The sequence below is a fragment of the Pygocentrus nattereri genome, chromosome 7 (genome assembly GCF_015220715.1).
Source record: "Pygocentrus nattereri isolate fPygNat1 chromosome 7, fPygNat1.pri, whole genome shotgun sequence".
Taxonomy (NCBI): Eukaryota; Metazoa; Chordata; class Actinopteri; order Characiformes; family Serrasalmidae; genus Pygocentrus; species Pygocentrus nattereri.
Genome location: NC_051217.1, coordinates 14,211,754 through 14,500,111, shown reverse-complemented (window position 1 = coordinate 14,500,111; position 288,358 = coordinate 14,211,754). Strand labels below are relative to the sequence as shown.

Sequence of the window (288,358 nt, the reverse complement as noted above, 5' to 3'; positions counted from 1 at the left end):
TCGTGATGCAGACGTGAACAAATCTGAGTTGATTCATAAATGTCAAAAAGCGATTTTCTAAACATTTCATTTATACCGTAATGTTGACGGAACGTAAAAAGCGGAACTTGTAAGTTCAGTGCCTGGACAGTCTGTGGCGGTACACACATCGATGAGTGAGAAATCCGACCAGCTCTGCATTAAAAGCCAGGTTAGGTCAGGAGCCACAACCCAAATGTTAAGAAGAGCCATTTAGTCCTTTCAACAAAAATCAAACCACATTGGGATCCACAAGATTTAATGTCCAGTATGTCTCAGTGTGTGCTAATATCCTATTATAGGATAAAAATATGAACGAAAATGTGGACATAGTTTGCTCTGCTTTAAGTTTTAGCTATAGCTGCTTTCATCCCGTCTCCACCAGAAAACTTTTTCTCAGAAGCAGAGCAGCTTATTGTAAAATGCCTCTCAATGTTTGGCTGTTTTACGAGGATGAAGTCGCTTCTTGTTTGAACCTTCCCCCTTAAATTCTGACTGAGGCGCCAAATGTAAATGAAGCCCCATTTAACGTGGAACGGGGGAATTCGAAAGAAAAGTGACTTCATTTTTGCAGCTTTTTAGTGTTTGACAGTCTCTTGTTGCAGATTTAACATACCAGGAATTCAACTGTGCTGCTCATAAATGCGAATAAGTCTGTTCGTCTTCAAACGTTCCTCTTAAATCTCTTTGCCTTTTCGTAGCTACTAGCCAGGCGAGACTTTGTTGCTATGTGATCTGCAGTCTTCTCAGTCATTGAGAACCAGGGCTTTCACCCTATGTTGCACGCTTTGGAGCCGAGATTCAGTGTCTGGTCTCGAAGATATTTTACTGACCCCTGACTCTCTACAACAAGACCAAAACCGAAGTAATAAAATCACTGAATTAAATAGGCAGGATGGCTGTAACGTGCTGCGTGGACACCCACTGCCACAGGACCTTATTTTACTGTAACTGCGCATTTTATCACAGATGAACAATGAATGAGAGCCTTCTAGATCACTTCCATTTGATTTATTAATAAAAGATATTGGAAATAAATGCATTATGAATCATTATAAATACTTCACTTTAAAAGTGAAGAGTCCTCACACAGTAAGAAGATAAAACTCCTGTATAGAAAAAAAGATCCATCAAGATGCATCGATAATCGTTTTATAATCGCATCACAGCCCTCTGAATCGTAATCGAATCAAATTGTGAGGTGCTGAAAGATTCCCACCCCTAGTCAACACAGTTTTGTTCACTTTTATTTGTGTGAAGGAAGTTGGCCTCTATGTCAACTCATATGGATAACTCACTAAAACAGGAAGTCGTGGATTACCTCTTAAGAACTCTTAAAATCTAAAGTGGAGAAACAGTGAAGTTTGTTCATAAGAATTGTTTTTTTATATATATTTTATTTTATATATATATATATATATATATATATATATATATATATATACACAGCAGTGCTGCTGGAGTTTAACACCTCAGTGGAGTTTAAACACCTCAGTGTCACTCCTGGGATGAGAATAGTCCACCAACCAAAAATATCCAGCCAACAGCGTCCTGTGGGCAGTGTCCTGTGACCACCGATGAAGAACAATAGGATGACCAACACAAATTGTGCAGAAGTAGATGAGCTATCGTCTCTGACTTTACATCTACAAGGTGGACTTACAAGGTAGGAGTGTCTAATAGAGTGGACAGTGAGTATAGTGAGGATAGTACTTCAGCAGCACTGCTGTGTCTGATCCACTCATACCAGCCACCACCATGTCAGAGATACTGCAGTGCTGAGTATGATCCACCACCCAAATAGTACCTCCTCTGTGAGAGTCCATGGGAAGAATAGGGTAAAAGGAGCTAACAAATGATTGGCCTGATTGGTGTATTAGTGGTGATTAGTGGTGAACACTTCAGAAAACCATTGCCAGTGAACACAGTTTGTCACTCCATCTACAAGTGCAAGTTAAAACTCTGCCATGCAAAGTGAAAGCCATATATCAACAACACCCAGAAACGCCGCCGGCTTTTCTGGGCCCGAGCTCATCTGAGATGGACTGACGCAAAGTGGAAATGTGTCCTGTGGTCTGACGAGTCCACATTTCAAATTGTTTTTGAAAATCATGGACATCGCGTCCTCTGGGCCAAAGAGGAAAAGGACTGTCCGGATTGTTATCAGCGCAAAGTTCAAAAGCCAGCATCTCTGATGGTGTGGGGGTGCGTTAGTGCCCATGGCATGGGTAACTTGCACATCTGTGAAGGCACCATTAATGCTGAAAGGTACATACAGGTTTTGGAGCAACATATGCTGCCACCCATGCGTCTTTTTCAGGGACGTCCCTGCTTATTTCAGTAAGACAATGCCAAGCCATATTCTACACGTGTTACAACAGCATGGCTTTGTAGTAAAAGAGTGCAGGTACTAGACTGGCCTGCCTGCAGTCCAGACCTGTCTATCCATTGAAAATGTGTGGCACATTATGAAGCACAAAATACGACAACGGAGACCCCGGACTGTTGATCAACTGAAGTTGTACATCAAGCAAGAATGGGAAAGAATTCCACCTATAAAGCGTCAACAATTAGTGTCCTCAGTTCCCAAACGCTTATTGAGTGTTGTTAAAAGGAAAGTTCATGTAACACAGTGGTAAACATGCCCCTGTCCCAACTTCTTTGGAACGTGTTGCAGGCATCAATTTCAAAATTAGTAAATATTTGCAAAAAACAATAAAGTTGAACCCTTTGAACATTAAATGTCTTGTCTTTGTAGTGTATTCAATTGAATATAAGTTGAAAAGGATTTGCAAATCATCGTATTGTTTTTATTTATGTTTTACACAACATCCCAACTTCACTGGAATTGGGGTTGTATATATGTGTGTGTGTGTAAAACAATGTACATTGTAACTGAACTGCTTGTACAATATTATCAATGTACCATCATGCACACATATGTGAATGAATTTGATGGACTAATATGCTCTGCAGTGCTGGTCAGTGAGCATTACTGTAACCATGAGGCCAGCTGCCTAAAGCCTTAAGTCACTTTCATGAAGAACCCACTACAGCAGGGTTTAATTTGAACACCCTGACATTTTTGTGATTAATTTCAGGCAGCTTTTACTGAGCTAAGCCTTCTGTCCCCAGCCAGCCACTGAAGCTCTGAACGTGGGCCGCCTGTGTGGAGAGCGAATGGCACTCGGCAGTTACAGCAATTATCTGCTGTACGATACTGAACAAACACTTCAAAGCCTGTGGATTTGCATAAAGACAAATGAACCTGGCTGATTCCTTCTCATTCCTGTGGAGAGGGAGTCGTGGTGCTCAGAGCACTGTGTGAAATCGCCCAGGTCTGTCCCTATCAAAGGCAAGAGTGACATTTCAATTTGAAAAATTCATGACGGTGGTGGCGACCAGCATGGCAAAGCTGTATTGACTGAATACTGATTTGATGGGAAGGACAGATAGATGGGCTTCATTCTTTAGTACTTCTATCTATCGCTCTTTTCCATCTCTTTCTCTCCCTCTCTTTTCCGCTTTTGCTGTTTTCTCCCTTGCTGTCTGTGTCATTCCTCACTTCCTCCACTCATTCGATCAATAATGCATCACTATTGCTCCCTTGTTCTCTCCTTCTCTCACTTAATCAATAAAACATAGACTACCAATGCTCCCCATCTGTGTGCGAGGGTGTGAGAGCGTGTGAGGAGAGAAGGTAGGCACAGGTCACCTCTTCCCTGAACACTAAGCTAATGAAACCTCCCCTGGGTAGGCCAGGATAGGCCTGGCTGAGGCAGTGAGAGAGAAAAAAACATGAGGGCAGATTCAGGCCAAGCTTGCAAATCCACATTTGCTCATTAACCCATAGCACCCAGTTTCCTAACTCAATGGGACAAAGATTTCTCTATTGGGAAAGGGATGGTTTAGTGGTTCTATAGCAATTGGCTTCTTGTAGTGTATGCGATTTAAAGCTCACAGTATGAATATGAACCCTTCAGCGTTCTCCAACAAACAAATCCTGTGTCCACGAATATTTAGAAGCCAATAAAATTATTTTAGCAGCATATTGGAGTTGAAATTAAACAATGCATTTAAGCTTTGATTTGACATCCAAATCAGATTCACGGTGTAGAAATTACAGTTATTTCCACCCATTTTTAGGGGCTCGAAAGTAATTGGACAATTAGCTGCTCAGTTGTTCTATGGTATGTGTTATTCACTTGTTGTGTCACTTCCAAATAAACAAATAGAAGGTCTGGAGTTTCAGTTGTGGCATTTGCATTTACATTCTTGCTGTTAACCCTCAATATGAATTCCAAATGACCATCACTGAAGCGAGCCATCAAAAGGCTGAAAAATAAAAAACAAATCAATCAAATTGGAAGAACATTGGGTGTGTCCAAATCAAGCTTTTCTTAAATAGGAAGAATGCACTGGTGAGCTCAGAAACATTAAAAGACTTGGAAGACTACAGTAAACAACTGTGGTGGATGAAAGAAGAATTCTTTCCTTAATGAAGAAAAACAGCTGACCAGATTAAGATCACCCTCCAGGAATCTGTGTCAAGAGATACCCCAGAGGTTTGTCAAGCATGGTGGAGGTAGTGTTATGGTGTAGGCATTTATGGCTGCCAGTGGAATGCTTTCACTTACATTTTTCTGATGATGTGACTGCTGACAACAACAGCAGGGTGAATTGTATGGTGTATAGGGTTATATTATCTGCCCATATTCGGTCCAATGCTTTAGAACTCATCGGACAGCACTTCACAGTACAGATGTACAATTACCTGAAGCATACTGCTGAAGTAACCCAAGGCCAAGAAGTGGAAAGTCCTGCAATGACTATGTCAATCCAATTGAGCATGTGATTCACTTACTAAAGGCCTAGTATCAGCTTAAGAGGTATAAACTAGTGTAACTGCAGTCTCTGGAGTGATGAAGCTCCATAGTATATCTTTGGGATGAGTCGGGAGTGGAGTATGTGATCAAGAACTCATCCAAAATCAGTACTTCATCTCACTAATGCTCATATGGAGCAGTGAAATCCTCACAGTAATGATCCAACATCTAGTGTATAGTCAAGCAGAAGAACAGAGCAGTAAACTGCATAATAGTGCAAACACTATTAAAAAGTAAGTTTTAAATAAATAAAAAATATATCCTATAAAAAATTTATACAGTAGGCTTCTTGTTGCGTTACTGCATGGATCTCTGTATCACTCTTGGGTGCGTCCTTGTTCAGTACTAAAGTTGTAACTTCCTGTGGAGATTTTGCCTCATTAACTTCAACCTGTCATGCAAAGACGGATCACCATGGCATTAAAATCCTGCCAATAAAGCACTGACAGTACTGCTTTAAGAAAGCATAACATTCCATAATGAAGATATTTAGAGTAAGAAACATAACGTCAGCAGTTCGGGGTGATAAATCAATAAATCATGTTTTTCATTATTATGAAAAATTAAGAAACAATATGAAGGGCTTGAAGAGACCTGCTGAAAGACAGTTATAATCCACTTTTTTCTTCGGTGCCAGTCAGAGTAGTGCATAAAACTGCACTCCCAGACATGAGGCTGTGGGTTTGATTCCTTGGTTTGGTAAGCAGAATCTTGTTAGTTTATAATTGCATTATTTTCGTCAAGATGCTATGTCTTCCTCTTAAACATGCTTAGACCTCTATGGATGAAAGAGCATGCCATGCCACAAAGGTACATTAGATTTCATTCTCACTCAGGTTGCACTTTCTTTCCTTTGAGCCCCCTGCACTGGGCTGACGGTCTATAAACTGTATGCAATTAAATGAGTATACTGATTCAGAATCGAACTGAAAACCAGCCTCTCTGATTGTGAACAATTACAATCTTGGGTCAGTGTGCACTGGGCTTAAGAGTGGCTACTTTCAGCTTCACATTCTACTTATGCAAATAAAATTGCCCCCAAATCCAAAGTCGTTAGTAATGCAGTATCTAAGGCACTAATTGGAGGTATTTAGTAGATTACACAGATATTGGCGATGGAATTACGCTCTCATTGCCACTGAGCTGGAGATGAAAAACTAATTGCATTGCCCTCTAGTGAGCTGTGTTCTTTACGAAATGGCCGAATGCAACCCGCAGTATCACTCCTCAACATGTCCATAAATATTTTATAAGATTCCTTACTGTGCAGGCAGTTCATGCAAAATAAATAAATAACAGTGTAAAATAAGGTACAGCCTTCAAAAAATGTTTCTTCTGGTGATTTCATGAATAGAATGTATAAATCAGCTGGTGAGTAAACAATTTAGCAATGTTTAAGTAATGGAAATTAAGGAGAGAGGAGGCTTCCAGAGCCAGGAATCACACAAGCATCCTACACAGAAGGACTTTCTATTTATTGTAGCATGTATCAAAGGCCAGTGTAACAATTTCTCCACCTCAACCTTGGGATTTTATGGGATTCTTTCAGTTAAAGATGGAGTCAGCAATTCTGGAGAAAGACTTCAGAAGCTTATAGGTTCATGGGCACGATTTGCCAAGGCGAGCGACACTGGGCTAACAAATGGCTTTTTTACATCTTCATGGCAATGGAACCCTTCACAAACAGTATATGGACAAATACCATGATATAATGTTAGACCGCAAAAGTGATCACAAACATTAGCAAACAGGACAAAGCTGGCAAATACGAAGCCAACTTCTGTCTTGTCAACTCTTTTGAGGTCTCTCTGCTGATGAAATGCCTCACAGATAACATGTTAACATGGCTCTTTGCCCTTGCCTAATTTACCTTTGATTCCTCAGCCATCTCTCCTTCTTGAGAATACATGGGGTTCAGCACATAGCATGTGCCAGATATAATCTCCGCTCTTCCTGAAGTGGTTTAAGCAATCAGATTTGTATCTGTTTTAAACGCAAATCTTGGGTGTGTTTACACTTTTTTAATGTAACTTGGCCTTATGAATATAATCCTGATACTCAAGACACATGAAGGGACCAGGTGTAAATGGGGTATTTGTTCATTTCCCTTTTAAGGAGCCAGTTCTGCATACTTACACCAGCTCACAAACAGAACGGACAGTTAGCGAACTGTGAAGAGATAGTCACTTAATTTGACAAGATGTGCATTGGATTAGCATCTCCTACTGCACCTTTACTGGGAGGCTACCATAAAAGATTGATGAAAATTAATTAACCTGTTTATGAGTGAACTCAAACACACTCATGTGAAAAGTAAGCTGAAGTGTTTATTATGGGCAGATCCTTTCAGTCCAGTACCCCAAGATGAAAGTGATGACTAAGTGAAGGATATCTCCTTTATCCAACACATTTGGAGTTGGTTCTTCCGTTTTATCCTTGTATCTCCTCCTCCTCGCATTCTCAGAGGGAAGCCAAGATGCGATGAAAGGATAAAAGAAAAAGAAATGAGGACATATAATTAAAGATATGAGATCCACCTCAGGCTTTCCTTTCTTTCCAAGATATGAGTCAAGAATCACAATCAGTCAGAATCTTTGTTCGCCAGGCCCAACGTAGCAAAAATTTAGCTTGCAGCTATGAACATAAAATTAAATAAACATATATAAACATAGAAAGCAATATTGCTGTAACTGTGCAGCAAATACATATGTAAACATTTATAAAATGTGTATATTGCTACAAATTAAAGTGCAAATGTGCACTGACTACAGTAGAGGAAAGTGGGAGAGGCATTTATGTAGGTCCACTATATTTCCTAAAGTATTCACTCACCCATGCAAATCATTGAATTCAGGTGTTCCAATCATTTCCATGGCCACAGGTGTATAAAACCAATCACCTAGGCATGCAGACTGCTTCTACAAACATTTGTGAAAGAACGGGTCACTCTCAAGGCCCTCAGTTGAGTTTGTGATAGGATGCCACCTGTGCAATAAGCCCAGTCAATGAAATTTCCTTGCTACTAAAGTCCAGAGTCAACTGCCATTGGTGTTATAACAAAGTAGAAGAGATTGGGAACAGCAACTTAGCCATGAATTGGTAGGCTATGTAAAATGACAGAGTGGGGTCAGGGGATGCTGAGGCGCATAGCACTCACAGGTCGCTAACTTTCTGCAGAGTCAATCGCTACAGACCTCCAAACTTCATGTGGCCTTCAGATTAGCTCAAGAACAGTGTAGAGAGCTTCACAGAATGGGTTTCCATGGCCTAGCAGCTACATCCAAGCCTTACATAACCAGGTGCAATGCAAAGGTCCATAAAGGCCAGGCCTTCTAGTCCAACATCAGTGTCTGACCTCACAAATGTGCTTCTGGAAGAATGGTCAAAAATTCTCATGAACACACTCCTAAACCTTGTGCTGCGATGGGTGAGCCAACATCATATTAAACTCTATGGATTAAGAATGAGAAGTCATTCAATTTAATATACATGTGAAGGAAAACGAGCAAATACTTTTAGCAATATAGTGTTTATCACAGTGTGCGTAATGAAAGAGAAGGGTTTTTAGCCATGTCATCATTAGCACAGTGGACAGTATCGCTGCCTGTCACACGGAAGACCAGGGTTCAATTCCCCAAAGGGGAGAGCACTGGCAGTGCCTTCAAATCCTGTGGGGGCAGTCATGGGCTGGAGGTTAGGGAACAGGCCCTGTAACCGGAAGCTTGCTGGCTCGATCCCCAGAGCCAACAGCACGTGCCTGAGGCGTCCATGAGCAGGGCACCCCCAAATGCTCTTCGGGCACTGTGGATAGAGCTGCCCACTGCTCCAGGCAAGTGTGCTCACTAGTGAGTATGTGGTGTTTCACTTCACGGATGGTTTAAATGCAGAGGTGAAATTTCCCCATTGTGGGATTAATAAGGGGTCACAATGTTTGTTTAGGAAGATGGCCTGTGAGAATACAGTGACCGGGGTGTGAGGGTAGACATGACTATTACTTTCTCCGGCCTCTCCCTCATCCTAGATGAGTAAAGATGACCGCATATTGCACCATCCGCTGCAGCTTAAACTTGATGTGCAAAGATGCAGAGCTGATCCAGATGGAGGATGTGATGATGGACTCTTTTATGGCAACGTAGAACTGGACCAGTAGTCCTTCAGGCAGCCCAAATTCTGCTGTTGCAGAAAATACAAGCGCAGCTGGGCTTTCTTCGTAACTGCAGAGCTGTATTTGTACCATTTGTACTGAACACAGGTGCCCAGGAAATCTGATTCTCTCTTTGATTGAATCTGACAACCAAAATCCTTATTCTTTTGGTGGGTTGTGCATAGTTTCTAAAGATAACAAATACTAGAGCAAATACTAAAGCCAAGATTCATCCCTCTGAAAGCTCAGCCTAATCCAATATGCAGCCTGTAACTCATTCAAACCCCCATTCCAGAAACATCATCACCCTCTGCTGGCAATAAGAGGATGTTTTCACTTTCTGCCCTTTTTGGCTTTCAAGCAAGGTTAATAAGTAGTCTAGTATTTTTAAATAAAGATTAATCCAGACTGTAGTTCACAGGGTCAGAGTCCTGTTCAAAGATTAAGCAAGGGTTGAAAGTTTAATCAATTTTTCATTGAAATTGCAATCTGAAGGAGAGTAATTTTCCAATTGCAAGAACTAAAAATGTATAGCCTAAATTATAAACAACAGTCTTAGGGATATTTGATCCCTAAGGGGAAGGAAAGGTACATCACTAAGCAGGATTTTTCAGTTACGCCAGACAACTTGAGCCTAAAGTCAAGCCTGTCCAGTACAAGTAGTGCAGAATATGTATGGGACAATCCTTGATTTATGGTACAAGTAACCTGTTCAAGTGAAAAATCCTGCTTTGTCAAATACTCAACTGCTCAATACATTAAGCAATTGAGACAGACTCAGGACAGAAAAGTGAATATGGTAGTATTTCCCTCCTGCTTAGCGTTAAGATCATATCTAGCATAACTAGTAAACTCAGTTTGGGGAAGAAGGTGGTGTTCAACAGCAGAAACATCAGAAAAATGACATTCGCTCCAGATATATAGAGTAAGAGCACTCAAGCCAAGAAGAACTAGTTCCAAGTGCAGTTTCTGGGCCTTTGTGAAACATGCTACAAAATGTATCTCTCTAAAATAAAAAAAAAAAAAAACACAGCCAGATCAGAAGGTGGTACTGAAGCAAGCTTTATTAAAAGAAAAGACTGCGGAAATGTTACATCACTAATAAAAGTCTATTTAACTCCTCCGCCTCATTCAGTGCTGTCAGAACATCCTGGCCTTGTATTTCCTAGCAATGCAGTATTTGTACCAAAGCAGAACTCACTGTTAAGCCTTCACTCTTCTCACTCTCTCGCGCGTGCGCTCTCTCTCACACTCACACACACACACACACAGGGAAAGAAAATGCACAAAATTCAATCAAAATTCAAATCACACATACTCAGTCATACTGTCAGGCCCCAGTACAGAGTATATTCCTGGTAGGATTCTGTTCTGCAAATGTGTAGAAAGCTTGTGTGTGTATTCCTAGGGCAGGAGGCCCTGGAGAGAGAGGAAAGGAAGATGGAGCTCAGACTTTAAGAGTGAAACACACAAAATACAGACAGACACGCACACATACATACATCCACACACACACACACACACACACACACACACTCGCCCACACCTGTTGGTTTATTTATATCTATGTACAGAACGTTATTTAGACCAACAGAGTTAGTGGATCCTGGTGAGCTCCTCCACTATTTTAATCACTTCATCCACCGTGGCCTCTCGCTTCATCCCACTGCCATCATCAATCTGAAACATAGACACATTTAAGAGGAGAGCAGAATCTGCAGCTACACTCCGACAGTGCAAGAGTACAGAGCAAAAGCTAAATTTAAAAAAAATCTGGTAACCACACTTTACACAAACTGTATTTGCAGTAAGGGTAATATGATTCTAAAGAAAAGAAAAAAAAAAAAGATTTTCTATAACAGAGACGAATTTCACTGAGTGTTAATAATTTCTGCACAATTAAGTGTTTAAAATTTAAACAAAACATCCAGAGTGGTTTGACGTGAAATGCACCATTACAGAGAAACTTCCACAGCCAGAATTGTTCATAATGTTGTTGACAACCAGACTTCTGAAGCTTTTCATGAATATGAAGTTATTACACAAAATGGTTAGGAATGCTGTTTTCTAGTGCTAACATTGTCTTAAATATTTTAATCAGCTATGAGAATAGAGAAAGGAAGATGTTCTACTTTAAATCATTAAAGTTTTTTTTATTTAGTCTTATTACTATATTTATACTACTAACAAAATCTTACTAAAACGTAATGAAAAAACACTTTATTCCCGAGCATGTATTGAACTCTGCTGCATTTCTCACCAGGTGCAGTTTTATTAAGTTACTTTCTGCTCCAGATGGATGGCTTTCTGTTGTTTATTCTCAGAAATACATGCACTTGAGACAATGCTAACCAGCAACCAAGAGCATCAGGAAAAGCACAAATGAAAATCACGATACTGTTTCTTGTTCCGACTAACTTCCCAAACCTAAGAAAAACTATTATACCTCAGAAAAAATAGAAAAAATGTGTTTTGTGCACCAAGGACATGTTTTCAAGTTCTGAGATGTTTTATTTTTGGCATTTTGCTCACCCTTAACCTGCATGGTCAGATATACCAACACAGACCTAACAAAGAAAATGCAAACAAGAGGTGCAGTAATACCTGTAGCGTGCTAACCACTTCCTGCATTTTAGCACGTCCTAGGTCCAAAAAGCTCTCGATTAGGTCACCATCGATGAAACCTGTCGCTTGCTCCGTCTTCCGTTCCGTATTGAATGATCTCCAGGTGCTCAGTGTTAAAGATAAAAACTACATTTCATCTACAAAATTACAAAAATGGAGAAAACTCAGAGACAAACACAAAGCATTCTTAGAACTGAGGTCACAACTACAGAACTACAGGAACAAGAACGGACACAAACGCTACCGTTCTTTTCTTTTACAAAAGGATATAAGCTGTGCTCGATCTTGCCCACGCTCTTAATGACCTTGTTGAGTCTATTTTGCAAATCCATGAGTAAACTGTACCAGCCTTCTGACAGAGATGTCACTAATCCTGAAAAAAAAAAACAAAACAAAACAAATCCACACACCAGTCAGATTTTTTTTAAAATGCTAAACACATTTTGTATGACATTGCATAGACACTTTGCGCTGATAGCTAAATACTGACTTCAGCATTTAAATTAGAAAAGAATAAACTCTCCTGAACTCACAACACAGCATGCCCTGAAAAGCTTCTTAAATTAATTATTTCTAATTGGTTGAAACAACCAGAGAAACTGTGTAGTCATGTTTTTGCAGAGGGAAAAAAAACCCTCAAAATTCTGCCATGCTGGTGTTGATACGCAATGTAAATTGAATGTGCATGCAATTCATTATGTAACTGACTATGCAATTATGCAAATATCTATGTAATGTAAATGAAATGACAGCAAATAATAGCTGTAGGTGCTACAAAAGGTTATGGTGTATTCATTTCTAAAATCTAGAGCTCTGACAGCAAAGGGAGTTCTCTTACCGATCATTCCATTAACCGTGCCAAAGAGCACAGAACCTTGGGTAGGGGTGGAACTCTCGCCAAGGTTCTGCAGGACCAGAGAACCGTGGCAAAACACATTCACAAACTCGCCCAAGTGGAACACACCCACCTCCTGCAAATGCTGCCTCTCTTCATCAGTGGTGGCAGCACTGACACAGACAAAGAGAAACAGAGAGTGAGAATATAAGAAGATTCAGAATACATACAATAATGACCATCAGCTTGAAGGTTTTCAACCTTGTCAATGAGTGCTCAAGGTGGATTACAGCTCAAGGTGGAAAATTATACCGTCATTTGTGTCAGAGGCGACAGAGGCACATTCTCTGGTTTTCAGTTAAATAACAAAAAGGATCAATTTGCCCAAATTGCTTGACATTAAACCATGCAGGGGCTTGTTGAGCATCTTCAACACACAAGTTCACCACAACTACTCTAACCTCTTCTCTTCTTACCTTCAGTTCTGTTTGTTCTGGGTACAAAATCAGAGATTCAAACACTCCATGCTCAAAGTTTTTTATAAAATTACAATGTCATCTGGTCCACTGAGATTCTGAAGGACTTTTCTACAGAAACAGTTCTTTTCCTGCATATGCACTGTTTGTTTCCAAGCTCGTCAAGATTTGTCTTTGATAGATGAGACTGTGACTTAGTTTTGAAAACCTAAGCATTAGACATGATAGGTAGAGTCTGCATGCAGGAGATACATGTTGAACCCTTGTTCACACGTATCCAAAAACCTTTGAAGTTTTTTCTGTGTTTTAGCCTCATGTCCACATGAAACTAGCATTTTGTGTGAAAGTGAAGATTTTTTTTAACTCTCAATGTTCAGCATTTTGTGTGGGTGCAGATTTTAGGAAACACGTACTCCGCATGCAGAACTCTGTATCTGAAATACGGCTGACATCTGGGTTGTTTCTGTATGCTTGGGAGTTTGGGGGTGATGCCATTTATAACAACTGAACTTCCTTTTTCATTACATAGTGTGGAGATGTCAGAATACACTACACTACACTACACTACACTACACTACACTACACTACACACTACACTACACTACACTACACTCAGTTCTCTTAAAAAAGGATGTAAACTCAACTGCAAATATTAAGATAAGAGTTTCACAGTGCTACAGCAGAAAAGGGGATAGCGAGGCACTCAAGAAAAGAATCAGAAATACCTCAATGATTCTCAAGATACATGACTTGCTAATCATTAACCAAAGCCAGATTTTACTTTCCATCAGAGACTTGCATAGCCATGGCAACTGAAAATACTCAATAGCAGCAAGTAGCAACCTTCTTTTTATGCTTTTATTTTCTGACAGAAAAGGTCAGACAGCCTGCAGGTGAAAGCCTATTAGAAGTGTTAGAGAATTCCTGCTTCAGTTTTTGTGCACTGTACATGTACAACCTTTATGAAGTACTATTGCACCTTACTGGTCAGGCATGCTTTTTGAGCATTTTGAAAATGCTGGTGATGTGGACAAAGCTTATTTATTTTAAACAGGGGAAAAAAAAAAAAAAAAAAAAACACGTATCTTCTAAAACGTATCTGGATACATGCGGATGAGGCCAAAATCTTAAGACAGGAGCTATTAGCACAAACAGCTTTTGGTGCTTCATAAAAGTAGTGCTTTACCTCAATGATACTATGTTCTTGTTATAGAAATGCATAATTCAAGTTAATCTGAAAGCCCTGCACAAGCTGAGCCAAGGGTATAAGCACGTGTCCAACTGTGCAATAATGTGTTTGGCAGCTCATGATTAATATGTGGTTAATGACATTCTTTCCCTACCTGTCTTTTTGACAGACAAAAAGGTTAAAAGCATTTTCTGCCCCAAGGAAGTTATCATCGTCCAAAATCTCCACAGCACTCATCCAGTTAGGATTGAAGTCTCGAGCAATCTGATTAAAAGAAACACAAATTTAAATCACACAAACAAGTGCCTAGTGCTTAGTGCCACTGGAAGTCAAAAATGCACTGAATTTTCTCTGCCTTTTTAAATATTCACCACCTTGCTAATAACTCACCTCTTCAAAGTTCCCTTCCATGGGTTTGTATGCCAGCAAAAGCACAGACCTCATTAGGTCTCCCACCAGTATGAAGTCTCCCTTGGTCTTCAGATACAAAGCCATGATGTTGTTATAATGATTACACTCAGTCCTCAGCTCTTTCTCTGCAGTCCACTCATACAGGCGTACCTACACAAACACCCACCAAAAATGACATTATCAGGAACTAGGGATGCAAATTACGATGAATGATCATGATTAGTCAGCGATTAATATTTAACAGACAAAAACTAAAAATCAAGCAATCAAAAGAGTAATTATAAAACAGAAACTACCACCTCTAAAAGCTGACTGGCTGGCCTCATCGAAATCACTGAAATACTTGATATATGCACACAATCAAATTCCGTGTTGATATGTAGAGATTCCCCTTCCTCGTATGGATCATATCATGTAGTACTGATAGGTGGGGCCAAGCATTATTGTAGACATAATATAAACAGTACAAACCTGTATTAAACATACCCTACATAAATACTCAGTTTTGTTGAAACCAATAGGCTAAAAATTACAATATAATTCCTGATTATACATCCAAATAATAAGTTGTCAAAACAACTAATGTGTACAATAATGGAATGGTGGACTGAATGAAGTTAAATGAACTGTGGTTGATATACTTCAGGACGCCATAAAAGCTGTTACCGGCCACCACGTCCTTCTCTACAATTTTTCAAACCCATGTGTGTTTTCCCCTCACACTGCCATGCTTCAAACTTTCTCTTGGAGAACATGACAAACAGTTGTCTGTCACATCGCTTGGGGCTTTGGATGTGGTGCATCATTGTAAACATGGCAGCACCCTCTTGAAAAGTGGTTCCCAAACACTGTTTTTATCAGCATATTTAAATTTTTCGGTAGTCCTATCTTGTGAAACCAGCTGCCTACTACACCCTCCTGTGTTGGATTAAAAAAATATTCCTTAACTTCAATGATAAAACCACCTATTCAAATACTTTTGTAAGTGGTGTTTACCAGGAAGGAAAAAAAAATTGTTTTTTTTTTTTAAACCAAGAGATGTCAATTAAGGGTTATCGGCTAATTAGTTATATACCTATGAGGAACACAGATATTGTGTTGAATTTATTAAAAAACTCCCACAAAAAAAAAAAAAAAAAAAAATTGCACACAAAATAAAAGGTCACTCACAGTGCTGTTGATGCTAGCCAACAATTTGCCATTGAACTCCACCATGGAATACACGGCTCCTTTAACCTCTTTTTCGGCTACTGTCTGCAGTTTACCTACAGGGACAAAAAAATTGTTTTAAAAAAAATTATATTTTTTTTATTAAAAAAAAATTATATTTATATAATGATAAAAATAACAACATTGCACAAAACAATACCCAAAAAATGAACAAACAACAGACCACATTTACCGTCTGTGTAGTGGAAGACAATGATGCGGCCTTGCTTAGGCTCTGCCTCCTCAGGGTAGACCATGGCAGTGCCAACAATGAAATAGACAGCGGGATCTTTGCCCAGCTTACAGGACACCAGGCTCAGAGCATACTCACTGGGCAAAAACTGATGGGCATGAAGCACTGGAGGGAGGGAACCAAAGAAGAATTACTCATCAGCAATTCTTTCCAAAAGCCTGTCCATATGAGCTCTCTCTCTCTCTCTCTCACTCACTCACTCACTCGCTCACTCGCTCACTCGCCCACTCGCCCACTCGCCCACTCGCCCACTCGCCCACTCGCCCACTCGCCCACTCGCTCACTCGCTCACTCGCTCACTCGCTCACTCGCTCACTCGCTCACTCGCCCACTCGCCCACTCGCCCACTCGCCCACTCGCCCACTCACTCACTCACTCACTCACTCACTCACTCACTCACTCACTTGTGCTAGAGAGAGAGAAAGTGTGAGAGCACATGACAGAATGACAGTGAGTGTAGGCAAATGTTAGAACAGAAATAACACCTTCAAAAGTGTGTTGATCGACCACGAGCAGGCTGTGCACCTCCACCTCCTCTCCAAAGGAGGTTTCATGGGGGGAGGTGCTGCTAGGGAAGAGCTTACTGGAACTCACGCTGCTGGACAGAGCCTGAGGAGAGAAAGTGAAGTGTCAACACAATCTTTTCATTTCAAAGTATCATTGTGTTAATGTTTTCACACAACAGAGGTGTGAAAATGAAAGTGATGAATCAACCACATGTTAAAATTGATTATAATAGATTAGAAATACATTCAGTACAATACGTACTCAAACAGGCAGGTCACAGAAAATATTTTTGAACACCAACATTATGAACACCTGTCACGGCTTCGACCCTGTAAACCATGGACTCTACGTGATCACCGAAGGTGCCCTGTGGTATCTGGCACCAAGAGTTTAGTAGCAAATTCTGTCCTGCAAGTTGGAAGGCGGAGCCACCACAGATTAGACATGTTGCTCAGTCATATCCCACACATGCTCAATCTGACTGGAATCTAGAAAATTTGGAGGCCAGGGCAACCCCTCAAACTCTTCATGTCCCGCAAATCATTTCCAAACAATGCATGCTGTGTGGCAGTGTGCATTATTCTGCAGAATATGGCTGCTGCCACACCTCAATGGACGCACCTGGTCTGCAACAATGTTCTGTTAGGTGGCACATGTCAAATTGACATCTGCATGAACACTGAGACTCATGCTTCCCAGCACAACATTATCCAGAGAATCCCACTCTCTCCACCAGCTTGCCTTCTTCAATCTGCACATTCTGGTGCCACTGCTTTTTTCAGGTGCACATCATACATGTACCAGGCCATCCAATTGATGTAAAAGAAGACAGGACTCACTTGACCAGGCAATATTCTTCCACTGTTCCAAGGTCCAGGCCTGATGCTCACATGCCCACTGTAGGCACTTTCTGTGGCGGACAGGGGTTAGCATAGGCTGACCAGACTGCAGCCGAGCAGCCCCATATGCAGGAAAATGCCATGCACTTTGGCTGTCATTTATATGACCTCTGCTGTTTCAGACCAAGGATAGCCTTTGTTGCAATTGCACAACAGTAACAGCAAAAGCAATATCTAAATCACTATCATTTTCTTAAAAGAATTAGTCAGAGATTTACTCCACTAATACAGCCCCCTTAAATCTGAAGAGAGATCAGATGGCATACTAGGCTCTACTGACCAGGTGTCTGCAATAGCAGAGAAGAGCAGCTGTACCTGAGTGCTAGCACTGGGGCGCACAGGAGCTGTGGTTCCATTAGCATCCTGCATTTCCACTCTGCTGGACAGCACCCCAAAGCACTGAGACACCTCCTGATAGCAGATTCTCCTGAGGGGAGAAAGAAAGTGTGTGAATGTTTTAACATGATGGTGTGATCAATCAAGTGCAGCTCTCATAGTGGGGTCAGAACAAGGCAAAGTTTACTTTCAAAGCAAATCTGCTGTTTACTTTCACCTCTTATTGTCTCTTCAAAAACTAATGCTTTAAGCTCCAGTGAGTAATTGCTGTAAATTGCAGGGCTGTTTTATGTACGACAACAGGTATTTTAGAAAAGCGCACATAAGTGGCGACAACCATTCTCTGAATTGACAAATTCAGAGTGACTCCCAGTGATTATGTGGCACTGTTTGCAGCTATTCCTGATGGGAGCTTAAAAAGGAATGCATTTATTTAGCAATTGGAAGGGAAAAAAAAAAAGAAAAAAGAAAAGAAATATTGGTACTACAGACTCACTTAGGTGATTCATAGAGAGGGACAGTCCGAATGTGGAGTTTTTGGATCTCATCAATAGTGCCAATGGTCAGAGTGCTGTTATTGGCCAAAGCCAAGCTGTAATAGAAGGGGGAAAAACAGCATAATGAATAACCTAGAACAAATACAATCTGAAAAACTGTAGTAGCCCTGAACAAATGAATGAAATGTCATGAGAAAGAAACAGAATGAAATTTATAGCCAAAAGCCAACATCAGTGCATAAAATCTAATTATTTATTATTCGGAGTTGTACTCTCAAGATAGAAAGAATAACATCGGCTTGATATTCGCCATAAAGACTACAGACTATATTTTACTGTATTACTATAAAAGTGATATAGTTAAAAAAAAAAAAAAAAAAAAAAAAAAAAAAAAAAAACACTTTTCCACAGGATATGATGGAATATCTACTGGCATCAATCTGCAAGTGCTTAACATAACCTGCGGTTATTGCTAAAGCTCATTTTAAACCCCTTTTAAAGCTGGGTTAGTACTGTAATTTTACAGACTGCTGAGGAGATTTTCATCCTATATGAATCTGCCATGTCCTTAGTTTTTATAAGTATGCCAAGTAATAACTCGCTAGCAAATTACCTTATAAAAATGATCTTATCTGCCAAACCAGGAGCTGTCTTGGTAATAGAAGGCCTTTATGAATCAGTATCACTAATGTAATAAAACTGGATAATAGAAAATGGTGCTATCATGCTTTTTTTTTTCCTTTTTTGCAACTTAAGACAAGGCTGACTGCTCAATTTAACCCAGTTCCTTAATCCTCAAGTTCATGGACACTATGCAATACCTGACACAAGATGTGAAGTGCACTGATAAGACTTACACTGATAAGACACAGATCTGTCAAACATGCCTACACTCTTAATATACACCCACATAATCACTCAAAGACACATACCTGTCAGGGTATCCCTCAGAGTTGAGAGGGCACATGTAGTTGACCTCTTTGAGGTTGACGTTGGAGAAGACAAGTTTGTGGTTACTGGAGTAGATGACAGTGGGTCTATCTGAGCAAGCAAACACATTGGAAGTGGACAAAGAGCGAAATGTCCGCAGCACTGTGGGCTGTGTGCCCAGCGTCACCTTCTTCCGCTCACTCAGAACACCTGCACAAAATACACAAACACTCAACAAACCAAAAGGGATTTGCTTATGCAAGCAGAGCTTCTTGTGAAGCGAAAGGGGGGAAAAAAATTGTAAAAATCATATGCACATCTGCCAGATTCAGCAATGTTGTGTAAATATCATGTTTGTATTATATTGAAAACCATCTGCTCAAAGGCAGCTGACATGATGTTTTCACATTTACAAATATTGATCTAGGCTTTAGACTGATTTCCATTTTTAAAACACAGAAATGTTATGCTGTACTTAGGATAATGGTTAATAGAAATGGCTTATTTTCTTGCCTTGCAACCCAAGAAAATCATCTATTAATAAATAGTGTACCACTTCGCATTAATCCTCTCAAAGACCTTGTATACAACTTCTTAGGCTGAAAAAGAAGGTGTAATTCCCTTTCCATAAAGTTTCTTTTACACTGCTTTGACAATAGCAGACTCCATATAATGTCATGACATCAGTACTATCAGCGTTACACATCAAGTAATATATATTATCTCTAATGCAATAAATCAGTATCAAGAAACAGAATCATAGCAACCTGATAAACAATTTAATTTGAATCAAAATAGCTTTTCGCTGCCACTGCATATAATTTAAATGTCAATAACTGAACTACTCAGAAAATTGAAAAAAGTCAGAGAAAGTAACTGCAGTTCCTCAATTTTTATATATAAAAACTATATCTATATAAACTCCATGGAATCAACATAACACAAATATAAGCCACAGTCACTGACTACAGGGCAGATCCTCTCATTTTGATCCTCAATACATTACATGCCCAAAAAGCACTGTCTTCCCCTCCTCACATTACATTTTGTAGTTTCAAATTATTGGTCTCAAATTAATTTCTGAACTTGGCACAGACAATCATTTATCATCTCCTGAAATAATATGCCTGCAATGCAGCAACCAAATCCTGCACAACTGTTTACTGTGCGTCTGTGAATATTTTACTGCAACACACAAAAATAGTCAACAAGATGAAGTGAAAACGGATTAAAGTCAGAGCAAAATGTACTCCTTAATTTCATGCCATGCTAGAGCTTTATGTAATGTGCAGCTGAAAAGTGAACTGTACATTTCTCGTACCTGTCTGCAGATCAAGTCCAAAGTAGAAGAGCGCACCATCTCCCAGAGCGCACAGCAAATAATGGCTGCCTTCAAAAGTGGTCATGAGGATGGAACGTGGGATAATCTCTGATGGAGAAAGTGAAAGATGGCTGATTAACCCTCATTCTACAGGTAACATTTAAATAACTAAATACCTTAAGACTTGAAGGAGGCAATTTAGTTGTGTTACAAAGCTGCACAATATATCCAATATCTGCTGAATGTGACTGAATATAAATTCATATAAAATATAAAAACATTCTTTCCATTTCTACATAGATAATAACCAGCTATACTTTTGCTGTTAGCTTAGGAGGTCTTGCAATGTACAAATATATGCCCACAATTCATAAATGAACTGTGCATCTCAGCTAAAAAGCTTCAAAGACAAAAGGATTAAAAATAGCAGACTGTTTACTTCCTCATTATTTAAGCTAAGCAATTTTACCATCATAGCACACAATAGGGCAAGTATGGTGTGATGAATTTCTTCTGAACAATAAGATGTGTGTAATGGCAAATTGTATTCATTATCCTTTTAGCATTCCACCCTTTTAACCCTTGTTTTCTTTCCCTTTAGATGTTCTTGTGGACTGTTCCTCTCCTCTTACCTCCTCCCAGCATCTCCTTATGCAGAGGACTGAAGCAGGGCAGTCGGAGCACTCGAGCTGAGATATCAGTCCACAAGCCTACAGCACACAGGCTAGACTCTCCACCATTCTCACCCAGCGGAGTGATGTCCAGACAAGCCACTTCATGTTCCATCTCTGTGGAACTGTATACAGACAAAAAGAGGACAGATGATTTACTGGAGCTGAAAGACACACTATAAGGAATAACTAAACTGTAGCTCAATTGGCTTGATATATTTTTTGCACAAAGGATCCTGTTCACAAATACCTTCTTTTTGTTATGACAAAAAAATTCGACAAACAACAGCAAACCATGCAGTCTTGTAATGCGCAAAATGACTTGAAAGATAAACTAGGAAAAACCAACACTTCATGACACCAATAAAATACTATATTGTAAAAATCCATTAAACCATTAAATAATTGTTCTAACGCAAATTGCAAATTGACAATCACCAATTCATCAATTAGGTCAGTTATCAATTATTTTTTATTGTGAAGTTTAGTGAGTGATACTCATGCCCAAATCAACTTACCTGTCTGTATTTGTGCATACCTGATCTGTTTGAGCTCTCCACTGAGAATCTGCAGGTAGTAGAGCACTCTGCCCACAGCCAGCACCACCTGGGTTGAGTTACAGGCAGCCACACTGATGTTCCTACCCTGAGGTTCCTTCCATTCACTGACCAGAGCCTTACTGTCCTGAGTTACTAGTCGCACTGACCCTGAAGTGATCTGCACATAAACAAAAACAAAAACTTTAATTATGACCACCCAAATCTCTTTAATTCACAGCAAAGATTCAGAGAAAAGTCTACTTTCAAATACTAGGGTTTTCATTTTACTTTGTACAAAAATTAATTTCACACTACAATGCCTTTCTGCACTTGTAAGCCAGTGTGTGCAACTGTATGTAAAATATGAGCTAAAGTACCTGAATTAGCTGCTGGTGAGCCACATTACCACAGAAGAAGGTCTGCTGATTATCCACAAACCCTGGAAGTTCAGTCTCCTCCACTTCCTCTCCACTCAACATCAGCACCCTAAGCAGCACCAAACCCAAAGCTGTTACACACACCATACAAATTTGCAAATCTTAAACAAAAACATGGCTTACAGAACACGGATCTAATCACTGATCGGTCTAAGCAATAGTCTAACCTGGTCTGACCAACGAAAGAAAGCACCAGCATGTCATCAGTCTCTCTGCCTGCCTCAGAGCGAAGAGGCCAGAGTCCTAAAGATACAAAAAAAGAAGACTGTGTGAGAGAGGGAGTTTGAATGCAAGTTAAACTTTTAAATAATTGAAGCCTGAACACTAAACTGTCAGTTCCCCAAGTTTAAAGCCTATACACCCTGAATAGGCTTTCACACATGCCTAATTAATCATTTTGATTAACTGTTGCCTTCAAAAGGAAAGAAAAAATATCTGTGAAATGACAAAGAACCATAGCCTCTGCGAGAAAAGAGGTAAAATTAAATCATCCAAATATGATGAATCTAAACATGCACTGAATGTCTTACTTAAGGATCTCAAATTATTCCAAAGAATTGTTAAAGCTTAAAAGACCTAAAAATCTATTAAATGATTTAAGAAAATGTTTTAAAAGTTGTATGTATAAACATCCAAACTTTCACATTATGGACAATGCAGTGACACATTTTAACTAACCTTTGATGCCTGGCAGGTCGATACTGGCATGCTCATGGATTCCTATTCCATTACGAATGATTCTTAAAGAGCCCTCCTTAAAGGCACCCGAGCAAGTCACCAGCTACAGGAAAAGAAAAAAGTAAATTCCAAAAAGCAGTGCATTGTACACTGTACACAAGCAGTTTGCATTTAGTTTTGTTTATCATTAGTTGCTAAATCTACAGTGCAACAGCTGCCTCACCTGGCCTTGGCCTTGTCTCTCCAGATCCACCACACACATGTCCACTATGGGGCCAAGGTTAGTGAATGTCTCCATAACTGCTACGTATGAGCCCTGGTCATTACTGTCCACATTCAGCTACAGAAAGAGAGACACTCTTATTACTCCATTTTACAGATATGGCAGAATGAAGACACAGAACTATAAACAGTGACTGACCTTGACCAGTTGAGAATCTCCAAGCCGAGAACCAACAAACACAACTCCATTATCCAGGTATGTGAGACACTCAGCAATGGAAGTCTGGGGAAACAAGCATATATAACTTAACACACAGACACTCAGATCTGTAAAAACTGAATACGACACACAGGCAGTGGTGGACAAATATAAAAATTTGCACTGGCCACTCAGGGCGTCAAGCAAATTAACCTTAGGAGCAAAACGAAGAACTTGTGGCCAGTATTACACAGGCATATATTATATTTAAATGATCTGTATATCATTGCATTGTTTTTTTTTTTATTTACATTTTGCACAGCAAACCAACTGAAATTTCTAGATGTATGTTTAGTAGTCTGAAGTTTCTCCACAAGGGGGGAGTAAGTTGCTTTTGTATGCATCATTTAAAGAACAGCCACAGCGGCTAAATTTCACAAATGCACATGCCTGCTAATGTTCAAAAGCAGAGGTGGTTTATTACCAAAGATGGCAACTTAATATTATTTGACATCATAACTGATGTAATAAAAACATCTGTAATCAGTTTAAAGCCATCATAGAAATCAAGTCTAAACTGCAGCAGGATGTGTGTTTAGCAAGAAATTCTGTGCTAATTATTTTATGATAATAAAATGATAGTGGCCCTGCGATGGACTGGCGACCTGTCCAGGGTGTATCCTGCCTTCTGCCCGAAGATAGGCTCCAGCATCCCCCCGCGACCCTGACGGAGAAGCGGCTTAGAAAAAGGATGGATGGATGGAAAATGATAGTGATATCCCTCGAAATGGTTTGTGATGAATGGTGGATATTTGTGAGTGTGTGAAAATTATACATATCCAGTGCTTAGTTAAAAACAGTAGGAGGCGGGAACTCTAAAATTTTAGTGGCCAAAACGTGAAACATTACAGATGGTGGCAACAAATTGGATCTGCAAAACGCTAACTTCAAAGTAACAAGAATGTACAAAATAATTATTTTGGTCCATTTTTATTGATCCATTAATCACAGAATATTTACCCAATATAACAGACAGCTATAGTTAGAAAAAATAGGTGTAAAAAATTAAATAAACAACAAAAACACACCTCTCCCAGTAGTTCCACTCGTAGGTCTTTGAGCACCATGGAACCATCCATTAGCTCCTCCTTCTCCAGCAGCAGCATGAACAGTCTTCCGTCCATGTCACCCAGCAGATAGCGAGAACCATTTGGGTCCACACGGTTATGACAGACAATCGTACTTTGCTTAAGAAACAAGAAAAAAAAAGAATATTGATTATATATTGAGAAGACAAACGTACTATAAAATAATCCACAAGGTAAGTGCAATCTCAGGTGAAACTGTAAAAGAAAAATTACCTTAATTGTTGGAGGTGCAATTGCCAGGTATTTGTCTCCATTGTGATAGGTAATGGACTCCTGACCAATAATTATAGCCCCACCAAATGGCTCAGGAACTGAAACACAGACAAATTTTAGAATTGCTATTAAATCTTGCCACTACCCAACTATTTTTGCCCCCTTTCCACTCTCTTCAGCTCACCTGGGATGACCATTGAGGCTTCAGCTTCCACATTTTCTTGTTTCCAAGGGCCCTTATTGAACTCCTTCTCCTTTAGAGACACCTCATATGTCTTCACATGCCGGCCCTGAGGGTCCTAATTAAGAGAGACAAAAAGAGTGACGTGTGTCAAAAGACAAACCACAACAATCTCAGCTGTAGGCCTTCATGACAGGAAAGTGTCAAACTTGAAGGGGAGCTGTATTTAGCATCACTATTCTGGAGTTACAGGGAAAGTTAGAAGACGCCTTTTTTCATGTGAGGAGTGGTGCATCTCATGCTTGAAGAAAAAAAAAGGGATGTGGTTCTTAAAGGGCAGCTTAAAACATTTAACTGACAAGTATGTAAGCATTAGACATTTAAGATTTGAGAGTTGTGAAACAGATGTTCAGTAAACTTTTTGATAGTGAAAATGTGTAATAATAAATAGGTAACTATTTCACATTTGGATTGTGGTTAACTTTGCACCAAAAACTATCTTTGCCTGCAGGTTGGTTGAGTAACTAAAGAGAAGACATTCCTGATACTGACTTCTCAGCAGTGGAATGCACTCTTTAGAGGCCGCGCAGCATGACTGAATAAAGCGAAGCATGTTGAGAGTGCTTTTCAGCATTGCTCCATACAGAACAATGAAAAGAAGTCTGCTTGAGAAAGTTTCAAATGGCATCATCTGGGTGATGTGACAAAACTGTACAATCACAATGCTTGAAAATCTTTTCATGCTACAAAATAAGCATCAGAACATTTAAATAAAAAACATTTTTAAAATACTAGTAAAGTGAGTAAAATTATTTTTATTTCCATATTAAAGACACCAGAGACAAGATAAAGAAGGAAACAGATTGAGATATGAACAGGAATGCTGGTAACACTGGGGTGTGCTAACAAGGAAAGTCCCACCTTTCAATAAAATTAGTCAATCACCTTACAGTTTAAGCTGCAAGCGGGAAAAGCTCCCCTTTGGTGTAGACATGCACGTGTAGTAGCCAACATAAGATTGAAAAAAATCCAGTTTTATGTACATTATTTGAGCCAAACAGTACAAACTACTCATGCTGTCTCTGTCAGACTTCATCAGGGACTTCAAACATGTTTCTGAAATGGTAATGTGGCTTTTAGTATCAATTTGACTGGTCTTTCTCCACTTAAAAAGACAGCAGTTTGGTCTTACATTTAGATTTATGGCATTTGGCTGATGCTCTTATGCAGAGCAACTTACAATTTTTTTACACAGGTAGGCCAATGTGGTGTTAGGAGTCTTGCCCAAGGACTCTTATTGGTATAGTGTAGGGTGCTTGTCCAGGCTGGGGATCCCAGTCTACAGCATAGAAGGCAGAGGTGTTACCCACTACACTATACCAACATGGTCTTCAGAATTTTTCTTTGCAATAATGTGTCTTAACATCTTAATGCGGACAGACTTAGGCTTTGTCACACACAGGCTTAAAAGGGCCTGACTCAATGTTTAGGTCTCAAATGCAAGATCAATGTGATATGAAGCAATGACTATAACAGTAGATGAATGAGGTTGTAAGTTAATTTAACACTTTTTTTTTAAAACTTTCAAAACCCTGGCTTTCCTCAGATTCATCAACTGAGGGTATGAGCTCAAAGCACAAGGGACATGACAAAAAGTACAATTACACATGTACAAAATGTGCAATTACACGTTTCCACTAGAAAGTCCACAAATCTCAAATTTACAAAGTGTAGGTTTGTGTCCTAACAATGTTCCCAACAGGCTCAGAAAGAGATTTTGGGAATGACTTCGTTATAACAATAAAACATCATTATCATAGTGTCATAGAGCTCCACTCTAAATACTCTTTTACTGAAATAAATAAGGAGGAATAAATAGATTTTTGCAGGCAAGTAACACAGCACAAACATGCAGATCACTGCAGCAAATGCAGAAACATACAAAAGTATTTTATTTAGCTGTTGGATCAGCATCGTGGGAAATACTGCTGTAATATACAACCCCAATTCCAATGAAGTTGGGATGTTGTGTAAAACAAATAAAAACAGAATACGATGATTTGCAAATCCTTGTCAACCTATATTCAATTTAATACACTACAAAGACAAGATATTTAATGTTTAAACAGATAAACTTTAGTGTTTTTGCAAATATTCACTCATTTTGAATTTGATGCCTGCAACACATTCCAAAGAAGTTGGGACAGGGGCATGTTTACCACTGTGTTGCATCACCTTTGAGCTTTGTAGGTCCGGGGTCTCCGTTGTCATATTTTGTGCTTCATAATGTGCCACACATTTTCAATGGGAGACAGGTCTGGACTGCAGGCAGGCCAGTCTAGTACCCGCACTCTTTTACTATGAAGCCACGCTGTTGTAACACGTGCAGAACGTGGCTTGGCATTGTCTTGCTGAAATAAACAGGACGTCCCTGAAAAAGACGCTGCTTGGATGGCAGCATATGTTGCACCAAAACCTGTATGTACCTTTCAGCATTAATGGTGCCTTCACAGATGTGTAAGTTACCCATGTCATGGGCACTAACACAACCCCACACCATCAGAGATGCTGGCTTTTGAACTTTGCGCTGATAACAATCCGGACAGTCCTTTTCCTCTTTGGCCCGGAGGACACGATGTCCATGATTTCCAAAAACAATTTGAAATGTGGACTCGTCAGACCACAGGACACTTTTCCACTTTGCGTCAGTCCATCTCAGATGAGCTCTGGCCCAGAGAAGCCGGCAGCGTTTCGCTTTGCATGGCAGAGTTTTAACTTGCACTTGTAGATGGAGCGACAAACTGTGTTCACTGACAGTGGTTTTCTGAAGTGTTCCTGAGCCCATGTGGTAATATCCATTACAGAATGATGTTAGTTTTTAATGCAGTGCCGCCTGATGGATCGAAGGTCACGGGCATTCAATGTTGGTTTTCTGCCTTGATGCTTACTTGCAGAGATTTCTCCAGATTCTCTGTATCTTTTGATGATATTATGGACTTTAGATGATGAAATCCCTAAATTCTTTTGTTTTTTGAGCATTCCTCAACTTTCCCAGTCTTTTGTTGCCCCTGTCCCAACTTCTTTGGAACGTGTTGCAGGCACCAAATTCAAAATGAGTGAATATTTGCAAAAAACAAAGTTTATCTGTTTGAACATTAAATATCTTGTCTTTGTAGTGTATTCAATTGATACTAAGTTGAAAAGGATTTGCAAATCATTGTATTCTGTTTTTATTTATGTTTTACACAACATCCCAACTTCACTGGAATTGGGGTTGTAAATAAACTGTAATCCTGGATAAGGTCTGCCAAATATGTAATTGTACCAAGTGCTAATAAGACACGATATGCAAAGAAAAACACTCTAAATATGAAACTGCCAGCTCCATTCAGTGACCGACCTAGGAGGAGAAACAGATTAAATATAAAAATCAACTCAATTTACCTGGTATATGAAACAGACGGTGGGGGCCTGGCAGCCATAAAGGAAGTGCACATCTATAACCTGCAGCTCCTCTAGTCGAATGTTAAAGGCCTTAAGTTCACGGTTGTCCCGATCCAGTGGTATGACTTTAAAAAGACCATCGTAGAGTCGCAAGCCAATCATGCGACACTCAGGGTCCACAATGCCAATGATGCCTGTCTCTGAGGGGCGGCCAATCCGATCCTTGAAATAAAATGATAAAATGGAGATGACAACACATTGAAATATGAGTTATGAAAATTATTCATAACAGTATGAACACTCAGCAGCAAAATAAATTTTGAACACAGAGCCCATGTGTGTGTGTGTTCATACCTGGACATTTCCATGAGCACGAGTGATGATGTCAATGCTGTCTCCATTCTGCTTGTACTCCAGGATACATGCATTGTATTTGGCAGTCAAAATGAACAGAAGGTCTTTACTTTCCCCCTAGAAATAAACAAATTAATTTAGAACATCTCCTACAGAATGCATATCAATTCCATACCCATTCGTATAGCCTAACTGAAAAAGTAACGGTTTGTGCAAGCTCATCTCTCAAAAGACAGATACACAGGAAAAAACTAACTTACTTTAGGCCTGAAGAGCTCCATAACGGCAATCTTCCCGTACATGCCAACCTCCTTGACAGGCCGCAACCCCTCAGCGGTGACCACATAGATCTCCAGGCGTGTGTTCTTCGCTATGAGCAAGTTCAGATCCTCTGCAGAGGTAAAGTGCCCTGTAGGTACAGAAGGGACAATAAAATGTTTTATTTAGAAACTGTGATCATTTTTGATCATTTTAAAGGTTTTTATCAGATATGAACCTAGAAATTGAGTCTCTCAGCTGTGTTCTCAAAGTGAGTAAACCTATTTTTTTTCTGTAAAGCTGCTTTGTGACAACCCCTGTTGTAAAAAGTGCTTTATAAATACACTTTGATTTGATCTGACTCCCAAGTGTCACGACTAACAGCTGTTGTAGGATGTTTTCCAAGAAGGTGCAAGGACTGACCTTGTGAGTTACATAAAGCCATGGCAGAAGTAATTTTATGGAATAAATTGGCTGTCAGCCATCAGGACAGACAACATTCAACTGCATGAGCTCGAATATACTCTTAGAAAGACACAGCAGACTGCATTTTGGTTTTGCAACCTCAAAAGCCTGCTCTGACAGTTAACGCTAGCCTGCCAGACATGCATAGCTAACACGTTCAGACCATCTTTAAGCCACATGCCAGGTTTAGTTAGACAGCCATGCAAATCAAAATATGACCCACTGGTATAAACCAGATAGCAGCTACACATTCAGACAGCTCAAGGGGCTTCTAAATGGCTCCTATTTCACGTTAATGTCATCAGGGTGTTCACATTTCTAGCGAGAAAAACCTAAAACAAACCAACAGTTCTAAAGACGTCAAAGCAAACCTACTAAGCCAAATGGTACTGTTTAATCACAGAAGGTGTCAAATCAATCGATAAGTCAACGAACCTTGTTTGTCGCTAACTCGAGCGTGTGTAGCTCGCTCAGATGTTATTAGCAAGCCAGCTAACTAGCTACCGTTAGCGACCAAGCTAAAGTAAATAACTCAGCATATCTGATCGTTTGTAAGGTCATACAGGATACATTAGGTCACAGAAATACTCAATAGGGAAAGGTAGAGTGAAGGGGATTAAGTATTTGCGGAAAACAGCTAAAGTGCGAACCAAAACAGGCCCAGTTCTGAGCCTAAAGGCGGGAAGCGCAGTCAGTTAACACGCAGCCGGAGCCCCGCACTCACCAGTGATACAGGCGTTCACCGCCGTGGGCTTCTGCGCTGTCACCACGTAGTTGTACGACATGGCGTTCAAGATAAATATGCGAACACCTTTACAAATAATAATAATAATAATAATAATAATAATAATAATAACAGTAAACAACTGATTTAGTTAGCTTAGCTGCTATGGACGACCATGGATGCACGGAACAGCCCAGCAGTAAGAAAAACAATCCAGCGTCAGATCAGCACCACTGCGCCGCCTAGAGCCCGGGAGGATTTATGACAGTAAATAGGTCAGTCAGGCAGTCAGTCTGTCAGTCAGTCAGTAATTAGTACGTGAATAAATAAGCAAGCTCGCTAATACTAAAATGTCAATCACAAGTCCTTCCTGCATTTTCTATCATCAATATTAATACCGATACTCAATTTGATACGCATTCTTGAACCTTTTTGTTTAAAAAGTGGCACCAAAAAGTATTTGGACACTTCATCCATGTAAAGCATATGGATCCAGTACTTTCAATACCAATTGCAATGCAGTTACTTCGACTTTGATACTGATTCTTGATTGATACTTGATTTCAATACATTCTGAACAAAGTGACACCAGAAAATATTTGGACAGAATATCTATTTCAAACGTCTACATCCTAAGTACTACTATTTTTCTACTTAAGGTAATGTTTGCATGGGTTTATGCACCAAAACCAAGCATCATTCATTTTAACCTAATCATTTTCCAACCTCTCTTTATTTATTTGAAATAAACAGGCTTTTTATGTTTCTATGCTTTAAGAATGATGTAAATAAATTACCTCTGTTTTGATTGGTTGCCTTGTACTGAATGTGCCTCATTCAAAAAGCTATGTAGAGCAAAACTCTCCTTATAACTTAAAAAAAAAGCCTGAATAGGCATGGCCAAACTGCTGTAGGTTTAGTTGGTGGCTATACAGCACCTTGCAAAAGAATCCAGTACCCTTAAATGTAATACAATTTACTTAAAGTAAATTTTCAAAGTAAAAATTAATTGTTTGTCAGCAGATCTTTAAAAAATAAAGAAACTTAAAAAAGAATCTGCTTGCATAAGTAGTCAGTTCCCTTAAAATTTTAACTGGTAGAGACACCTTTTGTTGCAATGCAAGGTTTAAGTGTGTGGGAGATTTGCTCCACATTGTTCAGGTTGGTTGGATGATGCTGTTTCCTAACAATGACACACATTCTACATTAATTGAGATCTAAAAGCCATCGTACAGCATTCACCTTTGTGTTATTCAGCTGTTTCTGCCTTGTGCTGGACATCACTGACCTCCTGACAGGTGAAGCTTCTTTCAAGTGTTAGTTTTTTAGCAGACTGAGGCCTGAGGCATGAGGCCAGTGTCTTTCTGAATTTGTCAGAATGTGAAAGAAGCAGATGGACTGGTGAGCCACATGTGCAGTTACTACACAGGCCACTTTAAGATGAAGTCACAGTATGTTCTGACAATTTAACCGACATAAGCTTCTGCTTATAGCAGAGAGAAGTCTAAAAGTCATGTAAAGTGAGTGAGAAGGAGTGTCAGGTCAGGTTAAAAGCTAATACTAATTTTCACTGGCATCAAAGCAAAGGCATGTGTCAGTTGTTCATACAGATAAGTCAGTGCTGTTAGATGCCAGTGCTCTGTGTTTCTAAGAGTAGGCAGGCATTAAATTAGAGTTTGGCAGGCTTGGGCAGTCCTCTGCCAAGGAGTTGGTTAAAGGAACAAGATTTTCCTCATAAAACATAGGTTTGCAGTTTTTTGAGTTTATTTTATATGTATATATATATATATATATATATATATATATATATATATACATTGTTTTTTTTGTAATTTGGTCAATATAATCTTCTAAGCTGCGGGGTCGCGGGGGAGTGCTGCAGCCTATCCCAGCTGACATTTGGCAGAAGGCTGGTCAATATAATGTTAAATGAAATGTAATAGTGTTGCATTAACTGTCAAAAGTTCATTATATTTTCAATGCTATAACATGGTAAACAATCATTTAACATTCAAAACTTTACAGTTGTTTTTTTATTTAAAGGGACCACATCATACCACACATTTTATTCTTTAAAAAATATGTAGTATGTTCAAAACGTACTGTTTGCTCTCTGTTTTAAGTCATTGTTTTTGTGACATCAACAAACATGTTTGTATGTCTCTGCCTATCTAGCTTACAGCAGTTTAGCCTCGCTCACTCACGCTGATGTTATAAGGAATGTTTCAGCCTAGACAGCTTTTTGAATGAGATGCTTTTCAGGGCAACCAATCAAAACAGAGGCCATAAACATATAGCCATATGCAAAAATTTAGACATCCCTGGTCAAACAACATGTTTTATTGATTTTCTCGGTGAAATTAAGTTAACACATCCTCTGCCAGAAACACACTGCTGAACAATTTATTGCATATTTACTGTTTATTGTGCTTTAATACTGTAACACTTTGAATTTTATTTCTGTGTCCAAGCCAATGTACTTTGTTTATCTGGCTTTTTTGTTCATTGAATTGCTTCAGCATCAAGCATTGTGATACCACACTTGGTATTGGTATCAGAAATCAAAATCCTGGCATTGTGACAACCTTACTTCATAAACTACTCAATGACTGGTGCCGGTTAACTCGTTTAGTGTAATTGTTGAGTGTAATTGTAATTGCATAAAACCTAGTTTGAACCCTAAAATACTTACATTACTGTTCACTGGGAACTGGAACTGCAATCCATTCGGAGCCAATTATAAAATATTGTTTGTAAAGACAAGGTTACACAGATTTCCTGAAGCATTAACAATGTAAGCTTATACCCAGTTTTAAGGTTAATGAAATGAATTCACTTTCCTTCCCAAACCAAAAGCATCTGAATTACATCAGCATGCCAAAGTTAACAAACACTGAGTAAGCTTCTGAATTTCTGTAGAGCGGCAAAAGCTTTATCTGGGATGATGACTCACCAGTTCAAACAGCTCGCCTACTCTTCATTCCTCTTATTACACAGCAGAGGATTAAAATTTGCCTGCTGAATATGCAGTTCTCCTGAAATCACAATTATAAGATACTGTGTGAAGCACTCTACACATCCTCCAGGCCTCAAGCTGTAGTTCATCTTATCCCAGCGGTCCCACCAGTCATAGGGCAGACAGTTCATCTTATAATTACATTAAAAAAAAACATATGCAAATTAACTTTTTTATCTTGTATTCTATCTTTTTAAACTGTTAGTGTGTCTTTTCATTAGGGTCACTCTTCTGACTGTAATGTATGCATTCAGCCACGAGATGGCACTAAATTTCCTTACGAAAGCTTCGACACTGCAGCTCAGCACTGTAATGCAGGTGAGCACATATACACCCATGAGCAGAAACTAGCTATGGATTAGTTTCTACAGCAACAAAATATAAAATAGAATCTTAAACTCATTATTAAAAAGAGAGTATTCATAGCCCTACTTTGATGATACAGATTTAATCTACACTGCCATCTAAATAGGACGCAAGTTAAATATTGTAATTATATATTGTGGTAATTCTAATAATAATACTAATAATATTAATAATACTACTAATAATAATAATACAAAGGTTGGTTATTCAATGAATAAAGATGTCAAAGGACTAACATTAGAAACATCTTTACACGTGTCTGCAACTAAAGTGGTTTGATATTGTTGAAAACACTGATTCCAGGCTTTTGAACAGCAGTATGTGGAACATATATTTGAGCTGAATTGAAAGTATTTGAAAATTAATTTTAAATACCTAAAAAAGTACCAGTTAGGTACATGGAACTGGATAGACTAACTGTTGCTCACACACTAGTTTCCTGTGCACTACAGTAAGTTTCATTTTGAGAATGTTAAAAATCTGAAATCTAACTTAACTACTTCAGATCTATCCCAGAACAGTTTTACATCTCTGCCAATTCTAAATGTTCTCATTTTTATGATATGATTATGATGCTTAAATGATATGAATGAATGAGAATTTTGAATTTGTTAGTTGTTTTGTTAGTTTTTTTTTGTCCACATCAATGCCTCAACACACTACATTTATTGATATTATTAAATGTAATATGACCATTTCCAGTATTTAGCGCAGCATCCTTCGCCTTTAATACAGCTTCCATTCTTTTTAGGAGACTTGCTTTCAGCTTTTCAGAGAAATGTGCAGGGATATTTTTTATACCTCCAAAGTTCAGTCTTAGAAGTTGGTTTTCTTATTTTCACAATCAGACTTGTCGCATCACAAACACACACAAAGTCTGGACTCTGGGGTGGCCGGTCTTTTCTTCTGAGAACACCAGCAGCTTCTTAGTTTGATTAGTGAGTTTTTTGTGGGTTTTTTTGTGTCGGTGTACTTTTCTCAGTTACAGCTTCTTGACAGCTACTCATCCTTTCAGACCCATAGCATTAGCATAGTGTTGAGTTGTCTTCTCACCATGGACGGATGGACAGAAACACACACACACACACACACACACACACACACACACACACACACACACACACACACACACACACACACACACATACGCACAAAGACATATCTTCTACGCCACTTCTCTTTCTGGGTTGCTGGGGGTGCTATCCCAGCTGTCATTGGGCAAAAGGCAGGATACAACCTGGACAGGTCGCCAGTCCATCGCAGGGCAAACAGACAGATAGATACATTCACTCACACCTAGGGGCAATTTAGTATGTCCAAACGGCCTGACTGCATGTCTCTGGGCTGTGGGAGGAATGGACAGAAACATCTGTGGATATTCTCAGATCTGAAGGAAGAGTGGAGCTTGATTTTCTCCTCTCTCTCAATGATGGAAGCTCTAAGTACTGTTTATCTAATGGTGACAGTATAGGTGATCTATCAGGACTCGATTGTTAGAAATCCCACTTTCTCTGTATCTTTTAAACTCCAGTTTTAGGAAGTGAATTTTTTTTGCTTATTTTTATTTTCACATTCTTCTTCCTTTTACATGTGGACTACTTTATATCTAATCTCAGATATATCTCCTGAAAAGTCTCCTGAGCTTTTTCATTGGCCCACTATCTTGCAAAAAATGGCCTGTTTTTCTGTCTCAGCAACTCCTAGCCACTGAACCAAAGTCCACATCTGTAAAGCAAGTAGAGAGATTCATAACTGGCTCAACAAACTACCAAATAAGGAGATCATACGGGTAATGTGTGCTCTCTTAAGAAGCAAGTGCTTTGAAATGCGAGCTGATCACAGTGGCACTACAAGCTTTCGCCCACAGACGTAGAATAATTATCACAGTGTTTGTGGTTTAGCACTACCTTCAAGAAGCCCGAGCTTGTAGCTTTCATGAAACACCACGGCTGATCACGACTTCAAGATCAGCTCCTTCGCTTATCAACTGCACAACAAAGCAAAAGGTTGAAATTAGGAGTAAATTATACTTATTACTTGAGGAACCATAAACATGTGCTCATATGTATAAAAGTTCAAAATTGATTGCAGTGACATTTCCTCACTTTGTTTTCATGCTACTTTTCAACAACAGTGTAATTGAATTGTTATGATTAAATAGAATTTGGGATGACTGCTGTGTTTTCAATTATAGTTGTGGTTAAAAGGTAAAAGCAATGACTCATGCAAAACCTACAGTACATTACAGGCAATTATATGACATTAAACATCATGCTTGAAGCACACATTTAACAAGGGTCCAATCTACCATTTAAATAGAAAAGGAAAAGGACCGGAACATTATTCAGCGAGTGACGCTGATATGGTTAATGCTTGAAGGACATACACCTTTTCTCTGATGTTTACTTATGATGTTTGTGTGGGTTTATGTAGCAAAACAATCATAGTTCATTTTTATTTGACCATTGTCAAGCTCAGTTTATTTCTTAGAACTAAATGACCTACTTTTGTTAAAGTGACTATATCGCTGTTGTCAGAACAAAACCTTGTATCCCCAAAATCTCAACTTTTCAGGAGAAGGAAAAAACTTTACTTTCAATGTAAATCAGTGGAACCAGACTTTTTTCTAAGTAATTTTAGGTCATTTCTTTTGGACCATTCATCATGAAATTTACACACAATGTAAAAGGCTACAGGCCTTTTCAAATGATGTCAAAAACTCAAAAATGGAGATGCAAGGCTTTGTTCTGACAGCAGCAATATATAAATGAAGTCTGATCTGATTGGCTGCCCTGTATTCTCCCTCAGTCAATGAGCAGTCCAGCTTGAAACACTCCTTTATAACTTCAGGATGCATGGACAGGCCTGGACTGCTGTAGACGGGACAGGTGGGTATATTTGCTTTTGTGACATCACAAAAACAATGATTTCCAACGCTGATTTTCTTTTATGAAATGCATAGACTGGGGCATGAGTTGTACATGAGGCTGCATGCATCAAACTCTAAGAGCTTTCACACCTAATGAGATGCAGAACTTTGTGTAGGGTCCAAAAATGTGAAATCATTGTGTTTAATGGAGGCGCACACACCAATCATGAGCGCATGCCAGCCCTCAGTGACTTCTGGCACTGCTCACTTTCTGTAAACACCACAACCCCACACTAAGCATTTTGCCATTACTGCATTAAATTCAACTCAGAATGAGGCCACAGAAACTCATAGTAGTTGACATGTGTTTGAAATTTATTCTGAGTGCAGCAGTCAGTCTGAAATGTTTAAGATAAATAAACAAATGCTGAAGGTCTGTTACCTCAGCCAACATTACTAGCCTACACTCTCAGAAAAAAGAAACTGTCACGGTGCCACTCTTGTCACTAGGATGATGCCATCAAGGGTACATCACAGCACCTTTAGACAGGGAACATAATTGGACCATAATCCACTGAAATTACACACCCTGTCTCGTCTCCAGGCTTTTTTTTATAGTTCTGTTTTAAAACATTAGCTTTTGAAAAGATACTTACAAGTACACCTGGAAAAAACTTATTTAAGGTACACAATTGACCTTAAAACCACTGTTGTACCTTTGAGGGAACATTTACATTTTTTGTACCTTGAGTAATGTAAAACGTATCTGTACAGTACCTTTATTTCCAACAGTGTAGTCTATGGTGTGATGGTAAATGTTCCGTTTTAGAGAAACTCATCAGTTAGATTTGTTCACAGTGGTGGTAATGTGAACCAGAAGTTTGTAATGTTTAACTGCCTCAAGATTTTACATTATTACATTAAATATATATGAAAATGGTGATGCTTGAGATGTTGCTTTCTATTATTTTTTGGCAGTTTTGGATAAAACTGGATCATGGTGGAGAGGAATGACAAAAATGACAAAATATAACTCCCAAAAAATATTTTTCCAGACTTACTACTATTTTACTATTAAAAACATTGCAAAGACAACATGTATGTTCACTGGTCATTTTAAATAGAAAGTAAAATGGCTATATTTGTGTTGTTGACATTGCAACCCCAGTTACTATTAACACCACTTTGAAGACAACCAAGTGGCTACATTTCCCGTTTCATATCACAGCACTCTGAATCATTTCATTGACATCTTAGCATGATTGAATTATGTAGCAAATATGAAAATAATGGTGAAATATCCCCCTTTTAATTGTTCAAAATTTGAGGATTATTCCCATGATATGGGCTCTTGAAATGACATGCTAATTTTGTAGCCTCAAAAAGGCACAAGAGGGTGGCATCTTCCAGTGCAGTGATATTACACGCGCTTGGAGGTGAAAGCATCAAGTCTCATTTCCATAAACAGGCGGCCCCGGCGATGTCAGGGCTGTAGCAATTTACCACCGAACAACCCACACAGATGCCAAAGGTGCCTTCTGCGCAGCCCCATAAATAAGGCATAAGCGTTTGTGATTGGAATGAATATATACATGTGGGGAGTGTGTGGTGGAGTTGAGGGGGGATGCGTGAAGTGTGTGAAGTGCTGACAGGGCTGGGAGGCCGAGAGGCTCTGCACTATGATTTATAGGTGCTGAGTGGAAGGCTCGCATGTGTGTGTGTGTGTGTGCACATTGGGGGGCGGGGTGCAGGGTGTGTGCAGGCATGCATATGATTTTTTTGTATGTGTTTAAGCCAGGGGTGTTACAACGGGGGGCCTAGGCCCCTCATGTGGAAGCTAGACAAAATGAAATATAAAATGTAAAAGTGACCAGCAAAACTAGTTTGATTGTTTTTGGTTGATGCTATCACCATGGCAACATTAGCATGCCTGCATGCTACCATTGGTCCTGTAATGCCATGGTTTTAAACAAGTTCTGCAATAAGGCGTAGAATAATGGCAACATACAAACAGCAGATTATTTCAGGGAACACTGCTGAAATGGGTTAGTCCCTAGCATAGACTGCAGCATCACTAGCTAACAAACCAGGTATATAATAAAGCCGATCATTGTCAAGAAAACAAAGTTGAAAACAACAGAAAAAAAGAAAAAATCACAGTCTTCAACCCGACACCACCCAGTGCTGTAAAAGTTGGACTTAATTAGACTTTACCAACCTTAGTGTTCTGTCAGTTGTTATAGTATGTATTCAGAGAAGATCTAATTATCTCTGTGGAAAAAAAGTGTAATTTTTAGCTCATTTTCTTTAATAAAATCATCATGCTTGTAAGTATTGTAGTAATGCTCTTATTTCATCGTTAAGGTTTGGTTGGAAATAAAACAGTTAAACTCTTGAAACTTATCTAAACATTTCTAAAATGTATCTATTTTGTTGTACCTAGGTAGATATAGCTAGCAAACCCTCCTGTTGGTTAGGACTTCAGGTGCTGAACAGGCACCCTAACCTAGTCCAGTCGTGAAATTTCCTCGATACTAAATATTCCACAGTCAACTGTCAGTGGTATTATAACTAAGTGGAAACTGGGAGCGACAGCAATTCAGCCCTGAAGTGGTAGGCCATGTAAAATGGCAGAGTGGGGTCAGTGGACGCTGAGGCACATGGTGCGCAGAGGTCGCCAAATTTTCTGCAGAGTCAATCACTATAGACCTCCAAATATCATGTGGCCTTCAGATTAGCTCACGAACAGTGCATAGAGAGCTTCATGGAATGGGTTTCCATGGCCAAGCAGCTGCATCCAAGCCTTACATCACCAAGCACAATGCAAAGCATTGAATACAGTAGTGCAAAGTGCCACCACTGGACTCTAGAGCAGTGGAGACGTGTTCTCTGGAGTGATGAATCATGCTTCTCTGTCTGGAAATCCGATGGATGGGTTTGGCGGTTGCCAGGAGAACAGTATTTGTCTGACTGCATTGTGCCAAGTTTGGTGGAGGGGGGATTATGGTGTAGGGTTGTTTTACAGGAGTTGGGCTCGGCCACTTAGTTCCAGTGAAAGGAACTCTTAATGCTTCAGCAGACCAAGAGATTTTGGATAATTTCATGCTCCCAACTTTGTGGGAACAGTTTGGGGACTGTCCCTTCCCGTTCCAACATGACTGCACACTGGTGCACAAAGCAAGGTCCATAAATACATGGATGAGTGAGTTTGGTGTGGAAGAACTTGACTGGCGTGAACAGAGTCTAGACCTCAACCCGATAAAACACCTTTGGGATGAATTAAAGCCGAGACTGCGAGCCAGGCCTTCTCGTCCAACATTAGTGTCTGACCTTACAAACGCACTTTTGGAAGAATGGTCAAAAATTCCCATAAACACACTGGTAACCCTTGTGGAAAGCCTTCCCAGAAGAGTTGAAGCTGTTATAGCTGCAAAGGGTGGGCTGACATCATATTAAACCCTATGGATTAGGAATTGGATCTCACTCAAATTCATATGCATGTAAAGGCAGATGACCGAATACCTTTGGAAATATAATGTTTCTGAGCCAGCCAATCAAGGACTCGGGATGAGTTGATTAGCTGGAGCAGGTGTAGCAAATTTGGAACTAGGCAGGAGGATATCTGGCCTCACATAATGCTTCTTAGCTGGACCCCTCAACCTGTATAGAGGCCCCTTTTAAATGAAATTCCAGCTATATCTGGTGTAAGCAACGCGTGTGCGAAAGTGAAGATTTATGGATTCGGACTTGATTTCCATGGGCTCAAGCAATTTTTTTCCTCTGAGCTTTCCCTACTGAGATGAAAAGAAGGGCTGAGCGTGTGTGTGTGTTCCTGTGTGATGCTGTGTGGGAGGCTGAGTAGGAGGTTGTTTATGTGAGTAAGTTTCTGTGTGCGTGTACATTTAATGCGTCTGTTAGAGGTAGAGGATTTGCATCAGTGTTTTTTTTCCCCTCATCTGTTCATTTCCTATACCGAGCTATTAATTAATCCATCAGCCTTCTTGCACTAACGCAACAGCACATAGCAGCAAAACACACCCTGCCAGCATCTCTGCTTGCTGACTGTCTAAACTCTGCTTTTAATGAACTCCCTTTGTGTGCCCCAATGTTTATCTTTCCCATCATGCATTAGCTGTTCTGTTTGGTGGGTTTTAAAGGGTTTAAAGCAGACGCTCCAATCTCAGCCTGGTGAAGCAATGCCCAATACCTCAAACAGGAGGTGACTGCCAAATTCAATAGACCAGAAGTTGCAGAGGGGGGTTGTTTTCTTGTTGCCTGTCAACATATAATTGACTGATTGAGGGTCATTGATTGGATTGTGGATGCTTTCACATGCACTCTAAATGCTTAATCAGCAGCTGATGTAAAATCGTTGACACTGAGCACATGTGGGGAGTGGTACTGCGGAATAGCTAAGGCACAGTCAGACTGAACGCAAATGAAATTTTAGGCTAATTCAGTTGAATGAGAACAAATGGAGGAACACGAAACAGGTCTTTACTTCCAGTAATGGTTCATTTCACTCCACACCGAGGTCATCTCGATCAGGGGTGCTCACACTTTTGGGGTGAAGCAAAGACATAATGTTTGTGGTGGCCCATGGCACAAAAAGACAAAATAACATACGGATAATGAAAGTAGGTAGGTTTCAAATTGAATTCATATTATATTTTTTCACAAAAAAAACAAAACTTCTAAACAGTCTCATTGGATTAAGGGGTGGGGTTAGAGTAACTTTCTGGCAGGCTAAATCAAATGCCCACACTTTGGGCAGTCGTAGGTGAACTTTGTCCCTGCAAATTTGCAAACTTTGGAAGTATGAACCAAAAGAAGACAGCAGGTGGGGAAAAAATAGAGAAACTGCTACTCAATGTTGCTTGTCACCCAGGCTATGCAATATTGACAAAAGTATTGGGACACCTATACAGTACAGCTGCTGGAGCTTTTATAACATCCCATTAATATGGGGTCGGTCCATCCGGTCCTGCAACTGTTACAGTGTCCTCTCTTCTGTGAAGCTTTTTACAAGATATTGAAGTGTGCCTGTGGGAAGTTTTGTCCATTCATCCAGAAGAGCATTTGTGAGGTCAAACACTGATTTCGGATGAGAGGGCCTGGCTCACAATCTCTGTTCTGGTTCATCCCAAAGGTGTTTGATGAGGTTGAGTTCAGGGTCCTGTTCAGGCCAGTCAAGTTCTTCCAGACCAAACTCACTCAATCATGCCTTCATGGACCTTGCTTTGTGCACTGGGGCTCAGACAAGCTGGAACAGAAAAGGGTCTTCCTCAAACGGTTGGAACCATAACATTTTCCAAAATGTCTTGGTCTGCTGAAGCATTTGGAACTCTTTATTGAGTGATTTAACAGAGGATGTGCACTGTGTGCATCAGCCCTCACCTGTCCCATGGTCTACTCCTTCATGACTAAGCTGTTAGATACTAGATCCTAAATGCTCCCATCTCACAACAATAGCACTAGCATTTGTGAGGGACAGATCTAGCAGGCCAGAAATTTTACAAACTGACCTGTGGCAGAAGTGGCATCCTATGACAGTGCCACATTTAAAGTCACTGAACTCATCAGTACAACCCATTCTACTGCTAGTGTTTGTCTATTGAGACTGTAAGGCTATGTGCTTAAGTTTATCCACCTGTTAGCATTGGGTGTGGCTGAAACACCCGAACTCAATTCAAAAATTAGAAGAGGTGTCCCAATACTTTTGTCCATATGGTGTATTTAACTATCTATCTAACATTAGCTGTTTCCTCCAAAATGGCACAGTATCAGGTCTGCATACAGTTGCTTGTTTTTTGTACCACCAAGCTAAAGAAAGTTGTGAGTGTAAGTTTGATGCATTTACAGATTAAGGTGTGATTGAGTTTCTCCAGGTCTGCTTTAAACAGCAAACCTCCAATCTTGTTTATGTTCTTAAGGTGTCATTACTGATAAAACTGCATAGAACAGCTTTTAAACAGCCATTGATTATGATCTAAATAAAATCAAAGTTATTTCCAACGACTGCATAACTGTGTGTATTCATCTGATTTTCAAGATTTTCAGGTTTATGTGAACTTTGTCAAAGTAATATTAATTACTTATGTGAACCATTTGAAAATGTTTTCACTGCATTGAAAGTAATAAATACATTCTTATGGCTATAAGAAGATGTTCTTTAAAAGAAAACATATTCCTTAAATTTAAGCAAATAAGACAAACATGATTAATCTCAATTAACTATAAAATAAGTAATAGCATTATTTTATAATCATTTGACAGCCCGTAATGCTAAAAAGTGCACAAAATATTGTACCAAATATGTAGGATAAGAACTATTTTTCCTTTCACACTATTTGCTTTGCACACTATCAGTGTAACGAGGAGCGAGGTAATGGATGCATGTGCGGAGGTAATCGACTTTTATTGAGGGCAAATCCAAAATCAGGGTCATCACAGTCCAGGGTCATTGAGCCAATACGGATAGATTGTGGGTCAGACATGATATAAACCAGAAACAACCAACAACACAGATTCAAACAAAGCAACCAAACACAGACCGATACAACAAACAAAGACCAGCAAAAACAGGGCTTAAATAAGGGTAACGAGGGACAGGTGAAAACAACGATGGGCGGAGACTTGAAACGAAGGGGCTGGACTAGAAAAACCAAAACAAAAACACACATGGGCTAAACCAAAACACTAACACATGGACAGGACTGGGAGGGGCCAATCGTGACAATCAGGGTATGTGTGAAAGGCTTAGTAGTGATTAACAGGTACATATAGGCTTAGACAGTCAATACAAATGCAAAGTCTGTTTTTGCAAATTTTAACTGTAGAAATCACAAACATGTAAAACTTCAAAGTACTGATGTTGGCACTGACATTAAGATACTAGTCGTTGTATTATTAGCATCAAATCTAACAGAAAGTGAGAGGTGTTGCCCATCCCAAACAGAAACTCACTCTGGAGCTCATTAAAATAAAAAATCTAAAGCGATTTGAGGGTTTGTAAGCACATTAACGTGCAGAAAATGTACAGCCATTGTTTCGGCCCACTGAAGCTAATTGCTGTCCAGACTGTCTAATTAAGCTAAATGACTGGAGTCAGGCTGCTTCAGGAGCTCTGTCTGAGCTGAGGCCTTCTTCTACCGTTAAACATCACCAGAGCAGGGAGCGCCAGAAACTGGTGGAGACATAATTAACCTGTCATGTGTTCCTGTGTGTGTGTGTGTGTGCGCATGTGTGTGTGTGAGTGTGTGTATGTTTGTACATTTAAAGACATAAATGCTCAGATAGTGCTAACCTACAACTTCAACAAGCTTATTTTGACTAAAATTTTTGGTTAATGAAGTTAAAGGTATTTATACGTAATTTCCAAACGATTTCTTATTCACTAATTCTGTCTTTTTATTTATTTATTTATTTTTACATATGAGTAGTTATCAAAATTGTAACTTTATGGAAGAAGAAAAATGTTATTTTTCTCCCCCAAAGTAATCTTGGACCATTTATATTGATTCATTCATCATGAACCAATGTAAAGGGCCGGTTGCATTTTTAAAATGGAATTTCATTCGAAAGAAAGAAAGAAAGAAAGAAAGAAAGAAAGAAAGAAAGAAAGAAAGAAAGAAAGAAACAAACAAACAAACAAACAAACATGGAGAGCAAACATGTACATTAACATTGGCATCAAATAATGCTCGCTCCAAAAGAAATGGGTTAATATACAAACACAGAAGACAAGGACCACTTAAAGAGGGCGGGGCTAGAAACAAGGAACAGGTGAGGGCTGAAGACAGGAGAGGAGCTCACACCAAAATAAAGCACATGGATAAGAAAACAAATTAGACAGGGACAGAAACCAACAAAGGGACACATTAGAAAATCCCTGACAACTTTTTAGACAGCAGTCAAGCTCATTTTCTTACAACATGACAGTATGTTTTTTTGAGTGTATTTTGTGTTTTAAGTTGCAGAACTTACACCTAAATAATTGTAATCTCCCTCCTGGTGGCTGTAATATATTGAAGTGTTTTGAAGCCCATGAATATCAACACAAGAGTACAGTCTCCGCACAGCAGGGTTGGTTTTAAGACTGTTACAATTAAGCCTCCCAAGTAAACATGGGGTCCAGAAGTCCATATCCCTGCATTTAAAATCAAAATAGTTCATTTTTAAAACGTGTTATTTATGGATTGATCGGAATCACACTACATATTCAAATAAAACCTTTTCACTACGCTAATATTTGCTGAGTCTACTTTTTTGGCCAAAAATGAATTTTTAGCACAGCCTCAAGACAAATCATATTTATTTGGAAGCATATGTATTATGATGGTTGGAAAAGCCTGCCTGGTACAAAAAAAGTGTGTTTAATACATGTTTCTAGGTGCTGTTACGACTAGCCTCTATTACCTTTAACTTTGCATGTAGGATGTAACAGTTTCACTCACTCCACTTTTAGCTGAGTCGTTCACAAATGGCAGGTATTTGATTATAGCAGAGATGTGTAGGTTGCTTGTATAACAAGATTGTTAATCTTCCTCAAACGTTTTTTAATCATTTAGCAAAAAACAAGATTTGTCAGGTTATGGCCCCTCACCCCTACAAATGAGACAAACAGTAAAGTGGTGATATATGTTTTTTAGAGTTATTATTCTTTCAGGATATAGGATAGTGCTGCAATCACTGGTTTCCATTTCTAGTTACTGACTAAAAACTGCTATATTCACAATTGGTGATGTATCAGGATTTCCATAATAAAATAAATACAAGAAAACCCCACCTCTATTATAATGCTACTTTCTGCTAGCATCCCAATGGGTTTTTCAAGTTTGTTAACACTAACCTAACACTGCTCCTCATGGACATTTTTGCGGGCATTTGAATCTTATGAAATGCATTCCATTTATTTTGTTTGAAAGAGATTAAGATATATTTTACTTTGTATGTAACAATTTTACAGTGGCTTTTTGAGTAAGGAGCTCTGGCACAGAGCCAGAGGCTAACACTCATATTCATAGTCAGTGACACATCAAAGACTTCCAGAAGGCCTAGAGAAGGGGTCAGAAAGTCGAATGCTAAGAAGTGCAATTTTGACTAATTTCGACAAAAAATCAAACCAAAAATGTCCTTTTTGTTGGTGTAAAATGTTAACATATTGGCTGTAAATTAAGTGATACTTTTTTAATCCCACCTCTGCATTTAACCCATCCGTGAAGTGAAACACCGCATACACACTAGTGAATACATACACACTAGGAGGCAGTGAGCACACTTGCCCGGAGCGGTGGGCAGCCCTATCCACGGCGCCTGGGGAGCAATTGGGGGTTAGGTGTCTTGCTCAAGGATACCTCAGTCATGGACTGTCGGCACTGGGGATCAAACCGGCAACCTTCCGGTCACAGGGCCAGTTCCCTAACCTCCAGCCCACGACTGCCCCGAATGCCCCTAAATGTCTCAGTACATGCTAATGTCTTATTACAGGCTGAAAATATAAGAGAATACAAATGAAAATACAGACTTACTTAGCTTTGCTTTGGGCTTTAGCTCAGTTGTACCTGTACAAAGTTTTTCTACATTACTACAACCTAAAAATAACTCAGCTAGTTTGCATTGTAGTCTATGTAGTCTATGTTACTGAATAATAAGCCTTAGTATGTCATAAGACCCCTGACCTAGAGTGATGATTTTTCTTTCCCACCTATTATAAATCAACATATGCTTGGTTAATTCCTCTGTCACTTCTAATTATGCTGATAGTTAATCTAATGTGAAAGGCCTTAAAATTGACTCCTGAAAGACTAACCAATGGGAGAGTGTGCTCTGCTGTAACTACTATAATCATACTATTCAATTAAAACTGAGCTGCAATATGAACTACAAATTACAGATTACCACTCTGAAGTATGTATGGCTCCATGTCCTGACAAGGTATAAAAACAAACCTTTGTGTGAGTGTGCGCATGTGTGCGTGTGTGTGAAAATAGTCCTCTGGCGTGATAAAGATCGTTTTTATCAAACTGTACAGTGTAGGCGTTTTAGCCCCATGTGGCACCCAAAATCCTCCCAATAAAGCTCTGCTGCTGATTTCAAATGTTAAACTCCTGGCGGATTGTTGTTGCTTATTTATTGTTTATTACAGTGCCTCCGACAAAATGTCTGCCGCCCATTATTCCTATAAGACCCATACCCTGATGTGTGCGTCTCTGGTGATTCAATGGGCCGGCTCTGCTCTGCCCTGGAGCGCTGTAAAGTTTGACTCACGCTACATTAGACACAGTGCTGTCAGCACCGGGCAAAAAGCAAGACTAGAGAGAGAGAGAGAGAGAGAGAGAGAGAGAGAGAGAGAGAGAGAAGAATGAAAGAGAGGTGGGTGAGGAAGCTCTCATAGAAGAAAAACAGGCAAACACTAAAAGAGCGAGTGAATCTGCACGAGTCAGAGTTAAAATGACTCTGAGAGGAGTTACCTCTGGGATGAAAGGAGCAGAGCTTGCTGGTGGAGCACTCTCAAAGCAGGTCAGACTAAAAAGTAGACGGGGGTATTCCGCACTACCTGTGCTACAACTGCCCTCAACCTGAAATACTCTCAGAGCGTTAAGGCCGTGTGCAGAGCTGGATAGGGTACCGGTACCTACCTCATAAATAGACAACGGTGTTGTGTGGCTTTCAACTCTCAGAGTCAATTGTTTGAAATGCTTCTCACTACACCATCCTCTCACAAACTCAATGAGCTTGTCTACACCTTACATGAACATGTGCAATAAGTAAATAAAGTCAATTTTATCTGTAAAGCAGATTTAAAACAACAACAGATGACCAAAGTGATGTACATAAATAGGAATATATGAAATATCACACACTAGAGTAAAAAAGTAAGGTTTGAGTCTTGATTTGAAACCAGTAACAGAAGAGGTGTTTCTAATATTTATAGGTAGACTCAGAACTGCAACCTAAAAAGCACAGTTAGCCTTAAGCCAGTCAGGAAAGAGCTGACCCATGAAGATATTTTTGAATTGGATTCTGTAAAGGACATGAAGCCTAAAGAGAGGTTCAGATGGAGGTGATGTCGTGCTTTTTCTTAGTGCCAATAAGTGCTATCCATCCATCCATCCATCCATCCATCCATCCATCCATCCATCCATCCATCCATCCATCCATCCATCGTCATCTGCTTATCCGAGTCCAGGTCAAAGGGGGCAGCAGCCTAAGCAAAGAGGCCCAGGCCTCCCTCTCCCCCGCCACCTCCTCCAGCTCTTCCGGAGGGATACCAAGGCATTCCCAAGACAGTCGAGAGATATAATCCCTCCAACATGTCCTGGGTCTTCTCTGGGGTCTCCTCCCCGTCGGACATGTCTGGAACACCTCAACTGGCTTCTCTCAACGTGGAGGAGCATTGGCTCTACTCCGAGCCTCTCCCGAACCGACGAGCTTCTCACCCTATCTCTAAAGGAGAGTCCAGTGACCCTGCGGAGAAAGCTCATTTTGGCCACTTGTATCCGCGATCTCGTTCTTTCGGTCACTACCCAAAGCTTGTGACCATAGGTGAGAGTCGGAACGTCACCTTCTGGCTCAGCTCTCTCTTCACCATGACGGACTGGTATAGGGTCCGCATTACTGCAGATGCCGCACCAATCCGCCTGTCAACCTCTCGCTCCATCCTTCCTTCACTCGTGAACAAAATCCTGAGATATTTAAACTCCTCCACTTGGGGCAAGAATTCACTCCCGACCGACCTGACTCCGACTATTATGTATATGTATATCAAATTACTATTATTGGAATGTTATGTACCCCTTAAATCCCATGGCTACATTATGTTTATTATTCAGTAACTACAGGGACCTCAATGCAAACTGGCTGAGCTATTCTTAGGCTAGGCTGTAATACAGCTCTGGGCCTGCTGGCGATCTAAGCAGTTCATTTCATAAATACCAAATTAAGGCATGAGTAACTTGAAAGGAAAAAAAGGTTGCAGCATACTATACACCATTTGAGTCGATGCTTGGCATTGCACATGGTGATCGTAGGCTTTCGTGCAGCTGCTTAGCCATGGAAATCCATTTCATTTTAATGTCCCTTCCAGGGACTCAAAATCACTGCACTGTGGGTTTGCATGGTCTTCAGCCTCATGACTGTTGTTGCTTTTAGCCACAACAAAAAAACATCAAAACGCAATAAGAGCGCTTACAGTTGACTAAGGCAGATCAAGCATGGAGGAAATAACATGAACTAGCTGGTCAGGGTGGCATTCTATGATGTCATTGAACTACTGCCAGTCTTTGTATTATGGACACTGCATGGCTGTGTGCTTGGTTTTGTACACCTGTTACCTATGTGGAATGGATGTGGCTAAAACTCCTGAAATCAGTGATTGGGAGGGTGTCCAAATACTTTTGACCATAAAGTGTACTTTTCATGGATTACATTTACACTTTTCACTAAAATGCATTCTCAGTGTGACCAGGTGAAGTGAGATTTTACTTTTGTGAATAATAAAAAAATAAATAAAGCATTTTTCTGCTTTACTTTCATTTACCTTTTCCCTGGTATCATACAAATAGACAAGTTCGGTTTGGATGCTGGTCCATGGTCTTAGCCTGGAAAAGGATGGCATGCCCACTCCAAGTAAGGGGAAAGGACTTGCCCCAGGGGGAGGAGTTTAAGTATCTTGGGGTCTTATTCACAAGTGATGGGAAGAGGGATGGTGAGATCGGCCGCAGGCTGGGACAGGCAGCAGCAATAATGTGGTCACTGTACCGGACTGTAGTTGTGAAGATGGAGCTGAGCCATAAGATGAAGCTCTTTGTTTACTGGTTGGGCTACATCCCGACCCTGACCTATGAGCTGTGGGTAACGACCGAAAGAACGAGATCACGAATACAAGCGGTGGAAATGAGCTTTCTTCCCAGGGTGGTGGGCTACACTCTGTTTGTTAGGGTGAGGAGCTCGGTCATCCGGGAGGAGCTCAGAGTAGAGCCACTACTCCTCCGCATTGAGAGGAGTCAGCTGAGGTGGTTCGGGCATCTGATCTGGATGCCCCCTAGACGCCTCCTGGTGGGGCCTACCGGGACAAAACCCCAAGGTCATCTTAGGACCTGCTGGAGGGATTATATCTCCAAGTTGGGCTGGGAATGGCTTGGGGTCCCTGGGGATGAGCTGGAGAAAGTTGCAGGGGACAGGGTGATCTGGGATTCTCAACTCTCTCAACCTTATCTGGACTAAGCGGTTAACGATGATGAAGAAGATTATGATGATGATGATGATGATGATGATTTGGATGCTTTCACTGGCCTATGAAGGCACTTGATCCCACATCACATATCCTCCATTTACTGTTTCATTTGCACATCTGTTAAATAAAGTCAAGATCCATTTCTGCCAACCTCTGAAAGTGGTTTGAGTGATCCCATCTTAATCCAATCATAATTCTTCCTGGGTGCATTTACACCTGAAATCTGAAGGTGATACAGTAGTCCAAAACTAGCGCTGACCTAAGTAATTTGAATGCTCAAGTATCCATTTTTTACATGGGTATTTATTTGTCTATCATAGCTTAAAATACATTTCATCTGCATTACAGCCTAAAATAAATTTCTTTAGAAAATCTGCCTTTAGACAGAATACTAACTGTAATAGGAAATGTAAAAAATAAATTATAGCTGGTTTAGTTGAATGCATCATAAATTTATGCCAGTCACTTCATCTATCTTCATCAAAACTATTACCTTCTCCATAGCTGATATAGCTGAAAGAGCAAAAGGCAAGAGAAAACAGATGTGAGAGCGTGTAAAAATATCAGACAATACTGCTGATAAGAAAAGTGCACAATTTGAGGTAAGGGGCTGGCATGATAAATCTTATGAATCATCTCTAATATGTAAGTATAATGATACTTATTCTCTGCCCCTGACTCAGCTTTACCATCTCATGAATAATATCTGTGGGACCCATTTTCAATGTTTACCAAAAGATAAAATGATGTAATTTATTATTATTTCAATCTTAGATACTTTAGCCTTTAGTCATTTTCAGTGAATAACATATAAATAACACATTTTCAAGGACTTCACACTGTTCAGCCCCACACATTTATATTACACGTGATGTTGGGCTGAACCCATGGGCAGTAAAAGTGTGGAGGTGCTGTGTCTCTTCACTCTGTTCTCCTCCTACGTGGCCTGCTGTCAGTGTGTGTATGTGTGTGTATGTGTTTTTATATGCATGTGTATTTGTGTGTGTCTGTCTGTATATGTGTGCATGTGTGAAGGTGGACAACATGGACAGGCTGCTAACTGGCTACAGCTGCTAACGTGTGATATTTTAAACATCTGGTATTTTTACGTACATTGTTATGTCTTTATTGATTTAAAAAACACTAATATGGTGGGTCCACCAGACCACTGAGTACCAAAAACATGAACTGAAAGTGTTCAAATTGGTTATATTTTCAGGCAGTAAAGAAAATCTTTCAAATAATAGTTAACAATGAAGCCCAAACATGATTGTTTTTAAAAGTCTTTAAGAGTAAGTTTTTGGGTACTCACTTGGATACACCAACTAGTATTCAAAGCCTCTAAAATGCAGTTTAGGCTGGCTTTACTGAAAAAGCAAGTTGAAACAATGTCTAAACAGCATCAGTGATTCACTTAACAGCTTTTTGGAACAATAAAAGCCTGGAGGAGTTTAAAGATTTGAGATAATTTGAAAATGTTAATTAAACCAGGCACTGGTAGACATCAGGAGAGAAAAAGTGAAGGGAATCGCCTGCCTTTATTTTTTTGAATAATTAACACCGCACACATTTAAGCAAGTTACTTTAAGTCTTGTAATCCAATTTACGATAAATTTGAGCTCCTGAATGGCTTGTTTTTGAATGAAGCATGGTCTAATTGTGTTGACTGGCGAGGGACAATTAGTGGCTCTCGAAATAGCTCATGCTGGTAGTGGTGTTGGTGGTAGTGGTGGAGGGCTGCAGAGGTTTTATTCCAGTGTTTAGATGTCGACCGTCGCTGGCAGCAGAACCAACAGGCCACAGTCTGTCACAGTTGAGTCACGATTATTCCACGCAGTGATACAACTGACCTGAAGTGTTTGCCAAGGGCTAAGGCTGTGTGCAGAGCCAGTCAGCTTGCTCGCAATATTGGGCTCTGCCTTAGAAATAGGGAATTATGTTCTGTCCCTTTGAACTCTTCCCCCGGTGCTGCAAAATAGATTCAGGGGCAGCGGTGCCTATCACACTTCTCATTATTATTCTGCACAAAAAAATGCTGCTGACCTCCTATCAGTCCCTGAAAACCCAGCCGGGCAGATAGCTTACAAAACAGGGTCAGGCTTCATAAATGGAGGGCCATGTTCCTGTCCCCTCCAACCACACACACACCACATACCACGCACAGTCAGCAGGGCCAAGCATGGCTCAGCTGTGGCTTCCTGGCTCTCCAACTGACCATTTGCACAGACTTTGAGCGACAACATGTAATAACACACTAGAGCAATCCTAACATCTGGGAAATGTAGCTTGGCTGGCAGACTAATTAATTCTGTTTCAGTCCTTTGTTCATTTATTTATTTATCTCATCCCTTCCACCTCAGTTTTATGATCCTGTTATAATTTGAATGGTAAAAGCCTTCGAACAGGGTACAATAGAGGGACTGGCAGGGATGACACCGTCTCAAAGGCATCATGACCTACAAATCAGTGCATGTATTTGATTGGGGGGGGGGGTGGGGGTGGTGAGTGTGTATGGGGGATAGTGTGTGATTGTATGCATGCAAATATGAGCTTCATAAAATTCTCTTTCCACTGTGTCCAGTTGCAATATGTTTACCTTGAAGATGTTAAAAAATAAAGCTGACATGATTGATATATTAACATTATTTTTTCAGATACTGGGGTTGCAGAATACACACTTTTTATGCTGTAAAAATATTGTGATGTCACATAAAAAAACCTCCATAATACAGCCCTAATTTCAAAAAAGTTGGAATTAAGTTCTAATTGAGTTAATATTTTTCATTTTCAACATCTGATCCATGTTCGGTGTTCTAGTTTTAAGTTCAAAATACGGGTCTATGAGATTTGCAAATCATTTCATTCTGTTTTTATTTACATTTTGTAACAAGTCAACAGAAGCCAGACGTGTGCGGATAAAACCAAGAGTATTAAATTTATTAGGATAGAAGGTAAACGTAGTCAAATAGCAGGCATGGGTCAGAACCAGAAGGTGAAGCAAGATTAAGAGAGTGATCATATCACGAGGCAAACTAAACAATAGGGCAAGGCAGAAAATGTAGTCAAAAGGCAGGCGAAAGGTCCAAACACACAGCAAAAGGTCCAAAGCAAAAGTACAAAAGCGATAAGCAAAAAAAAAAAAAAACAGAGTGAGAGTAAACAGGCAACAGGTCAAACGCATCAAATACCATCAGAAATAACCACTCAGTACATTCACAGAGAAGCAATACCTTGCACTGCCTGATTCTAAAGCCTGGGCTAAAAACCATCAAAACCAACATGTGACAAACAAACACAGGTGCAAGTACTTAGTAATCTGGGGACTGAGAGCAGTGATAAGTCAGCTCATGATCGTCATCAGTCATGTGATCCCCGTTAGTGTTCTGGGCATTGTAGTCTTTGTCAGAGCCTGAGCCAGAAGGAGGTTGAGGAGTTACGTGACCTCCCGAAGGAGTCTAGGTAATGCAGTCTGTTCTCTTCTGAGAGTTCATACAAGGCGTGACACATTTTAAGAGGCGTCCGAACTTTTTTGGAATTGGAGTTGTATATAATAATTATACAAAAAGACAACCATGAAAATTTGAAACCTTAAAAAAACACTTACACTTCATGCATATTTATATTTATTTCTCTTATGAAAATGATGTGTTCATGTTAATTATGTATTCGCAACGTTCAGCAACTGAAATTTTTAAAAAGTGAGCATTTCTTTTTTCACATCTTTAACAAAAAGACTTATCATTCACAGACAGTTCTGCTCCCAAAATCTGATTAGCTGTGCTGGGTTCTAAGCTGTTGTAATATACGATTAAACACACCAATGACTGCCATACAACAACTGTGCTCTGTATTTGACAGTATTAATGTGGCAAGTCACTAAAAGCACTGAGCTGTGAATGGTCTGCTATGCTGCTCGCATGGACCACTGAATGTACAGACAGATAAATGAAGAACCACATTTAGTTTAAAGTAAGGGACTTACAAGCTTAGAACTGGGTTATAAGATAGCAGGATAGCTAACAGGTTAAACTGCTCCTCCATTAATTAAAGTATTTACTAAATGATTCACAGTTTCATAACCCTAACCCTATTCACACGTTTCTAGAATGCCTTACATGCTTCAAATGTCCATACTTTTGCTGCATTATTAGTAGTTTAAAACCCAGTGTAGGAAAGCAAATGCCAGGTCCTGTTAGGTTGATATTAACACAACAGAGGAAATCATATCCACCTTATTTTGCATGTAACCACTGTGTTTCAAGATTATGGCCAAAATATTTAGTGGTGGAACTGAAGTGTTAGACAGTTTTAGCCCAGTCAAGTAACTCATTCTCAATTTTCAAGTTATTATTTTATGTTTCATAAAATGTCTTTGTGGCATCCTGGAATTGTGTGCACTTTGCAGCTGTCACTACAGCCATGCGAAGCTGACAAAATTGCAGGTACAGGAATGTCATGAGTTGAAACTTTTCAAGAAAGCATATTGCTGCAAATGACTACAGTGATGGTTGACTGAAAGTTCCTGTCTCCTATAGCAGTGCATGTTGCTTAGTAAATAGCATAATCGGAATGAACTGCTTTTCTTAATGGAAGAATAGTTTATTGCTATGTTTAAATTATTTAATTAATAATATCATTTATTGACCCAAACAGAACACCAATGTATGTAACATAGACTAGAGCATCAGAACAGATTGTGTGAAGTAAATGTATTGTTTTAATGCAAAACTGCACTTGTATTTGCTGTAATTTGTCATTACAAGGAAACGTTAGAAAATTTTTCTTCTGCATTTTGGTTTCTAAATAGGCTGAGCTTAGATGCATACATTTCCACATGAGATTATATTGCAATATATTCCATTTCCAAAAACTTGGGGTGCTGTCCAAATAAATATATTATGTAAATACAAACAAAACGCAATAGTGTGAAAATCATTCCAATCCTTTATTTAATTGAAAACAGCACAAAGACAATACATCAAATGTTGAAACTGAGAAATTGTATTGTTTTTTGAAAAATATTTGCCCATTTTGAATAACATGTTCCAAAAAAGTTGTGATGATGTCACGATTGGCCTCTCCCAGTCCTGTATATGTTTGTGTTTTAGTATAGTCCACGTGCTTCTTTGTTTTGGTATCCATAGTCCTGCCCCTTGTTTTGTGACTCCACCCCTGATTGTTTTCACCTGTCCCTCATCTTCCCGGTGTCGTATTTAAGCCCTGTGTTTGCCCTTTGTTTTGGCTGGTCTTTGTTTGCTTTGTTTGATCTTGCTGTTGGTTGTTCTGGTTACTGTGTGTTGTTTGAACTGTTTGAATATGTCTTTTGTTTGTCATCTTGTCTAACTCTCATTCTATCTGTGTTGGCTCATTGACCCTGGACTGTCTTGACCCTGATTTTGGATTTGTCCATAATAAATCTCGCTTATCTCTGCATATGCGTCCGCCTCCTTGCTCCCCATTACAGATCAGGACAACAAAAGGCTGGTAAAGTTGTGTAATGCTAAAAAACATATGGTTAACTGGGAACAGGTCAATTATATGGTTGGGTATAAAAAGAACATCCCAGAGAGGCTCAGTCTGTAAAAAAGTAGTGCAACAATTCAGGAATTGATTGTTGCACTGAATTGTTGAGTCTGGCAAATAGTGTAATGTCTCTCAACGAAAAACAGCAAAGAACTTTTGCTTTTCATCATCTATGATATATAATAACATTTAAAAATTCACAGAATATGGAGAAATCTCTGTATGCAAGGGACAAGGCCAAAAAACAGTATTTGCTGGCCATGATCTTTGGGCCCTCAAGCGGCACTGCTTTTAAAACAGACATGATTTTCTAGTGGAAAGCACTGCATGGGCTCAGGAACACATCCAAAAAACACTGTGTGTGAACACTCTTTGTTGCTGCATCCACAAATGCTAGTTAAAACTTTAAAACACAAAGAAGAAACTATATATAAACAGAATCCAAAAATGCTGCCACCTTCTCTGGGCATGAGCTTATTTAAAATGGACTGAGGGGAACTAGAGAAGTGTTCTGTGGTTTGATGAATCAACATTTGAAATTCTTTTTTGAAATCATGGTCACTGTGTCCTCCGGGCTAAAGACCACTCAGCTTTTTATCAGTGCACAGTTTAAAAGCCAGTATTCATGATGGTATAGCATGCATTAGTGCACATGGCATGAATGATGTGCACATCTGTGAAGGCACCATTAACACTGAATGATATACATATTGTTTGACAACATATGCTGCCACCCAGATGACATCTTTCTCAGGGAAGGCCTTGCTTTGCCAAACCATATTATGCATGTTTTACAACAGCATGGCTCCGTATTAAAGAATCTGAGTGCTAAATTGGCCTGCCTGCAGTCCAGATCTTTCACCACTTTTGGTGCATTATTAAATGAAAAATACAACAAATAAGCCTCCGAACTGTTAAGTAGCTGAAATCTTATAACAAACATGGGTAAATATTCCCCCATCCCAACTTTTTTGGAATGGGATGTTGGCATTAAATTCAATAGCATATAATATTCAAAAAACAATAACATTACTTAGTTTCTATATTTGATATGTTCTATTTGTAGTACTTTCCTTTAAAAATATGGTTTACGTGATTTGCATATCATTGCATCATATTTTTAATTACATTCCCGCATAGCGTCCCAACATTTCGAAAATGGGGTTGCAAATGTACATAAATAATGAAAATAACAAAATAATAAATATATATTGCAAAGCATTTGTCATATATGTTATTTACTGTGAAAATGTGTTTTCTGTTTGGGAAGTTTTTTTATTTTATTTTATCACTGTTTTATAAAAGCAATAATCCAAAGGTCATACCTGTAATAATATTGCAGTAATGCATGGTTTTGTCTTATATTGCTTTATTACATATTGCTCTTCATAGAAATGTTTCACAAGCTAAATGTCTAAAAAACACATGATCATAAGTAAACACATGTAACATAATGTGTGTTCACATGCGACCTGTGTGCCCTGAAATGACACGTCACCACACATTTTTCTCATGTATGTAAAAAATAACTAAAGAATATAAAAATTCATGCAGGATTATCTGTGAAATTCTGTCATGTATGGAATTAGCAGGGAAGCTGGATATAAGTGCGAGCAGACTTTAATAACAAAAACAAACTAGCAAAGTACAAAGTAACTAAATTCAAGGCTTAAACAAAGAAGCACAAACAAAACACAAAGCAGGGAAAGAACCACATCAGACAAAGTGACAAGTAGACTAGACAAACACCGACTGAAGCAAAGGGCTAGATAAAGATTACAACAAACAAGGAACACCAGGGAGAGGGAGGAGACAGACTACAGACAGGTATTAAAGATACTAATGGGGAAGGCGGGGGGGGAAGAGCGGAGCACAAGAACAAAAAAAACCAAAAACAAAACACAAGCACATGGCAAAAAACACATGGCGACAACACAGGGCAAGAAACACAGGAACAAGGGGAAACTGTGACAATACATACATTTTTCTGAAAGGGGCATCATAAAATCTGTGTACTTTTGTACTGATAAAGTATTATACTGTTACAAGTGTGTACAAAATGGCATCTTTACAGGAGAGGGCAAAAACATTCTTTAATTTTAATGTAAGTTAATATAAGAACATTTTATTCCCAGCATCTTTTGAGCATTTCTATACAATATAGATCACAGCTGATGAGCTCAAATTTTGCAGAAAAATTTGAAATTGCAAAAAACGGACAGCAATGACGTAGTTAGCAGCATTCGCTCCAGAAACGCATTCACCACATCATACTAAAACACATGAAGCATGTTTTAGCAGAGGCTCCACCTCTGAGTGATTGCCATTTGTGACTGTGAGAGAAGCAGCAAAAGTGGCAGGCGCATGGACAGCAGCAGGAGTTTACCCCCTGTAGGCACGACAAAATGGGTCCAAAACTGGTGGTGGAATTAGGCCTGAAAGCACGAGCCCACCGACATGGTGAAAAGTTGGCAAAGGGAGGATATAAATATCTGCTTGTCGCATAATGGCTGAGAGAGCTTGATCAATAACCTGATCTCCCTCATTAAACTTGTGCTAAATCTTTTGTTTATGATACCTGCATGCAGGCCAGCGCGCATTCATATTCACAGGGAAATTAATATTAGTTAACTTTTCGGGGAGTCTCCACTTAGCCTACTAATTGGACAATTAAGATGAATTTCATCCATGATGAGTCAATCTGCATGAACATATCCATCTCTAGTTCTCACCATCTGTTTGGAAAAGCGTGGGGAATAGCAGGATCTCCTGAGTAAGAGGCAGCGCTGGGAGAATGTGAGCAGGAAAGCGCAGAAAGCAGAGCTGCAGTTTGCTTTATGTAAAGGAGGTTTGCTTTGGGATTATGGAGTCTGAAGCTTTAAAAAACAACATATTTGAGCTGATGTTCTCAGAGAGCCTGGAGATATGCAGACTTCACACATTATGTAACCTGCATTTGTAGAGTGGGTCTGCTTTTAAATTCACTTTTGAGCAATATTTCACCTGTATAGGGAAAACTGTATATATATTTATATATATTTAAAACTGGAGTAGTGGTGACCAGATGACTGGGGATCTTAAGGTAAAATAGAGTATTCCACTTCCCAATGCACTTTTATATATATTTTTGTAAACACTTGTATTGTCAAAAAAATAGTTGCACCCAGAAGGAATCAACCAACAGAAATGAAACTTGGTGAGTAGATTTGACAGTGTGAGACATGCAAATGATTCAAGTTTCACACTTGGCCACACGGACCAAGGAAAGGTAACATTGCTGTGTTTGACTGACTACTGACTGCCATACCGGTCATATGGATATTACCTTTGCATGCTGTTGGCGGCAGTGGATAGAAGAAGGCATGCACGAGCAACGTGAAGGATCTAGAAGACCTACACAAACCATGGAGAGGGAGAACTGACAGATTGTCCAATGTGCACAGAGCACTCCAACAGCCATGATTGCAGACATTCAGTGAGCAGTGATGCCCTCCATGAGTCATCCTGTTAGTACTGGTACCATTGGCAGACTGCTGCATAATGCAGATGTATGCAGACCATTATGACAACTGCCCTTAACACCTCATCAACACTGCCAAAGACTGCAACAGTGTTGTGCCAGACTGGCATGGAGTGAATCAGAGTAGCAGTGGGTCATCTTTAGAGGCGAGTCCTGCCTTTGTCTTGTTAGAGATGACCAACGAATTCATGTGTGGAGGCATTGTGGTCAGTGTCAAGATGAATGGGTTATTGTCATGCATCATGTTGAGAAGGTTTGGTGTCATGGTGTGCTGTGCAATTTCGTACAATGCCAGATCGCCTTTGGTCTTCATTATAGGTACATTGACAGTCTAACATGTCATTAAGGAGTGCACATTATGGTGCGCTATTCCAACAGGACAGCTCTCATCCACATACTGCTGCCATCTCAAGAGTTTGCCTTGAAGACACAGGTACTATGCCATGTCCAGCTGCATCGCCAGACCTATCCCTATTGAAAATGTGAGGGATGCTATTGGATATGCTATCAACACTCCATCCCTACCACAAAATCTGTACGAACTGAGAATATTCAAGCTACATGGCATGGATTATTGCAGGGCACCATTAGGAACCTTGAATCTCTATGCCAAGATGTCTGGTATGTTGCGTTAGCAAACATGGCGGCCTGACACCTTACTGACAGACACTACTATATGTATGTTTAGCTCGATAAATATTGCCCATGTCAGTCTGAATTTTTTTATCATTTATTGTTCCTGGTAACCATTATCTTTCTTCCAAATAGCATTGTAATCCTATACTTCCTTCTGGGTGCAACTAAAGGAATTTTGAAAATCTTAATTATATTGGCCATCACTTGGAAAAGGATGACTTATGACGTTTGATGCTTAAATGAGTTGCTTATTTTAAATAATGTATTGCATTTCATATTCACTTTGACCCCCTCTGAGAGTTTAGTTTCAGTAAAGCACAGTTCTATTGTACTAATGGGTAAGTGATAAATGTCTGGCAATGATGCTGCTAATTAAGCAATGTGAAAAGTCCTTCACTGTTCTTTTACTCTCTGGAAGCTTTTCCTCATGCAGTGTGCATGAGCTGATGATGTGCAGTAGTCGGTGATCCTTTTGAAGAACAGAGCAAGGGGGACTCACACTTTGATGGATGACAGGTCTGTGTCTACATGTCACAAAGCCTCTGCCTCTCAGGTTGTTTGATTACCACTGGCAAGATATTCTTTTAGATCCTGTGCCTTCTGATAAACAACACTTCTCTAACTAATGTGGGGGAGTTGGCTGACAAGTTAGGGATTCAAAGAACAGGTGGGAAAAGAAAAGGGATTGAACAGAAACAATCGAAGCAAGACATAAAACATGACCTTCACATTTATCATTCTTCATTAAAAAGTTATGACAGGTTATAAGTGGAAGTGATGCATTTGATTCTTCCAGCACTGCTCACTGACTGCACTCTTAAAAACAAATGTGCCAGAAATGCGTTCTTCCCCTAAAGAACCTTTCAGTGGATGTTGCTTTAAAAGACCCAGATCATGGGAAAATTAGTTTTCTACTTTTCTTTTTTTTTTAAATAAAAGAACTTTAAGTCTTTGAAAACTATATATTTTTAAGGTTTAAGCTTCAAACATACTTTAATATATTAGCATAACTTGTAACATGCATATTTATATTGTTTTTAAGCTATGATTACATATATATAACAATTTATTTTATGTGTATTTTCATAAATTAGCATTCTGCACATACTTAAAGTATACTATTGATATACTTAAATATGCATCTTTTCACAAGTGCAGGTATGGTTTCCATATACGGTACATATACGTTTAGCGTCATTCACCAATATCTTCCTAAGATTTCTTTTCCTTTGTTCTTGAGACAGGTCCCAAGAAAAAGTCTGTCAGATTCGTGACATCTTAAACCACAGAATTGTTCACACCTGTTTGTTCTTGAATGTGTGTAGATTCTGTTCTTACCTAAGAACAAAACCCACATAAGAAAACATTGGTGAATGTCATGCCAGAATGAGTCTTAAGTGGGTTTTAAGAAGAAATTTTGTCTTATGAACAGTTGGTGAATGAGGCCTATTTATATCATAACTTACTGTATTTATGATACTTGTATTTTTTGCTAAGAGAAGTGCTAATAAGGGTGTAAGAAGTGAAATAAATGCTTACTGTCCAAATAAACAGCTTTTAAAATATATTTTCTCAGGTGCATAAAACTTTAACAGAGTACTGAATATCCACCTATTCACCCTGCAGAAATTTTGCCCAGCCATACTTACTGAAGTGATAAGAGCTGTTTGGGTGGGAGGAAGGGGGGTAGTTTTGAAAGCTTAAGCAGTTCTTCTGCCGGTGGTCAATACAGCTGGACTGACAAGCATTATTTGTGATGTGCAAGAACATGGGGACAGGGGGTGGCCAAGACTGTGAAGATATGAGAGGTTGGGTGGTTGTTCCACCAACCACTGATATCCAAACTGCTCTCACCTTAAAGACAACATAAAAAGTGAAAGTGCACATGGGGGTTGGTTTAGGGTGGCCGTGCCCCCCCCCCCTCCCATTCCTGTTTCTCTGTGCTACAGAGACAAATGAGGAGCAGGGATCAAAACTATGAAACATACTTGCAGTTGTACAGAAGTGGTTTTCTGACATGGAACAAAACCTATTCTGTACTGCCACCCTGTTGGATCCAAGGTAACCAATATAGCATAGCTAGATAATGCATCTCATTTTAAATCAGCTAGATTTTAATGATTTAACACTGTGCTCATTACTCATTTTACTAGTACAGTACTAAAGTTGTACTTTTACATGTACTCGGTTTGAGAAAATCATATGGATGCATCCCTATCACGTACCAGATAGGCTTCACTTACAATTACAGACAGCAGTCCATTTGTTTCTCTGCATGCTTCGTTAACCCCCTTTTACCCTGTTCAATAATAGTCAGAACCTCCATGGGACTAATCACTTCTTATTTAAGTGCTAAATTGTTCTCAGCAATGCAGTGACACTGTCATGGTAGTGACATGTTAGTGTAAGTGTGTCCAATCTTATTCACAAAGCGTGTTTTTATTCAAACAATGCAGCAGAACACACGATGAGTTGTTGAAAACTGAGACTAGCTGAATAAACAGGTGGAATCAAGTGTGCAGCTGCTTGATTGTTATGAAACATTTGCAGCCATACTGGTGTGTTTTAATGGATGAGGTTGGACACACAGCAGTGCTGCTGGAGTTTTATAAAGCTATCCACTCTATACTAAGACCCACCTACTATTCTGGTCAACACTGGACATGTAAAGTTAGAGTTGATAGCCTATTTATTGTTGCACAGATTGTGTTGGTCATTCTGTAGTTCTTCATCACTTTTTGGACACAGGGTGCTGTTGGCTGGATATTTTGGGTAAGCGGACTATTCTCAGTCCTGCAGTGGCACTGAGCAGTTTACAAACTCCGGTAATACTGCCGTGTTTGATATACCAGATCAACAGTGGGGGACCCTCAAGGCCCTCTGGGCTTTCAGAGAAAGATGATTTCTGTGAAATAAATAACATGCCTAACTTTTTGTTTAATTTCTGTTTGATACAATCATCATACTTAAAGTAGAAATGCTTTTATCCCATTGTTGATTGGGGAAAAAGGGTCCAATGGAAAATTATCTAGCAGGGCTTTTATTTTCCATGGCATTTAGGCAAGCTCTTCTATTTGTCAGGACTTCAGAAGCTAAAGAGGGCAGTTTAGCCACCACCATAATTAGGAACTGACAGTGGAATCAACCAATCAGGTTTTGATATACAATCGGATTGGATCAATTTTTTTAAGAAAAAAAGGGTCCTAGATATGTTAAAGACTCTGAATACCAGTGATAGCCTGACCAATGTGTGAGGGAAAACATTATTAGCTATATATCAGGGCACTCAGAGAACCACTGTCAGACTGGTACAAGGCAAATTAAAAATATTGGTCCCAAGTTTCAAGTAAAGCATGAATGTTTTACAAGCTTCAAATGTTTAATCTAGAACATCCAAAGTTCATGTAAAATGCCACTAGCTTAGATCTAGTGTACTATTACTGCCTTTCACTTTCAGGCTTATTACATACTAAGGCTTATAATTCAGTAAGTACTTGGAATATAATGTAAACTGGATGAGCTATTCTTAGGTTCTAGAAGTGTGTAGCAAAACTTTGGACCCGGCAATGGGCCTGGACAATTAAAGGCTTAAAATCCCATAAGGGTAGTAGCAGAAGTTAACATTAGAGTTTTTTCCTCACTTTTGACCATGTTTTTACATAATAGGACATAATTAACAGCCCAGCTCTAACAGTCACGATTCACCACTGCAGACAAACACCTCAACAACATGTCACACCACTACCATGTTAGCATGACTACAGTGCTGACCACCCACTACCCAAATAATACCTGCTCAGTGGTGGTCCTAAGGGGGTCCTGATTATTGATTAATGAAGTAAAAGGGACTATCAAATAATACAGTGAAACAGATGGACTATGGTGTCTAATCATAAAACTGCAAAGTTCACCAATATAGTAAGTAGAACTCAATAAAATGTACAGTGAGTGTACATACAAGGTGGGTGTGCCTAAAGAAGTGAGTGTAAGAGATAAATAGAAGTTGTAAAATCATCATTTAAAAAAATGACTATGATTATTTTTGGTAGGTAAACTGATCATACCATAGAAGAACCACCCATCATTCCCTAAAGAACCTTTCACTGAAAAGAAAAGGAAAACATTTTATTAAAGAATGTATAGGAAGTTTTTACTTACACCTTTTTAGCAAGGTGGCCACATCTTTGTCTGCAGTTTGTCTGGAAAGTTGGTAAAGTTGTGAAGTTCTCAGAGAGCCAGGAGATACACATGGTTCACAGATTATACAACCTGTTCTTAGTGGGCTGGTATGCTTCTAAATTCACTTGTGAGAATGCCCACCTATATCGGTAGGTTTATTCAAAGGAAAATTATATAATGTATGTTACATATAGAATCAGGTCACTGGTGTCCAGGTAACTGGCGGAGATCAGGGTCAGTTAGTCAGATTATTGCATGGTTTGATGCACTTTTATAAACCTTTTGTTGGCATATAAATACATTCCTTTAGGTTTGCTCCGAGGTGTTTAAGGTGAATCTTGTTTCTGCTGTACTAGAACACAGTCAGCAGGATCTACAAATGCACCTACTTTCCAATGTATGTCATATACGTAAATACATTCCTTTAGGTCTGCTCTAAAGTATGTAATAGATATCCTTTTTTCTTGAAGCAGAAGAACATGATCTGTAGAACCTACAAAGAGACCTGCTGTTCCTCGCAGTGTTGCAGGTGCCACCAGTATTCCTCAGGGGCGTAATTAAAGCCCTAGCTCAAAGCTGACACAACACAAACAGTGCAGCACTGCACTGGGCTCCACACAATTAACCACAGCCAGGCCTGCACTATTAAAAATGGGCCTCACAACTTTGTATCCCAATGCCTGGCTTTAGAAATGGAACTTCGTCTTTAATACTGTTGCTAATCTCTGTTAATAAACCCCATGTCCTTAAAATGTACATTCATTTGAAACATTCTCATGGGCAACAGACACATCCTGAAACCTGAATATAATTAATTATGGTAATGGATTACATATTTTATGCATGAATTGAGGTCTTGAATAGAGTACCAGGCTTAAGAAGTTATTTTTAACCCTGTAAATTCTTAGGCTTATAACAACCTGAGGCTTATTATTTAGTAATTACAAGAATTACAAGGAAAGCTGGCAGTTATACTTGAATTATAGGAGTAAGGAGTGAAAGTTTGGGCCTGGTGGCTCACGGCTTTTTTAAGGGTTGTTAGCACTGGTACATCACAATTGACATACAGGAAAATAAAATAAAAAGACACATTGAAAACAAGCAATGCATTGAATGCACCAGATTTAAATGTTTATATCAAATGCGTTCATCATCCTGAATATGGTATATTGTACCAAAAGGAACAGATTAAGCAAAGCAAAGCAAAGCAAAATTTATTTGTATAGCGCTTTTTACAACAGGTGTTGTCACAAAGCAGCTTTACAGGACAATCAGTATTACAGAGAGAAAAGAAAAGAAAAGAAAATCCGGGTCCGAGCCCCCATGAGCAAGCCAGCGGCGACGGTGGCAAGGAAAAACTCCCTAAAAGAGGAAAAAACCTTGAGAGGAACCAAGACTCAGAAGGGGAACCCATCCTCCTATGGTCGACACCGGATAGCAAACATTATTAGTATGAAGTATTATAGTACAAAGTGGGAAAAGAAAAGATCTGAGGGTGAGGACTGCACAGCACTGTACAGCAAGATCTTTTGGTACATCTGAGCATTAGAGTTCTGCCTTCTGATGTTGATATATATACAGATCCTAACTCTGTCTAACCTCACAACCTCATAGCTGCCTATAAATCCAGATATTTAAATATCTTATTTTGCTTAAATTCAGTGTCACAAATAAACCATACTAAGTTTGGATAGTAATGTTTTTTACTGGTTAAATTGAATTGGATATTCAGTTTAATGCTTTAAAATCTTAGCTGGTTATGCCTGCCCTCAAATGATTGGCATTACAGATTTTGCAATGAGTATTTTTGCTGTTGTTTATGTCAAACATGAAATACTCCCACAGCCCTGATGTTGCATGTTTCAGGTAAGCATGTTCAGGTACACAGGCATATGTCAGAGGCAAATTGCTTTAAGGTGTCGTTATTCTCCACTGACAATACCAATGCGTATTTAAGTTTCAGTATAGAGGCTACAAAATATCAGCTAAGCCTTGTCAAGGTTGGTTGGGTATGCCAACAAGAAAGCTTCCGCTTCTTTCTAACATCTGTTTTATTAGTTATTTTGTTCTTTTTGTCTCTTTTGTCTCTTTTTATCTTTTGTGCACTGTCTTCGCCAGTCAATCTGACTACGCTGGTTTAAACAAAGGCTAAATAAATAAATAAAACTGAATGTCACAGTGAACATTGAATAAAATGCCAAAATGGTTCTTTTGTTGTCAATATTTTATATGTAGATGCCACTGTCCACCAGATTTACAGATGTACTATATGATGGTCAAAATGCATGTAAATAAACCAGACAACCATACATGTATTGTATTTTAACACTGCTGCTGTTATTTTGCAGAAATAGAATGTAAGTTCACAAAATCATATGTTCACCTTTTTACAGACATTTGTGCTTATTTTAATGGTTGTTACTGTTGTTATTATGATGGTAAAGGACTGTATTTCAGAATAAGTAGTTGAACTAGTGAAACTATTGAATTACACTAAAAGTCCATTTTAAAAAAAATTTATTTTACAGATTTTACCATCACTGAGAAAACACATTTTCTCTGTTAGTTAACAGGTTTTGTCAGCCACTCCTGCTCCTGGACCTTTTACCATAATAAACTGTTAAAAGTAACGAAAAATTGTTTTCATTGTGTGAATGCAGGGTCCACATGAACTTAAACATCCTGTCTTTTTTCATGGAATGAACAGTTACCAATTTGTATTACAGATGACCAGAGAGCAGCAGTCCAAGCAGTAAGTGGATATATCATATAAACTATATATTCAGTCAATTGTTCCATCTCCTCCGAGACTGTAGCACCTTGCTCTCATTCATGCAGCCCATGTACTCCTATAGATCGTAATTTTACACTTTGATATTTTTAGTTTAGTTAGTTAGTTTGCTGCTTGTTGATTAATTCAAAGGTCTCCTGTGAGCACTGTCCAGTGTGGTCCTGAAGGTGCTGGGGGTGTTGCTTTAATCCCTTAAAATCCAAAGCTTATTATATACTAAGGCCTATTATTCAGTAACTATTAAACAGTAATTACATGGGCTATAATGTAAACTCACTGTGCTGTTCTTAGGTTATAGAAATGTATAGTAAAACTTTGGGCTTGCAGGTGAGCCCTGGCCATCTAAGGGGTTAAACATTTTAACAGCTGTATTTGAATGCGAGAGCTACAGTTGTGAATTCTGTAATAGCAATGTACAGCGCATGGGCAGCTGAGCTTCAGTCAATAGTACAGCTCGTTCATGAGTCAAATCAGGAGCATGTATTAAATAAAGTTTTGTCATTGATAATTTATTACCTTGACATATTAACATGACATATTAACTGGACATTATTTGTTTTTTAGTAATAATTGTGTTGATATAATATATATCTTCAGAACATCTACAAGAGTAGAGTGATGAAGCCCAGCAAAGTAACAGCTGACCCCTCTCATCGTGGACATCTCCTCTTCCAGCTACTCCCCTCTAGTAGATGATTCGGAGTAATCAAAACAAACACAACCAGACATGCTAACAGCTTTCCCCCCAGAGCTGTAGCTCTCATTAAATGCAGTGGACACTTCACACAACAACAACCTGCTGCACTATATTACTCTAACTTCTCTGTAATATAATGCTTATTTGCACAACTGATGAAGATGTTAAATTTATGCAAATATTCATATCATTTTGTATTATTCTGTATATAATAGTTTTTATAGTATATGTATACTCAGACCTGCATATGTATAGACATTCATATCTGGATATGTACAAATATCCATCTTTTTAGCTCCTCTCCATGGCTCTTTACTTTTCTTTATTCTATTTGTTGTACTTTAATTCCTTTAGGTAAATCCTTAATAACAGTCTGTTTGGTTCTGTGGTCTGTTTCGCATGCTACATCATACATGCGCACACTCACCAAGACAAATTCCTTGTATGTGCAACATACTTGGCAAATTAAAGTGATTCTGATTCTGATAGGTTCAGCAAATTTAACACAATATTTCTTCAGCACACATGTCATGCTATCACAGTTTTTAGCAGATACTAGTAGTAGTTACCCCATGTTATCTCTTCAGCTTCTTTTTTTTAATCTTTAATCCAGATAAATACATCACTCTGAACAACATTACACTGATACAGTTATCAGGAGGCAGGCTGGTTAACCCAGACTTTCTCCCTTTACTCTCTTTAAGCCCAAACAGGCTTCAAGCTCTGCCATTTACAAAGTAAAAAGGTTTATTAAGTGCAGCTAAAGCACCTTCCCTGGATAAATTACAGGGTAGTGATTTTTTTTAGGAACTGCTCCTCCTTCATAATAGCCTACCAATTGTGCGGAGCTGTGCTCTACCTCCACAATCTTTTATCCCCTCTCTATCTTCCAGAAAGTGTTCAATTGAATAGGCTTGCCTTTCAGGTGGCCTTGATAGATACGGTTCATGTGAAAGCCTGACTTCACATGGGCCTGATTTCACGCACATCACAGCATTTAAAGCAAAGGCAAACATGCATGAAAATCTGGCCTAAGCACACCTATCTGAGGTTAGAATGTGGGACACTGGCTTTGTAGCTCCAGCTCCATTTTTCTGTGCTCTTTCACTGCTATTCCACAATCACACTGCTTATTCAGAGCTGAGAAAAGTCAATGAGAGAGGAAAGGCTACTCTTTAAAAGACCCACAGCATGGAAAAACACTTCACTTTTCTAAATAAAAGCATTTGATTAAGTATGTAAGCATTCTTAAAGATTCAGATTGTATCATCCACTCTCCAGTTTATACAGTGAATATGTGAAAACAGCCTGTTTTTAGTTGTTTATGGATGTCATAACACTAAAAACATCTAAAATGACCACTCATTCAACTTACAGCAGGTTGAAATTAATGAATAGCCTAAACAATATGATAACAACCACTTAATAATTAGTATATATGAATAATATCTAGCAGAAAAAAAAAAATCATAAACCAGCCATTAGGGGTGTACTTTGTGTACTTCTGGTGCCGGTCCCAAGCCCGGATAAATGGTGAGGGTTGCATCAGGAAGGGCATCCGGCGTAAAACTTGTGCCAAAACTTTCATGCGGATCACAAATATGATTGCCATACCGGATCGGTCGAGGCCCGGGTTAACAACGACCGCCTCCGGTGCTGTTGACCAGCAGGGTGCCGGTGGAAATTGGACTACTGTAGTTTAGATCAGTGAGCAGCAGTTTGGTTTCATGCCCAGAAAGAGTACCACAGATGCAATTTTTGCATTGAGAGTGTTGGTAGAGAAGTACAGAGAAGGTCAGAAGGAGCTACATTGTGTCTTTGTGGATCTAGAGAAGGCATGTGATAGGGTGCCAAGAGAGCAACTGTGGTACTGTATGAGGAAGTCAGGTGTAGCTGAAAAGTATGTTAGGGTGGTGCAGAACATGTATGAGGATAGTGAGACAGTGGTGAGGTGTGCAGTTGGAGTGACAAATGGTTTCAAGGTGAAGGTAGAGTTACATCAGGGATCGGCTTTGAGCCCCTTCTTGTTTGCAATGATGATGGAAAGGTTGACAGATGAGGTCAGGCAGGAGGCTCCATGGACCATGATGTTTGCAGATGACATTGTAATCTATGGTGAGAGTAGAGAGCAGGTGGAAGAGAATCTGGAGAGGTGGAGGTTTGCATTGGAGAGGAGAGGAATGACGGTCAGTAGAGACAAGACGGAATACATGTGTGTGAATGAGAGGGAGGCAGGTGGAAAGGTGAAGATGCAAGGAGTAGAGGTCGTAAAGGTGGATGACTTCAAATATCTTGGGTCAACCATTCAGAGCAATGGACAGTGCAGAAAAGAGGTGAAGAAGAGGGTGCAGGCAGGATGGAGTGGGTGGAGACGGGTGTCAGGGCTGATGTGTGACAGAAGGATAGCAGCAAGAGTGAAAGAGAAGGTTTACAAGACAGTAGTGCGTCCTGCTATGATGTATGGTTTGGAGACTGTGGCTCCGTCGAAAAGACAGGAGGCTGAGCTGGAGGTGGCGGAGATGAAGATGCTGAGATTTTCGTTGGGAGTGACAAGGATGGACAAGATTAGAAATGAGCAGATCAGAGGGACAGTGAAGGTGGAGCAGTTTGGAGATAAAGCCAGAGAGGCCAGGTTGAGATGGTTTGGACATGTGTTGAGGAGGAATAGTGGATATATTGGGCAAAGAATGTTGGAGATGGAGCTGCCGGGTAAAAGGAGAAGAGGTAGACCTCAGAGAAGGTTTATGGATGTAGTGAAGGTGGACATGGAGATGGTTGGTGTAAAAGTAGAGTAGGCAGTGGATAGGGCAAGATGGAGGCAGATGATCCGCTGTGGCGACCCCTAAAGGGAGCAGCCGAAAGAAGAAGAAGATTGTAGAGCCAGCCTAAGTGATGAAAAGAAGCTGAAGATGGTCATGTAAAATGAATAATGATTGTTTGTCTTACACATATCCAAACAAATGTCATAGCAAGACTTTAGGTGAAAAAAAAATCAAATTAAATGGAAGAAAACGTAGAATATGAGCCTTTTAAAAATTCAGTGAAGGGCAATGGAGTGTAAAGGAAACACATGAGTGGAACGAGTTACATTACTTTGCTTTCAGCATATCCAGTATGTATTTTTAAGCAGTTTGTCTTTTTCTTTTTTGGCATTTCTATTGTTCACTGAAGCTTAAAAGCTTTTCATACAGTGCTTTACTGAGGAAAAAGTAGGAACAGTGTCTGACAGCTAACACTTCCTTTTTTGGACGGTGCCCCACAGAGCCTGCAGGGCACATCAAAATTTGAATCCAAAACATAATTCCCCCTTCCGTTCTCGCAAGTCTTACGGAATGCTGAAAATAATAGGCTGTAATTCCTTTTAATAAACCATCACTGCATCGTGTTCTCTCTGGCTGCCAAGAGAACATGGCAGCATGTGTTTGGTGTTGAGAGAGGCTTTAGATGGTAACACTGCAAGCAACATTTAATTCATGTGTTTACTTTGGTGAAACAGTCTCAGGGGTGGCGTGCAATGCTGATTGCATTTCCTGCACTTGTCAGAAAGGAGCGGTGCAGCAGAGGCTTTAGATTAAAGTGCCTCTCCAGAGGAGGTGAGAAGAGGACTTCATTAAATCATTGACGCGCCTCCTCTCTGCACTGAGCGACAGTAGACTCGGGCCGGCCCCTCTTCCTCCACCTTCCTCCTCCTCCTCCTCCTCTGCTCTCCAAAGCACTGACCATCTGTTTCCGTGACCCATTCTGCCCAAGTTTCTCTGGCTATCGAGGACTCGTTTTTCCTCCTACGTGTAACAGCTTATTGTTTATTACCCTGCAGGTGACTGGCTACTGTATGAGCCACAGGAAAAAAAAGTGGGCAGTAAATGTAAAACTGAAATTTCAGTGTCAATTCCCACTCTCAGCGCTATGTCTTGCTTATCATTGAATTACACGAGGCATGTTGATATTCCTGAAAGAAGCCCTCGCCACCTTGACCCGCTCTTGGGAGTCTGACTGCATGATTATGCCAATGACGCTTCTGATTATTTTACTGATGTGATCATTAATTAAGAACAGCGGAGACTGTACATATCCATGCATATTCATAGTGTACTCTTGAGGAACGACTGTGATTCGTGAGGCCATGTGAAAGCCTCTGATGTCTCCAAGCTCTCGCAGAAGGCTCGGTGAAAACCAGCTCTTTCAGAAAAAAAAAAACGGTTGAATTCTTGGAGTGCATATTTCCTCAGCAGCAATGTTTCTGATGAGACCTGCTTGATTTAGACACAGTGGGGACACTGGGGAGTAGACTGTGCTAATGCATTAATTGTAACCCTTTATGATTAGTAATTATGGCAGTTGAAATTATGATATAATTAATATAATTACAACAGCACAACTCCAGTCAGTCTTGTATTTACTTTCATTTTACTCAGTCTCAGTTTGTTTGTATGCTTTCTAAATATTAACACAGAAAGTAAACAGTTTATTTGCCCTGCTAGTTTAATGGGAAATTCCACCCGTTTTTCACAATTTCAGTATAGTTCAGTCATTGCAGTGTAAATGAAGTCCAATGCAGAGTGGTGTGATGTGAAAGGATTCATTATAGAGACTCTTACTGACCTAGATTTCTTTGCAGTGGTGTTGATAGGAACCAGGCATTACAATGTCCACAACATAAACACAGCATTTTATTTTTTTTACTGTCTAAAAGGACCTTTGAACCAACACATCTTCTGAGATTTCATGTGTTTTATTTTGTATTATTTGTTTATTTAATACATCCTGTGATGGACTGGCGACCTGTCCAGGGTCTACTCTGCCTTCTGCCCCCAATGACTGCTGGGACAGGCTCCAGCTCCCCTGCAACCCGAATAAGTGGTATAGACAAAATGTACGTGTGTGTGTGTGTGTGTGTGTGTGTATTTAGTAGGGACAATACACAATAATCAACATTATTTTGATTATACAAGTAAATGTGCCAGACTTAAGATTATTATAAATGTGTTAAAATACACATTGTTTCTCAAAAGACAACAACAAAAATCATGTTTTTTGATGAAAATGAAAAATGTTGCAAACACATTCAACTAAGCCCATAAAACACAAACACACACAAGACAAAAACATGTAAATAACCAGTTTGCAGTGATACTGCTATGAAGGCTGAGGATTTGCCTCTAGTTTCCGCCTGGATTGAACTTACTGCCGGAACGCAGCAGAAAGTGAACACATTGAACAGAGGGAGAGACAGAGAGCGAGCGCTGCACAAGCGCTCCCCACAGATACCAAACATACAATAAAATTGTTATGTTGACAGATATGAGTATCCAGTAGCCATTTTTTGTTGTTTTGAAATAAACCAATGTTTTAAGTGAGAGAGAGAAGTCCAAACATGTGATGCTTTTCATACACAAGGTTCATTAACTTTCTCTAAAATGGAGCATTTCACATCAAACCACTCTGAATGGCATTGTTTACATCTTAATGATTTAATTATGCAGTATTTCTCAACAACTGTTGACTTGTAACAGCTTGATGTCACTTAGTTATGCATTTTACAATGACATTATATAGATTGCTGAAGTTATATTTAGCATTTATATAAGGTAGTTATGGGCGGCACGGTGGCATGGTAGGTAGCGCTGTTGCCTCACAGCAAGGAGGGCCTGGTTTCGATTCCCCGGCCGGGCGGCCAGGGTCCTCTCTGTGTGGAGTTTGCATGTTCTCCCCGTGTCTGCGTGGGTTTCCTCCGGGTTCTCCGGTTTCCTCCCACAGTCCAAAGACATGCAGTCAGGCCAATTGGACATGCTAAATTGCCCCTAGGTGTGAGTGTGTGAGTGACTGTCTGTGTCTGTGTGTCTGCCCTGTGATGGACTGGCGACCTGTCCAGGGTGTATCCTGCCTTCCGCCCGAAGATTGCTGGGATAGGCTCCAGCATCCCCCCGCGACCCTGACAGAGAAGCGGCTTAGAAAATGGATGGTAAGGTAGTTATGCCTGTTCTCCAACCCACAGCTCTGTGTGCAAAGCAGAGCTTGAACTGAAAGATGAGTATGGGTGGCTCTGATGAGTATGGGTGGAGTGGAGGCACAGATGGAGCACACCAGTCTTACGTCATGTCTCTGACAAACAGTACTATGCAGATGACAATTCACAGCAAACTCAACACAGTCAACACAGTGCAATTAAACACTCCAACTCTGGCTCATTATTCAATTACTAACAGCTTATTGACAGAGTACTGAGCAAAAATCAGTGACCACACTTTATTTATGTAATCTATATAAGGGAATGTAAACACAATTTATTTATTTTTCAGGAGATAAAATGAGATTCTTAACAACCATGTAAGACCTGGTAAACCCCCAAAACCTTGACCGTCAAACAAACAGTGGACAAAGTTTTCACCTTGGAGAGAGAGGAGAAAATCAAACTCCAATCTTTTTTCAGATCTGAAAAAATCGAGGTGTTTCTGTCCATCCTTGCACTGTGAGAAGACAACATAATGCTATGCGTCTGTAAAGATGTGTAGCTGTCCAGAGGCTGTAATTGAGACAAATACAAAACAAAAAAAAAAAGAAAATTTGCAAATCAAACAAAGAAGCTGCTGGTGTTCTCAGAACAACTGACCACCCCAGAGATTTTTTTTAATTGACACTGGACAATAAATAAATTGCACTTAATGGCCATTTTTACTGGAAATTAAATAAACGAAAGGTGGTTCCTGATTTTTGTACAATATCTTTCTTCACAATTGCACACTTAATTTATAAAAATTATTCTCAAAAGAGCCATCTACTGACTGTGGTTCTTCTATGCTAAGAAATAAAAAATAATCCTTTAGAACCATATTTTTTAAAAATATAATGAGTTTAAAAAAGTTGGGTCACTAATGACACCATCAACAATCAGGCAGAGAACATCAACTGCATCGTTCTAGTAAGACGAACATTAAGCAAATTCCATTTTTAAACACTGAGATAAAAGCTACACCAAAAGCTTCTAAAAAGCATAAATCTCAGTAAGTGGAACAAATTGTCATTTTTACTGAAATAACTGAAACTTTTTTACTGAAAAAACAGAAGTGCCATGTAAAAAGCTTGTACTTTAGCATTCGTTTTTGTTAAGTGTACACTGAATAATTCAAATTTCCCACAAAGAGGGCACTATTAGCACTTAAGTAGCATTTCTGTGCATCATTGAGTGCAAGGACCCACACCAGCAGTCATGCCTGTGTGGTTGGAGTCATAAATTTTGAAAATGGGAAATGCTGTTCAATACTACACATGCAACATAGTTAGACCAGCTCAAAATGAATTGTCTAATAATATTTCCCTACAACTTCCATGAGGACTCAATAAAATGTTTGACAGAAGATGTACATAAGAGCAGACACAAAGATCTCTTGAGTTCAGGATTTCTCCTTGCACAAGCAACAGCATTGTCCCATCATGCAGCCCTAATTAAATGTAACACAGTTTGCGTTTCCATCTCAAATGTGCTGCTGTCAAAGAAAAGTGACATGTTTGGTATTTCTTTCATTACCAAACATCACTTCACATTGTGTCATCATCTATTATGTGGCCCAAGCTGTTTGCAGGGCCATCCTTGTTGAGCTCTCTCTCAGGGACATCCTCTTCTTCCTCCATCAGATGCCCCATCTGAATATTTAAAATTCTGCTGCCTCTGCTTTCCCTGCACAGGGAGCCAATGACATTACTTTGCTGTTTAGGGTAAAAAAAAAGGTGAAGAAAAAAAATATGCCTGTTCTGCAAGGTGACAGATTTGCTTAATGATTCATTAGTCATCATTGTGTAAATTAAAGGTTGGGGACATCAGGTGCCTGCTGATGTCCGTATGCTAGCATTATAGCCCACGCAGTTCTCAGGGGAGGCCTTTCTCTCAGTTTTACTGTAAAACAGGCCTGACACACAATAACAACATACATTTGCAGGCTTATTAAGTACACTTGTATCTGAACACTTTGGCCATGTTATCCGGTATAGGTGCATTGTAATTGCTAACTGTAGCCCATCTATTGCTGCACAATTTATCAGCCCAACTGCACCCCTTCTACCAATGGAAAAGGACCACCATAGGACAGATAGGACCACCACTGATCAGATTTTATTTGGGTGGTGGACAATTCTCAGCACAGCAGTCATACCAACCCTGCAGATGTACATCTTATCTTTTTTAAATGGACTTAGCTTGTTTCTGACCACAGGACCACTGATGGCTGGACTTATTTGGTTGGCTGACTATTCTCAACCCTGCAATGACATTGAGGTTTCTGCAAATCCCAACAGTGCTGCTGCATACACTCATACTCAGCTCCACACGCAATAACATGCCTCTACTGTGACAGTGTCACTGCTGTGCTGAGAATGATCTACCACCTCAGTAATATCAGGTCAGTGGTGGTCCCTTTTCAATGATGGATGGCAAAGACGGTGGCCGACAAACTGTGTCGCAATGGATGGGCTATGGTCAGTAACTGCAAACCCCCAATGTGCACCATATGGAAGATGTTCCTGATTAAATGGCCACTGAGTATAGATATAGTACTGCACAGAGATCACACTTTATCTGTTTAATTTATAGTCAAAACAACAATTAAGCACAAATTAACCATTTTTCAGTTTCAGTAAAAAATATGAGCATATTTTAAACAGAAAATGACACAGACATCTCAACAGCTACAACCCCAATTCCAATGAAGGTGGGACATTGTGTAAAACATAAATATGATGTAAAACAGAATATGATGATTTGCAAATCCTTTTCAACCTATATTCAATTGAATACACTACAAAGGCAAGATTTAATGTTCAAATGGATAATCTTTATTGTTTTTTTTTGCAAATATTCAATTTGAATTTGATGCCTGCTACACGTTCCAAAGAAGTTGGAACAGGGGCAACAAAAGACTGGGAAAGGTGAGGAATGCTCAAAAAACACCTGTTTGGAACATTCCACAGGTGAACGGGTTAATTGGAAACAGGTGAGTGTCATGATTGGGTATAAAGGGAGCATCCCTGAAAGGCTCAATTGTTCACAAGCAAGGATGGGGCGAGGTTCACCACTTTGTGAACAACTGCATGAGCAAATAGTCCAACATTTTAAGAACAACATTTCTTAATGTGCAATTGCAAGGAATTTAGGGATTTCATCATCTGCAGTTCATAATATCATCAAAAGAAACTGCATTAAAAACCACGCATATTCCCACATGGGCTCAGGAACACTTCAGAAAACCACTGTCAGTGAGCACAGTTCGTCACTCCATCTACAAGTGCAAGTTAAAACTCTGCCACGCAAAGCAAAAGCCATATATCAACAACACCCAGAAACGCCACCGGCTTCTCTGGGCCCAAGCTCATCTGAGATGGACTGATGTGAAGTGGAAAAGTGTCCTGTGGTCTGACGAGTCCACATTTCAAATTGATTTTGGAAATCATGGACATCGTGTCCTCTGGGCCAAAGAGGAAAAGGACCGTCCAGATAGTTATCAGCGCAAAGTTCAAAACCCAGCATCTCTGATGGTGTGGGGGTGTGTTAGTGCCCTTGGCATGGGTAACTTCCACATCTGTGAAGGCACCATTAATGCTGAAAGGTACATACAGGTTTTAGAGCAACATATGCTGCCATCCAAGCAACGTCTTTTTCAGTGATGTCCCTGATTATTTCAGCAAGACAATGCCAAGCCACATTCTGCACGTATTACAACAGCGTGGCTTCATAGTAAAAGAGTGCAGGTACTAGACTGGCCTGCTGCAGTCCAGACCTGTCTATCCATTGAAAATGTGTGGCACATTATGAAGCGCAAAATATGACAACAGAGACCCCGGACTGTTGATCAACTGAAGTTGTACATAAAGCAAGAATGGGAAAGAATTCTACCTACAAAGCTTCAACAATTCGTATCCTCAGTTCCCAAACGCTTATTGAGTGTTGTTAAAACGAAAGGTGATGTAACACAGTGGTAAACATGCCCCTGTCCCAACTTCTTTGGAACGTGTTGCAGGCATCAAATTCAAAATGAGTGAATATTTGCAATATTTGCAACAATAAAGTTTATCTGTTTGAACATTAAATATCTTGTCTTTGTAGTGTATTCAACTGACTATAGATTGAAAAAGATTTGCAAATCATTGTATTCTGTTTTTATTTATGTTTTACACAACGTCCCAACTTCATTGGAATTGGGGTTGTACATACAATTAGATTTTTTTGGGATCAACATTTTAAAATGGGTAGTCGGAAGGCAGGATGGTGGCATGTTTGGTGTACACACATATCAAAGATAAAACAAGGAGAAAACAAATAAACAACTAGACAATGAACATTGTATAGTATTACATTTTCAATATTTATTTTGTTTACCTTTTACCTTTATTACAGCTTCCATTCTTTTCTTTCAGTTTTTCAAAGAATTCAGCAGGGATATTTTTCCACACCTCCAAAGTTCAGTCTTAGAAGTTGGTTGTATTTTCTGATTCTCACAATTCAATGTTTTTGACTTCTGGACTTGTCAGTACATTGTTCTGAGAACGGCAAGAGCTTTTCTGCCTGATTTGCAAATTGTTGTCTCTTTTGTCTATTTCCTTTTTTCAGTAGCAGCTTCTTGGCAGCCACACATCCTTTCAGCCCCACAGTGTTGTCTTCTCATGGTGGAAAGATGGACAGAAACACCTGATTTTTTTTTCAGATCTGATTTTTGCTCTCAAAGATCAAAGCTTTAAGTACAGTTTATCTGATGGTGACATTTTTGGTGGTTAGGCTTGTTCTGGACTGAGTTCATTTCATGGGTAATTGGTGTGTTATTTCCTCCTCCTGCCACTAGGTGGTGTCTTGAATTCATGGTGGGCATGTGACACTTAGAAGTCACCTAGAATCTTTGTTTTCAGTCAGACTAGTTCTGGGCATGGTAAATTGAGCAGCTGATGAATCCAAACTCATCCTCTTTTGAAATCTCTTGTAGACGCATCGTCTGTGAGTATTTTTGAAGGATATTGCTTGTATAAATATATGATGCGTATATTTCCGCATATTGGTAATTTAGTTGAAGTAACAATTGTTGATTATTTGGCACCTCGTCTTTTCACATATTAAGCTAATTAGTAGCTTGCTAGGTTAGTTGTAGGCCATATGCTCGGATATGCCTATTAGATATTGTAGCAGTTACATATTTTATGCTGATTGTGTGTTTTATTTTGTTTCTTCATTTTAGTTTTAAACCTTTTGCATGCTGTCAGTTTGAATAAATCTACCAAATCTGACCAGTGTGTTATGGGAGTCATCTGTCTGTCTAATTGAAGAAGGGGAACTCTTTAATGAGGGCAGAACAGTAAAAAGACTAACTCAACAGTGATTTCTAGAGCAGCGAGTAAAATATCCTGCCTGTTCTACATATCCCAGTTCCAAAATGTCAGTAACAGAAGAAAAGGATTATGAAACAAGGTCAGGGTGTTCACGCTCATCTAAAACATCGAAATCATCAAAGCACTGTGAGATCTGCAGCTAGCTTGGCTGCATTGGAGGCACGAGCTAAGGCAGAAGCTGCACGGGCAAGAGCGTTGTATGCGCAAAGGGAGATTGACGTTAAAGTAAAGAAGACTCAGCTGAAAGTAGAGGAGACGCGTCTTGATGCCACATGGGAAGCCATACAGCAAGAGAAGGAGGCCGACGCCGCTTGTGCTGAAGCTAATGTATTGGAATCGGCAGTGGTTTCGGCAGCTATGGGGGAGCTCAGTGGAGTTCATGATGTCGACCAAGGCTCATTCTATCATTCAGCTGAGAGAACAGAGAAATATGTTCAAGAACAGGCTGCTTATGTGAAAGTTAATGAGCGCACAGACGATCCAGAGCAGGATAAAAAGGCTGATTTTACTCTCTCAGCAGCTGTTAACCTCAACTCTAATGATGATTCTCAGATACATCATGAGCTACCAAGTCAAAGTGAGAGTCAACGTTTGTCTTTGAAAGCCACAATGCCAACTGCAACAGCTGCTTATTCAAAACGGCCACCAGGGCAATTCACACCAAAAAGAGAAGGTGGATTTATTGCATCACACTCAGCATCTGAACCAAAGAACCGATGGACGCCCAGACGAGATACAGCGGATTGCAGCTATCCAAGGGGAGAAGAATCCAGTGCAAATGTGCTGGGAAGGTTCTTAGCTCGCCGTGAGCTACTTACAGCTGGACTCACAAAGTTCAATGACAGACCCGAAAACTACTGGGCTTGGAGGTCCGCCTTCTTTAATGCCACTGAAGATCTGGGTCTGAAGCCTAGTGAGGAACTTGACCTGCTGATTAAGTGGCTTGGTCCAGAATCTGCGGAGCATGCAAGGAGAGTGAGGTCAGTTCGTATCAACCACCCTGGTGAGGCCCTCAATATGGTCTGGCGAAGATTAGAGGAGGTTTATGGATCACCAGAGGCCATGGAGACAGCTCTGTTTAACAAGCTTGAACGGTTCCCCAAGTTCTCCAATAAAGAACCCAAGCGGCTACGAGAACTAGGTGACCTTCTCCTGGAGATACAGGCAGCCAAGGAGGATGGGTTCCTGCCTGCTTTGGCTTACCTGGACACAGCGCGAGGCATTAACCCTATCCTGGAAAAATTGCCATTCAACCTTCAGGAGAAGTGGATGGTGCACGGTACGAAGTATAAAGAAAAACACCACGTCATCTTCCCACCCTTCTCCGTGTTTGCTGACTTCATATGTGCTGAAGCAAGGATGAGGAATGATCCGAGCTTTGCTGCCGCAGCTCCCAGCAACACGCCACCTAAAGGGGAGAAATTCTTACCAAAGTCAGCTAAAACCCTGTTAGCCGTGCATAAAACAGAGGTGGCCAATCCTGCCAAAGGGAATGAGACCAAGGGTTCAGACAACCTGAAGAAAGAGTGTCCCATACTTAAAAAGCCCCACCCCCTACCTAAGTGCAGAGCCTTTAGAGCGAAACGGCTGGACGAGCATAAGGCCTTCCTTTTTACGATTAGCCCTCGGCTGGGTGATAGTAGGGGATGTGTGTATTAACGGTGCACATGTACCCTCGCCTGTGAACACCTACAGAACCTACATTCTTGAGAATGGACGTTCCAGCGTTCTGTGTCCCTGCCTCAACAAGATCAAAATCAAAGAGAAGCTCAACCCCACTTGCCAGTTCCAGAGTCGTTCAGTCTCAGAACAACTGTCCTTGCCAAATGACAAAACGCGACACATGGGGGAGTCCATCTTCTGTCACACAAAGGACGATGACAAGACGGCTCCATCTATGGAAGTTATTGCTTTCCTGAGAATTATGGAGAAGGAACTGAAACAGGGTGATGACAATAGCTGGCAGGCTCCACTCCCCTTCCACAGCCCACGTCAGCGTCTGCCAAATAACTTTGAGCAGGCAAGGACCCGTCTCGCTACAGTCACCAGGACACTCAGGAAACACCCAGAGAGGAGAGAACATTTCACTGAGTTCATGAGCAAGCTCTTTGAGAATGGACATGCTGAAGTGGCACCGCCCTTACCACCAGATGAGGAGTGCTGGTATCTACCGTTCTTTGGGGTATATCATCCTCAGAGGCCTGGACAGATGAGGGTGGTATTCGACTCCAGTGCACAACACCAAGGGGTGTCTCTCAATGATGTCCTCCTCATGGCTACGGTTTAGGAGGGAGCCAGTGGCAGTGACGACTGACATCCAGCAGATGTTCCATTGTTTTGTCGTACGTGAGGACCATCGGAACTTTCTGCGTTTCCTCTGGCATCGCAATAATAACCTGGATGATGACGTCATAGAGTACAGGATGTGCGTACATGTCTTTGGAAATAGCCCGTCACCGTCCGTAGCCACATACGGGCTCCGAAGAGCTGCTGCAGAGGGAGAGAGGGAGTATGGCATAGAGGCTAGGCTGTTCGTTGAGAGGAATTTCTATGTTGACGATGGCCTTCTGTCTGTCCCTTCAGAAGAGGAAGCCATCACTCTTCTTCACAATACTCAAGACATGTTGGCCCTCTCCAACCTCCGGCTTCACAAGATCTTGTCTAACAGGGTGGCTGTGATGAGAGCCTTCCCTCCTGACGATCTCACTAAGGGGATGAAAGACCTGGATCTCAGCACAGAACCCCTTCCCATGCAGAGGAGTTTAGGGGTGAGCTGGGATATTTCAGATGATGTGTTCACCTTCCAAGTTGCTGATGCAGAGAAGCCTTACACAAGACGTGGGGTCCTGTCAACAGTAAACAGTCTGTTTGACCCATTAGGTTTCGCTGCCCCTGTAATCATTCAAGGAAGGTCCATACTGAGGGAGCTCACCACAGAGTCATGTAACTGGGATGCCCCTCTCCCTGAGGAAAAGTACAGAGAATGGAAGCTGTGGAGGGACTCTCTGAAGGAGCTTGAACAGCTCAAGATCCCGCGCCAATACACCTCCATCTCTCTCCACCAGGCAGGCAATAAGGACCTGTGTGTATTCTGCGATGCTTCCACTACTGCTATAGCTGCTGTTGCTTATGTGAGGACAACCAATGCGGGCAGTGATGTGGAGGTGGGCTTTGTATTCGGCAAGCTTGCTCCACGTGCAGAAACAACAGTCCCAAGGCTCGAGCTGTGTGCTGCGGTCCTGGCTGTAGAGATTGCAGACGCAATTGTGGATGAGATGGACACCATCTTTGACACCGTGACCTTCTATTCGGATAGTAAGGTGGTCCGAGGCTACATTCACAATGAATCAAGACGATTCTACGTCTACGTGAGCAACAGGGTGCAGCGCATTAGGAGGTCATCAAGCCCTAAGCAATGGAAGTATGTGCCCTCCAGCAAAAACCCTGCTGACCACGGCTCACGAGCAGTCCCAGCAGGCAGCCTCACACCACATGGCTGTGTGGACCACCATTTCTGTTGATGCCAGCTGAAGTCAAACCTACACCTAGATCCTTTGACTTGGTCGACCCTAGTTCAGACTCGGACGTCCGCCCAAACATCACTTGTCATTTCAACAGGGTTACCAATGACAACCTTGGCCCTAAGCGTTTTGAGATGTTCTCCAGCTGGCGGTCACTCAATCGAGCAGTTGCTAAGCTTGTGCATATTGCCCACTCCTTCACACAGGGGAACAGCTGCAAAGGTTAGCACATCCATGAAGGGCCCTGTCCCACAGAAGACTTGGAGGAAGTAAGAAACGTCATAATACGGGCTGTCCAACAAGATGCCTTCGCAGAGACGTTGGAATGCATTCGGGGAGGAATAGCCATTCCTAAACAAAGCCCACTCCTCAGCCTGTGTCCTTACCTTGACAGTGCTGGCATTCTCAGGATTGGAGGACGTCTGTCCAAGGCAAACCTGCATGGAAGAGAGGTTAGTCCTATAATCTTACCTGGGCCGAGCCACGTCTCAACGTTGCTCATTCGGCATTATCATGAGCAGGTCCAGCACCAATGACGGCACCTCACCGAGGGTGCTGTGAGAGCGGCAGGCCTGTGGATTATCAGTGGGAAATGGTGCATCAGCAGCACCCTTCATCACTGCTTCACATACAGAAGGCTATGCAGGAAGATGGAGACTCAAAAGATGGCTGACTTACCTGCAGACCGCCTCAGCGCAGATCCTCCCTTCTCATTCGTGGGTGTGGACATCTTCGGACCATGGATGGTCACGGCACGGCGGACCAGAGGAGGGCTGGCAGCAAAAGATGGGCTTCGCTTTTTACGTGTATGAGTACCAGGGCCACACATATAGAAGTACTGGTGTCAATGGACTCTTCAAGCTTCATTAATGCTCTACGACGGTTCTTCTCATTCAGGGGGCCAGTGAAACAGATCAGAAGCGATTGTGGTACCAATTTCGTCGGGGCCTGTAAGGAGTTGCAGATTGACTCTGTGACCAGAGACAAAGAGGCGCAAGGATATCTCAGTGACAATGGGTGTAAGTGGATCTTCAACCCACCACACTCTTCACACATGGGGGGCAGTTGGGAGCGGCTAATTGGACTGACAAGGCGTATCCTGGACTCTATGCTGTTGAAGGTCGGCCCAGCTAAGCTCACACATGAGGTCCTGACTACATTCATGGCGGAGGTCTCTGCTATCCTCAACGCCCATCCTCTGGTTCCTGTGTCCACAGACCCTGACTCCCCATTCATCCTGACACCAGCGACACTTCTCACACAGAAAGTCGGAGCCTTTCCTCCTCCCAAGGGTGAATTTGACAAGAAGGACCTCTACGGCAAGCAGTGGAGGCAGGTCCAAAGCCTTGCCAACACCTTTTGGCATCGATGGAGGTCTAAGTACCTTCCCACTCTGCAGAGACGCAGGAAGTGGGGAAAAGGAGAAACGGAATCTGAAAGGAGATGTCATCCTCTTGAAAAATGATCAATTGCAGAGAAACGACTGGCACATGGGTATCATCATCAAGACCTTCCCTAGCGCAGACGGGAGGGTAAGGAAGGTGGAGATCAAGACTGCAAAGGATGGGTCAAGCAAGACCTTTCTGCGACCTGTCTCAGAGGTCGTCCTACTCCTCTCCCCAGAGACTGACTAGGGTTTATTCTTCTTAAACTCTCCTTGTTAAAGGTGGCATCTTTTTAGATACCAGGCGGGGAGTGTTCTGGACTGAATTCATTTCATGGGTAATTGGTGTGTTATTTCCTCCTCCTGCCACTAGGTGGTGTCTTGAATTCATGGTGGGCATGTGACACTTAGAAGAAGTCACCTAGAATCTTTGTTTTCAGTCACACTAGTTCTGGGCATGGTAAATTGAGCAGCTGATGAATCCAAACTCATCCTCTTTTGAAATCTCTTGTAGACGCATCGTCTGTGAGTATTTTTGAAGGATATTGCTAGTATAAATATATGATGCGTATATTTCCGCATATTGGTAATTTAATTGAAGTAACAATTGTTGATTATTTGGCACCTCGTCTTTTCACATATTAAGCTAATTAGTAGCTTGCTAGGTTAGTTGTAGGACATATGCTCGGATATGCCTGTTAGATATTGTAGCAGTTACATATTTTATGCTGATTGTGTGTTTTATTTTGTTTCTTCATTTTAGTTTTAAACCTTTTGCATGCTGTCAGTTTGAATAAATCTACCAAATCTGACCAGTGTGTTATGGGAGTCATCTGTCTGTCTAATTGAAGAAGGGGAGCTCTTTAATGAGGGCAGAACAAGGCTGTTAGGAGTCATAGATTTAATCACATATTTAAAAATAATCTTTCTTTTTTCACTTTTTTTTCTCATAGAAGTAGATATATTCATCCCGAAAAATGAATAACTTGTGATGTATGGCTGCTTTGACTGTACATTAAATAAATAAAGGTGGTCTCTAACGTTTGCACAGTACTTTACAAGGAATCCTGTGCAGTACTACCTACTCAACTAAAATGCTTATCTCTTAAAACTCAGGCATGTTATAAACAGACTAAAGTCTAATGCTGCTCTTCAACTAATAATACTTACTGCTCATGACAGGGCACTTTAAGTGGGAAAATGAGCATGTTCCTGCTTCTTGACACTGCATTAAGATGTGGAGTAAGGCCAGTGAGACCTTAGCCTTGCTCACAAGGCTATACATTTTTCAGCCTTTTGCAGCCCCAATGCTAAAATAACAACGTCAAAGTAATTTTAGATCTGTGGCTACATTTACAGTACACCAATCTGTCATGACAGATTATGGCCGTCATTACATTCAGGGCTATATTAATGTCAGGGGACCTCATTTATTCCTCAAACTAGACATGAAAAGTGATGCCTGGTGCAAAAGAGTTGGTTTTAAATGTAAGATTCAACCACTTTTCCCCGGCCGGGTGACCAGGGTCCTCTCTGTGTGGAGTTTGCATGTTCTCCCCGTGTCTGTGTGGGTTTCCTCCGGGTTCTCCGGTTTCCTCCCACAGTCCAAAGACATGCAGTCAGGCCAATTGGACATGCTAAATTGCCCCTAGGTGTGAGTGTGTGAGTGACTGTCTGTGTCTGTGTGTCTGCCCTGTGATGGACTGGCGACCTGTCCAGGGTGTATCGTGCCTTTCGCCCGAAGACTGCTGGGATTGGCTCCAGCACCCCCCCGCGACCCTGACGGAGAAGCGGCTTGGAAAATGGATGGATGGATGGATGGATTCAACCACTTTGTCCTCTTTTTAGTATGAGCGCAATAATCCAGGCCTCCTTTTCTTTTTATAATGCTTTTCATAAACACATGGTCTTTCTAAGCAGCCGAATAGAGCTGAGCCGTTTATTGACATTAGCAGAGTGCGACACTGCGTCGACTGTGTTAAGAACATCAATATGAATATTTCTCCGTTTGATTAAAATTGAATTTCATTGCACAGGAAAAGGACTTTATCAAACATTCTTCTGCTCTTTCATGCGACTTATCTATTTATGCTCTAATGAAATGAATCGATGAAACAGACCTGTCATTTAACACATTTTAATAGCTCCCATGCAAGATAGAGCTAAATGTCTTCCACTGTGGGCCTTGCTGCTTAGAAACCACTGTCTCTCTTCCTCTCTCTCTGTCTCTCTTTCACTCGCTCTCTGTCTGTCTCTCTTTCTCTGTTTTTGCTGTTAATGGACTGATAGGCAGTTACAGCTTTCTCCCTGCCCATAAAAAGGTGTTCCCACCTCTGTGGGGGGTGCACCTACGCCGTCTGTGTTGAGCAGCCAATGTTGCTTTTAAAAGGCTTTTACACAGAGGATTTGCAGCAGAAAATCGCCACCCCACTCTGTCACACATTTTGCAACCTAATAATTAGCTGTAATTTGCCTTTTTCTTTCTCTGCAGGCTTGTATCATGACAGAGCGATGGTCCAATCCCCTCTGTCACAGCCGCTGTAATGTGAAAGGGGCCTGACGAGGACAACGTTTCAAATCCCGCTCGGGCCCAGATGACATCTCCCTTTGACTGCAGCCGAGGCCGTTTGTATGGAATGGATTGTTTTCATTTATATGGGTGTCTGGGTAGAATTGCGTGGTTGTGTTGATGTATGTGTTCGAATGGAATCCGTTGCGTGCTGCCATATCAGTCAGTGGCAGCTGACTGCACAAATAGGAAAGATACAACAAGGCAGCACTTTAGTGCTCAAAAGTATGTGCATTCATCCTCCTGATAAAGCCATTTACCAGAAATGGATACGAAGCAACATAAACCATCACAATCCATCTCGGAGCATTTCCACGACAAGTTACTTTTTATCGAAGGACAGAAAACATTCCTTTTTTCAAGAAAGAAGCACGAGCAGAGCTGTGCTCCTAAGGGCAAGGTAGAAAAATAGTGATGGCTCTTGCTCTCGGTCCGAGTTGAGTGACCTTGTTCGAGGACATTTAGAGACCTCCCTCCCAAGTGGCAGATGGCTTAGTTGGTGAGGAACAGAGCTCTGAAAGACCGCTCTTCAGGTGACTCCACAGCACATGGTGACCGCCTGCTTTCTTGGAAAGCTCAATAAAAGGTCAAGGCTTTGGGACGAAGGCATGGCCCACCTTGAGGAATGCTGCTGTTTACTTCAAAGCTCTGCAAACCTGTGAAAAGGATTTTTGAGGCAGTGCAAACAGTTGACATGAACTCTAGGCTTCTTGTTGAGTTATTAATCCTGTTCTTGAGTAACTACAATGCTTTATTCAGTTACTTCTATCAAGTCAACATGTGCAGTCAAAGAACACTTACTATAGTTACTTTTACAGTTACTAACAGTTACTTTTCAGTGATTTTTCAGTGTCAGAAAAGCAAGAAATATATATTTAAAAGGGACCTATTATGCTCATTTTCAGTGTTCATAATTTTATTTTTTGAGTTAACTTAAATAGATTTACATGTGTCAATGTTCCAAAAACACATTATTTTTCACTGTACATCTATTTTGACCCTCTGTCTCAAAGAATCTGTTAAAGCTCCTGTGTCTTCAAGCCCCTCCTTTTGATAAGCTCAGTGGCCTCTGATTGGTCAGCTTGCCCATTCTGTTCTGATTGGTCAGCGGCCAGAGTGGCTCTGCCCCTACACCTTCCAATCAAGTGTTGCAATCTGCAGACAAAACCTTCTCTCTTGAGCAGCTGTAAATTACCGCTGTGGTTATTTTTCCAGTAATGTCGCTTCTGTCATATCAGTTTGAGCTAGAGTTTGATCCTAAAAGTCAGGTCAGCATCTTCTCGACAAGACACAATTGAACAAGCTCTTCCCTGCCTCCAGTGGTTAAGCAGTAAGGATTGTGTCATCTTGTAACAAAGTAAAAGACTGTAATTCCAAGTAGGAAATTCAGGCAGCTGTGAAAAGTGTTTTTTCGTGGGAGAGAGCTTTTTCTTCTGGCATGTACTTTGTGACTTTGCAGACCATTTACATGCACAAAAATCTACATAACACATTAAAGTTAAAGGAACGACCAGAAAAGTATAAAAGGCTGCCTTTAGAATAAAATTATGTAGAAGCCTCAAAAACTAAATCTAATCTTAAATTTTCATGATAGATAGTATCTAGTGTGTCTGATTTGGCCTTTATTACAGCTACCAATCTATTTGGTAGACTTGCGGTCAGTTTTTTTAAAAAATCTGCCAGGATATTTTTCTAAACCTCCAAAGTTGGTTGGATTTTTTGCCTTTCACAGAGAACGCCAGCAGATTCTTTGTTTCATTAGCAAATTTTATTCTTTTTTGCCTATTTTCTATACTCTGTCACAGCTTCTTGACAGCTACATATCCTATCAGGCTCATAGTATTGAGTTATCTTCTCATAGTGCAACTTTGTTTTGCACTCTCACTTTTCATTGACTGCTACTGGAATCCATTTAGATGTCAATCAATGAGCAACAAACACTGCTACATTGCGTCCAGCTTCCATTAAAAAATCAAACATTTGATATACTCCATATATACTCGCTGGCTTGAAAGTAGGTAAAGAGCCAAGAAATTAGTCTGTTTAGTTATTAGTTCTTGATTTTCTGAACCACCCGTCAGCTCTGCGTAAAAATCTGCAGACTACATTCTTTAAAATAAAGTTTTTTAACTGGTTCCTGGCTTGAACACTGGATTTTTAAAGAACAAAATGAATTGCCTTTGCTCTTCAGTAGCATTGATAGAATATATTTTGTATGATTTGAATTTGGGCAATTTACAAACTGGAAAAGAACAGACTTTTATGAGCAAGCAAGTCAGCATTTATTTATATAGTGAGGTCCATAAATATTTAGATGTTTACAAAGTTATGCTTATTTTAGCTGTCCAGCACATATTATTAGAGTTTACATTAAATAATGGATGTTAGCTCAGTGTGGAGACTTTCAGCTTTAACTGAAGTGCAATTACATCCAAATCAGATGAGCAGTGTAGGAGTTACGACCATTTTCATATAAGGCATCCCCTTTGTAAGGACTCAAAAACAAATGCACAGTTGGCTGTTCAGCTGTTCCATGGCCAAGTCTGTTTTATTCCCACATTATTTCACTTACCAGTAAGTAGATAAAAGGTCTAGAGTTGATTTCAAGTGTGCCATTTGATTTGGAATCTGTTGCTGTTAACTGTCAATGTGAAGAGGAGAGAGGAAAGAGCTATACTGCCATTGTAGCAAGCCGTCATTATGCTGAATAATCACAACAAAACCATTAAAGAGATTAAAACATTAAGTGTGCCCAACTAACTATTTGGTACATTCTTAAAAAGAAGGAATGCACAGGTCAGCTTAGAATCATGAAGGCCCAGAAGACAATGGAAAACAACTGTGGAGGGTGACAGAAGAATTCTTTCCCTGGTGAAGAAAACATCACTACAACAGTGAGCCAAATCAAGAACAGCTTCCAGGGGGTCAGACCAACTGTGTTGAAGTCAACAATTAAGAGAGTTTTAGCGCAAGATGTAAACCAAATTTAAGCCTGCCAAAAAACTAAAACTGCCTGAACAGATCTGGAACAACATCTTATGGACAGATGAAACAAAGATTAAATTGTACCAGAATGATGGGAAGAGAATATGAAGAACCGCTCATTATCCAAAGCATACCACCTCATCTGGAGGTAGATTTAAGGTGTGGGGATGTGTTGCTGCCAGTGGAACTGGTCCACTTTATTTATTGATGATGTGACTCCAGAAAAACAGCAGGATGAATAATGAAGTGTGTTTGGCTATGTTATTTGCTTAGATCTCAGCCAAATGCGTAAATGGCTCTTTACAGTGCAGGTGGACAATGACCTCAAGTGTACCAAGGAATCCATGACCTTTGTAAGGCAAAGAAGAAGAAGGTTCTGCAATGGCCAAGTCAATCACCTGACCCCAATCCAGTTCAGTATGCATTTCACATACGGAAGGCAAGGGTGAAGGCAAAACACCCCAAGAACACACAGGAACTGAAGACAGCTGCTGGAAGGGTCTGACAGAGCATCACTAGGGAAGAAACTCAGCATCTTGTGATGTTTACTGGTTCCAGACCTCAGGATTGACTGCGAAGGATTTGCAACCAAGTATTACAAATCCAATTCCAAAATATTTGGCATGCTGGGTAAAATGTACATAAAAACAGAATGATTTTCAAATCTCATGGACCAATATTTTATTCAAAATAGAACACATAACACAGATGTTGAAAGTGAGACATTTTACCATTTCATGAAAATCATTACCTCATTTAGAACATTTTGGCAGCAAGATGTCTCAAAAACAATTGGGGGAGATGGGGCAACCAAAGGCTGGAGACGAAAGTGGTACTAAAAAAAAACAGCTGGTGGAGCAATTTGCAACTACCACACATGACTGGGTATAAAAAGAGCATTATAGAGAAGCAGAGTCTCTCAGAAGCAAAGATGGGCAGAGGTTTGCCAATCTGTGAAAAACTATGTCTAAAAATTGTGGAACAGTTTCAGAAACATGTTCCTCAACATAAAATTGCGAAGACTTTGGATATCCCACCATCTACAACAGTATATAATGTCATCAAAAGATTCAGAGAATATGGAGAAATCCCTGGTACGCAAGGAACAAGGACATTGGTCAATATTGTATGCTAAGGATGTTTAGGCCCTCAGATGACACTGCATTAAAACAGATTCTGTATTGTAAATCATTGCATGGGCTCAGGAATACTTTCAGAAATCATTGTGAACACAGTTTGTTGTACAATCCCCAAATGCAAGTTAAAGAAGAAGCCATATGCCAACACCATCCAGAAACGCCACTGTCTTCTCTGGGCTAATTTAAAATGGACTGAGGCAAAATGGAAAACTGTTCTGTGGTTAGATGAATCAAAATTTGAAATTCGTTTTGGAAACTACAGCCACAAGGAGTCAAGAGGGACCATCAAGGTTGTTATCAGCACACAGTGCAAAAGCCTGAATTTCTCTAGAAAGGCTCTATCAATGCTGAACAGTATATAAAGGTTTTAGAACAACATATGCTCCCATCCAGATAACGTCTCTGTCAGGGAAGGCCTTGAATATTTCAGCAGCCGTCACAACAGCATGGCTAAGCAAAAGAGTCCAGGTGCTGAACTGGCTTGTCTGCAGTCCAGACCTTTCACTAGAATAGAATAGAATAGAAAACATTTGGCACATCATGAAATGAAAAATCCAGCAAAGAAGACCCAGAACTGAGCAGCTAGAATCTTACATCAGACAAGAATGGGACAACAGTCCTCTCCCAAAACTCCAGCAATTGATCTCCTCACTTAATAGATGTTCACGGACTGTTGTTAAAAGCAGAGGGGATGCTACACAATGGTAGACGTGGCCCTGTCCCAAGTTTATTGAGATGTGTTGCCGCCATCAAGTTCTAAATTAGTTCATTTTTTTCATTAAACGGTAAAATGGCTCACTTTCAACATCTGATTTGTGTTCTAGGATATACTGTGAATAAAAAAAAAAACAGGTCTATGAGACTTGCAAATCATTTCACGCAGCGTCCTAACTTTTTGGGAATTGGGGTTGTAAAAAAGACTAATTTATGATTATATTAGTATGTCCAAGTATTTCTGAGCCCTTAAAAATGGGGACGGGGCAGGTACTACCTACTGTTCACCTAATTTGAATGTAAATATTGTCCTATTTAAGCTGAAAGTCTGCACTTTGAACTGCAATACGCATTGCTGAAAATAACATGCTATGTATATGACAGCTAAAATAACAAAACAACAGTAACTATTAAACATATTAAAAATAATAAATATCAAAAAATAGTTAATGTCTAAAATTATAGAAAAAATATACAATTATATATTTAATTATAGCTAAATAATGAAAAACAATCATGACTTTGTCCAAATCATTATGGACCTAACTGCTAGAGTTTCATTCCAATTAAATCCTATTTTTTCAATATTGTGGCAGTCGCACACTATCAGGGTTTTCACAGCAGGGTGTTCTCACTCCACCGTTTACAGCCCTCATTGCTCACAGGCAGCTAAATACAGAGTCACAAGATTTCACACACAGAGAGGCAAAAGTGTCCTAGTTCATCTAACATGACACACTTACCAGAAAAATATTATATTTTATTGAATTAAATTAATTGAAAATGACTGACAATTTCCATTCCACCGGCCAATAGGGGACCTGCCTGTCTACACTGAAAGCTGATTTAGGGAACCTTCACTGGGAACCTACACCTACACTTCTTTACCATCACGCCAAAGAGCTGTTAAGACCTTTATATTTAAGAGTGCATGTTCAACCTGCACTGACTCTGCCTGATTGTAAATCATGGCTATAACTGGTGCAGAGCTTGTATAACATAACCCCAGCTTTAATGGCATAGAGCAAAGAAAAACTGAGCCATGCTCCACCCCACACTCCAAAACGCCCCTTTAGCTGACATTAAATCCATAATTAATCTGCATGTTTTTTTAATGTGTGCTCATTGTTATCGCACTAATGACTCGAATGCTTTAATCATGTCGCACACGCTGAGCCCTGCATCACACAAAGAGCATGGAGGAGGTTATTTCTGGCTGCTCTGTCATGTTGCTGCAGCAAGTTAGTAGCAGTATGAAAAGGGCAGAGGCATATGCTATTAGGAGCACTTGAAATTTATATGCAAAGTTACAAGCCAATTCCTCCTTTTCAAATTGTAAGGAGAACAAGGCCTACCTAAAGAGACAATAGAGCTCTCCAGACATCCTGCACCTCTGACATTTTCGTTTTTGCTCCTTTTGTAACTGCATGCAATCTGTTTAATTTCTTGTTTTTTGGGATGTAGAATGATACCAATCACTGTTCTCAAAGCAATTTGAATCTTCTGTAATAATGAGTCCTTTTATCAGCTTTGCTTTCTCAGACTACAGATAAGCATCTTGGAGAATAAACATTAACTAGCCTCTTTTATTGGTCTGCACCTTATAATGACACATTTAACATAATGTGTTTGTATTATTATGCCTTCAGCTCCAGTGTAGAGCCCGTACAGTAGCTGCACCGCATAGCATCTGCGCATGGCAAAACTGCACACTTCTTGTTTTCTGCTGCCAGAATGAATGGTTGCTGTCGGCGGGCTGCCTCTGAGGGTTGTGAGGGGAGTATGAGTAATTGTGGAGAGAGGAAGCTGCCCTCTGTCGAGTGAGCGCTCTAGCAAGAGCGATGCTATTGGTTCGACCTGCAGCCTGGAGCTTATTGTAGATTCTAGCAATCTATATTAGAGAGTGGGGCCGTGATACAGAATCTCCAGAATGCAGAGCAGACGTTATTAGAAAACGCTTCTTTTCAGTGCCCCAGATTACTGGTTTATTGTCGTCTTCAGGTTTTACTGCACTTAGAGAGTCACTACCCAGCAACTCCAAGGAACACATTATCAATAAATAGTAGTGGCCCAACGTCCCTCGTAGCCTCAGTGGTGGTAATCATTTCATTTTCATTCCGTGTGCATGGGTCATTGATTTTTTCATAGTAATGAATTATTAATCTTCCATCGGACAAGGAATTTTACAACCCAGTAACGTGCAATAAAAGTATAATTCAACATTGTGCGGTAAGAAGAGTAAGTGGTCTCTAATTGGTACTTGTTTTCTGTAATTAATATTATGGGGACATGGAACACTTGAGTAGCTTATGTTTATATACTTTTAGATTATTGCTTTCACTTATTTATTTATTTATTTACTTACTTCACTTAGATGCTGATGTGTCAGACCTTCTGTTCACGCTGCTGTTTTTATTCCTTTGCTTTGTTTTGACTGTGTTCAGTGGTTTTAGTTTTGCTGGTCCAAGCTGTTTTTGGCACTTTGAAGGGTCTTTTCAGTCGTCCATCTCGCTCACCCAGAACTCTGTTCCCCCTCAGGACACATCCAATTTTGGACGTCATCTTTTTGTTGTCAGTGATCTTAAATCCTGCCCATGTCAGAGCAATTCTGATGTTTTTAGGCTGTGAGATGGACCTCAGACAGAGGTCAGAGGAAATTTTGACCCAGGAGCCTTCAGTGTGAGAAAGCACAGCGTAAGTGCTCTGTCATTTATGTCTCCTGCATGTATGAAGTTCTTCTGCTGATACTTGGGATGTCAGAGCCAAAGGGGACTCATCTTTTGCAGCGTTTGTGCTGGTGCTATCTCTTATCTAAGGTGGCTTAGAAACATCACAACAGAACCTCTGCAATGCAACACAAACTCTTACACTGTCTTTTTCTCATATGACCCCAGATTTCAATTTTTTGCAACATGGTCATGTGCAGGACTGAGGCCAGATCACCCTTAATTTATTTAGTTTCCAATCAAGTACAAGTTGATCATTTTTTCAGATGTTTCTGAGATCAGATAGAAGATAATCCTCTTGCATGATGAAAGGGGAAAGTCTAAAGAAAAATATGTGGAAAAATGTGAGATTCCAAAACTGAAGTTCTAGAAATTATTAATAGATATAAAGAAAATGGGACTCCTAACAACGGTACAAGATCAGCTAGATCACCAGAACTGTCACCATCAGATAAACAGTACTTAAAGCTTTCATCTTTGAGACACAGGAGAAAGTCAAGCCCCAAGGTCGTTTCTGTCCATCTATTCACTCCGAGTAAAGAAATCTATGCTATGAGTCTAAAAGGATGTGTACACTGTTAGAAATAAAAGGCCTGTGCAGGGACATTTTTCATTCATCAAGGTACAAACTATGCAAATGTACCTTCAAAGGTACAGCAGTGGTTTTAAGGTCCAATTATGTACCTTAAATATTTTTTTCTGGGTGGAAAACTATATATTTGTTTTTTATAACCTCTTATGGTATTATGGTACAATTATGTTCCCTGACTAAAGGTACTGAGACGAACATTTACATTTACATTTACAGCATTTAGCAGACGCTCTTATCCAGAGCGACTTACAAGAAGTGCTTTGTCTATCTAGAGAAAGTATCTTTGCTAGTTACCAATATCTTAGAGAAAAAGACAGTCCTGAGCTCAGATACTGATAGAAACAAGATGTCACTGCAGACACCAAGAGAAAAAGAAAAGAAGAGTTGAACGCAGAACTCTGTGCCATTCAATGCAATACAATAACAAACAATACAATACAATAAAGTACAATACACAGTGAAGTACAATAAAAATAAGTGCAGCTTATAATTCAGTGCTCATTTAAGTGCTGTGGGTCCCATCCCAGTGACAAGAGGGGTACTGCCCCAGTGAGAGTGTACCTGTCAAGAAGGCTTTACTTTTAAAACAGATTAGGCAAAAAAGAAAAAAAATTGCAAATCAGACAAAGAAACTGCTGGTGTTCTCAGAACTATGGAATGACCGCCCCAGGGTCCAGACCTCAGTATCACTGAATATGTAATAGATTACTTGGACAGTGAAATGCAGTAAGAGCAAATTGCAAGACTGAAGTTTTGAGGCATGGAACAACATCCCTGCAGATTTCTTTAAAAATACTGGCACTTACTGACACAGTATGATATTTTATTTGAAGGATTCCTTCCAAAGCACATTATAGACCATTTTAAAAAATGTTGTTGTGAGTGGGCCATACACAAACCAGAGCTATCAATGTTAAATGTGATTTCCATTACACACCAGCTGTTATTCTTTCCAAAACCTTATTATATCCCAAACTGTTACAATGGATGAGATAGCACGATTTGTAACACATTGTAATGAAACACTACTTAGTTGTTGAGCCTTCTGAGTAATTATCTGTTACTGCATGTTTATCTGCTTTTTTCCTGATGCTAAAAATTAATCACTTATACTTAATGGCTACTATGACTGGAAATGGTAACAAAGGATGTTCAGTGTCTTTTGAACAGCACTGTATATCAAATAATATGATCTGACAAGTTTGTTAGAAACAAATGAAAACACATTTGTGAGAATTGTTTCATCAATATATCTCAAAATAGTGTGTTGCATTGCTAATATACATTCTTAAAAATAAAGTTTGCCATGTCGTTCTTTGTAATAATACCATAAAAGAACTTTCTTCACCTTTTTACAGTTTCAAAATGTAAACTTCAATCCATTGGTAAATAAACTAAGCTGCAAAAGCAATGCAATCATATGTTTATCTATTCATTTAGCCCAGCGCGTTCATGCTGAAGGCACAATATAAAGCAGCCAAATAGACAAAGATAATTTACATACATTCATTTATTTTAAAGACATGATAGACATGATGACAGATGTATTTAATTCTAAGTCATAAAGACAGGTTGCAAAAATGGCCATGTAAAAAATGAATTAATAAACAATAAACCATATTTTTACATCCGGAGAAGCGGAAGATGATGAATTGATGAATGGATGGATGGATGGATGGATGGATGGATGGATGGATGGATATTTTTACATAAATGCACTCAAATACACACACACAGCAAAACTCAGGAAAAAAAGATATGGGCCCTATATAACATTATTATAGATGTGTGGGAGATGACAAACAGCTGCATCTTACTGCAGCCTTTGTGTCCTCTCAGGACGTGATCATGAGGCAAAAGCTGATGAGCAAATGAAGCATCTCTGGAAACAAACACAAAACACCATGAATAAATCAGGAAGCAATTTTGCGTTTCACAGATTTCCCCATCATTTGTCCTCATTGACACAGTTTGTGTTACCAAACCATGCTTGTTGCATTGGTAACCCCTTAAATGGCCAGAGCTCACTGGAGGACATGAAGTTTTATTACACAGTTCTATAACCTATGAATAGCTCAGCCAGTTTGCACTGAAGTCCCTGTAGGTACTGAAGAATAGGTTATAGTATGTAATAAGCCTGGGCTTTGAAGTGGTTAATACTGTTCAAGAGTCCAGCACTGATGACCTGTATGTAAGTAAAAGCTCCACAAACTCAGCTAAAGAGTCCGCTCAGTGAGGGGTTTCAGCACTATTACAATCAGCAGCACACCTATAATTATACTGATTTGTTTTCCTTTTTTTTCCTTTGTGAAAAGATTTAGAAAGTAAATTGAGTGCAATATTAAATGACTGCTATTGTATAACAATAAATGTGGCAGCATTTTTCTTGTACTTTGTTTTAGCATTTAATAACCTTATTTGTTGATGAAGCCAATATGTGTTTCTAATAAACTACAGTTTCTTGCCTTGATGTATACTTGTTAACGCTAGCCAGTATATTGTCTATACCAGTATTGCGGCATTAATCTAACCATATTAGTTTTTAAGTTTTAGCAACATTGATAATTGACTCTATTTACAACATCCTTACAATAACATGTTCTCTTGCCATACTGGTAGAAATACACTATGCAAGGAAATTTTTGGAGTAACTTTAAGATACAGGCCTATCAAAACAAGCTATATATTGCTGTTGTCAGAAGAAAACCTTGTATCTCCATTTTTTCAGTTTTTGACATAATTTGAAAATGTCTGTTACCCTTTACATTGTGTGTAAATTTCATGATGAATGGACCAAAAGACCAAAAGAAATGACCCAAAGTGACTTGGAAAAAAATCATGTTCCATTGACTTACATTAAAAGCAAAGGTTTTTTTCCTTCTCCTATAAAGAGAACAGCTATATATATATATATATATATTTTTTTTTTTTTTTCTGCATCATTAGAGCTCAGCAGCTGTTCTTTACATTGTGTGTTCATGATAGTTAGACTAATAGAAATGATTCAATATTGCTTAGAATAATTGGTGTTCCATTAACTTGCAATGGAACTGCTTGTTTTTCACTGGACAGCGATGACTAATATATATGTATATATATATATATATATATATATATATATATATATATATATATAATTTACAGAGAAGTAAAAATAGTTAAAATAGAGAACTTTTAACTGATCACTACTAAAACATTCAAAACACTTATAAAGCTTCAGTAGTGACTGTTTCGGTGGTGACAAGCATAACTCAAAAAGGCTTGACAGTATACAACTAGCACATGAAGCTTTGAACAGTTGAATATTATATTAAATCATAATATACCATCTGAATACTTAATCATTTTAAAATCTTTTTTTACAGTTTGAACTTATTCAATTGAAAATTTACATCATGTGGACGTTCACGTCATGTACAAAAGAACCATTCATTGAAGGTGATTGTGCTATGGCAGTGGTTCTCTTAGTCCACTGCCCTCCACACTGTGGCATTTTCCCTGTTCTAACAAACCCAGTTCACCTCTTAATTAGTTAATTAGTTTCGTCAGATGGGAGCAGAGAAAACTCTTAAATGTACAGGGCGATGAATCCATTGTTCTATGGCATCACTCCAAAGAGCCCTTTTTTTGTATTGTTATTTTTAAGACAGTAGGTACTGTATACCTCTCCTCTGTTGAAAGCTGATTCATGATGATTTCCTGTCCACTGTGGCCTCAGTATGGCTGCCTGTTCTCTGGCTGGTTTGAGGTTTGATTGAGACAGATTAGGGCGGGCTGTGGAGGACAATCGCCATGGGCCAGAACAGACCTCAGCTCTGACCACACCCAAAGCGGCCATGCGTCCAGTTTCTGGCTTAAAAATAGAAGCGGGGGGCCAAGAGTCCTACAGGCTCAGGAGCAGAACGGTGAGACAATAGACTCCAAAGTCTGTTAATGGCCATAATGGAAAGTATTCATCATGATTTTATTACACCATCTCCCCTTCACACTTATTCTTTCTCCATTTTTTACTGTTCTGATCACACGGTAGTGAGCTTACCATGTCAAAAAGAACCCGCTTTCTGCCTAGATCTTTTATTCCCTTTGTAGAGGAAAAGAGTGGGTGAGAGACAGGAGGAAAAAGGGATGGGCGCTGCGGAAAAAATGGCCCTCTGTGATGTTTAGGCATCTGTTAATCTGTTGACACTGGGTTTGTTCTACGTCCCAAGGGAAAAAAGAAGGGGGGGGGGGTGTTAACCATAATAAGAACCTCGCAACATTATTAACAATGCATAGGCATTCAGAAACAGACGTTTTCTTCAACAGCCAGGAGACCACTAACAGAAGGAAAATTGTTCTTTTACAAAGCTGAGGACGGATGTCGCAGCAAAATCAATGGGAAACGCTTCACTGAAAATGGAGTTGTTTGGAAATTTGCTTGTGTGCTAATGCAAGTGTCCCAGTATAATCGTGAGTTGATGCATTTTTGTAGGTTTTGTATCTGCGCATTGCTTCATTGTGCTTAAAATTAGATTATGTTTCCTTTTTGTCTTTAATGAAACCACAATGAACCTTGAAATGATTAAAGAACACTAAACATCAGGATCCTGCGAATATATTTTTGTTCAGCAGGGAATCACCACTAAACCTACAATTTAATCCAAGACTACTCTATAAAAAATATGCTCTAAATTTACTGTGCCTTACTTCCAGGAGTTTCCAGGTAGTTGCCACAATTAATATTTACAGCACTCATACTGTAATATTTCTTTTAGTATTGACCTACTGTACTGTTTTTTATAACAGTTTAAAAACTTATTTTTACAAGAATCAGATTGACATCGGCCTATTATGTAATCATGAATCATTTGAGTCATTTCAGTTTTTCAAAAACACAGACAGCTCTTCTTTCAAAGGCTAACAGGCTCCACTCATAGTTAGGCTTTAGGTTTAAGTATTAATGAAAGGATTCTGTCATGCTTGGCTCCTCCCAGTCCCCCATGTGCTTTTTGTTTACCTTTTGATAGTCCACGTGCTTCTTGGCTTTGGTATTCCTAGTCCTGCCCCCTTGTTTTGTGACTCTGCCCCTGATTGTTTTCAGCTGTCCTTCGTCTTCCCGGCATCATATTTAAGCCCTGTGTTTGCCCTTTGTTTTCGCTGGTCTTTGTTTGATGTGTATGGATATATGTTGTTTGTTTGTAAGCCTGTTTTGACAGGCTGTTTGTATAGTTTGGACTGGTTTGGTCGTTTTTCATCATGTCTGTTCCCCATTTGATCCATGTTGGCTTTATGAACCTGGGCTGTCATGACCACGACCCTGCATTTGCCCTTAATAAAAGTGGCTTATGTCAGTGTAGGCGTCTACCTCCTTGCTCCCCCATGTTACAGATTCATGGAAAACTGCAGGCAAATATATGTTACATGTATGTCTTACAGACTTAATGTGAGAAAGTGAATGTATTCCACAGTCAGCCTGAATCCCACATCTAGATAAATTTAGCATTTTTATAGCAGTGGTAATCCAAAAAAAAAAATTTGCAAAGTAAAAGTTTTGACATAGATTCTGCTGTATACTGACTTATATGACAAAACATTATTTAATGCAACACTAAGGTATTGTATGTTTTTTATGTTGGTAGAGTTGTGCTAAGTAAGTTCAGCTGACTCTCTTAGCCTTAAAATAATGCAAAACTAAAACCAAAATAAACAGCAGTGAAGATGACAGTCCTTTACTGCTTCAGAAAAGTAGCTGACTTTTACAATAAAGCTGAAAATACTGTATGTTTCATGTAATATTACAGTATTATTGCAACATTATTGCAGCAGCCATACAATAAAGTATTTGATACAGTATGATCTTTTCAGTAAGGGTCTCTGAGCTCTGGATGATAAGTATGGATGGAAGAAAGTGGTAGTGTAACATAATATTATTGGATATATATTATTTTTTCCTGTCTGTTGGCACCCAGTAATGTAGGTCCTCTACGCTTCAAGACAATCAATGCTTTTTCATACTTTCCTAATGTTGTTTTAAAAGATTTAAAAGAGCTGCATTGCAGATCTCAATGTTGTCAAGTCTTGTCCCAATTACACTTAATGAACCGTGTGAAATCTGGCGTGGCCTTGTTGCAATATACCATTACTGTGTTTTCTCTTTTAAGTGAACAGAGTAAACACTATAAAACATTTCTAAATCTCCCTGGTGGTCATTCCAAATAAAAAATCTTCCCCATAATGATGTCGGTTCTCTGTGTGTGAAATGTCTTCTGTTGTGTTAAGCTGCTAGTGAGCAATGGGGCGAAAGGGGAGGAGGATAGAACTGTCACAATAACAACTGCATTTAAACACAGTAAATCAACTTTTCCATGTCTATCAAAATGTATTACATCATCATTATTTAAGACACTGAAAGTGTTCAACTGAGGTACAAGGCAGTTCAACTGAGCGATTTCTTCTAAAACAGGCATACACTTTATTTCATGGCTACTGTGAAAAGGGTTAACATTTTTCTTCATTTAAACTGTAAATAAGCCACAGAAAGTTTAGAATTTGTAACTATTTGAAACAAAGAACAGTGATCTGAAATGCTGAAATATTTAAGATTCCGTATTATTTCAAGGTCACTATTCAAATTTATGCAAATCTAACACTGACCATGTAAAGGCCTTTGTACAAAAGGGTCAGATCATTCTTTCAGAGTCATATTCCTTCCACTGAAGCTCACGTTTAGGCAGCTCTCAGCCACTTATCAGACGTTTTTGCTCAATCTGGTGGCTCATCCTATCATCCACCTCTAAAAGCTCATTCACAGAAAGTTTTTAGGCTACACGAAATAGTTATGAATATGCTGGCTGATATGATAGTTTGGAGAAGAGGTTTTCTTCAGATGTATCACTTATTGTACCATCAACAACATTACATACAAAAACTCAGCGGTTATCTTGGATAGTGAATAAAATGACTGCATTTGTATTGGTGACATTGTGAGCTCTGGTTTCTATCACCGCCACTGTAAAGAAAAACCCCGATTCAGTATGTTTCTCGGCAGTGAATCATTTCACATCAGTCCACTCTGACTGGCTGTTTATATCTCAACCATTGAATTATGCAGAAATTTTGAAAATTCATTGGAATTTAGCTTTAAAGCGAGGGGAGGTGCCAATTCCTGAAACCAATCTAAAATTCTCTCTGTATACACTGTTACAAATAAAGGTTGTGTGTTTTTGTTCATCAAGCTATAAACAATGTAAACGATTCCTCAAAGGTGCAACAGTGGTTTCAACGTCCAGCTGTGCACCTTAAATACGTTTTTCCCAGGTGAAAAGTACATATTTGTATACTTTTCATAACCTAATGATTTAAAACAGAACAATACATAAAAGCCTGGAGACGAGACGGGGTGTATGGAGTCAATACAGCTTAGAAAATATCATTTCAATGGATTATGATACAGTTATGCGTCCTGACTAAAGGTACTGAGATGTGCCCTTGACGGTGACAAAAGGGACAGCGGTACTGCCCCTGTGACAGTTTATTCCCTTTTTCCTGAGCATGCCACTCTTAAAAAGGATCATTCATTAAGGGTGCTTTAGTAAAGGCAATGGTTCTGTTTACAACAAAGAGCTCTATACAGAAACATCTCATGTGTGGTGAAGTGGTTCCTCAGATTGATGGATTCTATATAGAACCTTTTTGAAAATGGTTCTGCTATTATTATGATGTCAAGCTTGTAACAATAGAAGAACCCTTTGGTGCTATGTAGATCGAAGCCCCTCTGGTGACATCCTGTATCTGTAAAAATAAGTAAGACATGGGAACGAGATCCTGATGCGTGGCCACGACTTGATGAGGCACGGGGACAAGATCACGGCTTACTAAGTCATGGCCACACATTAGGATCCCGTTCCCACGCTTTACTAAGTCATGGCCACGACTTAATCATCTCATTCCCATGCCTTACAAAGTTGTAGCCACGTAATAGAACCCTTCTCAAAAAGGTTCCCTAAAGAACCGCATGCAACACATTCTTCAACAATCTGAAGAGCCGTTTCACGGTGGAAAGAACACTTCAAGCGTGCAAATAGTTCTCTGGGTGCTCAGGGTTCTATACAAAACCAATCCAATTCTCCAGAGATCCGTTGAAGGACCTCTTTGAAGAGCGTATGTGTCGTATTAACAGGGGAGAGAGTTAACGCGAGCAGAAGTGATGACTCTTACATTCATCATCATCTCTTTTCCCAGCCTAATCGCGCAATAAGCGCGAGGGCACCGAGCAGCGTCCCATCAATTACGACTGATGGGCAACAGAAAATAAAACGTCAAACAAATGAACCTCCCGTCAGAGCGCGCGCTGATTGATTTAGTGTTTGCGGAGTGACCCCGGCGTGGCTCGTGCCCAAATAATCGGACTGGCCACTCCCGTGGGGGTGGGGGGGGGTGGGGGTGTGGTGGTTGAGAGGGGGAGGAAGGGGACTCCGTGCCAGCAGAGCCTCAGACAGATTGATATCGCGGGAAAAAAAAGAAAACACACGGCATCACCAGGAACTGGTAAGAGAAAGAAGGCAAAAGCTCGCGAGGCCACTGGCTGCATTGGCGCTGACATCACTTCGCCACCTCAAATCATCCTCGCGCATCCTCACCCCCCTCACCGCCCCCACCTGTTCCTAACCATTAATAAATCTGTCCGTCTCCCCGTCCGCTCTTATTTAAAGCCATAGGAGACCCGCCGTCTCGCACTTTCCCTCTCGCGCCACGGCCACGCACGCGTGCGCGCGCGCTCACTCCCTCGCTCTCCCTCACTCCCTCGCTCGCGCACGCCCCGCTCTCGCAGCTGCGGCTGACTGTCCGCCACAGCGCGTGTGCGCCGGAGAAAGAGAGACAGAGCAGAGGGAAGGAGAGAGGAGAGGATAAAGGGGAGCGCGAGAGAGAAGAAAGAGAGCGAGCGTTCGAGAAACGAGAAAAAAAAGAAGAGGAGAGCGAGAGACAAAAGCGATGAAATTCCTCGGCGCTGTTTACGTCCTCCTTCTGCTCCCTGCGTTAAGCTTCAACAGCAGGTAAGACAGCGGCAAAGCTTTATTCCCTCCCTTTTGTACCCCTCCTTCCTCCTTTCTTTAATTGCCCTCCTTCTTTTCTTCTTTCCGGGGCCACACAATGGCTAATGCGTATTGATATTCATCGCTGGCGACCAGCAGCGCTTTGAGAGACACTGTCTGTCTGTGTGCTGTGTTGGTGCGTATTGGCCATGCGGTTCGGCTAGAGAGAGAGAGAGAGAGAGAGAGAGAGAGAGAGAGAGAAAGAGAAGGAAAGAGAGAGAGACCTAGAGGAAGCGATGAAAGAGGCTTATCAGCTCAACTTTTCTCCAGCCCTGCTCTGGGGCTGTGTGTCTCGCGCCAGAGACAGGGAAGGAAAGAGACATGCTTCTGGAGAGGGAGAAAGAGTTTCTCTCTGCTGGAGGATCCGGCGTGTCTGTGTCCGTTGCAGCGCCAGTCAGAGGCTCTGTGTGTGCGAGTGTAGAATGATGCGCAGAAGAGTCAGGAGAAAAGGAGAAGGAGAGAGCAAGAGAGAGAGAGAGAGAGAGAAAGAGCATAGAAGGAGGAGTCTTACATTACAGGGGAGGGGATTTTCAGAGATTAATGATTAATTAAACCATTGATAAAAATCATGCCCCCTTTCCTCTCTCTCTCTCTCTCTCTCTCTCTCTCTCTCTCTCTCTCTCTCTCTCTCTCTCTCTCTCTCTCTTTTCTCTAGTGCACCCTTAGTGGAGAAAGATGCCATTTCATGAGGAAAGGTCACTAATTAGATAGTTGAGAGGAGTTTAGCACTGACTTCCTTGCTCTGGGCTTCCGCAGGAAATCCTTCATCCCCACTTTTTTGAGGCTAATGTAGCAGATCAAAAGACTAACACCTTGATCTCTAATGAATTCTGTCCAGCACTGTCCAGGGAGGGTCAGAAGAGGGCTTTTTATTTTTTCCCCAGGGCAAGTACATACTCAGAATAGTTGATAATGAACTCCATATTTCGAGCTAATTGAGCTTCCTTCCTCGAACCAAACCGTATCAGTCTCATCATGATAAAATACTATTTAATACTGGATATGCGCTGATATGGGAATTGTGGGTTGATGCCAATGTCTGATATTTTTCATGTGCATATCTGCTGGTACCGATGCAGATAAGCATTTATGAAATGTAGAAAATAGGACCAGATCCACCCAGATTAATATACAGCTGGAGGTGGGCGATATGGTGAAAAGCAATATCACAATACTATATCAGGTGTTTATCTTTCCTAACATTAGCGATGTTGGAACAGGCAAAAAGAGTCGGTAGTGCCACAACTAAAAAAATACAGTGAAAAACTTTTCAACATGATTTTTTCAACATGAACATACTGCGCTGCACATAAATCCACTCAAACAGGACCAGTTATATTCTCATTGTAATGAAACATGCAGTCAGTCAGTCTTCTTTAACACTGATAATATCTATGATAGGCTCAAAGAAACCTATTTGTGACCTAATTTATCATGATAACAAATACTGTCATATTGCAGAGCCCAGATGGAGAAATGTAACATGTTTATTGTAATTTAATGTTTATTTTTGCGTTTGTTCGGCTAAACAAATTTTGTAATTTGAAAAACACAACTTTCAAATGGCACAAGCTGCGATTTGAATGAGTAGAAAAGTCAATGCAGAGAACTGGCAGTCTGGCAAAGCACATTCGTTCTTGGACAATAAAGACAAAAAATAGAAAATTATTGCAATTTAAATTCCAATCACAATCTTGGTGAGAAAAATCGCACTTAGACATTTTACACAGATCGTTCTGCCGCACACACTAAAACAAAATAAAACACAGACATTTTATCACAGTAGCCAGCGTTGCCTAGGTGATCTGCTCTTCCAGAGTTCAGTAAATATGCAATGAGAATATCAGCAATGTTAGTGAAATCTAAACATCTGTTGAATGATGAAATTTTTTTATAAGCAAATATCTGCTGATGCTGATATGATTCCAATATTGCGGTACAGCTCATTCCAGAGGACTAACGTATCAGACCCTGATATTTAATGAATTCTGTCCAGCGAATTAGTCCAGGGACTGTCCGAGAAGAGCTTTCTTTCCAGGATGGTTGTCAACGGGCTCTGTATCTTGCGCTAATTGAGCTTGGTTCTGTTTCCTTTCTTGAATCAAAATAAGTCGGTCTCATCACATTAAAATACAGGATGGTTAAAATAACAAAATAAAGAAAAAGCAGAAGTGAGGTATAATAATACAACATAAAATGGTCCAGTAAATGTGCACAGTGGTAGGTTGATACATATACATACATTGAAAATATAGGTTGATTTTGGTCGTCTGTACTCCCTCACAAGAAAAAACAAAGCCAGACAAAAAACAAAAAAAACACTATAGTCGCTCTACTTTAGATTGTCATTTAATCTAAGGCTGTTTGTTTCTGGATTCCATTGGGAAACTGCCATAATTCACATTTTCATTAATTATTTTTATCAGTCTAAAAATTGCAGGCTCCATTCTGGATGCAAATGTATAAAACCCAATTAAGCTCTCGCCTTTATGGAACCTTTTATTCTTTGTATTCCAAGGTAGTAAGTGGGGGATGGCAAAGCATACTGGTTGCTGAGAATAATGCAGTTCCTAGCACAGAACCCCTCCCTGGCCATGCAGTGAGCTTCTTGATGAATGAGCTATGCATTTGGCTTAGCAAGATAATGCTTGATAGCTAGCTTTGGTGTTAATAGGCTGCTCTGTTTGAAATGCAATCCGTGACCCCATAAACGAGCCTTAAAGCGTGACATGAAATCTCTCATTGACCGACCATTCGTGTAGATAACTGCCGGCTGCCACAAATCCGTCAAAGTGTTCTGTCAGAGCATCATTCATTTCAATGAATGTTCACGAAAGGTCATGTATGTCTTACACCATGTAAGCAATATGCATACCCTATATGCATCGACCTACTTAGAATCGAAAATGTTAATGTGCAAACAGAAAACTCCAAAACCTTTGCTTAGCTTTGCATCTTGATGAGGTGCCTACTTGACCCACATAATGAACATTGAATATGTTATTATTTTGGTAGGAAATTTCTCTGTTCATATATTTTAGGCTCAAGTTCGGGATTGCGGCCTTTAGTTCAAGTGGCTGCAGTTCGCCGTTACAACTGTCACTCCTTTTCATTTCCACTTGCGCACACACCACGTCTCCCATGGGATCCCAAACTCCCTCTGATGGCTCCTGCTTTGATGTAGGGAAAGCATGGCAGCCTCCTCTGGCAAGCCCACCTTCACTGGAGTAACTGTCAGAAAAGAATCTGAAGGGATATAGATGTAGACGTCTGAAAAGTAGAAAGATCTACATGGGATTCTGGTGCATGTATTCTTTAAAATAGAGGTTCCAGGCCTGGGTGTAAAAAAAAAAAAATCATCTGGATAAGGGATGCATGAAGAATATGCAAAAAAAAATATTTGATGAAGCACTTTTTGTACTCTGGAAAAGAAGAATATTTAGGCAGTACTGGGCTGCTGTGCTAAAATATCTACAGTTCATTAATTTTACTGCATAACCCTACTCAGAAAATGTGTTACATTTCTCCATAATGCCAATCCATATAGAGATAGTTCCAATTTCACTCATTTCCACATTCATACAAACATGAAAAATGTCGGTTATCAGTCCATAATTCTTGAATCGGTGCATCCCTAATTGGTATGTTATAGGTGTGTAGGTTCGTTATACTTTCATTTACAAAAATGTTTCTTTAAAGTTCCGTCAATGCAAAATTTCTGTAGGGATCAAAATAGGCTGCCTTCTCTGGCATCTCTCCAAAGAACCTTAATTTTTAAGAGTTTAGTCATACATACTGGCTAAATATTGGGGAAAAAATGCTCAAGATGGGTGAAGGACAAGATCATCTTTCAGCTTCGACCTATTACTCCACATGGCACAATACACATGTGTTTATCCAATTGAATCTGAAGGAAATAATATTGTGTCAGAAATTGACAGGTATGACACTCATTGTTGCAGTGATTGATGCCTCTGTGGTCAGTGGAGCAGGTCATATGTCTCACAGGTTGCGCCTTTATGGCCTCAGCGATTAATAGTAAATCTCCTATCTTAACAGCTTTGACATTGACAATAATATGTATGCGCTTAGGCCTCTGGAATGTGATATTCTGTTCTGGCTTTGGATGAATAATGACCTTGGAGCAATGCTTTATCGTTGTCATGGCAACTACATTTATTCACTTGATTGGAATGACTTTTATCATGGAGGCTACTGTAGTCTGACAGTTAGCAATGTTCGAGCCAGCCCACATTCAGGCAGGCAACATTTGAGCATCTCCATTATCATTAAGACCTGACTGTAACTCTCTTTTGAGACTTCATTTTGAACACCATACCTTTTCAGACTGAGTTTGAATATATTTTAAGTGTTTTTACAGTGTAGTGAACCTTACCGCATCTTAGTTTTTCCTTTCTTTATTATTTTTTCTCAGGTGAAAGCTATTACATGATGAAAAAGGCATTTGGTCAGTCTTTACTCAATCTTCTGAATACTCAAGCAAGTAAAATGTCCAAACATGTTTGGAGAAAATGCTGGGACAAAGACTAATCCCATACTCTAAAGCAGTGGTCATCTTCCTGCTGACTTTAGTTCCATCCCTATTTGACCCTACTTGATCCATCTAATTATTACTTTTAGGAATTCATCGTCAGTTGTAGGCTATAATTAAAAGTTTGAATACTGTTTAGTATCCTATTCTAAGTTGACAAAATGTTCCAGCACTGTAGTTCAAATACCTACAGTTGTATGCTCTCATCAGATTACATGTTTTGTTGATTTTCTAAGTGAAAATGAGTTAATACATCCTACATCATTTGAAATATCTATTGATTGGTCCATGCACTCTCACAACAGATTTGTTAAATACAACAGTGAAAACACAAAGCATGAATGATGGAGAGGTGTTTCAATCTTTATATATATGTTTCTCTATCTTTGCAAGAATAAAGTTCAGAAATACAGTTAAAACATTTCCTGAATCTGTAGAGTCGCTCTTACATTTCCATTTTATTGCGAGTTTGTTTGTGACTCACATCCAGAGTTATGAGGCTGTGAAGAGGGGTTGAGATACATGTCATCTGCCTCTCTTGTGTGCAATTAGTGGATTCATGTGTCCATCTACAATTTATGTGAAACTGACCAATGGACATTTAGGAAATCACTAAGGACTTACCCATCACGTCAGAAACCCTTCATTCTTCATTCAGGTGATATTGGAGACACATGAAATGGTGTGCAAAAGGTTTACAGCTGCTGAAGTTGATGCAGCAGTTTTGAAAAGTAGTGATAAAGATAATGCAGCATTTTAATATGAAACACATCAGCCTCATGGTATATGCAAGTGCTTTTAAGGCTAATTAAAGAAGATACATCTAGAAAAGACCCCAGAGGGTTAATTAACCCAATTAAAGAGAAGAGAGCAGGTCTTTGTAAGAAAAAAATAAATGAAACAACAGAATGAATCATTACAGTTTCTTAAATTTATTGAGTACAAGAAAGTTTGACATTGATAAGTTTGACAAATGATAGCTGTCCATAACAAGATCTTGGCAGCTTGTATTGGTGGGAAAATTACCCCATTTCCATGGTTCACCATTGATCTCTAGTGCCAATTTGAAGTTTTTGGCAAACACTGTTTTGAAGTCTTGTATAGTTCAATTACTTGGCAACAAAATTCCTATGCTTGCAAGGATCTCTGAAGTCTGAATCACAATTATTATTCCAAAAAAATAAAAAATCAAAGATCACTGGCTCTCTTTCCCAATGAAATATGGCTTTCCAACCACAAAGCTTGTTTGATCAGTGGTCTGCACAATTTGGTGTGAATGGAGCCTGTGCGGTGCTTTTCTGAATTTCAGGCATTGCATTAAAGCTTTCTTATTAAAAGAATATGCAGTGCAGGGGCCTTTTTTCTATTAATACATTTCTGCCTTCGAATTGCCTCTGTAGCTTTGGCAAACAGATACCAAATTTTTCCTCTGCTACTTCTTTAATGAAGATAAGACATGAGTGCTATATTGCTTCTCTGGAGAGCTTTGGGATGTAGGAATTGTGAGCTGGTACCAGTTTCTGATATTTGTATGTAGAAATTTAGAAATCTGCTGATTCCTATGTTGTTATATAAGTAGAAATTGTGACTAGCTCCATCTGGATTAACAGTAGAGAGAAATGTAATGTTTATTTGTGGTGGGTTGGAAATGCAGTGAAATCAAGAACATGCAGATATTTTAGTGTAGTAGCCCAATGTCCCAAATATTCTGCTTCTCTGGAGTACAATAAATACATCATCAAATATGGGCTTGACTGAATGCTTTGCAGTTCATAGTGGGTTAAAGAATATTTGCATATATTACTGTCAAAATTTATACAAATAGTATAGTCTTATAAGTATTTTTACATTGTATGACCACTTTTGTATCAGCAATAAATACCGTGTGCACTGTCAGGTCAATACGAAAGCCCCAGTAGATCTGCATTTCATTATAAGACCTTGTGAAGAATACCATAGGAAATGCATTGCTTATGCCTGCAAGCATCCAGTAAGCAAAGATAAAACACCACACTTTAGTTATAGTTTTTAAAATTCTTTTTTGAGGTGTACAGCACAGATTGCAATAAAACTAAAACTATCCCAAACGTAGCCTATATCTTAGACTGCCAAAAAATATACATTTCTGTTATTAAAGTCTACTGTGACTAGAAGACTACACTGCTCCTTAAGCCCAAACCAAAGCTTGGCTCTGCAACACAATCATTGTATATGAGATCTGAATTTAGTGCATCGTTTACTTTAAAAAACATTTCTAAATGATTCAAAAGTAGGTTATTTTACTCAAAATTGAACACATATAGAAGTGATTGCTAGAAAGCAAGCATTAGCTTAATGTCCATATTTTATTCAAGCCACACGATGTGCAGGTTTATCCAGGTGACTATATTATTGTTGGGGAAATGTTGCTGATGCTGGATAATTGCTCTCAAATTTAGTCAGCATGTGCTTTTTTGGAGATTCGATATTTGAAACTAATATACTGCTCGAAGTGAAGAGTGCTTGGGCCCCTATTATCACCTCTTATGGCTGTATTTTTCTGTTCACTTTTTCCCATTTGTATCAGCCAGTTTTGAGGGGTAGTATCACAGCCCTAGAAAAAGGTCTTACGTCAGCCATGTGAAAACTTGAGCCTAGGCCTTTATCTTTCATGTGGCTCACCCCGAGTGAGTGTTCGCATGAAGTGGAAAAAGAAGTGTCTGAGAGCAGTGCAGTGGTGGAGTTGCCAGCGTGTTTTCCAGCACATGGTGAAAGTACGCTTGCTTTTAGAAGCTTGGTGGAGTTGCATAGAGATTAGAGATCAGCTAGTAATGTAGCAGGTCCCGCCTCACTTGGATACCCAGGAGGGGCTGTGGTACTGATGTGAACGCAGCCTGCATCACATTTTTTCAACTACAGTACCAGCAATACTGCACTGTATTCAGAAGAGAACTTAAATGCTCTGTTCTGCCACCACCATGCAGACAGCTGATTGGCTATTGTGTTGCTGAGCAATAATAGATGGAGTACCTCTATTGCCTTTCTCTTTTAACTGCACTCTCAAGGAGGGCATATGACATGACTAGGGTTTGAACTTGGATCCTAGCAGTAGGACTACTAAAGTGAGGTGTCAGGTGATTATAATAGAGATTAGGATGTGCATGGGCATTTGGTTGCGTAGATAACTGATCAGAGCAGAAGTATTTGAATTCTGAAGTTGCTATTTGGTTATTCTTTATGCTTTATTAAGGCAAAAAAAAATCAGATTGTATGCTTTAACAGAACTGTAAAACATCAAGTCATGTTTTTTGTGCTTGTATTTGCAGGTTAAGTGTATTGTAAGTGTCTTAAAATTTGCTATAATAATTATAGTTGGCTTTAATTGTATTATATTATATTATAGAATAATTACATTACAGTAAGTATAGTAGAGTTATATTTAAAATAACTATATATGGTGTATAGTGTATTATATTTACATTATACTTGTCCTGTTCTTTAGTATACTTTGCTACTATGAAACTTGAGTGTCTTAGACCCCATTTACACTTGGTCACTTCATCCATCTTAGGTATCAGGATTTTATCTGAATAAGGAAAAGCTACATAAAAAAGTGTATATGCACCCACATTGAAAATAGATACAAATCCAATCAATCATACCTGGTCTGAGACACATTTGAGCCAAATGATGTTACGGCAGTGTAAACACATCTGTCTCTCCAAGACAGATTTGACAGAGAAAAGCTCCAAGTACAACCAAAACTCTTACCCATGCAGTACATCACTGGACACGTGATCTGTGTCTACAAGGAACTTGGTTATGGAGGATGCACATGGTTGGGTACTGGATGAAACAAAATGCTTAAAAGCAATATAGACAGACACTACTATGTAAAATGAACAGCAGATGAAAAGGCTGAACAAATAAACAATTAGTAATTGGTTGCCTCTTAATAAGCAGGTTTACATATTCCATCCCATGCAGTAATCAGATCTTAGTCTGACTAACCAGAGATGCATTTGACTACCAAGTGTAAATGCATGTGGCTAAAATATCAGGATTAGAGCTGGGCAAAATTGTCAAAAATGTTATCCTGATAAACAAAATTCATATTTTGTTCGATAACTATACATATTGCGATAAATGTTGAATCATCATTTCTTTTCAGTTTGAAGGCTGATTTTTGCTCCTGATTTAAAAAAAGAAAAGTCGTTATTTTTAGCTGTCTGGTGACGAGAGCTCAGCAATCCCATTACAAATGCTAAACAAGTGGCCAACAGCAATTTTAAGCTGTTTAGTTTCTCTACAACGACAACTTAGTATGACCAGTGAACATTAACTTGCTCGGGACGTCAGTGATGGATTAAACCATTTTAGTGCCATCAGTCCTAACAACCATATCAGAGCACACCACTGTTTTCAAACACCAGCTAGCAGGCGACTAGGTTTCTCTATTCTATCTTAGAGTCTGGGGGGTGAGCCGCAATATATCTAACACCAGACAAGCAGAGTCCTCCTTTTAGGTATGTTTAAACTGAAAGCAGTGCTTTTGTGTCTTGTTTGATCCACAGTATCATCATTTTGCCATGTTGTGCGACTGATGGAGTGCTGCTTCAAGTTAGCCATATTCATATTCATCAGTGCACTTGATACACTGTAAACACTGTTAACTTTGGTGTTTTGGTGTTAATAAAACTTCAAATAATATGTTGACATTTTGATATTTTTGTTCTGTTAACATACTATACATTTGATTCATTCAAAATTTTAAGGCAGCCTGGTAACTGACAATGTTAAAACATAGTTTTTTACAATGTAGATTTACACTTGCATACTTTGTTGCATCTGCTGCTGAACAAATGATCACCCTCGTTCTACCCCTAGATACTGTTTGGGTAGTGGACCATTCTTAGTTCAGCAGAGACACCAACATGTTAGTACAGTGTTGTTGCACTAGTACGAGTGTATCAGGCCCAAAGTCAATGCACACTGTATACATTTACTGGACACCTGTAAGTGTACACTTTGACATTCCAGTTTTGTGTTTGTGTTTTGTGTCGTCTTTCACCCTTTCATCTGTGGTCTGTTTCTAAGTACAGGACCACTGTTGGCTGGATGTTTTTTGGCTGGTAAACTTTCCTCAACTCAGCAATGGCATTGAGGATTATTATAGCAACTTTTTTGAGTGTTGTTGTGGTGGCAGATGCAAGAGAATTCGTTTTCCATCCAAGTTCAGCTTCATCCTGAGGGTTAAACCTCTCAAATCTCTAACTGTCCTCAAAATGTCTTCTTTGTTATAATCTGACAGCTTCACACAGTGTGTTACAAATAGATTCAGAGGGTGTGGAACTGCCACGGTTATATCGCAACTCTGGATGCTTGGCCGTGCAGATGTCGAGAAAATTGTTGTGAGCCACAGGCAGATCCAGAGGTGCCCATGCATGGATTCACCCAGAATGCTTGGCATGGTGGGTAGTGAGTGAACTGGGGCCAGCATTATTCACTTTACGCCTGCTTTCTCCCATCTCGTGCAACAGCTGTGCAATATGGGTAAAGAGAAACACAATGGGTGTTGTTAAATTACTTTAAGAAGTTCTAGTATTTAACCCTACATGGGATTTTTGTGGATTAATTAAATTCATATATTAACAAGCATAGTAAATGATATGCTTTTTATATTCATGCTGAGCATAAATCAAATCGAGTATTTAATATTACGTTCTGATTCCCGTGAATTAATTTCTGGTAAGTGGAGAAAAAGGGGAATGAATTTAGGCTACGTTTACACAGCATCTTTTTCCTCATATGTGACACAGATGTGTCATCTGTGTGTCAGTGTGAACAGCAAAAAACACATTAAATCTGACATTTTCAATTCCGGTTTGAGATGTTTTCATATGTGGTACTGGAATCTGATACGTATCCGATCTGACAATGCGACTCAGTCTGAACAGCCAGATCAGAATTCATGCGACTTTTACGTCAGTCCAACTCAACATTCATCATAATTTAGCACTGCTGAGGCTCATAAACATTAAGGCTGATTTTTCTGTAACAAAAAAAAATAGAAGAGAGGAGGAGGAGACTGAGGCTGCAGCATTTAACGAATCTAAGGACATGAACCAAAGAAGTAGCCGTCACTGAATAACATGCCCTTTTCACGGCAAACTCAAACACAATATGGGTGATGAGTCCAGCTGTCAAACATTGGAACATTGGAACTCGCTCCTGTGATGCTGGCGAAGATGACACTGAAAGCTCCGGGAGCAACAGGCATTCTCTGGCCGTCATGACTGTTTACCTCTGGACAAGCCGCCTCGTTAAAACATTGTTCTTTTGCACATGCGAGTCGGTATAGGACCTGATCTGTTCAGACTGGTGTTGCATACAGATCACATTTAAAACATAGTGTGAACAACCAAATAAAAAAATCAGATTTGGTGAGAAAATCAGATTCGGGCCACTTTTACCTGCTGTGTAAACGTAGCCTTAGATTGGCCTACATATGAGGCATTAATAGGTAATGAGGTATAATATATGCAATATAGCATTTCAATCCACAATCCCTTTGCCAAGATCACATTCAGAAGAGAACCCGAAGACTATGATTGAAGCCATAAGACCATTGGAGATGTTATGAAATCACAGGGTTGAACATATGGGCAGAACTGCAAGGATTGGCTTGGACTCAGTGGGGAAACTGCGTTATCTTCCCCACATGGGCCGATTGTAAGCGATAATTGAAATTCGAAGGGCATGCTGTAATTAGAGAACCATGGCAACACCGCTGACCACTGCGCAATCATGTAGTGAATTAACAACAAACAGAACCTTGGGTTGCCACGACAAATATGAAACTAATTAAAGGCCTGGCTGGTCTGTGACGACAATACCAAGCCGGGTTCTGCTAATGCGGTGCCATCTGAGGGAAATGTCAATATTTCCACTGGTCCTTTTAATTAATTAAACTTTTGGCGAGCGAGAGAATGCAATGCTCATCGACGGCTGCGATGAACTTTTGTCGCGCCGTCTGAAGTGGAGTGCAGTTTGCACAACGAGCCACTCTCATTTTTCACTTGGCTCACGTTTATAATGTCGACTGGTGCGCGACTCCGCTGAAATATGAATGAGTGCCATGCAGAAATGCTGCTCGTATTTATAGCAGAAGCCATAAAGCCAGATCAATATACATTATAGTGCGGGATTGTGTTCTGTTTGCTGCTCCTTATAATAAAGGCTCTAATAGGATTTCAAGGAAAATATAAATAAATAGCCCACAGGGACTACTTCTGAAAAGGAAAGCAAGGGAAGGGACACAGGGGATTTGCGGCAGAAGGAGATTTGCCTTCTCAGCTTTGGAAGTTTTGGAGCTCCACATCAAATGAGCTTCCGTAGAGAGAGACAGAGAGCAAGTGTGAGAGAGAGGGGTGGCCGCTTAAACGCAGGCCCGCTCACTCAAGGCTTTACTTAAAGTTAATGCTCCTGAGGAGCAAATGGTGTAAAAAGAGAGAGATCAAGAGGTATGCAGTATTTATGTTACTCAGCCATTGAGGCATGATGTTTAAAACGTGCTTTACGGCTCTGTGATCCTGTCAGCCACCACAAGCAAATTGAACCGTCAAAGAATTTCTTGTATCCGGGTTTCAGAGCACATGAAAAACCTCTGGAAACCCTGAAAGTCGCTCAAAAGGGTGGAAAATAGCACTCCATGTTCCGCTTGTACAAAAAAAAAAATAGCCATTTACAACGAATGTAGAGCTGTTTATCATCAAAACGTCTTCTAGCTCTTTATTTCAGCTCTTTGTTCTAAATAAAATAATATAACTTAATAAAAACTCAATTGTTGCACTTTGTTTTCTGTATAGTTACTAAACAATAATTCCAAAATGTGGACGCAAAGGGCAATTGCTCTGTAGGGATGCACAATGACATCACAATTGTCAAAAAATAATCAGCATCAAACCGAAATTTAGAGTCGACTGATATATGAGGTAGTCCCTTTTTTTAATATTTTTAAAATGTCTCCAGGCTTGGTTAGAGGTCAGGTTGGGCTGTTGCATGCAACACAAAAGTGTTTATGATGTTTTTTGCTGTCTTGTCCTTTGTTCTTTCAAAATTGGAAAAAAAGAAGAGTAGCTCACTTACATGGTCACCAAACGAGTGAACACAGTGCATGATTTTCAAGGCGTCATTCAATTAATGTCTGACTATCTGTCTGAGAACTGATCAATGTTAAACAGGGTTGCAAATTAGGAGAGATGAGCTGATTAGCATTTAGTTAGCGTGATAACAAAACAGGTTCAAATTACTGGTTCAGGTGATTTAAATCTGAGGGGGAATGAAATCAAGCAACTGGTGTTAAAGGGACAAAAAGGCAAAGTTAAACTAAAAAGTTCTGTGGTATTTGGATCTCTAGCTCGATTGGCAAACTTAATATTAGCTTAGCAAGCACGCTACAGAGCCAAACAGTGCCACACACCACAGTACACGTTTGAGTCTGACTAACTGATGTTCTGCTGAAACTAGTATAGATGTAAAAAACTAATGTCTCACAGTGCAAATGTTGGGTGACTGGTGTTGGCGTGATAGACAACACAGCACAAGCTTGGTTCCAGCTAAGTGAGGTTAAAATGACACCCATTTAGGAGATTTATGAGAGCGTGAAGTCGAGCGACTGGTGTTAGAGTGAAAGCTGAAATTGAATGTATTCTTTGTAGTGTGTAACTCTTAGCTGTCACTGAGCTGCTGTCATGCTTAGTTTTTCTGAAGTTTATCTTGGTTCTGATTGCACCACCAGTCAGTGAGCCCGTCTAAAATATAAATAGATGCAATTGGCTGACAATTCCCATATCAGTGCCTCCCTTGCTTTGCTTTATAACCCAATTCGAGAATTAGTACAAAGCTTAAAAAATACTCATTGCACCTTATTAAAAAAAGCTATTCATTTTTGACTTGAATCTAAACCACTACAAAATAGGTGATGTTGCTCCTGAAAGTTATTAAGCTGTAAGGTTATTATCAGAATGATTATATGTGAGAGCAATCTTTGAAAATCTGTTTTTGTGAGGGAAATAATTGAAGTTGTTTGGCTCAAAGTGCAACCTTTGACATGAAAAACAAACCACTTGTGGCACCCCTTGGACTGAAAGCACACAAAATGATAGCGTTTTGAGAGTGGGCTATGATTTAAGAGCTTTTTTATGAATTTTTTTTTATAGTGAACCTTGTCCAATCTGATATTTCGCTGTGGAGGCTCTGTGAAACACCTTCGGTGCAAACATACTATAGGTGCATTTGACATGAAATAAATTATGCAGTACTTCATCACATCACTTTCAGCAGCCCTTCAGACTGTAAACATCAATAAAGGGGTGATGATATGATTGCAGGGATATGTGGGGTCTTTTATATATTGGAGTGTGTATCGTTTGTTGCAGAGAAAAAGGAAAGTAACCTTGACTCTCCTTTGAGAGAAAAATGACTGCCTGTCAGTCAGACCTGTGTCTCCCAGCAGTCGTGGCAAGCTGACGTTTGGCAGGACAAGGCCAAAAGGGGTGTGTATGTGTGCGTGCGTTTGTGTGGCAGTGTGTGTGTTTGGGGATTTAGAGGGATTGGAAGATTGTGGCTACATTCTCTGGCCGTAAGTTATTTTTATTCCTCCATCAATCATGCCATCAGCCTTGATCAGGCCTGAGAGAGCGGAGGAGCCTTTTTGGGGGAATTGTGTGTGACACCTAATGACATTGACAATGACAAGAGTGTCGTTTTCAGGGAGGCTGCTGTGTATTTCTTTGAAAATGCATAACAAGTATCCTCTCTTGCACACACAAATGGTGGGAGTAAACCAGTAGAAAAGTCAATATCAGCTAGGGATGAATGATAGAATACTGGAATTATGTCTAATATTTGCATAACGGTTGTTTAGACTTGTCTTATATAATAAAGCAATATTTCATGGTGTGTTTATTGTATCTCGGAAGAGCCGAACGTTTAGGTATTGCATGGCTACTCTACCAACATATCTGCATTTTATTCACTTTTTTATTAGCTTTTTTAAACCCAAAGTTAATACTGTGTGGGATAAAAAAACAAAGATCGCAGCAACACAATAGGTGCACTTTTATTAGGCCGATGTTGCAACATAAATGGCATAATCTGCCCTTTAATAGACCAAACTGGCATTTTAAATTCTCTGATGAAAATCACTTGCCTATTTAAGTAGTATGAATCACATAAAGTGCTACACTGAAAGTAAGAGGCAACTGGCTATTTAGCACAATGACTTATGCATAATTATACTACAACATTTTGGTACAGGTGGCGCAGCAGCATTTAAGTACTGAATACAAATGTACTCACCAGCCTCACATTATTTTCATCATGGACTTGCAACACAAATCAGCCGAAATCACTATAAACTGATCAACTGCATGTTTGGAGCAAAAATCTGCTGATTCTGCCTTTTGCCAGTTCCAGTCATACAACCTTAAGCTGGGATCTCAGCAAAAAATCGAATTTGAACAATGAGGCTCGTAATTTGAATGTAGCCTAATACAACTGTAATGTTACCGCTGCAGAGTGGGCATTATTTAATTATTCATTAGTGTGGCTTCACTTAAAATAATCGCTTAATGTCTAAACATTGATGTGCTTTTGTTCGTAATAAGTACAGTTCTAAAAGCCTGAGCTCACAACAAATACATATGACAGAAAAGCAGATTTTTGTAGATTTTATTTTACTTGGTCTTCCTTACAGTGAAGGTGTATCTGAAGTGTTCATTGAGCATGTAATCTAGTACCTTGTATAGATTTTGAATCTGACTTTATTGCTATCTACCCTTAGTTTCCTACATTAACTAATTGAGAAGGAAATTTTAATTAAATAATTATGTATTGTTTGTACATTAAATAAATACATTACATATATGTTTGATTTGCATTCTGTGTTGATAGTTTAAACTTTTGACTTTCTCCATTCATTTTGATGTCAACAATTGACAATGTGTTATAAGGGTTATATAAGGGTATCTGATATTCTCTACAAACACATATAGTATTAATTTAAGGTTTTGAATCTGCACTTTCAACTCAGTTTCTCTGCTTGTTAAGAAGCCATGGGTGAGAAATAATTGATACAAAACATTTCTTTGTTTTCACTGGCAAGATATCCAACTCCTAAGGGTTAAACTGTCACAACCAGCAACTGTCATCTGACATTAGTGCCTTACTCTAGCTCAATCTTAGTGAAGTTGCCAATTCTGAACGCATCAGTGTGAATAATAGAGGAGGGGAGAGAAGTTGGATGGAAAGTGCGTCTTGGCGTTTGTGAAGCAGCCGAAGCAGCTGTCTCTCTGCTGACGCTCCCTATCTAAATCACGATCGTGTCTCTCTCTGCCTTGGCCAGCTTTTGTCTTGCTCTCCCTCTAATGGCCTGTAATTGGTCCCCCATGGAATGGAGGGGAAAGCGTGGAGAGGCGTAACTCACCAGTGATTAGGGAGATTAAAGACTGCAGGGAGAGACCGGGTCAGGCCTGAACAAAGGGAAAGTGCAGAAATAACACTCACAGTGCCTCACATCACGCAGCCAGATGAAACCTGCATGGTGCATGCGTGTGTGTGTGTGTGTGTGTGTATTGGGGTTGGGGGCAGACAGAAAATGGAAACTTCTCTTGTTAGGTGTTTAGGTGCCTATGGCCAGATTTTATATGTTATATTGATTTTCTGAGTGAAAAGTAAGTGTGAGTACACACAGTAAACACCCTTCTGCATACTTTATTTGCTGAATATACAGATTGGCAACATAAAATGTCCTCTGTGCAAATGTTATGCACATTTTATATTGTATGTTTTAGTGCAGGGTTGTCCAGTGTCATCCACAAAGGGCTGATGCGGCTGCAGGTTTTCACTTTAAAGCTAGAACACACCTCACTCCACGTGTTTAGTTAGTTGGTCTTAGTCTTCAAACAGTTCCTCCTGCTTTGTTGGAGTAAAAACCTGCACCCACAGCAGCCCAGTGCAGATGAGATTGGACACCCCTGTGTTAGTGTTTTCAAATACAGTATGTTTAACTGAAAATAGAGATTGCGCACTAAAATTTGCAGAAAAAGGAGTGGCCAGTAGCCTATAGCAGAGGTGAGCCAGCAACTGGAAGGTTGTGGGTTAAAATCCTAGGACTAACTGGGCATACCTGCTTGTGCCCTTGGGCAAGGCTCTTAACATTCTCAATGCCTCAGGCAGCGCTGCCTTGCTGGCAATGCTGTGCTGCTCTCAGACTGTTAGTAGTTAGGCAGCAAAATTTCCCATGTAGGATCATTAAAGTACATAACATAAAAGCCACGTTTGAGTTTGTTCCTGTAGAGGATGTGTTAACTTATTTTCATTTAGAAAATAAACAAAACATGTTTTTTGCCCAAAGGTGTTCACACTATTGCATACAGCTGTATTAGATGCCACCAAATCTTCTTAACTAACTTGTTAGGTTCTTAATAGTGTGTTTTGCCACTCTGTGTTTTCAACTCTGCCAAAGCATCATTTTCATCAGCAGCACACATCGTATTTAATGAGCCACTGGGATCTGGCAGTTCTCTTTGTAGCACTTGGTTTTGACAGCAACCTTATTTTTAAGAAACCAATGCAAATATCTGTTGATCCAAGCACTATCACAACAGATGTGCTAAAGCCAACATGTAGGACAAAAATATCTTGGCAAGAAATAATATGGTTCTACTTTTTGGCAATAAAGCAAAGCAGTATTTTTCCTTAAAGGTTACTAAACTTTAAAAAGAGCTATTTTTAATTAAAACAGTTCACGTAAGATGAGCATCTAAAAACTACTACTAAATACACAGCTAACATCATCACAGTGTGTGGGTGAGGTATTTTAGGATAGATTTTTTACAGGATTCAATCAGATTCATGCTTGTTTCCCCTCTAAAAATGAAAGCCATCTTGAAGCCCGAATTTTGGCTGCATTTTTGTCCATAATTCATGGTTTAGTAGCTGTATTCAAAATCTGAAGAAGCAAGCTTGGAGCACCATATGTGTATTGGGTATTATGTGACTACATTTTGGATAAAGAGAATACTGTAAGTTTGATTTTTCACTGAACGTTTGCTTAAACAACTTAAACTATAAGACAGTATTGGCCATAGTATCCTACTGTAGTTTCATAGTAGTGAGTGAGTAATTAATTATGTAGAGTAAGTTGTACGATTAACAACTTAATCATAACCCAATAAAGAGCTAGGTCTTTCATTTGGGGCATAAAGGTCAAAATTATAACCCACCTTTTCAATAATGCTAACATCTCTTAGTGCCCCTGTGAGGTTTCCAGTGGTAGTAAGCTGAAATTGGAGGAACATACAGTATGGCTGTTCTAGACTGAACACAGACATTTGAAGCATGTAACAGAATTTAACATGTAAATTTATCTTTGTAGCTGTTAGAGTACTGCTTGTATTGTTAGACTAACCTTCTGATCTTGACAGTGTTAGAATGTCTGTGTTACAGTTCCAGATCTAGTCTCAGTGGGTGTAGTTGCACATGCAGTTGCAAATTCCATACACAGCATGCCATGCCCTGTGGTATGGACAGCTTTTGGAAACTGGATCTTGTATCTTCGCTGTGATAAACACCTTTCACTTTTGATGAAGTCTGAAAGCAAGGAGAGGCTAAATTGATTTAGGTGTCACACATCACACTTGTGGTCTTGTCCCAGGGTTCACGTTAACCTTCTTGATGTCCTCAGGGAAGTTTTCCTTCTTCAGCTGATTTCATTTTAGAAAATGTCATATCTGCTGCTTCTACCACTCTCCTACATGAATTTGGCACATGAATCTGAATCCATTATCGGTACAGCGGAGCGCGGCACATGGACGGCGGCCGTTGTTCCGTTATTTTTATCTAATCTCCCTCCCGAGAGTATTCTGTGTCTGCCTTCATCTCCGGTTTGCATTAGAGGTATATATCTCTCTGCCAGTGTGCACTGTTTTGCCCTCACACCTCTTTCTGATAACATCCGCACTAGTGTGTGTGCGCAGAGAGGGAGCGCTTTGCGACTGATGCCTCTCGAGCAAAAATTAATTTAAGAAAAAAAAGAGCCCAGGTTAGTAATGCTGCAGTGGTAGTTTATCTTTGGGGCTGATTTTTCATTTCTTGAGGCTTTTACATGTTTTTTTAGCCCTCTCAGTGGACCTATGGAGCCCCTAGATCCGTTAGCACCTCAGCAGGCTCATTGTTTGCTTCAAAGCAGCTTCCTTGTGTTTATTCTTGGTAAATAAAGTGCTGGATGGAGCAACCAAATTGTTCCAAGCAGAGCAGCAAATCCACCTTGGTCTGAAATCCGTTGTTTATAACAGAATGGGGGACCCCTGTGTACTGAGAAGAGAGTGGCTCCTAAAGTAGAGAGTCAATGTAATATTTGAATCAGTGTGTCACCACCACTGCGCCTCACTTTTGGTCCTGCAACTTCACAGCAGTAAAACAAAAGAGGGAATACCCACCGGCTTCTTTCTTCTCTTTTCTCTTTTCTTCTCTCCTCTCTTCTCTTCTGCTGCTCGCACACACTTAATATGTTCCAAGAGCAAAACAGGTTAGAGTCATTAGAGTGAGTGAGACATTTGAGCTAGTGTTATTGCCTCTCGCTTGCTGTCACTGTTCATTCCTGTCTTTCTAACACTCTTGCTTTCTCTCGCTCTGTAGCTCTTAGGAGTCCCTCGCTTTGCTTGTTACACAACAGGTAGCTCTGTGAAGTCTCACCCCAAGCTCTGAGGTAGCATGGAGTATTTTTTTTTGCATTTTGATTGAATTTGGAGGCAGAAGAGGAACATGGCAGGTGGTAATAGAAAAGCATTGAGCCGTGCCTGCTTTTGGTAATGGCCTTATCTCTGGCATTATCTCCACCTTGTGCACTGTGTGGTTGGTCAGAAAACAGCCTACACTTAGAACGAAATGGGAAAATATCAAACTCTTCCGCACTATGCGTACACAAGCGGGTGTGATCACGAACACTATGGCTGAGTGCATGTATCTGAGCGTGTGTGCTTATGAATGTGGGCTACAAGTCATGGCTGCAAACACTGGGATTTCTTTTGCTGTTTTCTAAGTAGGATCTGGCCAATACAGCCATTTTGTCACTGTTGCTAATGTAAAGGAGCTAAAAATGTTAGGGGTGCGCAGATACAGTGCTGCTTGAAAGTTTGTGAACCCTTTAACATTATGTACAGTACTGTGTGAAAGACACATTTTCAAAATCTGTTTATTTGTGTAGTTTATGTTTATTTGCTGAGAAAGTGTTAATATTTGAGTAAACAAAATTTATAGAATAATAATTAATAATGATTATATATATATATATATATATATATATATATATATATATATATATATATATAAAACCTGATTTTATGGATTTGTTTGTTTAGCCATTTTCAAACCTCTCCTCGAGGAGGCCTAGTACTATATGTAGTTAAAAAGCAACTCCTGGTTTGACCAATCACACACATACACACATTTTCTAAGCCGCTTCTCCCTCAGGGCCACGGAGGGGTGCTGGAGCCTATCTCAGCAGTCATTTGACCAATCAGTGCTTCATTAAATTGTGATCATGATGTAATTGATGATATTAACAAGTCTCTGTGGCGGCTGTGAAGATGTCAAGGAAAAATATGGACCCAAGAAATTCTTGTTACTTTTTATTGTTTTTATGTTTATTTGAATTATAAATATGACTTTATTCTGATGTATATTGTGATAAACTCACTGCTGAGGTAAATTGTTTAAAAATTTGCTTAGATGCCTAAAACTTTTGCACAGTACTCTACATTTCTACATAAATGTCACATAAAATATGATCAGATCTACATAGATAAAGAGGCCTCTGTACAAAAAAGTAACCCAAGCAATAATATGGCTTTTCATTTATGTGTTAAAAAAAGTGATCTGACATTAAATGTCTTTGTTCACAACAGTATGTGAATGTGTTTTAGTAAGTGATGTGACCCCCTTGAGCAGCAGTAACTTGAATCATATCAGCCATGCACACTGTCTTGGAGGAATCTTGGCCCATTCCTCCTTACAGAACAGCTTCAGCTTGTGTTGGTGGGCTTTCTGCATGAACGTTTTAGGTCCTACCACAACATTTCTATGTGACTTTTGACTTTGACTCTTGCCATTCCAGATCCAAATTTCTTGTTTCAGAGATTTTTTGTAGACCAACTTGTGTTTCTAGGGTCATTGTCTTTCTGCAGGACCCACATTCTTTTGAGGTTAAGCTTATGGATGAATGCCCTAACATTTTCCAGTAGAATTTCTTGATAAGAGGCTCCAGTACCCCCCCGCGACCCTGACGGAGAAGCGGCTTGGAAAATGGATGGATGGATGGATGGATTTCTTGATAAGATCCAGAAGTCATGGCTTCTTCAAATGGTGGAAGCTGTCCTGGCCCAGTAGTAGCAAAACAGCCCCAAATCATGATACTGCTTCCACCATGTCTGACAGTGGTGATGAAGTTCTTGTGGATAGAGGTGATATGTTGGAATGCATTGTACAATTTTTGCCACATAACTTAACATAACTTTTCTCATTTCATCCAAAAAGATCTCCTGTATTTTTGCTTCATTCATCCACATAATGTTATTTTATTAGTTTTCTGACTCTTTCAAGTAGTCTTTAGGAAACTTGTAAAGGCAGAAGTGTTCTTCCTGGACATAATTTTTGTGCTGTCATTCCACACATGCTGCTTGCTCAGTGTTAACCTGCTGATGGACTCATGAACACTGACATTGCCAGTGAAAGCCAGGGTAACACAGCCCTGTAGGTCCTTACAAGTTATCCTGTGGCTCTTCGTGATCTACCAGAAAATTATATGGCTTAGTAGTGGAGTAGTGGCTTTTTGTTAAATGACTGCTTCTGGGAAGAGTAACAATTGTACTGAATCTCCTCCATTTGTACGCTATATGTATGTCAGTGGATGTTTTGAAACCTCTTCCAGCAAAAGGAGCACTGTCAAATGTTTTCCTAGGGGCCTCAGAAGTTGTCTGTCATGGCATGGCATACATTAACATATATGTGTGGTAAACAGTCTTTGATGGTGAAAATTTAGGATGATGTTTTTTTAAATATCCACACCAGACTGTCAACAAATTTGTCAGTCAACAAATTGATTGAACCTGCTGACCTTAAATATCCCCGATTCCAAATGGATAATTCTAGATAATTATATTGGGTTCTCTTTATCTATTGTTATGGTCTATAAAAACCCTATAAAATTCCAGGCTTATAACACACTAACGCTCATTATTCAGTGACTACGTGGACTTCAGTGCAAACTGATTGAGCTATTGTGTGTGTAATAAAACTTTGGGCCCCTCGGCAGGCTCTGGCTATTTATGGGCTAAATGAAGATTTCATTACATTTTAGGCCAAACTTATGCAGAAATTTGCATAGTGCTAAAGACAGAATATGCTCAGATATGCTCATAAACTCCTACAGAGCACTGGGAATTGTGGGCCACTGCCAGTATGCACTATTTTTCATGCACATATTTATTGGTGCTGATATATTTATACATTTTATAAACTGTAAAATTAAATTTAGGCTAGCTCAAATTGGATTAGCATAATAGAGAAAGATAATACTTACTTATACGAGGTTACAAATGCGGTGAAATGAATAGATGCAGACATTGTGGCATCCAGTATTACCCAAAATGTTCTGCTGTACATACGGCAACAAATATTGTTTAAAAATATCAGTTTGACTTATAAAAACATCTGTCTGATGCTCTTAATTTTTATACAATAATCTGCCAGTGCTGATATGATTCTGATATCATTGTTCAGCCTTAAAACATTCACGTGACCAAAAATATAAGCTGACCTAATTTTGAGATTAAATACTGGACACACTTCAGCATTTTTTAGCTGTAGAGTGCTTTATTGACTGATTTGATAGTCAGTTGTCAACTGTAAATCATCAGATGTGACTGTCAGTTCTCATTTGTCAAAATTCCTAAACAAACAATAGAAATTCACAGCCTTAAATCATGTAAAATCAGTTAAGCCAGGAAGCATTTGGAGTAGTTTTGTTGTTTTATATAATATAGCCATCATTTTTCTTTAGTTGTCCTCACATCAATTTTTTTTGTGTTATATGAGTCCTCACTTTTACAGTGAAGTTTGACTGTATTTTACTTGTTTTAGTTTATTTAACCATAATAATATTTAGCATTTTTTATTTGTTTTCCCATAGTTCTGTAATAAAGGTAGGCAATAGGCAACTTTTATCCCAAATTCACTTAAGATATATGTCTGTGTCAAATAAACATAACAAAGTGCAGTCCAAACTATCTCCATGTGAATGTCAGCTTTTTTATGTTTCTAAACTTTGAAATTATTGTCTAATTATTCTAGTTAAATAGTTCCAGCAAGTTTAAAACTTGTTAGTGGAAATAGCAGATTTGGTTATTTTGATAAAAATCACAGAATCGAGTTTTCAGATCTGGTGGTGTCAGAGAAGAGTCTCCTCTACTCCTGGTACAGCGCAGGAGCTGCTTTGAAGCCTCTGTAAAACTGTAACATTTTAGTACATATGAGTTACAGTATGGTTTAAAATGTTATAAAAAGTAGACACGTGATTTGACTGAAACTCTATGGAGTTCATGCTTTGAGTGGAAAACAGCAGACTGGTACAATATGTGCAACTGGCACACAGATTAAAACAGATCATTCTCTCACACAGACAATTAAAAGCGCTTTAGACGTGTGTCCAGTGTAAGCTGGCCTTTAGTTCAGCAGTCTCTTGCTGGCATAAGATTATGAAGCTATTAAAATTCTCAATATGATACAAAACAGCCTTCTTCTGTATAATGGTGCTTTATTGGTGGGATTTTCACTGATACTGAGAAATCTGTGGAACCTAATATACGCCGATTTTGTCTGTCATTCTGTGTATCGCCATGTATAAAGCCATTTGTCATTTTGTAGCCTGTTTGTGCTTGTCTATCTGATGTATGCATCTTTGAACATGTGTATGTGTGTGTCTCTGTGTGTGTGTCTGAGTGTGTGTGTCTGATGGTGTGTGTCTGAATGTACTCTCTGTCTGTGTTCGTATGTGTGGGTGTGTTTATGTGTTTGTGGCACTATGTGCCCTGGGGGTGGCGAGGGTCTGTGGTTTCCTCAGTGAGGGCTCGGCATGATGCTGGCTTTGTGTGTGTGAGGGCAGTGGTGTGAGGCAGTTGTTATGTTGCTGAAGTCCACAGCGCCCATTTGCCTGGCCTGTCTGTCTGAGAGCTCGGCTGGCTGAGCGCTGACAGCATGACAGCAAGGCGCACCATGCTGAATCGCAATGCAGAAGAGTGCAGCTTCTGGAAGACACACACACTCACACACATGCATGTATACATCCACACACACACCCACACAGAGCGCAACCTCTGAGCTATAGAGAAACTCACATTTGCATCCTCATGCATTCCCCATCTTCAGCAGTAGAGCCTCTTTTCAAATGCGCTATGTTCTTGTGCGAGATATGAACTAGTACAGAGCTGCAAAGAACTCTTTTCATCAGCAATGTTGTTATTAATTTTAGCAATGCACCAAATTGAATTTCCTGTAAATAAAGCAACCGTGAAATATTCAATGCTGTGAAATATTGTGTGTGAAAATTGTCTTCTTAAAAGCTGTGGCTACTGATTTTGTCACTATGCTCGCAGGGACTTCTGCTGTTGACATTTGTTCTACATATTGAGTGGGATGTAATATTTTCAAGTGGTATTAACCCTATAATGGAGAAGTTATTGTTTGTTGTATCCCCTCTTGATACTCAGCATGAACAGTGATTATAAAAGGCTTGTCTACTGTTGCTTGACGGAAAAGTGAAAAAGTTCCATGCAGCTGACATTTTTTCACTGTTGATCTGCTGCTGCTTAACCTATTTAAACTGGTCTGTGCTGAATGGAGCAGCAGAGTGAAGGAAACAAACCCCATTTTTAATCACTATTTCTAATTTTCCTTACAGTTTCCTCCATTACTCTAAATGCAATTAACCAAGAAATATTTGGTGTCTGAAATTGTCTGAAGCTTGTTTCATTTCGCACTGAATTACTGTCAGTTACGTTATACCTCACCAACTAGCTCCAGGGCAAACTGCATGCCTAAGTCATCACACACTTGACTTAAACTGTGTCTAGTTAGACTTGCTTGGACATGGTTTGTGAAACTGCATGACATACTGTAGCTATGCAACTGGTCAAAAGGGAAACGTAGAAAAACAGTTTAGACACTAAACATGTCCTGTCTGTTTGACTGCAGGGGAAGGGGAATGGTGTACATTTGAATAGTTCCTTTAATCATGACATTATTGGGCATATTTACAGCTCCTGACTAATACTGTGAATTCCTGGGCTGGCAGTGCTTATCAGACAGTTATGCATGGAGTGGCTGGTGCCTGCTTGTGCCAAGCTAAGTTGCAGCGTTTTTATGAGTAATTGATCAGCAGCCATGGAGATATGAGCCAGTGTGTGGTGGTGGCCTTGTTAGGCTGTCAGCAGAAGAGTGTCTGCAGGTGCAAGGCATGAGCCTGTGGTTCAGGTGCACTCTGCTGCCAGGGCCGAGCACCAGGGGACCTAATATCCTCCGTGTGGACCGCTGCATTTCATAGCACGCTTCAGTGACCATGACCAATATACACGCCCTCTCACCACACACACATACACACAGACTCACACTTTCAGCAGTAAGAACTCACTCCCTCATCAGCATTTTTCTGTGTAGTGTATACTTTTCTATACATTAGCTGTATATGCTACCTGTATACTACATGCTAGCATGTAAAATGCAATAATAATAATAATAATAGTAATAATGATAATAGTTTCTACATCTTTAGTCACTTTTTTGATAGACAGACATGTGTTTGTGCATCATCATGTGGCTGAATTAGTATGTCACACACTGTCTCACAGGTAAGGTCTGTGCTCTTCCCTCTCCTTTACTGGGCTGTGATGTTCACATCTCATTACAATTCATGCCAGTCTGGGTGCAGCGCTTTCTGCTGTGCATGTGTGCATCCGCCCAATCACACACGTCACATTAGATCAATCTCTCTCTCTCTCTCTCTCTCTCTCTCTCTCTCTCTCTCATCCTCTTTTATTCCCTCTCTCACTCTCTCACCCTGTTTTATTCCTTCTCCCTCTCTCTGTCCTATCACCTCTTCCTCCCTCTCTCCTCTCTCTGTCCTGTAATTTCCCTCTCTTTCTCTCCTTCTCACTTTCTAACCCTCTCTTTCCTTTTTTCTGTCCCTCTAAATTATCTTTCCTCAATCTGCCCACCCTCTATCTGTTTCTCTTTCCTTGTTTCTCTTGCCCCTTCCCCTTCTCTTTTTCTTTCTCTGTCTTTCACTCATTTTTCCCCCCTCTTTCTTTCTGTCCCTCTCACTTTTTTCTATGGTCTCCATTATTCTGTGTATCTCTTTTTCATGTCTCATTTTCTTTCTCTCTTTCCATCTCGCTGTCTGTCTCATTCTTTCTTTCTGTTTCTTTTTTTCTGCCCCTGTCTTTTCTGTGCTCTCCTCTCTCTCATCTCTGTCTTTCTTTGTGTTTCCCTCTCTCACAACCTCTCTCTTTATTCTTCAATCTTTCTCACTCCTTTTCTCTTTGTCTTCTTTTGTGCTGTCTCTCTTCCTCTTTCTTGTTAGCTCTCTGTCTTTATCTCTGTCCCCACCCTCTTCTCTCTGTCCTTCTTCCTTTATGTCCCCCTTTTCTCACCCACTCTTTCTCTTTCTCTCTCTCTGTCCTGTTTCTGCCTCCCTCTCCCTCTCAGTGTTCCCTCTCATCCCCACCCGTCTCTCTCTCTCTCTCTCTCTCTCTCTCTCTCTCTCTGTCTCTGTCATGTTTCTGCCTCCCTCTCTCTGTGTTCCCTCCCATCCCCACCTCTCTCTCTCTCTCTCTCTCTCTCTCTCTCTCTCTCTCTCTCACTCTCTCTTTCTCTCTCTCTCTCTCTGTCCTGTTTCTGCCTCCTTCTCCCTCTCAGTCCTCCCTCTACCCCCCCCCCTCTCTCTCTCTCACTCTCTCTCTGTAGTGCTCTTGCTTGCAGAAAACTGTAGAGTGCCTTGCTCTGCACTGGTAGGTTTCAATAGCTATTCCCTAAGTGCAGATTGTGGCCTGTAGCAGGATACCTGAAGGCCACAGCAGCTGCGTAATGTTCTAATGCTGAAGACTTGACAGTGGCTTTGTGGTTCAGTAAAAGCTCAGAACCTCTAGGCTAGGAGTGGGCAATATGACGATATGCTGTTGTGATAAATGATGTCATGATACACTTTTCTGAGCACATAATGGGTGTTGTCAGTACACCTATGATGCTGAGTAACTGTATGTGTTATAAAAAGAAAGAGAAATATAGAGTCTGTAAATTACTACAGAAATTGAGAGCACTGAACAGTAACACGTTTATAGAATGTCAGGCAGTCAAGCTATTACATTGTTTTATTGATTTATTTTTACCAGTTATTAAATGTTTAACCATTGCTTTCTTCTTAAATGGCTCATTTTAAACTGTAGTAATGACCAAATGTTTTTCTTTTCATGACAAAGCTCCAAAATAATAATATCAAATACAGTAGCCAAAAAAACAAACAAACAAACAAGTAGCAAAACCTGTTAACTAAAAATTAAACAAAATCCCTCTGTAATACACAACCAATCAGTACTACATAGCAAATATAATTCCAGTGATAATACAATGATGCTGCTAGAAATTTTTCACAATAAGGCATCAATCCTCCTAGCTGCACTTTCCAAAGTGTCCACAATCCCCCCAACTAGCACCATGGACCCTTGCAGTTCAAATTTCCATGTTAACAATATCCACAATAGTTGAGGATTTTAGCTTTAATATTTCATAGTTTTATAGCTTCTGTTTGTCTGGTGCATTTTAACTGTTCAAGCTTGTACACAAACCACAGAGAAACGAAATATCCCTGTACTTACTCTGTTGCATAATGCTATAATTTTGTCATATCATTCACTCTTATTTTGGGCACATAATTCTTGTTTTTCAAGTCAAGTTCTTATCTTTACTAGCCTGCTCAGATGCAAATGCCCTTCCTATAATAAAGCAGGTCATGCATGAAAAATTAACCCCTCTATTACAACAAAATAAATCAAAATTTGATATTTCATCACTGTGTTTTACAGTTTCTTTGAATAGCTGGCTGTGTGCCTGTGCTGAGAGTAAAGTGTTTACATCTTGATTAACCGTGACGGAAATGTAATTTACATGCACAGGAGCACAACACCAGATGTTCGTATGTTCCATAAAAAGCTGGTAGAAATTTCAGTGCAAGGTTATGCACTCCTTCAGTCATTCGTCCATTAATTAATTTAATCATTCACTCATTCATTTAATTAATTCATACATAGCACATGCATTTATTGAAGGGTCTATATCCACCATTTTTTTTAAAACCTGGAGGTCCACTTAAAACCTTTGTGTTATATTCCAAAATGGTTGTAATAAATTTTTGTGGTTGCACTTTTAACCTCCCTTTATTCTTTAAACAGGCTGTTTTGTTACACTGCCTTAAAGACTGATAAAGAATAAATGAGCTCTGCTTTGCTTGGCTGTTCTCCATTGTGCCTCATTCAAGCAGCAATCAAAGCTGGAACACTCCTCAGAATTTCAGTATAAATAGACAAAGCCAAACTGCTACGGCCTGAGTGAATATACACTTAGGCCACACACTTTATCAGGGACACCTGTACAACTACTCATGCAATTATCTAATCAGCCAGTTGTGTGGCAGTAGTGCAGCTACAGGCCAGCATCTTCAGGTAATGTTCACATTAAGCATGAGAATAGGGGAAAAAATGTGATCTCAGTGATGTTTCTATAGCTGCTGATCTCCTGGGATTTTCATACTAAATAGTATCTACAGTTTACTCAGAATGGTGCAATAAAGAAAAAACATGATGGAACAACAGATGGAAAGCCTTGTTGATGAGAGAGCTCAACACAGAAAGTCCAGACTGGTTTAAGTTGATAGAAAGGCTACGATCACTCAGACAACCACTCTGTACAATTGTAGTGAGCTGAAAAGCATCTCAGAATCCACAGCACATCGAACCTTGAGGTGGATTGCCTATGACAGTAGACCACATTGACCACATTAGGTTCTAATTAAGTTAGCCAAGAGCAGAAGGTTGAGGATGCAATGCGCACAGGCTCACCAAAAGTTGAAGAGTGTGAAAATGTAGGCTGGTCTGGTAAATCTCAATTTCTGCTGAGGCACCTAGGTGGTTGGGTCAGCGTTTGGTGACAGCAGTATGAATTCATGGACATGAACCTGCTTTGTGTCAACAGTCCTGGCTGGTGGAGGTGCTGTAATGGTGTGAGGGATGTTTTCTTGGCACTCTGTGGGTCCATTAATACCAAACAGGCATTGCTTGGAGGCCATAGCCTATTTGAGTATAGTTGCTGACCGTGTGTATGCCTTCATGGCCAAAATTTACCTGTCTAATGGCTACTTCCGGTATGATAATGCACAATGTCACAAAGCAAAAGTAGTTTTAAACTGGTTTCATGAACATGAAAATGTGTTCAGTGTTCTTCAGTGACCTTCCCAGTCACTGGATCTAAATGCAATAGAACACCATTGGGATGTGGTAGAACTGAAGATTTGCAGCATGAAAGTGCACCTGATCTGCACTAATTGTATGATGCATTAATGTCAACATAGACCAGAATCTCAAAGGAATGTTTCCAACATCTTGAGGAATCCATGGCATGAAGAATTGAGGTTGTTTTGAGAGTGAAGGCCTTACCCAGTATTAGTAGTGTTCCTAATAAAGAGCTCAGTGAGTGTATGTAAATGTTGGTTCTCATGACATCACAGTACCAGCTGTTTTGCAGCTTGGCTTCTACGTACTGATAAGTAGAGTGGATACATAAGTGGGTAGTGAATGGTATGTTTTGTTGAAACAATATTCAAACTCTTTTAATACTGTACCAATATAGAGAACAGCATTCCTTCTTTGTTCTACCATTAAAACTTGGTTTTGGAGAAGTTAGCACTTTCTAACTATCACAATGAGAGACTTACTCATATTATATTTATTGAATGTTGTAGGAGAGACTACTGTCCTCATTGCTAGACCCTATATTATAGATTATGTGTGCATAACATATTGTACACTGCAAATATAGATTATCAACTTAGTTAAGCCAGACGGTTCAATAAAAACACAGAAAGAAATTCCTTGCCATATTCAGTTGTATTATTCTTTAATGACAATACCCCAGCAGTTTTACTATGGAACTCCTGTTTATGGCCAGAACACCCACATATGACCTTCCTGCCTGTGAAAGAAAAGATGGTTGCCAAGCAATGGAGTGATGTTGCCTGTTTTATGTACAGGCAAGATTAAGAAACAGTAAGATGAAACATGATAACATGGAGCACACGAATACTGAATATTCAAGCACAGCATCTAGTGACTGAACTGTGCGCTGTTTGGAATCTCACTGACTCTGAGGGTCAGTCTTCTGGACACTTGCCAAGAGTTCCAGCTTTAAAAATGGGTAAAAGTGTCACAGGGTGTAGACAAATCTGTGGTCTACGCAGTTAAACATGATGATTGTTCAAGGGTTCTTCAGTAAAGAAAACGGTTCTATATACAGCCATGAACACTCAAAGAACCCTTTGCATCATGAAAGGGTTTTTCAAATTGATGGAGAATGTGTTCTATGTATAACTGTTTTGAGGCTCGATACAGCACAACATAGAGTCCTTCTATTGTTACGATATCAAACTTGTAATATTAGAAAAGCCCTTTTTGGTGCTATATAGAACTCTCATTTTTAAGTGTGTATGCTAGTGCATCTCTTCCACTGCTGTCTTGTGTTTCTTATGGTTGCTGCTTTAGACTATATCAGCTTCTGTTCTGACATTATTAATCCATGCAGCAGTTTTATAAACTCCTCTCTTTCATTATAACCACTGCAATATAACAATCGCCAGCATGTGTTTACATCTCCAGAAATTCTGCAGGAAGATCATTTTAAATTAAAAAAAAAATCCATAAAATCTAAAAAACATATACTGCATTACAATTATTAACAGTAGCAAATTATTTATTTGAAGTAATTTTAAGATAAATTGTATATTAAACTGTATAAACTGTATATTATCACTTATATAGCAAATTATTATATAATAACAACATAAGTCAACTTTAACATAAGTTAATGTAACTTTTTAATTTACCTATGTTCTTTTTAAATGGTTCCCTGCTTGCATGTCTTAAGGAAAACTCTTTTGCTAGATGAGAATCTTTATATTATATGGGTCTTTAATCTTCACACTCACATTTCTCATTAACAGAAAGAGTTCTTTAAGCTTAGAGTTAGATGATTATTGAATTGATCACATTTTATCAAAAAACTGGAATTGGAAATCAACACAGAGCTGTGAACCTAGGGCCAAAAGAAAAGAAGAAATGCTATGAAGAAATGCTTCATGCTATGAAGAAATGTTAAAAAGTATTAAAATACTGTTGAATAGATGACCAGTGAATTTTTGGCACTTTTATGTATAGCTAAATAAAGGTGGTGGCAGTCGTATCTATGCCCATTCATAACAGGGATTGCTTAATGGGTATTCATGCCATATTCCAATTAGAGTGGTCAGTCATTAGTCCAGTTGTCCAATTGTCATTCAGCAGCTTTTACTGGTGCCCTTGGTAAATATTACTGAGCAAAAAGTAGATTACTTGTCAATTTATTCATATTCTAATCCTGAGTGAAAGCAACCTCTGTAATTTCACTGACATATGATGCTTATTAAGCTGTAAGCGACACACATATAGTTCCATAAATGGATGTTATGCTACATTAACAGGCAACTGCAGTGACACTTGCATTCTAGAGTCATTCAGACCCAGTAGATTTTACCAAGACAGTAATCTCATCTACATGGAACAGCAATGTCGGTAATAATTATCCATGTCACTGATGATTTCGTGTGAATAGGACTTCACATTGCTGTTTAAGTGGAAGCACCAAGGTGTTTCAACACAGTGATAAGCTACAAATAGACCCAGTTGAAAACATGCTCAAATTAGACCTAAAAGGCCCACACAAATACATATCAGCCTCTTGGGCTTTAGTTCCTGAAAATATCAAAGACATCCTGTCAAAATGAAAGAGCTAGTAAATAGAATCTGGATTCCACCGCCAAATATCCATATTCATATAAAACCAATTGAAAATTATTTGAATTTCCGTAGAACGACTAAGCTAGCAGTCGTGAACTTGTCCATGTTAGGCAACAATGTAGGCAACAATGTAGTGCATAATTAGTATAGAAAGTGAATATCTTAAAGGGCCTATGTTTTTCTTACATTTTAGTTTTTCCACTTTGAGGTCCGCTTCTAACATTTATCATTTTATGTACCAAAAATGGTAACAGTTCATTCATATGTGACCCTTTTCTAACCTCTCTTTGAGTATGAGTGTGTATGACAGTGCTAAACTGCTGTAGGCTGAATAGGCTGATATATGTAAATATAGCTATATAGTTGTGACATCACAGAAACAATGACTCCAAAACAGGTTGTTTATACAGGGTAGTTTGCATATATGGTCCATATGGGCTGGGAAGTGAATAGCAGGTTTTGAAACTTTAACATTTTTAGCAAAATATTTTAAAGTCCTTTATTAAAAAAAGAAAATTCCTTGATATGAGCCATTTAAAGCTACTTAAAAAGTTAAAGCTACAGAAAGTGCATTTTAGAAACTGAGAGTAGATTTTATACTAGTCTGAGACAGATTAATCAGCCTTGATGAAGTCATTTGCTTGCAAAAATTAAGATTTAAACAAGGAATTTGAAATCAGCTCTCTCAGAGATGTGCCTGATTTCCAATCATCTCAAGCATGCCTCTTTATTCTCTGTTTAGTTTCTGTGGATCAGCAGGCTCATGTGTAAAATGTTTGCTCAGTATTGACCCATCTGATATTTGAAATCCTCCCCATTCATAGCATTGTTTTGTTTGCTCTGTGTGGAAGTTCCCAGATGTTTATCTCTAAGGAGCTCAGCTGAGCAGTTCGAACAGGCAATCACAAAAATGCAATAGGCTGGAAAAAACAAAGAAGCCTTGGCTGGTTCTATGTCTATATCATCCCACGAAACGCCATGACGTTCCTTCACACAGGCTGAATATAGGCTGTTTCCCTCAAGCAGGCACAAACTGAGTGATGTACTGTCAGCGTCTCTGGTTTTATGGTCTTTCCTTGTTACCAGGCACAATTACATTGAGCAGTACACCATGATGGTGGCGAGGTGGAAATGCTGCACTGAGCTTTTCCTCACTTGAGTTCATTTTCAGTAAGCTTGCATCTGAATGTGCATCTTCTTTCCACGCTTTAACAGAGAGGTTTTGTGGAGTCGTTTTCACTGATTAACACTGTGAAAGTTGATCACTTTCAGAGGACCTAACACTCCTGGTAGCAATATATATATCAAACTCCCTTGGAAACTTTTAATCAGTCATCGTTTGTGCAAATAAATGTCGGTTGGAGGGGAGCGTAGCTCCTGCTCAAAACAAATTGGCTAATTAAGCATTTTTTGATAAGTATCATGTTAAGCATTTGTTTCCGTCAAAATGTCCCATGGCCTGCTGTGTGGGTAGCTCTGGAACAAACAAGGTTATTAAGCTGCAAAAACACGCCTTCGTATTATTATCTTTTCTTCCTTTTTCTTGTCCTTTAACAAACACAAAGCTGAGTTTGTTTCTGTGTCCTCTGTTTTGAAATGTGACCAAAACAGATTAGACTGCTACATGGGTTAGCATTGAATAGACAAAGACCTTTCGATTGTTGGTGCAAAGGTGAATGGCACAACAGATGTGTTGGTTGTGACCTTGCCGGTCTTATCTTACCCTCAGACAATCAGACAAGCAGACCACCATTTAAACTGTCATTGGCTACAAGGGCATCTTCACAGGTGGGCTGAAACAATCTGGAGTGAAAAAAAAGGAAGCTTTGCATTTCATTTAAGTAATTTCAGTCACTTTATGGGATTTGGCCATATACTGTCAGTGTATCTGTAATAGATCTGGCCTATTACTTTTACTGTTCTTACACCATTTTTACATACACCTCACTTACATGTGCCCTTGTGAAATCTGAATAAATGCTGTAGACGGTATTAACCACTGAAAAAAAAAAGTTTGGGCCAGTAACTAGTAAGTTTGTTTAAGGATTCCTTTTCTCATTAATATTCAACATGTAGGAATGAAGCACATCAAACAAAGTGCAGCATGGAGTATTAAGCAGTGCCTGTCATTTCACTAGAACAGCATTATAGCTCCATTTCTTTTGTACAGTTTCTCTTTGTATAGGGAAAGAGATGACAGATACCACCCACGTAACCAACTGCGATCTTTAAACTATTTGAATGACAAGTGACAAGGCGAGTAAAAGCACTTTCATGCTTTCATGTCAGCTAGAGAGGAGAAAACTCAGATTTGCAGGGAAAGTATTCGCAAAGCAGAGTAAAACTTGCTTGCCATCCGAAAACCTCAACAACCACAGCTTGTTGTATGCTACATCATCTCTGCTTTTCTGTGTTATTTGAAGCATGCTGGCATAATATTATTTGGACTGGATCGATAAGGCATTTGGAAAATTGCTAAACTGGGACAAAATTGTTGAGAAGTACTGATAGTTTAAGACATAAGACAGGCCCAAGTGGAGTACTGATTCATTAAATTTGTTTCTTTTTTTAGCATTTGAAGCTTTGTTTTTTCTTAAACTCTTTAGACTCCACTACAATTCTAGCACATTCTTGGTTTCCTGACCATTTTAAATTTGAAGTTTATTTATCGCTGCTTTAAACGAAACATTTTATCATAAAACCACAAGTAAGTAGCAATTACTTAGTAATGGATGTGATATTAGGCTAAGAAAAAGTATCTGTGTATCGTTAGCTAAAGGCTGAAGACAGATACACTTCTTCCTCATGATTTCTCAATTTAATATAAAACACTACAATATCTCATGGTTCACCAGTTCTGAACGAGATTAATGTTCACCCATTAAAGATATTTCATTTGCAATAGATCATGAACTTGGAGCACTAAGACAGCAGCGAATATGAACTCGTATAATGATTTAGAAAGATGTACATTTCAGACTTCTGTATCATCTCTGCTCTCTAGGTAAACAAAATCCAGACTCCTCTGTCTCCTTACCTTACATAATGTTACACAACACATCTTTCTCTTTTGGTATTTCTACAGAAACACATTTACTATATTTAGGACAGTTTCTATTTGCACCAGAAGGGAGGAGAGCAGCAAAGCCCAGGACCATTTCACAATGAGTTTGAGATGTGGAGTTTTGCTCTTGTGGTTTGTTTGCTCTTTTTAGTCCAAGAGATCCCAACTGAAAGAGGTCCATCACACAGTTCTGCTGCAGAGCTCCTCTGCGAGTCGATGATGAACGTCTTTAGCAGAAAGGGCTGCTAGCCAGTGTCTGTGGCTTTTATTTGTTCCATAAAAAATCAGAGTGAAAGTTTCAGTGCATTACAAGTCCAGTCATCTTCATTCTTCTGTAAAAAAATCAATGGGAAAAACCCTTTCAACGACTAAACATTAACCTAACATTAAGAATGAAATATATTGTTTCTGATGGCATTTTCCTTTTGTAGCAGTGCAGCAGTGCGAGTCACTCACAGAACAGCTCACCACTGTGTCTATAAAGGAATATACATATGTGTCTATGGCTCAATCTACTGAATTGGTTCAAGTCAAAGTTGAAAATGCATTTCAGACTTTTGACTGATTTAGACTATAGACTAAAATATGTTTGTTTTGAATGATACTATGCTTTAATTATGTTGAAGATAGTAAAATAAATGATTGAACAATTTTTTTCACTATCAAAACAATTTTTTCACTATCAAAACAAATATACCACTAGTGTAATTTTACCAGATGTTTCAGTAGTGACAATTTTGCTAATTTTGAACAGAACTCAAAAATGCTAGCCTATACATGACTAGCAAAGGCAGCTTTGTACACACATAAAATCATAAAATGTTTAATTAAAAAACAAAAAAATGTATATTTAATTGCTGCAAATGTGTTAGTGTAGTGACAGTAGTGACAGTTCATAAGGTTACACACTGATGTCGGGTTACAATCAAATCAGATTAGGATCTCTCTGCTCACCATGTGGCCATGAAGGGCAGGGATGCAGTCTCACTTCCTGCTCTAAAATGCAGGATATGGCTAAAATGAGGCTCCACCTCTGGACAAAATCTCTATTTCAGTAATGACTTTATGTGGGTTGATATGTACAAATTATAACCCTTGTAATTAAGTTTATAAGGTCTGAATACTTATACTTAATTAATGTAATAATTTATTCCATTTAATTTTCTGTTGGTTCATAAATCATTAAATGTTCACATGGTGTATAGAACAATTGGTGTTTTCAAATGATGGAAAACAAATAATAATTAAAAGTGCCAAAAATAGAGATAACATGTAATTTTTTTAAGCTAAGATATGTAACAGCATTTCAGTCACAAAAACGAGCTGGCATGTTGTGGTAAAGCTTGTTTGTGTTTATTTAATCTGAAAAAAAACAAGGCTGGGCAAACACAAGCATGTGGCATTCAGTATTGTGTCTCTCCACCTGCCTTTTATTGTGTTAATATCTGTGTGGATGGTTGCAAAGGGAAAACAGCATATCTGTTTGAGTGGTCTCTCCATTGGGGGACAAATTTCAACTGCATTAAAGTTGGCATAATTTCTCCTCATTGCTGGTGACAGGAAACAAGGAGTAGAGAAAGAAGGTAATTAAAATGGGAGCAAAGAGGGGCCTTTAACGCTTTGAAACAGAAATTACAATTTGGAAAAGGCTGATGATGGAGCAAAGAAGTGCTCAATAAAGGACAATATCTGTGGCCAGTCCTCTGTTACTTTTCTCCAGCGCTGATAGAAAGGCAGTATGGCTGCAGGTCTCTATATAATCTCACCATCCCCCAAAATGAGATTCTTTTGATTCAGAAAATCAGGCTTTCTGATTAAAATTGAAAGATACCTCTGTCAGACAGAAATGTAATAAAATTAAATTAAGCTTCTCGTAAGGTGTTATCTGGTGAAGTGTCACTTTCCATTGTTGCCACTCTCATGGGTTTTCCTCTGATTTACAGTGCGCCGCTGCAGGACTGCTGTATGCGAGCAGCCTTCAGAACAGGGTGCAGGGTAATTATTTACCATGGGGACACTGGGGACACGTCCATAGTATTTTCCAAAAAGGGCAATTTGGCCTACAAACCTTTTTAAAAGCAACAAGTCTGAAAACAGCATATAAACGACATAAGGCCACTGAATGTAAAAGGTGCATGGATAAAGTAATTTTACTTGTAACTCGTTTTTTTATTTTACCCTAAAAACAGCTGCACTGGTGCAAGTTTAAAGCCTACTAAACACAATCACTGACATTATTACAAAAATGATTTTTCTTTTATGAATCTTGTGGATAATGACTAAAGCATCGAAGTACAGAACTTTTTGTAAATGGGTATTTATTGGTTTTTGAGCAGGATACAGTAAGTGCTGCAGTAAATTTATAACAGAAATGGTAGCATATTTGCTCAAGCTGCATGTTTTTGCAAAAAAACATCATCGGTCCTGAGTGCCAGAAAGCAGAACACTTAAAGGCATTACAGCTTCTGCCTTTATATCTTTGTGTTGTGTGACAAACTTTCCAGTCTTTGCTAAAGAAATCCCATATGGACTTTATGTAATGAGTAGGTAGCGTTAATTAGCAAAGCAAATAAGGCCAATAGAGAAACCAGTTGCAGTTTGAGCAACTTAAAGGCAGACACTGCCAATTCCTGGCCTTTTACAAAGTTTTAATTCAGCTGTTGTAACATTCTTAGATACTGTAAATCCTATTGCGTGACAAACAAATTGCTGACTGTATTGTCTTGGGAATTCCACCCCGAAGAAGCACTTAAAACAAGCTTTACTAGTAATGTTAATATTGACTGTATCTACTGCTCCACTGAAATGAATCAATTCTCCTTAGTTTTTTCATTTGGGGGTGGGTGCTGCTTATGTAAATTAAAAAGTTCCATTGTGAAGAAATGTCAAACCTTTTGGTATTTGGTCTTTTTAATGATTTATATCTAGTTTGCTCTGCCAACAAAATTGTCACCTCCCTCACTCTCAAACGTCCTACACACCTACACACATGCATATGCCTACATACACAGTAGGGGTGGCAATACGGCAATACAATAACAATACTTCAAGACATATTAATGATACATATTACAGATCATGATACTGTTTGAGGAGTTGGAAAAGATACATTAAATGTGACACTACTGGTTCTGGTTTGTATCAGTGAAGAAGGTGTGGAATCAGAATGAATGTGAAAAATTATGTTGTTTGAGTCCAGGTTAACAGGGTCTATGTAACAGTCGGTGATGGTAAGCAGAGTGGACATATCCATCAGAAGTGGTGACCAAACAAGGGGGCAAGAAACAAAACAAAATGACTCAGAAAGAAAACAAAACTTGGAAACTAGAAGATGGAAAACGAAAAAGCAAGGAACTGAACTGATTCTACGCCCATTCCCCTGAACCAGAATTCTCTGCTGGTGGGTGTTTATGTTGTTTCTGTCATGAAAGTGATGGAAAAGAGGAAGAGTCATATCAAAAATATCTGGTGCAGTAAACACACTGTTTGCTGTGTCTCTGTTTCTGACTGATTTTGACAGATATTGAGTAAATTATTATTATTGACATCAAATTTTACTAAAAGGTTAATTCTAGCCTAATTCTGCTCTCTTTGTAAAGAAACATGCAGTCAGTTAGTGTTCTTCAATACTAACAATATCCACAGGGGGCTCAGAAAAGCATATTGTGACATAATATGATGTAATTTATAGGGATGCGCCACCAGTTTTTTGGCTAAAATGTTCAAAAGTGTCCAAAAAAAAAATGAGGGCTGAAAATGTTAGGAGACAAAAACAAAAGATTATGTAGGTCTGCAACAGTCAAAGTTCTTTCTAACTATACTTTCAATGATAAAGCCATTGAGAAATATTGCTTAAAACACTGTCCTCATTGCTCTGCTGCTCTGGTCAGCACAGGCACATTCAAACAGTTTGAGCAGCAGATCAACAAACCTTTTTAAAAGCAAGAAGTCTGAAAGCAGCATATAAATGACGTAAAGCCACTGAATGTAAAAGGTGCATGGAAAAAGTAGTTTTACTTGTAACTAGTTTTATTTATTTTACCCTAAAACCAGCTGAACTAAAGCATCGAAGAGGCATTACAGAACATTTTGTAAATGGGTATTTATTGGTTTTTGAGCAAGTGCTCACTTGAGTAAGTGCTGCAGTAAATTTCTAACAGAAATGGTAGCATATTTGCTCAAGCCTCATGTTTTCACAAAAATAAATAAATAAATTAAATAAGATAATCGTTCCTAAGTGCCAGAAAGCAGAACACTTAAAGGCATTACAGCTTCTGCTGTGTGTGACATTGTGGTAAACCTTCCAGTCTTTGCTAAAGAAATCCTGTATGGATATAATGAGTAGGTAGCGTTAATTAGCAAAGCAAAATAAGGCCAATAAAGAAACCAGTTACAGTTTGAGCAACTTAAAGGCAGACACTGCCAATTCCTGGCCTTTTACAAAGTTTTAATTCAGCTGTTTTAACATTCGTAGATACTGTAAATCCTATTGCGTGACAAACAAATTGCTGACTGTATTGTCTTGGGAATTCCACCCCGAAGAAGCACTTAAAACAAGCTTTACTAGTAACGTTAATATTGACTGTATCTACTGCTCCACTGAAATGAAAATTCTCCTTAGTTTTTTCATCTGGGGGTGGGGAAAGGGTTCAAACAGTTTGCACAGCAGATCAACAGTGAAATACAAGCACAGTTCAGTGCAGCTGGGTTCAATATGGTGTTTAGCTTATTTGTCTTAATCATTTTAGTAGAGTCACATAAATGACTGAGTAAGTCAACTTTGTTTTTGTAGTAAACTCATAAAAATGTGTTTGTTAGTTTGCTGTTTCTTGGCTATAAATGATGGACACGAACATGACTTGCATGCTCCCTGCTGGAGAAACTTCAGACCTAGGCAGGAGTTCCAGTGCCATGTTCACATGGTTTACGCTACATAATATTAAGTCATAACAATAGATGAAACAAATAATGTAAGCAATTATGTAGTTTTTAATCATTTATTTTACAGGCTAATCTAAAATTGTATATTTTAGTTGGCAAAACTATGTAAAAATATCTACAATTATCAATTTGGTATACGGGGGTAGTTAGGGCCTGCAAGTTGAATCAATTTGATGACAATCAGGTGTAGGTGTGGACAGACCCTATTTAAAAAACATCATCCTGAGTTTTCATTGTCAAAGTCTGGTCTTTACTGCACATATTTGTTAATATATGCCATGTCTCAGTCACAGATGACTTCTGGAGCCCCCAGGAAAACTTTTGCCAACACGCATTATGCTGGAAGAGGCTCAATTTATTTATGTACAGTGTACAAATGGAAGAAACTCAGTACCACTGTCAACCTTCTCAGGAATGGTCATTCAACAGAAACGACTCCAAAACTAAAGCATTTAATATTCTGGGAAAACACAAAGAACCACAGGGTAACATCCAAGGACCTGCAGGCCTCTCTTTCATTGACTAATATCAGTGTTCATGAGTCCACCATCAGGTAAACACTGAGCAAGGATAGTATGGAATGATAGCATGAAAAAAGCTTTTATCTCCAGGAAGAGCACTTCTGCCTGTTTAAAGTTTCCTAAAGACCACCCGGATGGTGATGAAATAAAGTTATGTGGATGGATAAGGCAAAAATAGATCTTTAAGGCTGAAATGAGAAACATTATGTTAGTTTGTAATAATTCTGGGATGTTAATGGGTTCAACAACAAGATGTTTCAATCTTTCTACAGGAGTCGCTGGAAAGTCGTGAAATATTATATTTTCATAATTTTACATAACTAAAGCAAATTAGTCCTCTAGTATTCTGTGAGTTCTCCTTCTTAACTCAGTGATTATCACATTTATAACATCATTGGCATGATTATGTTAATTCAAAAGCATAAACAAATGTCAAATTATATTTGGTCAAGAAATTTGGTACATCATTAATAATTTATAATGACAATGATAAATTAATACACCATCATTTGGAATCAAAGATCAAAGTCATTCCTGGAAGCAGCTAGGGAATACAAATGCACATGTACACGCTCAGACAGACACACACACACACACACACGCATTTAGTGTATTCAATGTCATATTGTCTCATTTTAATTTCATCTAATCAAGTCTCATGCATAACCTTAAATGAGGTAATCTCCAAATCTGTTTTCATTTTGCTTAATTAAATGAACTTTCAGAGCCTTGCAGTGGGTGTCTATATCCAGAAGCTGTTATTTCATTAAGTGACAGGGAACTTCTGTAATACATTATACAACCTACATCGCCCCCAAATATCTCTGAGGGCAGACATCAGACTCTCCGTGTAAAGCCTGCTAACAGAACAACCTGAATCCCATTAACCTAATGGATAGCTCTAATAATAAAGCATTACCTCCTCGTAGACCAGATTAGCAACGATTGTGCATTTGCAGGGGATTTGCCCAAATGCCTGTCCAAGGTAGTGCTGTGCGCAGCAAAACTCTTTAAGCAACTTTATTTCCCTTCCCACCGTTGTGTGGCTGGAGGAGGCATTAAGCATGTCATTAAAGATTAAAAGGAAATGATGTGCTCCTAAGAGCTTGTTTACGCTTACGCCACAGAGCCTTCCTGACACAAACCATGAGGGAAGTGGATGCTTTGTGGTCAGCGGCGGATTTGGGACGGATTTGCTGCATGTTTACTGTTGCACTGTGGCCTCTCTAGGTTCTAATTGGCCCATATGTTATACCTTTATTGCAATAACACTGGGAAAGCAATGACCAAACCTCAGTGCTCTATCAAGCAAAATGGACCCTAACTCCCCTCACCCAGAAACAGAAAACCCGCTGCAAGCTATTGTCGCAGGAGTCATGAAAAGTCACAAGTCCACTCTGTGACTACTTAGCTATCTATCTGCAGGCCCCTGGTACACTTTCCTGCCTGGGAAGACGTATTTTGTACCAACATTTCTTTTGTAAGATATAGCACAGCATAGCGGTGGGTTTTATGTGTGTGTAGGGGGTCTATTACAACCTCCAAATATCTCATGAAGGGTTACCTGGAATGTTTATGAAGGTTGGGGCATTACAAATCTTATAGGCCAAGCAGCATCAGCGATAACCTTCGTTTTTATCTTATCTGTGACAGGTTTGAATGACAATTAGAATGCGTCTGTGTTATCATTCATACTTGTATGCTGTGTTAACCTGAGGAAAGATGTTGATGTATTGATGCGCTCTGTTCCTGTTAAAGTCTTTTAACACATGAGACTTCAGGAATCTACAGTATTATGCAAATTCTGAAACTATATAATGCACAGAGAATGTCTCAACAACTAAATATAATTTTATTTATTGTGTCCACTTTTTGCCATTTCTAGAGCCTCTATTCTTTTCAGAGTCTTGCTTTCAGGTTTTTTTAATCTTTAAAATGTTTTTCCACACTTCCACAGTTTAGTCTTAGAGGTTATTTGCATTTTCTGCTTCTAATGATCATAGTAATCCCAGACACATTCAGTGAGGTCTGGATGGCTGGTCTGTTGTTCTGAGACTTCTTGACAGCTACACATCCTTCAAACTCATAGTGTTGTCTTCTCACAGTGGAAGGACAAACAACCAGAGGTGTGGACTCAAGTCATATGACTTGGACTCGACTCAAGAAAATCCAGAAAGTTGGGACTCCAACACCAGTAACTTGGACTTGAGTGACTCTTGACTTTTGCACAGCATTGTCATGTACAAAATATGTCCCGTAATTCAGTTGTGTAAGTTGTCACATGTATGGTAAGATTGCATTTGAAGCAGTTGAACTTTACGCAACCTTGGTCATTCATTCCAGACTGAACCAGTTTCCATCATTAGCTTTCAAAGGGATGCATAGTACTGGAGGCTGACAGTGCTCCGTATGGGTGGATGATGCTCTGTACCTTGCATGACACACTACACTGTGAGTTATATGGGCCATTGGTTGATGTGTGTGCTTTTGTATCGGAGTATGCTTGTGAAGGAAGAAGTCAGCTCGGATGCGTCGACACCATGCTGCTACCTAGGCCGTCGCCCCTAGCTCTGGCTGGAGAATAAACAGGCAGACATATGTGTTCCTTGGCGGGGATGCGGAAAGGTTGATGCAAGCCAGTTTCTGCCTCAGCGGGAGAAACTTCTCAGGTGCTGCCCACAAAAAGGAGGCCGCTGCAGGAAGCGACACGCCACTGACAGCCAATGGGAGAGTAATCAGGAAGCAGCGAGAGCAGCAATCAGCTCTGATATGTGCTGCAGTCCACAGGGGGGGCCTTTCTTTTTGTGCCACTAGCAGTGCAGACATATGTCTCCTTCCAAAAAGGCTGCACAGTTACATTTGTATATAGAACAATAAAGGCAGTTTCAATCCTCATGCTATGAAAAGGTTTGATAGAGTGATTATGTGTACGTATCATTTATACCTTATGCTAGTCAACTTTTAAAACAATAACTTGGCATAATTTTCAGGCTAAAATCTCTGCACGTAGCAACTCACTGATCATCTTATGTAATGGCAATGTAACCATGAGGAATTATATATCATCATCGTTGTAACAGACACTGATCTCTGAAAGTATACAGAAAAATGTATAAAGTGTTAATAGAAAAAAAAAATTATGTTAACACTTTATAAAAGACAAACATTATAATGCGCTAACCTATAGTTTGTAATTAACTGGGTTCTCTTTTCTATTCTGTTAAGCAATAACTGTAAATACTTGAATTTCTAGTCAACATTTATATTTAAGAAGGTGATCATTTGGTCTGGTTATTCTTTAATAAAGTAGTAAAGTGCAACCGGTTAATTACCAGCTACTAGCTCAATAAGCCATATAAAATAATTAAAGGTGCAATAGAAAATGCATAATTTTATCTAGTTAGTGATTATAATTAATTTAATTTAGCAATGTACAGCTAGTAGCTTGTTGGGGCTTAATAAACACATTACAGAGGCATTAGACTGCCTTTGTATATATATATATATATATATATATATATATATATATATATATATATGTATATATCATACTTTTCTCCTCACAGTATTGTTCTAATATTAGTGACTTCTTACAAGGATCTGTCTGTGTGTGAGTACCTGTCAGCCCTGCCCCGTCTGGGGAATCTTTATTCCCGTCAAGCTAATCTATGCTATTCCTTTTCACTTCTTCTCTCTGTGTGTCCTGTTCCCACATTTAATGTGACAGCTAGCTCCCAGGGGCTCATTGATTCCATTGACCCTTCAGGGGCACAAAGTACATATTTATATTTCAAGAAGTCAGCATCTCTTAGGATGTCGTCATGAAAGACTGGCTGATGATGAAAGCCTGTCTGCTCTGGGCACAGGATGGCCTTTGTGAATCTCACCTTTGGATATATGGGCCTATGATGACTAACAGAAATAAGATTCAGGGCTGATTTCTTAACCATACACTCTTAGCAAACAGGCTCTGTGTAATTTATTAGTGTTATATTATAATTTTAGAACCCCAAAAAACTCTTTTTCCCACTTTTTAATGCTACATATGATATATATATATATATATATATATATATATATATATATATATATATATATATATATATTTATGTGTGTGTGTGTGTGTGTGTGTGTGTGTTGTAACATTAATAAAATTTATATGCCTTAATATATAATATATACCTTAATATATAATATTATATAATATTATATAAATATTAGCTTTAAGACAGAATGCTAAATAACAGTTTCTCCGCATTCTTGAAATAACCATGGTTTACTAATTGTTTTAATATGTTGCTTTGTCCAAATAGATTTTTTTAATTGATTATCCTGTTATTACATGTAGACTACTTTATAAAATGACAATAACCAACCAATCAACTAAACAAGCAAACAAATATGCAACTATTTCCACATTCAAACAGTTTTATAATCATTGCTTTTACTAAAGAATGTCTCAAGAACCTCCTGTGTGTTGAAAAAGTGTATTTCTGGACTAAGATTGGACTTGGACTCTAAGGCTCCCTGTGTAGGTCCTCACATCAGTTCCTCACTCTTTAAATTTTGTGGAGAAAATTATCGAATTACATTTTTTAACAGTGGTGCTGAAGGGAACCAGGAGTCTCAATGTCTACAACATAAGGATAGCCATTTCTATTAAGGATAAGGCAAATTAAATAAATATTTTATGCAATAGTGTCCTGTGGTGCAGTTTTTAGAGACATTAAATGCTTCTGACATCTGGTTTCTGTTCCACCACTGTTAACAATTCAGAATAGAATTGGTTTCTCTAGAATGAGGCATTTAACATCAAACCACTGTGATAACTAAAGATGAATAGAATTATAAACCTAGGCTTTTTTAAGAGGTTAAATTTACAGAATAATTTTACATGAAGAATAGAAAGGAAAAAAAAGTTACAACTTACTGTTGGTCTTACTTGTTTTATGTTCACCCTCTGTTCTTGTGGACAATTCAATGTTTCCCTTTTTAACCAGTTGGTCAGGATGCATGTTTAAGTAATGGTCAAAAATCTGTTTTTCTGTTTCCAGTGGTTTGGTACACTTTGTGACGTTTATTCTCCTTTCTGCAACAATATAAATCCTCCTGCCACCTCTCATTGAGCAGATTATCCACCTCGATACCTGCCCATCTGTGAGTCCTCACAGTTAGCTGTAGGCCTGCCAGCCGAAACTAGGCCTTAGGTGTCTGCTCTCAGTTGTGCTGCAGTAGGTTAAGCAGCTTTAAAATGATTCAAAGATTTTTATTTTTACAAGCCTGGGAAGATTTTAGAGTGACTACATGCAGTGATCCACCATAAGGTGCATCAGAAGATTGGAAAATCTCACCATCTTTTAACCTCAGTGTCTTTCAGATGCCTGAGGCTTTGGTAAGATTCCAGAGCAGTCTTAAAGGAATACTTCAGCATTTTTTACCCTTCATTCTCTCTGCTCTATCTGTAGCTCATGGTCAATTACCACAGATTTTCATTGGGATGTACTTTCTTATATTCTTTGAAAGAACACAAAACCTGTTGACTTGAAAACAGATTTCTCTGGTTAGTAACATATTGGTACATTTTCCACTGATGAGAAGAGTAGAAAAGTACTTGTGTAAAAGATAATGAGTTGTTATTAGCATTCAGTGTAATACTGGTTAGCTCATTAGCTCATCTGAAGAGGCAGCACCCATTTCTCATATAGCACAAAAACCTACTGATTTCCCTCCCTTGGTGAATTTTGAATAATAAAAAAAGAAATTATGCATATTCTTCTGCATGCTTCTATGTTTTTGTGCACCACTAATGTTGTCACCTATAAAGGCACGTCTAATCCTTTTAAAGCTTTATATACATTCATGAACTCTTATTGTGACTCAAATATCAAAATTAGTCAGTATGCACATCCCTGTTTTAACTAGAACTGTTCTAATATGCCTACATTGGAGGGATTTCAAGCATGAACTGCCCATTTAAGGTCTTGTCATAGCATCTCAATGAAATTTAAATCAGGACTTTAATTCAGCCACTTAATTTTCTATATTTTGAGCCATTCAATGGTAGATGCATGCATGCTTTGAGTCATTGTTCTGCTACATTACTCAACTGCACCTTAGCTTTAGGTCACCAACTGATAGGCAGACATTTTCCTTCAGGATTTTCTAATAGAGAGCAGAATTAAGGGGGTTGGGGGGGTTGCGGTGTGGGGGGGGGGTTGTTACGTAGATGTTTTCTGGAAAATGTAAGACAAACCTTTGCGCTTTTTGTGTCAGCAGTGGTTTGTATTTGGCAGCTCTTCTATGGGTGCCATTTTTGCCCAGTGTTTCTTATTGTGGAATCACATACATGGACCTTTGTATTCTAATATTTTAGGCTAATGCTGTTTACTATCCGGTGTCGACCAGAAGAGATCTATTCCCCTTTTGAGTCTTGGTTCTTCTCAAGATTTCTTCTTCTTGCTCTTAGGGAGTTTTTCCTTGTCACTTTTCTGTAAAGCTGCTTTGTGACAACACCTGTTGTGAAAAGTACTATATAAATAAACTTTGACTTGACTAAACTGAGGCAAGTGAGAGCTACAGTTCTTTAGATGTCCGTCTGGGTTCCTTTAGGACCTCCTGGATGAGTTGCTGATACACTCTTAGTGAAATTTTGGTAGGCCAGTCACTTTTTGTGTACAAATGTAGAAATTTCAAAGTACTAGATATTTTTGGTAACATGATTATAAATTATAAAACATTTAGCTATGTAACATCCAAATGCCCTACAAGCTCCAGTATTAACTGGGTGAGTGTGTAGTACAAACTCCATAGTACTCTACAATTATTTTTTGGGGTAAAACGTACAAGGTAGTTCCATGAAAAAGACTTGGTACTTACCATCATTTTACCCAAAAGAACTTTTGAGGTTTATACACACTTGCTGTGTTAATATCTAGAATCTGTTGGGTGTAGTTAGGTTAAACTGTTTTTGAAAAAAAAAAAAAAACAGTCCAAATCAGGTCCAAATAAGGTTACTGAAAATCACTATTTAGTACCTTGACATCTACACCTCATACATACTTGGTTAATACCTAGAATTTAAGGGGCTAGAAAAAAAAGCGTCACCATGCAGATAAACAGGCTGAAAAACACTGAAGTATTCCTGTAAAAAGACCATCTTGGAGTGTTCTGAGATAACCACATAGTGTAGTTTGAGGCAAACCATTTTTTTGTTTTCTGTCTTTCTTTTTTTAAGTTGAGTTTTACTAATGGAGCAAGCTGTTTAAACATAGCAATTACCTGAGGGAAAAGAGAAGGACCCGGGAGAAGCGTTATTCACCTGGCATTTAAAGCACTGGCGCACAGTTTTAATATCTCTGACTGTCTGCATTTTCATTACAGCTGTAAATCCGCTGCTTTACTCAAATGGTTGAGTGCCATGGGCTGTGGCTGTGCTTGAGTAATGTGTTGAACACTTTCTGTTAAGAGTTCATGACACCACTTGGATGTACGTCCAGTGCAAAGAGGGAAAAAAAAAAAACTCTGCCCACACATCAGACGCATGCTGGACTCCAATTCAGGCCTCACTGTGATGCCTATGTCCCAAAGCTATAGTGCTGACAACTGCACACTGACCCAGAAAAAGGACAGAGTTAGAAGCCAACTGCAGCTTTGCATCAAAATCTCCAGCAGTCAAGGGACCAATTTTGACAAGAATAATTCCATTGTCTCCTCAGCTTTCCTGGGCTGCTCTTTTAAGGAATACACTACTGCATCTAAACGAAAAAAGGGCTGATCACAGACAGTATTACACAAGGAAGCTTCCTCAGTCCTTTTTTCCTGAATGATAAATCACTGCAGACCCCTGCCTTGCACTGTGAACCTCTTTTTGGCTGGGATTCCGGCAGAAGATTCATCATGCATGGTATAAACCTAAGCTACATAGATTTGTAATTTACTCACTACTGCTGCCCATGGGGAAAAATAAATAAATAAATAAAAATGTGCTGCTACTTTTCCTGCAGTGAACAGCAGATCCTCTGTGTGAACAAATATAATTTCTGATTGAGCTGGACTTGCAACAATCAGCATGATGAAATTGCGATGGTAACTACTATCTTTATAATATAGTCAGGGTAATCATAATAATAAGCCCGCTGCAAAATATGTGCTTTGCCCTAAAATCAACTGCTTGTGAAAAGCAGATGGAGTTTGTATTAGCGACAGGAAGGAAGACACGCAAAGGCCAAAACAACTAAATTTACACGGCTTTATCGCCATGGGAACTCCTCCACTCTCACTGACCTACATAGGCACTGCTGGTCCACACTGGCCTGCACCTTCTTATTTATTTAACTATATATATATATATATATATATATATACTGCTCAAAAAATAAAGGGAACACTCAAATAACACATCCTAGATCTGAATGAATGAAATATTCTCATTAAATACTTTGTTCTGTACAAAGTTGAATGTGCTGACAACAAAATCACACAAAAATCATCAATGGAAATCAAATTTATTAACCAATGGAGGCCTGAATTTGGAATCACACACAAAATTAAAGTGGAAAAACACACTACAGGCTGAACCAACTTTGATGTAATGTCCTTAAAACAAGTCAAAATGAGGCTCAGTATTGTGTGTGGCCTCCACGTGCCTGTATGACCTCCCTACAACGCCTGGGCATGCTCCTGATGAGGTGGAGGATGGTCTCCTGATGGATCTCCTCCCAGACCTGGACTAAAGCATCCACCAACTCCTGGACAGTCTGTGGTGCAACGTGGCGTTGGTGGATGGAGCGAGACATGGTGTCCCAGATGTGCTCAGTCAGATTCAGGTCTGGGGAACAGGCGGGCCAGAACACACTCCAGCCACATGATGTCTAGCATTGTCCTGCATTAGGAGGAACCCAGGGCCAACCGCACCAGCATATGGTCTCACAAGGGGTCTGAGGATCTCATCTTGGTACCTAATGGCAGTCAGGCTACCTCTGGTGAGCACATGCAGGGCTGTGCGGCCCTCCAAAGAAATGCCACCCCACACCATTACTGACCCACTGCCAAACTGGTCATGCTGAAGGATGTTGCAGGCAGCAGATCGCTCTCCACGGCGTCTCCAGACTGTCACGTCTGTCACATGTGCTCAGTGTGAACCTGCTTTCATCTGTGAAGAGCACAGGGCACCAGTGGCGAGTTTGCCAATCCTGGTGTTCTCTGACAAATGCCAAGTGTCCTGCATGGTGTTGGGCTGTGAGCACAACCCCCATCTGTGGACGTCGGGCCCTCATACCATCCTCATGGAGTCGGTTTCTAACCGTTTGTGCAGACACATGCACATTTGTGGCCTGCTGGAGGTAATTTTGCAGGGCTCTGGAAGTGCTCCTCCTGTTCCTCCTTGCACAAAGGCGGAGGTAGCGGTCCTGCTGCTGGGTTGTTGCCCTCCTACAGCCTCCTCCATGTCTCCTGGTGTACTGGCCTGTCTCTTGGTAGCGCCTCCGGCCTCTGGGCACTACGCTGACAGACACAGCAAACCTTCTTGCCACAGCTCGCATTGATGTGCCATCCTGGATGAGCTGCACTACCTGAGCCACTTGTGTGGGTTGTAGAGTCCGTCTCATGCTACCACGAGTGTGAAAGTACCACCAACATTCAAAAGTGACCTTGACCTTGCAAGTGTGTCTTGCTTACTGCCAATGATTTCCACTTGTTGTCTATTCCATTTGCACAACAGCTGTGAAATTGATTGTCCTTCCTACATGGACAGTTTGATTTCACAGAAGTTTGATTTACTTGGAGTTATATTGTGTTGTTTAAGTGTTCCCTTTATTTTTGTGAGCAGTATATATATATATATATATATATATGAAAAGAAGTTAATTGGTGAATGTTTGGTTAAATGTTTCAGGTCATCCAACTAAATAAGATAAAAACAGAAAAAAACACAAATGCAGCTTTTAAATGATCATTCCATTCACTGAAGATAAAGATTCAGATTAAATATGAAGATAAAGATTATTCAAAACCTATATCGCCCATGTGAAAAGGTAATTGTTCCTGAAACTAATAACCTTTTTTTAGCCCACTGTTGTGAACTGCCCATTTAAGGTCTTGTCACAGCATCTCAATGAGATTTAAGTCAGGACTTTAACTCAGCCACTAAAAAATCTTAATTTTGTATCGTTTGAGCTGTTCAGAGGTGGACTTGCTTGTGTGTTTTGGATAATTGTCCTGCTGTGTGAGCCAACTGCACTTAAGCGTTAGGTCACCAACTGATGGGCGGACATTCTCCTTCAGGATTTTCTGATAGAGATCAGAATTCATGAGTCCATCAGTTATGACAAGTTGTCCAGGTCCTGCAAAAGGAAAGCAGCCCCAGACCAACACACTACCACCACCAGACTGTTGTTATGATGCTCTTATGGTGGAATGTGGTTTTAGCTTTAAACTATATCTAATGGGACCCATGCCTTTCAAATAGTTTCACTCTGACTCATGAGTCCACAGAATGTTATCAAAAAGTCTTTGGGGTTACCTGGATGTTTTCTGGCAAATGCAAGACAAACTTTTGGGTTCTTTTTGGTCAGCAGTGATTTGCACCTTGCAGCTTTTTTTCATGGGTAACATTTTTGCCCTGTGTCTTTCTTATTGTGGAATTGTGTACATTGACCTTAACCAAGGAAAGTGAGGCCTGCAGTTCTTTAGATGTTAATTTGGGTTTTTTTGTGACCTCCTGGGTGAGTCATTAATGCTTTCTTTGTGAAATTTTGGTAGGCGGCCACTCTTTGGAAGGTTTATGACTGTTCCTGGTTTTATGGTTTTGTGGAAAATGACTCTCACCGTGGTCCACTGGAGTCCTAGTGCCTTAGCAATAGCTTTATAACCCTTTCCAATCTGGTAGATCTCAGTGACTTTGTTTTGTATGTGTGATTGAATTTCTTTAGAATGATGCATTATGTGCTGCTTTTTGAGACCTTCCACTTTTACTTGGCTTATGTGTTTGTCTGTATATATATATATATATATATATATATATATATATATATATAATAGTTAGTAATTCTAGAAAGTTTTCTTTGGGAACCATGTATATCTCCATCATGAATGGATTTCAAAAAATATGTTTTTAAGCCTGTGAGTTTTAGACATCCTCTAAGAATATTCTCTACAACATTATTCATACCATGCTAAGAATTTAAGAAGAAGTGACATGCGGTCTGTCTTTAAAATCCCCCTAGTCCTTTACTCGATGACCCTAACAGCTGTGTCTCCGACACATAAATGTCAGTCTGCAGAGGTGAATCTCAGCCTGGAGCTAGAAGCTAGCACAGCTCCTGAGATTTGATTGACTACAGAGGCGCCAAGAGAAACTCAAAAATGACCCATTACAGGGAGTTCTCACACACACTGTTGCCAGGCCTGAGTGGAGACATAATTATGATTGGAGATGCTCTGGTGGAGTGAGAGAAAAGAGGTGATATCAGAAGAATGGACCTTGACTAAATGAGAAGGATGAAGATAGTGTCAAGTGAATTTCAGAGTACTCACTGAGCTGACTGCATTGCCTAGTTTAGGATTTGTTGTTGTTGTATACTGTATGTTATGGAGCCAGGATTAAGGTGCTGGTTTACTAAGGCTTTTACAATTTCAATATATTGTTGAGGGGCGGCACGGTGGCGTGGTGGGTAGCGCTGTCGCCTCACAGCGAGGAGGGCCTGGGTTCAATTCCCCGGCCAAGTGGCCGGGGTCCTCTCTGTGTGGAGTTTGCATGTTCTCCCTGTGTCTGCGTGGGTTTCCTCCGGGTTCTCCGGTTTCCTCTCACAGTCCAAAGACATGCAGTCAGGCCAATTAGACATGCTAAATTGCCCCTAGGTGTGAGTGTGTGTGTGAGTGGCTGTCTGTGTCTGTCTGCCCTGCGATGGACTGGCGACCTGTCCAGGGTGTATACTGCCTTCCGCCCGAAGACTGCTGGGATAGGCTCCAGCATCCCCCCGCGACCCTGACGGAGAAGCGGCTTGGAAAATGGATGGATGGATGGAATATATTGTTGAGAATTTAATGAAAAAAAAATCAAACAGTGCATTACAATTGAACGTTTTATCACTGAAAGGATCCTGTCTTCTGAGGGTCTTTTGTTTGCTGTTTTGTGGAAACCACTTTCAAGGATCAAAACTAGACATCTTGGTATGTCCTATTAGAGTATCAAGAGAGGCACACAGTCACTCTTAAATAAATGGGCTTTTTGTTTTTGGAAGGCAGTTAAAATATATTGTAGAGGTTACTTTTTCAGTGCATTTTTCCTCGCATATTCAATAGCAAGAACTGAGCCGAACAAGAACAAAGAGAACTTAGTTCCAACGGTTGTAAATCTCATTTTTCTCCTGCTTGAAAGACAGCAACAGTCATAACAAACGTTATTCATGATTTAAGTAACTTTTTGGTCATTTTATAGCACTCTAAAGTGTCTAATTTGGCTAATTAGCTCTCTAGCTTGCTAGTTTAATTCAGTGGCTGATTTATAAATTGCATACATATAAATCGCACATTCACACAAATGTTGACAGTTAAGTTACACAGAATCATGTGTAGAATCAAGCAAAGCTTATATGTTTCTCTGAACAGTGTGAAAATAGTGTAAAGCATTATAGGCTAACAGTATTAGTGTTAGTTTTCCACCTTAGCCAACTCTGTACAAAGTAATAATGCTAAAATTAGTATGTTACGTGAGCATAACACTTTACATTCTGGTGATGTAATACTGCTAATATCACAAGGAAATCTCCAGTGCGGCACTATTGGCAAAAAGAAAAAGCGCTGTTCTGTGGAACTAAAGATTCTAGTACTCGTGTACGAACTACAGATATAATTCTAAGCCCTCTAAGACTGAACTCGAACAGAATGGTTTTTATCGTGTACAAAGACTTTGGAATGAAGAGCCAAAGTATAGCCAGAATTAGGCTTAATTGTTGTACAGAAAACCAACCCATTGTGATATCAAAATCATATGAAATCTAATTAAAAAAATCATATCTAACCTGAAAATGTGTTATAGTCCTATATGATTTTCACAATGGCCTTTATGCAAAGTAATGAAAAGAAATAGCGCAGATTTGACCTTTTGAGGAACATTCAGTGACTCATGAGCCAATGACTGTGCTCATAGGTGAAGTTTGAGGTTAAGCACTGGGTGCGTTGTTCTCCTTACTGACCAAACTTTAGTGTTAAAATTATGATGATTGAGAAGAATAAAATGTGAAGCGTCTTAGTTCAAGACATAGAATTAAGTGATCGTGTAGTATCATTTATTTTCCTAAAATACATATTTAAATGCTGTATAATTGCAGGGTATTTAATGCCTCTAAACTAGCTGTGTTTTCTATTGTTTATTTTTTGGGTGGTGTCAGTAGCATAAAACAAAGTCACAGTGTATTAGTCTTTACATCTCTAGCTACATCTTAGCCACCAACTTTCCTTTTCTACTCAGGGTTATTGTTATTATCTATTATTATTCTTATTATTGACATTATACATGATATTGATAATAATTTTGGTCAGTTAATCAAATTTTTGTTCAGGTTGTTTCAGTTAGACACTATTGTGCTCATGTTTACACATACTCTTACCAGACATGAGGATTGTACAGCTACACCTATGATAATTCTGTTGAATAAAAACTATTAGTGAAATTTGTGCATGATCATTTAATGAGTAGATATGACCATGCACAACTTAATAAGGCCCACTGTTTTTAAAAGTAAACTGCAAGAATAAAAGACTGAAAACTAGGAGAAACTCTATGCTGTAGAAAATTGGACATCTAGATCCAAAGTGGGTCTAGAAGGACAGGCTCTACATTCATGAAAATCTGTAAGGACAGCTGCCAAAAATGTAATCCATTGTAGTGTCAGTGTTAGAGCTTTGTGCAGTAGCATTGATGATGAATGGTGATTTGAATGACAGAACAAGCGCAGGTGGTTTCTTCCATCACGGTCGTAATGAACTGTGCAGCTCAAATAAAGTGGAACACAACAGAGCCTATGAGGCAGGCTAAACATTGCGTAAAATTGTAATTAAATTGGAATCAGGAAAGATGGTCTATTTTTCATTCTTATTTTTTTCCTTTTAAAAAGTTTGTTCTTTTGTGATGTTTGCCGCTACTTCTTTTCAGCCATTGTCTCCATGCAGGGATATATTGACCAGCTGTCTGATTGAGTTTTGGTGTGGATAATCCAGCCTGCGCTACAGTACAGGACAGCCACTTTAAGAAGGAGAAAATTGTGAAAAATTTGAACGACGGATAAATAAAAGGAAGATTTGTTATCTCAGTCTATCTTTCTGTAGCAATGAAAAGTTGTGGCTTCAAAATCAAAACCAGCTTCTGCCTTTATGAATACTCATAGGTTAAAGGTAGTGTTAACACAAAGCAGTGCCTTTCCTCTGCTATAAAGAATGCATTGAATGCATAGAGACATGTGGGTGAATCAAATGCTATTTTTTTCTGCAGTTGCATAAGTGTTCTTTTCAATGAACACCATCCACAAACTAGAGCAGAGCACTCTGAACCAACATGCATCCCCTGCCCCAGTGGAAAGGAAGCTAATAGGTAAAGCCTATTCAGATGCACTCATGTAGAACACTTCCCAACATATATTATAATATGTTTTATTTGTGGTCCCTACAATCCATCAAGCAAGAGCCTCCATTTTTCAAGCATCCAGAATATTACAGTAAAAATCTCCAGTAATAAATTTTCTACCATTTATCAGGATGTAGGCCTGCAAAGGTAAATCTCATTAGAACTTCACAGGAGTTCGTTCCACACAGATGATTTTTCTGTGCCATTAAAGAGATATTAACGGATAGAGGAAGATAGTTAGGTCTTAAAGGGCCCATATCATAGGAAACTATATGTTCCTCTTTTCTCCTAATAAAAGATGTAGTTTGATGTAGTATGTAGACATTGTCCAAAATGTGACATTCACTACTTAGTCCATACATTCCATATATACAAACTAAGCTTCAAAAACAGATCATAGTGAATTCTGTTTCTGTGATGTCACAAAAAAGTATGTTTACATGCATCCCCCTATTTTAACATATAGGAGTTTATATCCACCCACTCACATTGAAGTTATAAGTGTTTCAGCCTGCATTAGGTGCAGTACAGAGCAGCCAACCAGAACAGAGCTTGTTTACATATATTACATATAGAGACAGGAACAAAAACAGCTTGTTTTATTTTAGGAGATAAAAGAAAATCATCATGGAAATTGGATTATGACGGTTTTTGGTACATAAAATCATGCAAAATGTGGGAATAAATTAAAAGTAGGAGATGGGCTCTTTGAATCAAGGAAAATGTAGAGCATTCATTTTAGGTCATTTTTGTTGTAAGAATGTTCAAAAAGGTATTTGAGCACAACTTTCTTGTTATTGCTGAGGTACAAACAAGTGCTATTTCCGTTGCTTTTCTGTGGAATAGCTCTTATATTGCTTGTAGTCATTCATCTAGTTAATTAGAACAGAGTTGTTACCTATTACATTCTCAACAAAAGACATATGGCTAGAGGGGCATAAGGGCCACAGAGAGGATACAGAAATAATTGGAGTTTACAGTTGGCTTTACATAGCAGATGAAAAAAAAAAAAACTTTGCTACTAAATCGAGATCTTGACATCCACCCTAATAAAACATCACACCCCAAAGACCTGCCTCAATAAATATCAGAAGAGTAAATGTGTTGCAATAGAATTCATAAAAGGTTTACTACATATAGCTTAATCTTTTTGGCCTTTAGGTGTATAACGTTTATTCTACCATTCTATTCTCTTCACAGAGTCACTTTTGTAATTAATTAATGAGTTTTTGTTTCCACCAGTAACATAATACAATAGTTTGATAATAGGTCATTTTTTCAGTAGCACCTTAATCTAATACATACATCAGTACTGTAGATGAATACAGGCTGATCAAATAATACATCACATAAAAAATGGAGAAACGGATAAACAGATTGCAGAAACAATAAAAGAAAACATAGAAACAGTAACAAAAATGGCTTTCCTATAGAGAATGACCAGCAGAAATGCATCTTGCATATTTCAGAGTAGATCCTGTAAATTCCTGTATCATTTATATGTAAATGTTATTTTTTGTAAGAATGTTCCCCAACTTTCTCCATAATGTAGTTCAGAAAGCAGTCCAGCCTGAAACACTGCTTATAACTTTAGTGTGAATGGACAGGGCTAACCTGCTCTGGGCTGAATAGGCAGTTTTGTGCAAATGTGCTGGTTTTTGTGACATCACAGAAACAGACCTTTCAAAATGAGCTGTTTTTGCCATGCAGTTTACATATATGGACTGTCTAGACGTGGAGTGAGCAATACTTTTTCAAACTAACATACTATGTCAAACTCTTTTTTACTAAAGTGATGAAACTAAAATGAGATTTTCCATGATGTAATGTGAAATATTTACTGTCAATATAATTAGGGGTGTAACGGTACACAGATTTGTCCTGAACTGTACAGATGTTATGGTTTGGCGCAGGCAGTCATACGGAGTATATGTGGTAGCATGCGTGAAGACTGATGAACATAAAGCAAAACCAAATTTCACAAGCATAAGTTCCACCAGGAAACCTTGAGCTGTAAGCCATTAGCAAGTTAGCAATGTGCCATGGTAAGCTTAGCTCAGGCTGACTGGTGTCTGACTGAGGCAGTCACACTATGACAGAATCTCTCAAGCTCTTGATCCCGGGGCCATGATTCTGGCATAGGCCTTGAGTCGAGAAACATATCTATGAAGCGACACTAATTTTTACAAAGAAGTTACCAAAGTTGCCAGCTGCTGCCAGGCTGTACCTGCTGTCCCTCCCTACTAGAAAGGATTTCTCTCTCTTTTCTTTGGGAGGGTTGAGCTTAAGATTTGAATGTTTAAAGCAACATTCTTCCTAATGCACAAGCTTCACCTTTTCTTTATTCTATTTGTTTTGTACTTTTATGACAGATGATATTTTCATATGACCAATTGCCCCGATTTTCAGCCCTACATAAAAATGTGACCTATGCAAAAGTCTGTGTTCACTGTTTACAATTTACATTTCACTACTTAATACACTACAGGCTGTACCAGCCAGCTCAGTGGGGGTCTAGATAACATTAGTTGTAACAAACTGTAGCATTCTGTACTGTCGGTTCAAAAGAACTGAAAACAAACATAGCCTCACGCATTTATTTTTTTCCTGTTGTACCAAACTCGTACCATAGTGTGATGGCCAAACCATGATGTGAACTAAACCGTGAGCTCTGTGTCATTACACCCCTAAATATGACGTATTCTATTCAGCAAACATTTTTACTAACAATTCTTCTTCTTATTATTATTATTGTTTTTATTTACAGTTTCAACATTTTTGCTATCAAGTTTATTGCTTGACTGCATAAAAAAGCCTCACTAGTAACTCCACACTTCTCTCTCTATCCTTCCTTCTTTATTTCATTATATAAAATGTCAGAAGCTCACTCAGACCATATGGATCCTTATAGGCACTCCATTGCAGGGAAGGAAAGTGTTTATGGAATCCACTCTGTGTGTGGAGGGTAGAGGGTATAAATAAATGATATGGTTGTTACGGAGAGGCTTTTATAGCCATCATACAGTTTTATTTGTCTACCTCACAGCTTTTCTTGCATGGTGTTATTTAGTATGTTTTATGGTCCACTCATTTGCAGTCTTTTAGAAGGTATCCTCTTCTCTTCCCCTGTTTCTGTGGAGCTTACAACGTTGTACTTGTCCTGTTCCTCTGCGTTCTCCCAGGATTTCGCCTCTTTAATTGGGAAGCGGAGTTAATTACTCTCTTGCTCAGCGTTGGCAGGGTAACTGCAGCTTGTCTGGAGATGGTGTAGGGTCTCCAGCACTCATCAAGCCACCAAGCAAGAATTTCTGGTTAAAAATATATAGCAACACTCTTAAAAATAAAGGTTCCTAATTGGTTCTTGGCTTGGTTGTGGGCAAAAAAAGGTGGTGCAGAACTTTTGCATTATGAAGAGTTTTTTTTTTTTTTTCTATAAATTCATGTTCTTCATACTCACACATCTTATTTACCAAATTGGTTCTTTAAAGATCTGTTAATTGAAAGGTTATTTGGGGAACCAAAGCAGCTCTTTTATGGCATTGCTCCAAAGACACCTTCATACCATTTATTTTTTCTCCAAAAATAGGCTTTAAAGCCTGTGTTTCTGCACTGGTAAAATGTTATGCTACTAATGTTGCAGATAACAGGGAGTCAGTCCATTTCAAGAACCAATTTGTCAGTATGTTAATTGTCTGTATCTGGAGGCCATTGTCTCACTGTCTCAATTTTTTTTTTTTCTCAGACTGATGAAAAAAGCATGAATGTACACCATAATCTAGATTTAGTGATGAATGTATTCCTCCAAAACAATGTTTTTAGCATTTTTTCTTGGTCTTTCAGTGCTGGGCTGTTTTGTCTTTGGATACTCTCATCTGTATTTAAGACTGAAAGAAATATAACACTATATCAGGCAAGAACTGCATTGGTAAACACATTTAAATCCATTGATTAACTAAAACCTGGACTGTAAAGCGAGCCCAGACGCCAAGCAGCAGCCACACCTTCAGGCAGGATTGTCCCTAATTACTGTAATCACTGCAAACTGTGAGTGGTGAATGAATTCCAAAGCAGCAAAGGCAGATGTCCTGGGATGGGTGAGACCACAGAGATATTTCTAGGCCCTCTTTTCACACCGTGATGAACTAGTAAATGGGTTTGATTCAAGCCAAATCATCATGAAACAAACCATCCTTAATCACTGAGGATTATGCAGCCTACGTCTATTTCTTTAGTGTTCTAATGATTTTGCAGGGCTGTGCAGTCTGGATTTCTGTGAATTGCCTTCTGTGAAGAATAACAGTAGACAGTGATAATCAAAACAAAATAAAAGCCAACTAGAAGTGGGAACAGAATCCTAAACCCATGTTTATTTAAAATAATAGCTACTTTAGTTAAATACTGGCTTGAGTAGAAGTATCTTTTCAAAAATTGTTGAGTGAAAGTACAAAACTGCCAAAGGTTTTGGTACATTTATTTTATCTCTTTTTAATGTAGTCTTGGCCTAAAATAAAAATCTAAAACTCAGACAGAGTCAGAGACCAATCACAAAGCAGCATATGTGAACTAATATCATAAAAATCGAATCTAAGTGGTAACTAAATGAGATTCCACAAGTTTTTCACATAGTCATTCAGAGCGGTTTGGTGTAAATTCCTCCTTTCTAGAGAAACTTCAGATTTGTTCACAGTGGTGGTGATAGGAACCAAACATCTAAAGAGTTTAATATTTCTAAATGCTGCCTCCCAGTGCCTTCCTTGAAATGGTTAAGAATATATTGTCTCATGTCAGAGACATTGTTTTACCATAGTTTTAAGATAAGGCTTTGACCTAAAACATAATTTGAAGTACATTCATGGCAGAGAGGCACATGCCTTTGAAGCAAAATAGTACCTTAAATGAAACTTTTGTTTTTCCAGATTTACCACCCATTATTTTACATTGCATTTATATTTATATTACAACAGGCTTCACTAGTCATTTTGGATAAAGTAAATAAAATGGCTATATTTGCATTATAGATATTGAGTTCCCTGTTCCTATTTCCACCACTATAAAGAAATCGGAGCCAGCAAGTTTCTCTACAGTGAACTATTGATATTACACATCAAACAGCTTTGAATAACTTTGTTTACATCTCTCTGACTGAATTTTATTTAGCAATAAAACTAAACAACTTTGATTAACTTTGTATTCATCTTAGTAACTGAATTATATAGCAATAAAACTAAAATCAGTTTACAATTGTATTCCTTTCCTCACAAACTGATAAAATACTAATAAAATATTATTATTTGAAAATATCCTGGGATGTTTACTTACTATATTAGAAGTAGGTTAGCTCTTTTATTGCTTGCTAGTTAGGTTATACTCCAGTTTGGTATAGTTCAGTCTGATTGATACAGATGGATGATGACTCGTTCTGCTGTAGAAAATTTAGAGGCCTTGCAGCTGCCATTTAAGGATTCTGTTATTGAAGTGGATATAAAATATTTACAGAACAATTTTTCAGCATCTGCAGTATAACCCTGTATAAGTGTATGAATAAGTAAAAGAGTTTGTTGAGACTGAAATCTCAATCAAAAATCTAGCTGTCTCTCGTTTATCACTACAGTTTGTGAACACTAAGCAGAAAGCTCTCTAGAGTTATTTATCTATTTTGTAGGTTCATCTGTTAGATATGCAGATATGCAGATATGCACCCCGCTTAATAAACCCTGCTCATCAAAACCAGCAATATTTTGGCAAAAACATTTTGTTGGAGAACAAGTGCTAATAATTACCAGCATAAACAGAGGCCATATTTCTGCATAATATTCAACCACCGGGGGGGATGTATTCCATGTCATACTGGTGGGAGTGACAGACAGAGAGAGGCAGGATCAGGATAATGGTTATCATGCAGTTGGATCATTGTATGTGACAATATACAATGACAAATGTGAAATCTGTGAAACAAAGAAGATGGCTATGAAACAAACTGGAGCACAACGCAAGATGTTCTGGATGAATCAGAAGTTTCACTCTGTCTTCTATAGAATATTAAACTGACATTCTGGGTTACAGGGTTCTTATTCTTAATAACTCCACAATACATGTTGAAGTTTATGTGTTTATGTGCCATCGTCTTGGTATATAAACAGGTATAGTTATGTTTCTTGTTTTTACCATTTGTAATTCTTCTCAATCACACCTAATTCATTAGCCCTTACTGCTAAGGCCAGAAAAGTATATCAACTAGCTAACAATACTGGCTCATATTGAGGTCCCCTAGATTTATTGGCTTAGCAATTATCACATTGATAATGCATTAATGTTGCACATGCTATTTCATAGTATAACAAAGTGTTTAAAGGACTCATATAAAACCAAATGTTCCTGTGTCTTTTTAAATAAAAGCAGAAAAATCTAGTTTTCTAGTAATTCTAGTACCTGTCAGCTCTAAGCTTTTTTGTTGTGTTGAACTTACAATATTGGCTACTCTCAGAAAAAACGTATGAAACTCACTGGGGCACTGCCCCTATTGTCACTGGGGTGGTACCCTCAAGGGTATGTCTCGGTACCTTTAGTCAGGGAATATAATTGGACCATAATCCACTGAAATGATATTTTCTAAGATTTCTATGTATTTTTAATTTCTATGTATTGACTCCACACACCCGTCTCGTGTCCTAGTTTTTTATTTTATTGCTCTGTTTTAAAACATATTATGAAAAGATACAAACATGTACTTGTCACCTGGAAAAACATTAAGGTACACAACTGGACCTTAAAACCACTTCTTTAAAGGCACACATTGTTAGTACCTTGACAAATGAAAAATCTACCTGCACAGTCACTTTTTTAAATTGTTATCTGGCAAACATATTTATAGGCTACATTTTAGAAGTGCACTGAACAGAAGCAACATGATGTTTTTAAAAAAAAGAGTCAGTTGTATCCTCACTTAGCACTGTATCAAGTGGCTAAATATTTATTTTCATTAAGAAACATATCAATGAACAAGGGTCAAACATCAGTAGTTTATTGGAAATTAATTTAACTTTTTGACCAAAAGCATTGGTTGAACATTCATGTGTTTGTCAGTCAATAGCTAATTAACACCTATAAATAACACCTATAAACAAAATGCCTGCAAAATATAGGATATCTGTATTTTCCTCTTTTCCTCTGCACTACTTGCTGCACTAATATGAAATGTTAATCTCTTCACTGGTGACTGAGCTGGTTTGGGTTGCAATTCGCTATTGTGTTGTAAATGTTAGAAAGGGAGCATTGAACCATTCTATCAATGGGAGTTAATTTAAACTCTCATTTGAATTAAGACCATTTGAGCCATAATATAAACTGCCTGTTATAATTATAGAGCTTCTAATTCTTCTTAGTTGGAGAAGAGCCATATTAAAGCCATGTGTTTGAGACACTCTGCAATTTGCATATTGTGGTCGGGTTGCTTTCAGCGCTTGGGTGCTAAAGTCGACCCGTGACAGTTAGTAGGTAGGGCATTTGGACAGTACTCATGGATGTTGGTTTCACAGCCACCTTGACTGCTCATCCTCAGGGGTTCTCATCAGAAGAATGACCAAAGAAGCACTGTGATAAAACACTGCTAAAACTGTCTTTCACAGAGAATAGAACATCAGCGTGAAGAAAAGATTCCTAGATCGATAGTGACAGAACTTCTCCTGAGGCACTTCATGTTCAATAATACGGAGGAACATACGCAAGGAGACTGTGACATTTTCACGAGATGCACTGGAAAACAGGCTTGACTCTCAGGGGACCAAGGTGGGCTGATATGTGCATGTAAAGAGACCAGGACTGTGCCGTTGAATATTTACTCAGAAACCTCATCTGCAATTGTTTTCCTTAATGTTTTGATTGCAATTCCTTTACTTACTTATTTAATTCATTATTTAATTAAGTTATTTATTCATTTTGCAACTCAATGAAAATGATCATTTTCTCTTAACTGTTTATAAGGTTTCAAAAAAAATTTATGAACATAAAGAAGCCATTAGTAAATCAAACACTGGAAGATGCAACATTTTGGGTACATATACAGTACTTTGCAAAATTCCTTCATTCATTTAATTATTCATTTTCAGGAGATATTTCTAAGAAGATTAGATATAAGATCATCCACTTGCATATGGAATGAGAAAGTCAAAGGAAAATAAAAACAAAAACAAGCGTTTCCAAAACTGGAGTCCACAATATATATATAAAAAAGGAAAATGGAAAAAAAGGAAATGTGACTCCTAACAACCATACAAAACCTAGTAGACCATGAAAACTGTTACCAACAGATAAACACTAGTTAAAGCTTTCATCTTTGAGTGAGAAGAGGAAATCAAGATTAGAAAAAAATCAACAGGTTTTTCTGTTTATACTTCCACTGTGAGAAGACAACTAAATGTTATGGGACTGAAAGGAAGTGTAGCTGTTACTGAGAAGAAAATCTGCAGTAGAACACCAAAATCTTAGATTTAGAGTAAAAGTTTATTGACTGATGAGTCTGAGATTGGAATTTGATATCTTTGAAAGTAAAAGTATATTTACACCATCTGATCAGTGAAAGACTCTTTGAACTGTGCCTGCAACCATCGGCCAAGCATGCAGGAGGATCAGTGCAAGTTTCCGGATGTATATTAACATTTAGAGATTGTTTTTGATTGAAGGTATCATGGATGTCATAAGTACGTATAAACAAATTTTAATACATCATACAATACTTCTTTGATTAGCAGCACAATTTGTTAAGCAGATAAAGAAGTTTCTTGTATTCTCAGAACAACAGACTGGCCACCCCAGAGTCCAGGTCTCAACATAATGAGAATCAGAAAATGCACCCAACTTCTAAGACTGAACATTTCAGGTATGGAAAAATGGCAACTGTAATAAAGGTAAAGAGTGGACCCACTAAATATTGTTTTTTGTTTGTTTGATTTTTTTTTTGTAATATTTATTAATATATGCTATATTCTTTTAGTAGTTTAAAGGAAGAAATCAAGCATTATGATCCAGTACAGCAAGTAAAATGTAGTTAAAAGCAAAAAAAACTGTTGCTAACTTGTTAAATGACTTCATTCCGTAGGTGTTAATTGATTCCACTTTGCGGAGGCGAAATTTACAAGCCCAGATTTGTGCCGGCAGGAGGAGAGCTGAAAAAGAGTAAAATGTTTCGAGATTTGAGAAGAAGCATTAATATTTCATCAAAAGGGTTCAGCTCTATCTAGATTGCCTGTCAGGTGATAGGGAAGATGCAGCGCTCCTCCATGACCTACAAGATGGCTAAGGACTTATTGACGGATTTAATATGATTTGTGGGAGTTACAGTGCAAGGGAGGCTCTAACGACGTGCTAGTCACGGGTCATTAGCTGCACAGCTGAACGTTTATCACCTTTACAAGTTTATCAAGCTCCTGTGGAGTTATAACTTTAAAACACACTTTCAGCATAATGTTGGCACAGTGGATGCTGGAAGTTGGGGGAATATTTAATAGGAATTACATGTACTGACATGTGCACTGTATTTATGCTTTCATCACCTGAAAATGTATTCAGTTAAATGTAATCTGATGCCAATTTCTATGAGGATGTTTTTTTGTGTGTTATCCTGTATCAGTAGCACATGATATGGATGCACCACTATTACACCATAAATAAATAAATATACATTAAAAGCTAATGGATTTAGTTTCTAAAGTAGGATTTATGCTTAGCCAGCTTTAAGCTTTGTTCGAGCTAACCCTGAATTTTCTGTCTTATGGTGGTGCATCACCTTTTACCATGCTACATCACCATGACAACTTATACTGCATGCCTGACCAGCTCTAGGGAAGGTTAAGGACTTTGACAGATCTTTGACCCATAAGAGACAGAGTTCTGATGGGAGCTTTTATATATATTGTGCTATTATACTATTAAATAAATAATATTAAAATAAAGGATGTAAAGGAAACAGATGGATGGAAGGAAAGAAATTGTAATACATATATAATATGTAAAGCAATTCTTGTTCCAATAAGCCCTAACATGGTAGTAGTGGTGATAGCACTGTGTTTTACTGTTGTAAAAGCTTTACTTTCTGCATATTTATGTGGCACTAGGGTTGGGCAGTATAACAGTGATAAGGTTTGCTGTTGTACTTAAAATTGATGAATATATTGAACAATGATGATGATATTTCAAAATTATGACATCTGATTTCTATTCCACATCTTAAGAGCTAAATAAACATATCCTATCCTTTTATACTTTCGAGGGGATCACTGATTGGTGTTGCGAGAGCTCACCAATGGTGAAAAAAGGGGCAAGAACAGAGCCAGGAAAAAACTCAAAAAAACTAAACATGACACAGAACACCTTCCTTTTCGGCTTCCAGTCCAACACCAGTTACACGACTTTGTGTGCACACATATACTCTAAATGGGTGTCATTTTAACATCAGTTTGCTGGAACCAAGCCTGTGGTGTGGTGTGTGGCACACTTGGCCTATGCTATGAGTATTTTAGCCAAAATGCTACAGTCCCAAACACCCTAGAATAGGCCCAAGTTTGGCTCTCTGTCACTCCAACACCAGTCATCTAACCTTTGCTCTCTCAGACATTAGTTTTTATCATGTACATTCGTTGCAGCAGAGCAGCATTTAGTCAGTATCAAACCATTTCTTTGGTATGTGGCACTGTTTGGGTCTGTAGCCCAGAGCAGGTCCTGACCTCTATTGAGCCCTAAACTAAAATCTGAAGAGGGGTCCTTGACCTGTGAGCCATACAAACCATTTGCAATTTCTACACAGTCACATCTGACACCACAGTATTCCCATCACATTCCTGCCTCCTTTAAAACACTTTGCTCCATCTGTCGGTCTAAGAATAAGTAGACCTGTACAGAACAGAGGTACAAACGAACAATATACTGTTCTTAACTCTATCAGCTGCATCAGGTTCATTCAAATTGGCTCCCAGTTTATATATATATATATATATATATATATATATATATATATATATATATATATATACACACACACAAACACACTCACTGGCCAATTTAATAGGTACAGTTGCTTGTTAACACAAATAACTAATCAGCCAATCACATGGCTGCAACTCAATGCATTTAGGCATGTAGAGGTGGTCAACACAACTTGCTGAAGTGCAAACCGTGCATCAGAATGTGGAGGAAAGGTAATTTAAGTGACTTTGAATGTGGCATGGTTGTTGGTGCCAGATGGGCTGGTCTGAGTATTTCAGAAACTGCTGATCTACTGGGATTTTCACACACAACAATCTCTAGGGTTTACAGAGAATGGTCAGAAAAAGAGAAAATATCCAGTGAGCGGCAGTCGTGTGGATGAAAATGCCTTGTTGATGTGGGAGGTCAGAGGAGAATGGACAGACTGGTTCAAGATGATAGAAAGGGAACAGTAACTCAAATAACCAACCAAAATCTCTGAGGAATGTTTCCAACACCTTGTTGAAAGTATGCCACAAAGAATTAAGGCAGTTCTGAAGGCAAAAGGGATCCAACCGTTTACTAGCAAGTTGTACCTAATTAAGTGAGTGTGTGTATATATATATATATATATATATATATATATATATATATATATATATATATATATATATAAAAATATATATATATATATATATATAATATTCAATTATAAAATACTACTTATACTGTGGCTTGGCTGAATTGTTATATTGATTGTTATTAGAACTGATTAGAACTGATAGATGTGCATCCATATTGCCCAGCATGGCCAGTTAATCAACATTTTGAACACTTCAAAATATTTAATCAGTAGTCAAAATCAGTCCATTTTGCATTAGTCCAGAGCTAGAACTAAACCTTGCCTGAGAGTCTAGATAATCAATGTCTTGTTTTAATATGATGTGCACCTATGAAGAGTCCAGTATTGTCTGGACTGGACTGGTCTTCACCGACGCTGCTGCTGCAACAAGTGAGTTTCATTTTGTTTGCGAGTATGTGAACACATGTTTACGTGTAATGCGGTTGTCTTTCCTGAGCTGTAGTTTGTAAACACTGTTGCCTGTTGGTGTTCATCAGATGTAATAAACAGTTGTATTTCACTCCCACGCAGGTTTACCTGATTTCTATTCCCGCAATGCAGTGTTTTTTTTTTTTTTTGTTTTTTTGTTTTTTTGTGACCAGATGGATCCTTGGTGCAAATGGGGAGGCTGGGCCCTGGCATAATTGGCAAGGCCCTATACAACATGAGATAGTGAGAATATAGGGGCCGGCTGGCTCTGCTGTACACTGTTTGCTGAGCTACTGTTGCAGATCCAAGCATTACAGAACAGGTTTAATTTTGCCTTTCTGTCCCTTCAACACTAGTTGCTTGATGTCTCTCTCAGATTTCATCTAAACTTGTGTCAGTGCTTTAGCTAGCCAGAACCTAACATGTTCTGTGGTGAGCAGAGCTGTTATCATGATTAACCACCAGCTCCTCTCTGTTAGTTAAAAACAGTGCATTTAATGAATAATTGATTTGACATTTATTGTATAATACCTTATTATAAAATATTGCATTTACAAATTTGGTCACCACATAATGAACTGAATGTTTTGATTATTTTTCATTTACAGTATTGCAAGTTCAATTTTCCTTCTATATAAAGAACTTCTCATGTTTTACACAATTAGCTTTTTATGAAACCTAACACTGTCAAGTGCATGCACACAAATATTAATCATAGCTTAAGTATATAAAGCTGTTTTTACAGATGGACAAAAAAAAGTCTTTTAAAACGGTATTTTGGATGCATTTGTTTAGGTTTTGTAAAGCTGAAAACATGTCTAAGCTATACGTGCTTCATGAGACATTTTCTAGTGTCATTTTATGTTCAGTCTTGTTTTTCTTCATGTCTTAGTCATAGTCAGTTTTCACCATATCGGTTCTTATTGTTCTGCAATTACACTAGTCTGTGAGGGCAAACAGCAGCAGCTTACACCTCCTCTGGTCTAAATGAAACGATCATTGATCATTTCAAAATACACAGGCGGTGTAACACCTAGCTGAATGTTTAGCTCTACTGGGCTGCTGTGCAGACCACCATAGTTGATGTCCAATAAAAGCACTGTCGGTTGCTTTGTGGGTGGGCTGGGGCTGGACACAGCGGTAGGGTACACCTCCGCACCGCTAATCAATGCACTCTTGGGGATATGAATGCTTATTCACTAGAAGCCAGTTGAGCTTCTCCTTTATTTGTTGACCTTGAAGGAAGATCTTTTAGACTGAACCGGATAAACTGTTAGTGATTTTTTTCCCCACGCAAACCTTAGCACAGGCTAAAAGATCTAAAAGATTATAGACATGCTGCATGCATCTGCTGATACACAAAATATAATATATTATATATTATAATATATTTTGTGCTAAATGCTCTCTGTAAGCTTTTAAATGATGTTTGCAAGTGCTGTAAGGGTAATTATGTTTGAATGATGTATAAAAATGCATGCATGCATCATGATTCATTGATCTGAAGGTGCCGCCTCAGCTCCATTGATTTTGGAATGTTAGAAATGATAATAATTTATTATAATGTGCAGTAAAGTGTGTGTTGTTTTTCAGGTCAATAAAATAGTGGGCAGGAACTATAAGATATCCTTGAAAACCAAAAACCATAAAAATGAAAATTAAAAAAAAACAAAAGACCAGAACACACACCTAGCTATCGCTGGCCCGAACAACATTTTAGAGGCTTTGAATACTCATCAGTGTTTCTGAGCAAGAACCTGAACACTCGTCCTCAAAATCTCCCTGAAAAACAATATTTACATTTTATAGGAAACCATGTTTTTAGGTATATTCATCACTGCAATTCATAAAATATTCCATAAGCAGCAACAATGTTTTGGCAGAACAAATACTCTTGCATCATTGTTGTAGTTCACATCAGCTGCACTACTCACGTAGAGGAGGGCAATATGACAATATTTCATATCAATATTAATATCATTGCTGTGATAAATGATGTCAAAATTTGCATTACTGATCATATTGTGGACATAGTTAGTACATAAACAACAGTTGAATGTGTCATAAATGAGACATAATTAGCCCTGTTTAATTGGATTAAGTGCAGTGCAGGGTATGAAACATTATTGTGTATTGAATACTGGATAGTGTATTCTGCCCATATCACCCACCACTTACCTCTGTCAAAGCGAGTGTCCTTGCGGCCTGCCTTGTTTTTAATGTTTCAGGTCTATTTTTTTTCAGTTTATTATTTTTTTCAGTTCTAAACTGTTAAAAAAATACTTTTCTAAAACATTGATATTGTTACCCTGCAGCTCCTGCACTGTACCAACATTGCGTCAAGGCTACTCTTCTCTGATACCAGCAGCTGTAAAATTCTGATTGGCTGTCCTGTATTGAGCCTCATTCAAAGAGCTGTACAGTCTGAAATTTCTTTTAAAACTTAAGCAGGGCTGAACTACTATAAGCCGAACAGGCAGGTAAGTGTAAGTATATAGGTTTTTGTGACATCTTTTAATAAATACACTGTATAATATATGCACAGGAGTGAAGGGTGTATTTTGTTACTTTGACAGTGTTTATGTACTATATCAAACTTTTATTTAAAAAGAAAAGTCAGGAAAATTTAGTTTTCCATGGTATGGGACATTAAAACATAATCTTAAAAAAAGAAAGAAAACAAACTCTAACACTTTACTGTAGGGTGCTGTTCATAAGGCTACATGACACCTACATTTGGTTGTCATTACAACCGACATAACCCTGCATAACTGTTTATAAATGCTTGCATAAATAAGCTTCATTCACTATAAAGGTTACATTTGCCAATTTTGATCAAAGTCAGCTAAAGTAGCCTTTATGACAGATGACACCTGTTGCAATAAGCATTTATAAACAGTTATGTAGGGTTATGTCCATTGTAATAACAACCTTATGTAGGTGTCATGTAGTCTTATGAACAGCACCTGAACTTGACCTACATTCAAGTGTTACCACAAACTCTATCAAAAGCTGTAACACCTTCATTTTGGCGATTTCATTATATGGGCATATTTATACAGGTGAGTTTTGTTGGAAGAAATGACCATGGCCATCCATCTAGAGGGGGAACGCAATACCTTTCACTCGGGCCAGTCCTGCAAAGCAATCCAAGCATTTTGGATCCCGTGGATTGTTCTTCCCATGGTTAAAGATTACAACGGGGATTCCAATCATTATTTTCCTATCAAACTCTGAGCAGGAAAAATTGCCAGGCTAAAGCCGGTGGCCATAGAAGTCCATCACCACAGCAAGGTTAATAGCAAATCACTTTGAGGGATCGATCCCGGTAGGTGTCAGGCCGCCTGAGATGGAGAACCACTGTGAGGCATAGCCATTAATGATGGGACCTTCAGCAAACAGACCCCACAGTGGGGGCTGATAGAGGGTGAGCCAGACACTTGTATTGGGGCTAGTGGAGTGAACTACTGTGGGCAGCTAACAGTACACTGTGCACTGTGTACAGATATGTGGCTTCCATGGCTCAACTTTCCAAACAGAAGCTGTGTATGCAAGTGAGTTAATGTGTTGAGACACGTTCTCTGCGCTCGACAGAAGTAGGGAAGATAATCTTGTCATCCTGTCATGTATAGCTCTGCAGGGACCACACAAACTGCCATGCAGTGAAATCAGGCACAGGTGTATGCTGTAATTGTACAAACATACTGTTGTTCACAATGTAACCTTGGGTCAGCATGTTTTAAAAAACCTCCACAGAGGCCAGTAATTACCAGTGACAGAAATGGCAGCAAATAGCTTACTTAAGAATAGGATCAGGTGGGCTTTACATGACCCAACTATAAATAATTGTGTGAATATTCAGTAGTCTCTGTTACATTGGTCATAACTCAAGTGGTACTTTAGATGTGGTGTGAGCATTCTGACCCTATGGATAGTCCTTCAAACGCATGCATGAATAGCTCATCTTTTTTTAAAGCATCTCATACCACTGCTAACTCAACAATATAAAAAATGACTTTTGAGTTTGCTCTTGAGTTCTAATGAAGTACATCTCTTACTACTGAGTAGAAAGCTGTGAGTAGTTTGTTGTATATCATTTAGAATAGCACTTAAGCGATTACAGCAGTTAAGTTAAAGCTTTATGGACAAACTGCAGTGGACGGGCTCCTGTAGAGGAAGAATCGCTCAGTGCTGAAATGGCTTAGTCCCATGAAATGGACTTTATCCATGAAATGGACTACTATACCATGCATAATATGATACGTTCGAAACACACAGGCCATATGTAGCACAAATAGGTTTAGCATCAAAGTCATGAGTGCAAACTACAAAGAACATTGAGCAGTTTTGCAATAATGTGTCCAAACAGGACAGAAGGCCTTACACAATAGGTTAAGTATCAGCATAATTAGGAAGTGGCAGTGGAATGAACGAGTCACATTTTGATTTTCAATGGGTGGGGACAATTTTGTGAACAACATCACACCAGGTGAGAGGTTTTCAATCCAGACCTTGAATCAAGTTTCTGATTCTGATTACAATATCTGGGACCCAAACATAGTTCACAGCCCAAGTTTCAAAACCTCTATGCTAGGCCTTCTGGGAGTTTTAGTTGATGAAAATGACTGTGCATAGGAGCGTTAATTTTGCCAGATTTTAGTCAGTTGTTAGAAGTGAAAATCAACATCAGCAGCTATACTCGAGGGATGTTTACTGAAAGGCACTCTAAAGCTGCCCCATACAAGGTAAAAAATTAAATGCTTCAAGCAAAACATGGAGAATGTCTTTTACACGCTTCAGATGTCCATATTTATTCTAGAATGGCTAAAAATGTTCCCTGTGCACCATCTGTAGCTTAGCACTGCCAGTATACTATAAGGAGTCCTATAGAGAACTAGCAGAAATTAGCATTATTGTAGAGAGGTTATTTTCCATTTTTTTATTTTTTTATTATTGAGTTTTGACATGCAGTTTTGGCCTGAAATGAAGGTTTTTCTCCAATAGTGACAGTTCTAGTGATCTGCGCATAGATCACATAATTGTTCATAGATTGGATACACACACACACATATATATATATATATACCTGTCCATGGAATGAAAAAATATTTCATATTAAATTTAAGTGGTACAAATTTAAGTTCACTTCACCCACCCCTGGCAGTGGTGTTTAGTCGCAGTCTACATATCTACGTTATGCATAGACAAGCTCCAATTAATGTACCTGCATTCGTTGAAAAGGGTGAATGAAAACTTTATGCATAAGCCTTTGCTTATTAGTGATGCATATTGTGTATATCAAACATATACTTAAATAAAGCAGCAGCACAGCTTTAGTTTCAGCAATTCCTGATCAGGGCTTTTACAGAATGACATTTTGAGGTGCTGTCTGTGCATATGAACCTAGATCCATAATTAGCATTTGAGCTATTGAATAAAACATCTTTTATTTACGGCTCCCGGCTTCATCTGTATATCCTTGTGTCTGTCTTGTCCCAGTAGGGATAGTTAGTGACTAGTGCTCTACCTTTGCTAAACAGTGTCTCACATACACATACACACACACACACACACACACACACACACACACACACACACACACACACAGGCGAGTGGAGAAGGAGTGACTCAATGTCAGCGGAGATTTCTGTACCCGTCTGTCCTCAGTGGAGGACAGCAGACGCAGTCAGCTTAAAATAGGCTTTTCAAAGCATGAAGTGCATCGTCAATGTGAGTTTAGACAGCAGGACGTGGCGTGTGCGCGCTGTGCAGTGTTTTACATAATGAGCTTAGCTCAGAGTCAGTGACCGGAGGGTGGTGCGAATGCAGAGTGATCCTGATGCAGCCATAAGGAGCCATCCTGTCACTCAGCAGCCCTCAAGACTAGACTTTCAAGACATTTATTCATGCCACAAGCCTTTGCATTTAGGAGGGCACCACCACTGCTGTGTACTTGCATATATTTTCCAAATTTGATAGACACGCCCAGCACAGTGTCGCCTTTTCATGCTGAATGCGCTTTGCCTGGTTCAGCCCGTGCGTCCTCCCATGTTTGCTCACAGCTTGATGCGAAAAGCAAAACCCCAATTGAATCTGAAATAGATTTCTTTTTATTGAATATGTTCTCCTTTCCTGTTCTTGCTTTACTCTCTCATTGACAGGAGGCGGCAGGTAATTCTGAAAGATAATTATGAGACTTCAGAATATCTCCTCAGCATGGCAATGGCGCTTCAGCATTCACTGAAAAGACATCCTTATATTGTACCCTCTGGTTCCATTATGTAGTTTGAAACGGAACAAAAGCTTTTTTTTTTTTTAGCATCAGTCTGTGATGAGCATTCATACTTCACGTTCCAATCAGTTCATTACACTCAATTTGCATCATTCCACCTTGATGATCCTCCAAATGTCATTCTAAATGCAGGATTTAAAGCACACATTTGAGAAATTTCTGACAATATGGTGCAGTACATCAGAACGAAAGCTTGAAAGGTCATTCTAATCTAACTGAGCTAAATGGAAAGAAGGGTGTTAGAGGGTGAGTGTGCATATGTGTGTGTGTGTGTGGTTGAGTGCAAGAATAGTGTGTGTGTATGTGTGTATGACTACCCTTTCATTTATTTCATTTCCAGTCAAAATAGCCATGAAGTACAAGTTTCACATTTTAAGCATCACAAAACAGCAGATTTAACAGAAGCCTCAATATGTAAGCACAATGTTAGCTTTTTCAGTCTTTAATTTCTCTTTATTGCAGCTGCCATTCTTTTTGGAAGACTTGCTTTCAGTTTTTCAAAGAAATCTATGTAGATATTTTTCCACACCTACAAAGTTCAGTCTTAGAAGGGATTACATTTTCTGCTTTTCATGATGTAAAGTTGTGTTCACATTATGAGAGATCGATTTTTTTTGCTCAGATCTTATCTGTCTTCACATTTGTGAAGGTAAGTGACTCAAATCTGACTGAACAAGCATGTGACCTGAACCCGCATGCGTACATCCTAATTAATAATGTCATGAGTGTACCATGTGCATCACAAACAACAAACAAACTAATGCTAATGCCTTCCTCATGAAGATAATTTGCTGTAAACTGCTCTTAGCTGTTCAGCAAGGCAAAACGTGTCAGATGCATTGTGTTTGCACCATTTACTGTCTCTGATTTCAGGCACTGCTGCCACATGAATGGTGCTGACTTCCAATTGAACATGAATTCCAATTTAAGAGGTTTAATTGAGGTCACATGTCCACAAATTTGATATGTATCTGACCTAGATTCTCATTTGAAAGTGGCTCTGATTTTAGGGTTTGTTTACAGTATCAGGCTAAAGTGCCACAAGTTAGATTCTTTGCCTTAACAGATCTGATGTTTTCAGAGGTGTGTGGGCATGCAAGTCTGATACAGTATGTTCAATCATATCTTAGCCAATTTCTAATGGGATCCTGGATTGGCAAAAAAAGAGTCAAATATCAGAATTGAGAAATGAGGCTTGTAATGTGAGTTTGGCCAAAGAAATCCCAAACCCATTTGGTGATGTCTGATGAGATCTGGGCTCTGCTGTGGCCAGTCTGTTGTTCTGAGAACACCATCAAATTCTTTGCTTGATAAGTACATCTGATAACACTTCACATTAAGGGTCGCTAATCAATCATTAATTACATAATAATCAACTATTAATTTCCCATTATTTAGTTATTAGTTAACTCTTCATTAAGCAATAGCTATAACTTAGAAACTGATTAATAACTAGTAACTAGTAATTGTTGTAGTAACTAGTAATTAGTAACTGAGTACACTGTTAGTTGATAAGTTTGTTTGTCATTAGTTTATGGCTTACTTACTCATTATCTGTGTACTAACTGCTGCTTATTACATTGTTAATGAATAAGCATTTTTATTCATCTAAAGAAGTAACATGATAACTTACTGGCACTTATGTGTTAGACTCATTAATTATGTTTATGAATTTTCCATCATCTCCATATATTCAGTTCCTTCACTTTTCTGGTTCTTGTCCATTAAAGATGCTTATGGTCACTTCTCATAAGATGAGCGCCCACTGACGGTTTTGTTATTCATCACTTTCGTCTTCGGCATAACTGTACAAACTAACTCATATCTGGTAGGTGTGTATGTACATTTGGGCATAAATGCTGGATATAAGATAAGATAAGATAAGATAAGATAAGATAAGATAAGATAAGATAAGATAAGATAAGATAATCCTTTATTAATATGTGGTTACTATCCAAAACTATTGTTAACATAATCTGTATTTGCAAAAATAAGAACAACAATAGAAAATATCAGCAATACTAATTTGTGTGCGTAACAGTCCAGTACAAAAGTGGATGTACTTACTTTACATATGCACTGATATAAACAAGTGCTGCAACTATTTCATGTTCAAGAAGTAACTAATGGTTGAGTAAGAGGAATTTAAGAAGTAAATAATGGTCAAAATGTAAAGATCTAATGGCCATTAGTCATTAAAGTTGCGTAAAAAAGAACACGTTTTATTGCCTTTTATAAGATATGAACCGCTCTGCATCTGATACATTAATTTTGTACAGTGTGGAAGTAAGTGGAGATTTGAGCATAAATGATAAATCATCTTCAGTGCTGAAACCAGCCTACTAGCACCTCATTTACATATCATGTACATGAAGCACACCCTAATTCATGCAGATGTTTCAGTAGCCAGCCAATAAAATGGCAGTGTTTGGCATGAAAGCTAATGGGCATGCTTGTGGGCAGAGTTTGATGTCCAGCAGTGGGTGCACTCCTCCCTTGCCGACCAAACTTAATAGTATTAAAATTACATCTGGAAAAAAAATAAAATGTGAAATAAAATACTCTGTGTTGTTAATGTAGTACAGTGATTGTTTAGTGTTATTAATTCCCTAAAATAAATGCTGTATTATTGCAGTGTATGACAACAAAAGCACAGTGTAATGTGTCTTTAAATTGAACATGAAATATCAATGTGCATGTAAAGTAAGTACATCCACTTTTGTACTGGACTGTTATGCACAGAAATTTGTATTATTGATATTTTCTATTGTTCTTATTTTTGCAAATACAGATTATGTTGATAATAGTTTTGGATAGTAACCACATATAAAGCATTTATGCCCAAATTTACATGCACTCCTACCAGATATGAGTTAGTTTGTACAGATATGTCAAAGATGAAAGTGAAGAACAACAAAACCATCTGTGAATTTGTGTGCGCTCAACTTATGGTCAGATGTGACCATAAGCAGCTTTAATGGACAAAAACCAATGTGAGAAAAGTGAAAGAACTGAATATATGGAGGTGATGGAAAGTTAATTAACAGATAACTAACAAGACTAACACATAAGTGCCAGTAAGTTATCATGTTACTTCTTTAGATGAAGAAAAATGCTTATTAGTTCATTAACAATGTAATAAGCAACAAGTTAGTACACAGATAATGAGTAAGTAAACCACTAAACTAACGACAAACTAACTTATCAACTAAGAGTGTACACAGTTACTAATTGCTGAGTGCTTAATCAGTTACTAAGTAATAGCTAATGCTTAATGAAGAGTTAACTAATAACTAAATGTTGGGATATTAATAGTTGATTATTATATAATTCATGATTGATTAGCGACTCTTAATGTGAAGTGTTACCGTACATCTTGTTCTTCCTCAGCAGTGTGTTTTGGCTCATTGTTATCATAATTTCTTTGACATTGTCTGTATTCATGATGCCTTTAATTGAAAACAAATAATCAACTCCAGATGTTATACATCTTCAAACATGCACTGATCATCCGCCATGCTTGACTGGTGGTTGTAGACATTGTTTGAAGAGTCTTTCGTTGTGAAAAAAATGCCTTCTGTTATTTCTAAACATCTCAAATTTTTTGGACTCATCAGTCCATAAAACCTTACTCTACATCTCAGGTGTCCAGTTTGAGTGTTCTTGTTCAGACGTTCCTCGTTAGAGTAGCTTCTTGATAGAAGTGGAAGGATGCACAGAAACACCTGTGGATGTTCCACTGTGAGAAGACAGCTCAACACTATGAGTCTGAAAGGATGTGTAGCTGCCAAGAAGCAGTTAGTAAGAAAAGGGAAAATGAAAATAGTAGCACATTTGCAAATCAATCAAAAACCTGCTAGTGTTCTCAGAACAATGGACTGAGCACCCCGAAGTCCAGGCCTCAATAGCACTCAACGTGTTTGGGATTACTTGGATTGTGAGAAGCAGAAAATGCAGGCCAGTTCTGAGACTGAACTTGAAGGTGTGGAACAATAACCCTGCAGGCTCCTGAAATGAATAAAAACTGGAATTAAGACACAAGATAGACTCACTAAACTGTTAAATATGTTGTTCACTTTATTCCTTACAGTAAAAAATGAAAAACTTGTACCTAATGGCCAGAAACGAATGGTGGTCTCTGACTTTTGCACAACACTTTTTTAGGTAGTGAATAAAAGACAATTTTGTTTTGTGGGGGCTTAGTATACAAAAAAAAGCCCATAAGAGGTAAAACCAGGTTACACCACTGAGCATGAATGTTTGTGTATGTGGGAGAGAGAGAGGGAGAGAGAGAGAGAGAGAGGGAGGGAGAGAGAGAGAGAGAGAGTGAGAGAGTGTGTGTGTGTGTGTGTGTGTGTGTGTGTGTGTGTGTGTGTGTGTGTGTGTGTGTGTGTGTGTTGGATACAGACTTTGATTTCCACCCTTTGAGACAGCCAAATGTAGGGAGTGCCTGATCCCCGCATTGTCAAAGGAGGGCAAGCAGGCCTTTAGCTGCTAACTAAAGAATCCAACTGAACATAATACAAGCAGACAAATGCGTCACTCTGGCATCTAAGCTAGCATGACTTTAAACCAGTCTTTGTCTAATCTAATAAGAGGAGCTAGTTTTAAGACACTACTGACGCACACTCTTCGTTCCCAGTCCCAAAACAGCTGGATGGCTCTGTTTGGAGCTCATGCCTGCTTTGGTGGATGAGGGGCAAGTCTGTGTGGTCTATTTATTGGCCAAGTCCTGCAGTCCCATTGCACAGCTTATGGTAAGTAGCTACTTTGGCTGAATTTTTGGAGCATTTGAAATAAAGAAGCAATGTGAGTACTCTGGCAGCCGAAAATCCTAATAAATGCTCTCTAAAGGGGTAAAATCCTTTGTCATGCTTTCAACTGACAGAACAGTTGTGTTAAACATTTTTCTAACATTTGAATACTTTTTTTGATCCCACAACCAGGGAAATTCCACCTCTGCATTTAACCCATCCGTGAAGTGAAACACCACATACACACTAGTGAACACACACACTAGGGGGCAGTGAGCACACTTGCCCGGAGCGGTGGGCAGCCCTATCCACGGTGCCCAGGGAGCAGTTGGGGGTTAGGTGTCTTGCTCAAGGACACCTCAGTCATGGACTGTCGGCCCTGGGGATTGAACCGGCAACCTTCCGGTCACAGGGCCAGATCCCTAACCTCCAGCCCACGACTGCCCCAGTCAAAGTGCCGGATGCCACTGAAATGTATTGGTTTTTGCACAGAACCCCAATTAGCATCAAGAAATCCAAACATAACTGGCAGCAAAGTTTCAAAACTCTGAAGTTAGCTTTCTTCGACAGCTGTTTAGACTTACTTGTGGGTGCTCAAAGAAATCCTATAGGTTTAATGCAAAATGAGGGCATTTCAAAGAAGAAATTGCCCCTCTTTTCACTCCAGGGACTTCCAAAAAAAGCTCCAATTACTGTCCTTAAAAACAACTTCCGAGTCCATGGTAAACAGATTCTAGGAAAAGTAGAAAGCAATGATGTTTTTTTTTCCTTGCCCTCCAGACACAACAAAGCCTTCCCACCAACCTACAGATGCTTTTATCTCTCCACTGTGGGGTCTTAAAATGCAAGATTTAAATAAGCTACAGGCTACACTTTAAAGAGAATTTGTTATCATTTAGTTATATGGTCAACTATCTTTTGTCCCCTTTACCAAATCACGCTCTAAATGTCCTTATGAACATGCTGATGCAGAAGTATTCAAAGATTCCCTATATTGATCGTTCCTTCATATTTTATCTCAGTGAACTGTTGGAGTATATTGAATATGATTATGCCAGTGAAGTGTTCTTCAGCTTTACTTACATAGAGAAGGGCCTTGATTTACTTAATGCGAATCAGTGCTTCCCTAATGTCTCAGCCCACACACACTGCTGTTCAATCAATGACCAAGCTTGTGCACCACCATGTACTAATCAGATCTAGCCCTACAGCATGCTCATCCGCATTGGATTGGTACATGTACCAATAAGATTATAATGCCTGTGTTATGTGCAAGCAAGCCAGACTGCTGATTCTGCTGTAAGTTTGTCTTCCACCTGGTCATGTGACTAGACTTCACCATCATTTATCCTTGCATATCATGCGCTGTTACTGTTGTTTATTACTTACACTACTTGAAAATGCTAGCTGCTGTCTAATTTGCATGAGGATTTAATGACAAATGGAGCAATAGAAATGAAGTAAAATCCCATTTCAATAATGTTCAATGTTTAATGGGGCACTCTGGAGAAAAGAAAGCGTGGGCACATAACTAAATCTGTTGTAAACATTGAGTGCTCACCTCCTATAGAGTGATTTTTTTTTACATTTCCTGAATCTGTAGAGTCGCCCCTTTCAATTTATGGAGTTATGAGCGTATGAAGAGGGGTTGAGAAATATGTCATCTGCCTCTCACTGTGTGTAATTGCTGTGCGACTACATTACCGTGTGTAATTGGTGTCCGTCTACATTTTGGGTGAAATTGATCAATGGACACTCAGGAAATCACTGAGGGCTTAACCATCACACCAGAAAACATTCAGTATTTTCATTACCGGAGACACATGAAGTGCTGTGCAAAGAGTTTACAATCTGAAGTTGCTGCACCGGTTTTGGAAAGCAGCGCCAAAGATAACAGGGCGTTGTGCAAGTCCCTTTAAAGGAGAATTTAATACAATATGCATAAAGCTAGAAAATATCAATAGAACCCTCCAAGACTAGGAAAAACCTCTCTTGATAATGTTAAATTATAAGATGAGGGCAGACTGTTTTAATTTTTTTTCCCCATAGCTGGATAATGCAGAAAGAAGCCAGATAGCTAAGATAGCAACTGCTACAAAGCTCACTACAACATCTGTACATGAGTGGCTATGCTAGAATTAAGGATATCTTTATTGCTGAGATGGGATTCCAACTGGTTGTATGTATGTATTTGTGTAATACATGCATATTGTAGTGAGTCATTTGTAGTCATATAACAGTGATAGATGAAAATTAAAAAATGACGCAAAATCAAATAAATGAATTGTTCTAAATCAATGATCCTGCGGGATTTAGTGCTGCACCAAAGTGCATTGCATTACATGACATATCACATATTAAAGCTAGTTTTAGGCTAGAATGCAGCTGTAAGAGTTTTTTAAGAACATGTTTTCCTACTACTTCAGAGGTATAAAGTTTTCACAACAGCAACAACAAACATTTTGTATCTAGGATACATTTGGAAAGTCAACCTTTAATACAGTAGCTCTGTTGGTAAACTATGGTTGGCAGCTATGTTGTAATGCAAATGGTAAGTCGGAAAAGCCATCTTGGAGGTAAAGGTTAAAAAAGTAGGTGAAAGTTTTTTTTGTTTTTTTTTTGTGAACCAGCTAGAAGAACAAGATTTGGTTCCAGATGTCTCCTGGACACCTCCAGCCATCCCATGGATTTGTTAAATTTCATTACGATCACATTTGATTTTACACAATGAAGTACTGACTACAGCCAAACCTGTGTTGGATAATAACTACAGTTTGTGAGTCCAGACCAGGCCTTCAACATGTGGTGGTAGTATGACAGAAGACTGAATCAGGGAGGGGAGAGAACTCTGAGAACTAGTGCTGGAGTTCTGGGTAGCTTCTGCCTGGGGCTAGAAGGCCAGACCCCCCTCATATCTGTAGTAGGAACTTTACAGGGCATGAAGGAACATTCTGAACTTGCATACTGTTACCTTAATCATTACAATCATTTTGGATAATTTCTATTGATCATTTTCTTCTGAAAATTTCACACAAGACAAAAGATAATTCGACTTTTCAAAAACAAAAAATGGGTGCACAATGATATCCGCTGTTTATTTAGTTCGGCAGTACGTTTTAGAATCTCCCGATACACTGTTATACTCCTAGATCGTCTCAGTAATGAAAATTACCTTAGTGCCTGATCACTTTCTTAAAGAAGAATGTTTTGAAAGCCAGTGAGTTTTTCCCCTCTCTTTTTTTTACCTTGATTTATTGTGTTGAATTATTTTTCCCCTAACAGCAGCTTGTTAGGAGTCACCCCATCTTTTAAAGGGCAACACAATCATAGTCAAAGTGAGAGATGCAATTCCCTCTGCAGGAGCAGAGATGTCCAGCAGTATCTTGCCAGATGCAGAGATTCCAGCATTAGCTGTGGCTGATATCCAGTCTGACAGCTTCTCACACTGACACCTCTGGATTACCTGAGGAGATATTCTTATTTCTACATGTGAAAGAGCTCCGGCATGTGCTTTGCGGCTCTGTAAGTGGCCATTGATTGTGCCTTTGACAGCTTGTCCCTGCACCTGTAATGGGATGTCTAGCATGAGATTAGTGAAACCATTAGCTCTTCTTCCTCTGGACTCCTGCTCCTGACACCTAGGTGGGCACTTCACTGCATGCTTCAGTAGAGATGCTCTGCAAATAACGGCTTTTTGAAGTTTTGGGCTTAGTCAAGGGCACTTTGACCAAACTACCACTGTACTGTCATCCATTTCAACAAGATCATTATGAAAAGAGCTTGTGGGTTCATGCAGTCTGGTTGGATTATACTGAATTTTGTGGTTCAGCGGACAATTGCGGAGGGTGTTTTGCTGCTAAGCAGTGGTAAACCCTATACAAAGCTGTTTATGTTCTTTTCAACATTTTAGGCTTGTAAACTTTGTCCTTCAGCAGTTGTTTTGTCACTTTATGGCAGCCTGTTAGTTAATAGTGTGGAATATTAGTGTCTCAGTTTTGAGTTGCATCAAATGAGGGCTATACTTAGATTTAAAGTGTTGTTCTAATTCACATGTTCCGGTGAAAATTGCCATCATGCTTTTCAGTTGGCTGTAACACCAGTGTGGAGTGGATATAGTCTTTCACATTGGCATGCTAAAACTAGTATTAAATTAGAAAGATCTTTGTAGTTAGTGTAAATATGACAGAGATATGCTACATCTAAGAAACATCTAAAACCTTCCACTGTATCACTTTGCATCTAAGATATTCTATTTTAATAAAATGTGATGCAGAGTGGCTGAGAGATGACTGTATTTAAGAAATGCAGACTTAGTACAGAGCATGTGATCCAGGATGTATAGTATGTATAATATAATTACCCATATAATTATCCATTTTTTTCATGACAATGATTTTGTATTCCCTCCATTATAAAAATATATTGAGATGTGATATATGTGAAACCATATCACATACCTATATCCCCATATGCTAATGAGCTGTGTTCTGATTGGTTGCTGTGTATTGTGCCACTGAAACACACTGTTCATAACTTTATTTTGAGTGGGTGGGGCTACACTGCTTTAGGCTGAATAGATGGTTACATGTAGTTGTTGTTTATACCACCACAAAAATTATGAATTTAAAACAAGCTATTATGGCAGCTTAGTTTCCATATATAGACTGAACGGACTTCAGAGTAAATGGTACGTTTTGGACCTTCAACTCTGTTTAACTCTTTCATGAAAAAAAAAAGTGAAAAGTGAAAGAAAAGAGAAAGAAAGTGAATTTGAATTTTCCATGAAATGGGGCCTTTAAACAATGCTTTACTGACTGATTCTAAATTACCAGTTATTGTCACATCTTCCAAAAATAAATAAAAGAATGTCTCAAATGATACAAATATTGAAGCCCAGGAGGTAAATTATTAGCGTTTTGTTAGTTTAGCTCTTATTTTTCTCATTTTGCAATGTTTTTGTGTTATGCTTGTGCTCAAGGTTAGTTTTGGATTCAGTTTACATGTTTGTGATTTTCCGCAGTTCAGCCCGTGTTTTTACAGTTGAGCCGCTGGTGACTTTCAGCTTCAGAGAGAGGTGTCTGTTCATTGCAGTGTAAAACAAGTCACTAAACATCTGTGAGTTATCGCACATAAATCCACAGGACCTCAATATTACCAGTATTATTTGCCAGCTGATATATTGGTTAGGCCTTAGTACAATGCCAGGTTGAGAAGCACTAAACACTAGATTACATTAGGCACTGAGGCAGTGATACAGATGGCGTTCTTGTCTCTTTTCCCATCTTGGCAGTGACTGATCTCTAGCCCCAGCACTGCATAAAGGTCATACAAATGTTTGGGTAACAAAGAAAATATTTAATTTTTCTAGTTATTTAAGTCGATTCAAATTAATTCTGAAGTCACTGTAAAAAGAAATCAGTTCAAATCATGTAATATTTGTGACCTATAGTGTAACATGATAAGTATGCATCTGCTTGCTTCAGTCAATTTCCCTCGAATCATATTTTGCACTCAATTAATAATGGTACATCGAGCTTATTTTACTTTAATCTTTCTGGGGTTGGGATTACCTCTATTTTCTATATTTCATAAATTTTATTCTTGATCCATTACTGATGTATAATGGAAACGACCAATAAATCTTTTTCCGTCCAGTGAAAACACATAGTTTCTGTTCAGATACCATGAGGCAATGGTCTCCATACAAAACTCCCATTCAACCTAATGAGAAACTGTACCCCACTGAGATTTTGGCAAAAACAGTCGTGTGTATACTGTTGATGTAGCATGGCAATGTTGTTTCCAAATTGACAAGTTTCTGCATAGTCCAGCTTGGTAATGTGAAATTAGTAAATTAGAAACTCAGTGTCATTTTAAATGGGATTTTAACACTTTTTAAACAAAAAATCTGCATAATTAAATGGTTAAGATGTGAACAAAATCAGAGTGATTTGATGTGAAATGCTCAATTCTTGAGAAACATACATTGTCAAAAATGTTCACAGCAGTGGTGATACGAATCAAGCATCTAGAGACGCCAGTGCCTCTTAAAACTACCTCACAGAAAGTTGTTACATGACAAAGTAATTGCAAAGGCAAAATAGAACCCAAAAATCTTCCAAACTAAGAGCTATTTTGCCATTATGAGTACTACATATGAAAACTTCAGAAAACATGTAGCCTCACTTGTGGTTTTGGATAGTGAATAAAATGGCTATACTTGTGTTGTATCACCTCCACTGTAAAGAAATCTATCCTGGTAAGCTTCAGAATTGGAGAAAATCCCCTTTAACTTTAACCTACATGTATGATTTAATTTTTTATTAAGATTTTAGTAAAGCTAACCATTGCGACGAACACATTTGTGGGTTAGGACTGGACAGGTCAGTTATGTGTTGTGCGTTATGTGTAAAGCTTTGCTTTAGAAAAGATTCCACACACTCACACAAGTCAAAACAAAAATGGTTGATCCAACATTGTAGAGGTGGGCAAAAGGACAATATGCATTACTTTGGTCAGTCATATGTGCCACAATATGCTTTTCTGAGTGTATTGTGGATATCATCAGTAGTTAAAGAAGACTGCACAGCTGTATGTCTTATTATAGACAGAGTATAATTAGATCTGTTTAATTGAATTTAGTGCAGTGCAGCATATGAAATGCTTTATAAAAACCATTGTATGCAATGATACAATACAGCTTGATAGTAGCTTTTAAATGGCAAGAGTATACACACACTCTCTCTGATGCACATCAGACATCAGAGATGCTTTTTTAAATAACTACATGATAGTATCGGATGAACATTTGGAGTGGTTTCATTCTGAGAAAGATGACAGTGATTGCCAGCGCTGGCGGATGCTGCATTTGGCAGAGCTCAATGGCAAGGAGCATAACCCTCAGAACCAGTGCCCAAGCAGCCTTATGCAGTTCAGGCAGCAGGGTCTGTCTCTGGCAGCTTCTTTTCTTACAGCTGAAGAGTTGCCCTTGTTGTGATTGTGTTGTGTTTTGGAAAGGATACATTTGTCAACATTTGTTTGTGTCAGAGTGCCTGCTTTGTAGGAAGATGAAAGGGCTGATTCTGTCGATGGTAATTAATCATATTTGTACATGCAGAATCTGCATGTATGCTTGCAGTTGTGAGCCAAAACTTTGGAGTTCACTCTAAATCTAAAGGCCTATTTGAGCTGGATTAGTTTTACCTGAGGGGGGTGCTGTAATTTGAGTGATTGTTGATGAGATCTGTGATTTAAATCCAGTATGAATATGCAACATCTATAGTTTTTATGAGTCTGCTAAGTAATAATTCCAGATTGAATTACCTTCTATAATTCACTGAACTCAGCAATGAACGGTCCTCAGCCATAGTAATTCTGTTTGATTGGCGTTGCAGTAATGTAATAACTAAACTGTGTGAGAGAAAATTGCACCTCCTGTTTCTCTTTTTTTTTTGAGACCTGAAGGCAAAGCTAATAGAAAAATGAAGCTTTACTTGACCAATTTCCATCAAGTTCTTCTGAAAGTGACTTCTGAAATCCACAACAATTTGGTGTATATTCTCTCCTGTATGCTATGATAATGCACCATCATGTGGAATTGCCCCTGACAACAAGTAGTAAAATCTCCTCCCACATCCAGTATTGCCGTCCTTTTATTCACCTCTATATTTAACAGTGAACTGTTGTCAGTGTTCGGAGGCATGGTTCCTGTTGCATAATGCTGTTGTGAATGTTTATGTGATGATGTTTCAATCTGATCTGTTTGGAGTACTTTGGAGAAAATTCCTTTATACAGTGCATTTTACAAGGTCAAACCTTGCACAAATTAAATTACAATCCTCTGGAAAAACTAAGCCAGCTTGAATAGTCCTTAAAATGCTCTTTGATTTCTGAGAGTAAAAGTGACCAAAATTTTCATATACTCTGTTGCTAGTACAGTTGCCTCCATTAAGACACAAGTGGAGAGATTGAGTTCACTTTGCTCTCAGATTTAAACCACTGCAAGAAAATATTTAATGTAATTCTCATGTGATTATTGTAATCAGAGTATTTACTTGATTGTTTTCCAACTTTCTGACAATAGAGAATAAGGAACAGTTATTAAATGCTATGCAGACATGCTGGAAACTCTTTTTATTTTTTAATCTTTTTATTATTTTGTGTATAACTTTGCACAGTAACAACTGTAACAATGCACAGTTTACTCGTAAACCTCTAACTTGATGTAATGCCAGTATTATAATATGAAACAAAGACAGAACATGCCTGTAACATGGAGTGAGGAGGCAGACGCATACGCTGAGATAAGTGAGATTTATTAAGGGCAAATCCAGGGTCATAGTCGAGACAGTCCAGGTTCCAATAATCTACATCGAGTTCAGGATGGACAGACATAACTGAAAACTAAGAAACAAACCACAATGACAGTACAAACTGAGTAAAAACAGACTAATACAAAGACCAGCAAAGACAAAGTGCAAACACAGGGCCCAAATACAACAGGGACAATGAGGGACAGGCGGAAACCAGGTGGCGACAATCAGGGGTGGAGCAATGAACACATGGACTGGACTGGGAGGGGCCAATCGTGACAGTACCCTCCCCCAAACAAAAACACAACAAAACAAAAGACACAAGAAACCAAAAACAAAAGGACAAAGACAGACACACAGACACGGGCCCGAAACAAAAGGAGAAACAGGAACACACACCACTACAGGAACGGGAATGGACACAGAAACAACAGAAGGGAACAAAACCACACCAGGGACAGAGGAAGGCAAAAACGCAGGAACAGAAACAGGAGGCACAGAAGGACCACGGGGAACAGAGACAGGCAAGGGCGGGATGGGCGGGAACAAAGGGGCTGCAATGTCCACGGGGGCAGGTGAGCCTGTGATGACGTCCACGGGGGCAGGTGGCGGGTACGGAGGCACTGCGACTGGCGGCGGGTCCGGAGGCGCGGCAACTGGCGGCGAGTCCGGAGGCGCGGCAACTGGCGGCAGGTCTGGAGGCGCGGCAACTGGCGGCGGGTCTGGAGGTGCGGCCCTAGGATCAGGAATGCCGCGGTGTGTGGCCACAATGACAGTACAAACTGAGTAAAGACAGACCAATACAAAGACCAGCAAAGACAAAGTGGAAACACAGGACTCAAATACAACAGGGACAACGAGGGACAGGCGGAAACCAGGTGGCGACAATCAGGGGCGGAGTCATGAAATGAGGGGGCTGGACCAAAACAAACACACATGGGTTAGACCAAAACAACACGAACACATGGACTGGACTTGGAGGGGCCAATCGTGACAATGCCAAATGTACATTTTTTGTTAGTGTGTACCAAATATAGTTTTAAAAATAATCACAATAATAATGATATTACTGAAAAAATGATAAATAATATTGTCAGTTTTGGTTAATGTTTGCCTTAAAATTTGTTTAGAAAAAATTTCAACATCGATGAATAAAATATATAATTGATGTTAGGGATTCTTCTAAGAATGGTAAGTGTGGTTCACTCTGTGATGCTTGTCAAAGCACAGAAATGCAAAGGCAGTAGCACAGGCACTAGCCAGTCTAGGTGAGAACTTAAAATTAACTAAGTAAATATTGTACTCTATTCTATTCTAGGATATGCCACAGGTCACATATATAACATTATTGTGTAGTGTAAGATGAAGCAGCTCTACAAAATATAACCAAAATGCTAACAGATAAGCGCTACTTGCATCAGACGACAAACTAAAAATTCACTCTTATTACAAATTACAGTCTGGCTGTGAGTTTGAAACTAGGGTGAAAACGTAACACTAACAAGGAACATAGAAGACTTTTAAAGGTTACTAAATATGCTCACTTCATTCATGCACAAATAAAAGTAATTACATTTATTTTACTTTGTGCTCAGTTTCTCTAAAGTACCAGACTCCCAGACTTGAATGCAACATCAGTTTCACTCATTAATACATGTCCTGTGTAAAAGTTGATTCATACAATCAAGTCAAGAGGCTTTTATTGTCATTTAATCTACGTACAAGTACACAGTGGAGTGAAATTACGTTCCTCCAGGAACAACACGGTATAACAAGGAGCAAAAAGTACAATCAATGCTACAATATATTGCCGCATTGATAGAATCATCATATATCATGGTAATGAGAACATACAGAACTACAGTATATCAGAATGACACCTAAAGATACTTCATTAGATGGTCTATTACATAGACAGATCCCGTGGACATTCTCTAACTGAGCCAACAGTACAGGATCATCTTATCACTTTCATTTAAATCTAATATATGTTATTGGACTGAATGCTTGCTGATATTGTCTCCCCTGGTGATACAAATAGAGCTCTGAGAGGGGAAAATAGCTCTGGTGTCATCTTGAGATATGAATTGAGTTGTTGCTACTTTCATTTCTTCATTTATCTATGATCAAAGAAAAAGAAAAAAAGGCATTTTGTGGACTTCCCTTGTGACTGAAACTCAAATATTACATGTTTTGGGGTAATATCCAAGCATACTGCAACTCTCTCTTAGAGACATTCATACTTGCTTGGTTTGATTTGCCTGCTGATTTTTAAAGGAATCTTGCACAAAATGACAATATGCAAAAGAAACTCATATTGAGGCAATAAATCTTATTTTACACTCTTGTAAGATTACTTGTCTTATATTTTTAGTCTCACTTAGACATATACCCTATTTACAATAAGAAATTAATGACTCAAAATAAGCACAAAGAGTCATTCATTGACTTGTAGACTTGGTATGAGGTTATGATGCTTAATGTGTCAATAGCATTTAGCCATTTTGGCCATTCATATAGATTATTTTTTTTAAATTAGTATTATTATTATTATTGAGTTTGCTTTATGATCACATCTCTGACTTTGGAGCCTAAGCTTTTTTGTTTGCACGAAAATAATTCCAAAAAGAGAAGAATAGTGTGTAGTAATCATAGCTTCCCTTGCTGATAGATGCTGAATATATTTCAATGGTTCTACTCTAGGTCTATAAGTTACTCAGTATTTGTATAGTTTTTTGACCCAGTATCTAGTACTGATGTTGTTTTTTGGGAAGGTACTTCTACTTAGACTTGAGTCAGTATTTTACTTCAGTATTAGTACTTTTACTTGAGAATGGGATTGGCTGCAGCTGCACTACCCACTTCTGATACTTCTAGTTAGCGACCCTGGCCCCTGACCAGGTTGAAACCAGATTGATGTTTGACTGTGTCAGTGGTGAGTCATGCAGGAAAGCAGACGAATCATTACCTTTGAACTGTTGTCTTTTTGGTCAACTCCAGTCAGTTACTGAGAAAGTGACCGTGTTTTACTTGACAGAATTTGACTGACATGAATAAAGGCTAACCATAAATCACTGTTTCTGTATGAAGATTACTACTGAAGTGCATGGAAATAGAACGTTTGATGCTTGTTTCATGTTTTGCAATTACTGTATTTTACTTTCAGACTAATTGTAAGCTATTTAGAATGACTTGTGATGTGAAGAACTCAGTATTACTGCTTATTTCATGAAATATTAGTAAGTAATATTTGCTTACACATTAAAAGATTGATTAATTAATAGTTAATTAATTTGTTAATTTACTTACTTGCCTACTTGTTTATTTGGCTAATATAAAAATCTTACTTTCAGTATTTCTTCTAGTTTTGTCTTAGACTTTTGAATTTGAATTTGCTGTACATTAGCTTTTTAACATTAAACCTCAATCAACTTTGTAAAGTTCTTCCTACTTTGTGTGTTATCGTTTGGCATGAGAGGGGCTGACATTTATAAATGCCTTTTCTTTTGCTTTAATGAGGAAAAAGGCTGGAGTGATTAGCAGGACAGAGCAATCTTTTGGGCCTGTGCCCCATGAACGCTCTAATGGATGCAAGTGTATCCCAGTGTTTCTGAAAATTGCCTTTGGAGCCGAGGTGCCCTGAACTGTCCCACGGCGACTCTTTACCCTTCCTCATACAGCCGAGCCCAAAAGGTCATTCTTTTGTCTGGCGGGGTCTGTCACATTGCTGTCCTTTCTCATATGTTTTATCAGTGCAGAGCCAAGCTCCAGTCAATACAGGTATCTCTGGGTAATGGAATGGGATTGATTTTTAATGTTTCCCTGCCCTTTGGAATGAAACAAAGACTCCTCTCACCATATTGGGAATCCATGTGACATAATTAAAACGTGTAGTCTGTGAATCGAGCAGCGTGGTGAGATGGACACTGTAGCACAGATTAATTGAAATAAAAGCTGTAATTCTAGACAGCGTAATATCTGGCTTGATTAACACTCAACTGTTGGGCAGTATTGCTGTATAAAAAAGAGAAGGTGTGTTCAGGCGTGTCAGTTAGCCGATCTCTTATCTCTGATCATTCCAGCATATTGAGCAGTGATTTGTTTGAAGACATTAGCGTGTGTAGAGTACTTCGCACGCTGTACTGCACTTGGCTTTCCACTGTGGTTGGTAATTTCTAAACGTCAGTCAACCTATTTTTCCCACTGATTGATTACCTTGGTGCAAATGCTTGTGATCTGTAAACACTGCTAGCTGGCCCTGTGTTTCTAATCTCGCTGCTTCTCAGCAATAGGGTGCAGTTTTAAAGGATTAGAGTATTTAAAGCCTGTATTTACTCCCACTTCCCATGTTTAAGGCTCACTGTGATATTCCTAAGCAGATTATTTAGAATTTGCTGTGGTTAATATTTACAAAATGCAGGGACAGAAGAAGCTTTAGTAATAACTCTATCCCATTAATACAGACACATAGCACTAGCTACACAGTAAGGAGGCTGAACAGTGTAACCTACTCCACTTTCCATGGGTTTGGATGGAAGATTTTGTGATGACTATTCTAAAGCCACTTTTTTCTGATGCATATACTGCCCTTAGATCCATAAGAATAAAGGGAAGCCATAAAAAGAACCATTTTTGGGTCCCTAAACAACCTTCAATGCATTGTTAGAGTCGGATTTTCAGAAATGAGATTTCTGAGTGTGAAGCACGAGACCTATGCCAAAAAGTGGCTATATAGTCTTCTTTTCTCCTTTAACATTGCAGTTTCTCAATGTTGCTGTTGCATTTACTTGATATGTAAACAAAACCAAAAATTCATAGACTTGTGTTATAGTGCATCCAACAATAATGGAGGCTCTGTCCATCTTTTAAAATAGTGGTCTACAAGCCCTGGTCTTGAGAGCTACTTTCCTGCGGAGTTTGGTTCCAACAACGATCTGCATTTCAATTACAATACCTACTCCAGCTAATCAACTTCAGAACTTCTTTAAAAGTCTTTGATTGGCTGAATCATATGCATAAATGTTAGGCAAAGGAGGGAGGGAGAATGTTAGATGAATGATACTAAACTCTGCAAGAAAGCAGATCTGCAGGACCAGGGTTGATGACTGCTGTTTTATACAGTGATAGAGAAGATGGTAGCACACAGAAACTTCTTTAATGCAATTTTATGGCCATTGTGGACAAGCACAATGCTCCTCTGGTAGCGCATGCAGATGAGTTTAAGGGCCCTATATATATATATATGAAACTAATGTGGAGTGAGGAGGCGGACGCATACGCTGAGATAATCGAGATTTATTAAGGGCAAATCCAGGGTCATGGTCAAGACAGTCCAGGGTCATAGAGCCAACACAGATAGATTGAGGGGCAGATATAACATAAACCAGAATAAACACCAACACAACAAACATCCAACAGAGACCGAGACATCAAATAAAGACCGGCAACCACAAGAGGCAAACACAGGGCTTAAATACACAGGGATAACCAGGGTCAGGTGAAAACAATCAGGGGCGGAGTAACCAAACAGGCAGCAGGACTAAAACCAAAACAAACGCACATGGAAGGCCAAAACAAAGGAGCACATGGAGTAGTGGGAGGAGCCAACCGTGACAGAAACAATGGGTCGCTCTCAGGAGCTCAGTGAATTCCAGCATGGTACCGTGATGGGATGCCACCTGTGCAGCAAGTCCAGTTATGAAATTTCCTCTCTACTAAATATTCCACAGTCAGCTGTCAGTAGTATTATAATAAAGTAGAAGAGATTGGGAATCACAGCAACTCAGCCACAAAGTGGTAGGCCACGTAAAATGACAGAGCAGAGTCAGTGGATGCCGAGGCGTATAGTGCACAGAGGTCGCCAACTTTCTGCAGAGTCAATCGCTACAGACCTCCAAACTTTATGTGGCCTTCAGATTAGCTCAAGAAGAGTATAGAGAGCTTCATGGAATGGATTTCCGTGGCCAAGCAGCGGCATCTAAGGCTTACATCACCAAGTGCAGTGCAAAGCATTGAATGCAGTGGTGTAAAGCACCACCACTGGACTCTAGAGCAGTGGAAACGTTTTCTCTGGAGTGACGAATCTAACTTTCTCGTCTGGCAATCCGATGGATGAGTCTGAGTTTGGCAGTTGCCAGGAGAACAGTACTTGTCTGACTGCATTGTGCCAAGTGTAAAGTTTGGTGGAGGGGGATAATGGTGTGGAGTTGTTTTTCAGGAGTTGGGCTCAGCCCCTTTATTCCAGTGAAAGGAACTCTTAATGCTTCAGCAGACCAAGTGATTTTGGACAATTTCTTGCTCCCAACTTTGTGGGAACAGTTTGGGAATGGCCCTTTCCTGTTCCAACATGACTGCACACCAGTGCACAAAGCAAGGTCTATAAATACATGAGTAAGCGAGTTTGGTGTGAAAGAACATGACTGGCCTGTACCTCAACCTGATAGAGCACCTTTGGGATGAATTGCAGCAAAGAAATACAGAGACTGTGAGCCAGCCCTTCTCGTCCAACATTAATGTCTGGCTTCACAAATGCGCTTCTGGATGAATGGTCAAAAACTCCCATAAACACATTTGTAACCCTTGTGGAAAGCCTTCCCAGAAGAGTTGAAGCTGTTATAGCTGCAAAGGGTGGGCCAACATCATATTAAACCCTATGGATTAAGAATGGGATGTCACTGAAGTTCATGTTTGTGAAGGCAGATGAGGGAATACTTTTCGCAATATAGTATATATACATATACATATATATATATATATACATTGAACAAAGTAGTCAGCATACAGCTTGTACTTGTATAGCAGTATGGATTTACTGTTCTCTGAAAATAACCCAACACACAGCCATTGATGTCTAAATGTCTAAATAGCTGGCAACACTCAGAACAGGTCTTGCCACGGTTGACCAAAGAAGTTGAGTCCACGTAATCAGCCTTATATCCAGAGGTTGGCTTCAAAAAATAGATGCATGAGTCCTGCCAGCATTGCTGCAGAGGTTGAAGAAGTGGGAGGTCAACCTGTAAGTGCTCAAATCATATGCCGCACTATGTATCAACTCGGTCTGCCTGGCCGTTATTCCCAGAAAGAAGCCTCATATGAAGTACTGTGACATTCTGAGGCCGAGCATGATCCCCTCCCTTCGGAAACTGCACCGCATGACAGTTTTCCAACATAATAATGAACCCAAACACACCTCCAAGATGACAACTGCCATGCTGAAGGCAAAGGTGATGGACTAGCCAAGTACATCTCCAGACTTAAACCCAATTGAGCGCCTGTGGAGCATCCTCAAGTGGAAGGTGGAGGAGCACAAGGTGTCTAACATCTACCAGCTGCGTAATGTCATCCTTGCATAATAAGCCTGGTCAGAGACAATCCAATTTCAGATTAATTTATTTAATGTATTTCATACAACCATTTTTTACACTGACACAAATCTTCTAAGAAGAAAAACATGATTTGAGGAGCAGTACATTCAATCATGAGGTTGAATCATGAGACAAAGAACAGTCCAAGCTCCAGCTACAAAATCCTATAATCTTAAATTCAGCCCGATTTTTCCCAGTGCAACCTTAGGCAAGATATTATAATATGAAAAGTGTGATAAAACATGAATCACAAAGTGGCTTTCTGAAGCAGAATAACATAATTTATCAGCTATATATCACAACACAAAAGCTAGGCAGCCTGCACTGAACTGGCTATGTTTATTAGATGACACACAGAGAGGAATAAAATGAATTTCAAGCATTAAATTAGTCTAAAAAACAAGTCCTTTCAGTCTGAGCTTCTGTGTTCATATTTTAGTGCTGGCAAGTCTAGCCACTCCTGGCTGTATTAATAAACCATCATCTCATCACACAAGGCCTCAGCTGGAGGGATAGCTTCACGTGTCTGCATTGAAACCAGGCCAAAACGCATGCATGGCAGAGGGAAGATCAGGTTGTCAGCTGCTGCACATTCACAGCCTTAAATTTCACATTTACTGCTTTCGTTATGGCACTGAAAATATTTGCATTTATATCACTGCTGATTTGTAAATAACAACAGGGTAATGTTGAGGGTTCTGTTTCGGTTCAAATTAATTGATGTTAAAAGTAATATAGAAATTTTGCACTAGAGAAGTGAACAATAATTAGCCTACTGCTAGGATAGAACTTAAATTACCACACATTGCAGCACCTTGAAAAGTCTCTGAAAGAAAAAGAGAGTGGTATTTATTGCTGTTGTAACTAAGCCGAATTAACTCACTCTGCTGTTCCCCAAAGGCAACACTGTGTTCTTCAACCAGTTCAATTTACCCGATATGACCTGAGCGTACTTGAGCTAGACCACCTTCTAATGTCTGAATAGCTCTAACATATGTTTTTGTTTTGTGACCTTTCTCAAACTGGGCACATCAATATAGCTATCAATATTTGATTTTTCTTTTTTTAACTTACATGTGGTGGAAAGACCAGCCAGATGGGGAAAAATGTAGCTAACAAAAATGGGTATTATATTACTGAAAGTCTATGGTATGAAAGGTATTATATTACTGAACTCACTTCAGGTACTTTTCAGGCCAAGCATATCAAACTGGAAAGAATTTTTAAGAATTTATCAGGCATATCAAGGGTACTGTATTGTATACAGCCTTAGGCCGTCTCAGTTGCACATGGCTTAAAGATGATAAAACATTAGAATAGATACAAATACATGCAGTAAAATAAGAACAGTTTCTTGTTTTCAAAATACATTATTAATGTCTTAGTTAGAAGAATACAGTTAGAAGAACACAAGTAATGGATGGTAACTGTTAGGCTATGCTATTCTAGTTGCGTCAATTTTAACACATTAAGAGCCACTGAGTGCTGCAGCCATTCGATCCCTGATAATGCTACAGCCGTTTATGGCCAGCAGTCCTAGAGAGCACACTTGGCCTCTCTCTAGGTGGATAGAATGGCCCTACCTCTCCCCCATCAGTAAGCGTGATGCTAGCCAGCACAGACATCTGTTAGCTAATGTAACAGAACTGGCGGTTAGTGTTCTCCTCCAAGTGTGTACAACTGTCCAATAATATTGCGTTAGCGGCAGTTAGAAAAGATGCAGTGGCTTACTTTACATGATTCGAAGGAAGCTTGTGTTTTGCCTTCAACCTCCTAGCACCAGTGGTATCATGTGACTGGGGGAGTTCTAACTAATAGGTGAAATTGGGTATAAGAAAATTAGAAAAGAAGGGGAAAAGTTGGAAAAAATCCCACAAAACAAATTTAACACATTACACAACTTTTAAAAGCTGTTTTAATTATGTTTTTGATTGTTTTTTAAATGATATTGTTTTCTTTGTTTAACCCTTTGATTAACACTCTGAAGCCCCGCTGCTCAAGCACTATCACTATGATCCTGTAGCCCTGCTGTTCAAATACAACATTTAAATGGCAGCTTCCATCAGCAGCTCCCTTAAAAAGTTAATCCCAGCCAGTACCATGCTGTGAATTTGTTCTTCATCTAAAGCACACTGATTACAAAATATCATTTACAAGCCTACAATATCATGCCTACAGTATCAGTAATGTTAGCAATGGACACTTTCAGACGACTATGCTGGACAGTACTATGAATAAGTACTATGAATACCCTGCAAACTTACAAAAACAACATCAAAGTGGACAGTTCCAGGTCCTCTCAAGATAAGACATAGCAGTATGAGAGCAGGAGGCCACAATCACAGAGGAGTCATGCAGGCGCTGTTGCTCTAACTGGATGCTGGTGATTAAAATGAGAAACTTTGTTCAGGTTCAAATTGAATTGTTGATGTTAGATATTTTATAGTTATGATAATCTATGTCAAAATGTGCTTTTATGTGCATATTGTGCACATTGTCAGTACTTGAAAAACGGCAGCAAAACCAACAAGAATAACAAAACCTTGTATTTTGTTTGTGACAGTATTTTAACCTGGGCTTTTTTCTGTTCCATACCAATCCTCAGAAAAACGACATATTATTATACATGCCATGTATCGTGAAAATGTCTTGACATATCATATTATATTTTTTGTAGGGTTTTAAAACCTATACTGGAAGATAATGTAATCAGTAATGGGCTCTACTGCTATAAACATTTTGGAAAGAAGGCTGTCTATCTGTACCAGGAGGAAAATCAATTTCTTTTCTTTTTTGTTTTCTTACCTTGAGTACATGATCATAGTAAATCAGCTACCTGAATTTTCCCAAACATGAAATAATGCACAAATTAGCATAACACTGAGAATAAAAAAGATCATTACTGAAGCCTTATTTATTTATTTATCCTTTTTTTTTTTTTGGCCAGATGATGTATGCTCCCCTTCCAACAAGCCCAATTTACACATTCCAAATGATGGCGTTTCACATGTAAATTATCATGCCAACTCGGCCTCTTGAAAGCAGGCGTGATGACTGAATCAGATCAGGCATTGTGCTTACAGAATATCATTATCCTGCACAAACTCCCATTCTGTTTTAATGTGAAGAGAAAGAGTACAGAGTGTTAGAACTGCTTATATATTTAGAATTATGCCAAGGTGCCAAGTAAAGCATGTTAGAGACTGTACATAAGAGAACAGCTGTGTTATGAGGTGGGAATAGTGAAGTGCAGCTGCAAAGGGGAAAATCAAAGGTTACATGCCAAAATCTTTATGTGTTTACTGAAGAGGAAGGGAGGTGCTTGTATGGATGAATGTCCTCTGCGTTATCGATTGTGGTTTAGAAGTGTAGGTTTCACCACAATTTGTTTTCATTAGCATTATGAAAGCCATACCTTCGTCACAATGACCATGAGAAGAATAGCTAGATGCTAGCGAGCTGCCAACTCCCTGCTGGACTATCTATCAGTAGTGAGGAAGGCTGGGATACGAGGGCTTGATGTAAACAAGACCACATGCTGCTCTGCTCATAACATGCAGCGGGGAGAGACACAAACTGAGCCGCCAGCAGAAACCAGCAACTCTGCCTCTATCACGTACATTTTATTTGCAGAAGTAGAGAAATATTGGAGTTTTCATCAAGTGCACTGCATCTTTCTCAACCTTTCTACTCGCTCTCTCTTTATTGCCTAGAGTTAACTCGTGATTGACATCACCAGGGCCTTTTTTTTCTTTTTTTTTTTTTTAGCAGTAAAGGCATATGGTTCCAAACAATTAGAAGATATTATGAGATCTGATGGCAGATGCTTGATGTTCACATTGTGCAGCAGGATGCATTTATCTTTTATAACAGGATTCCCTTCTCATTAAACTTAGTCCTTTATTTCTTTCACCATCTCCTTTCTAGATCTGAATACAAGGAACATTATAAAAGGCAACCTGCATGTCATGAATCCAGAGACAGAAAGCAAACCGAACCTTATGTGATTTGCATGAATAGCCCACATTAAGAAGACACACACAGGGATTATGTTATGATGAGCTCTGAGAATTTAACCTTACAGTGGAGGTTTTTTGTGTTGGCTTTTGGTTTTGTATTGGAAATTTAATCAGACAGAACAGTAGAAATGTGTCGGCTGTAGCCTTTAAAGCAGCATTACACAGTCAGCTAAGACCAAAGGGCTGTAATGGTGCTCCAGATGAGAAGTCATTGGCATTACCGTCTGGGCTAAAGCCCAGTCACACTCGATCTGATCTTTTGCCTCAGCTGCGTCCATCTGTATTGAGCTGTAACTCTGTTGCTGTGCTGGACTTATAAAACTCAGCAGTTTCTGATGTAAGACCAGAGCTCAGCACTTCTTGCCTTTTAGAGAGAATAAGTTTGATGCACCTGCTCATAGTTCTTTGTTATTTATAGTGTTTTACGTGGAATTATGCATTCTTTAATGTAGGCCCTTCTTGCATTGATGCAGCTTTACACATTCTTGTCATCATCTAAAAGAGTTTCATGAAGAGCCACCTGGGATGCTTGAAGAAGTTTCATATGCTGAGTACTTGTTGGCTGCTGGAAACTATTATCCACAACAGTATAGCCATGTATGTTTATTTATAGCAGAAATAACAGTGAGATTCTGTTGTAACTCCCATTAGGGTGAAGCAACCGGAACCAAAAAATACGCTACATACCTTGACGTATTTGTAATCGATTGCATTACATGCAATGCTGGAAGTGGTCTCCATTTTCTACCAGACACATTTCTAGGTGGCGCTCCATGTTCCTGAATGTTCCTTGCCTGAACGATGGCACCTACCCCATCACTCCGACACAGGTGCATCCCATCTTGTTCGAAGCTTTATATACCAAGGAGCGCAATGCACATTGTTTTGTTCATATTACTCTGTCCTAATTGCTTTGTCCTAGTGAGAGTTATTACAGAATATTTGGGGCCACTTTGGAGTGAATCCCCCTGTGTTTGTAACCTTTTATTGCAAAGCTTTCTTGTAAACTTTCAGAGGCACTGAATGCTTCAGATGCCTAGTTCCTCTCTCCTCTACTGTGAACAATCCCGACTTGGTAAATTTCTACAGAATAGAAAATATCACATAAGATCACTCTGAACTAATGTTTACACATGAATACATTTAACTATGCAGACATGTTGAAAGAAATATGGAATTCCTGTAATGGATTTATACATCTCCATACATAAATATATGTTAAAAATGTATTGCAGATGTTCTATATACAGTTTGCAATATGTGGATAACACATTGTTATAGGGCTATGCATCAGCTCTTTATGTTTGTTGTAGAAATACATTTCAGTTGTTCAAAGATGCACAATGTGACATTTTTGGTGTCTGTAAAGCCTGAAATAGTCACTTAGGAGTCAGAGGTCAGTATGTTGCTTAGGTCACAAATGCAAAATTGGCATTATACTGATGAAAATATGATGACAGTAGTAAGTAATTCACTTCCAAGTTTTGAATGAGTTCTCTTTTAAAACTCTTTCATCATGCTTGCAGTCATCTGATTCATTTGCTCAAAAAAGAGGTCTAAAGCACAACAGAAATCATAAGATGTTTTTTCCACACATTATGTACAATAACATACTTTTACCAGAGAGGCCACCAAATCCTCAAATCTTATGTAGCGTAGCTTTAAACCTAAGTATTTAGATTAAAATGTACTTATAAAAATCATTTCATCCAGTGTGACCAAGCTTTTGACTTGGTCTATAATCCGTAATGGTCTTTGGTCTGTGTGTATCAAGAAGAGGATGGTGGAGAGGATTTGTTTTTTTTTCTTCTGCCATCACTGTTACAGAGAAGGCGGCACTACCATTTACCCTGTCTCTTGCAGTCAAGTCAGCTCAGTTCATCAGAGAGGCCTCATAACTGAGGCACAGCAATGCCCTAATGGCCTTCAAACAATGCGACTCTAATCAGAATTATGCCATCCACCACAACAATGGAGCACGCTCAGCAGAACGCGATCATAAGCCTGTTTGTTTGACACCATGCTTCTCATTAGAACACTCTCCAGTGATCCTCCCCTGCCCTGGCTGAGAGCATGTCAAAGCAGCCAGAGCAGCCATGTCACAAGAGGTCACAACACAATTATATACCAGCGACAATAATGACCAATTTATGTCATATGCAGCACAACATAGCAGGTTCCATGGGCTAACCCGGTGATAGAGCTGTTTATATATTATCTGGCTTCTCATAGCTCTAACCCAGATGGGGCCGATGGGTAATGAATACGTTAAGTAGATGGGGTGTGATTTCCCTTTGTCTGTCTTTCTTTCTGGGTGCCTACTTGATCAGTTTCACTGCTGCCATGCCCTGTGAAGTTTATGAGCCGGATGCATACAGTATGATTTATTTATCCCCCAGGTGTTGCCTTTCTATCACTGATTTACTGTATATGCCACAGCTGTCGGGGCTGATGCAGTCCCTGACACAAAGCTCGGGTGGAAAAAGCAGAGGAGGACGAATTGGAAACGAGCCCATCGTTGACTATTTGACGGAATCCTTCATAACTTATTTATGATTTGTATTTGGGACGATGACAAAGGGAAAGCCTGGTATGCTCGATTGTTTTTGTACTCCGTGGAGTTCTGGGTGACTGTTTTTTCTTCCCTTAGCTTTTTTCACAGTGAATAGAGGCTTGATGTTCTGACAGCATATATGCGTATGAATATGTGTGCTTGTTGTTTGTTTGTCTGCTTTTGCTTTTTTGATTATAAAAAAGTTTCATGCCATAGTTTTGGAAACTCATTACAGTCTATATTGTGTATAGCCATCAATATAATAGCAATTACACAAATGTCACCAACCCCATGGCATCTTTCCATTAGCATTGCTCCTGCTGCTTAAGATTAGCAGTTAAGCCACAGGCCTAGTGGTTACCAGCTGTAAAAATAAATAAATAAATAAATAACACTTTAAAAATGCATTGAGTGTTTCTCTCTGCACTTCACTCAAGCCCTGAATGACCAAACCCTGACAAAATATTCTACCAGAGTACAACTTGACCGAGAGTACGGCTCATTCTGTCTCTCTGTAGCTGCAGCATCTCCAGGCAGCAAACCCATAACCTGACATACCAAATTGATTTGCCAAGGAGACCACAGACTTAAAAGAAGTAATCTTTCTGTTTCCTTTCTCTTCCTGTAGCTATGAAGTGCTGGAAAAGAAGCTGAAGGAGGTGTTCACAGAGAGGACAGGGATTTTGCGACAACTCTCGAAAACATCAAAGGAGCTGGACAGCATAAAGGGCAACCTGCAGGTAAGACTTCTTTCATAGTACAGGTGAAGGTCCTCAGAGATGGTAGAGCTGGGTCCAGCCTTTTTGTAGATTCACTGGATAAGATTATCAGGAAAATTCACCATCTCTAGAGTCGCGTCATGTTCTGTCATAACACCAAAGTAGACCCTCACAGTCAAGGCTTGGTGTCAGTGGGGATGCTAGGAGATGCCTTTCACACATTAAAAATTCCAAAAGTCACCTGCCTTTTTACAACTGCCACCCCCATTTCTGTTTCCCCTTTTTTTTTAGCTGGAAGCAGATTATTCAGAAAAGCAGAGGAAGATCAGGAGTTTTTGTGTTGGATGAGTTACTGGAGGCTGCCTCCTCAAATGTGAGCTAAAACTGCAGCTGGTATGCTGGATGCTGAGGAGGACTTGTCATCTTACATGAGGTCTTTTCTCCTCTTTGCGTAATGTGCCAACATGTTATATGTCAGAAAAAATATATTTCCACTATTTTTGGATCTAGCTAACATTAGCTAGAGTAGTTAGCCAAGTTAGCAATGAAGCCATGCTACATCTGCCTTCTTAAACACACCCTTGACACCGCTCACTTTCAAGCACTTGTATTTTGGTGTGACACAGTATCTGAGGGCCCAAAGATCACGTTGTCCCTTACATACAGAGATTTCTCCACATTCTCTGAATCTTTTAATGTTATTATGTACTGTAGGTGGTGAAAAGGCAAAATTTCTTTGCTATTTTATGTTGAGAAACATTATATTATTTTTATATTATATTATTTGTCCATGCAATCTTTCACAGAGTGGTGAACCCGTCCTCATGTTTACTTCTGAAAGACTCAGCCTCTCTGAGATGCCTTTTAATGCCCAGTCATGTAACTGACCTGTTTCCAATCAACCACCAGCATTACACAACTTTACCAGCCTTTTGTTGGAATGTGTTGTTGGCCTTAAATTGACAATGGGCAAATATTTTTCAAAAACAATGAAATCTCTCAGTTTCAACATCTGTTATGTTGTCTTTTTACTACTGTAGATTAAATATAATGTTCAAATGATTTGCACATCATTGCATTCATTTTTTATTTACATTTTGCACAGTGTCCCAACTTTTTTGGAAATGGAGTTGTGCATTCTCTGTGAATCGACTGTGATTAAATTCTTCTATTGTTCTCTTTTACAATAAGAAAAAGAGCCGGATGGACCTGATGAACTGATAAGGGAATTATGGGCCAATACCCTTATTCTCTTTTTTCTTTTTTGTTTATTTATTATTATTTTTTATGTGCATATTTGCTGATGCCAGTACATGAACACTGATAAAAATGTACAAATTGAGACCACATCCACATGTAAAGTAACATTGTGGAGACATACCATGTGCAATTTTGCAGAGTTACAAATGCAGTAAAATTTGTAAAATGCACATATTCTCATGTAATAACACCTGGGTTATTTTCATGAAACTCCCTCAAATATTTTAGTCTCATAAGCAACGGGTAGATATAATGATTACAGTAATTAAAGTGTCACTGTGCATCCCTAAGCTTTCGCTTCGTAGACTTTATTCTGCTGGAATGGAAACCTTTTTGAGTGCTTTGTTTGTTTATGATTTTTTTATTAAAAATAAAGTCTATGTTAGAAATAATCCAAGTTCAGCCATTTTTTATTGTTTCGGATTCTACAGTTAATCATCAAAATAGTCATTAAATCATTTGATTACTAATATAATTACTGATGACAGCCACATGATGATTGGATAGGCTGTCTAGAATGTTTTATATGTCAGCAGATGTCCAGGCCTCATTTTGTCCTGGTTTTATTGTAGTGGGGAAGGCAAAGTGCCAGTGACCTTTTCATGGCATCACTGAAATAGAAGCACTTTTTGTCCAGGTCACAAATGCTTTTCAGTTGAGGCACTGTGAAAGCAGACCTGTCATTTATTCCCATTATTCACTCAATGACCTTTCTCTGACTTTGATTCACGATTTACTGTGAAACATCACTCTGAATCTAAATAATAGCTCAGAATATATAAAAAAGTATCTTGAATAAAATACTGTTTTGAATAACATTTTGCTGTATATCTGTTGGCGTGCATTAAACCATATTGACATTGGCATTGGAAAGAGTGTTAAAAGGGGCTCTGCAGGCGTGTTTGTGTGAGGCTGCATAGTAATATCTCATCAAGTCTGCTCATTGTGTTATGACACGATGCTTGGCCTGTTCCCTATGCAGCGGGGTCTCTGGTGACTGTGTGTTGGACATTAGCTCTGTGGCTGGGTGTGATGCCTTTTCTCCTGGGACCTCTGCCAAACTGCCATATCCCCAAAGTCTGAGCTGGAGAATCCCCTTAGCAGTGGATTTGCTGTAAAACCACAATCAACAGTAACCTTTTTATACTGATCAATTATGTATATGTGACCTTTTTGGAGCAGCTTTCCAGTCCGTCCTGTTTATTTTTATAACGAGATCTCCCCAGAGTTGAGCTCATCATTATTAAACTTTGCCTGATGAAGCCTGTAATCTTGGCAGGGGTGGGCGTGAGGTTGAGCTACGAAGGTTCCTGGTGGTGGACTCCTGCCAGCTCGCCTTGCATGGACACTGGCATGCCAGTCTCAATCCAGCTCAACAACCTCACAGATGGTCTTCTAGTGACAAAGCTCTGCTGCCATTACTTCTCTCACACAGCAGGGTCAACTCACTGAGGCTGAGACTGATTGATAAGGAAGGCGAAGGCGACGGGGCAGTGCTGCATTTGTCTGCCGTGTACATTCGTTTTTTCTTCCCATCACTGGCTTTTGAAGGGCATTTAACTGTTTTCAAACTTTCAGAATCAGTGCAGTTTTAATGTACCCAAATGATGAAACAAATAATGAGGTATTTTAATTGAATGTCGTTCACATTAGTGGCTCATTAAAAAAAATTGAAAGCATCTCTTAAAGGGCCTATATTGTGGAACCACAGATTTTTAAAATGAACTTTTATTAATTGTGTAAAAATTCTTAACATTGCAAAACAGTCCATTTATGGAAATTAGAGCAAAAACAGCATTTTTATTTTATTAACTCATTGTTTTTGTGATGTCACAACAACATGCTTACAAACACTATATTGCCAAAAGTACTCACTCATCTGCCTTCACACGAAACATCCCATTCTTAATCCGTAGGGTTTAATATGATGTTGGGTTAGGGTTAGGAGTGTGTTTATGGGAATTTTTGACTGTTCTTCCAGAAGCACATTTGTGAGGTCAGACACTAATGTTGGACGAGAACGCCTGGCTCACAGTCTCTGCTCTAATTCATCCCAAAAGTGCTCTATCAGGTTGAGGTCAGGACTCTGTGCAGGTCAGTCAAGTTCTTCCACACAAAACTCGCGCATTCATGTCTTTATGGACCTTGCTTTGTGCACTGGTGCACTAGTGCACAGTTGTGTTGGAACAGGAAGGGACCGTCCCCAAACTGTTCCCACAAAGTTGGGAGCATGAAATTGCCTAAAATCACTTGGTCTGCTGAAGCATTAAGAGTTCCCTTCACTGGAACTAAGTGAAAAACAACCCCACACTAAAATCCCCCTCCACCAAACTTTACACTTGGCACAATGCAGTCAGAAAAGTACTATTTTCCTGGCAACTGCCAAACCCAGACTCGTCCATTGCTTGGTGATATAATGCTTAGATGTAGCTACTCGGCCGTGGACACTCATTCCATGGCGCTCTCTACACTGTTCTTGAGCTAATCTGAAGGCTACATGAAGTTTGGAGGTCTGTAGTGATTGACTCTGGCATTCTATCATGGTACCACACTGGAATTCACTGAGCTCATGAGAGCGAACCATTCTTTCACAAATGTTTGTAGAAGCAGTCTGCATGCCTTGGTGCTTGGTCTTGGTTTTATACACCTGTGGCCATGGAAGTGATTGGAACACCTGAATTCAATGATTTGGATGGGTGAGTGAATACTATTGGCAATATAGTGTATATTCACCTGTTCAGCCTATAGCAGTTTACCTCAGCCCATTCACACTGAAGTTATAAGGAGTTATCCAGCCCTGCTTTCTGAATGAGGCACAATACAAAACAGCCATTCAGAACAGAGATTATTTACATATATCAGTCAAATATCAGAGAGGCTAGAAAATGGTCATTTTTAAATGACATTATTGGTTCATGTCAGAAGAGCACCTCAGAAAATACACACAAACAAACACACACTCGCATACACACACATAAACACACACACATATTATTTAAGACACTTTTCCTTCTGTGTCGCTGGGGGTGCTGGAGTAGATCCCAGTGGTCATTAGATGGAAGGCAGAAAACACCATGGACAGGACATTAGTCCATTGCAGACCTCAGAAAGTATAAAATACAAAAATGTAAAATACAAAAAAGGTTATGGACTATTAAAACTCCCCTATAAATTGTTTTTATTTGTGTTAACAGAAATGCAAACAGAAGCAAAAACATATTCCGAAGCACTTTATTAGCCAAGTATGCCTTCATATTGGCCTTGCAATTGGATTTTTTTTTCTCCTCATAGTTTTCATGTGTACATGTTCAGAAAGGATTAAATGCTAGCAGATGGTTCAGCAAAATTGGTTTGATTATCAATGAGATTAATAGATTATTTAGTAAGACGCAAGATTATTTTGCAGTCTGTTAGCCCGCGCTCATCACTCAGCTTCAGTAAGTCTAAATGTGGAATTTATCACTGCTTTCATCATTTCCTTTCAGATGACTAAGAGAGACAATGAATCACTCTGTTTTTTTGATAGATGACAAAGAGGGAGTGACTTATGCTTTTGTCCTACCCGGGAGGCGACATTTCTCAGTGGTTTAGTAGTCAGTCAGCTTTAGAAATGAGAATCAGATTCTTTAGCATCACATCTGAACGTGCTATCTGCATTTGGCAGCCAAGACCAAGAATGAACAGCAAACATACAAATGTTCATAGTCATAAAGCATCTCTCACAGGGTCTTTCCTCTTTCTTTCCAGTCACTGAAGAATGATGACACTGTGCCCAAAAAGGACGTGCAGAGGATTCTGGAGCTCAGCCACAAACAGAGGTAGTATGACATCTCTCATATCTCATATCAACATAGGCATGTTGCGTGAATGCACTGTGATAGTTAAGTGCTTAAGACATAAAGGAAAGCAACAAGAGGTTCTAGACCAGTAGGATCATAACATATAGAATTTAAATAGACTCTTTGAAGTCTGCACCTCACACTTTATTTGTTTAATACCTAGAACTTAAGAGTCTGTAAAAGAAAGCATTACCAGGTGTTGTACAAACTGAAATTCTTGGTTCTGAAAAGCTGACTTTAAGAGTTTAAGAATCAACCTCACAGCTGGATTACCCAGATCTCAGAAAACAGGTACAATTTGTGGGAATGTTGTCCTTAATTCAAAGGAAATAGACACATTTGATATGTTATTTAGGTTCTACAAGAAATAGACCTTTGAGTGATATATGACATGGTGTAGTTTTGCCGAGTGTAGGCAGAGCAAAACCTTTGCTAATATTAATAACAGCTGACATAACATGTTGCTGTTAAGTTTGGGTGGTTTTATGGTTACAGTTTAAAAGAAGGGATTGTAGAGATTAAACTAGTAGAAAAATCTAAAAAAAACTGATCAAAGTCATCATTTCACAACCATTTCTGCCTGTAGTATCTTGCCTTAATCTTCAGACCTGTGTTTACTAAGTAACAACAATGATCAGTTGACTCTAAGCCACTAGAACTACTGTTGTGGAGAAAGGAATGTCCAGTGCAGAACTATTATACACTATTCTACTTTTTGTATAGCTTTGAATAAAAACGTAATCCCTTAAATGCGATTCTTTGTATTCAGTTATTAATCTTAAGAATCATTGTTCACAATAATTATTATTTACATTATGTTTATATTAACTGCTGTAAATGATGTGGTTGCTTTTATTAAACAAATCTACAAGTTATGCAGTTAGGAGTTTTGCTTTAAAAGATTAACAATGTACAGGCACCTTATTGATTTTTTTTTTTATTAAATCTTTAAGAGTAGCAGCGAGTGCACATATGGCCGTTTTATTCAGATGGGTTGAGCTGTTGCACAAACTGAGAACACTTACTCATTGTACCGAATAGCCTGCTCTCACATACGCACAGCTGTAATTAGGAAGCGTTAGCTGCTGTTTGTATGCAGTCGAGGTGACAAACGTATTGCTATTGTGTGAGTGACAGTGCTCATTTGCATACTAGTCAGCCTTTAGGCTGTGACTGTGGAACAAATTCAGACTTTGAGAGCATGCTCTTCTGGCATACATCACATCAAATTGCCCTCAGGTTGTGTTAAATAAGTTGGAGCCATGGAACAGGTTCCTCTTTCGAGCATCATGGCAACAGATTAGATCCATTAAGGGTCAGCCATGTAAGCTGCTGCAAGTTAGTCAGTGACAGAATTCAATTTCCCCCAGTGTCAGGTGTGTAATGGTTTCTATTTTTGCTCGCAATCAACAGAGAATAGACAGTGAAAAACAGGGTAGATATGCCAAGGCCACAGAGACTCACTCTCTGTCTGAATTCAGCTAGCAATATAACTGCTTTAGGGAAGAATGAATAGATTATAGGTTTAACAAAATGTCACTATTTGGTGAAATGTCAGTATGTTGTCACTGAAAATAATTTTATGAGCCAGCATAGTTTTAGGAGCGAACACTGTTCAATTTCTATACAGCAAATATTCCTAAAGCTTTCCAGCTAGAAAGACCAAGTTTAGTTTGACGCTTCAGGGGATTCAAAACTGAGTGCTTCTGGTTAGTTTTCCAACAGACATTAATATTTAACTTGAAATATCATTTGATTGTGAAAGCTGAACATTCAAGAGTGGCTACCAGTGGAGCAATTTCTTTTTTCTTTCTTTCTTTCTTTATTACTTACTGTATTTAACCAAGGATGAATTCAAAACATATGAACAGTGACAGCTCTTACTCTCTCAGAAGTAAAGGTACAGAACATGTCACTGGGGCAGTACCCCTCTTGTCACTGAGTTGGGACCCTCATGGGTACATCTCTTTACATTTATTCAGGGAAAATAACTGTACCATAATCCACTGAAATGATATTTTATATCTTTATATTATATCTTATATTTATAAGTTGTACAAACTCCACACACCCCGACTTGTCTCCAGGCTTTTTATGTTTTTGTTCCATTTTAAAGCATTAGGTTATGAAAAGGTACAAATATGTAATTTTCCACTGAGAAAACATATTTAAGCTACACAATCGGAATGTTGTACCTTTGAGGGAACATGTACCTTGATGTACCTTTATTTCTAACAGTGTATAGCTTTAAAGTTCAAAAAATTAATCTTGTAAAGAGTCTTATAAAAGCAACTCTTATAAGACACAATGTCAATCCTTGCAACTTAATATTGACAGTTTTTTTTATTTATTTACTTTTTTTTTTTTTTTGAACAGTGTAGAATAAACAATACAAATATAACAAAACAACATCCCTCTTTGTATACACAAGTATGTACAAATAATACCTTACCACCCCTAAATGTCATCATAGGGAGAGAAAAATAAATAAATAAATAAAAATAAAATTTAAAAAAATTATAACTTAAAACAAAATAAATAAATTCTGGTCTGGTTATGGACGTTTGCATTCCTATTCCACAAATTGTCTTCTGCAATGGACCCTGTGTTCTAATAATCAGAAAAAATGCAAATATATGACATCTAAAGCATCAATATCCATATTCTTCTCACATTAATAAAGAATGGAACAAATATATACATATAATAAATACATATACACATATATCTATACACATACATATATATCCACAAAGATATATTAATACCCTTACCTAAAGTAGCTATTCATTCGGTCCATGCCTTCTTTTAAACATAACATATAAACAAATACCCTGTGCGTCTCTCCACTGGTTAACTGCCTGAATCATTCAGGAAAGTTAAGTATTTACCCCATTTCTTCCCATACTCAATCAATCCACCAAACTGTTTATAAGACATCTTTTCAAAAGCAGCCACCCTAGCCATCTCCTCTTCCCACTCCCTGACTGGTGGGATTCCATCTCCTGAGCAGTATTTGCCTACCCACCATGATACTTGTTTGTATCCAACTTCTAGTGTTTTTATCTACCCCTGATAAAACTGATTCGTCACCCAAAACAAATAAACTAGGACTAAATAAAATTTGGATGTCTGACACTTTAGAAAGTACGTCATGTATCCTGGTCCAAAAATCTTGTACTTTATCACAAGACCACAGACAGTGTAACAAATGACCTTCCTCAGAATTACATCTCCAACAAGTCGATGTGTCTTTTAACCCTAACCTAAACAATCTGGAGGGAGTCCAATAAAAACGGTGTATAATTTTAAATTGAATAAGCCGTACCTTTGCATCTCTGGACATTAATTTAATATTTCCACATATCCTATCCCACTGTTCATCTCCCAATCTTTGATTCAAATCCCTTTCCCATATCTTCTTGAGAGCTAGTAAAGAGTTTCTACCCAGGTTTTGAATCATCATCGAGTAATACACTGAAGTTTCATGACCTTTTCCATAGCTCTTTACTATAGTGTCTAGAAAGTCTGCAGATTGGGGGCTATTGGATCAGATTTAAAAATCCTAAATAATAGATGACGTAGTTGTAGATATCTAAAGAACTGAGATCTTGAAATTCCAAATTGTTGCACCAGGTCTTCAAAGGATTTCAGAACACTGTTATGATAGAGATCACCCAGTATATAAATTCTCTTTTCTATCCATTCTTTCCAGCGAAATGAGGATTTACCAATATATAGCTTAGGATTCAACCAAATACTCAAAGAAACATTTAAAAATGGGTCCATTCCAAACTTTTGTGGAACTTTAATCCAAATTGACTTTTGATGGGCAATTACTGGGTGTGCTTTCCCTTCTCTAGTTAAATTGGTAGAAATACTCTGCATGCGTAAAACTGGGGCCATGACAGACTGCTCAATACAAAAACATGGAGGGGCCCTCTCAGGAGGAAGTGACCAAGGGAGCAAATGTCTAAGATTAAAAGCATAATAGTAAAACAATATATTGGGGAGTCCCAGCCCACCTTTATCCATTGGTCTTTGTAGCTTACTATGATGTAATTGCGGTTGTTTACCATTCCACATAAATGTCTTTGTTATTCTGTCAAACCATTTGAAATATGACATTGGGATTTCCAGCGGGAGAGAATGGATAAGATAATTCAACTTGGGTATACAGTTCATTTTTATAACGTTAATTTTCCCTGCCAAAGACAATTTAAGAGCTGCCCATCTATTAACATCACAAGATATAGTCTGTAATAATGGATCAAAATTAACCTTAACTACATCTTCCAACTGAGGAGGGAATAAAATACCTAGGTATTTAATCCCTTGTTTGGGCCAATTAAATGCTCCTGGGTAAAAGGCCTTGGCAGGACAGTAAGCAGTCAATGGGAGTGCTTCAGACTTGGACCAGTTTACTCTATATCCTGAAAACCTTGAAAAGGAGTCAATAATTTTAAAGAGACAAGACATTGATCGACCTGGGTCACTAACAAATAACAGTATATCGTCCGCATAAAGCATAATTTTGTGAACTGTCCCACCTACTATAACCCCTGGAAATTCCACCGCTCCTCTCACACCTGCCGCCAGAGGTTCTATAGCCAAACAGAACAACAGTGGAGAGAGGGGTGACCCCTGTCTCGTTCCTCTACCTAGCTCAAAATATTCCGAAATTAGGCCATTACTTTGCACCGCTGCCTCTGGGTGACTATATAAAACCTGTATCCACTTTATAAATTCATCCCCAAACCTGAAAAGCTCAAATTTTAAATAAATAGCCCTGTTCTACCATATCAAAAGCCTTTTCGGCATCCAGGGAAATTGCAGCCACCGGGGATTGAACTTCTGTCATTGATCACATAATATTAATAAAACCCTTATATTATCTGCCGAGTTACGACCTCTAATAAACCCTACCTGATCAGTATGAAGTAAAGATGTGATTACCTGATTTAATCGATTAGCTAAGATTTTAGAAATTATTTTAACATCAGTCTGAATTAATGAAATCGGGTGGTAATTTTTACATTCACAGGGGTCTTTACCCTTTTTTGGAACCAAAGTTATCAACGCTTGCCTCATTGTTTTTGGTAACTGGCCCCTTTCTATGGCCTCTGTGTACAATTCTAACAAATATGGAGCCAATTCTGATGCATAAGTCTTGAAAAACTCAGCATTAAAACCATTAGGCCCTGGGGCCTTACCCGCTGGAATATCCTTAATCATGTCTATAATTTCCTCTACAGTTATATCAGAGTCAAGATATTCTTTCTGGTCCTCCGACAATTTAGGAAGCCCTAGAGGTTCTAGGAAGTAACACTTTTCCTCTTCTGTGGTGGTAGATACAGAGCTATAAAGATCTATATCAAATTTTTTAAAGGTCTTATTAATCTCCACATTTGCTAATACAATATCCAGAATACAGAAGAGGATCTGACTGCTAGGATCGCAGCAACTATTTCTTTCTGTTTTATATATCTAGCAAGTAACTTCCCTGCCTTATCTCCCAACTCAAAATAAGTATGTCTTGCCCTAAATAAGTTAAACTCCACCTTTTGGGACAGAATAGCATTCAATTGATATTTTAATTTAGTCAATTCCCGAAACCCCTCATTAGAAATTTGTCATTTCTACTCTTCTTCCCCATGTTTAATTTTATCCTGTAAATCTAACCATTCTTGGGTATTTATTCTCTTACTGAATGAGGTATATTGAATAATATGCCCCCTGAGGACCACCTTCAGGGCTTCCCAAGCTACCCCTCTAGACAAGACTGAGGACCAGTTAGTTTCAAAATACTCTTTTAGCTCATCTCTCAACCATTCTACATTATGGGGTTCCTGTAGAATCGATGTGTTTAGTCTCCATCGACAGGACCGCCACCTTTCGTGCTGAGATAACAAATCCAGACTCACCATAGCATGTCACCATAGGTCACATATTATAATATTCCCTATTGAGCAATTTGTTACGTTAGAGATAAATGTCTTCAGTATTAAATAAAAACCGATCCTAGAGTAAATTTTATGCACTGATGAAAAAACGTATAATGCCTCCCGCGAGGATGCATAAGCCTCCAAATATCCACTAACCCAAAAGAACTACAAACTCTCTTCAACGTTAACAAGGCTTTAGGTGCCCTATTAACCGTCCTCCCACTATGGTCAAGAATAGGGTCCATTAACAAATTAAAATCCCCTCCCAAATTATCTCAAAACACATGACTAAACATGCTCCTTGTGCCCCTAAACTCTCTACATGTTATAGTGGAACCTGCGTTTATGTCTGCCAATCTCAATTTCAACAGTTTTCTGTAGTTGTATTCAACATGTTTTGTGGTCTAAGGTAATGACTGTAACTATTATTTTTACATTTTCATTTATTTTTTCTGGAGGATCACCAGTACTGGGTAACTGGAGTAGTTAACTAGGGTAACTGAGAAACTGGACAGAGTAACTGGACTGTAATGCACTGGAGCTCTAGCATCTTTGATTCATGTGAATGGCAAAGTAATTTTATCTACATGTAAACTCTTTCCATCACAGTCTTCACGAAACTCATTTAACTGTTTGTTGAATAGATGGATAGACTGCGCTGACAGATAACCTTAACAATGGCCCTAGTCACTTCATACATCTTGAGTGCCACCCAAGACGCATTTAAAACAGTTACAAATGCGATCAGTCAAATCACTTCAGGAGGTGGTCTGAGTGCCTTTGAGCCACGACACCACTGGGCATGTCATCCGTGACTAAGAGGAAGATTATCATGGTGAAGGCATATGGGTGTGGCCCGGATGACATGAAAAGGCTTAATAGCAAAATGGACAGATGTGAAAAACCTAACTGCAGATGAAGAGGCTGAACGAATAAACAATTGGTAATTGGTCGTTGTGTAGCAAGCTGATTTGCATTTTCCAATCCATTACAGAAATTGGATTTCAGTCCGACTAACATTTGATTACCAAGTGTAAATGCATGTGGTCAAAATCTTATCAGGATACAGTCCAGTTGCTAATCACATGAAGTGACCACATGAAGGTTGCACCTGAAATGGATTGTGGAAAAACACTTGGATTGTGAGGAGCAGAAAGTGCAACCACCTTCTGGAAAAATATATGCAGATTTATTTGAAAAAAAGTAAAAGTAAATATCTTGAAAAGAATGAAAACTGTACTAAGAATCGAATAAATGAACACAACAAATACTCAAAAATGTTATGTTCCATTTAGTTATTGAGGGTTGTAAGAAAATTGCTTCTAAGTATATTTTTTTCTGTTTTTTTTTTTTTTTTTCTCATGTTGAAAAATGAATAACTTGCACTTTTTGGCAGTATTGGCTGGATTGAAAATGAATTAACTTGAATTAAACATGAAATTCAAATGAAATAAAAAAAGGCTGATCTCTGAGTATAGCACTGCACCATGGATACAAGCCAACTGCAAAAATGTTACATTTTTCAAAAGAGGGACATGTGAGATTCAGTCAGCATGATGAAGAGCAAATGAGCGTTTTGTTTTTTTTTTTTTTTTCTGGAACACAAGAAAAAGAAACCACTTTAAAGTACACTTCAGGTAGCCGTTGCTGTCTGACAGCCAATAGCAGAAGACATGAGCAATAACTACATAATATCTGCAGCTCTGTTCCATACATGATACATCAGAGAGGAAACCATTTCAGCAGCCCATTATGAACAACAAACATTAACCAGAAAGGCAAGTTTTACATGGAGTTCAAAGGGACTGAGTTGGCAGTACAACAGACAGACACTGAACACAAAGGACAGTGTAAAGGCAACAGACAGCATATCAACAGGTAGGGAAGCCTGCAGCACTGACACCAGGAACCTTTTTCCATGGGGTTTCTTTTAAGTCAGCTGTCACTCAAATCCACAGCTGAGAGATGGAGGGTTTGTTTTACACGTGTCCTTATTTGAGAGTTAATCAATTTTACATGTGTGTCTGAGCACTGAGTCATGAGACTCAAGTGGAATAAAAACAACATTATTATTATTATTATTATTATTATTATTATTATTATTATTATTACTATCATATGCATAGCTGTTATTAGATGACAAAATATACCCCACATCTGAATGTTCTGCACAGGCTGAAATTAAGAATATGCTGTTTTATCTTGGTGAGTTTAAATTAGAGTCATTTGATGGCCATTGGGCTACTCACGCTTGCCCATTTGTCATTTTACAGCACTGGCCATTTTGTCATAAAACTTCTAACAAGCCTAAAGCACATACAGGCTGAGGGGATTTATTATGTCATTTTTCATTGCCAGGCCAGTCTGGGCTATACCAAAATTTCAGGTCAGTTCATGTCTCAAGCCCCCTCTTGAGCCCTGTTATGTTAAGGTCAACAGTACAATCAAATAGCGGAACATGGTCAAAAAAAAGTAATCATGTTAAACAGAAGCAGGTGCGCAGCTAATGTGTACTGCATGCTAATGCCAGCATCACTAGTGAACAGCAAATAGCTCTGCTACGTTCTCTCTCCAGTCGTGTGGAAACAAGCGGCATGTTCTGTGCATAAGTTTTGCTAAGCAAAATCCATCCATCATCGTCCATCCATCATCATTGACCGCTAGTCCAGACAGGGTCGTGGTAGCAGTTGGGAGAGCAGAGAATCCAAGATGATCCTGTCACCCCGCAACTTCCTCCAGCTCATTCCCGGGGACCCCAAGCCGCTCCTAGGCCAACTTGGAGACATAATCCCTCCAGCGGGTCCTAGGACGACCCCGGGGTCTTGTCCCAGTAGGCCGTGCCTGGAACACCCCCACCGGGAGGCGTCCAGGGGGCATCCGGATCAGATGCCCGAACCACCTCAGCTGGCTCCTCTCAATGCGGAGGAGTAGCGGCTCTACTCTGAGCTCCTCTTGATGATCTTACAGCCGATCTCACAATCCCTCTTCCCATCACTCGTGAACAAGACCCCAAGAAACTTAAACTCCTCCCACCTGGGGCAGGTCCTTTCCCCTTATCTGGAGAGGGCATGCCATCCTTTTTCAGGCCAAGACCATGGACTCAGACTTGGAGGTGCTGATCCACATGCCAACCGCTTCACACTGAGCTGCACACCGCTACAGCAAGCGCCTTAGGCATCCATGTGATTCTGGCAAAAGAACATCATCTGCAAATAGCAGAGACGCCACCCCCCCGGCCTCCACACATAATGCCCTCCTGACCCTGGCCATGCCTTGACACTCTGTCCATGAATATCACGAACAAGAGTGGAGACAGAGCACAACCCTGGCGGAGTCCAACGCTAACACTGAAAGAGTCTGACTTAATGCCGAGTATACGGACACAGCTGTCACTCCGGGAGTACAGAGATTGGATAGCCCGGAGTAGTAACCCTGGCACCCCATACTCCCGGAGGACCGCCCACAAGATATCTCGAGGAACACGGTCATAAGCCTTCTCCAAGTCCACAAAACACATCTAGACTGGGTTGGCAAACTCCCATGCCCGCTCAACAATATGTGAGAGGGTGAAGAGCTGGTCCATAGTTCCACGGCCGGAACAATAGGGACCACCACACCAGTCTGCCAGTCCAAGGGTACTATTCCCAAGGTCCATGCAATATTGCAGAGGCGTATTAGCCATGAAAGTCCCACAATATCCAGAGCCTTAAGCCTTTCTGGACGAATCTCATCCACCCCCGGTGCCTTGCCACTGAGGAGCTTACCAACTACCTCAGTGATCTCCACCAGGGAAATGGAACTTGACACCCCAGAAGCCTCTGGCCCTGACTCCTGTGAGGGAGGCACGTCTCACGGATTAAGAAGTTCCTCAAAGTGCTCCTTCCACTGACCGACAATATCCTTATTCAAAGTCAGAGTTTCTCCACCCTTGCCGAATACAGCTTGGGTGCAGCCACCCCAACCCCTCCTGAGTCGCCGGACAGTTGTCCAGAACGTCTTTGAGGCCGAACGAAAGTCTTTTTCCAAGGCCTCACCACTCCTCCCATGCCCTGGATTTTGCTTCTGCCTCCGTTGCAGCTGCCACCTTTTTAGCCTGTCGGTACCTATCTGCTGAATCGAGAGTCCTTCAGACCAACCAGTCCCTAAAGGCCTTTTTCTTCAGCTTGACGGCCTCCCTCACCACCGGGTCCACCAGGAGGTTCTTGGGTTACCGCCCCAACAGGCACCCACAAGCTTTTGGCCACAGCTACGCCTGGCAGCTTCCACAATGGAGGTTTTGAACATGGTCCATTCAGACTCCATGTCCCCTACCTCCTCCGGGACGTGAGAAAAGCTCTCCCGGAGGTGGGAGTTAAAATCATTCTGAACAGGGGCCTCCAACAGTCGTTCCAAGCACACCCTCACTATTCGCTTGGGCCTATCGGATCTGGCCATCAGTCTTCCCTGCCGTCTGATCCAACTCACCTCCAGATGGTGATCAGTTGACAGCTCAGTACCTCTCTTCACCCTAGTGTCCAGAACATATGGTCCCAAGTCAGATGAAATGACAACAAAGTCGATCATTGACCTTTGACCCAAGGACCTATGGTACCATGTACACTTATGAACATCCTTGTGTTCGAACTAGGCCCCTGCAGCAGAAACTAGCTCTAAGCAAAATCTCATGAGGAAAATATAATGTTCAATTATCTGCTGGTTGTTTAAGCTAACTGAGCACAGAGGTGAAATTGATCATAATTTGTTAGATCAGAATACATTTGCTGGACAAAAGCAGTGTTAACTGCCTCAAAAGTTTAAAAACACATTGTGGTTTTCTGAGACAGATGTTCTAAAGAGCCATCAAATGACAGCTTGTGAATTTTTACACTAACACTGCAAGAAAAAAAATAGTAATATTTTTTTTCCACACTTGAAGATATTATATTCTCTTTACAGTGTTTACCACAGATTTGAAATATACTGTGGTGCTGAGGCAGGGTGGTGCACAAGGGGAGCCACAGACTCTACAGCATTAATAAATCACAAACTTTGGAAATGCAGTTTTTCGTTTACAAGACTGTAAGTTACAAGATGTTAGTTACATGAAAAAATTAAATAACACTAAGCTATTTCTTTAATTTACAGGCTTAATTTATGTCTTCATGCCTTTTCTGAGGTTCAACCTTAAATCTTTGTTAGAGCAGTAAAAGATGATTTAGACATGTTTCTGAGCATTTATGTGCCAGTAGGTTGCACTACAGCCTACCAGCTATTATTTATCCACTTAAGGCATGTACCTACGATGCAGGTCCTCTCCACCTCACACAGCTTCTTGTTAAAAGATTTCTCAATATCCATCTGTTAAGTAAACGTTAGTCATCCTTTTCAAATTAAGAGAAAGCTCATTTTAACCTGGACAACTTTGCTAAGTATGTGGAGATGCTAGCTTACTTTAGGTGAGTGTGACTTGTTCTCCCACTGTGCATGCTTTCAATATATTACCTATGTGTGAGAAGCACTGCTTTAATTCTATTAAAACTAGCCAAAGTCCTTATAAGAAAGTATGTTCACTCAGCGGTCAACTTGGCAATGGCCCCAGGTGGTTAATTTTGTCACACAAGACGAGAAAAGAGGAGATTCCTATAAGCTCAAAGCTGAAAGCCACTTTCATGATTCAAAGATTTTAAATTACTGGTTGAATCTGACAATAGCTTAAATAGTTTGGAGCGTTTGGTTCAAATACTGTTCATGCATTTATTGCCACAATGAGGGGGGTTTTCTCCACTTATGCCATTATCCACTAGGGGATAATAGGGGATAATATAGGCCATATTGATATGGCCATATTAAAATGGAACTGCATGAGCTTTCTAGGTGCTAACATGTTTTCTATCACTGTATAAAAGAAGCACAATGCTGCCTTAATTGTTAGTTGCAGTGTGTGCACATATTCAGAATGGTGTGGAAACACTTTTTACTATTATAGTGTAACAATAAAAGGCAAGTTTGAAATAGATTCATATGTAATGCACATGTTTTCATGTTTAAAAAAAGATCATATGTGTGTAATGAAACTAAACCAATCAGATGCTCACAGCACAAATTTTAGTTTTTTACTTTGTTGTTAAGGGCTTTGGCAAAACGATGAACAGGCAATTATCAAATCCATAGGGGTCGAAATACAAAGAAGTACAAATATAACAAAATCAGGCAATCATGTCCAAAGGGCAAAGACAAAAAGACAGAGAGTCCAAGGCAGGTAAAAAAATACAAATGGGCATTTAGAAATCTACTCAGTAGTTCTCACAAGAAATAGCAATACCTCTCAACTAAACTAAGCTGAAAGCCTGGGCTTTCTACTAACTCTAATTATTCACATGACCAGAAGAACATGTGGACCAGATTAGTATTTAGGTGAGTATGAACGATGACTGGAGTGCTGTGGAGAGTCAGCTGACACATGATCTCCCAGAGGATTCTGGGAGATGGAAGTCATGGATGCTTTAGTGCCAGAGGGATGTGTGGCAATATGATAAAAAACAACACTAAAATGTTATTTTTTCAGTTTGTTAGTTCATGCTTTTGGCATCACATTATTAAAGGAGAAGAGTAGCGGCTTTGTGGACATTAAGGTGTTAAAAAGATCCTCAGTGGTGCAGAATTTCCCAATAGAAGCAGAATGTGCTCATCATGCATTGCTGCACCGTTTGCCTTTTTAAAGGGCCTTTTTTCAGTACACAAATGTGCACGCATTTCTCCAGCATTGGTTTACCATGACTGATCCATTACATACTCAATCAGTGCTTTTCTGTGTAATGAAAATGACCTCCGTTATGACCTTTCACTGGCGCAAATTACACTGCTCATTCTCTCTCTTACTCTCTCTCATTCTCAGGGAGGAGATGAAGTCACTCCAGGCAGCTCTTCAGAAGCAACTGGACGAGGCTGCTGAAAGAGCAGAGAAACAGCAAGCCACGGTACGAGTCCTAAGCATACGCTCCTATGTACAAAAGTGAAAAATGGTACGTTTCTATAGCCAATTGTCAGTCTTCTGACGATGACAAAACAAGAATAATCGATATTGAGATCAATGAGAGAGAAAGGGAGTAGATTGTTATTCCTAATAAGCTGTAGTTGGTCTGATGGACATGATGTCTTAGAGAAGCAATTTTTCATTTGGCCGTGTCATTACTGAGTTTTTCTTCTCCCGTGTCCGCAAAACTAATTATCAGGAATCAACACTGGAATCCTCATTACAGCTCCTGAGACATGCCATGGAGACGCTAGATAGAGCCTCTGCTATTTTTGGGCATCTGCTTTTAGGTGTATGGAGTATGTTAATTATGAAAAGCCGTAGGAGGCACCTTCTCAGCTCTTGAGGGGACACACTGTTATCTGCATGTTGGAACTTTTCTCTCTCCCATCTCTGTGTGTGCGAGTGTGCGCAGGGCTGCAGGGGAGAGAGGCTCTGGCACTCGTGTGCAGAATGAGAATGAATCACCGAGGAGAATTTCCATTTCACCAGCCCGGCCTATTCTTTCTTTTTCATGAACAGTTCAACCGATTGACACTAATTACAAACAACACGACGACCTCACTGCCCTAGACCTGTTTACACACTGCTTTTACTGCAAAGTGCCCATTCACTTTAAGCAAGCATTAACATTTTACACTGGTTTTAAAACACATCAAGTTGTGACATGTATGTGACATTTCTATTGCTCACAGTTTCCCAGATATTGTTCAACTGAATGGTTAATTTACTAATTGATTGACAATGGATTTTTTTGTAACCTTCACAACTAAGTGACACTGAAATTAGGTAAATTTCTCTTTGAAAAAACAACAAAGTCCTATGTGGATGGGATAATGCGTATGTGTAACCTGCATTAACACCGGCAGCAACACAATGCGGCAAAACGGCTGGAGATCATTCATTTTCAAAGAGCTGTTGATTGTTGTTGATGCAAAGCGGGCGGAGTCAGAGACGTGACAAAGCTGATCGCTTTATCTCTGCCACTGTGAAACGGTTGCTCCATTTTTGGTTCCTACATAATTGTACCTACTACAGGTGGATTAGTAGCAGCAGCGCGTTCGTCATGAATAGACAGTGATCCCAGAGACCAAATAGCATTTTACTTACAACCTTTGGGAGACTTGCTTTCAAAGAAATATGCAGTTCAGTCTTAGAAGTTGGTTGCATTTTTTGCTTCACATCCAAGTAATCCCAAACATAGTTAAGTTGGCATCTGGACTCTGGGGTGGCTTGTCCATTGTTCTGAGGACGGCAGCAGCAAAAGGCAACTATGACCATTGACTGTAAAATCCAAAACTAATGATGGTGCTAATGACTGCATTCAGCTAGGTGGATGTTTATGGTTAATGATATGATAGTAATATTAATTGTCTGGATATGTTTACTACTTGTGAGCAGCCAAACATATTTTTGTTGTGACAACAACGCAGTTGAGCAGCCAATCCCATCTCTGTAATTTATACAGAGATTTCTTATCATGCAAATCTTGTCATAAACTTTAAAGACATCCTGTGATAAAATCACATTTTTCCTCCTGCCTGTGTGAAACTAATCCAGTCTAAATATTGCTTTAGACTGAAAGTCGTTTTTAGCTAAGCCTTTGTTTGGGACGATAAAGTCTTTTAGCTGTATAAATAATCATATCACTCATGTTGCAGCTGTAATACTAAAGGTTGTAAGGAATGACAATGTTATTCCCCAAAATGTGAGTTTGGATTAAACCTGATCTGATTAGCTTAATCTAATTAGCTTAATCACTCAATGGCTTAATCATCATAGAAACGTCCATGTGCATGTGCAGGGAAAAAATTGAATTCTGTTTGACAGCCATCAATTATAGATTGATGCTGCGAATGGGCAGTCGATATCCATTTCAGACAAAAGGAGACCTCATTTATATTCGGAGTAGGGGTGTTACAATACACATATTAATATTCATCTTCAATGTAAGAGCTGCAGAACAATGCGTGCTGGGAATGGAACACAGATTTTATCCTTTAAAAGTATTTCTGATGACATGCTAACATAGACTGCAGTGGTTTCCACTGTTCTATTAATAAACACACTGATATTTCTAGAGGAGACATCATGAAGGTATGAAAAAACAAACAACCTTTTCTTTGTCTACCCAAAGATATTTATGCTTTGTGTGTACTTAAATGTGTTTTTCTTTGTAGAAAATGACTTGTAATTATGCTTTCAAAAGGTGCTGTGCACTAGTTTTGTCAACTGGACTTTTTAAAAAATTAGGTAAATTAGCTTTGCCTTTTTCTTACTTTGGTGTTGAAAACATACAACATAGTGGTACAAAAACTGCAAAGAGTACTGTGTACTGAGGACTCTGTCTAGAGACTGCCCTTTAGTTATTTAATTTCCAGACAAAACAGCCCTTAAGTGCAAGTTATTAATTTTTCAGTGCCAGGAAAAATCAGAAAACATACATTTAAGAGCAAATAACAAGTTTGGTCTTAAAAGTTGGTTGCATTTTCTGTTTCTCACAATTCATGAATTCCTGTTACACGGAGCGAGGAGGTGGACGCATATGCTGAAATAAGCAACTTTTATTGAGGGTAAATCCAGGGTCGTGGTCATGACAGTCCAGGTTCATTAAGCCAACGTGAAGAGATCAGGGTACAGACATGGTAAACAAACACAGAACCTCAAACAAGAACCAAACAACATGAGAATGCAATACAATACATACATCCAAACAACAATTCAAACATATCCAACAAATCAAACAAAGTCCAGCACTAGACTAAGGAAAACACAGGGCTTAAATACAAGAGGGCTAACAAGGGTTCACAAGACGCGGGTGAAAAACAGATGGAAACAATCAAGAAACAATGGGCAGAACCGATAGGAAACCAAACAAAGAAGCACATGGACAGGACTAAAAGGTAAACAAAAGCACATGAGGAGACTGGGAGGGGCCAATCATGACAATTCCCATAATGTTGAGGTCTGGACTTGAGGGTAGTCAGTCCATTGAGAACACTAGTACATAGCTTCTTTGTTTGATCTCTGGCTCATTTCCCTTTCTCAGTATTGGCTTCTTGGCAGCTACTTACCCTTTCAGAATCATAGCACTGAGATGTCAGCTCATAATGGAAGGATGGACAAAAACACTGTTTTTTCCCAGATCTGAAGTAAGAGTGAAGCTTCTCAGCTTCTCCTCTCTCTCAAAGACGAAAGCTTTACATTTTGTTTTTCTAATGTTGACAGTTTTGGTGGTCTACCAGGTCTGCACGGATGTTAGGAGTCTCATTTTCTTTTTATCTATTAGTATTTTTTGTACCTTTCCACATGGAAGTGGATTATCTTATATCTAATCTCCTCAGAAATATCTAACTCGTACTTAATGGATGTTTTAAGATAAATGAAGGGTGGCTTCATTTTTGACTTTTACACAGAACCGTATAATTTCAAGAAATATGCATATCATTAGCCGTCTAATGAGGAGCATAGCTTACTTGGCAGCAAGCTGTAACTTCCAGTGGTAAATACTGTACATTCTTTGGAGGCCGGATGTTCAGTCTGCCTGTACTGAATCTGGCATACATTTTATGTACTTCATTACTGCTTTTACTACAATAAATCCTTGGGAGTTTTCTGTCAAGTTCGGAGTGACATTGCTTTTTTTTTCCTTGGAAGTGTATGTAGACTGAGAGACCTAGCAAAAATGGAAATGAAGGAAAGAGAATATGGCCTGCCATCTTTTACCAGCAGCTTAGAATATAAATAAAAATATGTTTATGCATTGCCTGCAGTGTGTCAGCTCATGAACCTGTACAAAAGTCAGTAAATGTGGAAGAGAGAATGAATGAAGGAGCGTGTACAGTTGGGTATTGACAGGGTGCATGTTCTGGATCAGTATTTAGATGTGTTCTTCTCTCCCTGAGTCACCCGCTGAGGCTGGAGGAAGGAGAAGGCTGAGAAAGTCTGGGTTACGTTTGGTGAATTTAGAATGAGGAGCAATAGTGTTTGATTGGTGTTGCATTTCAACCCTCAGGGCTGTAAACACTCCTGCTTCCTTTCTGCCTTTCAGAAACACACTGTAGATTATTTGAGGAAGCTTTCAATCTGAGCCTCATGATTCATACAAAGTTTCATACATACATATTGCTGCATGCCTTCCTAATGTGAATATTTGGAATGTGGTTATTGCTGTGAATACCAAGAGAGTACCAAGAGAAAACAGCAGAAATCTGTTTTTTTCTTAGCTTTTTTCTTAGATGATGACCTCACGACTGCTACATGCAGTATTTCTTAGCTGTAATCTCATTTACTCTTGTTTTTATGCATTTCGATCAGATTGACTCTCAGAGCATGATCTCATAGTGCTCTGCATTTGCAATTGCAATGAAATGTAGCTTCTTGTGGAGGAGCATCCATATTTATGACAAGCAGAAACTCACAAAACAATACAATAAATGCTGTCTGGACAAATGTGCTCAGTGATGTTCTGTTTTCATCCAGATCAAGTTTCTGAAGATGGAGATGGAGAAAAAGACCAAAATCATCAAAGACCTGCAGCAAGAGGTACAGTAGACACTGCAATATGCTTAATGCTTTAAGCCTGCAACATAGGAGAGAGAGAGAGCAAAGACAATAACAACAGCAAGGACTCTTTATGTCCAATAACGGTGATGCATTTATCATCTTGAGACATAGAGACTTGTTTACGTTTATTGTCAAAAGTTTTGTTAAATTTTAGAGTGCCTCTTATGGGAAGTATTTTTAAATACGCAATGACTATACCAATTTATCTTCTGTCATTTAGCACTTGCTATTTAAGGAACATTTTAGGTCACGAAAATAATTTAAAACTGCCTTTGGTCATTCCTTATGGGTAGTTTGTCTTACTGTGCAGTAGAGTGAAATAATAAGAAACTATTGCATTTATTCTGACAGAGATTTATGGAATATCTACCAGTATATTTTGGTGTAATCTATCTCTCGTTAGGTGTGTAGGAGAACTTGTTTTAATTGAACATAAAATTGGAAATGTCTCCTCTGTTCATCATAAATTGCCACACTAGTCACTCTGGTTCAGTACGAGATGCTATGATGTAATGATAGTAAACGGCTTGATACATAGACGATATCAATTTCTTTGGCATCCAGGAAATTGAGGGCATTAGGCCAGTATAAGAAAGATTCAATGATATCAGTCACGTTTGCATCATACTCCTATATGAAATATCATCCATCCCTCTGCACAAATTGTGCCGTTGCTCAGCTCTGAATCCTCGTTTTTTTTTCCTCTCTTCTGGCTGAATAATAGTCACAGTGCAATACCTTATCTGCTTGGGTGGATCCCAGTGTCGCTGTGGCCTGTAGCAAGGCAGCCACATGTCACTTTTAATGACAGCTGCCATTGCTCCAGCAAGGCCCGGCCCATGGCCTACATTCAGCTGTTGGTGTGGATGCAAGTGCTTGGAGTTGATTCCGAGCCAATTCCACCTCATTGAATCACATTGCAGTGCCATTCTGCTTCATTAGCTCTAACACCCCCTCTCTCCCTTTTTCTCATTCTTTTTCTTTCCTTTCTCACCCCTCCACTCTTTCTCTCTTTCGCTTCCTGTCACTAACACTAAGCGTGTTTCATCGCTTCATAAGCCACTCAACCCCTAAGAAATGGACCTTTGTCTAAGCCTTGGAAAAGTGGTTTCCTTATAGGGGAAACCTGTTTCCAGGGGCTTACCTGGTTAAACAAATATTAAATACATTTTTTTCTGATGTTGACCACTTTATATTTTAATAGATGATTATAGAGCCTGCTGCATTTAGGTTCCATAAAATAGGGCTAAAATGGACTAAATGTGGACTTTATCCTTATTTTGCCTGCTGGCAAGTCAAGGCTTCCAGTCATTGCTCCTATACCTTAACAAAAATTCAGTCATTTTGCATTGTTTTCTGTATAATGACTGAATAATACACCTTAGGATGTAATATACGTGGACATGTTATGGGGTTAACCATTGATATTCAGTCATGATTGTTACATTCTACCCTTTAAAAGAAAAAAAAGTCATTCAGAGTGGATTGATGTGAAGTAACCTTTATGCAGAACTTTTGAAAAATCCCCCCTTAAGACTTATTATTCAATCACTATTATAAATTACTGTAGTATTTTGAATTTAATAGATCTATTATGTCTCTGTGAGCAAAAAGAACTGAACTGTGAGTACACTGGTGGGCTCTAAAGGTTACGAAATGTGTCACTTTGCAAGTGTTATGAAGTCCCTGTATAGGTTAGTGGTACCATGCTGGTCTACGCTATTCTGTGCCGGTTTATGTTGGTCTGGTACTGATTTAGCTGGTTAGCCAGCATTGTCATGCTTGTTAACTGGCAGATCAGCATCCAAAACAAAACATATGCTAGTTTTGCGGGTTCCCTGGCATTCTGCCTGTTTTTTTCTAGCAGGGCAGACATGTCTATGGCAACACAGTTAAATGTATAGACAGAGAGATAAAAGCTCCAAATTTAACTCAGTGAAGACCACAGCCACCATCCCTCCAATGTCCTCGAATCTGACAAAAAAAGGCAGTCATGTTTTCTGAAAAATGTCCAAATTCAGACCGCTGTAAACTATCATGTACTTTGATAGAGCTTTGATCAATGTTTTTTGTCTTTGCAGAATAAAAGCTTGAAGAACAAACTTCTCTCTGGAAACAAACTCTGTGACATACATGCAGAAGAGGTATAATTCAAGAGTACCGCACGCACACAGCTACACACAGCTATGTCATTTTCCTCCTGAGCTCAGCTGGACAGTAAAGGCTGCTCTGAACTTGAGCTTTACCAAGTTCAAAGGTTATTTGTTGCTAGCTGTTGTTATACAGTATAATCCCCAGGGGGTCTAAAATAGGGTTTAAAGAAGAAAAAGAGATCCCAGCTGGAGCCCAGGTCCTTTTGTTGTTATTGTAAACATACCTTAATACAGCCTCAATTTTTTCCGCCACCAAACAGCAACTCAATAGCATCTCTCCCATGCTGTAACAAGCACAATTGATGTATCTCAAAAAAGTACATGCTTGAAAGCAGGGCTCTGAAACGATTCGAGGAACAAAAATGAAACTTGAAAACAGTGTCTTGCTGGAAACAAAAAACTGTTCCAGAACAGAAACATTAATTGGAAACCGGCTAATAACTCAATTTTTCTTTCATTTCATGCAGCGTACTAGTTTATTTTGGATCAACATAGCATTCCATGATTTATTTCAGTGTGTATTTTACCAGTTTTATATGGCATCTATATGATATTTTAGAGCTTAGACTACAGATATTTTGCTAATCATAGGTAAGTAGACAATAGCTCTGAATGTCTTCTGTGCTTTTCTTTATTCTTTCACATACATTTGTTTGTATCATATCATGATGCAAAAAACTCTTTTAGCCAGGTAGCAAGTCTATGCATTCTAAAAGGAAAATTTTCCATAGTTCAGTTGTTAAGATGTAAACATAGTCATTCAGTTTCATGCGAAATGTTCCATTCTAGGGAAACATACTGTCTTAGATTTCTTTACAATAGTGGTGATAGGAATCACAATGTCTACAACACAAATATAGCTGTTTTATTTACTATCCAAAATGACCACAGAACCTACATGTTTGTTCTGAAACAACATTCTGAAAATTGCTATTGCTAAACAATTTGTTTATACACACTACAAATTTACATAGCTTGTGTTTGCGTGGATATACTATGGCAGTACAAATACAACATATGACTGCCAGGTGTAATAGCTCTCCAAACAAGCTACTTTTTGCATCAAGCTCACATGCATGCATATATATATATATATATATATATATATATATATATATATATATATATATAGAGAGAGAGAGAGAGAGAGAGAGAAAGAGAGAGAGAGAGAGGGAGAGAGAGATGTTCTGTAAAGTTTTTCAGTAACACTTTATTTGAAGGCATAGGGATTAAATACTTGTTTATAAGTTCTGCATATTTACACTTAGCTCTCTTTAATAGAAGCTATTCATCAAAACTAATACAACATAATATCTATAATAACACAAACTACTTTTGTTTTTGATGCTTCAGTGCATTTAGAGGCAAGCAATTTTGTGTTCTTGTACTCAAATAAAAATCAGACTAGGGACTGCTCCTTTTACTGAAGTAACATTTTACCAAAGATAATTCTGCTTTTACTGGACTATATGAGAATCATATATACATATGTATAATCATGCATATAACAAAATATGTAAGAATTGTAACTTAAATTTAAGGGCATTAGAATCTTTCATAGAACTGATATGTGTTGCACCTAACCAGGACTCTGCTTTATATGTTTTATCATTTCAGTATAAAGTTTCATAAAAGTATTATAAATTAAGGTTATAAACAAAGATCTGTCAGTTCAGTTAAAGGCCACTTATGTAAATACAATACAATTTACTTTGTAAAACATTTTCATAGCAATTACTGGCATTAGCTGTGTACAGGTATTCAAGTATTGCCTTAATATAGTGTAATGTTTATACAAGTGTCATTAAGTCCTTATGTAGGTAGCCTTCAAATAAAGTGTGACTGTTTTTTTTTTCCCCACGAGAGCTGTATCTCCAGGCCAAGAACCATTTAGAAAGCTTTACTTTTAAGAGTGTACACAATTAAACTGTTGGCTCTCAGGCAAATTTTAAACCTACTGATGATATATACCATATACAGTACTGTGCACAAGTCTTAGACACCTAAGCACATTGTTTAAAGCTGTTTATCTTAGCAGTCTGTTTTATTTTAGTTTGGTTCCAGATATCTCCTCAATGCTCCTTGCTATCATATGGATTTGTTGAATGAATTCCATCTCCAGCACATGTGATTTAACTTAATGAATAATTGATCATCTAAATCAAGTATTGGTTGATAACTGCAATTAAAAGGAATTTCCACTGGTCAGTCATTGAGATGTAAACAAAGTCATTCAGAGTGATTTGATGTCAAGTAGTTCTTTGTAATGATTTCAGATTTCTTTACTGCGCTAGTGATATGAGCCAGGTGTAATGTCTACAGCATAAATATAGCCATTTTATTTAGTATACCAAACCACCAAACCTACACGTCTTTTGGGGTTTAATATGCGCTGCTGATAAGAATAAAATAGTGATACATCTGAAGTCTTTTTGGGACTAATTTGTCTTAGAATACCCTGCTTGTACCTTATGAATGGCTTTTAAAAAGCATGCATCATAAAACATCACAGGCATCAGGCAGGGTATTCATGACCACTTGAGGGCATTTTCAGAGATGTCTTTAGACATCTGGTTCCTTTCACCACTAACATAGACAATTCTGACTCAGTAAGCATTTATCAAGATTGGAGTCTTTCACATCAAAGCACTCTGAATGTCTTTCTTTACATCTTAACGATTGACATATGAGATGGAATGACCCTTTTATACAAGACTGCCATAAGAGGAAGTTGGTTAAACACACACACTGACGTACAAAATATCACTACATATTATATTAACGTCATTTGTATTTTTCCTTATATTAGCATTTTTCTGAGCAAATCAACATTTCTGCAAAAAAAAGCAACTTTTTAAATCTGATTTTCTCATGTGCCTGAGACTTCTGCACAGCACTGCATGTAAGTGAAATTAGCCACGTGTGGCCATGAGGTGCGTGTGTGTACAGAAACAGCTGCAATTCACGACCACATGTGTACCAGTGAGCTGGTGCATGAGTGTTTTTGCCTCATTGAGTGGGTTGTGTGGTTCACTGAAGGGAAATTTTTATACTTCTCTGCTCTGTGAAGGTCTCTCCTTTGAGTTGGAGCTTTGCCCAGCAAGTGCTCACAAAGGAGCTCTTCGCTACAGATGAAAAATCCGTGCTACACGATCTAAAACCAATTTTACTGTTTGAATAAGCTAACTCCCATTTCTCCTTATCTTCATTCTGCAGTCCAAAAAAATCCAGGCCCAACTGAAAGAGCTGAGGTATGGCAAAAAGGATTTAATTTTCAAGGTAAGTGCTAAACAAAGATGATGTGCCATAATTGTACCCAAGCAGGATGGCACAGGTTCTTTAGGCCACCTTGAAAAGGTGATTTCACCTGAGCTGAGGATCTAATTGAGACTCGCAGCACTAGCCCACTGCTTTGAGAGGGGGGCTACTTTAATGAGGGCCATTGCACGTCTCACTGTTTACCACATACAAGGCTTCTGATGGATTTTGTTTCATGCAGTTTAAAATGGCCTTCCCTAGAGATTCTCCCTCTCTTCTCTTAAGGAAACTAAACAGAGAGGCTCTGGAGACGGCCCATTGAAGTCAGGAAGGCTGTTATTGCTATAGGACTTTCACTGTGCAAAGGCTTTTACTGTTTCAATGGTCTCCTCTCCAGAGTAGTTTTTATTCAGCAGCTTTCATGCCAAGATGTCTTTGAATGGTACCTACTTAAAAGATGAGCACAGTGTACTAGTCTTTCTTGTTCTTGCTAACCTCTTAATAAAAGTCAAGTATGATCCATGTACTGTATTGTTAACCCATTAATATATTTAATTTTTTCAATTTTCCTTGGTCCATGTGCTGTCTGAGCCTTCCTGAGCACAAAGAAGTTTTTCAAATTGATCATAACAAAAAATTTTATATTCAGTTTTTTTTGGTCACATAGGACCAAACAATGGAACATCCTAATTTGTGAGTAAAAAGTATAACATTACTGGAAACAAATATTCAGACACTTTTTTGTTATTTAATATTCCTCTTAAGTATGTATTCTTAGGTTTATGTAAAATATGTCTAAAATTTAATAGACAGAGCTGAGCCAAGCACCAAACACTAGGAATTAAATGCACAAAACCAAAGCAAGAGAACAAACAACGCCAAGTGAGGTGTAAGACAAACACAAGAGATATCCATATTGATTGAATGGATAAGGAACACCTGAGAACAATTACAGGCATGACTACTGATCAGACTCAGGTGAGGGGCATGGCAAAAGGGTGGACTGAGTGAAAAAACAACATGGAAAAACAAAATGTAAACATGAGCACATGTTCAGAGACAAGTTGGAAAAAGACATTACGCTGGGAAGATTTAACACAACAAATAGCACCCATGTTGGTGAAGAAGGTGAAGAAGCCTTCTTTTTCCCGTTATTTAACACTAAAATAGCAAAATGTAGTCATCACGCTCCACAATATTCTCTGGTCAGATGAAACAATTACTCTAGCACAGAGGTGGGAGTGTCACAATATGGGGCTGCTTCTCTGCAAACAGTATTGGGGTGTTATACATCATCAAAGGAAACATGAACGGAGTGATGTACATATTAGAGAAGAATTTAGGGAGAAGATTGATGTTTCAACAAGATAGCAACCCCAAACATATAAGTCAAGAAAAAAAAGAAGGTGCTTGTATGGCCTCTAGCAACTATTCTGACTTGAATTGTATTGAAATTTTATGGAGGATTTGAAACTGCAAGTCAGAGGGATCCTTGCAATCATAGGGAATTTAAGATGGTTTGCCAAGAGGAATAAACTAGAATCTAACCACAGTGCTGCAGAAGGTAATTATTTCATACTGCAGGTGCCTTGAAGATGTAATTTTCCAACAGTGGCTTTGAAACAAGGTACTAATAGTATTTATTGTTGGAGTCTGAATACTTTTCTTTTTCCTAATTAGTTTCATCTTTTATACATATTGGTTTAGGCTTGTGAACACTTTTTGTTCATATATCTAGCACAAAAGCACAAGACATTATGACCTTGTTTACACAGGCAGCTTAAATCTGATTTTTGGCATATCAGATTGTCTTCAGTCTGAATGGCAAAAAGCCACACCAATCTGGTTTTTCCCAACATCTGCAGATGGTTTCAAATCTGATTCAATTTGGATTCCTGAATATGTGACTAGTGGCATCTCTGGCACAGAAAGCCTGGTGGGGCAAAAAGACATAGACTTGTTAAGGAAACTACACACAAACCTGATCCAAACAAAAATGCATTCCATTAATAAAATCACAGATTCACACATTAGCATAACGTGGTGCAGGAGTTGGTGGAAGTGGAGAGAAATATGAGTGATATGATAATGACATTAGATCTCACAAAACCTGGTTATACAGCATTGCATTACAAATCCAACGTTATCTAGCAGTATATGATCAATGTGGTCTGCAACTGCATATCCAAAGCAACATTTCAGAGCAGAGAAACACTTCACTTTGCAGGCATTAGGAATTACACGCCCTGTAAAATGACTCACCTGTGATGTTCACAGCTCAAAAAGAAAAGATGCACAACAATCTTTCATCTAGGCATCTTTCTTTCAAAGTCCACCAGTCCATGAATGAATTCAAGCATAGCAAGGGTAGGTGAGGAAAGCAGAAGAGTGTTTTAGCTACACTCACAGTTAACCATGTTTTTCTCTTGAACCTCTCTGGATTGAAGGAATTGAGTTTTTGCCCTTTCCAGACTGAATGATGTTGTAATCCTCTGGCTGGTGTGGTCTCAGATGTTTATTCTCTAATTTCTGCTGTAATAGCTGGTACCAAATCTAACTTTTATTACATTTTCAACTTGACTCATTGTATTGCCTAAAGAAAAACAATGGCTAGCTGCGTACTAATGCCCATACAGTAAATGACATTTCCTAAATCAGCCCCATGCTCAACAAATGAAAACTTCTAGGAGAAATAGGTAGCCTACTGGCATTTACACATATGACCTCTGTCATATGTAATAAACGTGTAACAATGTTGGAATATATATATATGTATATATGTCACATCTGTATGTGACCCAATTTGACTGGTCAGATCAGATTTCATGTGGTTTATAACATTAGAATGCGCGACAAGTCAGTGATGCAGTTATACATATTACAGCGTAAACACAGAGAGAAGAAACTTTAAACAGCCATTTCAGTAACACATTACTTTCATTGTGTTATGATGACTGAATCATTGAAAGATATGAATGGAAAGCTAGTCTGTGCATAGTACTGCTACAACTTATAGCTTGTTAGCAGTCTGCTAACCAGGTCAGCCTTTGTTAATGTCATGTTTTGTTCATGCTGTTAACAAATACCAAAACTACTAAATACTGACTAAACCTGAGCATACAAATCAGATTGGTCCCTCAACAGGTGGTCTAAAAAGTCAGATATGAGAAACAAATCTGGTTTGCCCTGCAGTGTAAGCAAAGCCTACATGTGTAAATTTGAAGTGGATACATTCTCTGGCTTTTTTTCCTTATCATACTAAATATAATGTTGCTGGACATGAATGTGTTAACTTGAAACAACAGCAACGTTAGCAACAAATCAACGGCACCATCAGCAGCAACAATAACAGATGAGAGAGGAATGTGTAATCTTGTGTAATGAGGGGGTTCTAACTGAAGGGTTTGACCTTTTGATTGGAGGTTGTATGGGAGCTTGTGTGTGAAGACTCATGTAAAGATCAGTGGCATTTTCTGCCACATGGATTGACCTTTCTTTTCTTGTTTGCAGTGTTAGGAGGCAAAATGTCAGTTGATATTTCCCCTTCCCACTCATTGCCCTTTGGCATCATCTTACAAGCGTAGAATCCCACCCTAAAATGCATCACTTAAGCGTCTTCACTCTTATCTTCACTACACAATAAACAAAAAAGAAAAGATCATGTGAACAACTGAGATTTATATGATCTAAAACCACCAAATCTTCCCCATAGCCTTGCTGTATAACTAAATCTTTTGGTGGGAGCAGGTTTGGTGTAAAGACATATCATTCCACAAGCCTTTAAAGCTTATCCTATATGGCTCTGCAATGGAAGCATTTTTATGCTGGGAATAATAGTCTTTTGAAAAGCAATATCCAATTTCAGCTCTCTATGCTCTAATGTATTTTTATCGGAAGGGCTGCAGATTTATTCCCACTTCTCCATTTGAAATTGATGTAGGAAGATTACCCTTCTTCCTTTTATATTCATGATTAAAGAAGTTCTACTGAGAGTTTATAGCTTCAGTTGCCTTTTTAGGAAGGGTTTGTGACGGTTGTGAAGAGGCATTGTTTGAGAATGTCCTCAGAGGCAATGGAAGACTAATCTGGAGCTGAGAATAGCCTAGCGTGGTTGCTCTCAGGGTTAAGAGTGGAGAGGGAATGCGCAGTAGCGCACATATCAAATCTTCTTTCATTTCTTCTGCTATTCAGATCATTATGTATACACTACTGTGCAAAAGTAAGAGACCACTCTTCATTGATTCAATTTTCAGTCAAAATGGCCAAGATATTCATTTTTCCAGAAACGTCTCTGAGAGAGTACATGTAAGATAATCTACCTGCATAAGGAAGATGGAAGTGAGCACACACACATACACACACACACAAACACACACACACACATCTTCTAAGCTCTTTCTCTTTCTGGGTCGCGGGCAGAAGTGAACAAAATGAAGAAAAAAAAAACTTGTTAAAAGACCTGGTAGACCACTAAAACTGTCACCATCAGATCAACAGAGTGTAAAGCTATGGTCTTTGAGAGAATGGAGAGAAGCTCCACTTTTGCTTCAGATCTCAAAAGTCCACAGGTGTTTCTGTCCATCCTTTCAGTGTGCGAAGACAACTTAGCACTGTGAGTTGTGAAAGGTGTGTAGTTGTCAAAGCCACTACTGAAAAAAAGGAAATAGACAAAAATGACAAAAACCTATAAATCAAACAAAGAAACTACTGGTGTTCTCAGAACTTTACACTGACCACCGCAAAGTCCAGACTTCAGTATCACTCAATGTGATTACTGAACATGAGTAGCAGAAAATGTAACCAGCTTCTAAGACTGAACTTTTAGGTGTAGAGACATAGTGCATATTTCAAATTGAAAGCAAGGCCCTTGAAAAGTTTGATATTATATAGATGTTGAGACTTTCTTTTAAACATACAGTATGTTTTCTGTTTTTTCTAACAGAAAAATAACGTAATGAATGAAGGTTGGTCTCTGACTTTTGCTCAATATTGTATATGCAGTATTATGATAATGTTTTAACCATCTGGGAAAATTATATTTAGCTTTTAAGTGTTTATTTGTTTAAAAACATGAACAGTATAATGAATGCAAGTCAACAGATCTCCTCAAGGAAGCCTGGTATTCACTATTTCCAACTAGAGTTTGGGTCATCTATCCTTCTTAAAAATAAATCATATATGTATTTTTATGAATGGTATGTAGTGTCTTCACTGGCAAATACACACTTAGTGCCAAGATAAATAGTTAAAGACAATTTTCTTGCCTTCCTAAGACTTTTGCACAGTACTGTATGTATCGAAGTCACTTACCGTATTTAAGTAATAAAGACACTGATAAAGAAATGAGCTCATCAGATAAGCCAGTGATGATTTATGTACTATTTCCTTTTTATAGAATGTTGTGGTGATGACATTGGATGTATGGCAATGTATTCAGAAGAGTGCTGAGCATAGCTGCAGTTTTCAAGAAACATTCATTAGAAAGCAAACACTCCAAGCGTATTGTCATTAGCTGAGAAAGATCAAACCACAGCATCACAGGCCATAAAAACATGGTACTCATTCATAAGCACTCCCTCAAACATGTCATAATAGTTGCATTAAATATTCATTAAAAGAACACTAATGTGTCTCTAAATCTCCCCTAAACAGCAGAAGAACCTGCTGGTTTTAAGTGTGGACGCATTGATCCGCAAAATTATCTCTGAAAAAAAGTAAATTGCTTTATATTTTGTGGCATGAGTACAATTTTCCAACTGTGAAGATTGCTCTCACGGGAAACAGCTCAGCAAATAGTAAGCAGTTTGTGCTCTGCTTACCAAATATCTGCAGAGCCGAGTTCCTACCACAAGAAGCACCCACCACGAATAATCATGAGGCATAATTACTGTATTCATCCATTTCTTCCTCGCACGAGATCTCATAGAACCACACGCTTCCTTAGTGACAAGATCATCCCAAAAATTGTAATTCGTACTGCAGAGTAATGCAGATCTACACATTTAGAGAGAAAGAAACTTAAAGGGAACTGACTGGAACATTTCATTGCTTAATATCTTTTTTACTGTTTTTAGTTTTTGGATTTTTATTGATCTTTACAACGTCCATAAATGCCCATAGTGGACGAGTCTCAAAAAAAGTGTTTGTTTATTTTTTAGATTAGATTTAATAGATGTAGGAAGACATTTGCATATATAGAGAAGACATCAACATGTTAAAGGTCAGGTGGTTGGTAAAGCATCACGCATTGATTGCTCTTTAAAACCTCTGCTCCTGTGAAATTGCTCTGTTAATGAGCAGTTAGTGCTGTTTCATATTCAGCTGTAATAACAGTAATATTGCATTGATAGAAAACAAAAAGTAATTGTGTAATGGTGCTGCATGACTATCAGAGTAGTCATTGTACATCAGCTTATGTGACAACATGGACAAAAACATATGATAACTAACATGATTGTAGTCTAATCATCAGCATTTTTACTGTTTTCCATATGTTATACTTTTTTAAAAGGCAGTTGCAAGAAAATGCCTATATATGCTTTAATCTGCATTCCCGTAGTAGTAACATGATTTCTTAGTGCTCTTGTTGTTTGATATGTAAACATGATCTAAAGAAGCTGAAAATTGGGTGGTGGATCATTCTCAGCACTGCTGTGACACTGACCTGGTGGTCATGTGTTAGTGTGCGTTGTGCTGGTATGAGTGGATCAGACACAGCAGTGCTGCTGGAGTTTTTAAGCATGGTATCCACTCACTGTCCACTCTATTAGAAACACCTACCTTGGTTCGTGTCGATGGTGGTCTGGTTGATGTAAAGTAAAAAAAAAACAGCTCATCTGTTGCTGCATTCTTTGCAATCCTTCATCAGTGGTCACAGGACACTATTGGCTGGATGTTTTTGGTTGGATACATTTGGTTTGGTTGGTGGACTATTCTGAGTCCAGCAGTGATACTGAGGTGTTTAAAAACTCCAGCAGCACTGCTATGTCTGATTCACCCCGACCAGCACAACACACACTAACACACCACCACCACACCAACTATCACTGCACTACTGAGAAGGATGTACCACCCAAATAATACCTGCTCTGTCGTGGTCCTATGGTGGTCCAAGGCTAACTGACAAACTTTACACCAAAATCTTGACCCTTTACCTTGATTGCATTTATTTTATTAAAATAAATGACTACCAATTCCTTTTTATAACTACCTGAGCAATCAAAATACTACTAAAACATGATAGAGTCTTTCAGTAGTGCATTGTTTCAACGGTAAATGATTTTGAGCATAACCAGTACATAACTAACAGACACAGCTTTGAACAGTTGTGCACACATCAAATCGTAATAATTTTCATTAAAATACATAGAGCATATTTAACAATGTTATAGGTTTTGGAAATTTCGAAGGAGGCATCAATTTCACTGCATTTGTCTTAGAAAAAAATGTCTTAGAAATTTGTCTTCGACAAAAAAATTGCCTTTCATCATAAGCCTTTGATCAAAATTTCTTTAAGAATGCATATCAAGTTAAATGTCTCCAAACTTTTGACTGGCAGTGTACATACATGTATGTACGTGCACGTGTGTGTGTGTGTGTGTGTGTGTGTGTGTGTGTATGCTTCATGAGAAAATATTTTTAGCACTAAATGCTGCTGAAGCTGACAGTGTAATAACATTTTGATGTTTGAATTTTCTTGATTTGTTATGACTTCTCTATCGATTTTTTTTTTGGCTGGAGCATAAGGTGTGAACAGGGTTTAAAAATTTCACCTCTCCTGGCGAGGACCCTGCCTACCTCTTTCCAAGTGAAAAGCTTTTAATCAGTGCACTTACAGTCAATCAGACTGCTAAGTCAGACGATGCAGACCGCATTTATATCACTGAAAATGCAGGCAGCATTACCATCTAGCCCTACCAGGTCTGATTAGGTTTCAGAAGAGTAGCCACTGCTTGCGCAATCTTCAGTGAGTATTTTACAAATGTCACTGCTCTCTGCTTCCTTGGTATCGGTGACCAGCACAGGCCAGATTTGATATGATTATTATAAGGGGACTTAGTAAGTGTGTGGGATTTCTATTATCTTTTCCTCTTTGATCTTGTGACTCAGCGAATCAACTGCTAGGGTCACAGAAGCACAGCACGGTCAACTGTCATAGCATTCCTAAAAGTAAGCTGATTATATGTGAACCAGTTGAATGAAGATTAGCATAATTATGCAGGGTGAACAATCCTCACTGAAAAAGGCAATATTTTTGAATCAGATGATTCAAGTACGTTATATTTGTATATTTCTGTACAGCAGATTCGTATCTAAGACAGATGATCCATCATTTTAGACATGATACTCAAAATTGTTCCCCACTGAAATCTCATTTTATATCAAATGTGATTGCTGAGTGTAATCAAGTAGTTTAAGAGCTGATTGCATTGATTTCTCTGAGATGGTTTTACTTCATCTGGAGCCTTACATGAAATGTGGGTGCCCTGTAGGGCTCTGTTCATCAGTCTGCCTGTCTGTCTGTCTGCCTGTTCACACATTTCTTGGTTAAAACATGATGAACTGCAGAGTCCAGGAGGTGAACCCAGTAAACCTGATGGTGGCGCAATATTTCATATTATATAATGCAGTGTTGTGCAAAAGTCACCAGTGACTGTACTTTCATTCATTTAATTTCCAGTCGAAGTGGCCATTAAATACATGTTTTTCATTTTTCAGCATTAAACATATAAGCAGAAAACGTATATTTAGTAGACAGTTTCACAGAAGCCACATTTTTCACTATTCAATATGTCACCTCTGCCTTTATTACAGCTTTCATTTATTTTCAAGTTTTGCTCCAAGTTTTTCAAAGAAATCTGCTGGGATATTTTCCCACACCTACAACGTTCAGTCTCAGAAGTTGGTTGCAATTTCTGCCTCTCACATTCAAAATAATTACAATTACAATTTAAGGCTTATTGTTCCACAAACCCTCTGTTTCCTTTTCTCTAGCTTTTCTCACAGCTACACATCAGTTCAGACCAATAGTGCTGAGTTGTTTTCTCACTGTTTATCTGATGGAGACAGTATTGGTTTACCATTTTTGTCCACCAGGTCTTGCATGGTTGCTCTGGTCCATCTCTCTGTATCTTTTCACAATTTTTTGAACCCCAGTTTTGGACTCATGTTTTGTTCACTTATTTTCTTTCGACTTTGTGCTTTCTTCTGCAAGTGGATTGCTTTATCAGAGGTGTCTGCAGAAAATAATAACTTGTGCTTAATGGCCATTTTGACTAGAAATGAAATAAATGAAGGGTGGTCTCTGACTTTTACAGAGTGGTATGCAACTCTTCAAAGTTTGAAGTCTTAAGTTTTGTGCTCAATTTTTGCAAAATGATTGTAAAGTTTGCACAAAATATTAAAATATGTTTTATTCTATATACAATGTGGCTTCCATTTGCCAATCAATCAAAAAGGTTTGGAGTACACTTGATCAAAATATCTGTAATTCATTTTTACAAAACCTGAAAAACATAAACCCTGAAATCTGTGTGGAAGCTTTGCAGTGTTGGTGGAGTTTTGTCAGTGCGGGCACTGTAACATGCTAATGACTGTATCCCAGCAACAAGAACTATAAATCTTGTCTTTAACTTGTCATTGTTCTGAAATCTTTGGAGGTTTGGAAAAACCTTTTGAACTAACCCCAGGCATTTCACATAGTCATCTCAAAACTGGCCTCTGACCTGTAAAAGAAAAATTTAACACGCTGACTATTCCAAGTCACCCAGCATCCTCACTGTACCTCATATCAGAGACTTCACATTTCTTACAAGGTCATGTTTAACCCTTTGAATAGTATTACACACTTAAGTAAGCTAAAAATATTTCAGCCAATTTGTGTTAAAGTCTCTCTACTGAATAATAATCATTGTGAATCAATAACTCATTGTGTAATAAGCCTGGGATTTTAAGGGGCTTATAAGATTTTCATAAAAATAACTTATCATATCAATCTAATCAATTATGATACATTTGACCTAGGCTTGACTCTTTAAGGAGACCCCAGTCAATGCTTACATATTCTTCTGAAAGACCTTCTTTAAATTATTCTAGGACATAAAGTTACAATATCTGATTGTGCTGACCCACAAGACATTATTGAAACAGTCTTCATTAAATTGTTATATGATATAACCTTATATTATTTGACTGTATTGACCCAAGTTAAAGAAACTGGCCTATTTTTAAATGTTACATAGCTTTGTCATATCCAGGTTCCTGTTGTCTGCACAAAAATTATGAAATTGGATCAATGATGATGTGATAGCCAAAAAAATATTTTGTCCTTTTGCTCAGTTTGAAGTTCCAAAGATACAGAACCTCACTATTAATGCCAAACGCTTTAGCTGTTTTCTCTGTCTATAGAAACAAAAATGCACATGTAAATATGATACACTGAGCATTTTCTGATTGCCAACTTTAAATTGTCTGCAATTCAGTCATGCATGTAAAATAATGAGCCAGAAATATTATGGTTTACACTTTGGTGTTTCTAGAACTAAAACACACACTATTTTGATCATTCATTTCTTAGCTTCAGCTTTTTGCAGTTAAATTACACTTCATACGCACAATAGCTGCAGGGCAATAAAACAGCAGGTGTAACCCCGTGCAGCAAGGTCAAATCATGTCTGACAATTGCAGTGAACCAAAGCTGAACTGAATGTAAACTCACACAGATATGCAACAGGAAAAGTTAACATCTTTACATCCAGTACTTGAAAGAAATAGAATAAAGCTTGAATGACTAAAATAGATCATATTATTTTGCACTGTCAATTTGAATACAATAAAATAAGTACAATTAAAAACAGTGTATCTCTTACAATTTATCCAGTCACTGAATACAATAAAATAAGTACAACTAAAAACAGTGTAACTCTTACAATTTATCCAGTCACTGTATTTTTGACAATAAATGAGACAATCAGGCTTTCTGAATTTTTTGCTGACTTAAGCATCTAAGTTTTCTGCGTGGGCCCTTTCTGACCTGAGAGTTTTCTATTGTGTGCTAATAAGAAGAGAAATGCAAAACACTCTTTCTTTTTCTGATGGTGACCAACATGGGTCATCTAAATTAATTCTGATCTCTAGCACTGTGTGTGAATAATAATGCTTAGTTTTAATGCCTTATACTGAGCATGTCTTTTTAAAATCCCCTTTAGACACAGAATAAGAACAGTTTTGACCCAAGAAAGATGTCAGCAGCGTATCATCATAACCTCATATTTGTGAAGAAGTTATTTAATAAGAGAAGGGAAAAGCGTTCCTAACTTTAATGTACAAAACTTAATTCCAGTAAAGTTGGAACAGTGAAACGTAATGCCCTTTTGACTCTGTGGTATTGACACAATATACGTTTCCACTGTGTAGAACTGCATTTTGGTGAGTTCAAGCTCAAGAAGTCCAGAGAAGTTGGCAGTATTTCTGGATGCTGTTGGCATATAGATTTTGCAGTGCATAGTACAGACTTCCATTGCATTTGTACACTCCTGTGCAAAAAAATAAATAAATAAAATAAATAAATAATGGGCCAAACCCAAAATATAACTTTTAATCTTTTTTACTGATGGTTCTGGCCTGTCAGAGTCCATAATTAAACCTTAAGTAGAACATTTGGTCTCACAATAAACACAAAATAACTTGGCAACATTTTTTAATGGTTGGAAGCAATGAGTGCTGAGTGGATCAGTATTGGCTCTTTTTTTCTGTAAATGCCTTTCTGCAAGTTTGCCCACAACATTTAAAGAAATGGGAAAATATCCCATACTAAGTTATTTTGTCTATTTGTTTATTAGTTTGTTGTTAGGACAATTAAAAGCTTGCTGTTTTGCCATGTTGGGCTTGGTTCATTTGTTCTGCCTGGGAGTGTAGATGTGGCAGTGAACAGCATTCATTGATAAAGCATTCCCGAGCCCATGCATCTAAACTCATCCTTGCTTATAAAGGACAAGGCCTTCCTTGGTTCTGTTTATACCAAAGCATGATTGCATTACCTGATTAAGATGTGTTTTGAACATTTCAGATGTTCAGATTTCTTTTTTTTAGTCTTAAACTGCCAGCATCCTGACTTTTTCAGTCAATTTAGGATTATATTTACAAAAAACAATAAAGTTGGTGAGATAATAACATTAAGTGGGTTTTACAAATCATAGCTTCCTGTTTTTATTTGCATTTCACACACTTTGTATGGCATTTTGTAAATTAATGTGATTTGAATGTGCTATTAATATTTTATTCCTGGTAATTGATAATCCATTCATTATGAAATCTTCTCAAAGTGTAAAAGGCTGTCATCATATTGAAATGGTAAAAAAAATAATTTAAAGCAATGGCTGGTTTAATATATATCTTCTTTTAAGGGTCAGCAGCTCATGGATCTGGAGAACAAGTTGAGAGTTGCCAAAGAGGAACTGGAGAAAGCAGCGCTCGACAAGGTGAGAAAGTGACGGATAAGATAAAACTCCTTTAACTATAACAGTCCTTCTTCAGGGTCAGTCTGTCCTCAGATATCCTCCCACAGCTGTCTTTCTTCTGACTGCAATGTCCAACTTAGAGGATGGAATTCTATTATCTTTTTGGATCAGAGATTTTCTTCACTATTTAAGGGAAGGACAGCTGAAATAATAAATGAAACCTGGACCAAAGTTAGAGGTGAAGCACCATTTGAGAAAGTGCTGGAAATGAGGGAAGAATGTTAGTTCCATTTGACTGCGCCTCTTCCTCACCTGTTCTTTCCATTTTAATTTGATTTAGGAGTCACAGCTGAAGGCCTTGAAGGACACCGTCCATATCTGCTTCTCATCTGTCCTACACAGCCAGACAGTCAATTTACACAGACTGCCAGCCACACCCACTCACCTGATGAGATACTCTCCCCTGGTCAACAACTCAAGAGTCACCTTCCAGCAGCCACACGCAAAGGTAAAAACAAATAATAAAATACATACTGAAAGATGCACATCACCAATGGAACCCAGAGAGGGTCTGAAAGATTGAACTATCCACCCACAAGTACATTCTTTAATAGCTGCTATGAGGTTGGACAACGAAATGTCGGCAAAAATGCCATTCAGTTATATGAGAGATTTTAGCACACAACACATCTACAGTACTGCTAATATTGAGTTTTCTATGTAAAATACTATTTTACTGAGTTGGAGTTTGATGTTGTATTACCCCATTAGCATTAGCCTAGTTCAGGGGCCGGCAGGGGTTTTACAGCCCTGTTGCGGTTCCATAGCAAAGTCAGATTTTTAGGTAAAGATAATTGTCCTTTGCTGTAAAATTAAGCTCTGCTGATGGTTCTAACACAGTTTTAACAATAAACGGTCTGGAATCTGTTAATTCACCCTTTAACTCTGAAGGTTGATGCAGAGACTGCTGGTCACAGCAACACAGACATCAATCTTGCCTAGCTAGTAGCTAACGAAAAAGGCAAAGGGAAAGATTCAAGAGGGACATTGATAATTTGGAGACGAATAGACTTATTTGCCTTTATAAGCACTCCACATGGTTTTCTGATATATTTAATCTTCAATGAGAAACTGTCAAACACTAAAAAGTCACGAAACTTATATTCTCATTCGACCAGCTTCTAGTTCTAATTGTCTCATTCCACAATAAATGGTGCAGCACTTAAGAAGCCGGCGAATGAGAAATTGACTTCAGCCTCATAAAAAAGTCAAATGTTGAAAGAAATTTTACAGGAAATTATTTTACTTTTGAGGAAAAGTTTCCTGCTGGAGATGCGAGAAATGCAGCTATAGTTGAGCTAATGCTTAAAGCAGAACAATGTTTGCACTCTTGTTTAAATATTTTTAGCTTATACTAGTACATTAACACATACTGAGATATATTTACAGCCAAGATGGTAAATTGGACATAAAATGTGGCTCCCAAGGTCGTTTGATTTTTGTTAAAAGGACAAAATGGCTTGTCTTAACATTTGGGTTGCTGACCCCTGGTCTAGTTATATAACATATAACCTGATTCATCCCATCTTTCGAACTTGTACAAAACAAACTCATTTGTGACTAATTAGACACTTTAAACCCTTTAAAGCCAGTCTTTATGGTGTCCTAAGGCTTATTATTCAGTAACTACATGGACTGCATGCATATTAGTGTCATCTTCCACATTACATCTTAAACCAATGAAGAGTGTCACTGCATCCAATGTTTAATCAGAGCTACCTACATCTTCTGCAGTGTATGGATGCATTAAACATCAGTGCTCTGTTGTCATGTTTGCAGTCCAGACAAATGTGCATCAAGGTGGCGGCAGCTCAGCTCATCAGACCATAAAAATTGATACGATAAGTAACAAGATTTTAATGTTTTTTTGTTTTTTTCCTGTTCAGTAGCAGGAGTAATGAACAGAAGCAGTGTTTCCTGCTTACATCCAAAAATACTTAATTTAGATTATTGGCTCTTGTATAAGGTGGTGGAACTCCTTTTGTACAATAGGGTGTGCCCAGTGTCCCTGTGTTCAAAAGAAAGATTTTTTTAGTATTATTTAGTATTATTTTAACTAAAACTGACTTATAGATTCTTATCAGGTTGAAAAGGAGGTTTTTGCAAAAGTTCTCTCTTCAAAAACTTCATACAGTTGCTGCAGATAAACATGAACATGAGTGAAGCATAGATTGGTCAGTTGTATAATAAGGTCTAGCTAAGTGAGTGTTCCAATTCAACAGTAAATAATAGACAAGCAAAACATTATAAAAGAGCATGACTGAGTCAGAATGCCAGAGTACAGCACATATCAGACACAGTATAAAAATGCAGCAGCAGTTTTATCTCCACAGTGCAGTGATTAAGATCAAGACAATGACAGTGCTGCACAATTTTGTTTACCGTAGTAGTGTGAGAGAGTGTGACTGGCAGGATTTTCCCTGTGATGCAGTCAGAAGCCCTTCTGCCTTTGTAAAATGTCCTGCTGAGAAGCCTGATGTTACCCAAAGGACACCGCAGATCCTTTTAACTGCGCTCCAATGGCCCTGTCCATAACCCAGACGTCTCTTCAGAACAATATCAGAAAACATAAGAAAACCACATCAAATCAAACCTTCTGATGATGTTTATAGCTCCAGCTCCAATTCTGCCTATCATATACTGCAGCGCTGATTTTCATGCTGCGTGAATAGACAACATGGTAGCTGACTTCTGAAAAAGGCCTTTGCTCTAAAATGTTTGTGTTCAAAGATATGAGAGAACATGACTCGGCAAAGAATGAGAGGTCCTTTTAAGATTTGAATTACTTCACTGCACAAAAGATGTTGAATTACTTGTAGTTTTATAAGCTTTCACATTATTAAAACATAGACTCAATTATTAGACTCAATAAACATACATGAAAAATGTATATTTATGCAATCAATACAAATATTCTTTGTTGCATGTTAAATGACAAGCCAGCAAGTTAAGCGTGCATAATTTTTAAAGAGAAAAATAGTAACACTTTATTTAAACCCTGCTACATAATATGGACATAACCATTTTTTTGATGACCACTTATATCACATGGTAATATTTGCTTTGAACTATAGTTAGCCATCACGTGCATTTTGGAACCCTTCCCTGCTGTGACAGGTTTATGGCTTGATTATGTCAATATTATGCAGCAGAATTCAAGTAAAGTGTAAATTGCAGAAAAACATATGCATAAGGTTTGCTCTTACATGCATATGTTCACTTTTCACTTTTATGTAGGCTAAAATGGATAAGCATCAACATTTAGTGTTCCTACAGAGATCTACACTGCTCTAATGGTCTCTGGTGGGACTGTAATGAGGCCTAAACTCCAGCAACCAGCAATGATAAACCTACACTCAGCCTGCACACACAATCTCCTGCTAGTGAAACATTCATAAGCATGAGGTTTTAGGGAACAGTGAGTTTGGAGTGGAAGTTGTTTCATATTTTACAAGCCTTGAGAGGAGCCAGCTCTTGTGGCCTTTTACTATACCATGTAACTTTTATCAATACGTTTGGGGGACTGTTGCCACATTTGCTGGAATTGTAGAATATTTATATGTGTTAGAATGGCCGTATTATATCAGAATTCCTAGAAATGTTTCAGGAGTATCAAGATATCCTTGTGCAGCATTTCTGCACTGCAGGCAGTACGAGAACTCCACCAGCAATTTCCTGAGTGTACTCGGGGCACATCTCTTGGGCATGTCTAAAGTAATGGCTTTAGATGTCAAGATATGACCTCTGTATCTCAACCAATTCCAGTGCCATCAGATGATTCCAGGTGGGCTGTGATGACCTTGGAAATGTCCTTGTTAAAAATGCCACTAAAGTTTCTCTGTGCCGAAACAACATTTTAAAAGTTCTGCTTCTTCCAGTTTAATTGAGTTAAACTCTGCTAAATCCTATTTAGGAGTCATTTGACCTGCAATTAAAACATATAGAGAATCAAAATAATCATACCTCAACATGCCCTGAAGGTATTTGTTCCAAACATGTGCTAATTAGCTTGTCTCTCGAACCAAGGAGGGAAGCTAATTAGCTAAATCAGGAGTTTGGAACAAATACCTGAAATATGGATAACACATTCTTCCAAAGCTGCCATGCAGTACTGTGTTGGCTGTGTACTTTAGTCTCCTGAGAGTTGAAGTGTATTTTAGAACAGAACCAAGTGTGTATGTCTATGTTATGTAGAGTTTCATTCCAAAATGTTTATCTATTTGCAACAATTGTGGAGATTGAAAAGTTTGACAAGAGCTGATAGAACATTTTCTCAAAAAAACACACTAATTTTTTCTAATAAATGTGATAATAAATATATATATATATATATATACACACATACATATATACATATATATATATATATATATATATATATATATATATATATATATATCAACATCTGTCATTTTTTCAGCAATTAGTCCATCATTCATCTTTATTACAGTCTCCATTCTGCTCTGATATCTTGCTTTCCGTCTCATTCTCACTTTTATTTGAACTCTAGTTTTGGAAACTTTTTTCATGCTTTGCCTTTTGACTTTTCCCTTCCTTCTGCAAGTGGATTATCTTTTATATCTTCTCAAGATATATCCTGAAAAATGAGTGGAACTTGTACTTAATCGCTGTTTTTAGTGGAAATGAAAAAAATAAAGGCTTGCCCCTGACTGTAATACTGTATATCATAAAAAATGAAAATGAAAGTGGTGGTTAAAACATTTTGGAATGAAACCCTTCATGTGCTATTGGAGTTTTCTAAGGATAAAGCCACATGTCTGATGGTCCATACTGTAGTCTGTATTTCCTGTAGTCTGCAGCATACTGCTACCCTCCTAAAAATAAAGATTCTCAAGTGGATCTTGGCTTAGATGCATGGTTCTATGAAAAACCTTTATCCCCTTAAACTCCCAGGCTTATTACAGACTAATGTGCATTATTAAGTAATTATAGGGACTTTAATGCAAACTGGCTGGGCTATTCTTAGGTTACAGAAGTGTGTAATAAAACTTTGGCCAGGGTCCATAGGCAGGGCCATTTAGATTGTGTAGGTTCTTAAAACTTTAAAAGCGTTCTTCACTCTCACACAACCTATTTACCAAAATGATTCTATAAATAAACATCCATTGAAAGAGTATTAAGGTGGCTGTACTGGATTATCACTCCAGAGAACCATTTTCCACCTTTGTTTATAAGAGTGTATATACTGGCTTCTTGTTTTCATGACATTGATGGATATCACATTGCTTATAATGGGACATCACATTTCGTTTTATTTACCATGTGAAGCTAACTGGATTACAAATGTGTTATAACTCTCCCCAAAGTGACAGTCAAGCCAGTCTAGCCAGAGGATTACTGTCTGAATATTAACCCCCTGTGTTTTGGAGTAGAAAGGTAGAATGTGCCTGCAGAGAACTAGTACATCTCGCTGCTTGATGTTTAAAAGCTTTCTGACAAAACAGATAGTTCTGGTCTTAAAATTAAAGCTGTTCTAAAAATACTCAACAAACAGGCCACTTCAGAACAACTGAATTCTGAATCAAATGCATCAAGTCACTAAAAACATTTGTGCAGTGAATGAACTCTAATGGCACATGCGTGAACCATATTTATCTATTGATAAATAGTAAGAACCCAGTTTTGTTTCAAATGTGGGGCAGACAGCTTATGTTCTTAAGAAAATGGATGCAGGATGACAGCTTAAAAGCCTACATGCGTTAAATGTTCTTGTTTTAGTATTTCTGCCTTAAGCAATTAAAGCTAGCATGGGAAAGTGAAGGTGTGGTACTGTTAGCTTGATGCCAACACAACATAGCAAATCTCACTGGGGTGCTAACAGAAATTAGCTTTATCATTATGGGTGTAATTTGGTGAAAACAACTATATATTAGATGAAGGACTCTGCATTAAACACTATTATAATATGCTATTTTTGTTATTGCATGACAAATTTAAAAAGTTGATTATAATTATTCTAACCACTATAATCAGTTTTTCCACCGTGAAATGTAAATTGTTTGATTGTTTATAGTTTGCTATTGTTGCCAAGCTATGAACTGCTGACGGAGGAGAAGAATTTTCAATTGCCCATTGTATATTACAGTATATTACAACTTTTCAATTTCACGATTTTTATTTTTTGTCATATAATAATATAAATATCATAGTATAGTAGTGCTTAATGCAGAATCCTTATAAGTCTTGCTCACCAAATTATCCTATTTCTATACCCAACTTTCTGCTAGCACCCCATGGCAGTTTTCTGTGTTACCATCAAGCTAACAGTGCCACTTTTTTGTTTTCCCACAATGGCTTTAATACTTAATAAGAAAGATCTAAGCATATGACACTGGGTTGACCATATTTTATGTTGTTGCCATTTTATAAAATCAATAAGCCACTTGAAGCTGTGCATTACAGTGATTTTATCATGGATAAATGTTTCACAGTAATGCACAAACTTTAATTCTTGCATACACCTATTAAATGCTGTATTAATACGATATTAAAAGCCTTTTTGTTGTTGCTGTAATAATCTTTAGCTTTTATGTTGCATAGCAACCATGGCCTACTGTAAACAATCTACATTGTTTGGAGGAAGTATATGTTATTGTCATCAAAGTGAATGATTTATTGAACATCAGTATATTTTATCACATTGTATCTTACTACTGTTTTATAATTGCTGCTTAACATCATCCCTTAACCGTAATAAAATGCTGTGACACACTGCCCCTTGTACTTATTGCTTTTATTTATGTGAAGGAACTAGGACAATTTTAAAAATGACACAGCACTTTGCCACTAATCTCTCAGGAACAGCAGCAGTTAATGGGTCAGAAGCCCACTGATGTGAACTTTGGGTGCCTGAAACTAAAAGAATAACAAACAAATGTAGCTTCGTTTCTATGCTACTGAAAATACAGTAAAAGGGAATTTGTGATGAGGCACAGCTACATTATGTAAGGATTGTAGCAGTTGTTCAAGTTCACACAAGTTCATCTGGAAATGATTCAAGTATACTTTCCATGTATAAGGTGAATAGGTCCTGGAGGTTTGTGCAATGGAAAAAAAGAGGTGTTACTTCACACCTCACATCTCAAGCAAGCCTGTCAGGCATTCTTGGAATAAATCTATGAAAAGAGTTAGATGCAGCCTTTATAAAGAAGCACTATAAGGGTGCTTATGCAAGAAGGCCTCCACAGGAACCTTAGAGGCATGCATATGAATTAAATGGGTAGGCAGAAAGTTGACATGAGGTCTTAGAATAAATGGCTAAAATTCCTGTCTAAAATGTTGCCAATTTACTCTCAAGAATCAATGCACAATTGTGCTACATGGTAGGTTTTTGACCTCTGTGGATGTTCTGGAACAGCTTGTTTATTTCACTTTCCACAATAAGTTTTTAATGTTAATGTGGAAATGAAGTGATTATGCAATAGTCCATACCATTGACTGTCTTTATTTATAATGACTTTTTAATAGTTTTATTGGGTACTGGTATTTGTAGTTATTTTATTCATTCTTTATATAAATCAAGCATGATTTGAGAAAAATGAAAATGTCAAATAATTAGATAAAAGGCATTTAACAGAGCTTTGCTTACATGTCATTAACAGTAAAACAAATGTAAGTTTAACTCTTTCAATGGCCAGGACTGGCCTGGGTTCTCCAGGCTTCTGTTCTTCAGTCCTACATCACAGCCAGTTTCTGTGCAATTACTGAATAATAGCCTTAAGATGTAATAAGCCTGGATTTTAAAAAGGTTAAAGCTTATTCTAATGGCGGTTTCAGCAAACATTCTTTCCCCACCTGCCAGTTTTTTGCACTTTACCAAAAGCTGTTTTAGTTTTTACTCCTCCTTTACAAGAGGATACACAATATTACACCTCAAAATGACTTTATAAAGGTTTATGCAACTGTGTTATGGTCATTTTTTATGCATTTAAGTTCCATGTTTTTGCATATATTTCTAGATTTTAAACATCTTTGCCTGCTTTCTTGTCTTAATTAAATGGTATAGCTTTAGTTAATCAGCAGTTACATATTGAAATGGTGCTTTCTAGACATGTATGCAGCTATTGAAACACCTGCGCCATGCAAAGCTGTATGTAACTGTGTTCTGGTCATTTTTCTTGCATTACAAATATTGTTTTTCAATATTCTGGAATTATTTACATTTTACATTTATGGCATTTGGCAGATGCTCTTATCCAGAGCGATTTACAGTTTGATCATTTTACACAGGTAGGCGAAGATAATACATCTTTTGTTAATTAGTATTTACATGTCGAAATAGCAATGCTTTCTAAAAGTGTACCTGGTTGTTCCATCACTTTTATGTGCACAGCGATATATGACTGTGTTATGACAATTGTTTAATATATTACAAAAATTATTTTCATCTCCAGCCATTTTTGTACTATTTTTAAAGTTTTAGTGCTCCTCTAAAAGAGACACATGTGCTTCCTGATTAACGGTCAACAGCCCAGTCTCAGCACAACACAATAGCACTAAATAGAAAAGCGAAGCTGACTTCTGACCTCTAGTTAAACATGGAAAGGCTAACAGGAGTGCAGTGCTCAGATCTTCTCTCTTTCTTATTCACTCACAATATACCTGCACTGCATCACAACATATTTCTTTTTGTTATTTCCTTTAAGGACATCCCAAAAGTTCCCAGAATCACAACAAGTAAATTGCCTGTGAACGTGGAGATAATGAGGAGAGATGGTGCAGGAGTCAAGGACTGCCAGATGGTAAAGGTAAATCTTTACTGCTATTACACTCTAATGGCCCTTTGCTGACCCTCTGGCCCAAATGGAGCAGCTAATATGTTCATTGAGTCTCATTGCATCTCTTGGCATCACAAACCATTAGCAGCTCTGCTCTAAATGTCATTTCACCTTCCTTCTAAAGCAGAATGTGACCTACCTGAAGCTTTTACTCAGCAGTATACAGTGCTATATAGATGGTTTCCATAGATACATATGAATATAGTAAATGTAGCCCATGCAAAAAAGAGAAATTTATAAAGTCAAGATTACTTGTTTTAACCTTTGTATGCTCTACCATATCTGGCTATGTAAATGTGTAGTTCAATGAGATTTTATACAAACAAATAATTTGACTTTTTTTCACTTCAAAATCACTGTGCTTTCTAAAACACCCCTTTAACGGCTGCATCATGTATATATATATATATATATATATATATATATATATATATATATATTTTTTTTTTTTTTTTTTTTTTAACAAATAGTACATCTTTAGTTAATCAACAATGATGTCATGCTTTTGGAATGTCTCTCTCTCTCTCTCTCTCTCTCTCTCTATATATATATATATATATATATATATATATATATATATATATATATATATATATATACACACTGCTCAAAAAAATAAAGGGAACACTCAGATAACACATGCTAGATCAGAATGAATGAAATATTCTCATTAAATACTTTGTTCTGTACAAAGTCGAATGTGCTGACAACAAAATCACACAAAAATCATCAATGGAAGTCAAATTTATTAACCAATGGAGGCCTGGATTTGGAGTCACACACAAAATTAAAGTGGAAAAACACACTACAGGCTGAACCAACTTTGATGTAATGTCCTTAAAACAAGTCAAAATGAGGCTCAGTATTGTGTGTGGCCTCCACGTGCCTGTATGACCTCCCTACAACGCCTGGGCATGCTCCTAATGAGGTGGTGGATGGTCTATTGAGGGATCTCCTCCCAGACCTGGACTAAAGCATCCGCCAACTCCTGGACAATCTGTGGAGCTGGTGGATGGAGCGAGACATGTATTAGCATTGTCCAGCATTAGGAGGAACCCAGGGCCAACTGCACCAGCATATGGTCTCACAAGGGGTCTGAGGATCTCATCTCGGTACCTAATGGCAGTCAGGCTACCTCTGGCGAGCACATGGAGGTCTGTGCAGCCCTCCAAAGAAATGCCACCCCACACCATTACTGACCCACTGCCAAACCGGTCATGCTGAAGGATGTTGCAGGCAGCAGATCGCTCTCCACAGCATCTCCAGACTCTGTCATGTCTGTCACATGTGCTCAGTGTGAACCTGCTTTCGTCTGTGAAGAGCACAGGGCACCAGTGGCGAATTTGCCAATCCTGGTGTTCTCTGGCAAATGCCAAGTGTCCTGCATGGTGTTGGGCTGTGAGCACAACCCCCATCTGTGGACGTCGGGCCCTCATACCATCCTCATGGAGTCGGTTTCTAACTGTTTGTGCAGACACATGCACATTTGTGGCCTGCTGGAGGTCATTTTGCAGGGCTCTGGCAGTGCTCCTCCTGTTCCTCCTTATACAAAGGCGGAAGTAGCGGTCCTGCTGCTGGGTTGTTGCCCTCCTACGGCCTCCTCCACATCTCCTGGTGTACTGGCCTGTCTCCTGATAGCACCTCCAGCCTCTGGACACCAAGCTGACAGACACAGCAAACCTTCTTGCCACAGCTCGCATTGATGTGCCATCCTGGATGAGCTGCACTACCTGAGCCACTTTGTGTGGGTTGAAGAGTCCGTCTCATACTACCACGACTGTGAAAGCACCACCAACATTCAAAAGTGACCAAAACATCATTGAGCACATCTGGGACATCATGTCTCGCTCCATCCACCAACGCCACGTTGCACCGCAGACTGTCCAGGAGTTGGCGGATGCTTTAGTCCAGGTCTGGGAGGACATCCCTCAGGAGACCATCCGCCACCCCATCAGGAGCATGCCCAGGCGTTGTAGGGAGGTCATACAGGCACGTGGAGGCCACACACAATACTGAGCCTCATTTTGACTTGTTTTAAGGACATTACTTCAAAGTTGGTTCAGCCTGTAGTATGTTTTTCCACTTTAATTTTCTGTGTGATTCCAAATCCAGGCCTCCATTGGTTGATAAATTTGATTTCTATTGATGATTTTTGTGTGATTTTGTTGTCAGCACATTCAACTTTGTACAGAACAAAGTATTCAATGAGAATATTTCATTCATTTAGATCTAGGATGTGTTATTTGAGTGTTCCCTTTATTTTTTTTAGCAGTGTATATAGTGTCCTGTTTTACTGTGTTATGTTTTTTTTTCCTTATTATGCATAGTTTTGCATTTTTTAGTTAAATTTTGTAAACAATTAAAAAAAAGTTTTAACCTTAGTTAATAAAAAATACACCTTGAAATCACAGCGCTGCCATATAAAAATTATTTTTGTATTTCTGCAATTACTTTTCATAGCTTCTCTATAAAAATGTCACTAACAGAGGTCTATCATTAGTTAAACAGTCACCACACTTTAAAATCTAAAAAAAAAACAGAGCTGACACTCTCACATGCATTTTAAAAATGATTTTCAGTAGTCCAGGAGAGGATCAGTGTCCGCAGTGTTACTGACTACAGATCTGGAGGGAAGCCTGACAATTCTTTTCACAGTTTTTTCCCATAGTCCCCAAAAGGTTTATCTTTAGGGAATCAGCACTAATAGCTTGAAATTATGCTTTGTAAAAGTACACTGAGTACATATGACTGCTGAGATATTTGGGTAACACATTTCTTTTAACACAACTTTTGGAAGTGCCTATGTGTTTGTGCAGGAAGAGATGATGGATGTTGGCTAAAAGCACCCTTATGCTGAACCTTTCTTAAAAAAGACGTTCATCTCTAATGGATAGTCAAGCATGCTTGAGCTTTTTTTATGACCCTGATTCGTCATCATGTTGACAAATATCCTGCATATCAGGCTGACACAGTATGTGTGATTCCCTTGTTGGGAAGGATTTGAAACAAGACTGGGGAAGATGTTGGGAACCTGTAACAATGTGTCAAAGTACAGATAGCGAGAGAAGAGCAGAGAGGAGGACTGTAGCCCAGAGGAGATTAATCTCACTGACTACTGACATGTGGTTATCAACCATAGTGACAGGATTGTGTCTCTGTGTGCATGTGTGTGTACTCTTAAACATGTGTCTATGTGAATGTGTGGGTGTGGGTGAAGGAGAGAGAGAGAGAGAGAGAGAGAGAGAGAGAGAGAGAGAGAGAGAGAGAGACAGAGGAACAGTGGAACTGAGAAGAAGAGATATAGAAAGACAGAAAGGGAAGGATGACCATGTATTCCTTATAATCCAAACGACTCACCTTCAGCACGAGGAAGATCGCCCTGTGTGGATGACCTGTCATGAAGATTGCCTCTTAATGAAAAAGCTCCCATCCTGCTGATGTTATTGATGAAATCACTGTGGCACAAATACAGGGTGGAGACCTGTGACAGAGAAACAGGAGAGAGAGAGAGAGAAAGAGCGAGAGAGAGAGAGAGAGAGAGAGAGAGAGAGAGAGGAGAGAAGGTCAGAAGTGAAGGTTAGAGGCCTAAAAAGAAAGAAGAGGGATTGTGATGGAGGAAGAGAGACAAAAAGCACAGAGAGACCTAGAAAGAGCAAGAGAAACAGAGGCAAAAAGATGCATAAAAGAGAAAGAGAGAGAGAGAGATAGAGAGAGAAAGCGAGAGAGAGAAATGAGACAGCAAAAATGATGGAGAAAGAACAAAGAGAAAGTGAAATAAAAAAAGAGCATGGTATAGAAAATGAGAAAGAGAGCACAAAAAGAGTGAGAGACCAACCAAGAAAGAACAAGGGAACAGAAAAAGACAGAGCAAGGAAGAAAGATAAAGATAGCAAGACAGAGAAAAGACAGAAGAGAATGAGAAAAAGGAGAGAGGCAGTGAGAAGTTAATATAGAATAGATAAAGAGACAAAAAAAAGAAAATAGGAGAAAGACTGATAGAGAGGCAGGAGGATACGAGAGAGCACAGGAAGAGAAAAAGTGAAGGAGACAAAGAAAGAACAAGTAGCCAATAGTGATGTAAAGAGAGAGAAAGAAGGAAGGAGAGAGTGAGCGAACACAAAAGAGGGAGAGGCAGATAACCACACCACACTCCGACCCCACTGACCCAAACCCCTCAGTGTATTTACTCTCTGAGAGTTAACCCCTTACATGGCTGTAAGGCTGGGATTTTGAGGCGTTAAAAATAGTCACTGTAATCAGTCTCCATTTTTATCAGTTTTAATGTTTTAAATTATTTGATAAGGCCAGTTGGTACATTGTGCCAGAATTTCATGATAACTGGATCAATAGAAATTGTCAAAATTAACAAATATATATCTTGTTCCATTAACCTTCATTAAGTTTCCTTTTTGGAGATACAAGCTTTTTTCTGACATTAAAAAAATATTCCCTACTGATTATTGCTATTATTATTAATATCATTACAATCTTATTTCCAAAAAAAGTTATGACTCTGTGCAAAATGTAAATAAAAACAGAATGCACTGATGTGCAAATAATTTAATTAACACTATTTTATTGAAAATAGTGCAAAGACAAGATATGAATTGTATTGTTTTTCAAAAAAAATATATTGAGAGTCCATTTTGAGTTTTTTGCAAGTAATAAAAAAGTCAAAACATAGGCAACAAAAGACTGGTAAAGTTGTGTATTGCTAAAAAGCATCTTGCAACTAATCAGGTTTTTTAGCAACAGGTCAGTAACATGATTGGGTGTAAAAGACACATCCCAGAGAGACTAAGCTTTAGGAAGTAAAGATGGGGAGGGATTCACCACTCTGCGAAAGACTGTGTGTGCAAAAATACCAGAATAACATTTCTCAACATACATTAACAATGAATTTGCATTTAATCATCTACAGTACATAATATTATTAAAAGATTCAGAGAATCCAGAGAAATCTATGTATACCAGGAACAAGGCTGAAAACCATTGTTGGCTGGAAGTGATGAAAACCATTGTCTGTGACCACAGTTCGTCACTGCATCCACAAATGCAAGTTAAAGCTCTACCATGCAAAGAAGAAACCAGATATAAACAGGATACAGAAACACTGCCGCCTTCTCTGGGCCTGAGCTTATTTAAGATAGACTGAGGTGAAGTGCAAAAGAATCATGTGGTCTGAAGAAGCAAAATTTAAAATTCTTTTTGGAAATAATGGACGCTGTGCCCTCCAGGCTAAAGAGAAGAGGGACTTGTTATCAGTGCACAGTTCAAAAGCCAGCATCTGTGATGGTATAGGGGTGTATTTGTGCACATGGCGTGAGTGACATTTTGAAATGTATTGCAGACATCAAATTTAATTTTTAATTAAATTAAATTAAATTTAATTAAACATGGTGTAAATTATCTGTAAATCATCAAATTCTGTTTCATGTACATTTTTGGAAACGGTCATATTTCATGCATCTTATTGTATTCATTTTGCTATTATTTAAGTAAAAGTTTTGGTAGCAGTGTTCTTGAGACACATAAGACAATAAAGCTACTCTGAGTTGAGATAAAGAGACAAAGAAAAAGAAGGGCAGAGAGTGAAAGAGCAACAAAGAGACGGGGAGAATAATGAGTGACAGCAAGAGAGGGACAAATAAAAAAGAGAGAGAGAAAGAGAGACATTTGTATGGCTTTTCCATCAGTGCTGCTTTATCATTTATGAACAGTGCTGAATTTAGCATCTTATTCACAGCCAGCTCAGACGAGAGGAGAGGCAAAACAAGTGAATTTTACATCCTGTTTACTATAGAGTCAAGGGAAGTGGACAAAATCAGTGAAGCAGTAAGAATTAGAGGAGAAAAGGTATACTGGGTCCTTGATATTTTTTTTCCCTCTTGACTGTTTTACTGCCCGGGATATATTGTGCTTTATTTTTGGCAGCCACCAATCTTCAGTCTATTCACTCACTCACTTTGTGTATATGTGAGTGTGCCTCTGTGTATGTGTGTCTGCGTGTGCTAGAAAAGGGCATGTATCATATTCTCTCAACTTTAAACTTACACAAAGTACCTTAATCTCACTTGAGAGCATATTTTGCTCTAAATTGCCTGATTGAAATCTCTCTGGGTTGTTTCGGAACATGGAAATACATGCAGACGAAACATTTCCTTAAAATACGCCATCCCTTGAGCGATGTGATTAATCTGTTTATATGCAAAGCTGTATAATCACCGTAGCCCAGGCAGGGCTTTTGGGGAGTAAACAGCAAACAGCTATATTCAGCATTACAGATTCATTTCACCCTACATCAGTGCGCTCGAAAAACAGGAGCTGTGTTTTTAAAACACGCACACATAGACAAATGACTAATAATCATATCAGCATTTTTCATATATAATGTACATACAGGAGCTGAGGTAAAGCTGCTTTGTCATATGGGTTAGTTATTAAAAAACTATACAAATAAGTAACAGCATTTAAAGTATACACTTATCCTGATTCTTTTACCAAACAAAACACACTGTGTTGATTGACACTGATCAACAATGAGCTGCATGTTAATTAGAAGCATCTATCTTGTACCTGCATTCATAGGCCAGTTTATCAGGTTCAACTGCCATTTGGGTATATGTTGAAGGTTTACTGAGTGCAGTCCATCTGTTGTAGTACAGTTTGTTAACCCCTCTCTACTCTGTCCATCAACAAAAAGGGTCCACCAAAGGACTGCTGCTGAGCAGATATCATTTAGACAGAGTACCATTCTCTTCACAGTAGTGACACCAGTGTGTGAGCATGAAAGGGGCAGCAGTGTTTCTGAACACTAAGAATAGTCTGCTAACAAAAACATCCAGCTATTAGTGGTCTTGTGGTCAGGTACTGACCATTGATGAAAGGCATGTGGATGACTAATACAAATTGTGTACAACAGATGGGGCATAGTCTACAAGGTACTGTCTGATACACTTATACTAGCACAACACCCACTAACATGCCTCTAGCATGTCAGTGTCATTGTCCTTTGATTGCCCATTTTCAGTGATGGATGACCAGATGTAAATTGAGTAGCAATAGATATGCAACAGTCAGTAAGTACAGTATTAGTTTTACTATTATTAGTAGTAGTAGTAATAGTAGTAGAGTCAGCAGAAATGTTTGAAATCATTGTTTTTCTGCTTAATCAAGACCATAAAATGTGAATTTCTGCTTATATTCAAGAGAAAGTATGTACATTACATTGCACTTTGCTACTATAAGTGCCTTAATGTGAGTGCATTGTCTAGGACACATTAATTGGTGCAGGTTGTGTTGGTTCTTAAAACTTTAAGATTGTTCACTGTCACACTGCCTATTTGCCAAAATTATTCCATAAAAACCCATCCACTGAAAGGTTTTTAAGTGGCTTTCTGCATCATCACTCCAGAGAACCCTTTTCTACCTTTTTTTTTTGAGTATGTATGCTGGCTTCTGGTTTTAATGACATAGCAGTGACCATTTAAAGGGTTTAGAATGTGATTTATCACTAGGCTAACTAGTTGACATTAGCTAATGTTAGAAACTGTAGAGCAGTTGTTTTTCTGACAAGCAAACATTTTGGTACATCAGGGAGAAAAGATTTTGTGTAGAAGTTCATCTGAAGAGGCTGCCTATTGTCTTTTTAGCATTTTAGCGTCTTCTTAACATTCATAACTCTTACAGGCATGTGACTGTCACAGTTAGTTAGAAATCACATCCCTAATACAAAGTGCACACACATGGTTGGCGTATGGCCAATTAGAGTAGGGACAAAATAGGTGTATGTACTTTTTTGCCCTTTCTTAAGTGATTTTTACTCTACAGGTTGGTGCAGAATGTTTCCAGAATCAGACTGAGAGAACATCTGTTGAGATATCAAAGACTGGCCACAACCAGGTGAGTGCCACACTATTGACTTTCATGCAGAACAGAATCAGTTGGCTAGTTTTACATGGAGCACATTCTGTTAAAAGTTTAACTAGCTTTTAACTGCTGGTTATTTAAAACCATGTTTAAGCTGGATTCATTTGACCAGTGAAGGTACAGTAACTTCTGGGAATTAAATCCAGTATAAATCTATAACAGCTGTAGTTTTTACAGTTTTACAGTAATAATTGTGGAGTGATTTGCATTCTGTAATTGGCTGAAACAAGCACTCACTCTGTGATAGTCCAGTTCAAACTCAATTCATGGAATTATAATTACTATGTTGTTCTTGTTACTGAGTGTAGCATAATGATGACATCAACGTTCATGCAATGACCCTTTATTTTGGTGCGATTATAAATATGTCAAATTTTGTTGAAACTTGTAAATTGAATCCAGCTGTCTAGAAGTCTAGAGTTGTTTTTGTTTTACTATACTAACACAGTGTAATTATGCAATTACATGTTTCATTACATAAGACATTACCTTTGACATTCAGATTACATTCGATATTGACAGTTATGAGTCTGCACTTCCTGTCCTTTGTCTGCTTGTTTCAATGTCATGGATTGATTTTTTTTTTCTTTCTGCAAAACAAAACACACACAAGAACTTTTCATCTGTGTTGAATAATAATAAAACAGCTCCTCTTCTGCTTATGAAGCCAGATGTGGCATTCATGTAAAATCTGCATTTTTTACACATCCTTCTATGTGCAGAATCTCGCCATTTATTTCAAAGAGCTATGAGTGAGCATCAGTAAATGTCTATACTTTCACGGAATTCATATTAACACCCAGTATCATTCTTCTGTCCTGTTTGACCGAATTAAATGTCAGGCCTTCCTCAGCTCAGAGCTGCCTCTATCATACTCCATTTGGTTCGATCAATATCTGGCCTCTGCAGTGACAGTTCTGTAGCTGTAGATGACAGGCTTATTTCAAAAAAAAAAAAAGTTCAAAATGAACAGACATCTCAGAAACAAGGAATAGCTGCTTCCCAGTTTGTGCTCATTTAATTTGACCTGTGTGCACTCTTTAAAGCTGTCTTTTGAGATCACTCATATTTCATCTGCTTCTGTGCTGATGTCTCGTTACTTCTACCCTGCAGCCCAGGAGCCCAGAGAGCAGTGGACATGGCAGCGCACGGACGCCAGCAGACAGTGGCAAGACGGAGGGAGCCCCAGAAAAAACACAAGTGGACAAACACAACTAAGAGACAATGAGCTAGCAGATTTTCTGCATGGTAGAGATGAAGTCAGATCAGTTTAAACCCCCCCCTCTCTCTCACTCACAGAGCATATAAGCACACACACAAACACACACACACACACACACACACAAACAAACATGCACAAAAGGAGCGTGCGCTGCATTAAATAGTGCTTTGAATTGAATTGATTTAAATATATCAATTGGCTGTACATGAATGAAATATATAACATCACTCAATTGTCTTTCACTTGACTTCTTTTGGCAACACTTGTGTTTGTGTCATACATTTTGATCATACAGTACTGTGCAAAAGTCAGAGACCACCATTTCGTTTGATTTATTTTTTAGTCAAAACAGCCATTAAAGGTCCAGGGAACCTAAATCTGTGTTTTCTTTCTAATCTAATCTGGTTAGTCTTGCTCTTGCAGTCAAACAACAAAAATATACCAAGTATATCCTTTAAATAATATTCCAATTACTAATAAATGACTGATATATTTCACCATATATCTGTCCTCTTGATGTAAACTGCACAGTCCTAATCTTGGATAATGATAAGGAATGGTTACAGAAGCAATAGCAAGGCTGGCGTCATTTGCCCTGCCGACACAAAATAGTTCCATAGTCAGAGAATCTTCGCGACTATATTATCCATTTACTAACATTGTTTGTTTATTCTTTACTTCATTCTGCATTGCTCCGTCTACCCATTTGCCCGTCCCTCAGTGAGCTGTCAATCAAGTTGCTCAAATGCCACACTCACATAGTTCTCAGCTAGGTCTGATCAGCGGTTTTTAAGCTGTGTTTTGTCATATTTATATATTATATTGTTCATTCAAGCTTTGTTATTTTTAATATAACCCTCAAGTTTAGTATAATACAAACATTTTTAATATTGGACTTCTCATGTTGCGTTATTCGCTGTGTTATTCACAATTCAGCATCAGAGAAAAGCAGTAAACATAATTACTAGAAAATTACACCGAAGCCTCAACAACTAAATATCAGATTTGTAAATATTTAATGTGTCCACCCTTTGCCTTTATTACAGCTGCCATTGTTTTGGGAGACTTGCAGTCAATTTTTCAAAGAAATCTGCAGGGATATTGTCACGACCAAGTAACCCCAATTACAGTTTTCAGATGTCATTTCAGATGTCCAGTTTCCTTTTTCTCACTAATGGCTTATTCACAGCTACACATCTTTTCAGATCCATAGCACTGAGTTGTCTTCTCACAGTGGAAAGATGGAAATACCGGTGGATATTTTCAGATCTGAAGCAAACATGGAGCTTTATTTTCTCCTCTCTCTCAAAGATGAAAGTTTTAATGACTGTTTATCTGATGGTGATAGTTTTGATGATATACCAGGTCTTGTATCTTAAATTTTGAACAACAGGTTTTGGAAACCCTTATTTTTTCACTCTTTTTTTGACTTTCCACTTCCTTATACAAGTGGATTATCTTATATCTAATCCCTTCAAAGTTGTCTCCTTTAGCCACTGTAGATACACACGAGAAAGAAATTGAAAGGCAGCTAAGGTGTGTTTGGATAGCTGCTTATGTGAATGTTAGTGTCTGTTTGAACACAATGTCATGGAACATGATGTCAGTGAATCCTGTGGGAGCAGCTTTTGTTGGGAGGTCAGCTGTGACTGGTTGGTTTTAAGATTGTAAGGATGGAAAAGGTAAAGTGGCAGTAGGTGAAAATGTAAAGAGTGGAGAAATTATACTTAGTTGTTGAGGCTTTTGTGTGAATTTCCACTGAATGTATGTTTCCTGACTTTTTTCTAACTTTTACATAACAAAGCTTTTGACTTTAAAGAAATGGTGTTGTCTGACTTTTGCAGCTAATGTACACATTTAAATTGATAAAATCCAAAGCACAATTTTTTTAGTACACTCAAAAAAAACCACCATACACACGCACACACACACACACACACACACACACACATACTTGTATGTAACACTGCTATTGTAGAAAAGGAGTCCCCTACGTACAATTTTGAACTTTCTCGATGAATCCCACTGCATAGTACAATGGCATGCACTATAGACTTTTAGGGTTTGATTTTAAAAGGTTCCAATGGTACTGGTCATTTCTTTTTTATAACTGTTACTTTCTTTGTTATCTGTTTTCAGTTTGATTCCAAAATTGAGGACACAAACTTTCTTTGATATGTGATGTTTGTAGTTGAGAAAACTTTCTGGACTGGCACCGTAAGGCCTGAGGCATATTCACAAAGCCCCTCAGTGCAGGAGTGCTGCTTCACACTCAGTTTTGCCAGGTCAGTAAATGAAGCAGAAAAAAATAAAACAACGCTTGGGTCATTTTGTGAATGCAGAATCCAGGAATTTGAATGATAAAATGACTTAATTGAACTGGAAGTTTTCTCAAAGAGCTAGAAGGTGAAGGTGTGGTTCTTTGTATGGTGTAGCAAAGGTTAATTTACTCTCCCTCCATAATTCTGAAGTATTAGTAACTGGAGTTGGCTGGCCAACTTTCACCATTGAATATTTTGAAAGCTTTCGGTGCCAGAGTTAAAGAGAAAACCCGACTCACAGTGAGTCGTCTCCCTGAGAATGATGTGCCATGCACTGAGTACTTAATCTACTGCTACATGCCTCAGTTTCTCTACCTTCTTGTGTCCTTTCAATAAACCGTGATTTTCGCTAAATGTGTGAAGAATAAATGGATATTTGTGGAGAAAAAAAAAGAATAAGCCTCATTACTGTTCCTGCATGTCCTTGTATCCCCCCTCTTGTTCAAACTACCTCTTCTTTCATTAGCAGCTTTGGTGACTGTGGGGAATTAATTATGCAGATGTTACAGCACAATGTCAATTACCCAATTCTCTTCATAGCAAACGGCATCAGCGGGGAACCTTGTCATAATGCTCCGAGCAGGTTGCTTTCGCTCCTTTTTGTCAACATTCGACTTCAGTTGAGCTGAAGTTTTGAAGTTTTTCCTTCAAAAAGCTTCAAGGTAGCTTTGCTGAAGATGCTTTAATGAGACAGTGGAAGAGTGGATGAAAATAATGAGTAACTGTTCCAAAACTTCACACTATGGCTCCATGACCTGATGTTATATACACATTTATAGTCTGGAGTAAATGTAGAAATAGTGCTAATGAAGAAAGTTCTGACTTTCTCTGTCAGTAAGTGACAGCATGCTGCCTAAAGAGCCATTCCCTTGTGAAAACAATGCTCTGACACTTGTGTCAAACCAAAACACAGTAATTGCAGATCATTTGCACCTATACTTTGCCGATATATCTGAGACTTCTTTAAAGTGTCATCGCGGAGGAGATTTTCTTCAGGAACCACTGATAAATAGCTGTAATAAAGGAAATGTGGACGGAAGTACCCATCAGCGTTTTCTCTGATCTACTGCTCTCTCACCTAATAACCCGCTCACATCGCCTCTCGTGGAGCCACGGCTGCGAGAGACAAAGTCGTTGTGCAGTTTGGGAGCAGCCAATTTACCTGAAGCCTCCCTGCTTCCCAACATATTGCAAAAATAAGTGGTAGCCTTAACTTGAAACCGCACTTTCTTGGAAATCTCATGAATAAAAATGAGGTGTGATCAAAAACTTATTAATGTCAGACTCCCTAAAAAACCCTTGTGGAGATGCACAGTATGCATGATTTAATTTACACTGGAGGAGAGGTTGATGTGTCACAAACTTTTTTTTTTTTTTGAGTCAAGTGTTTCTCCCTATGTGCTCCAAACAGGGCATTAATTTTGCATTGGGGTAATTACTCAAGTCTTTTGTACTCAAAGTGTACAGCATTGATTAACATTGTTGATGGTGATTAAAAGGCTTCGCAACCCACTTAGACAGTTTTCACAAATAGTACACACTCTAGTGCTGCGCAGTAAAAAACCCTTAACATTCATGATTCTGTAGTAGCTTAGACTGCAAAAAAGCATGGAGTATTAAACTGTAAAACCTACAAAAAAACTGGTCTGTTGTTCTGTTGGCTCATACACAGAATAGATGGTGAGGAAAAAGCATTCTGTAGAGCTTTAGAGTCAGGTACATGCAGAGATAGACCCCAAGTGTTCACCTGCCTGTCTTTTGGTTTTCATACAGTACAAGTCCCCTCCTGGTTGGCATGTATAATAATCGTGTGTTACGTGGTGCCCTCCATTGTTCAAGATTTCATGAGGTGAGGCTTACCACCCATCTGAATACATTAGAAAAGCATATTTTCTTAGACTGCAATGATAACAATGTCAATGTCAAAAGTTAGTAACTATAACACCTTAGCTCCACCCATACTTGGGCAGAACTAACTAGAATATCCAAATATGTCTATATTTTTGTACAAATGACAGCTGATGATGCATGATTTATGATGTCTCACTAGGTAATGCAATTTCAAAACCATTTATCACTACATTCAGAACGAAAACTTTCTAGAACACCTACATCTGTGAAATCTTACATGTTGATTCCTAAACATAATCAAAATTCAATTACAGAACAATTTTCTAATAAACTGCTCACAGCTGGATTTTTGCTTGATTTTGTGCTACAAAATTACCTCAAAAAGGTTTTATAACAACAGGTTATAGTGTTTCTTGATTAAAAAATAATGAGATTTCAATAATTTTGGAGCTTGTCTTCACAAGGAAACAAACATTTTCATTCTAATGTAAACCAAAGGCTAGATTATTTGGTTTGTAAATTATGCACATTATGCCTTATTTGCATATGTAAATATATTTCAACTTCTCGCTGTTCTGTTACTTTATGAGCTTGTGAATTATGTAATCGTTTACCAGTTACCAAGCTAGGTTATACATTTTGGACTTACATAGCTAACTAAAACAAAAATAAAGGCAATAAACCACGACTTTCTACCAAATCTTACAGCCACACAAAGCAATTGTTTCTCAAAGAAACATTTAGGATTACAGGATTAGCAATGCTACATGATTGGCTCATTAAAGGGTATTCTTATTTTTAAAAATTCACCCTGCCTCCACTTGTGCAACAAAAATGTGATGTACTTCTGAGTGGAAAGTAGAAGGAAATGTTAAAAATAATATTGAAACTTGTCCAAGGATTAGAGCTCTTTGGTCAACTCTATGGAGGTCTTAAAGAGACCCCCTGCTTAAGTTGAATTATAAATCACTCTTCTCACTATTATTATTACAGTCACCTTGAACACAGTAGATTTTTGACTTGACGCCCCGCTCTGATGAGAACACATATCAGCATGTAGCTTTGCTGTAGGTTGAGAAAGCGGCTATATGGACTGAATAAACTAGAATTAGAATTAGATGTTTATATATAGGGTGTCCCAAAAAAATTGACATCATTTCATAGTCAAATAACATTGCCAATTCTTCATCAAAGGATATCTTTTTTTTAACAAAATATTTAAAAACTAATTAAAAAAATTTATTGTTAGTGTTTTAGTGTTTTTTCAGGTTGAAGAATGGCATTCACTAGAAATGAAAACGCATTTTGTGTGTTATAATATCCTCGAACACAGTCAAACAAGAGTGTGCAGTTAGAAAATTCAATAAAAATGCACCAACTGGAAAGTAGATTTATTGTTGTATTGTTCATCATTAAGCCTATTTAAGTTTGTTTGTCTAGGACATGTAGTTACTGAGATATTCACATGTCAAGTGATGTCAGTTTTTTGGGACACCCTGTACTATGTCAGACTAGGGAAATGTGTTTTTCAACGATACAGCCCTTTTAATTTTCTTTGGCTGTCTTGTATAAGGCAAAACACCTCTCAGAAAGAACTACTCTGAACACTGGTTCATTAGGGAAATGTTCCTGGGAGCATTCAAACCTCCAGTCCTTTAGCTCATCCCATTTTATCTCTCCTTCTCTCTCTTTCTTTCTCTCTCCGTCTCTCGCTTTCATTATTCTGATAGCTTCTTGGTAAAAGTGAGAGAAGAGAGGAAGGACGCACACCAGCCTGCGCTGCTGTGAATGAAATGGTCCGTTAAATGTCCCTCTGCAGCCACATGGCAAAAATTTTAATTCCTCCAATTTTGTGTCCTTGCATCCACACATGCTTTACTAAACCAAATCACGTTACAATGAAAAACAAACCCACCCCCTAGCATGTCACACACAATAGAGGGGGTTGATTTTATAGTATCAGGATGTTCCATGATGATTATACATACATATATCAAAATCAACAGTGAGATGCCACCTCCATGACTATGAGCTTTATGGACAAGTTCCATGAAAGAAGCCTTTCCTGAGACCAAGACACAAATCGCTGAGTCTGACCTTTTCCAAGCAACATTGGAATTACAACTGGAATCGTGTGTTGTGGTCAGATGAGACAAAAATTGAGCTTTCTGGCCATGCACACCATCGTCATGCTTGGCGAAAAAAGGGGACAGAGCACAAAGAATGGCATTTCATACCCAATAAAATATTGTGGTGGCTCTTTGATGCTTTGGGGCTCTTTTGCTAGCAGCAGTCAAGGGGCTCTTGGACAGGTCAGTTACATAATGAATTCCATTCAATTCAGGAAAATTTTTAACTGAAAATCTGGTTTCCTCTGCCAGAAGGCTGAAACTGAGCCTTGCTTGAGTCTTTAAACAAGACAATGACTGAAGCAGATGTCAAAATCGGTTTCAGCAACACAAATTCAAGGTTTTGCATTGGCCTTCTCAGTCTCCAGACTGGAACCCGAATGAGAATCTGTGGTCTCAACTCAAGCAAGCAGTTCACAAGACAAAACAAAAGAATCTCAATGATTTGGAAATATTCTGCATGGAAGAGTGGTCCAATATGTGGTCCAAGGTGTTATCCAACCTTGTTAAACACTACAGAAAGAGGCTGGGTGCTGTCATTCTTGCCATAGCAGGCTCCACCAAATACTGAAATTTGGTATATATATGGCTGAGAGCAAGTAAGACCAGGTTAAGATTTCAGTATAACTTATAACTAAAATACAACATTAAATAATATGTGGCCTAGAATATCTGCCCTTAAAATAATACCTACTTAAGACCCTCAACTAACAGCTTTCTATCTAAAAGTGGTTTGCAACCTGTGTGTTGTAGTCCACCAGTGAGCTGTGGCAGCACTGCAGTTTTTTATTTATTTTTTTAATGAAAAAATTTATTAAAATGTGTGAAAATTGAAAACAACTAACTCTGCTCAGTGCTGTTTGCTCAGAGGTCTTTTCATATGAAGCTCTGAAATCCAATAACTTACACCATCAACTGGAGACTGCAGAGTGAATACGTATCTAAACCTGATGAATTGAGTCAGAACTATGATTGCAGCTTTCCTCTCCTCAGCCTCACATCCGGCACTAGGTAGCTGCCAAATCAGCCTCCTCATTAGCTTCTGGGGTCATTTGTGTGGGCCATGAATTTCAACAGCTTCAGAAGCCCTGATGCAGATAAAGGTCTGTTTTCTTTTTCTGTTTATTCTGGTTTTGTTGATGTTTAATACTAATTTAGCTTCCATTTAAATGCATCATGCTTGGCTGGTCTCAAAAACATATATGTCTATATGCATTAACAATGTTTTTGGCTTTAAGTTTAACTTTAGTAGCCAAAAAGAAAATGTTTTACTAAGTGAAACACAGAGAACTTTGCAAAGTCAGGAACATTTTGATGGTTCTGACACTCTATATTACTGTTTTTCTCAGGTTTTCCTTCAGAATTATGACACTGTGTCCTGAAAATGTACAAACAAACACACAAACACAAGGTGTGTCATGAGCCTGCATTACCATCACAGTAGAGACAGATTTGTGAGGGAACAGCTGTGAGCTTTAGCAGCAACCATAAAGTGCATGATAAAAGACTCAGTTATTCATCGTCCTTGTTATCTAATCTCTACTCTGTATATTAAGACACTGACACAGCATTATTTGTCTTATGCTGTTCAAACAGTACAACACCAGACAAGTGAGCTATTTATTACATTATTATGCATTATTACTGGAAAAAATGCATCAAAAATAAAACAATAAGACGCACTCCACTGTGTTTAGTCTTTCCTAGATAACCCTTCATGCCAGCATTCTGTCCTTTTACTACTATCATTCATCATAAATGAGCAGAGCTTTTTGCAAGTTATGTCTGGAGTCAATTTGCTAAGCTCCAACAGTACTAAAGGTCAACAGCATAATCCATCTAAATAGCACTCAGCACAATCTGAGCCCACCAGCTAATTAAACGCTCTCACACTAATTAGCCATACTGCCCCTCCCTCCTTCTGCTTTAACACCCCGCTGTCTACTCATTAACCAGTGCTACTAGACATGTCTACTTACCTCCTTATCTCAATTAAACATAGTGTAGCTACTTTTACCACTGTCTACTGTTCAAAATGTCTCTTGAGAAGCCTTTTTAATTGTACCTCAGTATCCAGGAGAAACAGTCAGATGTAGAATTACACAGAATTTGCCCCCTGTGGATCACTTTGAGTGCAGGAACAGCTGGGCCGTTCGCTTGTCCTATCTATGCTATGACCAAATTAGCAGCAACCTAATTAGCAGTCCCAATTTAATGGCAGTCAAACACTTCATTTTAAACAGGGTGCAAATTATACAACGATATTTATGTATTTATTTTATCATACTTTAACTTGCTGGTACTAGCCAGGCTGACCTTAGACAGACACGATGGGATAAAGAATCTATTATATACCTCAGTAGTTCACTATCCAGCAAGATAAGTTGCCCAGCTAATGTGCTGACATTGATATGCGTCTAAAGGTTTGAAAACACTCACCTCTAATTGGTCATTTCAGCTATTGCACCTATTGCTGTCATAAGTGTCCAATTGCACACACACAGCCAACACAATCTCCATAGAAAAGCATTGCCAGTAGAATGAGATGCTTTGCAGCAGCTGCATATAAGGATAAAGCACCCCAGCATTGGGCTGTGGAGAAATGGAACTGCATTATCTGGAGTGATGAAGCATCATCCAGTTCTTTTGGGATGAGTTAGAGTGGTGTTTCTGATCCAGAATGAATCATCCAACATCTGTATGTGACCTCATTAATGTTTTTGTGGCTTTGACTGAATTTAATCAATTCCTGACAGCAGTGTTGCAACATCTAATGTAAAGCCATCCCAGAAGAGCAGAGGCTGTTGTTGCAGCAATGGGGGACAAACTCCCTATAATACCTTAAATTTCAGAAGCAGCACTGAGGAGATATCTACAAACATTTGGACATGCAATGTATATGTATATGTATATGTATATGTATACATGCTACACAAGTAGCCCAAATTGCACAGCCAACCTTCACTGCCTTTGAAATGGGGGGTTAAACGTTTTATGGTACTCTGGAGTGCAACATTAATTTCCCTAGCCCAGTGGTCTCCATTTCTGGTCCTTGAGAGCGACATTCCTGCAGAGCCTAGTTCCAATAACAATTTGCCACACCTGCTCCTGCTAATCAACCTCTTCCCAAGTCCCTGATAGGCTGCATTAGATGTATTAGAGTTAAATAAAGGGAAGGGCAGCTCACCAGAACCGGGGTTGAAAGTATTGCCTTAGCCACATTGGCTTGAAAGAATTTCACAATTTCTCACTATAGCACATAAGATACATTGTATAAATATGTCACATCATGCAACCACTGGGAATCTCTGTGGTGCCAAAAAATCCTGCCTGCTAGCCTAGTCATTTATAAGCTAATACATACAAGCAATAAATGCAGGTATGGTGTTTTTACAGCCAGGTTGCTGACTAGTTAACTTTATCTTTTAGCTTGTTGTCCTCCTCTCTAAACTCTGTCTTTTGAGTGATCTATTCTCTCCATTTTAGTGGTGATTTGAAATAAGTTACCACAGCAATAGAATACTCAGCCCCTTATCTGGACTACTAGCTTCTGCATTAATGGTTAAAAAAAGCCTTTAAGCAATCCACTCCCAAAAATCCACTCCAAAGAAGATGTACTTCTTCAAAGGTCAAATGTTTCCATTACCTTCAGGAGTCATCATCAGAAGAGGGTTTTCCTAGTCTAATACCAGAAGGTATTTTTTCTAGGGTCTGCTAGGACACGAGTAAGCATGTGAGTGTTACAGTGATGCCCCCTCCCCCCAATCACCCATATTTGCAACCTACTTTTCAGTAGTTTAAAATACAGTGATTTTCTATAAGTCTCAACTGTACAACACCATATGAAATGATGATGTGAAAGTCAGCGGATTACTGCAACACATGCACCCAGCTGCTAAACAGTAAACTCTTTTGAAGTCAAGAGTTAGCTGTCTGTAGAAATCACAGGAGGCTTCAGAGCTGACAGCTATCCATTAAACATAATTTTCAAGTTCCGATTAAATGCAGCATTGAGCTCCTGGGCAAGGGCCAGCGCAGAAACTACTGAGTGTGCGCCATGCTGCTATTCTTCACCACATACTCATATACTGCTGCATTTCTGACACCATCAGCACTTCTGCCACTTGCTGAGCATCTTCCCAGAATGTATGAGTCTTAATTAATATGATCAACTTGCAATGAATTGGAAAAAAAGCCCCTCTCTCTAGGCTTGAATCATGTGATAATAAAGATGGTGGCAAGAAACCTAATCCAGGAGGAGATTGCTGGAGCTGCTCGTAGCTGTTATCTCCAGCTGGGTTGATTTAATAAGCACTGGGGGACAGTACCATATTAAATCTCTCTTTTCTCTCTAATGAGAAGCTATATGAACTGAGACAAGGGTAAAATGCCCTCGTTCTTCGGATGTAGATATTTTGAACTGTCCATTTGGTAAGTGTGAGTAAAGACATCACGGAGGATAAAGATGGTTTTCAGTGGATCATACACTGCAAATAAGAGCAAATCTAGGATATACAGGGTAAATAAAATTGAGATATTATGGTTAGAATTCCAAAATAGACACATAGAAATAAAGCACTGAAGATCCTTGATGAAGTTTAATACATGTTTATTCTCATGACTATGCTTTGTTAGCATAAAGAAAATTTTGGATCATCTTTAGTCATGAAGAGTAATAAGAATGGACCAAATCATTTTGGCAACATTTTAATTTAATCCTGCTGCACAATACTGACATAACCATGCCATAAACATGTCATGACACCTTATGTCACATGTTAATTGCTGGCAATAATACTGTAATTACCTGTCATGATAACATTGACATCTATTCTGACAATCACCGTTAACAGAAACATCACACTGTTATATTAATATACAACATTTATCTTTACTCATGACAACATATGACATCTGCAGTGACATTCATATAATATGCAAAGAGCACCACAAAGAACAGATATGGCAAATTTTAGTGAACTATTTTTGAGTTTAACATATATATATATATATATATATATATATATATATATATATATATATATATATATATATAAATAATTTAGAATGCATTTATAAAAACTATGAAAATGTGAAAAGTAAACTTTGGCATACATTTCTTGTCATTGTTAGGTCAATGTTATGTAGCAGGGTTCAAGTAAAATGTTACCATCATTTCTTAAGTGACTGTGTTGCCTCCCCTGTAGAGCCTGTTGAAAAGTTAAAGGAAATAAAAAATCTTCATTAATTGAGTCTACAGTTTAAGACACTTCTTACTGGTCATTTATAGCAGACAGACACTGTTTTTTCTTGATTTTGGATTAGTAAACCTTGCTGTTCTTACTAAAATCCCTGTTTTGCACCTTTTTTGCACCTTTTTTCAATCAATAAACACTTCCCATCCTGTCAGAAGGTTACAGAAAAGTAGAAGCTTTAAACCATATATGTTTTATATAACAGCAAAAATGATGTATTTATAGTTTCTTAAATTATACTTTGATTACTGAGATTCCCTCTTGATGGCTTTGCTCACAAAATTGATTCGAGTGGTCAGTGATTTTCTTTGATGGACTCTTTACTGTGTTATTTTTTCTATGGGCAGTTTCATGCTTTTACGTATTGACTGATTTTCATGTCCTGGCTCAGGTGTGCTTCAGAATTACTTCTCTAAATATATCACTACTTTCCGCCTTCCCGCCATGTTTATGCTTCTCAAGAAGAAAAAAAACTTCTGTCCAAACAACATTTATTTGCAGCTATAAACTGCAACCTTGAGTGTGTTTACAGCCTGTTAGACGTAACAGTTTCTGGCTGTTGGCTGCCACAGTTGGCCATGGACGAGTTCACAACTGACACAAAAACAAATTAGAAAAGTGTTTGATAATTTCATCATGATTGAACATTTAAATGATCTTGAAGTGATTTTTATATTATTGCTGAATGCTGTTTGAGTCTGGTCCTGCTATACTTCACTACCATGTAGACTCTCTTGTATAACGCCTTACAAGAGCATTGGAGTGGTTTGAAACCTGGGGGAAACATTTAAATACTCGGACGTCTGGGGTTTACCCAAAAAGCAAAAATGAACAGTCTGACATGTCAAATTCATGCTCTGCTTTACTGACTAATCTAATAACAGAGATAGAGCGTTTCATTATTTGACAAATTAGGCGGCTGCTTAAAGGAGACATAGCAAACAAAACTGCATTTTCCTTGCCAGGTTACATATATGTGACCATCAACATAGGTGCCAGCTACAGAAGAGCACTGGGTCATTTGCCATTCCAAAACTAAAGAAGGGGGGCAGTGGCATCCCAATTTTAGCACAAGGCTGGAGAAATGTGTGTGAAACTGTATTTACTATTGGAAAACATCAGAGATTTTAACCCTCTACTGCATGTATTATAAATGCACGCAATTAAAAAAAATCAATTCACTTTCTTCCATACATTTGCATAATTTCTTCCATAAATCCTTGATTAATTTTTTCAGACCCAATTATTACATTCAAGAACTTTAAAAAATAATATTAATAACATGTGCAGGGGTCCTTTTGGAGTATGTTGTCTTGAGGCAACATTGTGCAAGAATGTGAAGAAATTACATAGAGCCATGTTCCCTGAAAATGTTTGACTTGCTTTATGATGAGCTAAATCTATTCCACTGTCACACAGTGTTGCTTCTAGGCAATAATTTCTCGTAACAAAAAACTTGAGACTCAGTGCTTAAAAAGAGGTTTAAAAGTGCCCACTAAGAGAAAGTATAACCAAGCACATGCTTTTTTTAATGACTTGCTCAAACTCTTCCCTTTATTGTTAACCCTATTATTGTCTTTAAATATGTACGTTATTGTAAAGTGAGGAAAATGAGATTGTTGCCCTGGGGCAACATTGTGAAGTTGCTACGGTGACCAGAATAATCTGTACTTTCCTATATGCATGTTTTATACTTTGACTTTGATTTTATACTTTGATAGTACTAAAAAAATAAAAATGAATGTCAGCAGAAAATGCATCTTTTAAATGCATATGGATCTTGTTGTTGTATAGCTAGAAATCTAAGTGCAACTAGGCACATAGAGTAAGCGAGGAGGCAGAAGAGTGTGGGTCGTTAGTGAATAGCCAACTGATAGCCAACTTAAGGCCACTTCCTGACCATTCTAAACTTTAAGGAGAGCAAATGTGCATGTGAATCAGGCAAAGACATTTCTGTAAGTCAACAATGGCAACGAGTATATTATAGAAAATTTAATGAGTAATACAAGTTGATGCACATTTTGGGCCAGTTTTAGTCTGGGGGGGGTTAGTGTTGAATAAGCAGTGGGCTGCCCATTCAGCCATAGTCTAGCCTGCTGGTCATCTATGGCAGACAAAAACCCAGATAAAGCACAAGGTTTCACTGATTTAATTTAGTGTCTTGGCATGTTTTAAATGAATATTCACTTGATAGTGACTCATCATTTGAACTAATGATTTGTTTCCCTTTTTCCAGTATATGATCTGCACGCAATATTGTGAGACAACAGTCTTTCAAAGTGATCATGTTGCCTATTTGATTTTTCTGGTAGTTTATAAGCATTTTATTAGTTAATTACAGAAAATTATAACGGTTGACTAGAATATACATGATTTAATTTGCTGCTCTGAGTTTTTATTCACTTGATCTCTTTAGTGTGTCCTTTCCTATATGCAGAGTAATAAAGTGTATGATAACAAAAACAATATTAACCTACAACTCGTTCTACCCTCCATTTTTCTCAATCTAATTACGTATCTGTCATTGGATTAAAATGCCAGTTTTTGACTGCTACCCTTTTTACAGACAGTCTGTGATTCTACAGGGTGTTAGAATTTGTGTTCTCGATTCTGCATCACATTGGGCAAACGTCCCCACCCCCAGTCAAGGATATGGACCCACTCAGCCTTCATACTTACACTATTTCCTCTGCTTCCTCAGACATCTCTAATGGATAAAATGGTGTAAAACAGTGATGAAATGTCATATATCATTAACACTAAAAGTCATTTACACTAGAAGTTTTTGCTGATGTTAACAGACTTTCTGTGGTTGAATTGGACCATACATTTTTCTTATTATAACTAATTGGCCGTATAGCTAACAAGTCCCAGTAATATTCACAGACAGGCTTTAAGTTGAAATCTTGCTGGGGGAATTAACATCTAAGCAGTGGAATTAAAAGTATGGAATAGGTTACATGACTGTTTGTCATGAATCTCAAATGTTTGCACTCTAGAACTGCTGTAAAATGTAAATGCCATGTTAGCATGGGAGATGGAAAAAAATGGTATGGCAGTTTCTGATCTGGTGACCTTTAATCATTTTATTCCATACCTCAGCTATTTTTGTAACAGAGCCATTTTCTTTTCATCACATCTGACACAATAAGTACAGACACTCTAATCAGACATTATGTGTGTAAACAAGCAACAAATAAAACCAATAAAAGTGGTAATACATCTTTGAAGGTAGTGAGCTTGTTCTCCCTGCATACAAAAGATTCCTAATCCCATGATTGTATGCTGTTCACATTTTTATGGATCTTTGTAATCAAAAATTCCTTTAACATAAGCTTTTGAAACAGCTCATCCTTCAAAACATAACAAAGGAAGAATTATTTGAGAAATTGTGTAACAAACATGTTTATTAGGAACATGAAAGTGAAGCTCGCATCACTTTATTATATGCTCTTTTAAAATTCTGTTATAGTCCTGTTTCAGCTGAAACGTTGAAACCCCTTTTCTTTTCTTTGTTCTTTATTAACTTTGTTATGAGCATTCATAGAAACCCCAGGCTAGATATGGTAAAATCTGATCTTAATTATGGTTATCACTTACCCTGAAGCTGTAGCAGCTCAGCTATGGCAGTAGCTCACTGCTACAACATATATCCTCAAAATAAACTCTAAAAGCCCTTTAATCTTTAATTAGTCATAATTAATAATTGACATATATTTAAGTAAATACAAGATAGGATCTGTTGGAAGCTGTCTATATTTGACTGGTGGTGGAGGCTGATGTACAGTAGCTCAGGGAGCCGTGTTTGCCAGAGGCTGCCTTCATATACACTCCCCATGGCTATATTCCCCAGTCTTTTTACAGCTTCAGAAACCAGGGAGTTGCCATTCCATTATAATGAGACCAAAAGGGGGTCAGCAAGAGAGCTGCTCAAGTTTTTTTCCTCCTCTTCTTCCTTGTCTTATAGCATTTTCTTGATAAGGTATGAAGAAAAGTTCATGTCAATGAAGTCATTTGGGGAATTATAGCATCCATAGCATCCAATGAGGGAAACTGGGGCAGGCATGGCTATGCTTTCATGGGCAACACTAGTCCACACTGTTCTGAGATTTTAGAACTTTCTGGATGAAACAGTGGTACACTGAATACCTCCTCAAAATATATGTGGTCACCCTGGATTTAGGCTCAACCAACAGGAACTCTGGAGAAATAACACGTTTGTTTTGTTTTGGTTCATAAACTTCTCATACAGTGAACTGAAGTCTATTCTCATGGCTTATAATTGAGAAATTCTTATAAATGATTCAATAAACATAAAAGTGAAATACATTTTATGCACAGTTGCTGTTTATTTGCTGAATGTTATATATTTGGAATGGCCTGTGCAAAAGTTATGGTACATTTTATATTATATATTTTAAATTTAATTTAAAATGCAATATGTATGTTAAATATTTGTATTCCACAAGTCTTAAGGTTTCTGCAGATGCTTTTTCCAAACTGTCAGAGAGCTGTTTTGTGGTGTAGGTGCAAAGATGGCTTTTTTTTTTTTTGGCAACTCTACCATTCAGCCTATTCCTGTTTGAGTATCTCCTTACTATAAATCCTGAAACAGCCTCAGCAATTTGTTTCAAAAAGGCTTTTATTTGAGCAGACGTTGCCTGTGGGTTTTTCTTTGCATCTCATACAGTTTTCCTGGTGGATGTCAAAGAAATCTTTTTTAGTCTACCTCATCTTTCCTTGGTATTAACCACATATTTTCCACCTCTTTTTTGAAGATACTGTGGCAGTTTTTTGCTTTCATCATATTTTAGTATCCAGCAAATTCACCGCATGCATACACCAAATGCACAAGAACTAACTAAGAACTAACACACTGACTATTTATAGACGCACACTGATTACGATCAAACAAGGCACAATTCACTTTCACAGTGATTTCTATGTACTAATGCCTGGCTTTATATGGTTAAATTTGCATGCAACTTTAGTCACTTGCAACCTATGTGAAATTAAATTGCTATTGAGCTGCATAATGTAAAGTGCTCTGCAACTCATTTGAAACTCAGGTGTTTCAACTCTACTGTTTACACATTCAACTGGCTCAAGGTTGGTGTTTTTTCATTTGGTCAATTTTCTAAGTCATGACAACAAACATGAGTTTCTCAAAGCTAATGTGTCTGTAAACAACAATCAGTGTTAACTAGCTTGCTATTTAAATGACTATTTGTGCCCGTAATTTATTCTTCTTTATCAACCTGCTGTTATTGTGATTCAAATGCAAGATTAATTTTCTCCTCTTTTGATGACCTGTACTAGGACTCAGAGTCATTAGAAACAAACAGTTACACAAGGCAAGACTAAGATGTGAGAGAGTAGGCTATAACCATGATGGCTACTAAAAGAAAAAAAGAACCCTAGATCAATAAAATACAGCCAAAAAGATATAAAGTAAAAACAACAGAAATTAACACCAAAAAAATGTATTATCTGGACAAATCTCTGTGCATAAAAAGCAAGGACAAAAATCATGACCAAATGCCTATGACCTTTGACCCCTCAGACAGCACTGCATTAAAAACCAGCATGCTTCTGTGATGCATATCACTGCATGGACTTGGGTATATTTTAACAAATGATCATTAACAAGCACTGGTCAATGCTACATCTACAAATGCAAGATTGTATTATGCATAGTGAGAGCAATATATCATAACCCAGAAACACTGCTGACTTCTCTGGATACAAGCTAATCTGAAATGAACTGATGCACAAGGAAATGTCTTGCAGTCAAACGAGTCAACCTTTCAACTGGTTTATGGAAATGATGGATGTTGTGTTCTCTGGGCCAAAGAAGTAAAGGACCATCTAGATTGTTACCAGTGTAAAGTTCGAAAGCCTGGGTCTGTTGTGGTATGGGGAAGTATTAGTGCCCATGGCATGAGTGCCTTGCACATCTGTAAAAGAACCTTTAACAATGAAAGACATTTGCACAGTTGGACCAACCTATGTTGCCTTTTAGATGTCAACACCTATGCTTATGTCAACACTTCAATACCAAGAAACATTCTGTATCACAAAAGCACAGCTGCATAATCAGAGATTGTGTGTGCTAAACTAGCCTGTCACATTTTGAAAATTTGTGGTGCATGATAAAATAAAAAAAATATGAAACAAATGCCCTGGCCCTGAAGGTACAGCTGCACAGCTGAAGACTTGTATAACTGAAGAATGGCAAAACATAATGCTTTCAACTGGGACAATTGGTGTCTTGCGTCACCCAAAATTTAATGAAAAGATGATGTTACACAGTGATAAACATGCTAAGGTAAACATCAAACATGTTTTTTGTACTGTTTTCAGTGTAATATAGGTCAAACAAATTTGATGAGATGATAAAATGCTGCAAACCTCATAGATTGATTTTCTGTGAGAACAGTATAGTACATCAAAGAAAATGAGCCGTTAATTTGGCGATGTAATGGAGTAAATGAATGTGTTATATGTGAATTTAGTTGATTTAAAATGATGTAACTATCTAGTTGCATGGACATTATGTTGTGTTTAATTAAACATGCCACTACTGACAATTTCACTGTTTCATGCCAATCTAAGAGTGTATTAACATACAAAAGAATGCAATATTTTCACAAGGTTTTGTAAACGGTGTGTATAATTCCATCTATTGTCATAACTAACAAGATGTATGCAAATTTCTGATGATAAATAGCTTCATCTAAGCACTACTATAAAATGAACAAACTGTATTGTTGTATTTATTTACATGTTTTCTAAAAAATAAATATTAGTAACACTTTACTTGAAACCTGCTACATAACATTGACATAACTATGCAATAAATACATCATGACAGATATCATGTCATGAGCTATCATGATGTAATCATTCCCAATAATATATCTGAATCATGTTATCTTTTCTACTTATCGTCATAATATTTGTCGCAGCGTTTGATGTTGTGATGCCGAACTGAAGCAAAAGTAAGCAAATGTGATATAAACTGATATGATATCAAACATTACAGCATCTGTCAGGATATTTATCAGTAATAGTAGCCTGACTATACATTATGGAGCAAAATCAGTCATGACAACTCCTGACAGCATGTCCATTTGCCATGACATATTTATGGTGCAGTTACTTCAGGGTTATTTTATGTAAACATATGAGCAGAAATATGTACTGAATAAAAACAGTGAATTATTCAGTAATTACTATAAATTACTCAGTTACTACCATGAAACTAAAGTAATTATATAAAATTTTCCTACTCGTTTGATTTTGGTTGAGTATTTCATGCCCATATATTCCTGTCATGAATTTGGCCAAGATGGTTGGTTATTTCATTTTGCCACTTGCCTGTGGCTTGCGCAGCATGGACTAATATGAGAGTGGTACAATAGAATTTGCACAGAATAAAAAAAAAATCAATACATTTTTCTTGATTGCTAATAATGTTTTTGTTATTGTTGCTATCCATATGGATTAGAGACCTCTGTTGTGACTGAGGCCACAACGGTTTTCTGGAGAGGGAGGCATTGCAACAGATTACATCACTGGCCTCTTATCGTGCTGTGTTTGAGGTGGATGACCAGTATATTGGCGTGTGTGTGTGTGTATGTGTGAGTTTATTGATCCTTATGTTCTCTCTGTTGGCTTTGGTGTTACTCTGGCCCTGCTGCCTGTGACACACTGCCAAGAGAGCCAGAAGCAGTGGGAGAGGAGAGGACTCATTCTGCAACACTGGAGAAGACATGTGTGTTACAGGTTTGTATGAAGTGGAAAGGCCAAGACAACGTCATGTGCTCCACTACAAATAAACAAATTTGAGGTTTGTCTAAAGGCAAACAAGTGCAAGAAAGGACTTTCAGTTCACTGCACCAGGGCATTACCTCTGGGGTACCATTAACACTTGTGCCTTTTTAATTACACTCTAAAGAGTAAAGATGCCAAAATGACTGTTTGGGAAAATGCTTTAAAAGAATCAGTGTTGGTTCCCAAAAGCAGTGTTTCTCAACCCTGGTCCTGAAGGTCTGAACTCTGGGGTGGTCAGTCCAGTGTTCTGAAAACACCACCTTCTTTTTGATTTGCCAATTTCCGTACTGTTTATTTCCTTTTCTCAGTACCAGCTTCTTGAAAGCTACAGAGTGTTGAGTTGTCTTCTCACAATGGAAGGACAGACATATCTGCTTATCTAATGGTGACTGTTCTGGTGGTCTATCAGGTCTTGTGCAGTGGTTAGGAGATTCTCTATATCTATATCCTTTAACAAAGCTTCCGTTTAGGAGACTCTTTTCCCAAATGTTTTATTTGGCTTTCCCTTCCCCAGTACAAGTGGATTATCTCATAACAAGTGTCACGATTGCCCTTCCCAGTCCTGTCCATGTGTTCATGTTTTGGTTTAGCCCATGTGCGTTTATTTTGGTTTAGCCCCCTTGTTTCATGACTCCGCCCCTGATTGTCTCCACCTGTGTTTGCACCTGACCCTCGTTACCCTTATGTATTTAAGCCCTGTGTTTTCCCCTGTCTGGTTACTGGTCTTTGTTTGAATCTCTGTCTGTGTTTGGATGTTTATGCCTGTGTTCATTTTGTCATGTCTGTCTCTCCTGATCTCCATATTGGCTATTTGAACCTGGACCGTTTAGACTATGACCCTGGATTTGCCCTTAATAAATCTCGCTTATCTCCGCATATGCATCTGCCTCCTTGCTCGCCATTACAAGAAGTCTCCTAGTGAATAATATCTATTGAAATATCTAGTGAAATATGAATACTTTGCACTTAATTGTCATTTTAACTTAGCTGAAATTAAATGAAGGGTGGTCTCTGACTTTTGCACAGTACTGTACTATGTGCATGTATATATCTGTTGTTTTTTCAACAGACAGATGAAGAATACATAAGAACAACTTGTTCCAGCAACATTTATTGTTTCAACAATACAGGACACCATAACCGTTGAATATGATGCAAGAAATTAATCCCACCCTGTGATGCTGTGCGCCGTGTCCTTCAAGGAGGGAGACAAGGTTGTAAAATATTGTTGAGAAATGATAAGGTCATTACGTGTAAATCCGCCTTCCTCCACAACGTTTGACATCTTGAACTAACTTTAAAAGTCAAGCACTCCCTCCAAACTTCTCTCATCTCCATGGAAACAAGAGCTTGTGCACAACCTTCACTCGATAAATCCTGTCCTTGCTGCAAGGACCCAAACGCGATGTTGTCTGTGATGACAGCTTTGCATTTTCAGCTGAACGCTCTATTCTATTCAGCCATTGCAAACACAGCAGTGCAATGTAATCTTAATCACAGCAGTTAAATGGGATCTCCAACAAGTCTCTTAGTCAGTGTACGAGGCAAGAAGGACTGATGCCTTGAATCTGCAGTAGATTGAAGCAGTACTCTTATGCATTCGCTAATTTAACAAAGACTCCAAAGCACTACGATAGTCCTTAATAATTATGGCTTACTCCCTAAGGACCATGATATGCAAAATCATAATGTGAATCGCATGATTGATATTCCACTACTTCATCGTGGGTCAAAATACCAGAGAACTCAAGAATAGTTATGCCATTTAGGATAGTTAATATGCAATTAAAGGTGCACTAATTAAGATTGTCCATAAGATTTTGCAGCATCTTCCTGTGTTCTTAGCAAAACAAGCTAAAAATCCTTTGTGAATAATTGCCATGGTCATCCTTTCCTAAATGCTCAGTGCATGCATGGCATTTGCAAGAAACTAAATAAAAATATGCAGGTGCATCAATAGAATATTGATGATTTTAAACTCCTAGTAAAGGTACTTTTGAAAAGCAACAGTTATAATGAGATATTTTAGTTATTTACAATAAAGTTGGCAGCAGAATTTAAAATAACCTTCAAACAGTAAGAAAACCTTTTAAAATAGACAGAATTCTGAAGGAAGGAAACAAAGGGCATTTTACAGACTGCAAATATCAACCCCAGCGGTATATACTCTGATAACTTAAAGTAGTCCCATCTCTCTGTAGATAGCAGTGCTTTTTATTTTGATATGGCAGTTGTGTATCTGAGTCATTCCCTTGATTGCAATGAAAACTGAAATGGCCTTGACCTTCGTGGAGCTCCGTCTAGCATTTTTCCTTGTTCTACCTGCCCACTGACCTCCAGGTCACTAGATATCCTCAAAGGAGCTGGTCTGGAGCATAGCATCTACCTTTAATTAGATATCTGATGCAAGGGGTCTCTCCTGTTCAGCTCACCCACTCTCACAAGCAGCAGTGCTTCATCTCAGATTCCTTTTCATATTCATTTTCATTCAAAGCTGCCTTCAAAGCTGGTGTCAGACTCTACCACGCTAACGGAGGAGATGCTGTAAGGCATGGAAAAAAAAGAGTGCCCTCTAGACTTGTACAGCTCTCTGTGCATGTGTCGGCGTGATTGCATCATTTCCTCCGTTTACGTTTGGCAGGAACGGCGAGTGAGCTACACTCTCCTTTTTTTCCCCCCTCAAGAATACAGTGGCTGGCAGGTGAAGTATAAAGTGTTTCTGAACTCATCTTAGTGTAGTGGGCATATGATGATGCAACTGTGACATCTTTATGCCTTCTGTTCTGTGCTGGAAATTTCAAGATAAATATTTTGAATGATTAAATATACTTTCAACGGAGTCTCAGCCATTTGACTAAGACCACTGGTGCAAGAAAGTAGATTGCTCCAGAACATCACACTCCTACCAAAAAAAAAAAATCTTGCCTCCACTCAAGGGTTTTATTGATAAAGTGCCAGCCAAAATGTATGACTAAAAGGGGGATTCTGATCTAAAAGTGCAGCTTATTATGTGCTTTGGCATGTTATGTAATATTCTGTAGCACAACACTGATTGACAGAATTCACAGCTCCTACTTTTCTGGGAAGCTTTTTACAAGGTTTTGAAGCATGTCTGTGGGAATTTGTTGGACGAGAGGGCCTGGCTTGCAGTCTCAATAATAGATCATCCCAAAAGTGTTTGGTGAGGGTGAGGTCAAGGCTTTGTGAGGTCGAGTCAAGTTCTTTCATACTAAACTCACTCCATCATGCCTTTATGGACCTTGCTTTGTGCACTGGGGCTCAGTCATGGTGGAACAGAAAAGGGTCTTCCCCAAACTGTTCCCACAAAGTTAGAAGCATACATTTGTCAACAATATCTTGGTCTGCTGAATTATTAGGATTTCCCTTCACTGGAACTAAGGGTCCTAGGCAAACCCCTGAAAAGCAACCCCATAGCATCATCCCTCCTCCACCAAACTTTACAGTTGGCCCAATGTAGTCAGGCAGATAATGTTCTCCTGGCATTTGCCAAACCTAGACTCATCCATCAGACTGGCAGAAGGAGAGGCATGGTTTGTCACTCCACAGAACACGTTTCCACTAATCCATAGTCCAGTGGTGTCATGATTTACACCACTTTCCCCAATTCTTGGCATTGTGCATTTTGATCTCAGGCTTTTATGTAACTGCACAGCCATGAAAACCTGCTCCTAAAGCACAGTTCTTTTGCTGATGTTGCTTCCAGAGGCAAAATGGAACTCTTTAGTGAATGATTCAGAGGACAGGCACTGTGTACTTCAGCATTCGGGAGCCCCACTCTGTGAGTTTGCATGCTCTACCGCTTTCTGGCTAAGCTGTTGTTGCTCCTAGATTCTTCCATTTCACATTAATAGCACTTACATTTGCGAGAGGCAGACCTAGCAGGGCAGAAATTTCACAAAAAGACTAGTGATAGAGGTGGCATCCTATGACAGTGCCATGTTTAAAGTCACTGATAAAGTCATCAGTATGACCCATTCTACTGGACTGAAGTACATTGAAGACTGTGTGCTTGATTTTATCCACCTGTTAGCAATAGATGTGGCTGAAACACCTGAACTCAATAATTAGGAGGGGTGTCCCAATACTTTTTCCATGTAGTGTATGTAATACAATCATCTCGGACCGCAGTCTACCTATTAGTGACCTCCTAGAGACTACTGTGGCACTGGATACCCTGCAGGAACATAAGTAAGGATGTTCACAATAGTTATAGTGATTTTGGCCAAAGTGACACTTTAAAAAAGTTTGAGTTCTTTCCACTGTGAGGCAATCCCCAGTGATAACAACAAAAGACTGGGAAACAACCTCAAGAGCTTTACAGTAGCATCATAAAATAACCAACTCCTATTGTTTGTTATTTTATAGCATGAGATTTACAGATAAGTTCAATATAAACCATTCCAAAAGAAGAAACTGCTATCCATGAGGCTGATAAATTAATTAAATAAAACATTTTTAAAGGCCATCGATAAAATGAACCTTGATTTCATAGTTGGGCTCAAAAATCATCGGAGAATCGAAGGCGTTTGGGAATAATAAACTGATTTTTTTGTTAAATGCGTGCCTTTCATTTCGCTTAAATGAACCGGACCAGCCATCTTTTATCTTTGTTTTGATCTTTTAAAAAAAAACTGGGAAAAATCTGTCAAGTAGTATAACAATGGGGGTTTTCACTATCCAGTTCAAAAGCTGCAGTGCTGCCTACTGTTTCCTAAAAAAACGGCTGCCACAGAGCTTTTAAAATTCAGAGCACATTCTCAAATACAGAACTATTACCAAGAAAAACACTCCAATAATGAGGGCAAACACTGTGCAAACACTCCAGGGAAGAAAATATTCTTTGCTGCCAGTGCTGTGCAAGGGAATTAACTGGACAAGAAGTACAAGACCAGAACTTTCCAGATAAACTAGAGCAAATAAGCCTGAATAATATGAAAGAACTACTTCAAGTTTTGAGTGCCGGAGCTACACTGGCTAATGATGTTTAATTTAGTTTTTTCCATATATGTATTCAAAGAGTGTAAGCAGTATTAATGTCGTTTCAAAGTGCATAGGATCTCAAAAATATATTTGAAGGATAACAACAACAACAACAACAATAATAATAATAAAACATACATACATATATACATACACACAGGGTTGTACAGATGATTGTACACTATTAAGCACCAGGAAAAGGAAAATATTTATTTAACAAAAAATTAGAAGCCTCAATAATTAAACAAATTAGCAAAAACCTCAGTAACATTACAGTACAGTTTTACTTCTAGTTCAAGAGACAGTTTTCCAAAGAATTCTGCAGGGTTGTTCTTCCACACCTCCAAAATTCTAGAACTGGTCTCTTTTGATACGCATGCTTTCAGATCCATAATGTTAAGTTGTCTTCTCACAGTCCAAGGATGGACAGAAACATCTGTGGAGGTTTTCATATCTGAAGCAAGAACTCCACTTTATTTTCTCCTCTCTCTCAAAGGTGAAAGTTCTGTTATGATTTTAGTGGTCTAGTATGGTGGTCTAGGTGGTCTTGTATATTTTATATTATTCATAGGCTTTTGTGTAATTTTCCTTTAGATGTTTCCAGCTTTTTTCTTTAGAATTCCAAAAAATAAATGTATATGTTGAATGTTTGTTTGGTGATGATAGGAGCCAGGGTTTATATAGCCATTTCATTAGCTAAACAAAACCACTAGTGAACCTACATAACTTCTGAGTTTTGAGTTAGAAATGAGTTAGACTTCATGTGTAATATTGATAACAATAAAATCAGGATTTTCCTGGAAAATGCATTTTGTTTGTGGGTTTGTTTTTCCTTATGATGCCTTGCATGTACCCCTTGTCATAATTGGAGTTTACAAATACATTATAGCCCAGAACCTTATGTTAAAACTATTATGAAACATTCCAGCATTGCATTCATAACTATCCATGTATTAACTTTCTGTGAGGTAGCTTTTAGAGGCATTAAACTTTCCAGACATCTGGTTCACATCACCACCACTTTGAACAAGCTTTCTCTAAAAGAGAACATTTCACTTCAAACCACTCTGACTGGCTTTGTCTACATCTTAATGGTTGCCTTGTGGAGACATTTTGAAAAAAACTCTGATTCCCATTTAAAGGCTAGTTTGACTGGACTAAAATAAAAGGTTGTTCTCTAACTTTTGCAGAGTATTGGATAGACATATACATTATATATATATATATATATATATATATATATATACACACATATATATATATACACACACACACACACACACACACACACATATATATACATATATATATATATATATATATATATATATATATATATATATATATATATATATATATATATATATATATACATATATATATATATATATATATATATATATATATATATGCGTATATAACTTTGCTGGGGAAAACATTCCTCATCAAAACATTATAGCAGATATGTAACTTTTTTAATGTAAATAAGTTTCCAGTAACTTCTTAAGGACAAGTGTAACGCGAAGCGAGGAGGTGGATGCATACGCTGAGATAAGCGAGATTTATTAAGGGCAAATCCAGGGTCAT

General features: G+C 38.6%; 2 protein-coding genes across 2 annotated transcripts; one reads left to right on the top strand and one right to left on the bottom strand.

The window, feature by feature from the left end:
- Positions 1 to 10,093: 10,093 nt before the first annotated feature.
- Positions 10,094 to 30,267, bottom strand: ddb1 (damage-specific DNA binding protein 1). The gene is made up of 27 exons (XM_017707676.2): positions 30,070 to 30,267; positions 28,883 to 29,031; positions 28,623 to 28,739; positions 28,269 to 28,490; positions 24,828 to 24,942; positions 24,644 to 24,741; positions 24,371 to 24,529; positions 23,283 to 23,366; positions 23,085 to 23,201; positions 22,862 to 22,964; positions 22,351 to 22,426; positions 22,124 to 22,232; positions 21,746 to 21,924; positions 21,169 to 21,332; positions 20,537 to 20,644; positions 19,218 to 19,425; positions 18,285 to 18,380; positions 17,768 to 17,879; positions 16,532 to 16,655; positions 15,987 to 16,151; positions 15,755 to 15,849; positions 14,564 to 14,734; positions 14,328 to 14,437; positions 12,512 to 12,681; positions 11,944 to 12,046; positions 11,653 to 11,776; positions 10,094 to 10,728 (listed from the first exon to the last, which is right to left on the bottom strand). Exons 1-27 carry the CDS (start codon positions 30,128 to 30,130, stop codon positions 10,645 to 10,647), a joined length of 3,423 nt encoding a protein of 1,140 aa, XP_017563165.1. The 5' UTR covers positions 30,131 to 30,267; the 3' UTR covers positions 10,094 to 10,644.
- A 72,302-nt stretch (positions 30,268 to 102,569) lies between these two features.
- luzp2 (leucine zipper protein 2) lies at positions 102,570 to 264,355 on the top strand. The gene is made up of 12 exons (XM_017707791.2): positions 102,570 to 102,929; positions 203,788 to 203,899; positions 208,886 to 208,956; positions 221,797 to 221,878; positions 226,417 to 226,479; positions 228,582 to 228,644; positions 231,870 to 231,932; positions 244,316 to 244,390; positions 244,710 to 244,877; positions 253,096 to 253,197; positions 261,058 to 261,129; positions 262,270 to 264,355. Exons 1-12 carry the CDS (start codon positions 102,868 to 102,870, stop codon positions 262,372 to 262,374), a joined length of 1,038 nt encoding a protein of 345 aa, XP_017563280.1. The 5' UTR covers positions 102,570 to 102,867; the 3' UTR covers positions 262,375 to 264,355.
- Positions 264,356 to 288,358: the final 24,003 nt, after the last annotated feature.

Bases quoted from the DNA above. Each gene is read 5' to 3' on its own strand.
- ddb1 (XM_017707676.2), bottom strand. From the start codon at position 30,130: ATGTCGTACAACTACGTGGTGACAGCGCAGAAGCCCACGGCGGTGAAC. The intron at 24,943-28,268 runs GTAAATTGAGTT...TCTCTTAATTAG, and splicing joins CCGTCTGTTTCATATACCAG to GACCCTCAGGGCCGGCATGT. The intron at 19,426-20,536 runs GTACGAGAAATG...TATTTTGTGCAG, and splicing joins TGGACTTGATCTGCAGACAG to GTGTTCTGAGTGAGCGGAAG.
- luzp2 (XM_017707791.2), top strand. From the start codon at position 102,868: ATGAAATTCCTCGGCGCTGTTTACGTCCTCCTTCTGCTCCCTGCGTTA. The intron at 226,480-228,581 runs GTACAGTAGACA...TTGTCTTTGCAG, and splicing joins TCAAAGACCTGCAGCAAGAG to AATAAAAGCTTGAAGAACAA. The intron at 244,391-244,709 runs GTGAGAAAGTGA...AATTTGATTTAG, and splicing joins AGAAAGCAGCGCTCGACAAG to GAGTCACAGCTGAAGGCCTT.